Source organism: Streptopelia decaocto (assembly GCF_964273445.1).
Source record: "Streptopelia decaocto genome assembly, chromosome: 7".
Lineage (NCBI taxonomy): Eukaryota > Metazoa > Chordata > Aves > Columbiformes > Columbidae > Streptopelia > Streptopelia decaocto.
The window spans coordinates 15,305,025-15,593,382 of NC_138661.1; the positions used below are offsets into that span (position 1 = coordinate 15,305,025).

The window sequence follows — 288,358 nt, forward strand, 5'->3', positions numbered from 1 at the left end:
TATTTTTGCCTTACAATCAGTTTAACAGAAAAATAGTGTCAAGCAAACCTCTGAAAATTATTATCTGTGAAAAAATTGTATAACCAAGGGCATTTTTTCTGGACAGTAAATAGTGATCTAAAAATATTGAATGAAAAGGAATAGAGAGATTCCACTAAACTACTTTTTTCCAGTTCTGTTGCAAATATCAACTTTAAATAACTCCTGGCTACTGGCCATCCCTTTTTTCACTGAATTAATTTTTTGCAAATCCTTCCACATAATTTCAGAAATTTATCTTTACCTCAAAACTATTTTCAAATTTAAAAAAGTGTAGAAGCCCCCCTCCATTATTCAATTTTTTCACCCTAATACTTATTATACTATCATTTTTTTTATCCACTATCCCCCCTGTTGACACAAGTTCATGGTTTATTGTGCTTTTATATCACTAATTTTGTAAAGAAAAATGGGTAATCATAGTTTATCTTTGCCTGCAGACACTTGGCTATGCTAGAGCATGAAGTAGTTCTGTTAGAGATACAGCAATGCTTTCTATAGTTTTGTAATAAAGGAAAAAAGCATACAATTCCCAGAAAGTATTATACATCTCTCAGTGTAAGACGAAAGACACATTTTATAAATGAGTGTGTGTGTGCATAGATATATCCAAAAATATAGATACACATTGCATTGGCCTGGACAGCTGAATGCATTTGCTCATTCATTAAGGTTATGCTTATATACAATGAAATGACAGGCTTTGTAGTGAAAATATTTTAAGGAAGAAAGCGAGTGTTCAGATAAAATTTTTCTATGACAGTATTATTTGCCATAATGTCCCTAGCTTTCAATAGACTACATGTTTAATTATTTGGGGCATAACTCCAGCTGTCAAGAAGAGAGGTGTATCTTCCTCCTAAAGGAGGAAAGGAAGGGCACCGTAAATTGCTGAGGGGACAAACTCGCCCAGACCTCTTGGTCAGACATTGGGCAATGTGGCTTTGAGAAAACAGGACATGCTTAAAGCTAAGCATGTGCTTAAGTATTTTTACATTATCAGATCCTGGAAGTTGCATAGCTTATCAGACTGAAGGAAAAAAGGTATGGGTATGGGTATGGTTATGGGTATGGGTCACCATTGTCACGTAGGACAGAAACAGCATCCTCATGTGCTCAGGCAGGAATTTGTTCAGGAGGTGATGCAGGGCTACTCCTTAGCACAGCCAAAAAACCTGACCTGCAACACTCAGGGACATGCTAGGACCTTGCTAGGGGTCTCCTCCACAAAACCAGTCCGTGGGGGTAGCAAACCCTAGGATATCACCTCCACTGGTTTTATTACTTACTATTGAGTCCTGTGTGTATTTCCCAATGACAAGTGAAGAGGTACACAGGAATATTTCTAGGTACAAAATATATTCATTTTCATACTTATAAATATAGATGTGGTTATATTTTATATATGTGTATACAGAAACTAAAATGGAAAATGTCTAGACCAAATTAATTCGGTTGCATTTGCGAATTTGAAATATCAGCAAAATATCATTCCCAGCAATTATTTTTAGCTACAGGTAAATGATAGAGGACTAGCTGCTTCAGCAGCTTGTATCTGTTTATTAATTACAAGAATGCAAAAATTTGACAAAAACAACTGAGATTTCTTTCATGGCATTGTGAATCACAGGACAATCTCCTGCAGAATTGGCCATTAATTCTCCCCTTGGACATAGTCCACAAGAAACCTGACAAAAATCAGCTTCAATGGATGCATCTGCAGTAGTCTGGTCTGGTCGGTTGTGTCAGGAAGACACAAAATAACAAGCCGATGGGGAATCTTTGTCTTGCTTAATGGTTAGAAAAATTAGGAACTGTCCTAGTCTGCAAGACCTTGCAAGAAAAACAGCATGAGCAAATAGAGATGTTGATTTTGCTGGAAGGCACGCACTATCCAAAGTTCAAAGTAGGCTCATGTGGAGATAATCAGTCACTATACTAATAACAACACCAAAGACATGGGATTTACAGGGCTGTAGCTTCAGCCAGAGAAGTTATAACCAGTGGTTTCCCTAAAGTTACATCTTAGCCTCATGACCTGGCAGCTCTCACCCCCAAGTCCCAACAAGCTCAGCCCAAGGCAAGTAGCCATTTTCACCAGTATTTTTATGTCTTCTTGAAGAAAGGATGGGCTTCAGTTGTAATACTGTGCTGCTGGGCTGCACAGATGGGCATTGAGTTCCCTTGTTAACATTTAGCTCAAGACAAAGAAGAGTCTCCACAGCATATGAGAGGATTTCAAGTCAGCTGGGGATATCAGTGTGTCGATATGTGGGAGAGTAAACACTAACTAAAGGGTCACCCACACATGGTGGAAGCAAGGGCCATCTTGGCAGTTTCCCAGGCAAGGTGACAACAAAATCTCATGCTATCATCCAAGTTCTAAATTAAGAGCAAGACACACACAGCCCTTATGGTGACTTCAGCATGCATGTTACTAGGTCCATGGTAGTGAGATTTTTGTGTTTAGGGTTTTAACCTTGGTTTAACCGTTACTGAATACCCAAATTAGAAGTCCTGCATTGGTAGGAAGACCTCCACCCTTGCATAGGAGCTGAAGTAGGTGTCTGTACCAGGTAACTCCTAGAGCTCAGACAAAAGAATTATCTTTTCTGGGAAAGTGGCTGAAATAAAACATGAGTGGTTTTTCTCTCGTTAGATATGTGGGACTTGTTGCCACAATAGGAAGCTGTGCCACAAAGCTCTAGAGCACAGTGACAAAGGCATTTGGACAACCACATGTGTTGCTAAAAACTGCTTTTAAATTCCTTTTATAATTAATTACACTCCGTTCATTCCTCTGTAGAAAAGGCAGAAAGTGAAAGCAAAGCACACAGACAGCATCTGAAGGAAATTTTCTGCTGCAGGATGGCAAGTCATGGTGTCAAGCATGATACATCATGCAATCATGATGTCACCTCTCTTTAGCATCTAATGGAAATGCCACACACCCTGCTTCCTTCATGCAGGGTCTGGCCAAAGAGTTGTTTAGATACATATCAAACTAATTGTTTGATCTAGGACCAATTTCAGCCTCTATTGTTAACTTCTTGGAACCAGCAAAGACTCCACATCACAGACTCTCGCTCCCTGGGCATTACTGCAGTGACTGTCAGTAACAGACACACAGGGGCACTACTGTCACATTTATCCAGGCCATCTCCTATGAATACATTTCTTCCACTTCTTTTCCCATTCATGCCTATTCATGCCCATTCCTTGACATTCACACCTTCTGCATCAGAAATAAAATAATCTTCCGTGGCCGATATATCCTGTCTGCCGTCTCCTGATGCCCAGCTCCCACAGCAGTGCATCTGTATTTACGACAAAGTAAATGTTAGCAATCCTAAAAATGTGACAAAATCATTGAGGAAACAAGAAGCCTGCATTGTTTTGAGCCCCTTGCTTGCTTTTGTTGCTAAATGTTGTCAGCTGTATGACACCTAAAGCAAAAGCTCCTTAGGGCAGTCAGGTTGTCTTTGGTCTCTCTAGGAAGTGCTGGGCACATGTGAAGGGGTCTGTACTGGAGGTAAAGCAGTGGGAATAACACTATCAAACAAACACAATATTAAAATTTTTAGCAGTAATATTTTTTCCTAGAAGAGGAAAATTATTTGTCTATGTATGTATGTACTGAAAGTCCAAAGTCCACACTAAGTGGAAGCATCTGTGTACTAAGGCATCAGATCTTGAAACCAACAGAAGTGATTGGCATTTTAGCCACAAAAAGCACAGACAAACCAGCAGTACATTTGCACTGGCAGCAGTAACACTGTAGATGTGCCTATACCAGTTGTGACCCTTGCTCACTTGGCGACCAGAAGCTCCACATTGATGGCACCAGCACTTATTAGCTCTCAGTCACACAGTGCTAATCGAGCTAGGACTTCTGCAAGGTGCAGAATTCTTAACGTGGATACAGGAGCATGTCTGGAGATACCAGCACCATGTGCCATTGGACAGCATTGACATGACACAAAGGATTTATGAAGGTTATGGAGGAAAAAAGTGACAAAATCAAGATGGGAGATTTCCTAAATTCTCATCCTGTGTTTAATTCCTCTGTCACTCCAGGGAGTTCAAGAATTCAACCAGACAGGTTAATGTACAGTGATGTGAATGCAGATTTGCTCCATTGAAGACACTTTTGATTTACAAAAGAGGAGCTAACACTGGGAAGATCACATCTCACAGTCACTGTGTTATATGGTTTAAAGGGAAAGAGTTTTTGGAGAGGCACTTTTGCCTTCTAGGGAATCCACAGTGCAGCAGCAGGGAGGAGAGGATGGAAAGAACAGGAGGAAAGACTGAAGTTGAAGAAGGGTAAATTGTGCTCTATTAAAATGGCATTACCAAAACTATCATGAAGGAGTATCTACATCCCATGTAACACAGGTCAGACTGCCTAATTCTTATAGTTGATCAGGAGTACTTAATGAGATCTTCTAATGAAGGAGTCTGTTATGTGACTTAAAAGATCCAGTTATGTACAATCTTACGGCTAAATATATAGAGATAGGTGTGTACATGTATCTGTATGTGTGTTGGGAGAAAAACAAAAGACATTTTAAATAATCTGTTTCAAGCAATGGATCTATACTAGACACTAGGAAAAATAAGGGGAAGAGAGGAAAAGAATGGGAAAAAGAACTTGTCTCTCCTGCAACTCCCAATCCTTAATTACAATACACAGATAAATAAGGAGACAGACAGACAGGTAGGCAGAAGGGCACAGATAAAAGGGCATGTATGTTCAAAGGGAACATAATTACCTGCTATTCCCTTGCTCTGTGGAAAAAAGTTCAGAGTTTCAATACTGACAGAAGCTAAAAATTGATCCACAGAAAAGTGTTCACTTCACTAGAGGCTGCAAAAGAGCCTCAGCAACTGACACAGAGGAAAGTTGTTCTGAATTCCTTCAGGCGGGTTGGAAGGCAGATCTGACTTGAATAACGCAAGAGGCCTTTGAGGCATACAGATGCCCTCCTTTCTGAAAAGTTTTTCTTGGAAAGCAAACTTATTCCTCTCAGCTCAGGCTTGGCAGAGGGGATTGCAGTCTTGCAGTCCGGGCTTGCCGTGCAATTTTCTTCCAGTATCAGCGGACACAGCTCAACAAAAGTTAATAGCCTCTTTCCTGCTTACAGTTTTTTATATCAAACACAAGTGATAATCCAATCTGTCCCTTCCTTCTTTCAGTTCTTCTTAATCTCTTTTTCCTGCTCATCCTAGCTAAATTTTTCTTCTCTCCTCTGCCTTTGGACAAACCCAGCCTGGGAAAACGCAATTTTTATTCTTTTCCAAGCCCTGTCCCCTTATAACACAAAGGATTCAAGCACATCTGGAGGTGAACAGATTACAGAGTTTCATCTCTACAGTACAACATGTGGTATTAATTCTCCCCACCCGCATCCTCCCAAATCTCTCTATGGGGCAGGGAATAGCTCTTTCTCTGTGTTTCAACAACACCCAGCAATCCTGGCTAAGCCTTTGGGCACACGCATAGTTAGCAGTAACACTAAGATGATTTTGAAAATTCCATTGGCTGGACTGGAGGATCTGTGTCTGGACCTGCCTGTGCTCCTGCTGCTCCTTTTCTGCTCCAGCTCAGCACCATGCTGCTCCTACTAGTTCTCTATGAACAGGGAAGGCTTCTATAAAGCAGTATTATAGGTTCTTCTCTGTCATCATCTTCAGCCATGTCCATATTTTCTTTAGAGCAATAATTAAAACAACATATTCACCAGCTGGGTTATTTTTTTTCCCCTAGATTTAATCTGTTCAGGCTCTGATTTACATATTAAAAGCACTAATTAGCCCCTCAGAGTGTCTGAGCACGGATAGTGCAATAACTGGTCATGTAGTCACTAGAGACCACTCCCTAGTGCTTTTGGTAAGATCTCATGTATACAGCCTCAGTCTCTGGATGGCAGGAATGGCCATGTGTAGAGGGTTGTCTGCTTTGTTGCATAGCATTTAGGGACTGTAGTGCTGGGTTGCTTCATTCTTGCATTTCTTCTGCTCTTTGAAGTGTCGTGTTTGATCTGCCTGCTTGTCTGTCAGGTTTTCTCCCTCCCCCATTCCCCATTGCGTCACCTGAGAAAACCTGCGAGAGGACAGACAGTCTTTGGCCAATGCTGGTGCAGAAAAATCCAGTCCAACCAAAGGCACCACGGCCTTTTCTCTCAGGTTTGATGCAGCATTCAAATAAACAAGGACTGTGGACTCAAAAAAAAAAAAAAAAAAAAAGAATAACCCTCAGCCATTCTTCTGGCTAAGGATATTTGAAGGAATCATTTAATTTTCTTTGCATGTTTAGAAGTCACCTACAAAATGGTTTATTGGTCTGGAAGCAATGTTACGTAGCCCCAGGTGAGAGGCCTAAGTCTAAATCCTGGTTGAGCTTGTTTCCAAAGCTGCCAGGAGCTGTGAAGCCTCCAGGATGGGAAGAAAGGTTCTCTAAACCAAACTAACAGGGTTTTGATACTCAGCTTCTTCCTGAAAATGTGTAAAAGCAAGACAAGCACCCCTTCCCCAGAAATCAGTGTGAACACTGGTTTTGCAAGATGCAGAAGGTTCTGTAGGTCTGGAAAAGGTACAGGGCTTGTTTCCTCACATGGAATACTGCCACATGAACATGGCACTTTTTGCTGGGGCAACAGGAGCTGGTACCACCACATGGCCTTGAGCTACATTGTCTCATGGCACCAGACCCCCTTGGAGGGATATTTCCAATATATTTCATCAGTATGTTCCTTTGGGAAACACAGCAGAGCAACTGGGCTTCAGGCTTCCCCCCTCTTTTGAAGAAGCTATGCCATGGGGCAAAAGAGATTGCCAGGTTTTTTGAGCCAAGGCTAGGGAAGAAGTAAGAACAAACCATCTAATCCGTCCTCACCTCAAGACGAGAAACAGTTCTCTCCATTGCTCCAGTCATTTGTCTTAGATAATCTTGCATGAATATCCTAACTCCATCACTTGCCAAGCAAATGGTTTTCAGAGTGTGAACTCCTCTTGAACATCACTTTGAGCAAGACCTGACACTAGGAAAAGGATTACTGAACAATATTTTCCTTGCTCTGTTTGCTATTTCACCAAGGAAAACCAACTTTAATGTTGTGCTTAGCCCCTAAAAGAGTTAAGTCCATGACTTGGACTCTTGGGCGCTAGAGTAATGCAAGTACTCAGCACAGCAATATCACAAGCCAGGGAAAGGTGGCATCTGGGTAGATAAAATCAAGCCTGCGTAGAAGAGAGTATTTCTTGAAGCTGTTGTCCTGAGTGAAACTTAACATTGTGATTCAAATAATGATTTTTGGTGCAATTATATCTCTTTGCCTACAGCAGCCCTAAAGCCTATGGGGAGTTGCAGTACCATAGAGGAAAGTGGCAGATGGTGTCTACGTAAGCACTAGAGGGTTTGGCCAAAAAACAAGGGGAAATTGTCTTGGCTGTGCCACCATCTTTGCTAGTTATTTTTTTCATAATAACACTATACTTTTCCAAGAGTCCCATTTCAGAATATGTTTTTTTAAAAAACTTGGATTTCAGTCTTACCAGGAGCCAAAGTTGCAAGACAGCCCAAAAGACTGTAAAACTGTAAGTTCTAAAACTGACTTCTCTTCAAGTTAAAGAGAGGAAATCATATAGTGCCATGTATGTCTGGTGACACAACTGTGTATACCACCATCTGCTTCAAACAGAGGCAGATACTTCCGACATATTTAAAAACTTCATGCGAAGAAAATAAGTCAACATAATCCATCTGATTTAAACTGTAGGCTCCCTGAAGCTATCAGAACAGACTCTTTGTCTACTGAGGGAGCTGTTTGACTAATGCCAGCTCTTGTGAGATGCCTCTCCAACCTTTAAACAGGTTAGGAATGCTCAGAAGACATGCTATTCTGATTAGTAGCTTTGAAATTACAACTGATGCTTGACTATACAAACACTATCCTGCACGGTGTGTGTCTCAGTGATTTCAGTAAGGAAGTCCCAGTCACAGCTGGCCACATCCCACAAAGAGAAAGAGAATGACCATATTTAGGAACATCTCCTTCAAGACAGGGCAGATCTTGTCATGAATTGATGAGAGCTAGTGAATGTTTTCTGAGAAAATCCTCCAGTTTTGCTGTCAAATCTTTGTAGACCACTATCTCAGAGACCTCCAGAGGAGAGAACACTTTCAGTCCTCAAATTTCCTTTTAAAGACTGTGTCTCAAGACTGGTTTGTCAGTTTCTGTGATAATCCAGGCAGCTAATTTTCCCCAAACTTCCCAATAACTGAAGCCACACGTTTTGCTTTGGTACAGGTTCTATTGAATTAAGATTTGACAGGAAACATAGTTGTAACCAGTATTTACTGCTAACTAGAGAACAGCAAAAACTTAGTGTTTAGGATGTGTATTCAGTTTGGGATGATCTGCTAGAGAAGTAGGTTGGAGGGCTCCGTATATCCAATGTTACTAGCTGGTGCAAAAAGTCCAGGAAATAAAACATATTTGTGCTTCCATGATGCACCTGCCTAAGAAGCATATGGTCTCATGCTTTCTCCTTTCCTTCTTCCTCTTGTGCCTTTATCAGCTTCAGCTCTCAAATGAGGTAAGTCCTTCATTCCTAGCCCCTCAAATATCTTCTCTACTTCTTTCCCGCTCTTTAAACATTTCTGCTGTCACTTTACCAATGTCTTCTGTTCTTCCGTCTGATTTCTCAGGTAGAATATATCTGGGCTTCCTCTCATCCCTGTATTTGAAGTCTCTGCAATCTCAGTGCAATTTTCAGTGTCCTGACACCTCAGTGAGACTCAGAGTTTTATGCCCAGCCTTTTTTTGAGTTCATCATAAAAGCTGAATTTCAGGAGAAGACCAACATGTCAACAGAAAAGCATATCCTATTTCTCACTACCAAAGTGTCAAAGCAAGCTCTTCTTGCATGCTGGGGTGGGAAGTCATCATGCTCAGGGCACTGTTGTCTGTAAGCACATTAGGAGTTTGTAACTTAGGCAGGGGTAGCGGACAAGGGCTTGTTAAAAGCTTCGGTGATGCCCAGTACAGAAGTAGCAATCTTGAAGTTTCATTTTGTAGCCATCCCTTCAGTCTCCCTAAAATCACAAAGCAAAACTCAGTTGCCACCAGCAAAGCCACACAAATTTTTGCCTTGAAGCCATACAATAACTCAAATTCTCAGCCAGCTCATGAACTGCATCAGTCGGACTCACTGCAAAGTATTTACGTTAGACACCACTGCCTTGGCGGAGCTGGCCTGACTATGAAGTTTGTGGTCAAATAAGACCAGCTGAGCAGGCTGTGATGCGAGCTGTGCTGGGAATATTTCCCCAACAAATCAGCTCTATGGTCTCACATCCTGTTCTGGATTTCTAAAAATATTTCTCCCTGAAATTTTGTCTTTGCTGTATGGATGCAAGTCCATGTACATTTGCAGCTGGGGTAACTAGGACCTTAACTCCCATCACCTGATTGCATTCTTATCCTGAAGAATGCAAGGCTTTCCTTTAATTGCTTACTGGACACAACATATGTGTAACTAGCTTAAAATAAAACTCAGGCTTAACCACTACCGCTGCTAATTTCTGGTTAAGATAAAGCAGTTTGCTGATGACCAGGGTATCCTTTTCTCTGTGCTGTGCAGGCTCATTTCAAGGTCTACACTCTGGATTGTGCTCATCAGTGAGCTAGCAGAGTAGCTCTTACCAAGCAGGACGAAGTCCACAGTGCCACATTTTGGTAGCAGAAAGATGTTGCTGAAAATAATTGGGGCTGGCAGCACTCAATTGGTTTCCAAAACCAGTTCATTAGTTCCAAGGCTCACTGAGTGTTTGGTTGCTCTGTAAACCAGCCACATGCCTAGATATTGTGCCCAATTAATCTGAAATGAGTTTGATTTAACAATGTATATTTGCAAAAAGCTGCTTCTGTTAAAAAAAAAAAAAATCATTTGTTTTAACCCAATTACACCTTTTTCCCTTTCTCTCATCAGCTGTGTGGCTGCCAGTGCCCACAGGTATTCTTCAGGGATGTGACAGGAGACAACAGTACAACTGGCTTCTTGACAAGGGAGAGGTGGCCTGCCAACTGCTACCCATTGACTGGAGTGTGTGCTTGGCTCTGGGAGGCAAATGCTGCTGCAATATGCTCTCCCTGGAGAAATCCATCCTCAGAAATCATGACTAGTGCTGAAATGTTCCCAGATCTCACTGCACTTTTAAAGCAAGGAATCTGAACATCAGGGGAACCAGTTAAAAAATATGCATTTAAGTTGCTGGAAATAATAGTACTGTGCTTCCTCTCAACACCATTTATGCAGTTTTTGGAGTTGTTTTTCTCTGCACTGAACCCAGATCACCAGTAACTACACAGACAAGGCAGATTCAGGCTCCAGATGACTGCTGTCTTCTCTCCGGGTTTAAGACATGCTGTCCTTGGAGAAATGAAGATCCTCTATTCAAACAAGTTTGCAGACATGCAGCAATGCAACATTTTTACTGTTGCTTTGCTGGACCATTCCTTCCTCTAAGTTTGTAGTCACCTAAAAACCAGTTTTGTTAACATTGCACATTAACACAGAGTCACAAAATGCAAAAGACAAATTGTGTCCACCTTAAAAAACAGAATTTATACTGTCAGAGGTGTCTGATTTGGTCTAGTGACCACAGTCACTAGACTGTGGGTAACACAGTTACCCTGATGTAATTCCAGGTTCACTCCACTGAAAGCAGATAAATTAAGTTAGTTACTAGCTTTAATCATTTCTCTAGGATTAGCATCTGGTTACAATGATTCCTAAAACTTCCCACATTGGAAGAGCTAGAATTTACCTACATGAATGGGGCTGGAGAACACCTGAACACAAACACTGAGAAGCACTCTTGCATCTCAAGTATATTGTGTTTCAGCAGCAGGGATGCTTGGGTTTTGCTGATGGCCTCTGTGACCTTGAGAACAAAGCAGAAGAAACTAGATTTAGTTTCTCACTCAAGAGGACCCTAACTTCAGTCTCTATTTTTCCCCAGCTTACTTCACCTTGCACTGTTAGAGAAAATGGTGAGAAAATGCAAAAAAATTGTATTAGTGATAAAGCCTAAAAGAATTAAATGACTCAATGCATTATGCCTCATGGGACAACAGCAACTTTTAATCAGTATGTGAAATATTTCTTCCCACTAGCTAACCAGTTTGGGAAGAAGGAAGCTCCAACTTCTGAGCAGTGTTATCAGCCCCTCCCATTCAACACTGGAAGAGTTTTGCTAGATTGTCTACTTCCAAATTGTACATCTGCTGAACAGCTCCCCGCTTTCCACCCAGGAGACAAAGTCTGGAGTGGGGAGTTTGCTTCCATCTTTTGGCTTACACCACAGCCAAAAGAGACAGCACAGAACACACTCCACCTCCGGGCACCAGAAGTCCCCATCTCTGTGCAACATGGGACTGGAGCAGGAAGGGGCTGGCTTTTGCATGATTTCCAGACCAAATTTTCCTTGTGAGGGAGGGGTGCAACAGCACTGGCACAGAGTTATCCTCTTGGAGCAGTTTACCCTTTCGCAAAGCCCTCCCCAAGTTGTGCATGATCCAGACCTCCAGGACAGCTCGCATTTCTGACCAGATTGTGCACAAGGTTCCAGCAGCCGCCTGGAAAGTCACTCCAGCAATTATGTGTTGGGAGACTTTTTTTTTTTTAAATACGAAGGATATGGCCCACTGTGCGGGGTATTGCAGCCACCCTCCCTGTCAGGCCGTTTCACAGTAGTATTGTGGCGCCATGGAGAGGAGCTAATTGGATTTGTTGTCACCTCCCGAAGCTGCCAGGAGCTCACGTCTGCTCTGGTTACAGATGAAGACATCACGGTGACAGGCTTAGAGATGGCTCAGCTGGCATCCTAGGGCCACTAATAGAGCCATGTTGATTTAATGTCCGAGTGGAGAGGTGCAGACAAGCTGTTCAAGTTTTCTATTCCAAACAAAGCAGAGATCTGTTATCAGTTGTCTGCGGATCAGTAAATAAACTTCCATGTGGCTCTCACAGCACCTAACCACCGCTACAGAAGAATGACAAAGTATTTTAACATTGAGATGGTACTTTTAAATGAGAGCACTGTCTCTATGGTTTATATTGCCCTCAGGGAAATCAGTTAATTCCTTCATACATAAATTTTACTTAACTATGTAATTATGGATGAATCCTATTAGTCTTTAAATTGCTCACTAGTTAAAAGGTGTGTGTGTGTTTTCCACATCTCTTTTTTTGTGGAATGTACAGATCATCTCCACTTATGAAGATTAAAAGCCTGTTTGGGGATTTTTGTTCATTTGTTTGTTTGTTCTTTCTGCTTTTCTTTTAAGTGAAAGCACATGATTTATTCTAAGACCAGAGCATGATTTTTTTTTCCTCTTCTGTATTGTACTATCTACTCAGAGCATAAAACTGGGCTTAGACAGCATTTTCTGTATCCTCAGCCACTCGACATCTCTGTCAGCACTCACCCTGGCCCCTGGCTGCCTTCACGTGGTGTCGCCCTCCTCTCCCTCGTGCTCCATGGTAAGTCATCACGCATGTCAGCATGATGAGTGTATGAAAGACAGCTCAGACAGGACAGTGTCCTTTGATACTCATTTTCACAGCTCTGAGCCAAAGCTGAAATACAGCTCTGGACACATTTTTGAGGTCCAGGCACTCAATGCCACATCAGACTTTCTTTCAGCAGCACTCAGGTCACACTTACACACTTCAGGCTTAGGTTCCTGAGAGCAACAGGAGTCCTTCTCTTCCCATGGCCACGTTTGCAGCCAAAGTTTAGAAGAAGCTCAGCGCCTCCCAACTTAGTGCCATAATTAGACCTTTCCCTTGATGACTCAAGGCAAATGCAACACTTTGAATAATCTGACCATGCCTAAATCTACAGGCATTTATGAAAGAGGCCATGGCTGTCAATATCTCTGGTACTTCCACCAATCCTGTTATTTAGAAAGCCCCAAATTCAGTCACACCCTTAACTTCTGAAAGGCAAGAGCACAGTCAGGAGAGCAAGGTGCTTCCACAGTGCCACCAAGGAAACTCACTGAGGCCCTGCCAGCTGCAATCACCTTCATCTCCAGCCAAGGGAAGCAGCGACTCACCATTTTGTCTGATGCGTTTGGCTCAGAGCACAATTCAGGCTGGCAGGGACCTTGAAAGGCTCTAGCCCAAGCTCTTGCTCAAAGCAAGGTCAGCCTTGAGCCCAGACTAGATCACCAGCTGGGTCTTGACAACTTCCAAAGTAGTGCTGTGACTGTCTATCTCCAGCACTGAGGCGAGACCAGTGGGAGAGCAGCCTAACCCCTGAAGAGCCCAGGTTGGAAAGTCACAGAGCCATGGCCTGGGTTGCACCAGTTGCAGAAATGAGCTTCCCCTCCATCCGCCCAGGTTAGGGGTTGCTTCTTTTTCTTTTCTGTCCTGCCTTGTATGCTTGGTGGCCTGGCAGCCACATGGAGAAAGGGCAAAGGCAGGAAAGATGGCATCTATGGACAGTGTTTCAGACAGCAAAATGGCCTTCCTGCAGTCTGTCACTTATTGCCACAAATATCCAAGGTCACATGGGGCCTGGACAGGCTGAGCAATATTCAGGAGACTGGACACATGGCAACAGTTTCCTCTCTGCTTTGTCAGTACTCAGTGTAAGCCAGAAGGAAAGCTGAAGACCCCACCACACAACTGATTGACAGCAAATTCATGAACAGAAACAAATCAAGCGAGAAACAAGAGCCCCTCCATTACAACTTGATTACAACATTTCTCATCCATAGTCTGAGGGATTTTGTAAATTACACTGTTGTTATCCCTGTTCTCCAGGCAGAGCAGAAATGTGCTGTGACCTTCTCTGAGTCTTTCATCAGCCCAGTGGCAAAGTCAGGAGCCAGGTATTGGAGTTCTGGCCCTGTGCCCAAACCACTGAAATCCATATCTTCCTCCTCAAACACAGTTATTTCCTGGCTATCCTCATTTGAAGAGTGGGCAAGGCCTCTGTACTCCACACACCACTCCAAAAAGCCTCAAACAAACAAAGCCAGAAAAATCAGACATTCTCCTTTCTCCTTTCTCCTTTCTCCTTTCTCCTCTCCCTCTGAGGGCTTTGTTGGGCCTCTGCTGTGTCTGCACTGAACTTAATGGAAGGCACAACTGACAGTCTTTCCTTGCTCATCGTTTTCAACAGGAGTCATGCCCAGCCACATGTGGCCATGCAGAGGGACATCAAGGTGTTTCTCAGCTAGCAAGGTTCCGTATCAACCTTGACCAGTCTCATTGCCCAGCAGTACTGCAGGGATGTAGCACCTGAGCTGCTCCACACCACCAAGGAGAACATCCTGGTCCCTGCCCAAGCAGCATCTGCCCTCAGACTGGGGGCTCCACTCCTGCAGGAAAGGGTGGGAGGTAGAAGTGCCCACATACCCTCAACAATGATGAAAATGCAGCTGTTTAACTCGGTGCTGCTCAGGCGACACTCCACAGACCCCAGGTGCATTGTAAAGCCAGTGGGTGATGGAGGGACTGAAGCAGCTCTGAGAAACAAACCATGGGGAGCTAAATGGTCACCAGAGGAAGGCAAGCACCTCCTGTCAGTGAGGATCTGTCTCTTTGTGGAAACAGCTGAGCAATTACTTCTCTGATAGACATGTCGAGGTAAAGGAGGAAGAAGCTCATTGGAAGGCCATTCTGAAAATTTACAGCTGACCTTAAAACACAGTTGTCCCATGGATGTTGTCCTCTGAGGTGTGCATGGAACCTCCACATAATACAGTGAAAACAAAGAAAAGCCTTTAAAAAAAAAAACTGTGAGTCCAAGCCAGAATTCATTTTCAGAATGGTCCAAGGGCATGAGCAACAGTAGATTTTGGTGGCTTCCAAAACTGAGCTGGGTGATGAGGATAGGATGAACTTAGACCAAATCCTCCTTACCCAGTGGTGCAACTGCTGTCTGAAAGCCTGTGGAAAGTCATCCCCTCCTACAAGCTGACTTCTGATACCTCCAAACTGCCTTTTTCAAGTGGGATTATAGGCATATTTTTCTTTCCAGGTAATAGATTTTTATCTATGACATATCTAAATTTTTCTGACACAGCAGGAACTGTGCTTGGAGGAACGGTCAAAGAAGGGACACCACTTCTCAGCCCTTTTTTTCTATAGGGAAACCTTCTATCTGATTACCATTGTCAGTAGTATCCACTGACACTTACAGTCTGGAGAACTTGGACAGGTTTTCCCTCTCTTCTCCCTAGGCTCCAGTTCTAGTTCCTTTTGATAATCTTCCCCAAAGCTGTTAGGACAAACGATTCCAGCTTCATCTACATTCCCTCATATTAAATGAGCTAATTTGTGTGTTGCAGAGTCACTGAATAGATTAAACAAAGCCACCCAGCTGGAGATACTGTGCAGTACTTCAGATTTTTCAGGCTAACCATTTCTTCTGAACAATAATTCAAAGGGATTTGGACTGAGATCTGGATTAACTCAATTAAGATAATTCTGGCTCCCAAGGGTTGGCTGGGATGTCTCTTTTTCTCTTCAGGTGTAAGAAAAAAATGTTAGAAAGAAAATGTAAGAAAATTATTACTTTAGATACAGTACACAGAGGGAAGGGCAACAGACAGGGCAGGCAAAATGACTATTTTAGCTTCTACCTTCTGGTCTCTACACCAGCTTTAGAGTTAGCTGAGAGAACAGTTAGCATCATAAACCTTGGGTGAGAGCGCAATACACTCCACAATGCTCAGTAAATACCAGACTTCAAATTCCCACATCTCTAATGGCTAGGAGCAGTGTGTGTGAAGTGGGGAGGGGGGCAAAGCAATATCTGGAGTAGTAGATCTCCTATTACACCTGTGTGGTAGACACAACCACCTTTTCCAGGACTGCAGTATGCATCCCAGTTCCATACATCTGTTTACTGTAGCTTTTTACCGGGGCTGACCCCATACTTCCAGTGTCACCTTACTAATTCACATGGCTACATCCAACCAGTCTCTGTCTTGGCCAAATGATCAACACAGATCGTCACTACAGAGCACACTTTGCTCTGTTTTCACATGTGTCCACAGAATCCCACAAATCTTAACAGGGAGGAGTTCATATCGAGATAGTGGCTGTTTGTGTGTGTGTCAACACAGACTGCCCTGGCTGTGTCTGGAATTTGTTTAAAGTTGGGTAATGGGAAGCCAACTTCATCAGTGAGAAGGCAGGACATGAGGAAAAGTATCTGAATGAACAAAATTATCTGGTATCATTCCTTGTGCTACATGATAGCGCTTCTGGATAAAGCTAGCTGAACTCAGCTCATTTTCAGCTTCCCACCTTTCATCCCATTGATAAATCAGTGAAACAAAAGACCATGTGGCCTTCTTTCTCACCTAGGCTGAGTATTTCATGCTTTTCTAGAGGAATTTATTTGTTTTAAAGTAATTTGGCTTGGTTTTGTTTCCACTGATGGCTGCTTCCAGAGCTCTGCTGCATAATGCTGCACTCCTGGCTCTTCGTATCACCTGGGGCTTTATTACTCAGGGCTCCCCCTCCTAGATTTCTCTTTCCTACTACCACAGAGGGCAGGTATCCTTCACCAAGACTAGGACAAGTCTAAAAAGAGACCACTTCTTTTCTACACAGGTAGTTCAAACAAGTGGGTTGAGATTTAATCACAGCAATAGCCAAGTATATTTTGTGTATCTACCCCCACAAGTTTACTCAAGAACCAGAAGCACCAAAGGAGCGGATTCTCTTTAGAAAATATGACTTCACTTTCACCTCCCCCAAATGCTTTTTTCTCAGATTTGGCAATTAATCCAGTGTTCACTTGGATAAAGTCCCAGTTGATCCAGTAGCCACTGGCTCATCACTACCTAGCTGCCTCTCCAGACAAGTCATACCTATCTGCAAACAGACAAATGTAGTAACCAAAAGCTTGGTATAGCAGTCAGCATTCATAGTGTGCAAGAAGCAGGCTAGGACAGCCGATCAAAGTACATCACTAAGAATAAGTTATCATCTCCTAAAGTCTTGAGTTACAACAACTTGTAGTATGAGAATCATGGGAAAGGAATCCAAGCAGGGCCTAAAAGTGGTGACAGAATGCAGCATTGTGTTACTTGCCCCATTACATTGTCCAAGTGTAGGTCAGATGACATAAAAATTCCACTTTTAGACAAGGATTTCAAACCACGTTCAGTAAGCTGATGTTTAATTTTAAATACCTACAATTCACTCATCACTGCAATTCATGCCATTGAAGATCTGCAACGTTCAAATAAGGCAAATGGACATGATGCAGCAACATACCACAGAAGACAAGGAATACTTCATGCAGTTAAGAAAACAGGAGAAAGTTTTTGATATGTTGAACACAATTACCTAAATTGGTGGGTAATAGGAGGACACAGCAAATGCCCCCATTCTTGCAAATAATACTGGAAGATGTCAGTGCAAGACACTGGCTGTGCCTCACACAGAAGCCAGTCACAGAGTCCTTTCTGTGTTGGAGGAGAATTAGCAGCTTCTGGGTGGGAAGAATGCCCTTGTTAAGTGCCAAAACCAACATGACATCCTCCTTCTGCCTGGCTATGGGGAGCTGGCCAGGTCACATCCTGAGGCAGTGTCACAGCACCAGCCAATTCTACCTCGGATTTCCTGTGCTACAGACTCTATACCCTGACATTCTTGATTATAATCATAATATCAGGGAGGAAATATGCATACATTCTTCATATTTGGAGGCATTAATTCTAAAATGAGTGCTCAAATAGCTTATGGACAAAATTAAAATGTTCAGAGCCAGCAACCCAGAAGCTGTAAAAGAAACACCTATGCTAAACTTGCTGTTATTTATTTTTAGAGACCACTTATGAGCGAAGTTCATTCATGACATTTCATAGTCAGGACCTCTGTGCCAGCATTCACACTCTCGCCTCCCAGCCAGAAGGTCCTGGATTCACCTTCCATCAGACGTCAGCTCACACCCAGCACTGAGACCGCAATGAAATATTAGAGAAGTGCTGTGCTCACCTTCACAGGGACAACCTGAGGGCTCACTAAACCTCCTCCAACCAACAGAAATATTGACTTCTTCTCTGCAGAAAAGGACACCTAACTTCAAGTCCTGCTGCTCTCAGGGCACCTTGATAACTTTGGGTAGGGGAACACAGCAAGGATCTCTGTGGCTAGGAGAGATCCAGGTATAGTATTCACAGCTCTAGCTAAGTTAATTTTTTTTTCCTTTCTCAGTGTGAACTTAGTGCAAAAAGACAAAGCTGGGAAAGGGCGAGGATAAGCCTGGCTTTCCCTCCTTGCTGACCAGCTGCAAACATGGGGACCAATGAAGCTTGAACCCCAGCTCCTAGTGAGACTGAGCAGCACCTGGGGCTTTTTCTCTCTCAAGCTTCATGGTCACCAGAAAAGACCTGCCCTGGGCACTGGTGTTTCCTACCCAGCCTGTGCACTGCTGGGAGTAGCAGGACAGGTACTCCCAGGCCTTTGTCTGCACCGAGGACACAGACACACCTGCACAGACCTCAGTGCACCTCCTTCCCCCTCCACTTTGGTGAAGCTTGCAGAAACTTGAAGGATATCACAATTAAACTTTATTTTCCAGTCAGAAAGGTGAATTTCAGCTCCTTGCCTCACAGCTTCTTCCCCTTCACCAGACTATGTTGTACCTCCAGAATGGGTAACTAACATCCCCCCAAAAAAAGCAAAGTTAAGTTGATAAGGAGGCCCTAAAGAACTGCTCAAATCAGTCGTGGCCAGTCTGAGAGGCTGTTCTTGATGTGCAGGCTTTAGGTTGAAACCTTTCTACCTGACATGTGCTCTAAGTCTCTGCTTAAATGTGACTATGACAGTGATTTTCAGTAACGTCAGGGCCCTGAGCCTTCTGGTAGTGGTTTTGCAGAAAGTGCTCTCTTATACTTTTAAAAAATATATGTTTGTGCATATATCTAATATGTCCACTTTGTGCCACTGTGAAACAGAGAAACCTTAGAAACACAGTTCTAATGACACGGTTATGTGAGGCACAAAAAATCAGCCCTTGAATTTGTATGCATCTGTAACCACAGCCATTGAGAAGTAACAACTCAGCTACCCAGTACCATGCTGTTTTTTCATGTCAATAGAGAGTAATCTCATTTACCTCAACTTTTCCTTTACTATCTCTCTCAACCCTGCTTAGTATTCACAACTGACCATGAATCATGCTATTCGGATGCACGCATTTCCCCTCTGTAATTCTGCAGCATCTAGAGCAATCACTAGAAACCTTTAAGTTGTCATGCAAACAAAAAAGTTGTCCATTGCAAAAGGCTTTCTCATGCCTTTACTCTTCAGTGGGTTTCCCTTAGTTCAGGAAAGTGAGTTTGCTTTGAATGGTGCATATATTCCTGGCAAAGCTCTGTTTTCTGTGCTTTGCTGAACTCCTGAACACAGATGTCCCATTTGTGTTTCATTAGTACATCAGCCTCTCTGAGGCTTTCGACCTCTGCACTAGGCAATAATTACCTGGCGCAGACCCATTCCCTCGCCAGCTGGCCTGGGAGCTGCTCTGCTCAGACCAGGGCTCTCTCTGCTGTCAGCCCTTTCCAGTCAACTGGACAGCTCAATCAGCAGAAAATATCAAATATGGTCATTGTTTAAGCTCAGCCAGCATTATTTCTGCTTGGTCTGACAATGCGTCTCCAAAGAAAGATTATGCTTCCTGAGGTCTAGGCATGAGACAGAAGAGTTAAGACATCTGACAGGGTTTGTTGCATTTAGAAGCTGTTTTGCAAGCAGTTAGGGCTGATCATGTCCTTCCCTTACTGCAAGCAGTGTTGTAGATACCTCCCTCTCTCAGGCCCAATGACTATTTAATTATTTGTACAAACTGAAAAGCTCGGAGGAGAGTAAGAGAAGGCAGCCAAGACTATAGTCCTGGGCTGAGGGCACTTACCTGGGATGTAAATAGGCAGTTTGCCTCTGATTGTTCCAAATTTGTGTCCACTCCCACATGTGCATTCATAGAGTGGTGGGAATGATTTAACTTTTACAGATTTTAAGGGAGATTCAGATTTGCTTCAATGAAGAAATTAAAATCTTGGAGTTGCACCTGAGAAATCCTTGTCTGCTGTGCCAGAAACCACAGACTGCAGCACAGCGAAACCCTGTACCCAAACCAGAGCATCTCTGGCCTCCCTGCCATGTTTACAGAATGGCAGCCCCTGCTTTTAGTATTCTGCTATCTGTACCAAGGGAACTTGTAGAAGTTAAGGTTGAGGATCGTTTTTATGGAATGGTCACCATGTTTCTCAAACAGGATGGTGCAGACTAAATTGAGACAGAAACATTAAAAGATGGACTAGGTGACACAGAGTCCCAGGCAAATCTATATTTTAAAGGTATCTTTTCAGTACATTTTAGACAACATGGCACTGAGCAGCATCCAAAGACAGAATATGAACCATGGATGAAAGAGAAAAAGATTAAAAAAGCAGTGGTGCTGACTGACCACCTAACTCAACAAGTACAGCCATGCACATCTTCAGTTTGGTTAAAGAAAATAGCAAGGCATGGTACTTCCTAGATTCCATGATAGCAGCAGTGTGAGAAGATTTCCAGGATGAGCTAAAGAGTTCTGGGAAATCCCTATTTCTCGTTTCACTCAACAGATCCACTACAATCAACAGGAGCAAACGAAGATCTCATGGACTCAAAGATAACTCAGACAACTGCTAAAAGAAGGCAAGAAAACAGCTCATGATGATCATAGAATCATAGAATAGTTTGTGTTGGAAGGGATCTAAGTTCATCTAGCCTAACCCCCTGCAATGAGCAGGGACAGCTTCAACTAGATCAGGTTGCTCAGAGCCCCGTCCAGTCTGGTCTTGAATGTTTGTGGGGATGGGGCAGCTACCACCTTTCTGGACAACCTGTGCCAGTGTTTCACCACCCCCACTGTAAAAAATTTCTTCCTCATGTCTGGCCTGAATCTTCTCTCTTTTAGTTTAAAATCATTACCCCTTGTCTTGTAACAGGCTCTCCTAAAAAGTCTGTCCCCATCATGATGATCCAACCGAAGAGAGGTATTGTAGACCAGTTGGCTATGTCCTACAGACCTTCTGCTGAAGATACTGTTTTTATAAAGTAATGCAATAGACTTTAAAGGAGATTTTACTTCAGATAAAGGAAGAGGAACTATCACCTTGCTCAGAGTCCTCTGCCAACTCTGATTTTTAATATTATAAAAAGATGGGAGCATTCTGAAACAAAAGGTGAATCCCTTATTTACGGGAACATACGGTCGTTATGTGTCTATTCTAAAAAACAAAAAGGTAGAAATAAGCTGGGGGCACAAGAGGGTAGAGTGAATGATGGATAATGTGATCTAGTGGGCCTAATTGAAAAATGGTAGGGTGAGACTTATAATTGAAATACTGATATTGATGAGTTCAATCTATACAGAATAAAAACAACAATAATATTTAGCAATGATGCAGCACTTTTCATCTTAGGAGCTCATTAACTAATTAATCTTCACAACACTCCTGAGAGGCAGGTAAGTATTATTATTAGCCCATAAGAAAAATAAATCCAGGATAGAAGCAGAGGAAGGTGGAATTAAGAGCCAGAAGTGACTTTGTTATAGGGAAGAGGGTGGAAAATAACTCCCTTGTTCAGTCACAGCAAGAGGCAATTCCATTACCAGAGAAAGATGACCTGGCACAGGAAATATTCATATAGGACATCCATCCTTTCTTCCACACCAGAGTAAAAGTCACAAAATATGAGACAGGAATTCAACCAGTGGAGTAAAATTTACAAAAGGAAAATAAAGTGCATCAAAAGGCAGCAAAATGTAAGCCAAGAATGGCAAAGAGCAGAAAGATGCCGAAACTTTGAAATGCAATGCCAAAGCAGTGCTTTTTCATACTAATGAACTGAACTGTTGGACTGGTTTTAATAGGAAAAATACTAATAAAGACTGTGTTTGTAGGTGGTGAAGAATTAGCAAAGGCCTTGTTGATAAAGCTAGTGATAAAACAGAGGAACTTGGCTTTGCTGAATGATAGGCTGGCAGCAGGCTCAGATCACAGAAATCCTACATATTAAAATGAGGTAATTCTTGACATTTAATTCTCTTATTCTCTCCTCTTATGTGTGAGAGAAAACAGAAATATTGAGAGGAAAAAATAGTAAGCAGACATAACAGTAATGTTCTGAAGAAGGCAAGAGTTCTTGCGAGCAGGACTGGAGGGAAGAGCCAAGGATCAAACTATTTGAGAGTTGTCTTGACATTCTGGACCTTGTATTTTAGAAGTCAGACCATGCAGAGATTCAGATGGAAATAACAAAACTGTGCAATGCACAGAAATTTTGACTGAGGTCTGTCTAATTTTGACAGTTAAAAAAAAGAAATCACAAAGTTTTTTGGCCCATTTGAAGAGGTTGCTCATAATACTCTCTGTACTCCCCTGTCTGTAAACTGGAGGTAGTTCCAGGTTTAACATGTAATTTAACTTATGTGAAATACCTTTCATGTAATTGCAATGTTACTGTGTGCCTGAAAATTACCAGTAACATTTTTTTTTTAAATGCAGAGATTCTCAAATCCACAAATGAGTATTTGCTCAGGCTACGATCTCTATTAAGTATAATAAACCAGAGGGATGAAAGATTGACAGATGACCACAAGGATAAGAGGAAATTAAAGATATAATAACTGCTGTCTACAGAGTTTGGCAGTGTTTAGTCTGTAAATCAAAATAAACTATGTTATTCCTGAAGTTTTTCTACCAAAGCAGGGTTGGCCATGCTTACTACCCTTTTTCCTGCACACAGGGCTGGCCTAAGAATTTGAGAGAAAGCAGAACTTTCCCTGGGACAAAAGGGTTATGTGGGAGCAAAGGCACATCCAACCTTTCAGCAGCCTGCTGGGAAAGGGAAGCCCAGCAATTTTTTCCTTAGAGTTTACTTATTGGACTCCTTTAGCTTTTCCTGATTTTTGGAAGGAAAAAGTGAGATACTCTTTCATTTTTAAGTGGCAGGTGAGGAACTTTCTTCCCCGCACCCCTGTACATGAGAAGAACCACAACTAGGGCCCACAATTAGTGTCTGGCATGAAACCTGGAGCTTTTTGCACCTTAAAGACATGCCACCAAGATGCACACAGTGTTTTCTCCAATCCACATATTTTCATGGCTGTATCAGAGATGCCACAAACTTTGACACATGCCTTATGCAGTGATACCACAACTTCACACTGAGTCTGGCCACCCAGGGTGAGAAGCAGCACTCCTGCCCTAGAAATTGCGCTGGTTTAAAGTTTCATGAAGTGATCACCACTGGCTGCTGCCCCTGGGGTGGGTCATAGTTCTGCCTTTGTTTTCTTTGAAAAACAATACAAAACAAACAAAAAATACTTTAAAAGAACTTATCTATTGTTCCTTGTAAGAGGTGAACTCGGGAAATGACTTGATCATGAGGAGCCCTTCGTACCCTCAGTGCTGGGCTGATCCAGGAGTGTGCAGTACCATGGCACCCACAGAGCATCTGCAATGTGTTACAGAAATAGAAAGTAGCACATACAGAATATGTAATTTCCACAAAGCACATTTTTATAGGAGGGAAAAAAAGGCAAAACACACCATCCTATTTCCATTAGGTATGGCCTTCAGCAGGGCAAGGTTTGTTCATTCCTGCACCGAAGACAGGAAAGAAATCTTTCTGCCTTGTTCCAGAATTTACATGCTTCTTATTCATTATGAGAAAGACTTACGATTTGATAAGCTGTTTCCCCTCTGCAAAAGAAATCACTCTTTCTCCTAAAGGAGGAGGAGTGGGGGGAGGCATTTTCTGCGCTTTTTATTGAGCGAGCCACATGTAGGAAGATCTGAATAATCTTTGGGGAAAAAAATAATGGCACATGAATTTCAGAGCATGTGCTTTTGTGTTATTCAATATGACTGATAGGGAAGGATAAGGTTGAAGTTCAAGGCAAGTATGAAAGTGTAATTTCTCTCTGCACAGTCACAAATAAAATGAGTCTCAGCTCTACAGGATTAAATTAATTAGAGATGGATCTTGTGCTTGATGCTAGTTTGATAGAACTAGAGTTTGTAGTGGTTGTATCATGAACATAAGTGGATATCTCTAGCGGCTAGCTAGTATTTTCTTTATACTCAGGAGTGTTTACTATGGCACACAAATGCTAACTGGTTTTATCACACAGTCATTATCATATGTTCTTCCCTTTCTCTCTACTCTTCAGGTGTTGCTGCTACAAAATTATTTCATATCAATTAGGAATTCCATTTCCTTCAAGGGGCTACTGAAGGAACAGCCACCTGTAATGCATGCTGTTTAACTTCAGATCCTTTTATCTTCACAACGGATTTTTTAGACTCTATGTCCAAAATTGCAAGCATTACCTAGGTATTTTTTCATATTTAATAAATAAATACATACATATGCACTGTACCTGGTTGTGTCTCTGGAAAACGTAGTTCTTATGACACACAATATATGTTACAAGAAAAATCTTCTTAAGGTGACTTTAAAGATAAAAAGAAAAGTTGAAAATATATCAGATTTTTCATCCAGCATAGAAGTCAAGCAACAGCAAACAAGTACTACGAAGTTTCTGTGTTGCTATTGAAAGCAAAGGCATTTCATTAAGCACACTCTAAAGATGACAGCTTCTTATCCAAGGGACAGCAATAAGAAATTCAGCTAAAACAAACAACTTCCAACCTTTTTTTAAGGGGAGAGCTCTAGTTTCTGTGTAATTTTATGGAAGAAAAAATTTATCTTTTCCTCACGTACATGAAATAATCTCTTTAGGAACAAGAGTTCCAGCTCTACCTTCACACTAGTTCCTAAGTAACATTAAGGGGATCTGGCATTTGGAAGGTTAATTTTCTTATCAAAACTATACAAAATCCTAATTTTGCAGAGTAGCAATTTGGAAAAAAAAAAATCAGCAATGGGAAAATGTTGGTTATGCAGCACTAGACATTCAGTACTCAGGGGATCAATTATAAAAACACTCATTCAGCTATTTCTATTCAAATGAACACCTGAAGAGGAGGTCTCAATGGTTTTAAAAGTGTGTGGGTATTACTGGATAAATGTTAGTCCAATAAAAGAGATCATCATCTGCTATTTGTGTGCATTTAAGTTGACACTAAAAAGATCTTTGTGGAATATTGCTGCTTCTTTTTCTTTTTGTGTGTGTGCATCTTTTATCTCATATTCCCTTAACACTTTGTGAACTGAAGAAAATAGACCAAATGAGCTGTTCTTTAAGATTAAAGGGGCAGCATTTAGTTGAACACACCTGAATGTGGAAGGAGTCTATTTTCCCCACACTTATGAATATGTAATGATGTGCTTGGAGGCACAGTCACGAACCCCTAATAAGAATTCACGAGTCTGTGTTTGAAAACAGACATTTGCATTTGCCCTCCGGTCACAGTACACGGGTCATTCTTATTCAAAAATTTATTTGCTTTATTTTCCTATTCCCCCTCCCTTTCCTTCCCACCTTAAAATATTTTCTCATTTCTAGGTTTTGGTTTGAGAAAAATTAAAAAGGGAGGTCTAAATCCCTCCAGAACGTTCAGGATTCAATTAGAGTGAACTTATTCAGGGATATATACAGTTATTTGTTCAAGTGAAAAACTCCATTGTCTCATTTGAGGATAGAGTATTTTTTAATCTCACAAACACATTTGCTTTACCAAATACATTTGGCAGGAATTGGGAGGAAACAAAAAAACCCTACATAGGTGTGTAAAACAGCATTTTAAGAAGTGAAAGTTGGGAACGAAGCAATAGCAATAAAGTGATCTAGATTAGGGATATACTCCATAAAATCGCATAAATACTTTGAAAAGGCTACCACCAAGAAAAGAAAAAAGCAAAGCAAAACAAACAGAACAATGACAAAGCATCATAAACATTAATTTAGCGAGCTAATCAGTGTCATGTACCAGATTACCAGCTTTGAAGGCATGGTATCCAGGTGGGGAAGAACAGGCTGTGGAGATTAGCACCTAATGGAAGTACTGCATTTCTCTTAAAATTTCTTGTATAAAAAGCTGTTGGGGATCTACTCCAAAACACACTCAGAATCGTATTTTTTGTTCACTTTCTAAACAGTATGTTGTCATTTCAAATTAGGCACACGGGTAGCTTTTACTCAGATTTTTTAAATCCTTTTTTTTCAGTTCGTTCTTGTTCCCTCTTTTTTCTTCAAAAAGATGAAAAGAAAAAAAAAGAGAAAACAAAAAAGTGAAAGAGAGAGAAAACCAACTTGCAGCACTTTACTCATTATCTGAATAAGGACCATGAAAGAATCAGGCCTCTTTGCCTGAAAAAAAAAGCTAGAGAGTATTTAAAACAAGCAGACAAAAAAACCCCCACAAGTAAGACCAAGTAAATTCATTTGCAAAGAATGGAATTACTGAGCTATTGCAAATCACTGTAAACAATTTCAGATGCTCACTATCAAATCCCCATGTTAACGCTTACACATTCTACAGCTGTATTAAAGATTCCATCATCACTTTGCTAAGGGTCAGTGAAAGTTAAATACCCATCCCAAAGCATGGGAAGATTTCAAAACATTCAGACTAAAAGTGGTAAGTCTAATTTGTAGAGATGTTTGAGCTTATTGTAAAGATGCTGCTACAGTTCTTGGTGGGGCATATACATGCCCAGATATTCACACAAAGTACAGGTACACCCTCGGTACATATACAAGCACATGTGCACACATGGACTCACACATAGAGCTTGAATTGATTGCTATTTACTAGACGTTTTCTAGATTTTACATTACTATCACAAGTTTGACTTCGGTAAGAAAACAAGTCTATTGTGACAGCAATAGTCAAAGAGGAAACTATTATTTTAGATCTCACAGTGACACCTGCAGTTGAGCCCCATGCACGAACACGCAAACATCTCATTTAGAAAAATATATCCATATTTTTGAATCATACATATCTCCTGCTGAATTATCCTCGTGTACCTCAAATTTGCCTCTCCCTTTGGCAGCACAATCAGCTGCCACACCAGCATGAATCAGCTTTTCCTCTTATAAAGCAAAAAGCCTGCCATAAAGTATATAAATAGCCCAGAAAAGCTTCCTTGGGCTGCTTGCTGGGAGCAGAGCTGCCCATGCACACACAGACACACAGATCTCTCCTCCGCAAGCAGGCATTGCAGAAGGACCACCTGCATGTCTGAAAGGCTCATCTCCATGTTTCAAAGATTTAATCACTTTTTGTTAATTGCAATATAAAGTATTGCATTCACTATGAATAAGGACTAGATAACCCAGGATTTTGATGACTCTCTTAATTTTCACTGCTCCCTCCTTGGTTTTGGTCACCAGCTGGTGAGTGTCAGTGATGTGGTCACTCTGTTCCCCTCCCTCTCCCAAATGGTCTGGGAATTGCACTGTTTCCCCATTATTTAAAGCACTTAGTTTTTTTGATTCTTTTGTGTTTGTTTTTTTTTTTTCAAAGAAAAACCGTGCTGTGTTTTGATTTCCACTCCGAAAGCTACTCTGAGAGTCCTGACTCTCCAGTTAAAACAAATAATATATGAAAGTCTATATTTAATTTTTCCTTTTCATTATTCTCACAACTTACTGTTTATTCAGTTTCCTCCCATATACTAGGAAACTATCTCCTCCTTCTCTCTTAAAAGCAGGACATGCAACTAAAAGGTAAATCTTTCTTTTGCTGTATGATGAATTTTTTAATCACCACTTCCTTTGACCCACTTCCACTGCAACAGTTTTTAACCAAGACTGGTATTTGTATTTCGACAAGCACAGCACGAATCTGGATTAAATTTACAGCTCTTAGAGCTACTTCATTCATCACATAAGCGTCTAGAACCTTGCATATAAACGTGTTCACATGAACAAAAAGATTTCTTTATAACTTTTGTCAATATTCTGCTGATTGTTAGTTCAGTAGCAGATGTGCTATGCTTAATGGTGCATATAGAAGAAGCATTCCCCAATCCCTAAATGAACTTCTTATCTCTAAATATATACAGGGTAAGCTATCTAAACTCAATTTAGCAACTATGCTATTAAATCTACCAGAACCAAACAGTGAAAGGATATTGGTAAATCCAGGCACCTGTTAGCACAAACAAAAGAATCCTAATAAAACAAAACATTGCTAACCATAGATCAAAATAAATCAGTTATAGTTCTACATACATAAATTTCTATTATCAGTGCATCTCGAACCCCCATGTCTTGATTTCACAAGTGCATACAGGCAGTTTTAAACTCCTCTGGTTTTGTTAGCGCCACACTCTGTCAGTCACAATTCGCTGCAGAGAAATGAGTTGTCATCAGATCAGACTTTTAAACTGCATATGAATGCAGATGGATCCATTGTGGGATTTAAGAGAAGTGCACAAAAAAAAAAGAAGGTAGTGTCATCTGCTGGCTGGATTACAGAACCTGGAAGCACAGCTTGTGGTGCAGAGGTTCCTGTTTCATCACTAGTTCCCTCTGCAGCCCCATACATAGCTTAATACAGCATCTGAATATCTTCACTTATTACATGAGAGCATCTTCACCTTCCTCCACAGCCAAGCTCTCGGCTCTGGCCCATCAGCTGCTCAGCAACGATCCCTTGTGTCCCTGGACTGTGCAGAGAAGGCAAGGGATGCTCAGGGACTAACCTATTTTACCCCTCAGCTCTCCCTTGTGCAGGTGCCCACAGAGGCTCAGCAGCAGGACATTGCCTTCCCCTTCACCCCGGGACTGGAGCAGCCCTCAGGTGAATCCTTAGAGCCACCTGCAATTACTGCAGTCCTGAAAATGTGTGTCCCACAGGGGCTGGGCAACGGAGACCCAAATTTGCTATACAAATGACCTCTTCCTGAGGAATATATGGGTTAAATCTACAGAGAAATTCCCCAAAGCTAATAGGCAAAGGAAAAAAATTCCCTTTCCTATATTTCTGCTTTCACCTCTTTTTATTTTCATTGCAGTATGGTATGACAGGACCACAGCAATAAGAAGCCGGTTTCATTTTCCTTTGGAAACAGTATGGAAAAGCTTGTAACATCTCACAACCACACATCACCTATTACTGCTGGAAAATAAGCATTGCCACCAGTGCAGCCATCAAATGCATCTCGCATTTAATTGCCTGACCAAAAAAACTGGACACACTATTTTTATTTCCACAGAAGTGTTTCTTAAAATAGTTGACTATCTGTGAGGACAATTAAAGCAATTAAGTATATAAAGGGATCAAGAAGGGCCAAGTTACACCCAGGCCCACAGAACAGATGACTCCTAATGTTACCTTCCTGGAGGGTGTTACCTGCCATGGTCAGTAACTCCACCATAGTCCAGAGCATTTTCTACTTCCCCTGTGCTCCCTTGTCCCTCTTATTTCTCCTCCCCTCAGCATGAAGACAGTCAGCCAGTACTAGTTGTTTACTGTGGACCCTAAAAATCCATCTTTTTCAACCTTTAGGATCAAAAAGTCACATTAAAGAACTTTTAGTTTTGCAGAATTTGTTCTAAAGTATAACAAAATCCCCAGCACAAGTATCAACAGCCTTCTCAGAAATAGCCGTGTGTGGAAGGAGAGCTCGACTCAAAGAGGAGGGCTCCAGGTTGGGACCAGAGACAAGGGTGGAAAGTTGTCACAAAGGTGCATTTTCAAGATGCATTTTGTGGCATCTGCATATGTTTTCTTCAGCTTGTGCTTCTGTTATTGTCTCACTACCTTGGGAGAAGCATCACACATTTAAAAAATAATTTTAAAAAAAAGGAAAAAATGAAGGAAAAATATAATTTTAAAAGAAAAGGCTATGCATATGCAAAGTTGATTCAAATGCTTTCAGATTACACCATAGAAAAGCTGTGGCCTAGTTTTTGAAATACATATTTCACTTTATTTTGCACACAGCTGGGTTTATATTGGCACTCACACTAATATGCAAAATGCGGTATCTTGTATTCATGAATGACTCTTTATAAAATGCCAGGAGGGCACCTGCTTTCTTTTCTTTAAGTCTATCCGATGACAAAGAAGAAGCCTGTATCAATGGCCAACTTCCAGCTCTGACCACAGCCTGGAGGGATTTACGCCAGCTGTACACAGGTTTGGAAGTAAACAACATGCCCTGGTCAAAGGGAGTTTCTTACACTCCACGGAAAGAGACTGCTAATGAGATGCAGCGCGCTGATGGAGGGAGTGTCAACACTATCTGCCTGTGGAGCTGCTGCAACCAAGTGTACATGTGCTCAGATACACAGCGCACATCCTCGTCTTATCCAGTATATAAGTCCTGTGTGTTATATACGTCATCCAGTCCTCACAGCATTGCTGTAGACACATTAGCCAAAATTCTTCCATTCCTGGTAGTTCTCAGGGTTTGGGCTCAGTGGCTGCCAGGGTTCTAGGCAAACTAATTAAAGGTACCCTGGCCAGTTGTAGGTGGTGGGATGATGATGATGATTGTTGTTGTTGTTGTTGTAATTGTTATTATTGTGTTTTTATATTTTAAAAAAATGCATTGTATCTCAGTGATTTGGAAGGCAGGCTTATTGAAACGAACCCTCATCTTCAGAAGCTGCTTTGTCTGCCATCCAAATCTGGCAGGACCTGTGGGTGTTGAACTTCAGATCATGAAGCAAAACTCATCTCTCAGGATTTTCCCCAGAAAATCAGAACAACATTCATGAGACAGCTTGACAGAAAAAAGATTTTTCTTTAATGTATAGTTCATTAAGCATGTACCTAAGAAAAAAATGTTTCTAAATGAGATACAGACAACAAACATTAGATGTATTTCCTAAATATTTGTGCAGACACTGGGGAATTCAAATAGGAATTTTTAAACGTAGATTGATATATATTCATTATGTGGTCACATTAAAAAAATCAGAAATTCACCCCTAGCCCATGAACTGGAGTTGGTCGAAAATGTATTACAATCTTCCTACATTAAATTTATTCAACTTTTCTACACTTTGCAAGATTATTCCGTGTGTTCTGATTTGGATTAATTCTTTTTCCTGACTAAGCAAGGGCACCGCAATCATCTCATTGTGCACTTCTGAGGTAAGCAAGGTACCATAAGGTCAAATCAGCCTGAGTTTGATGAGGATGTAATTGAGCTGATAGCTTTCTGTCATTACTGCCCTGCATTCCATGTACCATTGACTGCCAGACTAGAAACCTACATATTTTGCCAAATGTAAAAGAAACTGAAAAGTGTTTCCATTGCCTAACTCCAGACTTAAGCTATGTCCTTATTTCTGCATCAGGAATAGGCAGAACCAAAAAGCAAGAGAATCATCGGCTAGAAAACCAAACAGTTGATAAATTGAGCTGTGTTCAGCCATTTACTCTTGTCTCCCAACTCCCTGCACCAGCCTGCAAAATGCTTGCCACTTCCATCAAGTATCAGAACAATTTCAGGTGTTCACTCCTGCACCAGTACACTGCATATAAAGTTTAAGTCTTCCTGCAGAAGTTAATTTGTAACTTTTTGAAGGTCTCCCTGAAAGATACAGGTTGCACTCTAAGATGTGAGTTTAGCGACACAGCATCTGCCGCATTCTGCTCAGAAACACAGCAGGACGGGAGGAGATCATTAACTAGTTCTTATTCTAATAAAGATACTTGATGCAGAAAGCAAAAATTTATAAGTAATGAAGTTATCATGGAACTCACTAGCAGCATTAACTATTTTACTACTACCAAGCAGAGTCAACACCAATGAGCTTGACACTGTCAGATCCGAAAAGGACTCCAAAACGTTTTATGCCCTAAAAGAACCAGGAGAAATTAAAATCATCCTTCTTTTCTTATTGTAAGGCCTATGTCCTCTGTGGACACCTACACACTCTTCGCATATTGCAAACAGCAAGCCAGGTTTCTCCATTTTTCAGCCCAGCAGCAAAAGTAGGTACATGCCTTCTGTATCCAGGTGACAAAGTAGATGCAATAACCTTCTGATGAGAAACAAATTCCTATCAGAAATACTAAGCTTAAGGTCCTCTGAGATCTATCTCCATTTTCTGTTATTTCCTCATCCCTGCTCCATATTCCCACTGATCCCATTCCTGATCTGGGATGTTTTTAAAGTGTTGTACAGCCTCTTCTTGGATGCAAATGAGATATGACAACAACTTAAGAAGCGTTAAGTAAAAATAGGAAATATTAACTAGAACTACAGTTTTGAGTTGTGACTTTATTGTTATTTTAATTAATTCTTTCACTGGGCTGGTTACGTGAAGCAGATGATTATTTTTGTGAAGACTAGTAACAATTCAGAGTTGTAGAAAAGCTCTGGTCATTGTCAGCATACAAACTGCAATTATTTGCTGTGTCCATCTTTCCCAGTGCAACAGGCTGTTGTCATTTGCAGTTATCTGTGCAAATCTGATTTAAATGTAGTGACTGGAAAGGATCAGACATGGATAGTTTCCTACCTCTTCGCCCCACTTCTTAATTACTAGGCGACCTTGGGCAAGAGAACTACTCTGTATTTTCATTCACCCATCTAAACCACACCTGTTGTATTTATTTAGCTCACAGGGGCATCAAGAGGCTTAATTAATGTTTGCAAAAAGCTTTGAGATCATGAGATGAAAGGTGCTTATGTAAGTCCAAAGTATTATAAAGTAAATGAGAAAAAAATGGATAGGTGCCAAGAGAATCGATTGGACAAACGGCTTCTCCTATCAGTATTGTCCATATTTCAGTTTCCAGTTTATCAGTGGAAATATGCACGGCTGTTTAAATAAAGTCTCATGCGTGTTCCACTGTGTACAGAACCAGTCACCACAGTTTGTAGATCTGAAAACAGTTAGAAAGCTGTAAAAGAAACCCTTGGGAAGATGTTTATTACACTTTGATTCCAACACAAAAGAAGTCCTTCCTCCAGAGTGGTTCTATACTCTATAGAATTCCCGGTGGCAGTCAGCAGCACATACAGAGATTGATTTAACATTTTTATATACTGTAATTTTTTGAGCAATGGACACTGAGAAGCATCTTGCCTTGACTGTTTTATGAGGAAGAGCTTGAATTTAATATCTGCAAGCACATAACCAGTGGCTGAATAAATAAGAAACTCCCCTTTCCCCAAGGATCCTAATGCTATAGCATCTGGGTCACCACTATTAACCTTTTCACTAAAGAATTAGAAATAACTCCAAGATCCCACATCAACTCTATGCCTTGGCTGACTGGATCCCTGTCAGAAGACATTGTTCTCATTATTTTCCTGACAAGAAGTAGTCTTGCCTTACAATTGCTCACAGAAGCAATCCAAGATAATGCAGCACAGCTTCACTTCTCAGGTCCTGTGGTACTTCAGGCAGGACCAGGCCAGCTGAAGATGGATTTGCTCAATACCACGGCGTGTCACCCTGCCCACCCCAAAGCCCAGCATACGTACCTTTGTATTCCCGGTTTTTAGTTGCAACCCATCTGCCACAGACAGAAGGTTTAAGGGTGCTTCTGTGGGAAGGGAAAGCACTGAACATGTTCATCCTGTCCAAGAAAAATACAGCTAAAGCAGAAGATACGAGGCCAAGCCTCAGATACTTTGAGGGGCCTTTGACAGAGACAGGCTTGGATAATATGAGGTAAAACGTGTGGACAGCAATCACAGCATTATTGGCAAGTGTTTAGCATAACAGACGTTGACGGAATTCCTAATTACGTTTTGTTTTTGCTGCCTCAGTTCAGTTCTCCAGGTAGAAGAACATAGGAGGGGTTTTAAAACAACGGGACTAGTTAGAATAGTGCTAGAAGTAAACTAGAAAAAATTGGAAGGTGAGAAGATCTGAGGGAAAATGAGATCGCCATGGGGCACGTCCTGTTCACTAGCACAGGACACATGGTTTCGGATGAAGTCAGCCAGCCCAGCAGCAGCTGTCAACAGAACAGCTGCAGGGATCCATGTTACTTCCAGTTTTCATTCCGCAGTGTTGGACAGGCTGACTGTCAAAAAGTGGTAAACTCGAATGTCCACTATTTGCTTAGACTAACTTGGATACATCCTGGTAGTGCTTCCGTGCAGTGCTATGCGCGCTGGACTAGCAACGTGCTGACTTCTGCAGCTTTGTAAAAGTAACATGCTTTTCTTTCATCTAGAGCTGTCAAATGTACTAAATTAAAAAGGACATTTAAAAAAAATTAATTGAAATCAATAGGAAAACAGAAGTGGTACATTATTTTTGCATTCACTGAGTGAATTGCACTTCAAAATTAAGTTCTCCTTAAAAGCAATTGAAATCCTTTACACTTACCCTTGTGAAGAACCCAAATGCAAACCATGAACACTCATACCGGAATGCCTTCCCCAATTTTCAGACAAGCTTCCATATGCAAGCAACGGGAGCTTGGACAACTAGAAAAATTCATAAATTGTAAACAAGTAGAAGACAGTCTGCCAACAACACCCTCGCCACCTTTATGGTTTTGTTTCCAGGGTGAAACAGATCACAGATCTACATCATTAGTTTGTACCATCAGAAGCTGAAAAGTGGTGTGGCCAAAATTTCTTTTCAGATATGTTATACTTAACATGAATTATACCAACGTATCTGTGAGCTACAAAGCTTGCAGACAACGCATAAGCAAACGGAACGACAAAATCAGCATTAAATGGCTGATAAACAGAACAGCAAGTAGGTAAACAGTTTTTAGGATTTAAATGTGTCTCTATTTTTCCTGGGGAAAAAGCACCACATGCAGGTCTGTGTGTTTATACAGATTAAAAAAAAAAAAAAGGCAAAATAGGATGCACTATGTCTCTAAACAAATAAAAACAGTTTTAAGAGTTTTAAGTTGCCCAATTTTGTTGTTTTCCTCTACTGGAAGATTGTTCAAATAGCACGTACAGGAACCTTTCCTCTTTCATATGATGCCCTTAGAACTTATTTACAGCAGGATATAAAGATGATGTATTTGATACACAACAGAGATTGGAAAACTAGTGCGAGTTTCAAGTGGTGTGTGATTCATGCCTACACTAAAATCCCATGGAATAATTTTAAAGTATCTTCTACATGAAAATTCCAAGACATTTTCAAATGTTAACAGCCAGGATGTGTGAAATGTCTGATAATCACTAATCTCATTTCACATACAGGAAGGTTGAAGCAAAGAGTCAATAGCCCTGCCAAGGTCACGAATACACGTCAGAATTAGAATTCAGGTTTGGCTTTGCTGTGCACCAGTCTTCATAACAAACTGCTTCATATCATCCTGATGAGTTATAGCTGGGGTTTGCTGGTTTGTTTACACATTATATATTATTTCTCCTCATTTAGCCACATTAAAACATCTTTCAAATAATATGACTATGACGTCTTTAATTTTGATGAAACTAAACCACTGGCACTATTTTATAACAGGAAACATCCTATAGCACCAAAATAGGCTGTTAGAGCTGCAGGTGGCACTGATGACGTGCGACGTTGGCGGAATGCACAGGAATGGACAATTCACTCCCACAGTTGTTTGAAATGTTTTGTCTGCTTCAGTCTGACACACTACAGTGGGTGCTGAAAATAAAGATGAGTGATTTCAGGTAATCTAAAAAATTAACATACTAGAACACTGAATAGCACTAAATGGTAAATATATCTTGATTTTAAACAAAACTAGAAGTTTACTTTCATAATGAATATTCAGATTACCTTTGAAAAACTAATGGACCAGAAAGGAAAACTGGCTCTTTGTGGTGACTGCAACAGCTCAAAGTGTGACTTTCATGCATTTTTAAACATACAACCTATAGTAAATCAAACATAAGAGTATTATTTAAGCTTAAAAAAAAAAGTGCTAATGGTACTAGATCAAACTTGCTATTTTGACTTGCAAAGACAGAACATCTGGTGTGCTCCTGGCTAGACAGGCTCTATTCAGAGCAAACTACTATGAACTAATTCCTACACCTTCAGAACAAACATTAATGCAAGATGGAGTTTGCTTATATCCCTACCAAAAAACAAAAAAAAAACCATCTTAGGTTACTATAATCACAATCAGTTAACGGACAGACTTGAGATTCTCAAGAATTTAACCCACATTTTCAGAAAACAAACTTTGAATTTTTTTTTAAGTGGCCTCAGTCAAGATGCAAAATGTAAAAATGAAGAATAAATTTCTTGTGCTTCTATCAGCTACTGAAAAAACGTTGCTACACCAAACCAGCATTTTTTTATTCACAGCAACTACTACAAAACAAGATTTCATTCCTATCTAGGTTGAAGTCTCATAGAACAGAAGGCCTTTTCTTTAGCCCTTTTATTGTTTTAAGAATGAGAAAGTACACATATATAAAGAATGAATTTATTAATTCATTGGTAAACTGCTACATATTTCAATCCAGTTAAAATAAATTAGGAAACAAAGTCCAGTGGGAAATAACCCTGGGAAAAAGTCTATACTAGTACTTGTACAATTTGTCCACAGAAAATGATGAACCACCACTTAAAATGTGATCAGACCAAAAGGATTGATCTTCCTCCTGTAAATACATTCAAAAGAAAAACATTGGAATGTGGGCTATTGAAACTGCTTTTTAAGTCATTGTTCCTCATTACGGTTGTGAGGATCTTTTTATCTCACTACCTATAAGGACTAGGAACTACCAGGAAAGAAAATACTTCTAAATAAAACACTGCATTTAGTGGTCAGAGGGATTATTAGTGTATAGAAAATCCACACACTGTTCTGGATGAAAATAAGAAACAGTAGGAATAATCACTAATAATTTTAGTATTCTGTGTGAGCAGATGGCCTAAACTATCAAATGTTTTATCAGCCTTGCTGTTTCTTACATTGTGATGGATAAAAAAAATATACATGATAAACAGTGGCTGAGACAATGAATGCTTCCATCCATCATTCTGGGCTTCTCTTATTCCAACCATGTGACTGAGCTGAATCAAGTTTATGACATCTTGGCAGGGAGATTCCTACAGAAGCTAATTCCTAGATTGAATACATGAATAATGCATTTATCCCTCATAAAAGGAAAAATTGTTAATTTTAAGAACAAGAGATCTCTATTTCACTTCATTGAACCAGACCACATTGAATTATTTAAAAAGTCCTAGCAAATCATTCACAACAATTTCAGAACTTCCCTAACACTAGCCTTTATATTGCTGCCGAAACTGCGTTTGTCCTCAGGAGGCCATATAAAGTTGTTAAAAAATTATGCAACGATCCTAAATAAAGGAAATCTCACTTTAAGAACACAAGCTAAAAATCTAGTAGAAATCCTCTGTATAAGCTGCAGACTCCTCTCCCCGCGCGCTGAAGAGGCTTGGCACAGCATCCAGGCATGGCCAGCGCGCTGCTGGGGGCACCGTTCTTGGCTGTGAAGGCAGAGCGTGCCCTCTGTCACTCATGGCGAGCAGTCCTGTCCAACTGTCTCTTCTCGACAACTTTATCATCAATCTCTTTATTAACAGCTCCGGCGCAGACTGGGAAGGCGCAGGAGGGCAGCGCGCGTGGCAGGCTGCGGGGGGAGCGGCAGCCGCGCCGGGCAGGGCTCCGGAAAGCTGAAGCAGAAGCTGCAGCACAAAACTCTTCCGTGCTGCTGTAATAACTACCATGGTTTGTAATATTTACTTAGAATTAAACTCTTAGTTTGGGAGAGGCCAGGGCAGGGTGGGGGGGAAGGTTATTCCTCAGCTGTTAAGGGTTTCCCCACACACACACTCCAGTTTTATTTTAATGCCATTTGAAATGCCCGATCAGTGAAGGGTGTGTGATCCAACATTCCATTCAAGTCTATCTGCTTTAGGTTAGCATATTATCATAACTGAAGTAATAATAAATATTTAATAACAATAAATAATTTTAGATGACCTGAAAAGTTTTAATTGATATGCAGATTTTAAGCATGTAGAACACTGAAGTAACCTTATTGAGGAGAATTACTTCTAAAGATACAAACATAAAATGAATTAATGAAGTAGTTGTGCCAGCTTGCAAATAGAAACAAAGACATTTGCACTTGTAAGCTGTGCCCTATCTGTGTGGGCCACAGTTATTATGGGGCAGTTTAAATGCATTGGCTATTTTCTTTAGTTAAATAAATAAATGCAGCTTTCCTTACCCAACAAGTTGGGAGTTTTTAATCACCCTGCATCAATAGTGATTTTCCTTTTTATCCTTTCCTATTATTTGCCTGGATTCTGGTTCTTAAAGACAGTAATTTACTGCAAAAAGCAAGCCTGATAATATCTGCATATACCATTAAACAGTTTTTTTCCAACCATTAGTATGCTGTTAAATTTGACTTTTCTAAACTCAGTATCTTTAGAGTTTATGAAGTAAAAACCTAAAAGCATGTGCAACATTGTCAGTTTATTGTAAACATCCCAATAGAATACAGAGGTCATAAAAATACCAAGGTTATTAAAAAACCAGGCATGCTGAGTAAGAACTGTGATCTGCTTAATTCACTAAGAGCAGGAAAAAGAAAAAAATGTTACTTAAAGATGGCATTCCAGAATTTAGTCAGAACAATACAAATATGCCTAAACTTTATTAAAAATATCATTGGAGTTTAAGTATCTGAAAAGCAGATGGGACATCCAGCAGTGGATCATTGTATTATCTCTTTCATAATAAAACATGCCCTCTGAAGTTTCATATCAAAGTTCACATTCTTTTGGTGATGATAGCGGCAGATGTTTGATGTTTGTAGATATTTCAAATTATTAGTTCGAACTTTGTAGGCGTATCAAATTGCATCTGCCTCTATCAATAAATCCAAGGCACTTTGTATCTATTGAACAGATTCTTAATTCCACTAAGACTATTAAAATAAAAATGATTACCGAAGTTTTTCCAATGCAAACATTGAATCTTTAAAAAAAAAAAATTGAACCTCCCAAGTAGTCAGCTAAAGTATGTGGGTACAGACATTTGTGAGTGTACTATCAAGACTTGCACATTGACGAAATTTTTGAAGTATTGTTCAGCCACAACAATGCCAAAGAGAGATTAAGCCTAGCAGAGCTACATGACTAGTGTGTTTATAAAGTTACATAAAGAACGCCAGGATCACTTCAACGTGCAAAATGCTGCACAAATGCACACGAGAAACAACAACAACAAAAAAAGAATTACATGAAAGAAAACATACTCTACTTCCTCAGTAACTACCACAGTAGTTTTTCTTGCAATTAAGTACAGATTCTGGCTCAGTGAGCATGTTCTTGCTATACTGAATTATTTTTGGTTACTCTAGAAGCCGAAGAACTGTTTTACCTTTTATTGTTTATTAAAATTGGTTTTCTCATTAAGGTACGTTACTATCAATTGACACTCATTACTAATCAGTTATTATATACTTGTAGCGACAATGTCAAAGATTTTTTCGATTAAAAAAATGCACTAAGAAATAGCATGCACACATAATACCTACAGCAAGGAAGCACAACGTCAGCTAGAACTCATCAACTCAAATGTCTGATTCAAATCAGTATGTCTAAAGCCATCTGTTAGAATCATGGCTTATTAATGTTAATTATTTTGGCTACAACAGTAATTTTCAGCTTTTTGTTTGCAGATCCTAATGAGTCCATGAACTTACTTCTGGAGGTTCGTGGTGGCTAAATTAGAGAAACAAGTCTATTGAAGCCTATAGCCAGCAGAACGAGAAACACTGAACAGAAATTTGTGTATCTACTAGTAGATTTTTATTGGTCATAGAAAAGAAAAGAGGAATTAAAGTCATAAATAACATCAGCTGTGATGAAAGGGAGAGGGCATGGGCAGGATATAAAGATGATGAATCCATTCTAAACAAGACAAGCAATTGCGTGCTGTGAAAAATATATACAACACAAAGTTTTATTGTTTTAGGCAGGATAATTATAATATGAAGACCATAATCATCAGTGGTTTTAGCAGTTAAAGAAATTCAGTCAAAAGGAGGCTACTTAAAGTTACTCACATCAAGCATTTGGAGGACTGGGCTCATGCTGATACAGAGATCAATTAAGTGATGCACAGCTAGTTGTAATTTTTTACTTTTATTTCAAACCAAGCTTAAACTGTTTGACAAAAAGAGAAACAGTGCCATCTGCTGACATAAGAAATAGTCACTTGCAAGAAAGGCAAGTGTTAGATGCCAAAACTGTTACAGCTAATGTAAATGGAGTCCAAACTTCTAAAGAAAATAGTATACCCCAAAATTGTTTATGCACAGATTTCTTATATTTTTTTGTCAGCTTTTAAGAATTTAAGCTTTTGAGATGGACCCCTAGTCAGGAGACAAGGAACAGATGCTCTTAAAAATTGGGGTTTTTTTGGCAATAACCTCCGCCCCCCCCCAAGCGACTGCACAATGCACCTTTCCCTCTAACAGCCTAGAACTCAACATTCTGCCAATTGTTCCTTCCCCTTCCTGTACCTAATACCAGGCTTATTTAGAGAACATTTATGTATCATTTCCTTTAGGACATACTGTATTTTGTCTTAGCAGAAAATTCAAGAGCTAAATATGATTGAGTAAAACAAACATTGTGAATTCAGAAAAATCAGACTACTATGGGATTGTGCTGTTTTTTATTGTGTTTTCAATGGAGAAATACATCATCTGTTTACAAAATAGCTCTTGAAAAATACAAGGAGTACAGATACTATAAAACAAAGCAAACTCCAGTCATGAGACACTACGTACATCATGCGAAAGCAACAGTCTGATCTCCAGGTTATGAAAACTAGAATTAAAAAGTCACTATACAGAAAGGTTCCAAGTTTCCAGCTTGGCAAAACTTGGGTGCAGTTACATGAAACGTTTAATAAAATGAAAAAGATTTTCTGATGTGTAAACAAAATGACAAGACTAAATTTGTGCCTGGCAATTTCAATCTAAACTCCATAGCTACACAAAATACACAGACACCTTGTACACTTCAACTGTTAATATAACCTTCTTTGGGGGGCAGACAACAGCAGGCTGCACAGGGCAAGGAAAAGAGAAATATTGTATACTAGACATCTTAGACAAATGGCAAAAAAAAACCCTTCAGTTACTGCACAGCCTAAGTAAAAGAGAAGCTACACTCTGACTTTGGAGAATTAATTTAGAAGGATAAGGGCAAGAGTGTAAGTAATTTAATTTTAACATGAAAGATGCACATGTAATAGGATGGAGCACAACGGGAGAAGGGAGTTCATAAAACATGCTAATCAAAGTATGGGAAGTATGATTTGACATCCCACGTATTTCAGACTTAGGTAATAGTAACATGAAGTTTGTTATCTACATCTGGTATTACTGTTGGCATCCCTCACGTTCCTCAAATACTGCTGTTCTTTGCCATGAGAGATTCAGTTCTTTCAAAAGAAAAAGTTGTTACTTATCTTTTTTGATAGAACTACAAGAACAAAACATAGGAGTAAGAGAGCTTACTAGATGTCAAGTGCTTACTAGAAATATGATTTTTAAAAATTCAATGTTGTTCAGTATGTAAAACTATTTCCCACAAGCCATCTAAAAATAAAAAAGATTAAAATTCTTAGGGAAAAATATTTTTGCCTATTTAAAATTTGAAGCTTTTTACTGCATACAGGACTTTTCTGGAGTGTACAAAAATGATCTTATATTTAGTGATTCAAAGGCCATCAAGACAGGTGTTGTATTTCACAGGCACGCAATATTTACTAAAACACTTTAGTCATGGGACAAAATTTTGAACTTGTGCCTACAGGCCACGAGCTATTATGATTAGGTAAGGGACAGGGAGGAACCCAAAGGAGGATCTGGCTTGTTTTTCTTTTGTATAAGTAGCTATTGTCCTATAAGGTGCATACAAGCTGCAAAAAAAAAAAAAAAAAACAAAAAAAAACCCAAAACCAACAAAACCCCAACATTAAACACAACAGCTTTCCCCACGAAATAAAGGGATCAGAAAGGGAATAAGGAGTTCGGTTAGCTCAAAGAAAAGTTTATTTGCTGTTTGATTGCTGATCTGTATGCACCTTAAAACAATCCTATAAATAAAAGCAGACCACATCTTAATCATGTCCCACCAACACTGAAACTTCCCAATTACTTCCTCAACGCAAGTCTTATAACCTCAAGATTTGATGTTTCATTTTAAAGGCTTACTGCTGCTTGATGGCAGTTGAACTAGATATACTGTACACTTGGTTTTCTATGTATAGTATATCGTAGAACGTCATCCGGTTTGCAGATTACTCCTATTGAAGAAATTCTTCAATAAAATCAAAGTGTATCAGCTGAAGATCTAAAATTAGTCATACTTCAATTAAAAAAAAAGTACATAAAAGTGCATTTAAGGGATTCTTATGCCAGTTTTATCTCAATTTTGAAACAATGAATCAAACAAATCAGAATGTCAAATATGGCTACAAATAGTGTTCATGTTTTTAAAGGCAGTAATCCTTCAAAATATTTAATGCAACTGTTGCTAACACATTAATTGTACTCCTGGCTTCACATACTAACCTGGACGTCCAACCAAGTGGTGATTTTAGCCCAGAAAGGGAAGTGCACAAAATATACCTAAATCCATTTGCGGTCATGTTCTAGTCTTGCACCCTTCGTTCTCCTTTTTTCTACCATTAGAAGACAACAGGTTGAATTGGCAGATACTGTTTATTGGACCCCTGAGGTTGTTTTTACCGGTTCAATCTCAATTTTATTGAATTCTTGATAACGGGAATAGGATTTGCAGGGAGAGCAGGGATATCTGAAAGGTCTGTACTGGGTGTTTTCTGAAAAGAAAAGAAGAAATTTGGTTGTATTTTAACTTGGTACATATCAAAATAAAAATATTGTAGTAATTGGCACTAACTTTAAAAACAAGATCTTTAGAGGAGTTTTTAGGAATATAACAACATGAGGAAAATTACAAACCATAAATATAGAAGCAGATATTTCCTTTGCCTATACAGTCTCTTTCATAGTGTGCATTTCCTTTTTTGACAACTGCAAGAAATTAGGAAGTGCTGCAGATAAAGCTAAGCCTACTAATAACCTGCATTATAATAAAACATAATATCCACATAATAACAGTGCTTGATTGGTGACATCTACTATCTGACCTACATCTTCAGTATCTAAAAATTCCTTTGAACAATTCAGTCGTAAGCCTCATCCCTCAAACTTGAATAAAGAAAAACTGTCCCCAATCCAAAGTATGAGTCTTCATATATTCACATTTCAGACTGTTTAAAAGCTCTTTACAGCCAAATTTCCAACATTTCATACTGGTTTAGATTTACATGGAAAAGATATGATGAACTCTATAACAGTCCTATACGACTGGGTTAAGAATTGCACCTTGAATATTATCTGAACATTTTCTCCCTTAAAAGACTTAACCCCATCCAGCAAACTTATATTTAAAGCCAAATAAAGGAAAACAAAGAAAAAGAAGCATTCTCAAGATTCAGTGTGATTGATCAATTCCTCACATGCTTAATAAGCCTCTATTGTTGGTGGTGGTTGTTTTTTTAAGTGTGTGGTTGCTGGGGATTTTTTATTTTTTATTATTTTGAATTATTTCTCCTTCACTTCGGCAGATTGACAACCCAAATAATGTAGTTATTATGCACTGCTTCTCATAATTTATCATAAAATGTTTTCTGTTATAAACACTCTAATATAAGGTACATTTCATACATGGTAAAAACTGAATTAAAATGACTGCTCTTAAGTGTTTTTTTATTAAGAAGAAATTAATCGAGTTAACACTGATACAGTAGCAAAGCACAATGCAACAAGGACTGGGGCAAAACAGCTTTGAGCTTCCAACTCCCCCTGCCCCCTGTAGCCCACTCTGGTCAGTGCTGACCTGCAGTTTAACATGTTTCTACTTTCTGCAATGTGAGCAGTGTTTTAAACAAAGCCAAGGGAATACTGAAAAATGACAGAAGAGGTCCACCATACTTGTAAAGTTTCTAGATTACCTCTGCTAGAGCAACAACTACTCCACTTGTGAAAGCTACAAAGCTTTATACAATCATACCTCAAAAACAGGCAAAATAAACTTGGTGTACTAAATGATCTAAAAATTTCCCTGAAGCTGTTACGTGTTGCTCATGCAACATCTAGAATTTTTGCCAAACAATTTTGGTACCTTTATTCAGTACTGCCCATGTAGTTCAAACAGTCCAATAGCAAATATCATTAATATTATTACAATATATCTCAATTTTTAATCAATGTATTTACTACACATCATGAGTAAAGTGCAGAGAATGCTTTGCAATAATGAAACTTTAATCAGTAGAGCACTATGAGAAGCTTAAAAATGCTAGTAAAGACAAAGACATGTTCTCTAAAAGCTGTTACAATATTAGGAACAAAAATTCAAGAAAATGCCACAGAATTCTCAACTTAGTGCCTATTTTTCCAATGTTCCTTACACTTAGAATACCTGCAGTGAAGCAATACAGCTGGCTAATGAATTATAATGTTACAACTTCTCTCTCTCTTATACCAAGTATCAGAATCTGAAGTTACATTTCAGACATTCTCAACCTCTACCAAGATATCTTTGAGTAGCAGCTATTTAAGCATTTGTTTCCTTGTTAGAAAGGATTATTCTGGGATGTGCAAAGCACAAAGGAATAAACTGAGCCCCTTACTTTGAAGGCACAATTCAGAAGAGCGAATCCAGCTTCGGTCAGTTTGTATGGCAAGCCATACATGTTTAGCTACAATGCACATTCAATAAGATCAATGACCATCTAAAACACAAAAATTATGACAGTAACAACAAACAGCTTTCCATACAACGGATTTGTATTAAAAATTATACATTTGTTTTTAAAATCTGGACTCATTTCAATGTTTTCACTACAGATTAGCACAGACACACAGAGTGAGGTGTTGTTTTTGAAAACAGTACCTGAGGAGCTTGCAGAGAAGCTGTCTGAAGAGTTTCTGTTTGAGAATTAACATTCACTTCTGTCTCAAGTTGCTCCTAAAAAAAAAAGCATCACCACAGTTACACCACTTCCAATTATAAAACCTATTTATACCAAACCCCAGTAACCAGAACGCCTTAAGTTGTGCATAGACAGCAAAAGAAAAAAGGCAAGTATCGATAGGTGCTGCATTAATACCCATGCTTTTATAATACGGAAATCACCACGCTAGAAGATGTTTTACTGATTAGGAATCTGACATCAACGCAAGCCACATCATTTCTCAGTTGCCACTTGTTTAACCACTTAATGCCTTTTAAACAGAATCCTATAGGAAAACATTAAGTGTCATTCAATTCATTAAAGACAGAAGTGTAGTAGTATCAGGGAAGACCATGTGAAAAGATACTGAATTTGTTACAAATTCAACTGCTTTTCCAATCCTTTCACCATTCTGCCAAAACAGTTTTCCTGCTACTTTAATGGGTTGAATCAGCTTTCTGGATGAAGAGATGAATGTCAGAACCAGTTTTTCAGGTAAAACAGTTGGACTGCATGGCTAAATCAGGACAGTGGCACACTCTCATTTTAATGTAAACAAGCTGTTAGTTAAAATTGTACCATACTCTAACCAAAAAAGCATACATTTCAATGGAGAAAAACCTATGTTTATGTTAATTAAAGAATTTCATTTCACTATTTCCTTCTATGCATATTAAGGACATGAGATTTAAATGAGACTGACAAGAAAAGCTAACAGGATTACCTATGTCATTTATGATGATCTGATTCGAGAGGATCTATTTTCAATGTTAGAATTAAATGCTTACGTGCATTTCTGCCTTCACCTGTCTAGAGTTCAAAGAGATTTCAAGGTGACTACATAACAAGATACCATTCCTCACTTCAGGGTGTGGAAACTATAAACCAGAGAACTTAAACACTTTATAGGTACTTAAATTTCTTGGCATATTTTCCAGAGTATTCCAAAGACAAGAGAACGTGCCCCATAAAGCTGTATACACCGAAATGGAGAGCTGCTATCCTGAGGCTAAAGGGTGACCGTCACCAACCAATACGCAAAAAAATTGTCTGCTGAATTACAAGATACTGAAGGAGCATGCTTGAATCTCTGGAAGTCCTCAAAGTGTATGCTGTCACTTCATACAATAGTTTTACTATCCGTAAACGCCTATTTACTACCATTTGAAACTTATTTTTAATTCTAAAAAGTGAACAAGGTAGAACCTGACTCTAGGATTCTCAGCCCAGCTTGCAAAAATCCCAATGGAATACATAGAACAACTGTTCTTTAAGTAACACACGACAAGTGTGGGTTGCAGGCAAAAGCAAAGCATACAGACATACACATGACCCAACAAATTTAAATATAAATATCATTCATTTTTTCACTATGCATATTAATGTGTGAATGACCAGTAAAGATATCACTGTTCTATGTGACCATGCACTCAGGCTCAGGTTAGTCTGGCAGCAGGTAATATACTGCAATTTATTCAGATCGACATAGACATTGAAAAATAACATATCATTTTGATACATTTACTGGAGAGTCTATACTACATCTACTATATAGTCCGTATATCTGCTATAAGTATCCACCACATATATAGTACTATATATCTACTATATCGTCTACTATATCTATATCCTCTTAGTCATTCCTAGAGGGAAACACAGGCATTTCACAAGAAAGAGTCCCGATTAATATATACAAAGTTGTATGGTCTAGGCATAGATACCTTAATTTCCATTTTTTCATGCTCATTCAAATCTATACAGCTGGTATCTTCACTTATTTCATCCTGCTGAAATGCAAACAAAACCAGAAACTATTAAGAGAAAAAGATTAAAAAAACAAACTTCAAAAAATAAGCAAGAAAATAAGGTCATAAAAAACACTTTAAAGCAGAATCTGTTGTAAGACTTAGCATTATACTCTAACAAAAATTGCTTTTAAGAAAAGAAAATTTAGAATCTAAACATTTGTGCTTAACACAGTACAGATGAGTATCAGCATAATAAAAAAAAAAATCACTAACACAAGCAAGTCAAACACATAAAGCAGCAAGGCAATCAGAGTAGGAAATATACACCCCATTCAACAAAATATTTGAAACCTGAAATATGAGAATCAGCACACTCTGTCTGAAATCAGTATTCCAAGTTTTGGACATTCCTATGGTATGAAGTCAAAATCTCAAATACCTCTTCAATTTTCATTTTCTTGGGAGACTCTTCTTTATGTGGAGAAGATGTCCTTTTCACTGCTGTGACAGGGCTAGGCATTTTTGTTGCAACATTTCCTGAAGTTCTTGGTGATGGATTTAATAGATATGCTGAGGAAACAATTCTAGAGATGGTAGGCTTTGGTGGTGGAGAAATGGCTGGTTGTGTGGCAGTTTGAGGAATGCTTTCATTTGAAGTACCTAGGGATAAATAATTTAAAAAGCGTCAACAAGATGATTTTCAACACAACCATTTCAGTTCAATCACTGGTATTTTTGCTCTCTATGAAAAACCACTGTTATCAAGTAGGCATCAAGGAAGTGGTACAGTTAGTGCTAGAGTCCGTGGTACAAGCATCCCATTTGAAATAGCAGATGGGCATCCACGGCACAGTTCCCTTTCAAGCTCATTCTGAGAGCAAATTCCTGCAGCAGACAGTCATGTCAGTGACACTATGCTTTGTCTAATCAACCTGCTTAACAGCAGGGTATACTAGCCCAGATCTTTGTGCTTAAATAGTTATATTATTCTTGATATCCAAAGTCCTGTTTCTGTACTCTGATATACATATGCAGTGCCAAAGACTGCCTTAAATCAAATCCAAGAGTGATTTAATACTCCCTTTGTCATTCAAACATGTTTGTTGTTTCTCACTCAAAAATGAAGTTTGATGACAGATATGAAGCTATCACAGAACATCAGCCAAAGATCTGACATTCCATATATCCTTTGAAAAATGCTCCATATGACAAAGCTCCACCTCATCAATTGCCTACTTCAAAGCAATAAGCACACATAGGGAGATGCCCCACGAATATCCTAAGGAAAATTTTATTTTAATAATATTAAGGACATTTTAATTATATGAAGGAATTTTTATATTAAGGAAATTATATTAAAGAAAATTTTCATTAACTGTCAGGTGAGTGCTTTTGATTAACTAAAATACAAGAATGAAGAATTCCTGATATGCTTCCACATCCAAGAAACAGTCTTGCCATTTAAGCTCCATTTAGTGCTCATGGACAAACTTACGCACATCGATGCGCCTGTGACTTATGACAAAATAAAAAAAAAAAAAGAAATCAGAACAGCAGGACTCTGCTGTCCCACATGCCTGAGTGAATTAAGAGAGATCTCACATTCAAAGGCTAACCACTCAGTCCTCTCTCCTATCTGTTTCTCACTTGCTGCTTATATGCAGCTGAAGTTCCATCAAAAAAGAAGAGCACCTGAGCCTAAGTGAACATTTTTACCAGATGCCTTTGTTCTTAAAAATTGACTTCTTAAATGTATTAAGTAAAGAATACTTTTTCTTGGAGAAACAATGGAGGATGAAATGGGACATATTTGAAAAGACATCAGTAAGCAGCACATATTCTGCTTATATCCGAGACTTTTTTATTCTCATAATCAATTTCATGAAGCACAAGGAGAAGTAGCATGGAAGCACAGATCACAGACAGTACAGAACCACCTCTTGGGTTTCACTACAAAATGGATTAAAAAAAAATATATATAAAAATCGCTCTTCCAGCTTTAGATAGTTTTGCCTCCTTTGATCAACTGAACTACAGACCTGCATCAGATCATCAGAAAAGGATTGCTGTTGTGAATGGCAAATATAAATCCCTAAGAACAAAAGAATAAACAAACATTGTGGCACAAAATATTCCACCATGATTTCCTCAGTCCTAAAATTATTTAAATTTGTACATCAAGGAGAGCATGTGTTAAGTAAAGACTTAAGTAAACTTGTTTTACAAACATCACAATAATGAACAGAAACAATATACTATGCCATTTTTCTTACCCCCTGAGCTTTCACTGGAATTTATTTGTGGCACAGTGACTTCAGAAGCCTGTATGTTGGTCACAGATGCTGCAGTTACAGCTGGCGCAGGACTGCTTCTGCTAAAAAGAGAAAAATGATAAAATGCTGAATCTTAGTAAAGCTATGGTGCTCCGTGATCTGCCTTTCTTCACATCATATTATAGACACCAGGATTTTACCTACATTACAGAACGGAACTTGTAATACTATGTCACAGTAGAAAGACAGAAATGAGCATTGGCAATCTACTATCAAACTTGAGCAATGGCAGCTGTTTCAAATATTTAATCTGGATCTCTTCAAAGACAGTTTTTCAGACTAGTAAAACGATGCATTAAACAAAGTCAAAAGTTAAGGCAATGTCTACCCAAATAAGGTGCAAGAGAAAACATAGCATCTATTTTCCTGAAGGATGGAACAAAATCAGCATAGCAGGACAAGAATAGAAAGTTTGTTTTTCATCTACACACAACCATTATGACTTATGATTTCAGTCTTGAATTCCCAAGGAAAGGCCCTAGGATTTCACATGAAAAAAACCTGTTTTTTCATTTTCAAGAAATAGGGAAGTAACACGTGCCTAAAAACAACACAAGACCATTTCCACTTCAAGTGTGATATTCTTAGATATCACAAACTTGTTTTAATAGCATGGCCAGTGGCATCAACTATTGGAAATCACCAAAGACGACTTAATTAAATGAGCATTTGAAAAAAGGAATAAGTTCACTGAAGTTTTCTATCCTACACAGCTTCCTATAATACACATCTAGTGCCACACAACTGTAGGAGAATGATGTTAACTTCTCTGTGTATCAAATAGACAAACACAAGACTCTTGAAAGAAGAGACTGTAGAATCCTGTTTGCTTGGGCAAACTGAAGTTTACATAGGAAAAAGAATACAGCAAGTTAGGATCAAGATAAACATTAATATGTTTACTTTGAAAGTACAACAGAATATATGATATCTATTCAAATGAAGCTTAGGAACATCTGTAATAGCAGTAGCACTACTGGTTTCTTAGACAGAAAGCCTAAACTTCTCTACTGTCTCAGATTTCAATCCAAAACTCATGTAACTTCCTGACTCTCAGACATCAACTTCCTGCTCAATACCTCTCACAACCTTATATCACCTTGTTCTTCCAGGCATCTTTACCTAACCTTTTAACTCCTCATCTAAAGCCCAATGCCAGGTTCCCAATCCCCCAGATTTAGCCCTGCTCTAGTGCTCAAACTGGAAATACAAATGTCTGCAAGCACCATTTTGGAACATTCACACCTTGATAACTGTGGTGTTTGACACATGCAGCATTTGCTATGCTTTTAGTATTAGTAGTTCAGGAACAGAAAGCAGCAACAAGACAAAGTCTTCATTACCCCTGAGAACTTCCAGAACTGTTCAATGGACTCGTCTTCATAGCACTAGTAGGCGAAGGCACAGACGTGCTGTTATCACTGTCCATAGACAAATCTAGACTGCTGTCATTCAGAGCTGCCAACCTGATCCCTTCTGTCGAATGCTGCAATCCACAAAAGAAAACATATTAGTCTTAATAAGGGCTTAAAAAACATTGCAGAACTCAATGTAATATTTCAGTTATGCAAAGTGTTAGCTGTTACATCTGTGAGTAAAAGAGAAACAAGAGGTGATTTAAAAGTAATGAGCTTCTACCATAAACTAAGCATGTATGCATGCCATGTATGCATGCCTTAAATGTAGGTAAATTAAGTACATTTTTAGAAATCAAAAGCGGGAGCATTTGAAAAACACAAAATGTAAATGGAAAATTTTCAAATTCTTTTGCATGCCAATAATCCACTACCCTGTCATTACTAGCATTTACGTTTTCACGTTCACAATTCAGGTACAGATCTGTCTAAACCAGTGGTGTTCAAAAACAACATAAACTGGTTTTATATTTAGTGACTGTATTTTCAGCTTTATTTCATTTTTTAAAATGTTTTGTGGGTTTATAGACACTGGTTTAATTAGCTTCAAAGTAACACAAATGTACACCAAACCCACAATTAATACAAAGACCTTAGAGAACGATTTGAATTTAAGACAGTGACTGGAGAAGAAAAACCCTCCTATGACACAGTACTACTATAAAGAGATACATCACTTAATATTTACATTGCCCTCTCAAATGTATTATAAACAGATTTATACTTCATTTCAATACAATATTTCCTATTTCTTAAAAAAGCAGTTAATATAAAACAGCTATAGTAATAACGCATATTATTCAGATACACCTAAAACACAGTATGTAACAGTGCTTTAGGTATTCACAAAAACAGGCAAACCTGTACTGCTCTGAGAATAAGCTAACACTAAGAAGCAGAAATTCTGAAATACAGGCTAAATTGTTAAATTCAGTAGTCAACCCTCCTCTTTCTGCCTTCATTGAAAGTAAATAACATTTAACACAACAGCCTAATTAAAAATTGTGCTACCATTTTCACGTATGATCCCACAGGTAAACTAGATATTGAGGGAGAAAATAGCCTTGGGTAAGCAATGGGCAATTTTCTAATGTCAAAACTGTCATTTAAATCCCTTCATTAGAAGAGTATACAACACTTCTCTTCAGACTATTCTCAAAGTATTCAGCCTCAGTTGCAGCAACACACACATATTCGATACAAAAGGCAGCAACAAGTTCAACATTCTACATTGCTTCTATTTGATGACTCGCAATTTTACATTTAGGAGACTTATATGAAAATCTAAGTAATAATTTAAGAAGAAAAAGCTGGAGACAGTGAGTGTTGCTTGACTGTTCTATATGTTCTACATATGTTTCCTTTAGGTGACCTGCATGCTGAAATAGCAACAGAGCTTTAAAACATTATTATTACACTGTTTTAACTACGTTTAATTTAGGAAGGCCAAGAAAATATGATATTTCAGCCAGACCTGAAGATACTAGCTACGTTTTTGATGTTCTGGGAAATCTAGTATTATATTTAGTGCATCTAGTAACACTGCTACAGTCAAAGTACATCACATTGCTTATACAGGTAAAATGAAGCTTTCAAAATGTGATTTTAGTTCTTTGATTAGTAAACCTAGAAAGCTGAAGAATTATTTCTTAATAGCATCTTTATTTTTTCAAGTATTTGTCAAGTTTACCTTTTTCTTTTTCTGAAGCACGTGACTAGGTAGCAGTTGGTGAAGTTGCTTACGTTTCACATGCCTTGCAGCAATCTTCATATCCATCTCAAACATCTTGCTATTTATTGCTTGCCTATAAACTACACAATTAAAATAACATTAAGACATATCGACGCATTTTGCAAAGTCCACTTAACTTGCCCAGGCAGAAGCAATTAGTGTCTCTGAACATTTATTACTCTCAAGGACAAGCACAGAATCTTCCTTGTTCTGGAGGAAAAAAGTGAACAGCCTACTATGCCAGCACTTTGTATAGTACAAACACCAAAACTTGTTTTGGAAATTTGTGACCTATTTTCCAAGAAAAATATTTTGCAAGCATGCAGTTCTCTAAACTATATTGTTAACAAGTTTCACACAGTAACAGCTCTGAATTTAATTCTTCATCTCAAAGGGACTAAATACGGAAATAAGTTTTTCTTCATAAGAATTAAAATATTTACGTGAAACTATTTTCTTCAAATTTGATGCAGCTTTTATTTCTGCAGCTCCTATAACAAACAGATTTCTAATTCACGAATTGAATGCTTGTGTGCCAGCTAATATATTTCATATTATTCTGGCAACTCAGGTACAAAAGTGATTTATGTTTTGCTTGTTTGTCCTCCTGCTGTGTTTTGGGTAATTTTTGGTTGGTTTACTTTAGTTTTGGGGGTGTTTCTTGTTGTTGTTATTGGTTGGTTGTGGGGTTTTTTTTTGTTTGTGGGTGTTTTTTTCCCCCCTTTTGTTTTTAATTATGTCTACTATAATGAGCTATTTCTCTTCACCTGAGATTTCTGGCAAATCGACATGGTGCTATTAAAGGAACTACACTATAACACAACATTTTGTGCTCAAGTATAGCCAGGTAAAAATTAAAAATGTGTTGTTCTTTCATGCTTTCTATATAATGTTGAACAAAGCTGTGGCAGACATACGAATGAAAAAATTGTCCTGTAGAACTTAGACACAAAAACTTAAGAGGCATCTCCCTTACTCACTATCTATTCTACAAATGTTAAGGAATCTCACTGAATAGGGTCTGAACGTGTAAATTAAAGAGCTGTTATGAGACAGACACACAAAAATCTCAATGAATACTGCCTATTAAAGAGCCTGCTACACTAATTCTTGGTATCAAACGAGGTCATAAAACCCGTACACAAGGATTATACAAGTTACTGTTAAGCTAGGGATACATTCAGGGATGCCAGACATTGTAAAGCATTCCATATTCCTGACATTAGGTCTTACTGAAGTTTCAACACAAGGAAAAATCTAGCTCACTCTTTCTCCCCCTGCTCCCACTAAAAAGCAAGCTATTCTTTAATTTCATTCTTGAAAATGCTTCAGCAGTTCTGATAAAATCTTAGCATCTCTTCCAAAAGACAGTTTTGGGGATGAATTAAAAACAATTAATTTCACATTAATTTGAGAGAACAAAGAAACTGACAGCACACAGTTTGCTAGTTGGTTACCTTTGGAAGTGTATTTACAAATTGAACATAAAACTATGCCTAACAGTCTACAATGATTCTGATAAAATGCTACTTCATATATTTAGACTAATTTCAGATTTGCATGTAGTGCAAACGAATCACATTTACATCATAAGTGCAAGTTTTAGTATTTTTATACCAAAAATCTGACAAGTACAGTATTGAAATATCTGTTTATAAACAATAAAAGACCTGAGAAACTAATTCATTGATTTCTTTGCTCCTTCAAAACAGAGGCAAGCTATTATGCCTTTTCTAAACTCCCTAAAATTACAATGATGAGTCTATAGTTTTACCCTTCAACACTTAAAATCAAATGGAATATTCCACCTCTCCTAAGAAAATAAAAATCCCTTTGACTGGAAAAGGAAGATATATATATACATACACACACACATACATATATATATATACACACACACACACAGACCTCCCACTGCAGCTATATATGATAATGAACTTTCAAATTTTGGCATGATTTACTTACACACATACATACTTATATTCACGTATACACTACATGGGGCAGGGTGGCTGGAGGGGGATTCGGGTGTACAATTTCCTTGCTTCCAGTCTTACCGAGTTTTATAAACCCAGAGAGCAGGGTTGCATTCGGTAGCACTTGAATCTACTCTTTTAACACTGTAAATGTGTAACACTTGAGCCTTAACTCTCACTTTGTTGTTGTTGGGGTTTTTTTTGTTTGTGTTTTTGTTTGTTCATTTTTTGTTTGTTTATTTTTAAAAAAGCAAGTTTATTAGAAAAGTCTGTCAAAGGTATTATTCTTTTCTTAGTTTCTTCGTTTTCTGGAGAGTCACACTCCACTGTCATCAATTGTTTGCTAACAAATTTCCCATGCATGTTCTAAATTATTTTCATATAGCAAAAAAGAAACATAGTTTACTTGCACTGACTGTTGGACATGACAGTACGTTACTAGCATGAAATGCCATGGAATAAAAGGCATCTTGTTCTAGAGTCTACTAGATACTGAGCTTTAATCCACTGACAAATTCTGTTTCACCAAGTAATAAAAATATTTAAACTATACATATTGTCAAAATGGGGTTAGGCTAGGCAGTTTGCATACGATAAGCCATTTATCTGTTTATTAAATATCACAATATAATGTAACATTTTTAGTGAGATCAGAAATTTGTGTGCATCATTTTAGTCAGTTTTAATTTAAAAAAATAAAAATAATTACACTGAAGTGTCTAGAAGCATTAAAACTCATTAAAATGGTAATTCATTAAATAACACCCTAATCCTTTCCTGAACTCCTTTTACCTTATGTCTAGATACAATTCTACTACTGAAACAGACTACTTTTTGAACAAAGACAGTAACTTTAACAAGTTTATTAATACCAGAACATCTAGAAAGTAAAACTCACCTGTGTCTGTAAAAGACTGAATGTCGTAGGTAAGATCAACGCTTAAATTTTCAGAATTTTCTGTTTTCTTAAACACCAACCCAATCACCCACATTGTACGGTATTCTTCCCTGGAAAATTTTATATAAAATACTCATATAATACTGACAGAAGAATTGAATAATTTAGTAAGGTATCTGCTGCAATAGACAACAGTTGTATGTTTTAGCTCCACTAGCTATAGCAAGGCAAAAAACAAGGCTGACTTAAAGATATTTCCATTTCATTTGCAGTAAAAAAAATAAAAGTCATGAAACACTGACACGTCTATTTCCAGCAAACTCAATGAACTAAGATCATCAGTAGACTACGTCATTCAACTGTGCTTCTGTATAGACTCTCCCATTTTTAGGAGTTACAACTAGCCATCGCCACTGTAAAGGAAATAGATTTGCAAGGATATGAGGTTTTCAGCACCTGACACTGAAATTACAGAATCTATTCTCTGACTAAACTACTTCCATTTTGCCAACTAAACTTGTCTTCAACTCTCAAATTTCTCAGCTGTAACTGACCACAAAGTACAGTTTTCAGGTAATAAGAGCCTCCCTTTGACAGCTCACCACCACACAGTATAATGGAAGACAAATTATTATATTCTATCACAGAATATAGTGTAACACTTCTACAGCAGCTCAAGACATTATTCCATGTTTTAATTCAAACGTCTTTTCCCTGTACGACTACTTCAGAACAACACTGTTTTCCAATCAATCAATGAACAGATTTAGGCAGGCAGGTGAAAGAACATTGCTTACATAGGGAAAATGACCTTTCCTAAAAGCACTGCCCACATCAGATCCTCTGAAATAAGAGCTAAGCGAAACCTGTGATCATGCAGGCACTTGTAGCTGTATTTACCCACTGAAATGATCCCGAAGAGTTACTGCCTGCTTTTGTCCAATTTCACTTGAAACATGCAGGTAATTTATGTACGTAACTTAAAAAAAAAAAAAAAAAAAAGTAGCACCATACTGTCACTCGAAGCAGTTGCTATCTGGAAAAAGCTGTGTGGAAGGTAAACATGCTTTTCACATACCTCCAGTAAACACAAGTTTGTCCCCTGTGCTTACAATTAACACAAAAATATTATTCCTTACAAGTTAATCACAACACTATCTAGAAATAAAATAAAGTCTTAGGGAGTTTTTGGCCCACATACCTACAATCAATCCTTAGAGTGAGAAAGAAAGGAGTGGTGGGGGGCGGGGGGAAGCAGATGAAAAAATATAATCCTAAAACTATAATCCTAAACAATTTGAAGTACTTGGTATTCTCTCCTTTTCCACATCCTGAGGAATTCTAACATCAGCTGTTACCAAGTTTAAATGATACGAATCTCAACCGCTGTATCTAGTAACGTTAAATGTAGTCATTCGAGATTTCAGGTCTAATGTGCCCCACGTTCTACCCAATTCTCTGTGTTGTCTCATAATGAAAACGGTCTTACCAATCAATGTCAGTTGCTCAAACAGCAGCTACCTAGCAGTAGCTAACATGAATCATTGGCAAGAAATTATGCAAAGCTATTAGCAAAAATATATCCTTTCCTTAAAGTTATTTTCTGGCTTAGCAACATTCTTACACAGAATGAAGAATATCTAATTTTACAAATAGTATGTGGGAAGAGCTTAAAACTGTTTGCCTTTAGATGCTGTCATCAAAAATTAATCCATTTAAGATTATAGAAAAATGTTATTTTATTTATTAATGAATTGGTGTTCTAGCTAAGTTAGTTCCTCAGCATTACATGCAAAAATGGATTTGCTTACTTGTCAGGATTCTCCTTGGGTGCTGGGAATGACTGCGGATTCACATGAGCCAGTGTAATGAATTCATTCTTCTCCAGGTTTCCAACTAGAATACGGATTTTTGATTCCACCAAGCCCACCCTGCATAGATGTCACTTATTAGCAAGTTCTCATTCATAGGAAATAAAAGAAGTATCTAACTTAGTATAAGGAGGATTTATCCTGATGTATGAACATCTGAGACTACAAATGAACTACTGTACTATACGTGACAGAGTAATTCTAATCAATGAATTAAGTGAATGTGTTTCAAAAACTAATACAAGGGTAAGTTCAGAAAGCCCTGAAGCTCTCAATATGGCCTCATTTTACAAATGGGATTAAACAGCAAGACATTACACATCAGTAAAAGGCAGTCAGCAAGACACTTCTATATATTTCTCCAATATTCTTTTGGCATCAGATCATTAATTTTAAAGATTAAGAAATTCCCAATACCTGACAATATCATAACTTTTCTAAGAAAAGAGAGCAGAAACAAGAGGTATTTTTGTTTTCACAAATAGTATGTACAGAGATTGAAAACATACCTCCTCATACTACTTATTTAAAAAGTGTAACAGGCTTAAGAAAATAAGCTTTGTAAAGTGATCCTGACAGTGCTGTAAGGAAGCAAAATTCAAGCGACAGCCTTCACTCCCTCGTTATTTATTTTTACTGTTTTTCAGAAGCACACCATCTTCATTTATTTCATTTTGAAACACTGAAGCTCCACTTTGTTGCATTTAAAAGTACACTAGATATTCCCTTGCATCCAAGGTTGACAGGTTTTTTTGCTGTTCAGTGTTTTTTGTTTTTCTTTTAAATAGCAAGCATTATACTCACCATTCTAGCCGCTGTTTTTCTGTCGGTGCGCTTGCTAGAAGTACAATATAATGCCTTTGGAGATAAAGACAATATGCTATTCTATTTATAATTCTAACACTAGACATTCAAACCTTAATATTAACACTTAGCAGTATGTTCTACATTGCAAATTATTGATTATAAGCTTAAGTATATATCCTACAATAAACTTAAGCATTGTTAAGTAGACAAAGAGGCTATATCCCCCAAGCATGTGACTAACGGACTTCTCAAAACATTTCAGATTTTAGGGACATTTGCAACATTTTAATATCAATAACCTTAATAAAAAGCTAGGAACATAGCACTAGTTGAGAAACAGTACAGAAATTTCAGTACTTAATGAGATCAGGGATATAGCTGATTACTAAAGATTCCTTGCAAGTAAAAACAGTTGTACACAACCATCCACAGGTATGTCAGTAGCCTTCATTGCAACGTTATTTTTGAACAGGTACAAGAGTGGTTAGCATACATTCATTTATTCCAAGTCAAAAATAACACTATCAAGTGTGGTTTAAAAAAAATATATATCTGCATTTTAGAATTGTCTGAAGACACTTATCTGAAATTCCACAAGGAATGTTTCCTCTCATGATAACACTTAAGCTCTCAATTATATTCTGGGATAATCAGTGCATACCCACTGTAAGTAAATTCCAAACAGTATACAAAGCAAGAATGGTATTTTAAACAAAGAAGCCCAAGGACAGTGGAAGAGGCAATTACTTTTAACTTAAGTTCATAATGAGGGAGATGAGGGAAGCTTACATTTTTACAGTCAGATTTTTCAGAAGTTTCCTGGGCATTACTCTATACTGATATGGTATAGTCAGGTATCTTCAGAGAAGGATTTAAAGAACAGTGGTAACACGAGGGATTGGACCCTAGTACAATATAATATACCTCATAGAAAGGAATGCATGGTCAATGATGGGAAAAACCGTGGTGCAAAGAGAGTTCTCTGATGCTGTAGGCCTTCAAATCATATCAGTAAATCAGAATCAACAGATCAAATCAGTAACTATATGTTTCTGCACTTATTTTTAGGTGGCAACAGAAAAAACTTGCTAAACGCTACTTCAAATTCAGTCAGAGAATGTCAATGAAATAAAAGGACTGGAAAAGAGAGGTCTGGAGAAACTTCTTCCCCCTCCTGAACAGAGCATTTTATCTACTGATTTTTTGCAATTTGCGATATTAGCTGCTTCATAGAAAAACGTTAAGAAATTTTTCCTGTTATCTTATTTAAATCTTCATTTTAGTTATAGGTAACTACAACTCAATCATTTATATTCCTAAAATTTCTGAATTATTGCTTAGGAAAAAGAAAGGAAAAAAAATAGAAGCGTAAATAGACTTTTTTTCCAGAAAGTTAAATATCTCTGGCAACATACATCCTGTCAGCTCAAGTGGAATTTAGCAATGATGCAGGAATCTTAAAAAAAGAGAATAAGGGTCCGTTGTTCTAATTCTGTATGAGAAGTAACTCATTTCTAATTTCAATTTCTTCTAAGGAGCACTAGACATGCAGCTATCACCCATAAGACTCCTACATCATACATACCACACACACTTGCAAAATGTTTCATATAGTAGGAAGGACAACTTAAGTTTTTTGCTGGTTTTAACCATGCATGTATGAACTGAAAGACACAAATTTCAAATCTGCAAGTATTCAAATAAACTAATTTGCTAGTTACATTAAAAGCAGCTCTTTGACACAAACTTCAGAAGACCTATTAAAAAAAAAAAAAGTTAATTTGGCTATTGCTAAGCCTCAACTCACTGATGAGCACCTAGGGGAAAAAAAACCACTAAGACTAATTTCTGAAAACACAATTCACTGTTTTTACTCAGGTAGTGCTAGCTGAAAAAGAAAGAAAAGGAAAAGATGCAATTTCTAGCCCCACAATGACGTCCCCGCAGCTGTTAAACAGTACTGAATCAATCACTGGAAATGTGCTACTGCCATTTTCAGTAAAGCATAAATAGTAAACAGCAAAAGCTGTTCAAAATTAAGACTCTACTCTGTTATAAGGTCTCAAGGTCTCACTACTAAAATTTTACCACTACAAGATTTGTTATCAGTACTTCATTTTTAATTTTATAACAAAGAACACATCAAATTCAGAAGTATTCATGACTTCAGGATTAAAAAAAACCCAACCAATTCTGAAGTTGGGCTTCTACCACTCAGTGGCGATTTTCAGATGCAGGGTATTATTTTGAAGTGTATGTTTTGGGGTTGGTTTGCTGCTTTTTTTGGTTTTTTGGTTGTTGGTTTGTTGCTTTTTTGAGAATTGTCCTGTTTCTCTCTCACTGTCTCCCTATCAGTCTTGTTTTTATAAAAATAAGTTAATGTAGATATTATGGAATTATGCCATTAAGACCTGTACCTACAAAAAAAAAAATCCAGAGTATTAGAGTCATACTACTTCCTGAAAAAGTGAGAACACACACCTGAACGTGTTCATTTTAATTTTTCTTTACTAAGCTGTTGAAGATTTATACTTCAAATTATCCAGTGCTTTAGATAAAGTCCTATCAAGGTAAGTGTTCAACACACCTTTCTGAAAGCTATGTTTATATCCTATTCATTTAGCAGGATGCATGTCTTTGTAAGAGAGAAACAATATGCTAGAGCTCATTAAATGAGTGTTACTTCTCTCTTGGTTTTAAGCTCTAATAATTTCATTCTCATGTAACACTTCATACTGTTATACCCATTTGAAATTATCATCATTTCACTGTAAAACACCATATCCAGCAAATCTATGTTCTTTGTTGTTATCACCATTTGAAAAATTTACACCTACATGAAGGGCACATAACACATGTTGCAACTCCCTAACTCCAAGTAATTGCTGACATTTCAAAACTAAGAAAAAATAAAAGCAGATTTCCCCATTTTTGCAATTTCTAATATGCTCCTGTCATGCAGGTATGCAGTAGCCTCCAGATTTCCTTAGTCACACATCATTGAAGTTTATTTTAAACATGGCTCATGAGTCAAAAGTCTTTAGAATCAACATAGATGTTTAGCAACTAATTGCCACTAAGAGATACAGTTTACTAAAGCTATGCTTTCAGAGAATCAACATTTATTAAAAGTAGATCTCAGAGCAAGGATCAGATGTCATCTTATCTGGCAGAGCACTACACACTGCTTTGAATTTCAGCAGGAGCAAGCCAAGAGCCATCTACAATTGAAACAGGAGGGGAGCATGAAGAGAAGAAAAACAAAATCTGCAACATTTAACTTTCAGATTGAGATCTGACCAATAGAGCCACGTTTACTGCATGGTGGTGACCGCATATAATGATTTCATTTTGTAAAGGTTACTAATCAAAGCTTCAAATTAACCTACTAAGGTAAAATTGATAAAATCTAGGGTAATTTAAATTTAAGTAGGCTCTATAGCACCATTCCACAGTTTAAAAAACAATAAAGCAAAGACTTTTTATGGAAAAAATGTAAAAACTGGATATTTAATGTTGGCTACAGAAGCCTTTATTGCTAAAACTGACAAAATGGTTAATGCTGGTACACCAAAAAAAAGCATTAAAAAGGGAGATTTCAAATGGCATTTAATATTTCCTATTTTTTCCTAGTTTTGAAAGAAACAAAGGACATGTACTAGGGAACTTATTAGCGACCTCTTGAGCCAAAACTGATTTATCTGCAGCCCACTTTTAACTTCAAAATATAACATAACTTTACAGTGTTCTTTAAAGTGTTTTCAAGCTTAATCTCCAAGGTACAACATAAAAGCTTTTATCATGCAAAAAAGTATAAAAACAAAACACAGACACATCATGAAGGTCATCAGTCTCTTTTAATGGGGGAACTGTATATTTCAAGCTTGTTTAGATTAGTACATAACCAACCAACCACCCAACACAGAAACAAGTGTAAAATATATTTGGTCTTGATTCAAGAAAAATGGGTCTCAAATTTCAACTGAGGGCAAAGAAGATGTAGTCCGTATTTTAATAATCCATATTTATTATAAAAATACAACTTTCAGCAAGTCCATATACATTTAACAAGCTTCTGCCCCACAAGCATATCACTAGAAATCCTTAAAGTGTGAAGTGTGAACTTCAGTATTTCCCTTGGAGACATTACGAAATTCGAGAAGCTAAGTGTGAAAGATTATTATTAACGAAAAGCCAAAAGCCTTAAGCTTTAATGAAAAAAAAATCTAGTAGTAACTGGTACATCTGGCAGTTAGTCAACACAATTGCAAAAATATCTTTTATTATTAGAGTGAACTGTTGACTATATTGACATAAGAAAACACACAGTTTCACATATGTATTCATCTTAAATATTGACCTTCAGAATTGGTTTTTTAATAACTTGTTTCCTGTGAGGCAAGACCCATTTTCAGAATGCTTACTGACACCAGTAAAGAACATTTCTGTTAGTCAAACCAGCTGATGTGTCTTCAATTTTATTGGTAGAATACCAATTGTATAGTTAACTGGTGACATTCTAAGTATCTGGTCAGGGACTAAGAGGTTTCTGAAATACACACTGAAGACAAAAAAAAGAAGCATCTGAGGAAATTATTCATTTTTTAAGAGAAAGGACAACAGTGCATTCACTCCCGCTCTGCACAGAAAAATCCTAACAAAACACTTTGGAATTCTAATGTATGTATATTTAAGATCCTATGCTACAGTGCATCATCAGATAATTTAACTGATAAAACTTAAAATAATCTGCCATGCCATAAAATACATACTTGTACTTCTGAAAGAAGTTTGGAGCTTCAAAAAGTTTGGACCACTCTGCCTTACTCAGCAAAATTTCATCTGTGATAGCAAGACCTAAATTACAAAAAAACATTTAAACTTTTTTTTTAATTACAGTTAAATACTCAGAATAAAACCAGCTTATTAACTTAGCAAAGGTTACTACAAATTGTTTTCCCCCTTCAAATTCAAAGGAATCTATTAACAAGCTTTATATTCCAGTCATACCTTAAGTAGTCATTAGTTATACAAATCATATTATTAAAAAGAACCTCAGTAAGTTTAGATATGTATGTTAATTGGGCAGACTGATGATTTAATTAATTTTTGCTTTGCAGTATAACAGCTCAATTTAATTTTTTGTATATGCCACAGTAACTACTCAGTCCAAAGAAGTTCTTTTTCCTTATAGTACTTCAATCATCTCTTGTGCAAGGCATTGTACGAGGCAAAAAACAGTGATACAATAAGCTACTGCTCTGCCTGAGAGAGCTGCTGCTAGTTGCTCTCTGCATCAGGTCTGCTCCTTGCCTTAACAACGTTTTAATGTCTACTATAAACCAAGTACATTACTAGGACAAATCTAGAGGACTCATCTCTGAGCAAGTATATTGTCTTACGTTAGGCCTAGAAATGGCCATCAAGTGGGATTACTATAAGAATCTTCCATGTGGCAGGACACAAGCTAAGGCTACTAAAATAAACAAACAAAAAAAAAAGATACTGCACTGTTAGTCCTCATTTTCAGAGCACAAGGCATTCTGATTAATTACCTTCAGTTTCTAAGAGTAAAGGGCAGATCTGCAGAAGTCCATTGAATTTGGAACATTAAGCCACACCAAGTTCTACCTCACTCAGAAGAGTCACGTCAAGAAGCAATTTAACCTCCTCCCACCACCACCCTCAGAAAGCACACCCACAATGGATCTATTTTAAATCTCTTTGAATACGTTTATATATAGAGCATAAGATAATACTTACCTTGTTTAAATTCCTCAACCATGACCATCCGTGTGGAAACGGACACATTGTAGGTAGAGTTCTGCTGTGGGTATGCTGGTGTAATTATAGGCATAAGATGGTACCTATCACTGGGGTTTACCTATATATAACAACAGCCAATCAGTTTTCTTCAAGCATACACATGAGTTATCAAATTTGGATTTTTCCCTTCACTACAACTGAGAATTTCTAAGAGATCTTAGTTCGCAGACCAAGGAAATTTACCAATGCTTCTGAGAAAGTTTAGAAAACGAGAATAACATTTTCACAAAGGATATTATTCTCAATCAGTGACGGAGGGCTGTAATCTGTCAGCACAGCAAGATCAAGTTGCAGGCATTTTTAAGTGCAGAAATTCCAACTGAACAGAACAACTCCTCTCTTTAAAGGAAATTAGCTTGTGATCATGTCAAAACAAGGATACCTTATCACATGAGCACCTTCAGAAGAATGACTGTCTTTAAACCTTGTAAAAAATTTTATTTTTGTAACACTACTGAAAATAAAAAGCCAGCTTAAGATGAGAGGCTGAGGCTCTAGGTAATCTGATAGAAGCATCACCTTTGTTAGTGTATCTTTTATTAAGCAGCACACAAGGAAACAAACAAATAAACAAAAGGGACAAAACACACACACATACAAAATACATTTAAAATAGCATTAGAGTAGAAATCTCCTAGAGGGTAAATTAAAGATAAAACCCTGTTTTTAACTTACCCCACTTTATTTAGCTACTACAGCATAGTTCCTATCACACACACTGACCTCCAAAGCCCCTAGCCCAGGAATACCAGTAAGACTCAAGAACATTTTTTCAACTGTCTCACATTACTTAAACATGGACTTTTGTCAACGAGAAAAACAAATCTGAAGTACAAAAGGGCATACAACTCAACATCTGGCGCTTACACTATTCCCCAAAAGATTAGTTGAACACTAACTTTTCCAAAATTGACAAAACAGCACTGAACACATTCACGCTGTACCCTACTGAAATCTCAGAATGTGAGTGTGCATCTGCTGCAAGCTGTTTTATTGACTGCCTTAAGGACATTCATGTCCAATGACCTTAATATAAAAGTACTACAAAGATAGATATTAAATATTATAAATAACACACAAGATCTTCTTTGGTCCGAGATGAAAAGACACATTACTACAGCTATATGGAACCAAATCTATCCAGTTGTGACTGCTGTACTGAAGTGAATTCAATATACTTGCAAAATCAACAGGATTTAAGTCAGCAGCAAATGGTTTTAAGATAAGCAGATTTTTAAAATGCATAGCTTTAAGGTATGTATCCAATTATACTGAATAGTTATTAAGATCACATATTACAAAAGTGGGAAGTAAAAAGTACATTGTTCAGCAAGCGTGCTTCAAGTGGTCAGTTTACAAAACTAAACCAAGTTTGTTCCACACTCAACTAGAGGTCATTTATAAAGAAGACATGATACCACAATATTAATAAACTCAAAACGAAGTTCATCTAGGATTCTTTAAGCAACTGAATTTATTGTACAGTGCGACTTAAAGGGGAAAAAATAATACACTAACCCTTGGATCCCATACAGGCAAATTAAGATTGCATTCTTCTGGCTGTTTCAATAGCACTGGATTTGGCCATTCCCTGTTCAAAAAGATTGTAGCACTGAATAAGACTATTGGATACAACCATGTATGTTCAACAAACAATACTTTTGAATGCGATCCTTCTTAACCCTGCTCTCAAGGTATAGCATCATTTCCTCAAGAACAAGCTGGTCTAACTGGGGTTGCTTAAACAAAGCTGTACCAATGAACAACAACATAGCTGTAATTAGCTTTCCCAGGAATTAGAACAATGAATTTTGTGTATTCTTGGACCTTTGTAAACACTGTCTTAGGTACCTAAGGTAAGCTCCTCTAAATTAGTCTTGAAATATAACTAATCAAACAAATTCCTGTATGAAGATTGACATTGGGTCCATCTTCAAGTTAGCTGTTTCATGGACAAACAATAGAAGAAACAGCCAGCGTGACTGCAGCATTATAGTATCATTACAAAGCATATGTATTAAAAAAAACTTTAAATCAAGACAAGAAGCCATGCTAAAAAAAAAGTAACATTTCTGTTCTTCAAGTCATCTCTACTCCCACAAATAAACTTATCTTCCTATAAAGAGTAGAAGTCTGTTAATCTGTTGGTATTTCTACATAACTGCTCCTATGCTATGCACATGTAAAATGGACAGCAGTATAAGGACAAGATATTATCAAAAACCTGGTACCTCAAAGAGGTTACAAAGCCTATGGATTCAAGACAGTGAAAACGGAAATTATCTTCACATTAAGAAGAAAAGACACTATACTTGAAGTAAAGCAAAAACTTGGTACAATGCTTCTTAAAGTATGTCAATGTCTCACAACAAATATAGGTATCCAGACATGCTCCTTCAAGAAAAAGAGTACTCATTTGTTATCTCTAAAGTACACTTTGTCCCATTCATCCTAAATTTCCTTGGAGTGTTCCCATTGCTCCCATCAGTTATTTGAGCCATCTTTCTGAGGTAACTAGCTCAGGAGTATGAAACTGTATGTAATTCCAAAACACCTGCCTCACCACACTGACAAGATTAAAAACTAGGCTTCCACTACTGGTACTCCTGAACTGCATTTAAGCTATGTGTCTAAAGAGATGGTGACATACCTCCTTTTCCCATTACTCCAGTATCTGAATGTTAAACATCTCATTATGGGGGTATTTACTCTTATTTTGCACTATATAAGTATTTCATATGAAGAGTATTGTTGAGTTACGACAAATACTTAAAATTTTAATTAAAAACCAAGTGTTTTCATTTTGGATACTATACTTCAAGTACAAGACATGTTGGATGACAATGAAAACTTCAAGCTAAGAACTTTCTGTCAGCAAGAACAATGCTTATAACTACCACCTTAGTCTGGTATAACAGCTGAAAATGATACCATAAAAACAGGACTAAAAGGTAGTGTCTACAAAAAAATTTTATTTTAGCGTAATCTAAATTAAAAAAAAAAAAAAAATTAAAAAAAACCAACAAAACAAACAAAAAAAAAACCAAAAACAAAAAAACATACCATTTAGAAAATACCAAGAAAAATTTATGTACAAGAGTTGATGCTATTGCATTTGGATAAAGCTGGCAAGTTCTGGCTACTAGCATAGCCCAGGAAACACCGCCAAGGAAACCTAGTATATTGGAATAGATGTTGTGGCCTGCGGATTGAAAAGGAAAGAGACAAAAGGAGTTAGAGTTAATGAAAACTTCAGAGTTAATGAAAACTTCAGAGATTTTGGAATAAAACGGCTTACGTTTTGCCCACAGTTTGATAGCTCTCAGTGTTAACCTGAAGTTGTCAATGTTTGGTACTAGATGCAGAATTTCATCGGTTACGCGGCAACCTGCCAAAAGAAAGAATCCGTTACACTTTGCTGCCTCCGAAGTTTTTTGCTGGTTTACCCTCCCCCTCACCTTCAAAGCTACCAAACTTTTTAGATCAGCATGCTAACAACTCATTTGGTATTTTGATTGCTTTTGTTTTGAATTATAGAGCTTAAAATATTTCAGTTTGGTTTTTTTCCTTTTTTTTTTTTTACTGTTTTACAGCAACACTCAGGAAGAAAATTCAGACGCATAGTTTTGGACTGCTACTTGATTTTCTGTTATTAATGAACTGTAACAGCTGTTTAAGAAAAACAAATTTTAAGTTCTGCTGTTATGGGATTACATGGAGTATATCATAAAACATGCGGACAAATTTTAAAAGCATGAGTCTTCACAGACCTACAGAAAACATTGAAGTCAGAGGTCAAAATTTTGTTTGAATTCATGAGAACAGACCAAAAAAAATAGTTTTTGGACATATGAGTTGTATCATTACTTTGATGGGATAGTTTCAAGCTTAAAAATAACATTACAGATTAAAAAAAGACTTAATATTGTTATCAAAAACAGGTAGTTGCTCATAGTTGCTAAATAGTTACAGAGAGCTGGTTGCAAGAAAATAGTATCTAAGACTAGGAGTTCCTTTCAAAGCAAATTGGAGGCAAATATGAATTCTAGAGACTACACAAACGTGAATTTCACAAAACAGTACAAACTGCTGTGGCAATCTCAAATTATCAGGTTTTCAGATCATAACAGAAGTCAGTTGTATATCACACACTCCTCTTCCCTGCCAAGTTACAGCCCCAAGTGCTCCATACATAAAGAATTTTTTTTAACTACAGTATTATAGAAAAGTTAAGGGTTACACAAGCTAGTAAGCTACTAAACACATGACCTCAAACTGACAGTATTCTGAAATCCCCAATTTATCCCTGAAGCGATTGTGTGTATATTTATGCATACTATAACACATAAATTAAAAAACATGCATACATTTATAGAAATAGACAGTGCTCCACACAAGTCTTGCAAGTCCCATTAATTTCTACACAGCACCATTTACTACCCAAACTAAAAATTTTATAAAAATCCAGCCAATAAGAAACAACACTTTGCTCCAAAAAGATATATACAACTGGTTACAACTTTATTTCCAGATACGTAAGACAAGTCCACAACTAAACTACTGTATTAAACAATCCAGAATACTTACTAAAGATCAGACAAGAAGTTCATATGCAAAACTGCATATACATACCATTAAGACTTCGTATGCATCTAATGTCTAAATTTTTGAGTAGGCTATCATCTCGTAGATCTAAGTCCTCAGGAATAGTTTGCAGTGCTAATCTTGCAAACAAAATATCAATCTTGAAGAAAAAAAAAAAAAAAAAAAAGGAAATTAGAAAACTTTTTTCTTCCTCTGTAGAATTAATTCTATAACGCAACTTTCATCAAGTTTACAGCAGTCTTCCTAGCACAAATAATCTTCTCAAACAATACAAACACCTTTCACATACATTAAAAGAAACACTTTCAGATGCTTCATCTATCTCATGGCTCCTTTTCCAAGACAATAAAGTACATATTAAGATAAATACAGAACCAGTACACAAAAATCTACATCAACTGTCAATATAAGTAAAAATCATCTGGGGATAAGCACCACTTCCAGGTCCAGAATATAAAATTCTACTACATCATAGCAAGTCATGAAAACACAACCTAGTTTTAATGAAAATATTCTCAAAATTATCAATGAATTATAGAAAAAGAGGCCTTTTCCACCTAGTACGGTAAAGCACACACGACGTGCAACTAGTTCCCTCTGTATAGGATAAGTATCTATAAAATAAAAATCTCATCTGATTACAGAAAACAGGTAATTGTGAAAATGCAGTAAGCTGAGCAAGTGTATAAATCCTAGCAAACAAATTGGACATAATTTCAATTACGTCTGCAATTATTTGACATCAGTTTTTCTAGGTCAAGAAAATCTAAGACTACTCAGCACTGAACTAGAGTTTTAAATTGTTCCGTACACGGCAAGGACCTACACAGAGAAGTCAGTTTGCCATTCTAGTCTTAGATTAGGTATCAGTCAGTCAGTATAATGAGAACAGTAATTGCATATTAGCACCTCCTCTGCAAGGCAACAAGCCCCCTTCACCAGACGAGGCTTTTAATCATCGTGAACCGATACCACTTCGCCTACAACACAGTGAAACAGCTAGTGCTACTGCACCAAGAACAAAACCATTTGATATATGTTAAAATTATTTTGGATAAAATGCAGCTGAAAAGATCTTAAAATGAATAACTTTTCATAGGCACTTAAAGCTTTGCATGCATCTGTTTTAAACTATGAAGCACTTCTCCAAAGTAATTTCTAAAGTATTCCATGCACTTTAAAATCAAAAGTTTTTGATAGTTGGTCTTAACATTCAGTACTAGAAGCAGAAGTTCCTACTTAAGTCAAAAGTATTACTTTGCAATGTAAAAGGAGTTCAAAATTAAATTGAGCTTGAAGTTCTATTCTGACCTCTGGAAGGTCTAGCACCTCTAAAGATCTAAAGTTCATTAACAATAAAAGTATTTTTCAAATCAAGAAATTAATAGCCTGTCCTATGTCATTTTTTTTGGCAGGGGGGCACATGGGGATAGGACAAGGAAACAGTTTTCTACAGTAAGAACACAAAAAAAAAAAAAAGAGAAGATTCTTCTTTATTTCAAGCAAGAACATAAGATGCATATATATAAACTGGTACTGGCAAAAACTTCTGAAGTTTAATTGACAGGATCACTGCAAAGCTACCATCCTTTTAAAATCCTTTTCCTCACTTCTAAGGTTTTCTTTACAGTGAGAAGAACTTCTAACATCTTTTGCCTGGATTAGGAAAAGGAAAACTACATTAAAATCTTCTGATACAGACACACAAGGCACAAATGCAACCATCAGAAATTGTGGCCTAACAACACTAGTATATATACAAAAGAGTACTTGTGACAAGTTGGTGTTCAAGACTGGAGAAGTCTCACGTACTGTCAGGAAAATGGATTAGGTCTCAGTTATAAACCCAAGCCATCAGAGCCCACCATAAATTACTGCATTCAAGAAAGATACTGCTACTCTTATAGGAGACAATGCTTTCACTTCCCTATTTAGGTTTGTATTTTGAATTTCATTGTTTTAAAAAGAGAGACACAATACTGGCTTGAAATCATTTACATGACTGAAAAATACATACAAATAACAGAAGATTAACATGGGAATTCTTTCCTCACTGAAGTACCATTCTTGTACCCACCAGTTACTGGTTGACATAATCGAGGTACAAATCTGCCAAACTGTGCATATGAACAGTTCATATGCTTTTGTCTTGTGACCAAGAAAAGATGACAGGTTGACTATAAATTAGTCCAAAAAAGATTAACAGAGTATCTTTTGAAAACAATGTTTCTGTTTTCTCAGCAACTTCTCCTAAAATAATAAAAATCAAGTTAAGCAAGTTCACCACTTCAAGACAGCCGATTCATCAGGTTACAGTCAGACTGGACAGAAACTGGCAGCCCCAAGCCATTGTTTCGGTCATGTGTTTACTGAAGTACAGAGAAATCAAGACACAGGGGATAACTCATTTGCCTTCAGCAGTACATTTCTGAGAAGTGATCAAAGATCACACAACTTCCTGTAGTATAGGGTATTGAAGTAAATCTGAAGGTAAGGTTTGGACAGTTAATCATCAGAAGCCAAAAATTATTGAAGCCACATTATTTATGAATTTCTATTAAATGTTAAGTTCTAATAATGCCAATACCAGTATTCTACAGGTCAGTAAACTAATCAGTGTAAGTGGGTAACAGTGCCTAGAGAAGAATGGGGACATATTCTACAAGCAGCATTAAGTACATCAAGAAAGCCTTGTTTCAGTCTTAAAGCCCCACTTTAAAGTACACAACTGAAGACTGTTGTCAAACACTTGCCTATGAACTTAGAAGAGTCACTTTAGTAGCATTCATATTAATACTACATGAGTTATTTAGACCTTGAAAACTTTGTCTTAAGCATGCTCTACCAAAACAAAATAAGGTTTTTACCTCTATTCCATCAAAGCAAAGTTTAATAACTGGGACAAAAGCTTCTTCAACAGCCTGGGGAAAAAAAAAATAGTTATATTTTACTTTCAGTATAGAGAAGGACACTTACGAGCAATAGCTACCAGGTCTAAACAATCACAATGAAATGCTATTTATACAGACACTTTTCTGTTTTCAGGGCAATTTTTGTAAGCAATATCCTTCTCCATCACTGAGGATTTATGCAGTAAGCACTGTAAGCATGTGCTACGTGCTAATTATAATCCAAACTCATATCAATCAGCTCTGATTACCTCAAGGTCCAACCCCCTCACTACACGTGGGACACAATCAAAGCATCTTTTACTCCTCACAGCAGCTCTTAAGTATTCTAAGGCCAACCTATAGGGATTCTTACTCTAAGAGGCCTCTTACCTCTACATATCTGCAGTCAGTTTTTTTATGAGAAATGACAAGGAGACAACTGTGCAACTCTTCAGTCTGATTCCACCTGAATCAATTGCAAGTTACCAGTCCCCAGAGCTCAAGCACCTTTTCTAAATGTAGTCATTAGTAAGATACTTTGACAATCAGTAAAAACCATGATGAAATCATGAAGCTTGGTACCTACTCTGCAATCAGCTAGGAATGCCACCTTCCTGAACTGAGCATCTGAACTAAAAGCAGATGTGCAGAGCACTGCTTTCATAAAAACAAACAACACTGTGTACTTCCAAATAAGAAATGTTGGATAATGCCAGAAGCTAAACAGTTCTGAGAGTGTTCCAGATATTAACAAGAGGGGAAGACAACACTACTCTGCACTTAACCTTAGTTAGGGTTACCTTAACATTACTGGTTGGCAGAATGGATCCTAAGCAAAATACAAAGTTCACAAGTCTCTCGGACTCACTTGCTAGGGCAATCGTTAAGAAAGCTAGGTTCCCTAAAGATGGAGACTTACAAACTGTCTTAGACTGAGCTGGAATGATTTTAAAACGTTAATGAACCCTGACCCAAAGGCCACTGCATCACTGCAGAGCTACACTGAATGGCATACATTGATCTACCTTGCTGCTAAATCAACTACATTAGATGGAGTACATAGCAAAGTTAATTGGAAATTTGAAAATCATCAACCTCTTAAAACATGTTGATTTAAAAATTACTAAAAGCAGTGAGATACTAAAGCACTCAAAACAGTTTGTTTAATGCATTAATACTACCACCATATGTCTGTACTACCCTGGTAGTTACCAACTACAGGGTGCACAGAGTGAATGAATAGTGCAGAGACAGATCCATTTATGTGAGCAGGACTAAAACAAACAAAGCTTAATACTTGCCAGCAACTACCTTCACCAAAAGAACAAAACCAAAACAAAACAAGATCGCAGCAACACCAAAAAGATTAAAGCTCCCACCAGTTGGCCTAGGAAGGCTTGTCATTCAGGTATAATAAAAACAAAATACTGTATACCATTGTGTCTTCCACTCCTACACAGAAAATCTGCATCTTTACCCACAGGGATCTAATAATAAGACACACTAAAAATGTAACCTCCATTTTCAAATGCACAGTTGAAGGCCAATATAGAAGTTTTGGTTAATATCAACCATTGTAATTGTTTATATAAGCATAAAATTATAGAACAGTAGCATGATACACTTTAAAACCTTCATTAAAAACACACAGCTTATAAAGGATCAGGACCGAACACTTATATTTGCATCTGCCTGTTGCTAGAGAGCAAGCAGCAATTTTGGAATACTAACACACATGCTAGATCATTCTGACATCCAGATTTTTAAATGAGTCTCTAGGAAGTGGAAACGAGAAAATTTGGAAGAATCTCTATTTATTTCAACTATGGTGATAGGCTTTGCTGCAAGCTAACTAAAAATCCACTGCAAGCCTTAATAGTAAAATTTACTTACTTAATTAATATATCATCTCTCACCATTAACTTTTCAGCATTATCATTTCAGCTAGCAGTATCAGGTAGTTCACATACCCTCAGATCTTTTACTTCTTCTTGTTGTTTCAGTTTTTCATAAAATGATGTGAAAAAATCACTTCTTTCAACATGTCTTGGTGCAACACACAGGGCATCAATATCAGCACCTGGAATTGTTTATTAAAACAAATAAGTTACACTTCATGCACATGAAATGCCAGCAATACCCAGAATTTTTTTTTAAACCAAATTGGAATAATTAGTTTTTCTTCTTGTAGAATGGCTTTTCTTTGGTAATAGTAAGTCAAACCAAATGAAGAAAAAAAAATTTAAGTGTTAATGGCCATTAAGCATACTGAATACATACATACATTCTTCTTTCAACTGTGAAACGCTTGTAGTAATTTTCAAAGAACAAACTATGAAAACCCAAGTATACTACTTTCGCTATTTTAAAATCATTTCCAACTTTTTTGGTCCATTCCACAACCCATGACATGAAGATAATATAGGAACATACTGATTTAGAATGAAGGAGATGACTGACAGAAAATGGCAAAAATCTAACACCACCTCAAAAGACATGCAGTTTTTGTTACTTAAATGTGACATTTACAGACACATCGTTAGCTCAAACACACAAGTTTCTATAATAAAAGTAAATATTACCTTTTGTATGAACCCCTAATCTATAGGATCCAAAAGTAAAAATTTTTCCTCCAACATTTTCTATTACAGACTGTGGAAGATTCTAAATGGAAAAAAAAAATAGTTACTTTTCCTTAACAAGCTACAACGACATACACAATTTACTTTACAACAAAAGGAAAAATACTGCACAGAATGTACATTGCTTAAGGTATAGTTACTACTGGAATAATAACCTTAGTATTTACAGAAAAGACAGAAGTATGTTTGCCACTTGCGAACTACGTGTAACATTTCTACTCTATTACATATTACTGCCATGGACTTAGTACTTCTTTCAGCAGTTCGACACTACAGGTACAACATCTTTAAAATATTATGGACATCAAACACATTTTGCCTAATACTCTGGCATTTTAGACTGCCTTAGAAATTGATAGACTCCAATTTAGAGCAATAGAAAAACACTATTTAGAGTATCAGTGTTTAATACACTGCTTTCAAAGACATCCATACTACATTCTTTAAAGCCTGGTATTGGGAAAGATACTTGTGTTAAAATTGTTCAGGTATCTTAAAAAGCTCTTGAATCCACAGTACTGTGGGCAAAGAATGTTACCCTTCCATAACAGGATTCAATGTTAGTCTGAAGCCCTACGTTAATGGTCACACAACAAAAGATATCAATAAATAAAAAAATAATTATTTCTCAAAGTATATTGGATTAACTTAAGCAGTTTCCAATCTTACACCGGTAAAGACACACTCACTATTTTGATTTAAAGGATCAACGAGGGTCTTCTCTATGTAATCTTGTTCATGTATAAAATCCCATTTCATAAGAGAAATGTACAGAATAAATACAATCCTAAGTATACTCCAAGCAAAATAACTTAAAAAAATTATGTTTTTACACCTTAAAAAAAGCCACTTCCATTTTCACATTTTTGCAAGTCTATGATCAGTCAAAAAAAAAAAAAAAAAAAAAAGCATGTGTATAGGGGTGGAGAGGGACTATAACCTGACAAAAAACCTACTATCACTATCAGAGTCTACAAAAGTAACATTACAGGACTGACATTAAAGAAGACCACAGATCATGAAGCTGAAAAAAGTCTATTTTTAGAGCTAGCACTGGTTCACAAAGCCAAACAATCTAAGAATATAATTATTATACGTATGTATTTTAATGAAAAGTCAGTCTATTTACATTTCTACCTAGGAAGAAGGAGGAACAATTGAAAATTCCTATTACCACTACCATGACTTTTTCCAGTATTTATCAGTTTCTTTCTTTAAAAAGGTTCTACTTTCAAGTGGTGATGCTGCTTGGAAACAAAAGCAGCTACTCAAAGGTGATATTTGCTTTTACAACTTAATCAAATCTGATCCTCAAATCTAAAACTCATCCTGTTTGAACTGGGAACTTATGTTGTAATTGTTTTCCTACAGCAGTCTTAGTATAAGCAGGTCCATTTAAAATACAACCATACCTTGCTTTCACTGATTTCTCGTATCCATTCCTTTACAAGGTTATTTAATTTTCCCAAAATTAGAATCCTATTGATAAAACAGCAGAATCACAGGTCATTAACTTAAAAAAAATGCTACTAGTTTGGTCTAAGACTCTGATCACCATTAAACAGTAAGTCATCTACAGTAACACTGCACGTCTAATTACAGATTTTATATATATATATATATATATACACACACTGAAATAAACTAATTCCTACAACATTCCTGCTATTTTTACTCTTTCAAAGACACTCAAGGGATTTAAGATCAGAAAAAAAGCAAGCATGCAAGGCCTACACACATGTGAATTATATGAATTCTACTCACTTTCAAAATAAAACCTCAATTCATAACACAAATGCACCTAAAAGCACAGTGAGAAGCAGTACTGAGAACAAAAAACTCTAGAAAACTCAGTAAGGAAAAAAGCATAGGGGCCACTACAACAAAACAGCTATGAAGGGGAAAAAAATGCACAGCCTCCATAATTTAAAGGTTATTTAAATTCCTTTCTGTGTTCTGAGGTATTCCACTTAAGATGCATGGGATCAGGTAGGGAGGGAGAAATCAAGCTTAGTATTCCACTTGGCTTTTAAGAAAGCATCTGAAAGAACATAAACATGCTTGGGGTTCAGCAGTCAACCTCAAGATTAGAGAAAACCACTGCTACAGTGAGCGTTAACTCACCTGCGTTGCAGTTCTTCTTCCTCTTCAAATACACCGTAAGGTTTTAGGGTTTCGATTAATTTCTGGGTAAGCATGCAGTCAGACTCCTTGGGGGCAGCTAAACTGATAGGTGAGGTAATGCCATAATGCTTCTGTAGTTGCTGTGTTTGTGATCCCTGGGTTGTAACGGGACTAATAAAGGCAATTAGATAAAGTTACTGACAGAAACAGAACAACAACAAAAAGTTTTTATTATTATTTTTTTCCATCAGAGTAGAAGACAAGAGGCATATACTAAGGAAACAAAAAGTTATGTCTACTGTTAGCATTTATATCCCAGATCAATCTGTGTTAAATCTGCGTTGTTAAGGGCAACAGCAGAATAACCTTTCTTCATCTCTAAATATTGATCGCAGGATTACAAGTTGATTTTACATCAGCTGACTTCACACACTCAAAACATTAATCTAATTAAGGAGGCTTTAGTATATTTTGAGCCTAACAGCATCATACAGTTAGTTTTAAGCCAACTTCTCTTCTGGCCAGCATAAGAGGATGGTTAGACGAACAATGTCAGTTCATTCCACTTTGCAATATTACATATAGCCTTGCTTCATTACGGGGTTGAGGGGAGAACAGAGGTTTGTGTTAGACTTTGCCTAGTACATGCACCAATGACGCAAGCACTACTCCCTCCACATCCCTCATGTTTCCATAACATGACATTTTACTTCATATAATTATTTCTCTAAATAGCAAAGTACACCTCAAGAAAACCCAACCCACCATAATGGGTTAAATCTGCAAGGACCTAGTTCAGTAGTAAACAGTTCAATTACAAGCCTCACAGCATCCTCACCTTGCACTTTTCTAAGCTACACAAACAGACACGAAGCCAACCTTCAAGCACAAGGACAATACTCTCAAATTGACTGCTCATATTTCAACATTGCAAGGACACAAGAGCACACAAAAGAACTTCAAAAGAAACACAGAAGTTATCATAGTGTGAAAACTAATAACAGCTTTCCTAGATGAAAAACAGCCAGGCATTTTTTCAAAATGGGCATAGATTTGTTCATGACGTTCACATTTAAACAGAGTTTTATTTTCAGAACAGTATGAGCTTTAAAGTTAGTAATTCTAAGTGTTTCAAAATTGAACTTCTTCCTGTGTAACATACAAGTGTTTGGATTCAGTGATTACTACACACTATACACATATAGGTAAAACTTTTCTGAACTGATATTAACAACAACAGGTAGTCATTAAAAAAAAAATCTTAAACATATTCATTATTGTAGAATAAATTATGTTCTTTAACATTTAAGATAGCCAAATTTTAAGTCTAAGAACACTTAGTCTTGCTCATTATATACCTTACATTTTCAAAAACACACTACTTAAGCCTGTATTTTAAAAAGCTCTAAAGATTACTTGCACCATTAAATACTAGTTTTATATTGATATATTGACAACTTTTCTCTAAATTATGACTATTACTCGCCCATCTTTGATTTCTGAAATTGACAAATCATTTTTTTTAAACATACTGTAATGCCTCTTTTCTGAAAGCAATTTGTTACTTAAAATAATCAGCCTTTCAGTGACCAGTAAAAAGCATTATCATCTCTCACTAAAATACACATTTCAGAAGATATGGCTATTATATCAACAGTTATTCAAAAAGCCGTAACAACAGTTAAAGCAAGTATTAACTGAAAATTAAGGCAATGCATGTGTAAAAGTGTTAAATCCTCATTATTTAAGTTACACTCTTACTACAAAAGACTACTCCCTTTCAAAGGCATAAAGTAACATTTTAATTCCAAATGTATAACTAGTATTTAAAATTCAGATAATGCATTAATACTTTTTTTCCCTGAAATCAATTATTCATTTGACTAGGGCAAAAGCTTTATCATTAGTTTGGTCTCCTTCAACTTTCACAAAGATACAGTCTAAAGAAAAAAATCCTCCATGTCAAAAATTCAAGCTGACTGCTTATGTGGAAGTCCATTGGCAAGCATAACATTCCCCTGTACATTGCACTACTAGCAGTCCTTCATGTTTACATGTTACACCATTTCTATCATTAAAAAACCCAGAAATTATTTTTCAGGCTAAGTACATATTATGTGCGGAAAACTACAGAACAACTCCACTTTAACTTCTGTAACCTGTTGTCATCATCTCCTCAGGATTTCATTCCTCATTTCCATGAGGACATATCATACAAAAGAACTTTATATTGACAGGAATCAACAAAACCTAATATAATTGTCTACAAGTTAAACCCATTTTATAAATTATTCTAAGTAGAATAATTTGTTTGAAATCAAGAATTCAGTTGCAAAGCAAGTTTCTCACATCACAAGTTCTAGCACATTTGTCCCTTTGCTTGTTAGCAAAAGGAAAAAAAAAATAAAGCAGGAAAAAAACCTTGTACATTAACAACAAACCCCAAGTAATCATGTCTGGGGGCATTATTTGACATTGCTTCCTTCAGGTAAGAGGTTTTAATCACCTAATGAAGAATTTGGTAGCAGCTGAACAAATCACATAGATCTTAGGATAAATGTAAATACAAGAACAACAACAAAAAAAACACCTACTCAAATGAATTACATAAAAAAAAAACAGTAATTCAAATTAAGGACAAAGTCAGTCATTAAAACAATTTCTCTTTTTCAAAAGAAAAAATTTCAGGAATGTCAACACAAATAGTAGCTTCAGCCACTTAGTTGCTATGAAAAAAAGCAGTCAGAAAAGAGGTCTGAATACATAAACATCCTTTGGATATTTTTACTTACACCACAAAGCAGGTAGTTAAAATAGAACTACAATTTCTCCCCTTTTGCCAACTGTTAATTTGAAAAAGTAAATTTGCTTTTCAATTTAAGATTTTGCAGTTTATTTTTACAGGTTTTTAAAGCAGTAATCTAAAGCAAACAATATTTTAGTGTGACAATTTCTTGATGATCTGACTGTAATTTTCACCCATTCATAACTAGACACTGTGCCCAATTCAACAGCTATCAGACTTCATTGAAAGGGCTGACAAACCACAGGCTGGCAGAGGCTGTCACTAGATTTCAAAGAGACACAACATCTCTCAGACCCAGACTCTGTGAAGCAGACTCCTGAAGTCAGTAACGCTGACAGAGCCCTCCATCTTCCATGTGTTTGTAAGGGTCATGCTTCACCAATTTGATAACTAATAACTTAAAAATAATCCTTCACCTCGCCCCCAAAATTGTGATGCATAAAAACCAACCAAACATCAGATCACTTCCCTGATCTGGTTTACAGCACAATCCTGGCAGTGCAATGTGCAGGTTTGTCTTCGCAGAACACGGTGTTAACATGATTTAAACCAGTATTATCTCCAACCTCTACAGGACCATCAGTGCATGGTCACAAGGCATGAAATAAGCTTTAATTGGTCACTAAAATGACAGCTTTAAACAACCTATTAAAATCAATCAGCTGATATACATCTTTAGTAATTATTACACAAAAACAGTTACAGACTTTACAGTTCCTGCTTTTATGTTAATGTATTTTATAAGAATGAATTAAGGATATTGACAACAGCACAGGACCTTCCTACACAAATGTTTGACCTGTTTGAAGGTTGAGAAGTTAATAAGAACACTTTCACTGGGATGGTACAAAACAATCCTCAGCACAGTTGCCTTCTAGATTTTACAACTCCAGAAGATACAATAAAGCTTACATTTGAACACGTTAGTATTGAAGAGAATATAGGTTACATCCAGCTAAAAACAGTTAAATTGAAGCTGTTTATACCTGCTGAAGATGTAAGGCTGAAGGCTGTACTAAAGTTTCTCTAGCACACCAAAACATAGCAGGAAAGTGCCTTCGTAAAATGACAGAGAAAACAGTATTTGGCAAGAAAGTTAAACTCATTTGAGGATGCAACATAATAACTAGTGTTAAGTAACTGCTACTTTGTTTAAATGACAGCAAGTCATGAGCATTACTATAAAAACAAACAAGTAAATGTATATCCTCTCTACACTCCCTACATCCCACAAAGCCAAGAAACTTCAAATAAAGCATTTGCTAGCTGCTTTTTAAATGAAAAGTGAATTATCTCTGAGAAATAAACTTAAAAGTGCTCATTTTTCCAACTTCAATATCGTATTTACATGTTACATTTTAGCCAGAAAATGCTAACAATTAACACTCCTAGGCTTATCTTTACTTTTTTCTCAAACCATGAAGATCACCACTGTACTCCAGTATCTTCCCTCTTGACAAGCCATATGGACATTCTAGTTCCTACCTGTGATACATCATGATTTATTGCTCTTCAAATCCCTTAATTTAAACCAGGATATCGATTCCAAGAGATAGAACAGGTAAGCAGCAATGCTAACCTTCTACCAGAAAGGACTAGGGAAGTTAAGGCCTTGGGACATGTCATATCTGCTAGCCACTGAAGGTAAGCATTAATAAAAATCAAAGAGTATTAAACAGCAACAGAAAGTTCTATCCCAGCTACTGAATCTCGAGTACCACTGAGGCACATTTGGCAGTCCTCGTCGAGGTCTGACACTCAACTCAAAGCATGTTCAGGACTTTTTTTTTTTTTTAAAAAAAAAAGCTTTTATTAACACCACAATAGAAATTAAGGTACAGTTTGGGGCTCTTCTGTTTATTTCTAATCAACCACATATCCACATGAAGATCTTGCTCTCGCTCTGCTATGAATATGAACTACCTGTCAATAGAACAAACATAAAGTTGCAGGAAAATTATGTAGAGTTAAATTTAACATGCTATTGTTGTTGCTCTGATTAGACCTGAATTTTTGAAGAGCATATACTGACAGTTTAAACCATCTGCAAATTGGGCAGCAGCAACCACAGCTTGATTCTGAAGTGTTATGATCCAATACTTCATATTCAATTATTAATTAATCTCGTCTCCCAGAGAGACGCACATATACTTTTTCTCAATATAAAAACACAAATGCACACAAAGTTCTAGTCTGTACTAAGCTGACAGCAGCACAACTGCACATGGTCTTCAGAACCCAAAGTTTTAGGCAGTATCTTTTTAATTCAGTAGTTATTTATAACAATATAAGAAGAACAACCCCCCCCACTATGGCCACTGTTAAAACTATACAGAGCTGTAGACCTTAAAACTCTTTCAAATGTAAGTGACTTAGGCATCGCATTGTTCCAAGGTAGAGTGGTGGAAAGACTGCGAGATATGGGGAAAAAACTTTCTAATGCATCTTTTAAAGATCAGGTTACAAAGTGAACATATATTCACCTAAACTGAAAATAGACTTAGAGCAAATACAGGTGTATCTACACAACACTGCCCCATACCTATGAGTTAGATACAAATTCAAAGTACTGTACTATTTTCTTTTACAACACTGGAACCTTCCTCCACCCTCAGAAGAAACAAGAATCCTGTCACAAACTTTTTTTTCAAGCATACTTCGTATTTAACTCTATTCCTACATTCAATTGAAAATCCCTGTTGTTCTAAGCACTTTTTCCTCTTCACTCCCTGTATTCTACCTCAGTTCTACTGGTGATATTTTAGCATGTTATTTGAATTAAGTTTTTATGTTTCTTATCACAAACAAAATACAGTTGCAATCAGCACCACATTATCTAAATGTCATGCTCCTGAAATTTGGGATGCTTCACAGAAATAAAAAACAAATAGATGAAATCTTAAAAACAGATGCCATAATATTTAACACATTATAACAGTTCAAATCCTGTTTAAAAGTCATCTCTGATTCTGAAATAGATCTTAACCACCCAAGATCTAACCCATCTAAATGCATGCCAAGTGCATGCAAAAATCCCTTCCAGCTTTTGGCCATCAAGCCTTGCTTATGCTAGAAATATATAACCTCTTTCATATATCACTAAACCTCAGCAGAGGACTAAGTTTGTCCAGACAGACATGCACATTAAGGCCACCACCAGTGAAGGAAGGCAAACTGTGGGCTGTCAAGTCTCTTAAAATAGTGCCAACAACCCACAGAAGATTGACTTCAAAACTTTAACTTCAGTCAGGACCTTTGGCTCATTCAGTGTTACCTCCATATACCAAGGCAAAATACACAACTTAAGGAATCTCAATGACTATCCTCTCTTCTCTATTTGCCTCTACAAATTACCTCATTAAAACTCAGTCTGTCTTATTTACTGATGCAAGATACCCAAGTCAGATTCCTGAAGCAACACTGGTCATCACACCATCTCATCTATCAGTTGGAGCTAAATTCACAAAGCTCAAGCTCCACTGTGCCACATTTCAGAGGAGGCATTTTGAGGAGTTTTGTTTGCATGTTTTAAATTCTCCTCCAGCAAGTACCGACTTTGACAATTTCAGATTAAAGTTTCTGGCTTAATGCTAACACCATCATTCTATGCAAAATTTGAGAAATCTAGGCAGGAAAATTCACTGAAGTCTGTGCAAATCTGTTACCAGGCAACACACATCTTAAATTATTAAGACAATCCAGCTGCCCTCCCTGGACAGAAGTTTAAATATCTAGCAGAAAGTTGCTGGATCATTTAGACAATTAATTAAGTTTTCAACTGTCAGTATATAATGTTCAAGATACCCCAAACAGATTTGAACATGGGTACTGGAGCAATAACAGGCCTATGGAAGAAGAGACTCACCTATGGCAAAAGAAAGAACATTCATACACATTCTGCTAATTTTTGACTCAATCCCGAGTTCTCTCTGGCTCTTCCACTTATACAGAATGGTAAAGGCAGCATGTCCAGACTCACATCCATCCACAACATTCTTACTAACAACAGTTTCAGAAAGCTTCTCAAGTTTAAACAAACTCTGCAGGTAGCACTTGAACCAAAAATTAGTTTTACTGCTATTACAGAGACAACAAACTCCAGAGGTAGCAATTTAAGAAATTCAGTATCGTTGAATCAAAAGGCATCACGAAGTATCAAACCAAGAACTAGGAATACAATGAAGCATTTAACTGAAAGAGATTCATTTGTCTCAGCAGTGAAATCTGCGCAGCACAAAGTATCTGGGTTTCCAAGTTGTGTGCAGTACCCCCATGTTAACAGGTATAAACTTGGTCTTTTTGGAGTGACAGAAAACTGAAAGCTATGGCAAAACCACATGACTTGCCATCCAGTTCCTCTGTAGTACAGCTAACAAATTAATCCTCAGTATAGACTTCTATATTAATTTCTTCTTGATTAATAAAGCTATCACTTTTAATTAAGGCACCTGTTCTTCTAAAGTAAGTCCTGTGCTTTGCAAAGTTAGAGATAATGTCACTCTTTCAATTACAATCTATAAAAACCTGAGCTCTCTGTTCAGAAATATGCTATTTGTCCACTCCTAATTGGTACAAGCCATATTAAATATAGTGTTGTACTACTTCTGGCATACAAGTTAACAGTCACTAATTAAGTCAAGAAAACAATGACTTTGCATATATTTAAAGCAAAGTTCAGTGAAAAAAAAATATATAAGAAGTCTTACATCAGAAGTGAGAATAAGCTTGACTGTCCACAATTAAGACTAGAAAAAAAAAAAACTAATGACATTCCAAACTCTATTACCAATACCAACAATAGTTGAAATTTATAGCACCTAACAGCACTTTTAAGTGTTCATATATATCACTCAATGCACTTTTCCACTTCTGGTTTAAAAAAAAAAAGTCTTTTACGATTATTTTAACAGATACAGAAGTTCAGCAAAGAAGCTGTAAGTGCAATAGTATCAGCAGCTTAACAAGAAACAGATTCACAGTGCTATATCTCTCTATTTGGAGGGTCAGAAAGGCCCAGGTTACATAAAAAGATCAGATAATATATTCACATAAACATAAGCTCCTGCTTCACTGAGTCAGTAGCCTTTCTGTGTAAAACCTAGCCCTAACTGAAACATATGGACAGATTAGTGAGCTTCATTTCTTCTTAGCATCTTACATTTCAGATGATAAACAAGAAGATTCTGTACCTAACAGTTCACTAAAATGTATTTTTATAATAGGGGAAATATTCACCTTTGTTTCTAATCACCTTCTTTGAACAGCTGAAAGTTAGAGAGTTTTCCCTTATGCAGCTGCTATCTCTTCACACAAGAGATTAATAAGAATCATAACAAGAAGTCACATATTACTAGGATAAATTTAGTATTTTTTAAACACTAAAAGGCTTTTGAAATGCCAGCTATCAGCATCACCAGAACCAGAGCTTGCTCTCTTACTACTGATGTGCCTTGCACGTAAGTAATTTGCTTGGTTTTATAGTTTTGTACCATACTGCTAAGAGAAATACATACACATGGAGGGCAGTATCAGAAATGCGGAACCCTGAACGAATGCTTTTCAAGTAGAGAATGACGACAAATCTCTGGTTGTATGGGAGATCAGCACTGACTAGGGCTGTCAATTGTAGACAGCACCCTAAAAAAATGAAGTTTAAAAGATTTCTTCAAAAGTCAGGACAAAAAAAAAGTGCTGTATTTTGTTTGTCATCTTAAAAGTTCGGCAGTAACATACAGTTCTACTCTCACTCAGAAAGTTTATCCTCTAAAAGCATGAAAGCATCAACTGGAAAGAACTATACAGAAAAGGAACTTCCTAAGCTCTTTTTTTTTTTCCTCTAAACTTAAGTCAGATGCATCACTTCATAAACTCAAGAATTAACATTACTACTACTGCAACTTACAAGTATTAAAATGTTCACTTTGATTTTTGTATTATTCAGCCAAGACTTCAATCATTTTAAACATACAAAATGAAAGAGCAAACGCAGAATCTGAGAAAGCTTTGTTTTTCCTAACTAAAATAAACCTCCTTTACCAGTGAAGTAGCCAAGTAATGTTTATACTGAAAACTGCAATATGTTAGTGCAAATGTAACTATGTAATGTTATTCAATAGTTCCTAGTTAAACTATCATAAACACCCACATTAAGAAAAATGATTGAGTCACTCCAAAGTTGTCAAAGTTGAAGGTCGCTATTATTACAATTCATAGAAGTAGCCGAAACATTTAAAATGTTATTAAGCATTTGGAATTTATGTAGTCACAAGGAAATAAACTAAAAATGGAAGCAGGCAAAATAAACACCCTCCCATTTTCCTGAGGCCAAAAAGCCTGGCCAACTTCAAAGATGGTTTTTGGTAATTTTTCTTTGCCATGTGCAAAAGTTATCTATAAAGACATTGCAGCCTCATTATACAAACATTAGAAACTACCTGGCACAACCATTTTATTTTCTGCATTCACCTGTTTTTCCTGCCATAAACTCTTTCGCTTAAGTTCATCTTGTGTTATCTACCCCACAGCTAACTTAGTATACAGCACAACATGCAAGCACGGTTATTCTTCACATAAAGTTTACATAATTAAAGAGTGAATAATCCCAAAATAACAGTGAAACAATAGTGAATAATTCAAAATTCTTTACATTTCTTCAATTAAAAAAAAAAAAAAAAAAAAGAAGAAGGAAAAAACCTCACACCCGCACCTAGCATATAAACATACCTTATTCTTAAAAGCCACTTGACGACCTACCCATCACAGGTTCCCTCAACTTACACAGGACAATAAAATACTGACATTATGGACTACAGAACTGAGGAGCAGGAAGTTTTGTTGTCTCAACCCGGAGTCGTCCAAAATAAAAATAAAAAATAATAAAAAAAAAAGAGACACAAACACAGCGGGGCTGGAATAAAATAAATCGACAAGAAACTGCGATGAAACTACGTCCCACCTCGTTACCCATGACTACGCGCAGCGTAACCGCACACCAGCTCCAAGCCCCACCGGAGCGGCGCGGAAGCCCCCGGCTCCCGAATGGCGGGGTGGGCGACCCGCAGGGCGCCGCTGTCGGCCAGGGGGCGCTGCCCGCGTGGCCCGGCCCGAGCCCAGCAGCGCTCGGCGTGTCGGAGCCACCGGGAGCGGGCGAGTTTCGCAAGGGCAGCGGCTGCGCTCAGGCCGCCCGCTGGAGCCTGCGCCTCTCCCGCCACCGGAAGGAGGAAACACCGTCTGCGCGGCCGCGGGGAGAGAAGCTGTGTCGGGACCCTTGACGGAAAAAGCGCTTCATGTCCCGCGGCCTGGGCACGAAAAGGACAAACGTGCGGCGCTCCGCCACCTCACGTGGCCGGGCTCGGTGCGGGTCAAAGGGGCCGCCACTGCCATCCGCCCCGCGGCCGCTACGAGATCACGAAAAAGACGACGACAACAACATAAAAGCCACATCAGTGTCTCCTTCGGCACTCCCAGCGATGTGAGGGGAGCACAAGGAAGAAACAAACAGGTCCTGGCGGGCTGGGCGAAGAGCAGCGGATCCACAGCCCCTCGCACTGCGGCACCGGAAGAGCCCGGGACCGGAGCAGGGACAGGGGGGAGGGCGAGAACCGGCAGAAAGGGCCACGGTGGGCAGAGAGCACCGGGCGCTACGAGTAAAGAGCGGCACGACACAGGCCTTTAAGGCACTCCGTGAGCTTTCCAACTTACAACGGCATCGTCTCTCCGGCCCCTCCTCCTCCTCCTCCGCCGCCGCCGCCGCCGCCACCACCACCACCACGTCGTCCCCTTCTCCCTCCTCTTCTTCGTCCTCCCCCACCACTGCCGCCTCCGGACCGGTCACTCGTCCCGCCAAGAAGCGGGAATCGTGACCATGGTAGGGGCCGGGGTCAGGCCTCAGAGGGAGGAGAAAGCCGTTCGCTAGGCCCCGTCGCCACCGCTTCACTTTCCTCTTCCCCTCCGGCCTTCTAACATGGCGCCCAGACGCTACCAAAGCAACCTTCTAGAACGGGGGGAGCCTGACGCAGCGGCGCGGCCACCCCCGCACGCGGCGCACGCTAGCTCGCCCGCGCATGCTCAGCTGGCCACGAGGCCGAAGGGCATCCTGGGGGCTGTAGTTCCAGCGGGAGAGAGCCGGAGTTTGAAAACAAAGCGCTAACGGCTGCGAGGCGGCGCGTGCGTGCGGCGGGGCGGGTTCGTGCCGGGCCAGGCGGAGGCGGCCGGGGCGGGTAGGTGGGACACCGCGCTGCGCGACTGCCGGTGTGCCTGGGCACCGGGGGTTCCGAGCGGGGGGAAGCGTGGATTTTCATTGCTAGGGAAACTCAGGCGGCGGGACCGCACCGCTTTATCGCAACGGGCCGCCCGAAGGAGCTTGATGTGGGGCCGCACCGCGCAGCTCCCGCCGCCAGGACAGCGCCCGCCGGGCTGCCTGCGGGAGCCGCCGCGGAGACGAGCGGCCGAGGCTTCCACGGGCCGAGCGCAGCCCGGCCGGTCCGCGTCCGAAACCTCAGGGGTTTCTCTTCAAAGCCGTCTCTGTGCCTTTTGAAACCTGTATCGGGATTGTTTGTTTTTTATGCTCCACACAAAACAAATAAATCCTTTTCCAATAATTGTTTTTGAAAGCTCTGCCTGTGATAGACTGCATAAATTTCAGAAAATTTAAAAAAACCCCACCACTCTTTATTGATCAACTCAAAACTTTATTCTTAGAAAAGTAAATATCAAACCAACTCTATACACACAAAAAAGTGCCCTGTTTTGTCTGTTTTTTTCTTAGTGTCCTATTTTCACCTTTGCTCTAAAAAACAGGATTCTCAAACTAAAAATTTCTATAAAATCACAGATTATTTCATTTCAGCTGCCTTAGATGACAAATAATAACTTGGACTGGCAGTATACAGGAAATTTATATCCCAAGGAAATCGGGTTTTTTAGAGTAGGATATGATGGTTTTGACCTCTGTTCCTGTCTATCAAAACTGACTTGGCTGTGTGACTGTGAAAACAGACTAAATAAGACTGTTTCTCTGTAAAAAATATTAAAATATCTGAATAAGAACATTGGACATTAATATATCTAGAATTCTAACACTAAAAATAATACACAAAATAAGCATAAAAATTTTTTGTGTCACCGTTCTTTCAGTTCTTCCTTTTTTCCCCTTTCTCCCAAACAGACTTTGCTTTCTGTTTTGACAAAATCCTGTATTTGTTTTACACCAAATACACAATCAGTTTCAGCTCATTCAGCATAGATGTTGACAGTTTCTGTGAGAAGTATATGAAGTCAATAAAAAAGGGAATGACAGCCACGTGCTGTATCAAATATTGAATGATGAAGAGAATCAAATGAGAACTACACCCATTCGTTTGATACCAAATAGAAACAGATGTTTTGTGACAAGTCTGTGCAGGGAAACTGTTTATCCAGTCAGACTTGAGCACAGCTCAAGAAGACTACGGTGTGTAACTTTTTGCCTCTTGGTAGCTGTGAGGGGAAATAAGTGAGCTTGCTGCTTCTATTTATTTCCATTTTCAGTGAAAATTAGTTTGGTTTTGGTTTGTTTTTTTGGTGTTTGTTTGTTTGTTTGTTTTTCTATCTTGGGGGGGAGTGTTTTGGTTTTGATTTTGTTTCATTTTTTTGTTGTTGTTGGTTGGTTCGGGTTTGTGTGTGTATGTGTTTTTGTTTTTAAGAAAAGCTTTATCTCAGGCTAGCTGCCTACATCCGCTGTGGATCAGGACAAAAATATATTGGTTAGATAGCATGTATAACTGAAAAAAAACCCAGGAAGAAAATTTTGGAGACACAACAGGTTCTTGCGGTTCACAGCTTCAAATAGACACATGAAATACAGATCTGCAAATGCATTAATATGTGCAGTAAATGGTACTTTTGAAGAAATTTCAAGAAAACAATACAACTTGGTTATAAAGTATGAGATAAAAATGGAGATTACATAATAAGCCTAAACAAAACTAATTTCAGAAACTAAGTATTTTTACTTAAAGTGCGTTAGGAATGTTGTCTCTTTCTATCTCACAATTTTGACAGCTGTTATGATTTAATGTTTATCTCATTCAATACCAGAACTGTTCTTGAAGAGATATTCTGCCTGTAAACGGAACAGTTTCAAAGTTACATTTATTTTCAAGTCTCCAACTTTAAAACATACAAAGTAACAAAAATACAGTGGCACACAACATTGCTTTAAACAAAATCCCAGAAAGTATTAAATGGCTCTAAAATGTAATTTCTGGCAGATACGTCAGAGAAACCTCTTCCCCACAAATAACATGCAAAATACCATCCACCTCCTTCTCCCTCTTGCTAGCAGTCACCCCAGCTCTATCACGGGTGAGAGAAGGAAGCAAGCTAATTATGACACTATTTGTCACTCAATGGAAAATTCGAGGGAGTACCCTGGGGCCTGATTTCTGGACCCAGAAAAGCAGATAATACAGATATTTTAAAGTTATGCAGTTATTAGGAAAGATCTCATGCTACTACAGCTATGGGTAGATGCCACCCCTCAGTAAGTAGAAAGGTTAAAACAATAAAACATTCTTTGGTGCCTGAAGTGGCACACAAAACTGATGCTTTTGTTTTAAGCTTTTGCTTCATTAATAAAATGTTTCATTTCATGAAAACAGTGATAGCTTCTTAGGATGTGCAGGAAGATCAGCAATACAGTAATAGCTTTACAGCATCTGAATTCTTGTCTGAATCCAATGCTGACCCTGCCTTCAGACAAAAGTTGAACTAGAAAACATCTTGAGGTCCTTGGTATTATTCTATTAATGTCTTACAGGATTTACTCATTAATTTATCTGTGGATTGTGAAGGAAATTACCAAAGAGCTTTCATTCATCCTTACAGTAGCAAGCTCTGTTGTGTCTAGAGAGGTGTAAGCAGGATGAAGAGTGATGTTCCCCCTTCTGCAGGTCACTGTGTTACAGCAGAATTGGTAGAATACAAAAGATATCCACAGTGCACACACCAAAAAGAAACAGATTTTGCTAGTGATTCTTGTCCAATTACTGTTCAGAAAGCCCTTACTCGATACACAATATCAACTGATCCTACGAGTAGTTGCTGAGTTTTTAGTTTTCACAATAATTATTGCTCACCAGAATTGCATATACTAACAATTAATTAATTTTTATCATGAAAGGGGGAAAAATGAGTTTAAGTCCTTCTGTTAACAGAGATTCTTTGGGTCTACATGAAAATTCAAACATATTTAAGAAAAAAACATGTAATCACCTTACCAGAAAATCGACTGGATCATCTGGCCTGATCTTACAGCATTCAATTATCCCTTGCATAAGTGTTGGCATAACATTCTTCATCAAATAGTTTCGTAGTGGAATTGACTGGGCTTCCAATAACTCTTGTTCCTGTCTTTTCACTTCCTCCAGATGCTTATTCTACAAATAATGAACAAAATCATAAACAATAAATTTGATAACATCTACCAAATAGCACTCGAATAAATAATAATGGTGACCTAGAGAAAAAACAATGTTAGAAGCTCTGGACAGAACTTCAAAACTCACAAGTTGGCAGGAAAAATGAAGAACCACTTATCAAATTTAGAGCACATGGTGCACTCAGGACAAAGAATTGAACATGGTGAAAACGGAAATAATCTCCTTAGTAAAATTATTTTATTTTTCTCTCTATAACACCTAGAAGGAGGTTTATTCTGAAATCTTACAGTGGTCCTGTTTCCATAAGATATTTGGCAAAATGGCTGGAATGCACTGTATCACTTCAAAAAGTAAGTACTATTCCAAATGAAGATGGTTTGTTGAGGATTCTTTCAACTGGAGGAGAAGGAGAATGTTATTACTCAGTAGAGAGCCAGAGCCATGAGTCTAAATAACTGTAAATTGTGGAGGGTTTTTTGTTTTGAGTTTGTGGGCTCATTTTTGTTTTGTTTTTTTTTTCCTGTTTTGTCTTATTACATTTATGTCAGTTTTCAAGGGGGCTGAGAGTTAAATAGACTAAAACCACATTGGTTTACACCAGCTAAATTTATTCTTGAATTCAACTTAAATACAAAGATTACACTCAAAAAGTGTGGGGGGTGGAAATAAAAGCAACGTGAGTTTTTCTTTCTTCAATTTCATAGCACTTAATAGAATGCATACTTGCAGTAGTTTCAGCTAGAAGATTACTCAAAAACATTTTTATTGTCCTCTCTCATTTTATTCATCAGCAGCCTGAGTCATATATAGATAACAGCAAGCAGATGATACTCTGAAGACTGCTTTTCTATACTCAAGACATAACACAAAAGCAATGTTCAGATAAAACCAATATACCAATATCTGAAAAAAAGATATTTATCTTATTCACTCAATCCAAGAGTGTTATTGAATAAATCCTGCAAGTGATCTTTGGTCAGTTTACTCAGAAACAGCAGCTGTTCTACAGTCTCAAGGGCAAATGAATAATTGCTTAGATTTCCTGAGTATCTGCCCATTTAAAAGGATAAACTTAAGTTCACATTTTATTTAAACACCTGCTTTAGCTTTGAATAATGCAGTTTGCCTTCTTGAAAGTTAGATGACTTTGCATTGAATATAGCTAAAAATGTGTTAACTATCCTTAGTAATCTTTTAGACAAGTTTACAGAGAGTACAACATGCTATTTAATGTTGAATGAAGCTGGAATAAAAGCATAGAGGTAACAAGGACACCTTATTTACAAGCCAGTATCAGAGCAGTGTAAATGCTTTTCTAAAAGTGAGAAATTTCAGGGTATTCTTACCCCATAGATGTGTAAATGTAAGACAAAGATTTCTCTGTGGAATGTTGTTTTAAAACAGCTCTTAAAAGAAGACAATAGAAGAACTGCCTTCTCTTGAAACAACTTGACTTTGGGTGTAAATTATGTAAAATGTCCTTAGGTGTGGCTAAATAAATAAGGTAGAAGCATCATGTGCAAATTCTGTGAGGTCAGGGAGCCTAAATACCAAGTACTTAATAAAGTATTAGCAAACAAAAAGCATCCTTCAGGACAATTCTCACTGAACTGAGTACTCAGCTCTCAGGGGTGTTTCTCTTGCAGGCTCAGAATCCTTTCTTCAGTGCAGACTGAAATATTGATCAGTGTTGAGTTAAAAATCTTATTTGAAAGGCATAATAAAGACCTGGTCAGCTGCTCAGAAGTAAAGTCAGCAAAGTTCAAGAGTCCTAGAAGACTGGTTATGGAAAATCACCATTGATTACAGTAGATATTTATAAATGGTAAAATATAAGAGCTATTGTACTTGTTACAAATTAAAGACGTATCCTGTCAGCAGTTACCAACCTAAGGATGTGTAGGCAATACGCATCCTGTCAGCACTGACTAACATAAGGGTATGCAAGCAGTGGGCCAGTATCAGGTCAGTCTGCTCTTTAAACAAAGATAAGAGTGATTTAAGGAACTCCATATCAGGAGCTGTTGTCCTTGCAGTTTGAATATCCTGGAACATGCATAATTAGTGAAGTTGGTTTAACATATATCTCGAGACTGAAGTTGGTTTAACATATATCTCAAGAATGTCATATAGCGTGTCCCTGGGATGAACTTTGCTTATTATAAGATTTTATAATACTAAAAATCACACACACATGTCAAAAGACCCTGCCCACATGAAGACCCTAACCCATGAGCATGCCTAGTACAAGAAAATGATTGTGTAACTATGTGTAAATTACTCACCAACCATGGAAAGGGGGTGGAAATGTGGGGAGGTACTAATCAAAATCAAAAGCATGAATGATCTAAGTACTGTGAAGAAGGCATGCTAGTTTTGTGGGTTTACTACCTAGCACCCGACATTGTGCAATCTCATGATAAAACTATATTTCAACTCTGTGTGTATGATTGGCAGATTGCACACTGGGTAAAGAAGCATGAATTTGGAACAACACTATGGTGCAGCAACAAGAAGAGTATCATAAAAATATTCTGAAGACATGCTGCAAGCAACAGGCAAAAAAAAATGCCATGTCTGTAACGAGACTGTATTTTTTAGAATGGGCCTCAAAATGCACTGTGGACCAAAAAAATTATGCCACACTTTCCTAATGTATTTGCATAGCAGGTTGCTGCGAGCCATCTAAAACACATAAATAATAATAATTAAAAAAAAAATGCATTAACCTACCCACTCTTCCCAATTTGCCATCCTTTCAGCCCTTTCCTTAGCTTCTCTATGTTCTCGTTCAGCTTTTTCTTTAGCTTCTCTGACAAGGCTTTCCTCAGCTGCTTTGCGTTCCAGAATCTCCTTTTCTTCATCTGTCAAACCATAATTCCGAGGTTCCCCAATTTCCTTGATGATCTCTTTTAAAATAAATCTGTTCTCAGGATCTTCAAATTTGGCTACATCTTTTAAACAAAATAAGAGAGAACTTTTCAAGATTTTTTTTTCAATTATCAGTGGACATTAGTAAATAACTGCATGACCTAAAAATATATGGTGTTCACATTGTTTGAATTTTCAAGTATAAGATGTCGTTTTCAGTTGCTTAGGTCATTTTTCTGTTACACAGAATGACGTTTTCTACATCTGTTTTTTTTACTAGTTTCAGCTAAAATAGCTTTTCTCATTAAGATGATGTAAGGGAGAAATGTATTAAAATATTTTTTATAAGTATTCTGTTTCTCAGTTGCAGCTTGCCTAAGTTTTGGAACTTGAAAATGAGGCCATTCAACTATCAGAGATGTCCCAGTCACCAATCTTATGCCAACTTATCCAGATGCATAAAACCATCAGATTTTGACCCTGTGTCCCCTGCAGGTTGCACAATAAGTTGTTAGGATTTGGCAACAAACTCAAAAGTTTTCACTCAAACAGATTTACAAATACACAAACCTATCTCTAGTTAAACTCTTACTATCTTATATCTACAAAACAAACCTGTAGCTTCATGTAGGAACACAGAGACTGAGCAAGACCTCTGTTTCATTTCATTTCATTTCATTCCTTCTCCCTTTTAACTGCTGGAGACTACTTGTGTAGTAAACTTTCACCAAAAAAAAAAAAAAAAAAGAAAAAAAAAGAAAAAAAAAAAAAGAGAGAGAGAGAAAAAGCAGAAAAATGCAGACTGTCTCCAGGGCTTTCTGGGCTCTGTATGCATTCAGTGTGAGAATGCATCTGGCAGAAAGGGTTTAGCCATGTTCATGGAAAAAAGGAAAAGTGGACGTATCAAGTATGCAGAGAATAAGAGAATACAGAGATAAAGGGCTGGTAAGGGACTGGAGATGTAAAGGCACAGAAATGAGCAAGGAGAGCAAGCAAAGGAAGGGGAAAAACCAGAACAACTAGAACACAGAATTTAGATGGGTATCCAGTAGTTCCTAGTCTACAGACCTCTGCTTTATTAAGTTATTTGGTAAGTTATTGGCAACACATGCTTCCCATTTCTTTCTAATCACTATTCAGACAGCAGATAGGTGTCTAATACTAACATCATTATTCCAAGAGTTTAAGTGGTTTTGATTTGGACCTGAAGTCCAAAATGTGCTAATTAATTAAGGAGAAAGCTAACATAATTCTACATAATAAAATTTACTTTAGAGCTGCTTCTTTCAAAAAGCAGGAATTAAATTCCTTAAGTATTCCAAATTAAAAGAATAATACATTTTCTATGTCAAGCAGCCAATTGTTTCTGCAATTTTAGCTGCACCTGGACATACAAATTGCAGGGCAAGCCACTTTTCTGGTCACTTAAAGTATTGCTACAAACTCTCTCAGCAGTGAAACTGATGTGTCGAGGACTGCACTTTTTTTGTTAGATGGCCAAGCAAGGTTACAATGCAAGTATTACAGCAATCATGAATAACTGCATTTATCCTTTTAAATAAAAAATGATGTTATCACTGATACTAATTGAGAGGAAAGATCACCAGCAAAGGACTTCATAATTAACATCTTCAAAGGAAATGGCTGTTATAACGTTAACACGCCTTTTTGTAGATGATCTAACATGCTTGTGTCGCCACCCCCAAATTGCAGATGAGAAAGAGACACAAGATAACTGACTTGCAGACTTCATGCAATGAGTCACAGTAACAAAGTAGAGTTTCCAGAATCTTGAAGCCCACTCCTTTGTACTAATCATACTTCAGACTCAGAAAAAAATAATAATCATAAAAGCAATTAATAAAGCCATATGTTATTATTTTCTTAAATTAAGGTGGAAGAAAGATTTTATCAATTTGAGTCAATATTTAACAAGTCAAGCACAATTTTTTAACTATTTCCCACTAAATTCCTTCAGAATACATCTGAGAAAGCAGTTAGCTCTCTGCTTAAACCTGATGCTACTTAATTCTATGGATCTGATAAACAAACTGGAATATCAAATAGAATGAAAGGGTATTTGCAGTGCTGAAGGTTCCTCACTTAAGTTATCTTACAACAGAAAGCAAAGCTGTATGTTTGCATATTTTGGTGGATAAAAGTCAGAGTGATGTGAATACAGGTGAAGAGGCAGTTCCTGAAATAAACATGTCATACAGATGATGCTCATTTGAAGATAAGAATCAACACTTTTAAATGAATGTGAAAATCATCTGGAAGTCACTGAATATTACAGTTGTGATACCTCAACAATTAAAACCAGTAGATCAGTGAGTTTCCGTATTTGGAATGGCCTAGAGGTTATGAACAATATTTGTGCACAATTCTTAGCAGAAAACCCTGCAATATTCTATCATTGAGTATACACTTCATAGTCCTTACCAAAATAAAACATGATCTTGGACAGTGTTACTACTTGCATATCCAGAAGTGTATAAAACAAGAATGTGACCAATCGGTAGCATCAGATCTTAATATTTAACATTTCTCTCATTTACTTTCTGTAGCAGAATTACCTCAATTCTAAAATTATTACTAACACACTATTTTTTTCCACTGCTACATTTCCTAGCAACACATGTATGGTATTATTCTCAATATAATCTCCATGACTGACATTAAATATAAAAAATTAGGAAATCAGTTATTATTGAGGCTGTTCAACAATTAACTCCTCATTACTCATCTCAAATGGACATTCCAAATAACAGCAGTTCCATTTTAGTTGCAGGCTTTTCCCCTTGTTCTTTCTTTTCTCCTCTCCTCTCCCTCACCCAGCCCCCAAACCAAACCAACCAACCAAACAAAACCCACCAAACAAAACCCTACGATTTTTCTTAAGAATGCTGTTACCCTGATCTCACTCTTCTTGAATAATCAGATTATAGTAATCTTCTCAAGATTTCCCAGTGATCACAATGATCTAGATAATGTATAGGGAAGACAACTTTTCTTACATACAGGTATAGTGCAAAACAGATTCAGTCCTAACCTTCCAGCTTGAAATTCTAATAATTTTCTTTCATGTTTCATCATTTACAGATTACTCAGTATATTGTCATGGAACGTGAGGACGCATCTAAAGAAAAAAAAAATATAAGCAACTATAATATTTCAAGTCCATGAAAATATACTGTTAAACCAATCTGGAAGAATGCCAGTGCAGAGGTCTGTAACCTAAGTTAGAAAATTATTCTGATAATTTAGCCTACAAAAATGAGCAATCAACCCCCTATTTTTAAAAACAGGTTAACTGTATGTGAACAATTCAGAATCCTTATGAGTATACAGATATTTTTGCAGGTGTATAATTAATTGCTTGTTGTATATGTATTCTGCAACATTAATTAAAACTTTATGTATATATACACTTACTATGATCTTTGCAAGCATTAAATTTGTAACAACAGAAAATTTACATTCATATTTGATCTATTAATTTTATTATTTCATACCTATGAACTGAGGATGTATTTCAAGTTCATCAAAATAGTTGAGAACAGTGTTATCATCTGTGTTTGACTCTCTGAAGAGATTCAGAGATTGCAGGAACCGGTCCTGGGTATAGTGAGTTCCAGCAACAATTTTCTCTGGCAGATTTATTATTCTGTTTATAAGAAATTCATCAGATGCAGTCAAAGAAATAACAAATTCTGTGAAAAAGAACACATTATCAACACCCATATATTATTTGTGTTAGTAATACATTTTAAACCATAAATGAACATCAATAGAAGTGAATTGTATATATACCTTCATAGAGAATTTAATTATCAAATGCTTATATTCAACTTTTCCAGTTAGAGATATTTAATAATATTAAGACACGTCTGTAAAGAAGCTACATACTCCAATTTCACCAAATTCTTTCTTAGCACTATCAACAAGACTATTCTTGCAATAAATAGCACAAAAATCTTAAGAACAGCAAGGCAGTGTAGTCCAAATTTTCTGAGAAAGCTTTCATACAACCAATATATGTAATAGGTATAGGAGGAAAAAAAAAAATCTTATGAATGCTGCAGCCAAAGCAGCAGGTAATACTGGAAAATTCAAAAACTCATATCAAGTCATCAAAAGTCTTCACCCTGTATTGTGATTTTTAATCTCACAAATAAAGGTGTATCTGCTGAATTAAAGTAACATTAAAAAATATAATAGTACATGAAAGATGCTATGTCACCACATCCCATAAAATTCAGTGTCAATGTTATTTTGGTACTATTGGTAGACAAAAGCCCCAGAAATATAGGATCCATAAAAAACCCTGATTTCTATTCTTCAGTTCAGTGTTCTCATATTCATAGTTTCGTTATGCTAAATCTTGCAGTATTTTATTAACTCAACAATCAATCTGTGTTTATTAAATAAAACTTAATAGAATTTATCATAATATATTACAATATTTGTATTGAACATTACAATATTTCTACTGAAACATGTTAGTTTAACACAGCCAGGAAGTATCTTTTCTGCCAGCAGTGAGAAATTTGCAGAATCAAGCACAGACACACCCTCTCCCCACTGACTCCCCTGCCCTGCTTTCAAAAAAGCTAAACAAAAACAAAACCAAAAACAACCCCCAAAAAACGTCTCCAAGAAACAAAAATCTGTTCTGGACCTTTTTATTTTTTAAAACAAGTTTTCTCCAAGGTTGAGAAGGCAGCTTCTTAAAACAGATCCCATGCCCGAAGTCCCTGTTACAGGAGAGAAAATGGTACTTTCTCCAGCCCATCATAATAATTCACTCACATTTCCTCCTTTGAATTTTTCAAAAAATTCTGGATTTTCTTCACTTCCACTGAAGCCAGTTAATCATCATTTACTGAAACACTAAGTATTTGAGATATTCAACCTTTATACTATCTATACACATCTTGTAATGCAAAATAGTTCAATGTAATAAAAACTTCCAAAGAAATCAGGAATGGCAAAAACATCAGTATGAACCCATTTCTGCATAGATGAAAACCACTCTATTTTAATTCTCCGTTTAACTGATGCGTTAAAATGAGTTTAGTAACATCTTTCAAGATATCCCACTAAAGATAAACTTCAATTTTTTTAATATGCCAAGTTCACAAGCTAATATTTATTCCATTAATAGCTGTTGCAATCACAACAAAAGCAGTCACTGCTATTGTTATCAGCCAAGAGCTGATGGCATTTCACAAAGAGGAAAAAAGAATAGAACATCCACAAACCGAGCCAAAACCTTCCTTTTTCATTGTTCACTTTTCAATAAGAGGGCAGCAGCACTACACAGATTAGATATTTATTTTACATTGAATTAAATATTAACAGATGGAGTGATATTTCATTCTTCTTGGTGGTAGTAGTATTTGATAACTTCTCTGTTTATTTAAAAATAAATGTATCGAACTTACCAGGTATGATTAATTTATCAAATTTAGGCATTTTGCCTCTAATTTCTTCTTCTTCATCTTCATTTTCCGCTAAGACAATAGTAAGAAATGATTGATATTCATTTGAGGAAACAATATTATTATATTTGCTAAAAAACAAACACAGGTTTGTCTGTATTGAAATTATACTAATTATTGGAAATTAGTCCAACCAAGACACTAGTTTAGAGAATTCAGGAAGTAATTCATGCTGCCAGCCACCACAGAATTCTACCTTGGGATAGTAATAGTTGTTTGCCTATACAGCAGAAGTATGCACATGTATACACAATTTTAAAATGTGTCCATATTGCTGTTGTGACCCTGGCCTCCCCTCCTGTCAAGTGCATTTTTCTGCCAAAATCAGAGACAGGGCTGAGAAGAATAAGTAGAAATGTTTTACAGTATTATGGTTAAAATGGTTTCTGTAACTGAGTGTCTGCTGATCTGAATAGTCAGTAAAGCTGCCTGGAGAACACGAGCTGAGCATGACAAATTACAGTCCATCACGTTAATCTGAACAAGACTGATTTTTTTTACATTTAAACCTCACAATGTCATTTACATATGGAGATGATTCTTGGTCTTAATACATGAACAGTGCTTGCCCGCAATTTGAAATGTCACAGAGCTCCCCTGAAGTCATATCTACAGCAGCTAATCTAATATACCCACTCTAACCTGGCTCACAAAACATGTCTTAGTGCACTAGCGGGATCTCCTCATTAAGCAGCCCTTAAACATTCTGAAGAAATCCTGCCTTAGAGCTTCCTTGAGTGCAGTAGATCAACAGAGAACCACAAAGTGTCCTCCAGACTTCTGCATTTCCTTATTGCTTTGCCAGCAAAGGTAGTCAGAAATCTATCTTGTGTTTAAATTAAATAAGGTGCATTACAATCCATCTTACATTTTAAGCATCATTTGAAAACAACTTTGTTTTCATGTCCTGCATGGCAGTCATTACAGTGCTGATGCACTTCAACGAATGTAGCACTGAGAACAGTAACGATAATGATGATATTAGCAGCAATAAAAACAAAAGCAGTGGTACTTACAATTAAAAAGATCTTTTGCCTGGTCATAGGTCTCTGGGAACCCATCTAAAACATAACCCTGGTTCCTACAAGGCATAGATTTGAGCTTATCCTTCACAAATTTAATAACATACTGATCCTCTAGTTGACCTAAGACATAAAGAAGGTTTACAATTACCTCATTTGTGGAAAAGAGATATCTGAAATTATTTTACTAACATTTTAATTCATTTATCAGAGAAACTTCAATTTAGATCCTAAAAAAAAAAGTATTTTGAGTTACTATTTGTGTATTACATGTTGTCAGTGATCTATAGAACATACACGTGTAGCTGTAAAATAAAATTACATTTTTATTTAGAAGGATATAAATATTAGAATTTTAAAGATACTAAACACGAAATTAAGTTTGGTTTAGAATAATGCAATCAGATTTTAACAGAAGCAGCAAAGAAATGTCTATAGAAATAGATGAGACAAAGCAGTCTTTTTCTGTTTACAAATACCAGTAAGACTTTAAGACAGTCTTGCAAAACAAATGTGAGATCGGTGTTACAAGTTTCATTTTCAGATTAATAGATTGAATTATGAAGTCATTAATTAACTTGGCCTACATTGTTGAGCAAATGTGTGCAAGTAAAAAGCTTGGTTTGACCTGATTTTTTGTCCTTTTGCAATTATTTACTCCAGTTTCTGACTTTATTTTGCTTTGGCTTTTAAAAGCCTTAAATATATATAAACCATTGTAATAATAAAAGTCTGTTACTTTTTTAAAAGCATTATTATTTTAAACAACCAGACAAGGCATGTAGAAGAGATGCTGCCATAGATCTTATCACTGAAACTTCTGGGTGTGTTACAAGTTCATTGCTTTGCAGATACACAGGATCAAATCAGGCAAACCTTTAGTGGTAGGATGCATTTTTAAGGGGGATCACATTATACCACATGGAAAATGTTAAGTACTAAATAAAAAAAAATTACTTTATTAATCTATCATCTGTATAATATATATATTACTTTATTAATATATAAATGATAATTAGTGCTTTTAAGTAATGGCAATTTTTATGGACTTTTTTCAATCTGAAGACTTTAAAATTCTTTACAGGCTTCAGTAAGCACCCTTTACTTTTTAGAGGTGGCCAAAATTACATATAAGATACTTAAAACCCCACAATCTCATATTATGGTGCATTAATTCCTTTTTTTTACTATAATACTTTTTGTCTTTACAATTTGGTAAAGATATACTTTAGTAACATTTTACTTTTTATTATATAAATTATGCTCACTGTTCTGAGAAGAAAACATGATGTTAACTAAAAAATTCTGGCCAAGAATCTAATGCTTCTGGATATACCATTGTTACATATATATATCAACTTGTAGGATAAAAAGAATTACATAGAATTTATAAAGAAGTAGAAAGAAAGAACTTCTACAATTGAAAAAAGCACCACAGTATTTAAAACATGTATTGCATTTAATATACAAGGTATATAATGTAAAACACTGTATTTGAATTTTAAATAAGCTACATACAAATGGATATGGCATGATTCTTGCTTTTAGTAGGATGTAGAAGTTTTAAAGCACAAATTTGCTTCCTGATTTTCAAGCTGCATAGAGTTGCACTAGTTACCTGAATCCCATCTTAGTACTTTGTATTTCCTACCTGCATTCTGCTCCATGCTTTCTTTCACTTCAGCTAATAACTCCTGTGCTGCGTCTACATTTTCACCCTCCTCCTCCTCATCTTCTCCCTCTTCTCCCACACTGTCAGAGTCCAGTTCTTTAGAAGCCACAGTTTTCTCCTGAAGTCAAAATCAGAAATAGGCTCAGAAGCTCCACAGCCAAATTTATTTTATACACAGACATAAAATTTTTTAAAAATTAAAAATTCATTTAACGAATGTTCCTGGACAGTGACATACTGAGCAACCTTCAGTCTCTAAAAAGAGTCCAGTGCATCCCCCAGAGGTGATCAGTATGTTAAAAGATACTTCGATTCTAAAATAAAGGAAGTATAACTAATTTTTTAATGATGTCATACATTTTAAAACCACAAAAATTAATAGCAATATTAGAAAACAGCAACATACCAGATTTGCTATTGACTCAGAGATCACATCACTTATCTTAATGCAATGCAGCTTGTAGTGTTTGCAGAGCTCTTCAGCAATGGTAGATTTCCCAGCTCCAGGAGGACCATGAATGCAAACTTTGAGAGGCTGAAAAAAAAAAGATACAACATCATTCAAACAATACAGATGTTTTCATGTAAAGTCTTTTTACTATAACTAGTAGGAAATAGCAATTATTATAATTAAAAATGAAAACATATTTTAGTTTTATTCACACGAAGTATTTATTTTCTTGCTGAATATCCGCTATATCATCCATAGACTCTGAGTAGCACAGTTACTTAATTTAAATGTACAACTTCATCACTGGAGAAAAAGCATGCTCCTATTTAGTAGGTTCACAGACCAACTTACAGTAGCACTGTTACTTATTGAATGATCAAAAGAGATGAAACACAACCCTGTAGATAGGATGCAGTGAATTTTGAAATGAGGTGGCAGCAGTTTGGTATGGGCTCCAAAGGAGCCAAAGGCCCAAGCTGTAGCTGGGCCAAGAACTCCTCTAGTTTCAATCTGTTCTCTGAAAACCCACAAAGGAGCAGAGCAACACAGTGAGCGTTGATCCATATGAGTCTGGAACACTGACCGTGTGATTTATGCATGAATAGTGTGTGGGTTTTCCAAGACTCATTTATTAAGGAACAAAGAAATTGTGGGTACAAGGAATCTCGTGCCAACCTTTCTGTCGCATGTGATTTGACTATGAGCCAACCACTTTTTTCCATACATATGACAGCCTGGGTGAGCCTTCTCTGAGAGCTCCCTGCTCAGCAGCATGGCTGCATGGCTGGGATCTCCCCTTGAGCTGGGACACCTCTCAAGGTTATTCCTCAAGGCAGAGACACCTTTTACCAACAGTAGATCTTTGATAAGTGATCGATAGCATGCTGAATTAATACTAATGAAACGTTACTAATCAATGAAGGTACTCAATATTAATTATTATAAACTTTGTATAGATAATTCCATTAGACATAAACTGTAGTCCAGTTTGGACTTAGTCTACTACTTAGACTAAGTATGGATCTGGACGCACCTGGGCTCCATAAGGAGTTTAGAAAGCCAGGGGGTCCACTCTGAACCTCAGGACTCAACGTGAGGTTCTTCCTTACCCTTTGTGTCTGTGGTCTCTGTAAGAATCATTCTAACTCAATTCTAACTCAATTTCCTGTTGTATGTTCCTTCCATGCAGTAATCAATAAGGTGAACCTTGCCATCAAACTTACTGAACCTTGGTAAAACACTGTTAAACTTGGTTAAATTCCACCCAATTTATTAAATACTGTCAAATTATTATTTTACCTCAATAAAACATGTTGCTGCTTCTCCCTCTTGAGTAAGGTACATTCCACTTACCTGCGACATAGCTATTCTGCCATACACATGCAAAAGCTCTGTTTCACAACTGAGTTAGAGTTGCTTTCATCACAATGATTATTTTGACCTCAAATATTTCAGATCCATCACAAACTGAAGATATTATGGATTTATAATTTCAGCCTACCTAGCCCATAGATGAGCAAGTGTAATTAAGATTCCAGTATAGATTTATTAAATATGTTGTGCAACAAACTCAAAATCATACGTCAGTAAATTCCTATCCTAATTCAGTAAATCTGAGAGTGCAAACTCTGCAAATTCAATAGGATAGTAATAGGGTCAGAATTCTGGCTAACCTTCCCTCTTCTTGTTGCTTAGTATGTCTATATTTTGTACTGAGTTTTTTGAATTATACACATATGTACTTTGATGTAGTAGTTTAACTCAAACAGATCCAGTAATCCTTCAGAGGGACACAGGGACTTTTAATGAACAACCTCAAACAACAGTTGTTTTTCTGCACATTTCAATAACTACTTCCCTATACATTTGAACAAAGAAGTTCTAAGTATTGAGCTAACATAGGAAACAGCAAAGTTGCTCAATAAACTACTCAATGGAGCAGGGTAAAAAGAAAGCCACTTTGCAATTGAACATCCTGGCTCACTAAATATAATTACAGACACAAAATAGTTGCCTAACTACTGACTATTATTAAAAACTTTAAATAAAAGATACACTTATTGTGTTCTTGAAGCAAAATATATCAGGAATGCCATATATTGCATACAGAAACTAGTTTCAGAACACAAGATTCTCCATCATGAAGCTACTGTGCATTTGCAGAGTTTCAGTTTTAGGCATAAAAGAAATAAACCTAAATGATTGTTGTTTTAATTAATATTCCCTCTTTTTAACCTCCTCAATGTAATTTTTAGTTTTTATGTTCATTTGTTTTGCATCTGTATCAGCTTTCCATGTATTTTTACTTAAGGAAATTAAAGCTTGCACTTATATAACAATTTATATTGGAAAAAAAATAGAGGAGCACTTTAAAATAGCATATACCAAAGCATTACCAGTATTCCTCGACTTTTCTTGTATTCTTTCACAATTTTTTCGATGTTCTCCACAAGTCCTGCCTGAGCAACCCACTTAATGTTGAAAGTCTCTTTAAGAAACATAGATTCCATGCGCAGGTCCACGAACAACATATCCAAATGCATTTGCTGAGGGAGCAAAGCTATATTTATTTTACAGACTTAAACTATGCATATTAAAAGAACACTGTTAGCTTAAACTAGAGTCTAGAATGGAGGGGTGAGAATAGAAAGAATCAAAGCATAGGGAAAGAAAGTTTGTGCACAAAGCTAAACAGACATTTAAAGCTTTTAAAATACAAACATTTTCAATGTATATTGCTACTTGAGTAGAACTACTCATGAACTACTAGAACATGAACCATTAAACTATGATTCTCTACAATATAAAGGTTTCATATTATTGCAGGGAATAAATAACCTCCTTCATAAATTTATCAAGTACCATCTTAAAACAGCCAGGGTTGTAATTTGTTTATTTCTCCTATGAATAGTTTATTTGAGACAAATAGATTAGTACAACGTAATTTATGTATACTATGTTCATCAGCATTAGTAGCATCTCTTTTTTTTTGTTATTTTTATCATTTTGTGTAGGTTTTGTCAGAGTGTTCCAATCTGCTCAGTGCAGCAGTGACATCAGTGCTTCACTCTTTTTCTAAATCAGGCTCTAACTCCTCAAAATAGCCTGCTCTATGATGGTTAAATTTTGTTTTATTTTCTAAATTTAAACTCCCTGTATATAGTTTTCAGGCATGCTTTATGGTTAAATTTTTGGGGTGATATAAAAACATAAATTATATATTTAATGATATTGTACTTTTAAGTTTACATACTTTCCATAACTAATAAAAGGATGAAAAAAAGTACTGACTGTTAACTCCTTGATCAGGAATGCATTTGCTTTTGGAATCTTCTCAATTTTTCCTGGTCCAACATTTTTACTGATACACTATCAAGAAAAAAAACCAACACACTTAACAAATCAGATTCTTAAAAAAAAAAACCAGTATTTCTGCAGATAAAATATGTGCTTTACATTTTATATTACAATATACCTGAAAAATCAGTGAAATAGATCAAAGAACAGTATACTAACTGTAACATTATTATTAAACACTTTTGTTCTTCAAGTATTTAATTCTGTTAATAGTCAGGAAGGGTTCTCAGATCAATGCCACCAATAACTCTCCGTTTTACTATTCTAATTTCATCATTAGACAGAAGTTGTTAGTTACTCCTACAGTGCTTTAAAATAGATTTAAAATCCCACTAGATTCCATAAAATCATAGAGACGGATATAGAGCATCAGATCAAATCTACATGTATCCCAGCATTCTGTCTCCAATTATGTCAGTTTGTGGACACCTCAACTGAAAGTAAGAATGGGAAAAGCATCAATGATACTGCTTCCTGATACTCTTCTAACCTTCAACTATTTTCAGCTCAGAGACTTTCTAATCTAGGAAGAGCTGCTGTAAGCAACTCTGAAGGTATTTCTCTCCCCTGTACATTTCCAGCCTTCCCCGGGGCTGGCCCAGCTCCTGCAGAGACCCTCTGCGACACGGTCCCCACTGCCAACTTCCCGTCTCCATTAAAATTGTCCACTTACTCCTGCCTTCTATTTCCCATTTCTAAACAATCATATACCCATGAACAGATCCAACCATTTTGTTAGGGCACCTAGCTGCTTCTGAACAGCTTTTGGCGAAGTACTTCTTTGAAAGCCTTTGGGAAATTCAAGTAGACTACATCAGCTTGTTCACCCTTATCCATGTTTGCTGGTCACATTAAAGAACTTCAGAACATTTCCAAAGTATTTGAAAATACTGTTTCGGAAAGTATTTCTTTGAAATTATTGTACAAAAGTCACATTGACTCTTCCTAAATAGATCATATGTATCTGGATGCCCTTTAATGTATTTAATTTATTATAATTTCTAATAATGTTCCTGGTTACTAGCCAATAGCATCAGGCATATTGGTCTGTAATTCCCAAAACATGTCAGGAAACACTCTTTTTACATCAGCACCACATTTTTCATCCTCCAGCCTTCAAGTGCCAGGACAGTGCTAAACAGCGGGTTGTATGCATGAATTAGCAATTCAGAGTTATTTCATCCTTGAGCTATTTCAGACCTCTTCAACGAATACCATAAGACTCTGGTGGTTTCTCAGTGTTCATTTTGTCAGTTCATTCTATAATATTTTTTTAGAGTTACTTTAGTTTTATACAGATCCTCTAACAAGTCATCCATGAAGAGATCCTGAAGCATTAAGATGCTTCCAAATTCTTAGCCATGTAAAGCGTCTCTACTATGGCCTTCTCTTCTCTAAGTCCTCCTTTTATACCATAATCATCAATTTGCCTTATGGATTGTCTGGCAGGCTTTTTGTTCTTCAAGTGTTTGAAGAAAGGATATTCATTTTGAGACTTTCCTGATAGTTGATCTTCAAGTGTTTTTTGACTTATCGTGTCAAATTTCATGAGCTTTTCTATTCTATTTTCTTCATATGGACATAACTGTAACTTTTTGAGGTAAACATCTTGTTTACCTCAGCCTACAGTTTAACAATTCTAATTTTCATGTTCTCTTTCCCAAACATTTCTTAGTAAGCAGCATGCAATGGTCTTCGATGGCTAATAATGTAAATTTCAATATTCTCTACCATTCTCCTCTAAGGATGTAATATTTTTAATGTCTTTTGTGTTCTTTTTTATATAATGATCTTTCCTATGGTTGACCACAGCTGCAAAAGTTTTATCCTTTGCTTCTTCCCTAGGAATATTAACTACTTGCATTATGGTCACTTATATAGAATGGCACTTTGACCACTGACTTTTCAGTGAGACCTTGTGTATTTACCTGAATCAAAATAAAGGTTGCGTCTTCTTGTGAGCTCCCTAAGACACTGTTCTGTGAAACGCTCTTAGACATCAACAAAAAAAATTGAGCTGTTATGTTTGGTCCTTATGTAATGTTTGCTCAACCTACATGAATAAGTCTCCTATTGCATTGCATTATTTGACTCTTACTATTAGTGTATAGTTCAACAGTGTCATTCGGGCTGTTTCTAGACTTAATTTCAAAATGCTTGGAAAAACAAGATATCTTCCTACAAAATGAAGGCAAAAACATCTAAAAGACTTTGAGTATCTAATTACAGTACTCTGAATCCCATGACAATTCACCAGAATTTTGTAGGTAAAATTTCTACTTAAGTTAATAATACTACTGCAGAAGTTAGCTTTGCAAAATCAGGTCCATGTAATATATTTTGTTCAAATAACAGAAGTCTTAGAAAATTATTTTGAAATCCTCCATGTCATTTACTACACGAGATAATTCAAGAAGACCTAGGAACTTCTACTTCAGCAAAACATATAGTTTTAAAAACCTTAAAGATATCTGAAAAAAGAAAATCATCAAGTCTCTTACCTTTACTAATTGTTGAAGAGTGTGCATAGATTCATCTACTGCAAGTATATAGTGAGACCTTGGCCTGTGGTCTGCTATATTTTGCAACACTCTGAAACACAGCAAGTACAGTCCAGGCCAGCAGTTAGAGAAGCATACCGGGCTTTCATTGTTCAACGCATTTCAGAAACAGTACAAAGAGTTTGTAAGATCTTGCAGAACTTTTCAGAGCATGATATTTTCATATGCTTTTTCCTTAATAAAGAAGCACATCTAGATTTTTATTTGGAAAGAAGTTCGAAGGATAAAAAGCAATATCTGTAGAAGATATTAAATTAGCCTGCTGTAGAGTCCACAATCCATTTCCAGTTCGTGCCAGCTAACTGGTACCACACTGTAGAACAAGTATTGCTATCATTTCTTAAAAGCATAGCACCAGCGCAACAGCCAGCTAAGGTTTCCAGAAGGCATATCTAGTATTAAAGAAATGGAAGTCTCTGTCTGACTCAGTAAGAAGGGCCAAAGAGTGTTTGTAAAACCACCCACCCCAATTTAAAAGCTGCAGTACTCTCCAGTAGATTTGGACTTCTTATCTAGCTGGGTATCCATTATCGTCCAGGGGAAATTTTTTTTTACTTACGCTGCTAAATCAAGAACATGAATAGTTGGAATAAAATTGTTTCCATCCCCAAAAACAGGTATTGCAGGAGTCTCACTAAGCCAACCTATCTGAAAATACAAATGGAGAATGAAGTGAGGAGAAGAAAGTTACTTTTACCTAGAGCTAAAAAAGGAGCATTTTTTTTACCAGGGAAATCTGTATATTCAGTACCTAGTGTTCAATTTCTTGAATGATTAATAGAACTGCAGTAAAGAAAACAATTATAGAGAAAAACAGACTGGTAGACTACAAGAAACAATTAACTGCTGTTTTGGGGCTTTCTTAATAGTATTCTTTGATCTTGACAAATGTTATTTTTTATCCCAAATAAAATAAATGGTTGGGGGAAAATGTAATGTTGAGAAGAAATTTTTCGTGATTCCATTGGTATGACAGATATGTACTCACTGTAACATACATATGTAGATGCTGTTCAAAAACTATGGAAAGAACTAAAACACATACAGAGCCGAAAAAGTGAAAAACTGTAGCTAAAACATTTCAGAGTAATAAAATAATCAGTTTTGTTCATGAAAGCACTAACCTTATGATAGCAAAGCTACTAAAAATGCATTCAATTCCAGTGTGTTTTGCCAATAGGAATTAAATGAATCTTCAAAAACAGCTGGATGCTTACCTTAAAAAAGTAGTGCAAGACTCCTTCCTCAGCTCCATATTGATGTCCTGAGGCAACAATATAAGTCAAATATTTACGTTTGTTCTGTGAAGTAAAATCAACAAGAAAGTTTTTATAAAAATACCATACTGCAAATGGATACTGGCTAACCCTGAAACTTGAGTACTTGTGTATTAAACATACAAAGTGTATAAATGATATCACTTAAAATTTGTAGATACATCAATTGTTGCATATCCTGTAGTTTCATAAGTCATATTGCTAATATTTCCCATTAAAAAAAAAACAAACCAAAAACATTGCTCAATCAGAATTGACCTGTCTAAATTTGAACTGAAATTCTAAAAAGTTTTTAAGAATTAAAGACTTGGAAGTAAGTTATGTAAATTAATGGAGTGGACAGGATAACTCACGTTTCAAATTTCTATTTCCAAGACAAATACCTCTGAAATTAATTGAAGCTATTTTTAATTGCATTATATTTGCATTTGAATGCCTAAAGAAGAGCGAAATCCTGTATCAGTGATTTTACAATTGCTTTACTTTTATCTTGATATATAATTAAAAAAAAACCAAAACCAAATGTGAACTATCTTAAGTGTTTTCCTACCCACACAACATGATCAACCAACATATTTTTTGTTGATTGCTATTGCATGAAGTCATAAATTTGCCCGTCCTGGCTGCCTGTTAATGTAAAGTGTTACTGCTTAGATCAATGTTGAGGATGGCTTATACAGAGAGAAAAAAAGGTTTTTTTAAATCAACTTAAGGAGAAAAACTTTCAGGAAAATATTTTAAATTAGGACCAGTCACTTTGAAATTTTTAAAGTGAAACAAAATTGTTAAATAATTCTCATATTGTAAAGATCCCAGACCCCAGACATTATATACCTACATAACACTACGTAAAAGAACATGCACTTACCAGCAGAGGAAAAAAATGCTCAGATTTGGGATCTCCTTTTTTAATTTTTTTGTAAAATAATGCATCTTTTGTTATCATCTTTACAATATTTCAAAAACATAAAACTAAGAACACTTAGCCAATCTTTGATTATATAAGCATCATATAAAGGGATAAGTTATAACATCAGTGTATTGCATCTGTGTATATGTGTTCATCTATCTACTTACAAAATAAAACTGTCATAAAAACCATCTAAACTCAGTTCAATGCTATAGCTTATTAGTAATCACAACAAACTCAAAATTAGAAGACATTAGAGACAGTATAGTAGTTCCCACACTTGGTTTGATTGAGTAGTACCATGACAGAAACTGTTTGTACTCTAGGAGCAGTAGCTCCCAGGATTGTTCTGGACAGACTGCAAACGTGCCCCAGGAGAAGACATGCTGTAATTTCTGTCTCCAGCAGGAAAAACCGGCCTCTTGTGAAAGCACAGAAGGTGCTACTTCTCATCTCCCTTGAGTAGAATGTGACACATGGGATTTTCTTCCATTTACCCTGCAGCAGCTTCCGCAGTAGCCACTTGTGGAGACAAACTAGTTTGGCACAGAGTGCAATACTTACCTAAATACAAACCTCTGAAACAGGTTCAAGTCCTCTAAAAATATCTATTTAGTGCCACAAGTCACACATATGAGAAGGTACTACTTGAGATGACTTGGATATACTTCGTTTAAAAAAGTAAAACAATTATTAAGCAAACCCTTAGCTACACACAGCATGTTTAGTCATGGGTGAAGACCTTTAGGTACCCCAGGTTCCAGTATAAGTTGGGGAATGATCTGCTAGAAAGCAGTGTAGGGGAAAGGGACCTGGGGGTCCTGGTGGACAGCAGGATGACCATGAGCCAGCACTGTGCTTTTGTGGCCAGGAAGGCCAATGGCATCCTGGGGTGTATTAGAAAGGGGATTGTTAGTAGGTCGAGAGAGGTTCTCCTCCCCCTCTGCCCTGGTGAGACCACATCTGGAATATTGTGTCCAGTTCTGGGCCCCTCAGCTCAAGAAGGACAGGGAACTGCTGGAGAGAGTCCAGTGCAGGGCAACAAAGATGATGAAGGGAGTGGAGCATCTCCCTTATGAGGAAAGGCTGAGGGAGCTGGATCTCTTTAGCTTGGAGAAGAGGAGACTGAGGGGTGATCTCATTAATGTTTATAATATGTAAAGGGTGAGTGTCACGAGCACGGAGCCAGGCTCTTCTTGCTGACAGCCAATGATAAGACAAGGGGCAATGGGTGCAAACTGGAACATAGGAGGTTTCATTTAAGTTTGAGAAGAAACTTCTTCTCAGTGAGGGTGAGAGAATACTGGAACAGGCTGTCCAGGAGGGTTGTGGAGTCTCCTTCTCTGGAGACATTCAAAACCCGCCTGGACGCCTTCCTGTGCAACCTCATCTAGGTGTTTCTGCTCCAGTGGGGGGATTGGACTAGATTATATTTCAAGGTCCCTTCCAATCCCTAAAATTCTGTGACTGACCTTTGTAATATTCATTAAAGCCACTAGATGTCACATTCTAGCTATTATAATCAGTTCTAGGCTTTCGTTTTTTTACGTCTTTTGTTTTTATTCTAATAGAATGCTTGAAGTGGAAAGAGGTCTAAATTAATGGATTCAGGAACTGGGATGCCACTGAGAACAGAGCTGCGAGATGAAGAGCTCCTCTGTCTGTGTAGGCAGATGTTTCTCCTAGGATTCTGAATTTGGCAGAACACCAGAGACAACAACTTCTCTCTGAGAAAAGCTACAAAGCCCAAATGCCCTGCTACAAAGGTAAAGGTAAAAAATTGCTAGGGGTAAAAAGGAAAGCCCTCTAGCTCACAACCCTGCTGAATTTTAAGCAAAATATAGGTGGGAGATACATTAACTCAGAGGGATTAACTCTTACTTTAAGCAACAACAGCCATTAAATTGCACTCTGAACAGATATGATGGCTAAGAAACTGTTCTGTTCTTAGGTGCAAGATTTTTGTTACATGACTGACATGGCTGCTGAATCCTAGTATCTCCTGATGAGCTTTTTGCAGGCAAGTGGTAACCCTGTAATTTCTTTAACAGGCGACACATTCCCCAGATACCAACAAATTTAAAAATGAGTAAGAACTGTAATCCAGCCATGACAGGAAGCTAATGTTAATCTGCTGGGAAGAACAGATGCTTTGGAGCCTTCCCATTCCAAAGCGTGACAGAAACTAAACAGGGGCAACGACACCCATTGAAGCTGCCCCTGGAGTTCTGGAGGAAAAAGGCTCCTTTTGAAGTGCCTATAAGAGGTATATACTGAAAACATTCAAGTTGCTTTATTGTGTCCTGATACATATTGCTCTACTGTCTTCTCAACAGACATTCAGCCTGGCAAACATTTAGAAGCTAATTATATTGACGCCTTTGTTGTGCAGTGACTCAGTGCTTTGGACTAGTCAGAAAAATTGAGTCAATAGTTCATCTGGGTGTTAGTAGTGGCAGAAGTTCCTGTGAGGTTTGGTGGACACTGTGTACAATCTTGGTGTTTCTTACATCACAAGTACGAAAGTTATTCCATAGTCTTATAGAATAATTCCAGGTTAGCACAGTAAAACCAAGAAAATTTACCACTGATTGTTCAAGCTGTAAACCAAAATGTACTGGCATTCTGTACTATTAAGCCCACTTTATAATAGAATATAATATCTAGTGCTATTTTCTTCAGCAGGGGGTAAGGTGACAAGCGTATACTCAAATCAGAATAAAGGATATTTTCCTCTCTGTAATAAGCCTGATAAATTTCTGCAATGGACACTACATTGTTTTTATTATGGGAGACTGTTAACGCACAGAGGAAGACCAAATGACACCTTCATCATGCAGGGTATTTCATTGTTTTGCAGTTCTCTTTCCTAACCTCCACCGTACTCCATCTCTAACAACAACAGCGTCAACTTTCCTGAGTTGCGAAGCACAAAAAGAGCCACTGTTGGTATTTCTTTATCAATAGCTCTTAAATACAGAGAGAGATATTATCTATTCCCTAGTAAGATCAATAGTCTAATCAGGTCAAAACAAAGCTGAAAGCAGTGATTTTAAAATACATATAAACTGATAATATATATTCTAGTTAGGCTGGGTCAGCTCTATGGCCATGATTTTAAAGTGAATTATAGGGTGGAATGAAAGTTAACAAGCCCTCTGCTCCAAGAGTGCAGACTATCCAGGAACATGCTAGGTTTGGCCAGAACGTCATCTAAGTATTTAAATGAGACATAATATTAACATAGCTTGCTAATATTTAAAGATGCTGCTTTTCTTTAAAGCCACACTAATATCCCTTTCCTCTACATTCTTTCATCAAGTCTTTCCTCACACAGGCCCTAGCTTTAATTCTCTCTCACACAACCAATGAAACAACACCTTTTTTAAATAAGCATAATTTACTATCTAAGGAAAAAAGACAGAATTTGGGATTGGTATTATGTAGACACTTATGTTTCAAAAGGCATTATTGTCTCCTCTATACTTGATATTTTTAATAATGTTATTCATAATTATCAAGAGAATAACATACTCTTAAAATGTATTCAAATTGTTGGTAATTTCCATTACTAAGATAATACTCTAAGTAAGAAGACCAAACAACATATTTTTATAACAAAGTTCTTTACGTACAGTTTTCCCAAGTTTGAGAATGAGTTTTTCAGCATTTATGTGATCTAAAAAGTTAGGATGAGCTTTCCTTTTGCGAAAATCTTCATCAGTAAAAGGAATCTCAGGATCTTCCTACCAAGGAAAAAAATGTGACTGTTACACATGTTTTAAAACAGAACAATCCTAGTTGGTTAAAATAAGTTCTTAAAAAATATTTTTAAAATCTGTTTAACTTTGTTTTCATTTGAAATCCTTAAAACTTCTGATACTTGAGGTTCAACATTTTGAAAATGTCAATAGTTCCATTTCAATTTTCACAGCAAAAGACTTTAACGACTTTTTGCATTTAAAACCCATGAATTTTTATTATATATATATATATAGCATTTCACAAGCTCGAAAAACTCTGAAAACGGCTACAGATGACATTAATGTGCACAATTGCTGTAAGACTAAATTTGAGAACTGCAGTAGCGTAGTACAAAGCATCCCACATGGTTCCTGAAAATTCTAAATATGTATAAAGATGTATCTATTTATCAGTCTATACACTGATTTAAATATGTATTTCATTAAATATAAAGATGGGAATTTTTTATGATTGAAGGACAGTGCATATTGTGGTTAGCACAGGTCTGCCCTCTTGTCCAAGCAGTACTTAATGTCTGCCTGTATTGTTGTAGTCCAGTGCCTAAACTTCTCTGGCCAGTGGAACAAATTTAACAATTTTAGCAGTAAGTAGTGGTTCAGAGTGAAAAGACTATGAGAAAAAACACACTTGTTGAAATTAACTTCATTAGCTACTGTTGAAGTACACACTGAAATACCATGTTTAATTGAATTTAATGAATATTTTCCAGTAAATGGAAATATGCAGTCAAAAAAAAAGGTTTTCATATTACTTACAGGGTCAGGGGGCTTGCTTTGTGCCCAGGTCATTATTGTTGAAATGAGGATAAATAACTTTGGTGTTGTAAAATGCTCTATTTCCCTGTGTAAGGCTGTTAAATGAAAGCATATTATTTAATGTATTGTAAACTGTATTACTCAACTGTATTTTTGCTTTTTATATAAAAGTACTGTATAGACATTTATACTATAATGTTCAATGTGACATGTATTTTTAAACAAGTACTCTTTAATTGGGTTGATATAAAATAAAAGCAATAAATCACAAAAGAAAATAAATAGATAAATAATAGTAATAAAGAATCAAATAATTTGGAATCGACATAATCTCCACAGAGCTACATATCATAGGGGAAACAAAAGACACCCTCTATACTAAGAAGTGATTCATCTTCATTGACTGTATATAGTGAAATAAAATAAAGTGTGGTTTTTTTAATGACTGAAACAGAAAATCTACAAAAATCAAGTAAATCTTCCTTATTTTAATTTAGAGCAAAATAATTAAATGTGAGTTATGTTTTGTTGAGTTCTCTAAAACTTATGATGTTATCCAAGTATTTATACTAGAAACAGGAAAGCATAATTTAGTTTACCTATCACATAAAGAATAATATTACACTATCACCATAAAAAGATTCCAGATGCCCATTAAAATTTGGATGTAACAATCAGGAGAAAGTTTCAGAAAAACTATTAGCAGTATTTTTATTGGACTTTTAAGTAAAAATACATTTAAAATAACTATATAAAATATTGAAACATTATTTGGATATCACAGGAGGAAACTTTCTACCCATCTCCCAATGCAAATAGATAAGATGATGGTTAATATTTACTTAGGGAAATAACACAGATATGTAATTTAAGGTGTTGGACCATCCCATAACAGCTTCTCTGGTTTATGAATGCTAGAGTGCATTCTATAGTCCCTTGCTAATTAATTGAACAACTCGTGCAGCATTTCTTCATCAAGGAACTGAGTTTTATATTACAGTAAACTATAAATTCAGATAATTTCATTACACATTTATGGTAAATTTTTATAGCTGCATGGTAACCAATTTTCTCTTCAGTTTGTATTTGTACTAACCAGAAGCAGCCCATGTTGCTTCCTCAATTTGATTTGTATCCTCAGTTATATTATATAAAACAATGTCACATTCAAGCAAGTGACTTAAGAGCTCCTCTTGAGAAGACACCTAGGGGAAAAAAATAAGTGAGAACCCGACATTTAAAAAAATAGAAAACCAAAATTACTTTTATTTTCTATTTTAACTCACTGATAGACTGCAGTTTTCTAACACTAGGATGTTAGAATAATTCATAAGACTCATATTAGACTTTTTGTCAGATACAAGGAAAGTGTCAAAATGTAAATTAAATGCTGAAACTTCTAATTTAAAGCACATGTTAACATAGTTCAAAAATAAGTATAATTTTTAGCAGTATTTTAGGATTAATATTTTCAGTGCAGTTGTGAGTATCAAAAAATACCTATGACTTTTAGAGGTATTTTAAACAAGGATAACCTGGCAGAATGGAGAAGACAAAAAAAAAAAAAAAAGTCGATTTCCTTGAAAATAACATCCTGTTATTTTTGTTAAATGCAGATTGTGTGCTTCACTTGAACAAGCCCAACAAAAACTTTGGGCAAGGGTAGTGATTAAGATTTAATACTGCCAGCCATAATCTGATTGAATAGCTCAGCTGTATAGACATTTAAATAAAAATTTTCAAATGTTTGAAGAGATCTGGATCATCGATTTCAGACACTTAAAGGCGATTTTAGTTTCAGAAAACTAAATCAAGCAACAAGGAATCACTTTCTTCAAAGCAAGCCTCCTCTAATTAACTAACCTTTGGACGTGTCTTTATTTAAAGATGTAGGTATTCATAACAATTAGTCATTAGTTAAAGCTGTGATTTCGGTGAAAAGTTAAGAAGGGGGACACTAAATTTGATTCCAGCACCACTACCCTTAAAATAGTGATAAAAGACACAGAGGAGGCAAGAAAGATAGTTGAGGTGTGTGGTTTTTGAAAGAAAAAGCAAGCAGATCTGGGGATCATCAGTATAGATATGACCTGTCCATAACTATCTTTAAGAAAAAAAAAAAAAATCTATATTGAGTCTGAATTCTTTCCTTTTTCTATGTGCTGTTTCAGGCCTAGCAGGGAGCAGACAGCAGAGTGTGGGAAGCAGAAGGAGTAAAATAAATGTCTACAGCTTCCAACAGCAACAGAAGACCATTTTGTTAATGCAGGTCATTTTACATGACTTGCAATATTTCTAATGCTGTCTAATGGCAACCTGAAATAAGACACTTACTGCATATGTTTCCTCTGCAAAATATGGTTTAGTACTCTCTGGCTCAGAAAGAGTCCCCACTATTTGATAGACTCCCTCCTTTGGCCTACTAGAAACTTCAACAGCTGACTTATTTCCATCTTCCACCTCCTCTTCTTCTGTGCTTTCAAGTGATGCCCCAACAACACATCTGGATAAATACTGCAATATACAAGACATATATTTGTATGCAAATATGTATTGAATCCTAAACAGTTTCTCACGATCTTGGGAAGACACCAACACTGTCTGGCTAGCCCTGATCCTCCTGTAGGTAATGTAGCTCAGAACAAAACTTTCCATCGAACTGGAAAATGTTATGGACTCCTCTATCTCAGCTGTAATGTTTTGTCTTGACTTGTGTCCTTCAGCTTGGAGCCGAAGGTGCTGGTGAGTCCCCAGATGCCTGTCCCCTGCAGCCTGGGTCCTCAGGTCGGTGTTACCTCATTTGAACCCACAGTGATCCGCTGCTGCCTGAGGTCTCCCGACCTGCTCTATCCACACCTCCCGCTCCTAACTCTAAATTTTGATCCATCTCAACCCTTTCATGTCCCCAGCCACCTCCCCCCCCCAGCAGTTATTTTAGGAGACCGCATCTCTCCGGCCGAGCTCTCCGGAGCAGCGCTACTGGCCGCGGGCCGAGCTGGGGCGGGCGGGAGGGCGGCAGCGCCTCAGGCAGCGACCGCTGAGGAAGCGGCCGCGAGCAGCTGCGGGCCGGCCCCCGCCGTCACCTCGCCAATGTGGCGGCCGCAGTAGGAATCGAGGTGGTTGAGGAAGACCCGCCGGCTCTTCGCCGGCGCCGCCGCCTTCGCCACGGCGTCCGCCATGGCCACAACCACCGCCGGGGACGCGGCCCGTTGCTACCCGACGGCGCGGGCAGCGGCGGTTGCGCAGTGCGGGCGGCGGGCGGGGCTGGGAGCTGCGGCCCGCCCGGCGGGCAGGGCGGCCGAGGGCTCCTCCGCTGGTGCGGAGCATCATCAGCGCAAACAGGGACTTGGTGTCTGCGGGTACCCGTGCGTTGCACCCGATTCACTCTATCGTAGGCCAAACGGGGAGGCAGCAGTCAATAAGTCAGGGACTTTATTCCTCGCTTCTAGACACCAAACAGGAAAAATATGTGTACTACTGCTGAGATGAAAACAGCTTTAATCAGATTATTGGACATCCTTTCAGATAGCAGGCAGGCTTTGAGGCTTTTCAGGTAACAGCTACATTAGGCCAAGCAGCACTTATTCGGGGGGTTGGATAAAGACAACAGTCTAAGGCGACCTATAGAACTTCTCCATTGTCAGCTTTAGAGAAGCTCCCTCCATACTGGCAGCAATGCCCAAGTACGGGGACTGGGAAGCACTTTCTTCATATTCATAAACCCACAGTGGAATGACATGGCTTTCCCATTTTTGAGTTAACACTGTGGCACATTACAAGAAATAACAGAAGTTTCTTCTGTTAACACCTACAAAACACCTATTTTTAAAGTATTTCTCAGCTTAGGTTTATAATAGGCATGAAAAATGACAAGGGAAAAAAATCTCAGCAATGTAACATTTACTTTGACAATTTTCCACTTCCATTTCCAACACTTCTTTTCCAAATACCTATTTATAATCACCTACCTTGTTTTTCCCATGACAAAGTTTCAGCAGATAAAAGTTTGCAGCCAAAGGTTTTCAAATACTTGTTAACTGCTTGATATTTAAGACTTTTTTTATGGGCACGACGACTTCGGTTGTTCATTCCCCTCTTTCCAGTAGCTCCCCCTCCTCCAAGAAAACTGCAACACACTGGTGCATTTATTTAATGCTTTAGTCATTGAAATCGAACAAGTAAATTAGTTGCACAGGAAAATATTCAAATATAAATTGGGTAAAGTACATTCTCCTCACAGAGGACTAACCATGTGCCACAGACCTGTGTGCCAAAGAGAGCCTATATGAAAAATTTTTAGAGCATAAAAGCATAATGTATGGCAGAGGATTTGTATCAGAAGTTTCAACCTAAAAAGATAATAAACACAAAATTAAACTCTGGAAAACAGTTGTCTTGTCAGTCATAGCTGTACATTACTACTCCAAAGCTACTACAAAAGCTCTACTAGGCTTCTTCAATTGATATGACTAATCCCTAGCAGGTAGAAATCAATGCAGTTTTACTGAAGTCACTGGAATCTATGACTTCATGAAAACCAATATATTCCTAACTATGACTCCAAAAAGGCTACTGCATGTAGTTGTCACAAAGGCATGGCAGAATAATGGCAGGATTATCTAAACAAAGATGCGCAAATACTGAATAATACAAGAATACAAAAAGTATTAACATCACAGAATGTTAGTTCAACAGTACTGGTATTTCTAACCAACTGTAATTTTTAAAAAGTCTACCATTCAGTACATACTTGAAAAGTTGCAGCAGAACAATAGATTTATAAAGAGAATTGTACCAGTTTTTTAGTAGAAAATACAAGTTATATCTTCCAGTTTGTATTAGCCTTAGCAAATTTCATACAGCCTTTGGTTTCAAACCAATACAATGCAATTAACATTACAGTGCTTCATATTCATTAGGAGAGGACGCTGTACAATTGAGGGAAAAAGTGTGAAAAATAGTAGTACCAAAGTACTGTATTATAGAAAGTAAAGACTGAAACAAAAATACTCTTGGGTATATCCTGTACATCGTGTAAACACATTCAGAATAGTAAACAGGCTAAAATGTCTTCCAAGCCCCTCAGTTACAGCATAGCATACATACAGTATATATATCATCATCTTTAGGATACTGTAGCCCATTACATTGCAATTCTGTGCTTAACTCATTTGTGATTCAGACAATACATTCATATATTAGCACTACATTTCATTTATTATTTGGAGTTTGCTGGTTGCCATAGACAAGTACAGATGAAATAATACTGAGCCTTGCTTTTAACTCAGATACTGTCAGTATATAAGCAACGCTCAACTGTTCAAGAACCACCTTTCTTGTTATCAAAGCTGAGAATTTTCAGATTTATGTGTAGTAAATCAAGCTGAAATTCTGTTCTTCCCAAAACAGCATTTGTCCCAATTATTTTTCATTAATTGGGTAGAGCAAGTGGTTAGTTTCTATTTTAAAAAGCAGATATGAAAATTATTGGTAAACAGACACAAAATAATTACTACTTGTATATATAACATTCTGTCTTTCTATATTTTTTTAAGTTTTGGATAATAAAAGTTTGAACAGAGACCAATTTTTTTGAATGTTGTAAGAAGAAACTTACTTGCTCACCTACAACAAAAAAGAAAACAAAAAAGATTATTCATGTTACAATTTATCAGTGGCCTTTAACAGCATTGTGATATACACAAATCCACTGTAGCAAAATGTTATAGAGTAGTACTAACATGAATTAGATATTAATGCAAGACATTAAGATATTGTGATTACATTTGTAAGAAAGATCCAATGCCTCATACTAAGAATTCCTTCCAGCATTGAAACTTCCTCACTTCTGGGTAAATCACGACTGACTATCTTTCTTCAAAGCTTCTAATCTTTGTAGTAGTGCATTTCCAAACACCTCTCGATATGCAGGGCTGAGAGAGTCCAATAAGGAGTAGACAGTTTCATGGTATGGAGTTTGCAATCTGTCATCAGTCTGATCAAAATCATAAGCTACGACCTGCAACAAAGAAATAATTGGTTAAATTTCTATGGTTTGGATCACCTTGCACTGTGTTTAACTTTGCCAGTCAGGGTAGTACAGTAATGTGAGAACAAAAAATACTGGATTTCTCCCATGGGGCTTAATGGTAATACGGTATTTAGACAGTTTCAAATACCTTTTGTTCGAAACTAAGAGTATTAGTAAAATCTATCATTATGACCTTTGAAAACAAGTCAGACATCTACATGTTTGCAGAAAACTTGCAAATGGTGCAAAAAAAGGAACTGTATATACACTGTACTACTGACTTATCTGGGTACATGAGAAACCCGAAGACTGGAATGCCTACAACAAGTTGCTGCTCCACTCTTCATCATTTTGTGCCTCAAATAAATGCCTGTTTTTTTAATCAACTTTGCTTCTTGCTTTTATGGAAATAACTAGTTAATGTTCCACCTTCTTGGAGAAAACATGTAGAACAGGCTTTCATTAAAGTACAATATGAATATGTATGCTGTTTTGATGTCACTGAAGTGTTTTTCTAAGCACTTTTTGAACACAATCACTGTTCAAAACAAAGAGGCTTACAAAATTACAAAACAAATTCATTTACCCTGAGTCCTGCTTCGGTGAGCTCCAGGCAATATCTGTTCCTTTCCCTGGTTTCCACGTTGATATATGCCACATCCTCTGCACAGGGAAGGGTTTTTGAGACAAACATGTTGCTTACAGCGAACAGAACATCATTCACAACAGCCTCAGCTTCTAGTCTCATATCTTTCACATCTGTTCCTTCAAAGTCTCTATAATCAGAATCCTCTTCAAACCCCGTATTATTGGGCAACTCCATAGGATTGCAATCAGTCTCCATTCTGCATATGGAAACATTTATTTTAGATTTATCATACCACTACACTCAAAATATTTTAACACCATAAAACAAGAGATATTTCTGAAGCAGACATATTTAACATTGTCCCCCCAAAAACTAAGAGACCTAGTGGCTTCCGTAACTCATGAAATGACAGTTCAGAGAACTCAAAACCAAGATGTTGAGAACAACTGCTTAAGAAGGTTACATTCACAGATAGAAGCAGAATCAGTGTCACTAAGTTGCTGCTTCTTATGCAAGTAACTCGCATTCTGTTGTATCAGACTCTGTTATGATTCAGCAGTAATTAATTCTGCACTTTGCTGACCTGGAATGCAGTAGGAAGACAAGTCATGCCTGGAAAAACTGAAATCAACAGCTGTAGAAAATAAAAACCTATTGTTGGTGAATTTAGGAAAGACTTAGAAAAGTCAGTGAACTAAACGGGTTATCCAAGAGCATAAAGCAATATTAAGAGCAGCTTTTTGTGTACAGTCACTGAAGAACAATTCTCTTGCTCAGCTTTTACAGGCAACTGTCAACACAATTCAGAGATGTACATTGCTGGTCTTTGTCAGCAACCATTACCCACAAGGGGCAGGTTCTGTGGGGGTCACCCCAGAGGCCCCAGCATTTGCCTCTGGGGTACCTGTGTCTCCGTGAGGCCTCTGGTGGCTGACACCCACCGGGACACCTGCCCCAGGCCAGCAGGGAGAGACCCTGGGACGCTGCCCCGAGTGCGCCGGTAGCTGCCAGGAGGGGCCGGCAATGACCGATCTGCAACACGCAAGACATTCACTCCATGGGATTCATCCCTTTCGAGCAAAACCCACCCGGGACCTACAAGCTCCGAAGAAGCTGTGGGCAATAAGGGAGCTGGCTACCGGGCTGCGACACCTCCCGTTCACCGCGAACCACCCCCATTTACTGAGAGCAGAACACTCACGGCTCACACCGGCACCGCAGCCCTGAGCAGCGCGGGCTGGAGCCCGGACCACCCGCACCGGCAGTGCCGCGCCCCGGGAGCCCACCTACCGGCCCCGGCGGGGGCGGCCGCCGCCCCGCCGCCCGACCTCGACCGGCTCCAGACACAACGGCGCCTGCCGCCCCGTTCTGCCGCTTCCCCCGGGGCCGCTCACTAGCGAGGCGGCGGCCCCCGCCACCAGCCGCCGCCCGTCAGCGGACGCCCCTCCGCCACGACACCGCCCCCTCACGCACCTCCCGCGGCCGCTTCCGCCCCCGCCTCCTCCGTTTAGCGACGCCACTTCCGCGCGGACGTCACGGTACCGGTGACGGCGTTCGGCAGGGGGGGTACGCGGGGAGGAAGGAGACAAACACCCCGGATCGGCCCGCCGCCCTCGCCGGCGGCGGAGAGCTGACGCGGGGGCATTCACCGGCTGGCCCGCCCGCCCCTTCGCCCGCTCCGCGCGCCGTGCCGAAGCGCACCCGCGGCGGCCCCGTCCGCGCTCACGGCCCGCCGAGAAGATGGCGGCGACGCTGTCCGAGTGAGGATGGAGCTACCTGTCAGCGCCTCTTCGCCCTAACGGCAGGCAGCGCCGCCCCGCTGGCGCTGTGAGGGGTGGCGGGAAGACCCTGCGCTAGCCCGCGCTGCGGGGCGAGGCTGGGCCCGGCGGCTCCCGCTCAGCTCCCCGTCTTCGCCCGCCGGAGCGGCCAGCCCCGGCCCGCCGCCCGGCCCCGGCCCGCCGCCCGGCCCCCGGCGCGCAGCCACCATGCCGTGGCCCTTCTCGGAGTCCATCAAGAAGAGGGCCTGCAGGTACCTGCTGCAAAGGTACCTGGGCCACTTCCTGCAGGAAAAGCTCAGCCTGGAACAGCTCAGCCTGGATCTCTACCAGGGCACCGGCTCCTTGACGCAGGTCCCTCTGGATAAATGGGTAAGAGATGCCGGCACTTCACCCCCTCGGCTCCTGAGGGACCAGCTGATTCCCTGCCCCCGGCTGCCACCCACTTTGTGTTCAGTACCTAGCACCTGTAAAGAAGTTACAGCCATAATTAGTGTTTCATCCATTTCATTCTCTGATATGCGTGCACTAAAAAAAAATAAATCATCTGGGCATTTATTAAGGATATGTTTTTCTAGCCACACTTTGGTTTCGTTATTTGTAATTACAAGAAAGGAAACAAAAAGAAGGCAGTAGCTGCTGACATTTCAGGGAAAAGGCGCTATTGTAGCCCAAACTACTACAAATTGATGCTGTGGTTAGAGGAACATGTTTGCTGACTACTGCTGGAGATGAGCTTAGTCCATGTAGATCTCTAAATATTGTCCCTTAGTCTTGCAATGGTGAAAGTCCTTATTGGCTAATGGGAAGCTGTTTTTAGCTGGAGTTTGCTTAGCAGGTGGGCTGTCATGCCTTGAACCGACTGAAGCTTTTTTCAGTGTACGTACTTCAGCCTACTGTGGTAATCCAAAGGTCTGTGTCATGTTCGTAATATTAAGTAGAGTTTCCTGGGTTAATTAGCAATGTTACTGAATTCTACCTGCCAGTCAAGTGACTGTCATGAGGAGCCTTAAGTGCTGCTGTGCGTCAGCTTTTCACTTCTAGGGTAGCAGAGATGATGAACTAGGTACACAGGCTTATTGCATTATGTTCTGCTGGGTATATTTTAAAGTATTTTTGAAGATGTGATGTTTTCAAATAATGCTTTTACAGTTGTTTGTGTGAAAATATGTTTGAAAGTGGCAGGAGACAGGTGTTTGCAGAAATGCTCGATATTGCCACTGTTTTAGTGTGGGGCTTTTTGTTGTTCACTTACTTGTTTTCTTTCCTGCCTGTGTCTGCAGCTTGTTTTTGGTGGCAGGCAGTGAGACTGTCTCGCTTTAATTGAATTATTATGCCCTCTAGTGGGTATCACAGCAGTCTCCGCTAGTCAGTATTTATAATGTAAATACTTGGAAACAACAGCAGTTATGGACCAGTACTAAATGAACAGTTAATTACATATACACAGTGATTAAATGTATATACAATAACGCTTAGGTTATCTTCTGCATTTGTAGATCAGCATTTTTCTTTTTGACTTGTAAACAATGACATGTTTGAGGTTCTCTGCACGTGACTTTCTCATGTATGACAGATTGCAAAAACAGATGTCGCGGAAGTACTACAGCTTTTTTTTCCCTCCCCCTTCAGTCATTCTAAGCTTATTCTCTATGAATCACCAGGATGGCTGTAGTTTTCCATATTATCTTATGCTTTTTTTTGGATATGTCTGCTCATCTTAACACTGTAGATATTTTAGCCAATATTGTACATGTTTATAGTTTATAGAGATACATAGGAATACCTGGAACTATTAGTGTAACCCCTTTGCCTCTTGGGACCTGGACTGTTTAGGAAAATCAAAATGTAACTCATGATGCTTGTGGTTGAATTTTAATGTACGTCAAATAGTACCTTTGCTACTAGAATTACTCTGATTCCAGCTGGAGACTTTCGGTCAAAAATGTGGAAACAAGTCCTGATGTGATGACTGTGCTTCTGTTTTAAAATTTTGCTTGAAATGTTCTAGTTGCTATTTTAGAGGAACAAGAGGCTTTTTAATGAAGTAATTTAGCTATAAGAATATGTGATTTTTAAAATTTTAGATAGTAAATTTCTATTTTGAAGTAATGAGGAAGGTACAAAAATACACTAATTTTTATTGACATGTATGTTGGTAGGAAAAAGACATCCAAGATCAGATTTATTCACAACAGCCTTCAGTAACTAGCTTGCTTCCTGATACAGCAAATTATTTTGTAATGGTTCAAGTAATTTAAATTAATCTGTGTTATTTTCAAATATATTTTTCATGCCAAATAATTATTTTTGTGTTACCTTACACTATTACTACATCTATAATTATATTTAATTCAAAATAAAGTTTTAAAGTCACTGAATCTTAGTTGATTATTTGATTCTTAAATAATTTCTCAATAGAACTGTTGTAAGTTCTGTTTCTTTAGAGTTGGTGTCTCTTTCCGCTGCTTGAGTGGACTTTGGAACAGAAACTAGAAAAGTTCGACATGCAAGCAAACAAAATTCTAAAAGCAAAGCTATTAGGAGCATAAGCAGAGCAACAAGTTAACATGATGGGAAAATTACAGCTAGAGACATAAGAATGAAAACCATCACTTTCTGGAGACTTTTTTGTTTGTGCTTTAATTATGCTACAGAATTAGAACAATGTAATTATAATTGAAAATGGGAAGCAACTTCTAAATCCTTATTTTTTAGAAACTTTTGATGTTGAGTTTATTCATTTTCTGAGGTAAAATGAAGTGTCTCTATTCACAGGAAGATCAAAACCACAGTCTTTGCCATATGAACATTATACCTTAATATTACAACCACAGTATTTAGTGAGGTCTTGTATATAATAAAAAGTTATACTCACTGAAGTTGGTGTGTGATTTAGATTGTTGTTTTATTAGAGCAGCCTAGATATAGTTCTTGTTCAATAATTTCGGTTTTAATTAATTGTCTGAATCAGGGTACAAACAGGGTTTTATAGTTCTTTTCACATAAATATGAAGAATATATTTCCTTTGAAAATGGGGTTTTTGGGCTCTGTATGGATGTAATGAAAGCTATGTAGTGCAACAAGTGAGTCTTTTCTGAGGATTGTGGAAAATAAAAAATCCTAAGTTACTTCTTCACAGCTAGTGTTCCATTTTTCTCATCAATTTCACTTACTCTGCATGATATTGAAGGCAATTTGACTGTAGTTTTGTTTCTAATGTCACTATAAAGGACTGGATTAATGAAATAGTTTCTGTAGAATATGATCTGGCTGAGCGTTGATATTTATATTTTTAAATTAGTGTTAAATGTTGAACACATTAAAATGTGATTTAGAAGTGGCAAGTATGGTGTCTAGCATGAGATAATTATTTGGTTCTGTTGTTTTGGTGTCACATGGAAAGGTAAAATGAACTTTACACTGAAATTACAGACTAGCGAAATACTCTTGCCACAGAAATCAGGTACTTTTTTGTGGTTCTACTGGCAGCATGTTTTCAGCTTTCTTCAAGTATTGCCAGAAAATGCATAGATGAACTTGTGTAAGTACTGTAGTATTTATAAGATAGCAGAATTTTTTGGTATAGTGTAAAAACACAGGTTATATAGCTACCACAGAGAAATCTGTATTATGCTGAAAGTGAAGTAATTAATGTCAAACGAAGTATGATGGAATCAAAGTTCTTGAAAATGGCCAGTTTACTGTCTTTCTGAGTATAATTCCCTTTCTGGTAGCCTCTTCTCTTTTACTTTTTATGCTCAAAATTATGATGGTGATTTATTTATTTGTTCTTTTTCCTTTCCTAGTGTCTTAATGAGATCCTGGAGTCCGCAGATGCACCTCTGGAAGTCACAGATGGATTTATCCAGTCAATTTCTTTATCTGTTCCATGGGGGTCATTGCTACAGGATAACTGTGCGTTAGAAGTGAAAGGATTAGAGATGGTCTTCAGGCCAAGACCAAGGCTTGGTAGGCTTGTTTTTTTTAAATTTTCATAAAGGAGACTCTTTACAGAGGCAAAAGGCTACACTTGCTTTAGTCAGTTCTTAACCTTATTTAAAGTGTCGTTTGACTTACATACAGTATTTCTCAGTTGTTTGTTGATCTGTGAAATTAAAATGTTTATAATGTTCCTACTGCCATATCTCTTCTTCTAAACTGTTTGCTGAGGTTTTGGGTGTCGTTTGCCAAGTGCTGTTGGACAGCATTAGGAGCCGTGGACCTTTGCTGTTAAGTCAAGACTGTGGGGCAGGTTTCAGTGAGGTTCTGGCTTGCTTTGGCAACTTTAGGGTAGAAGGTGTATCGTGCACATCTGGAGAACAGTTAATATGTTTCAATTGCTATCACAGTCTGAAGTAATGATTTTAACTACTCTAAATACTTAACACTTTTGATTATAATGCTCAGAGGATTGTCTGAGCTCTTCTAGCTTTTTGGTATCCATATGGATCTAGCTGATCTAGTTTAGAATGTCCTGGTGATTAATTTTCACTTAACTATCAAATCTCCATGAAGTCTGTTAAGATGGGTTATTATAGTGTGTGATGTGTTGTTATAGTGGGTATGGGATATTTAGTGCGGTTTTAGTGTTTGGAAAACATTGAATGAATGTCTTGAAGATTTTAGGTTTTTTCCTTTTATAGTGTAGAGAACAGAGAAGAAAATATTTCCTTAAGTGCACCATAAAGAAGAGAAAAAATGCATAAACTCTATTTTCCATGTTACCTTAAGCAACTTTGTTATATGTACTCTGCATTTGGTTGTTATTTGTTTAACCGGAGCTAAATTTTGAGCTATCTTACTTTCTGATGCAAGATTATTGCTTTGAAAGAATGATAGAATTAGAGGAAAGCTTTAGTTATTCACTTGCGTCAATTTAGTGCCTTATAATGCAGTAGAAAAAAATAATGATGTTGGTTTTGTCACACTTTTATAAGCACATAGATGTTTACAGACCTGAATACTGAACTGGAATGTTTGCCTGTTCAACATGTTTGTATTTGTGCTAGGTTTACTTTTGTTTGTCTGTACTAGAGTGTTATATTTGAAGTTGATTAACTTTTCTAATCTAGTTTTATAGTATTTGCTCACAGTGGGCTTGGTATTAGCTGATAAGAGTGCACTGGCACTTAAGTTAATCTGGCTGCTAAAACAATTGTTCAGCTTAATACATGCTGTGATCTCCAATTTTATTACATTCTACTTATTAAAACGTGTTCTAATGTGCTAAGATAACATCTTAAACCTTGCTTAGTCTTTCTCCATCTAGGATATGTGCCAAGTGGAATAGGAAACCTCAAAGTAATTATCAAAAAAGAGTTATTTCATTGATCTAGTTTTGTGGATTATGCTTGCAAAGTCATACCAATATAAAAAAATTTGTTGAGAAATTATTAACTTAAACCTGGAAATTGGTTACACTAAGTCCTGCTTTCATCTTGTTTGTGTTGGGTTTTCAAGTACCAGAATCTTAGCAACACAATCTAAATAGACCAAAGTAATGTTGAAGTAGTAAAGTGCATAAAGAGAGATTGCAACTAAATTTGGTTTTAAGTGTGACTTCGTCCTGAGCTGTTGAAACTCTTTTTCTGGATGTGCCAAGTGTATTGTTTTGTTTTGTATTCTTTGTTTCAAAATGTTGACAGTCAAATTTATTAAAACTTCTCTTGTTCCTCAGCATCTGGATCTGAGCCTATGTATTGGTCAAGTTTTATGACCAGTAGCATGCAGCTTGCAAAGGAGTGTCTTAGCCAAAAATTGACAGATGAACAAGGAGAAGGGTCCCAGCCTTTTGAAGGACTTGAGAAATTTGCAGAAACTATTGAAACAGGTAGGAATTATTGTGGTCTGAATCAAGATCTGAGATTATATGAGTTTATGTTGTTTCTGCTTTACAAAATGGCAGTAACTTGTAACACAAATTGTGTAACTTGTCTCACCATTTTTCACTTGTTACCATTACCTGTAAGATTTAAATAGGAAGGCAGGACAATTGATCCTGTTTTCAAAAGGGGAAAAAAGCCTGTATAATTTCTTCAGTGGAGACAGTGAACCCTTCTTCATGGCCAAGTTGTTTTTTATTCACACTAGAAGAGATCCAGCTAAGTCTGTGCTTGAATGACTGGTGAGATGCTTTAGTTTTGGAGGTGCAAGTCTCACAAGCTTAGATGGTTGTCAGTGGTGATGCTGTTGATGGAGAAGCAGAGAATGTTTTTCCACAAATTTTTACACAAAGCTGACCTACTATGACATATATATTTCAATAATCAAATCATGTTGTTAGAATTATTTTAGAAACTCTGTTTTGTGGTGGTGGCTTTTTTTTTTTTTAAGTGAAAGTAATTAAGATCTTATGACTGTTGTGAGTGGAGAGCTTAGCGTTGAAATGTCTGAGCTAAGGAAAACATTTAAAATCAGATCTGGAAACAGAGGTATCCAGCCAAAGCAGTGTGGTGCTCCAGCCGTGTTTAGGAGTTCAGACGTAGTGCACGGTGAAACAAGTACTTTGTTTGAAGATCATCCGCACTAAGCCACAGAACAACTGAGTTGTCACTTGCTTAAATATCTATGCATGAAAGGTCCATTGCATGGTATGGTTGTACACAGTAGACATTTAATAGTTTACATTGAAGTCTTGTTACACTATTTAGCTCAGCTGACAATGTATTTCCATGAAATATATATTGTGAACTTAAACAAAATGAAAGATTACTTTAAAATGCTTATAAAAATCATTGTTGAATAACTTAAGTGCTTTCATGTTATATTTTTGTTTTCTCATTTAAGTTTTAAGAAGAGTGAAAGTTACCTTTTTAGATACTGTTTTGCGAATAGAACATGTACCGGAAAACTCTAAAAGTGGAACTGCACTTGAAATCCGAATTGAAAGGTAAAGGGTTTTTTTTTAATTCTGTTTTGGTTTGGTTTTTAGGCAGTTTTTGCCATTTCCTGTACAATATATTTTAGCCATATACACATATCCTTAGTATGCAGTTAGACACTAGCTTTTGATTATCCCTGTTAAGACCACCTCTTTTATAATGCTAGCGAACATTTTTTCTACTCCTGCTTAATGTGTTTAAGTTAAAGTTATTTACCTATCAAATCAGAAGAGTTCTAGATTTTCTGAAGGTTTGGTAATGCCCGCTTCCAGAATTGATGAATACCATTTCTCAGATGTTCAGCAATCAATGGATATTATTGGCAGATCAGGCCATCTCTTACTCAAAAGCAATTTAATGTCTTAAAAATTCCTCTTGTATATTGAAAACACTGCAAATATTTTTAGAAATAAAGATACGGTCCTGAAGAAAATTTAACTGGGAGATTTATGTCCTCTGTGAGCTTTCAGAAGAACCCACATGTATTCTGTAATTAGTTTGAACTTGAATACTGTACCTATTCTTAAAGTACTTTCAACCAATGGGATGGTGTAATCGTATTTTCTTGCAAAGTATGGAAATCATTACCAAATAAAACAGATTCTTACTGATAAATGCTAATGAAATGTATTTGATTTTAAACAAACATTTATAAGCTTCAGATTATGTTCAGTTTGGGAGAAATGTCAGCGAAACTAATTATTTTTCTTATGAAAGTATGTTCCCAGAGCAAACCTCTTTTTTTCTGCACTTTCAAAGCAAGGTTGAAACAAATTGTAAAGTACCATGTTGTTCTGGTGTTTAATACATTTTCTTCATGGAAAGGTAGATGTATTTTTCCACTGTAAAGTCTGTTATGTGGAGACTTGCATCTTTAAAAGTTTTCTGTTTATGCTGTTTCTCAGTATTATAACGCAAGAAGTTTAATTTCACAGAAATTTTACATGTTTGGAGCTTGGTCTCTCAATTTTCAACTTTCATTTTGACACAGAATGTTATTTTCAAGTAGTGTTTTTACACTATAAAATTATTAGATGGCTGATTTAAAAAAATACTTTAAAGCAAGGATTGTGTATGTCCTTACAAAAACATATGTATAGAAGTGTTGGGAGACTCCTTCATTTTGTGGTCAGATCAGATGTAAGTACTAGAATGGTGTACACAATGGTGTAATCACACTGGAAGCATGTTGGAATTGTCTTCTGATGCCCTGTAGAAAATTTAAGATTTCCACCCATTCCCAGAGAGGGGTGGTTTCTCCTTTCAGGACAATAAATGGCATTGTAAATAGTCTGAAGAGGGAGAGCATGTGCAAACTTAAAGGCTAAATGGCACAATAAAGGTAACAATTTGCATGCACCTACCATCTTTATTTCTTTGCTTTTGTCTCCCAGAACTATGTACTGTGATGAAACTGCAGATGAGTGCTCTGGAATTAATGTGCATCAGCCCACAGCTTTTGCTCACAAGTTACTGCAACTCTCAGGTGTCTCTTTCTTCTGGGATGAGTTTCCTGCATCAGCAAAGTCCTCCCCAGTGTGTTCAGCTACACAGCTGGTAAAATTAAATAGATTGTATAGGAATGTAAATTGATGAAGGATAAATTATATTGTTACACTCTTATATTAGGTTCATCCTGAAGGATATAGAAGTTGAATTTTTGCTTGAATCTGTGCTTGACAAATTTCGTAATCGCTTCCTGTTGATTCTGAGGCAATGGAAGGAAATGGAGACTTTAGGACTTAAAAAATATAGTATGTATTGTAATGGAATCTGGTTGCAAATGCAATGTGTAGAAGTCCTCTGCAATTCATTATTCTGTGGAAACGTGCTCCATGTTTTTGCTAAGGCCTGATGTTTCACATAGCCTTGTTTCTTTCACAGTTATCAATACATGTTTTTAATGTCATTATGCAATTTACATTTGTGTAAAGTGATCATTTGTATGATAAGCTTATTTGAAATGCTTGGGTGTTTAGTTTTTCTTTTTTTCATAAGAAATGGGATACATTCTTACTCTTTTCTCTGTAACTTTTAAGGCAACTGAACCAAAGCTTTCACCTAGCTGGAATCCAAAAATCACTTATGAGCCACATCCGCAATTAACAAGAAACTTGCCAGAAATTACTCCTTCTGACCCTGTACAGATCAGTAAGCTGATAGGTAGAATGGAGTTGAGCCTAACATTAAAGCAAAATGAAGTGCTTCCTGGAGCTAAGGTTAGTCATGCTTTCCTGGTCTTTAAATTGATAGTTATGTAGGAATTTTTTTTTTCTACTGCATAAAAGGAATGGTGAGATTCTCAACAGGGCAGAATCCCCTTTTGTTGTGGGGTCTCTACATTCAAAACCAGTACTTATGTCTAATAAGAAAAATCCCTTACGTGTTCCTGAAATGTTTTTTTCTTTCTTTGTTTTAGTTGGATGTAGATGGACAAATAGACTCTGTACATCTATTTCTGTCGCCAAGGCAGGTGCATCTTCTATTAGACATGGTAGCAGCTATTGCTGGACCAGGCAAGTGAACATTCTGTAAATGTTACATATGAATTATGGTGGATGAAAAATAAACTTTGCAAGATAAATGGGTTTCCTCAATGAAAAAAAAAATATTTGTGGTGGTAGATTATAATTAATTTTTATCTGATCTTAGCAAAATATTTTGTAGCTGCTCTGAGTAGGGCTATGATCAATTTGTTGGATTCAATTGCAAATTCTATATGCTGCTAATGAAAATCTAGGTAATAAATAAGGCTTGAGAAGTGACTATATATTTGGACAAGAGACGGGGAAATAGGAGGTGGAGGAAATCAGGAGGCCGGAACAATTTTGTTTCTTGTAGCTTCTGTTTCATGAGAGGGGCTTAGCAATCTGGTTCCTTCTCTATCCTATGCTTTAGTGACAGGCACAGAAAATATAGAACAGACAATAACTGAGTTCATTTGTTCATATTTGGGAAGTAATTAACAGCAGTGTTTAGACTACTGCAGTAGCAGGATGAGGGTGTTTTGGTTTGTTACCCCCCTGCGTCTACCTAATGTAACAACACTTACTATTAGGATAGATAGTTAATCTTCTTTTTGAAAACATGTGTCAAGTTCTTGGTAGCTACTTAATATTCTTCTAATGAAACTGGTATATTTGTTGCACTGGACTTGTTCATTGTTTTTGGAGAACTGGAAAAGCATTATATATAGTTTCTCATATGTATCATCTTCAAACCTGAAATTTTAATAATTCCTTAATAGTAAAACCTTTAAGAAATTTTGTCCTTCGTCCCTAAAGCTGACTGGGAAGAGAAATATATGCCGATTTTTATGTGACCATAATTTGCATCTATGACCTTAAAATATTTTCTTCGGACTTGAAATTAATGAATGCTAGAGAGAGACTAATTTGTTTTGGACAAGGAAAATCTCCAAAACAACAAAATGCTTGTATATATGCATCTGATATACAACAGATGTGTGTGTGCGTGTGTGTATATGTGTGTGTGTGTGTGTGTATGTATATATATATATATATATACACACAGATGCATACAAACACAACAACAACAGTTGGTTAATTTTCTGATTAATTTTTGAATTTTTTGGGGGATACTGGTAAGGAAATTACAGTATGCTTTTTGTCTTCCTTTTTGAATTCAGAGAGCCTAAGCAGGATAGAATTGTCAAATAAAGATAGGAAGAACCGGCCAATGAAACAGGAAGATGAGTATCGAATTCAGATGGAGCTGAAACGTTATTTAAGAAAAGAGTCTTTATCTGCAGGAGCATCATCTGAACAAAGCTTCTATGAGACAGAGAGTGCCAGAACGCCTTCTAGTCGTGGCAAGTATAAAAGATGATGCAGCATAGCAAATAACCTGTTGTAAAGAATATATAAATTGACTGGTTTTTTTAATCTTATGAATTTAAGTATCAAAAGAACTTTGACATAGAATAATTGTTTGCTATTAATTATACTGTTGAATAAAAAAATCAACACCTAGTTTAGGTATCAGGCTAGACTTGATTCAGTATTTAATTACAACTGTTCAGTAATGTGTGTGTTATTGTGCAACACAGCAAATACATGTGCAGCATAGCATCTTTTTAAATGCATAGTTGAGGAAATTAAATACAGAATCATAAGTGCATTGCCCTGTTATTTTTATTTGTATAATTTTTTTTCTGATTATTTTTAATGTGAAAATATAAACTTTAGTTTGTCAAAAGGAGAGTGTACGAATTTCTATAAATTATACCAACTTGAATATGAAATTAGAACATTTAACTGTTTTAGTAGTTATTAGTTTATTGCCTTTTTTTAATTATCTCTGGCCATAGATGCTACTAGTCTCAGTATCAAGAGGACTTGGAACTTGTGTAAATAATATAAATAATGTATTTAGCTAGTTATTCTGTGGAGCAGTTGGATTTCTGAACTTAGAAATACTTTTCTGGTAAAAGTAAACTCTTTTTTTCATTAGAAAATAACTCTTTTCTATCTATGGTTCTTATTAGAAGAAGAAGTTTTCTTCTCAATGGCTGAAATGGACATGTCTCACAGTCTTTCTTCCCTTCCACCTCTCGGAGACCCTCCAACTATGGATCTGGACTTGTCTTTAACCAGTACCTACACAACTACACCAGCAGGATCTCCACTGAGCACTACAGTGGTATAGTATTAACTACATATAAAATCTTTTTGAAATTAACACTTTTATCTGAAACCGTTGCATAAATATTCTTTACAATATCAAGAATGATTGCAAAATTCCGGAACAATTAAAATGTATTATAGTATTCCTTTTCTGCTGTGGAAATTGTATTGGAAAGCTTCTCATCTGTTTGGCTACCAAGACAGGGAATGGAATGTATTTGTTTCAAATGCCTTGAAGCCTATGTAGGACACTTCATGATTTATTTTTTTTAATTAATTGCATGTTTATCATCTGTGTTTTCTTTTAATAAGGACTACACAGGCAATGACAATGAAAAAGTAAAGCGTATCTACATTGTTTAGTTGAGCACCAATGTGCCATGAAATGGCATGCTGTTGCTTGCTTATGCGTGTATTTTCTTTTTGTTGTTTTACCTTATAATTTATGTTTGATCTAATGTCTATCATCTATTTGTCATATTAAGATCATATATATTTTTGTTTTAGCTTCAACCAACTTGGGGTGATTTTCTTGATCGTAACAAACAAGAGCTACAACCTCCAAGAGGTTCTTCGCTTACAGCCAACATGGTTCACCAGACTTCCTTAAGAAGGACATGTAAGTGAAAATGTTGTTTTGCCTTCTGATCCCTAGATAATTCTGGAAATTAATTGTTATTCAACAACTTGGTAAAAAGAAATGAAACTCAAAAGTAAGATGATTTTATACATGTGTTATTGCTGAAAAATTATATAAATTTAATTTTGTATTTCAGCTATTCCATCCAGATCTGTTTCTGTGGATGAATCCAGACCTGAGCTTCTTTTTAGACTGGCAGTTGGAACTTTCTCAGTGTCTGTACTTCATATTGACCCTTTACCCCCACCTGAAAGTTCACTGAACCTTAACCCATTGACACCAATGGCTCGGGATTTCTTTGCCCGAATAGAAAAGATTGAGCCAGTTAAGTTTTCAACAGAAGATTTTCTGTCCTTCCGAGAAGTATTTGCAGAAGCTTGTTCTCATGATCACCTTAGGTATAACTTTGCTTATTAATAAATATAATTAACAAAAATAGATTTTAAGTAAATTTGAATAAAGTAAGTTTATCTCTATGGGAGTTGTCGCTTAATATTTCAATTGCATTAAACTTATTTTTAAATTTCAAAATAACCTTGAATTTTTACATCTGTTGTCCAAGACTGTTTATTTTTTTAATAAAAAAGAATAGAAGTGTGTAAACATGAAAATCAACCTAGCTCTTTTCAACAATAGATAAATTGAACTAGGTATAGTTTCTACCGCAGAGACTTAAGAGATATAAGAATCATTAAGTAAATTATTTCTTGGGAAATAGCTGTATTTTATAGGACCATTTATTCCAATACGGGAATTCCTGCTTGAAGGAGCTTAGGTTTTTACTTAGTGCAAAATACTGTATCAGTAGGGATAAAAAGTGTGGGTGAAACTATAAAGTTAGTCAACAGTCTTTTTTTTTTTCCCACAAGTTTTTATTGTCCCAGCACCATGTATGAAGTAAAATATTTAAGAATGCATATATATTTTCTGACCTTATCCATGTAATTTAGACTTCCTGAGGCATTTGACTTTTTCATTGTCTGTATAAGGATGTTGGATTCCCAGCTTTATGTGAATTGCACTTCAGGCTAGATGTCTACAGTGTTCTTTGCAAATTTCTCTACACTGATCGTTGCTGAACATGTAACACAAGTGAGCTCCATTGTCTTTTTGCTACAGCTAAAATCTGTTAGAATTTTTTCTTATTTTTGAAGAAGTTATGGTGGTTTTAATTTTTTTTTTTAAAGGATTGTAGTGGTCCTTTTTACATGTTTAAATCTTGACTTTTCATAATTTTTATTGGTTTATGCTAATTTTCATAATTCATCTTTTTCATAATTCAGATTTATAGGTACTGGCATCAAAGTATCTTATGAACAGAGACAAAGGACTGCCTCTCGAAGTTTTAGTACCGATTTATCCATTGGGAATATGGAGTTCCTGGAATGCCTTTTTTCTACTGACTCTCATTCCATTCAGCCTCACTATACAGAGGTATGTTAAAAATCACAGAATCACAGAATGTTAGGGATTGAAAGGGACCTCAAAAGATCATCTAGTCCAATCCCCCTGCTGGAGCAGGAACACTTAGATGAGGTTACACAGGAATGCATCCAGGTGGGTTTTGAATGTCTCCAGAGTAGGAGACTCCACAACCCTCCTGGGCAGCCTGTTCAGTGTTCTGTTACCCTTACTGAGAAGAAGTTTCTTCTCAAATTTAAGTGGAACCTCTTGTGTTCCAGTTTGTATCCATTACCCCTTGTCCTACTGTTGGCTGTCATCGAGAAGAGCCTGGCTCCCTCCTCGTGACACTCACCCTATATATATTTATAAACAATAATGAGGTCACCCCTCAGTCTCCTCCTCTTCAAGCTAAAGAGAACCAGCTCCCTCAGCCTTTTCTCATAAGGGAGATGCTCCACTCCCTTCATCATCTTTGTTGCCCTGCGCTGGACTCTCTCCAGCAGTTCCGTGTCCTTCTTGAACTGAGGGACACAATATTCCAGGTGCGGTCTCACCAGGGCAGAGTAGAGGGGGAGGAGAACTTCTCTCGACCTACTAACCACAGCCCTTTTAATACACCCCAGGATGCCATTGGCCTTCCTGGCCACAAGGGCACAGTGCTGGCTCATGGTCATCCTGCTGTCCACCAGGACCCCCAGGTCCCTTTCCCCTACACTGCTCTCTAAATACAGAGGGTTCCATAGAAATGTTGATTGTATAACTGAGAATCCTAGATTTTAAAATAGTTTTAATTTTGCATTATTTTTTTTGTAATATGGTTTTAAGATGCAACTCATATTTTAATTACAAGCTCAAATCATGACCCAGACAGCTGTCATACCTGACAGGAGTAGCATCAAGTAGCCAAACTTGACTAGTTATCTTTTAAATATGTTTAACACAGTTTTGGAATTAGAGTGTTTTCCAAAGCCTAACCAATGGAGTTGAGCAATGCAAAGGTTTCATTTGGTGATAATTATTTTTCTAGCTCTTTTAATAGTCAGAGACATTCAACAAAGGGGCTAAATAAGTGGACTGAGTAAGCGGGTGGGTGGGGACTCTGTTCATGGCCTTGAATCTATTAAATATTTTTAACTCTATTTTATTCTAAAGCTGCTGACATTTCGTTCTGAAGAAGGAAGTGATTCTCATGCTATGCCTTGCCTTCAGCTTCATTATAAGCATTCAGATAATAGAGGACCTCAGGTAAGGTGGGAGATTAAAACCACCAAGTTTCTGTATAATAACCTTTGTCGAATTTTGTTCATTTTAACAGAAAGGTATCTTTCTTGTAAAACCGAGTCCTTAACTCTCAGTTATTTTCATTTGTTTCACTGTATTGTTTTTAAGGATTTTAGTGCTTTTTGTCTTTCTTTTCAGGGGAGTCAAGGGAGACTCAGTGCTGTTCCACAGAAAGCAGAGTTACAAATAAAGTTAAGTCCAGTGCTTTGTGAGCTGGATATTAGTATTGTAGACAGACTAAATTCCTTACTTCAACCCCAGAAACTAACTACAGTGGAGATGATGGCATCTCACATGTATGCTTCTTACAACAAGCACATAAATCTGGTAAGTTAAAAGTGAAATTTATTAATAAACTTGCTGGGTTTTTTTTGCTGGAGGAAGGCAGGATGGCACTATGACCAAGATTGCTAATTCGGATTGATTTCTGGTGGTTGAGGTTATTTGTGCATGATTGTGTGCGGTTTATCTATTTATTTTTTTATTTATCTTCTGATACAGAGCAATATCCATCTGATGTGGATACTCATTTCAAATTCAGTGATTGCATGCTTGATAACAGACATAAAGACAATGGTAGCTGCCTCAAAACTGGCATAAGTTCTCAGCTTCTTGAAAGCAGCAGAAGTGGGCAAAAAAAACCAGGAATTCTGACTAATTTCTAATCCCTAATCTTGTCCCATCATGCTCTCCAGCAGCTGATATAAAGTGTTGCTGACAATTACGCTTTTATATTGAAATCAGTAGGTGCCACAATCAGTCCAGTAGCCTCTGCTGTGCCTCACTTGCTTTTGGGGTACATAATAGGCAGTATAGGGAACATATGCTTTGTGTTCTAGTGTTCAAGGACCAACAGAAGAAGTTGGTGATTGTTTATCTTATTTCAGGTTGTTAGTAGGTTTTGAGTGTTAGTGTATGTAGCACAAAAACGTTAAACTTGAAGGCTTTTTTTGAAATACAAGAGGAAGGATTTGTACAATTAATTGGTTTTCTACTCAGCAACAAACATCTTCATGTAATTTTGTTGCTGCATTCATAGATTACAGCAAAATTAGTCTTCAAAACTTATTTAAGAGAATCCTCATTTAAAAAAAATGCAAGATATCAATAATTTCTGTCAATATGGTTATGACAGTTTGATTCTTTTCTGTGGTGGTCAGCAATAAGCTGCACTCAGGGAGATTTTGAATGACCCGTCACTGACAGTAGCGGAAGCCATGACTTACTGAAAGGAGCAAATATGCATGATAGTAGTTCCCAGATTCTCAACAATAGTATTTAAAAAAAAATCCTTGAGACATGATATTTTCTAACTGCAGTTGAGTATTGTTTGGTACTCTCACTCTCTAATTTAAAAGAAAAAAAAAATAAGATAGCAACCTTTCAAAAATGGCCAAGTTGTGCAAATATTTGACTTCTAAGTAGAGTCTTAATAGCACTAATGATAGAGGAATATTCTAAGGATAATAATAATTGGTCCTAATATGTTTGTTTTGTGTGATACATGAAAAATGAATCTTTTTTCGTTTTTACACTTTCATTGTCAAAAGCTTTCCCCATAGTCATTTTTAGTGCCATCTTCTCTAATTTAGATTTTTTTTTTTTTCCGTTTGCTTTGTTTTTTAGCATAAAGCTTTTACTGAAGTTTTCCTTGATGATTCACATACTCCTGCAAACTGTAGAGTTTCAGTTCAGGTCACTGCCCCAGCATTAAATCTCTCTGTTCGCTTCCCAATACCTGACCTACGATCAGATCAGGAAAGAGGACCATGGTTTAAGAAATCACTTCAGAAGGAGATTCTTCATCTTGAATTTACAGATGTGGAATTTAAAACTGAGTTTATAGGAGGCTCAACTCCAGAACAAGTTAAATTAGAGCTTACCTTTAAAGAGCTAACTGGTAAGAATGTTAACATTATATTTAAATATTTTCTATTTTCCTAAATATTACGTAGCTGAGACAATCATTCTCATATGGATTAATACAGGGATTGTCTTTGCAGCTGAATTTTTGAGCAGATATCTGTGTTGCCGGTTAGTGTTCTGTACTAAATATCAGCATAAGTCAAAATAATACTGCTAGGAGGAGAAGCTGATGTATGTAGGTGTAGTGCTTGTGTTCTTGTTTTTGACATCTGACCTAGTATTTCTGTTATTTTTCTGTTGTATTGTTATACCAGTTTGTTTCAGTGTAGTTTATCTCTGGGATCTCTATCATGGTGTTAGGGTAAGTTTTGTAGATTTTAGGGTGATACTACAGCTATGCAAATTGAGAATCTCAAGTCTATTCTACAAGTGGATGATGTCCTAAATAACTGTCATTGAGAAAACCTTCTCTGCTGATTTATCATTCTGTGTACTTTTCAAGGTTGTGACATAATGTAGTGATGCTATAAATGTAAATGCAGATATCTATGCATCAAAAGCATTTGGTTTTCTAACTGCTGCTAGCTAGAAGATAATTTGAAATAATATTTGTTTCTAAAAATTGGTATTTAATTTGTGGAGGAAAAGATGACAGAATTTGTATAAGTGCCGTAGTAATGGCATTGACAAGTCTCCAACCTGAGGAGTAGGCAACCTGAAGGTAGCAGTTGTCATTCCTGTGCTAATTAAAAAAAAAAAAAATCCTTTTCAGGTTCATTTGAAGAAGATAATGCAGAAGCACCAATAAAATTTTTTCAAGTGTCTGGTGGCATAGATGGAGATATAACATCATCATCAGACAATTTTGACTGGCCTCGGTAAGTGCAGGTTCTTTGGACTTTCATGAAGCACTGTTATTTTTCTGATTAATTAAAAAAACACACACACACAGACACACACACACACAAAAAAACACAACAACAACAACAACAAAAAAAACACCAAAAAAAACCCCAAAACTTCTCCGTTGATCATAATGCAAGATGATTTTAATGATTTTAATGTATAGTGGTTTTTGTTTAGACTTGAATAAATTTCAGTGAAAGTTAAGTGAATGATTAGAGACTTTTTTGGTCACTTTACCTTTTTTCCTACTTTTATATTCAAGATTGAATACCAAAAAAAACCCAAACCACAACAAAAAAACAAATAAAAAACCCCAACCAACCAACAAAACCCACAATTACATTTTGCCTCAACAAATTAATATAAGCTGGTATTAAACCATAACAACAATAAGGAGAGTTATACTGTAGCTGAATTATTTCAGTTTTTATCACATGCAAGACACTACAATACTTCAGAGTTACTGAACAGGAGGACATAACAGCTGTAGGATGTAATAAGATGTTTAAAATGGCAGTTTTAGATTTGCAGCAGAATTTGCCACATACATTTTTTTGCCACAAAATTTATTGGCTTTCTCACAGCATCTTCGTGTGGAGAGATTTGAAGGATGGTGGTCTTTTATAATGGTACAAATAATATTTCCTATAACAGTGTGTACGTGTAATACACTATGTCATGTAGCAGAGCATTTTTTTGTAGCTGTTGATGGTCTGATGATACAAGCGTTATTTTGGGAAAGCACTAGGTTTTTCTTAGGTCGCCTAATGGTCACCTGAGAGAGTTGAAAAAAGCCGACTCTAATGTTACTTTTTGCCTGATGGTTCTTTTTCCACGTGCCTTTGTGCCTATAAGTTTGTTGTTTTTCTTAATGGTATTGCTTTGTCTGATTAAAAAATCTCTGGTCTTTGAGCTGTTTAATCTATGTGTATTTCATGGCTATCTAGAGCTACAGGAATTGTGACTCTGCATTAATACAAACATTCTAAGCATCTCTAATGCCTTATTCTGCATAATTCTCTAATGTCAGGATTGTGTTGAAAATAAACCCTCTGGCTGTGCACTCTATTCTGGAAAGGATAGCAGCTGAGGAGGAAGAAGGTGATAATAACTTTCAAGAGGAAGAAGAAGGAGGGTCTCATTCTTTGAAGGATGTCTGTGATATTAGAAGACCAGAGCCTTCTCCTTTTTCTTCTCGTAGGGTCATGTTTGAAAATGAAGAGGTACTAAAAAATTTTGTTGTTACTTTGTGCTTATGATAAACAAATTGCATATATGTTCACTACTTTACATGCATCTTCTGGCTTGCAGTTTTTTTTTTTTTACTTGAAAGGGTTTTTTTTTCTTTGTTTGTTTTTTCTTTCAGATGGTGATGCCAGGAGATATAATTGAAATGACTGCGTTTCAGGATAAAACAATTAGCAATTCTCATTATGTACTGGAACTCATGTTACCAAACATTCACTTAACATTACCAAACAAAAGCTTTTATGAAAAACTTTACAATAGGCAAGTATGATAATTGCTTTGCTTGGTTATCATGACCTGTGCTTTTAGTTCTGTATCTGCTGTTGATAAAAGCAATTCAATGAGCAGTTATAGCAAGGATTAATTTGTATAGTTTTCTAAGAATATCAAATGCTCTATAAATGTTCTTTTAAGTTAACATCAGAGACGCCACTGTTAGCTGCTATGGCACTGATCAGATATATCTAACTGCTAAAAAATGTTTGACAGATTTTGTGAACAATGTGTAAAGTTTAGTAGTCTCTTGCTTCTAGTGAATGCTTTGTTCGGATCTCTGTCTGCAATGTTTCATTTTGCTTTAATCTTTCTGAATTCTCCTTTATAAATACATCACTCTTGCATTCAGTTTTTTTTTTCCTTTTTATTCAGCGATTCACCTTCTAAAATTAGGAGTCCACAAGTCTTACAAAGGCTTATGAAAACGTAGAGAAAGTGAACCCAACTTGCAGATAGGTGTTCAGCATTTATTTGCATTAATTTTCTGTCTGAAAAATAAATAAATGCAACTAGATTAAATCAAATAAAACACAGGTCTTATGCTATGTGTTAGCTACTTAAAGAGAGATGTTGATCTATTATAGCCTCTGATACGCGTTACGTTACTTCCAAAGCATTTTACGCTTCCAAAGTGACAAAGCTGAACCTTACATTGAATATTCTGTTGACGTACTTCTGTACTGAGTGTCACATATATCCTTACCCTGAGAAACACAGACTCACTTGAAATCAGAAGAACTGATGTTTCCTGCAATTTTGCTTGGAAGTCGATGTGATCAAAATAGGGTTTTGTCACTCTCCTCTCCAACCTACTGAGCTGCTACACACCTACTAATAGAGGCTTTTGCACCTCTGTCAAATGTTAGTCTTTGATATGTGCATACCATAATTACAGAAGAAAGTTACTTTTATTATTTATTGCTTTTACTCATGAACACGTTATTCTTTCTTGTGCTCTTGAACTTTTTTCTCTTCCTTGTTTATGAAATCTGAAATCTTACTTGAAATCTGAAATATTATTTGACTGATCTTATATTAAGTGGAAATATATTCGTATATTTTGTATACTGATAATGTATTTCTTCCTAGGATCAGCAATGATTTATTGTTGTGGGAACCCACAGCTCCATCTCCTGTAGAAACATTTGAAAACCTTTCTTATGGTGTTGGACTATCTGTGGCCAGCCAGCTCATCAACACTTTCAGTAAAGACAGCTTTAGTCAGTTTAAATCTGCAGTTCAATATGGTAATACTCCTAATCATCTAGAACTATATTGATTTAAGAGCATAATTGGCTGAAGTGATTAAGCTGATTGATAGTGGAAAGAATTTGCAATATTTTTGAAAGGATTTACTTAAATGAAGAAGAAAAAATGTAGATTACTGTTTAGTTAAGTAAAACAAACATGAAACTGAATTGCATTACTGGTGGAAAAGCAATGAGTTATTGGTATAATATGTGTACTAGCTAGAGAGTTAGTTGTTTTTAATTTCATCTATTAGATGACGAGAGTGGATCTGAGGAAGAAACACTACAGTATTATTCTGCTGTTGATCCAAACTATCGTTCACGCAGAAGGAAAAAGCTTGATTCTCAGAACAAGAATTTGCAAAGTGCTCTGTCTGTTCTGCTAAATGTGACACATGGATTAGTGTCAGTATTCACAGATGTAAAGGTAAGACACTGGGGCTGGAAAAAGTTGTTCTGTTGCTTTGACCCTTCATCCCCTTCATCCTGTATGTACTGTTTTTGGAAGGAACAAGTGTTTACAACAGTAATTCTGTAATCTTCATGCTATTGTACTATAGTGAGATAATAATGCAACACAATATTTTAGCAATTCTGTTTATTTGCTTTACATGATAATAACTAAATACAAGCAGGAAAATATGTATTGGTAGCAAGTGTTATGCTAGTTTAGATTTTCTAACTGCAGCATATTCAGCAAACAATAATTTTATCATTGCTGTTCTTCCTTCAGCAGGATGATGGAAATACACTGGAAGGAAAATATGGCGAATTCTGGTTTGAGTTCAACAGTGGTTCTCTTTTCAGCGTGACTAAATATGAAGGCTTCGAGGACAGACACTATGTTTGTCTCCATTCTAGCAGCTTCAATTTATATCATCAAGGTAGGGGTGGGATTGAGGTGGCTTTGGGAGAAAATTTGAAAAGAGGTAAACTTAAAATATTTTAGGAGAAATGCTGGTGTTTTTTTTTTTTTTTTGTTTGGTTATTTTTTGTTTGTTTTTTTTTTTTTTTCTTCTTTTTTTTTTTTTTTTCCTTTCCTCTGGTAGTGTATCATTTGGCACAATAGATTTAGTTCATGGCTAATGCTCCTAAATGATACAGTTACATAACTTCATGATAACTCTCCTTGGGAACTACTGGTCTTTTAAAGATATTGTGGTCCTCTGGCAAATGAGCTGTACAGTCTGTTCTTTATTATGGAAGTACACACTTCCTACATGTTACTGGTTATCTAATTTTAAAACGTACAAGTTACCAATGGCTTCTGTGTCTTTCCTGGGTAGCTAATTCTAGTCAGCAGATGAAGAATTTTATGTTGACTGTGTAATTTGTATGGTTGGTAACCCCCATGTAGTAAAACCTTTTTAAGATTTTGCCCTCAAATGTCTCTGAATGAGTGGTAGTCAACATAATGGATTTTCAGTGCGAGGCTTAATTACTGTGTGTTTAGAGGTTAACCTGGCATCATCTCATAAAACGGAGAGAAATATTCCTGTCTCTCCATGTGTAATCCATAGGAGATTTCTGTCCTTTATTTCAACTTTGTCATTTTGTTGGGCAAATAAAAAAAACAACCCTGTAGTCACACTGAAGATTTTTGGCTACAGCTGTGGTTTTAAATATTAAATCACCTGTAACCTCTCCTTCACAATTTTTGATTGTCAGTGTGCATGACTAACTTTGGTAAATAAAATAATTTTAAAGGCATTAAGCAGAAAAAGATTTTCTTTAACTCTTCATCAGTAACAGCTTTGAAGCATGAGGTAACTCATTCTAAAATCTCTTTGCAGGTATGGTAGATGGTGCCGTCCCTTCCTCTGAAGTACGACTGCCTAGCACAATACGTCCCCATTGGTTAGAACCTACTATTTGTTTTTCTGAAGAAGATGGTCTTAGTAGGACTACTTCAGATAGTGTAGGAGTGGATTGTCCAAGTATGCTGACGGTTGCAGTCAAAATCCAATCAGATAAAATAGAAAGCAATACAAAGGTTTGTGTTTTCAAATTTGTGCTTTTATAAATTGAGTTATCTCGGTTTATATGGAAGCATCTAGATGTGAGGTTACAAGGATTACAAATGAAGAAACCATATAATTCTGAGACATTCATCCTCAAACTATAATTTTCTGTTACAATCTTGTTTGGATTGTAGAATTTAAGTATCAGCATAATTCTTACATTGCTTCACTATGCTGATCACACTGTTTCTTTACTGAATCCATTTCTTGTCTAGTTGATGTTTTTCTTGGTTTTCTTTGATTGAGTTTTAATCTGGTGCCAAACCAGGCAAGAACAAATACAAAGAGTTAGAAGCTTTCTACTCAGCTTACTAGCATTGTCATCTCATAGGCAGCCTTTTCTTACCTGTTTGGAGTAGCACTGGTAAATGAGTGGTACCGTTGCTTTGCCAGTAACATTCATTAGCATGACTGAAAGATGACCTCTTAGCCGGTATTGTCATGACAAACAGTTCGGTAGAGTTATCTAGAGAAGGAGGAATCTGCAGACCTGCACAATGTCACAGAGACTCAATCGACTCAGGTTTGAACAGCATGAGAAAGAACTAAGTTGGGTTGGTGCTCTGGTGAATCCCAGAATGAATCCCAGGGTTTCTGTAATTAGGAAGCAAGGCTTTTTGAATGCTTTATCCTGGTCCAGTCCTGTTTTCCTTTCTAGACACTAATACATTCTGGGAGCAGAAGGATGACTGTGTTTCATAATTGGATGTCAAGTAGTTACATGTATTTTGTGTAAACTAACTTGTGCAACTTTTTTTGTGCAGGAGTTTCTAGTTGCTGTTGGACTAAGAGGAGCCACCCTTCAGCACAGAGTTCTGCCTTCAGGTTTAAGCTGGCATGAACAGGTCAGGTCAGGCTGCTGCAGTTTCTCAACTACATTTTCAGTTTCATTGCTTTAACAACTGCTTCAAGTATCAAACTAAACCTCAATGGCAAATCTGTGTGTTAGGCTGTGTCATATCTTACTCTGCTCTTGGAAGTCTTATTCTTTACATTCTTGTCTCTCTTTCAGGCTATTGACAGACTGTAGTCTTGCTCTTAAGTTCTTATTTGCTACAGTTCCTCTCATCGTCCTAAATCTCGGCCCACAACATGTCAGGGAGGTGCTGGGGTTTTTTGAGGTCTTTTGTTTGTTTGTTTTTTAAAAAAGAAGTTCAGATGGAAAATCTCAGTTGACCGATGCTATACAAGTACTTAGATATCCGTGAGCTAAAAACCACACCCTCAGACAAACAGACCCTACTTGCAGCGCTGAAAGTGTTTTTCCTTTCTGCTCACTCCATTCCTCAAGTCCCCTTTCTCCCTTGTCTATTTCCTAGTTCACATCATTTTAATAGCTGTAATGGAGAATAAGACTTTTGGGAAGGGAAGTAGTAAGCAACAGTTTACACAAACAACTGCAATGCAAACTTCTGAATTAGTAGGGTTGTACTGATCCGTGTGGATGCAGAGATACAGCATAGCAGAGCGGGCTAGGGACCCTTGATGTGGAAGCTGTGTGTAAATATCTGCGGACTGGTCCTCTCCAGACCTTTGAGGCTGCAGTTTGGATGTTGTATTTTTTGCTCTGTTTACATTCTGTGCTTTTCTATATTGAAATGCTGGGTAATCATCTTTAAATAGCTAAGATTGTTCACTCTCTTTTCTTTCTGCTAACCAAACATTTTATTGTCATATCTCTTACTGATTTTTATATTTTCTAATGCATAGTTATTTACTATTTGAACAGATATTGAAATACTAATATGTTTTTGATTTTTAGATTTTATATTTTTTGAATATTTCTGATGAGCCTGTTTTGGGATATAATCCTCCAGCTACAATTACAACATTTCATGTACATCTGTGGAGTTGTGCTCTTGATTACAGGTAAATAAAATGCAAGTGTATGTCACTTGGTGGTACTGCATCTAAATATTTATTCTTTAGGAACGTTTGAGTTTTTAAAGAATATTTATTTAGGCTTATTTGGAAGAAAAATACTTAACAGAAGTTAAACTGCAAGCAGTTGCAAGTAGGGTAAGCATTTGCCTAGGCCTGAGAAGATTTAGTTAGGTAACCTGTTAGACTTTGATTGCACTTCTAAATAGGTACAGAGAATTAATTTTTTTTTTTTTTCTGTTTCTTGTTAGGCCTTTGTTTTTGCCAGTCAGATCTCTACTTACTGTTGAAACTTTCAGCATTTCCAGCAGTGTTGCAGTAGATAAATCCTCTTCTACTCTCAGGTATAATTTACGTGATTGTGAAACATGGAAGCTCCTGTAAAACTTGTAACACCTGTTTTTTTTAACCTTGGAAGCATTTGCATTGTGTAAATCATCACACTGGTTTGCATCTTTTGAAATATACTTTGCTCATGTGTAATCCTTCTGTTTTATTAGGTTAAATACTTTTTTTGCTTTAAAGTTGGATTGCTTTCTTTAACAACTAGTGATTCTGCAATTTTTAAAATGGTTGGAAGATGTTATGAAATGAAATTGTGCCTATTTTGTTAATTAGTAGCACCTTAAGATTTCATAATGATTTGTTATTTGGAGACAGTATATTAACTAAGGAAATATTTAATCGTTACTGAACATCTGTAAATTTTTAATATTTTTTCTTGCAACTTCAGTTGAATATTCATTTTTTTATGCCTGTTCTGATGTGAAGCATCGGCCAAAGTTACTTCTTTCTATCGAAAAAAACTTATAAATGACCTTTGAAATAAATGTGTCTGTTACTTTATTAAGTAGACAAAAAAAAAAGGGAAATAAGTGTTAATTCTATATGCCAAAAGCATTACTTTTCATTCTAGGAGGGATCAAATGTATCAGCTGAAATGCAAATAAAATACAATTAGCAACGGCAAAAATATCTTGCAGTGGTTAATAAAATATGCTAGATATATTTGTGTTTTAAAATATTTTTCCTGAACTACTTTCGTTTGTCTAGTGAATTGCACAGCATTTCTCTAGCGTGCTTATTTCATCTTTCTTTTTTCTGTCTCTTAGGATAATTTTAGATGAAGCTGCTTTGCATCTGTCTGACAAGTGCAACACTGTTACGGTGAACCTCCATAGAGGTAAGGATGTTTTGATATGACTAATGAATTGCAGAACCTAAAGGAACAGAACTACAGGCATATTCAGCATATATAAAAGTTATTGAAAAAAGAGATATGAGGAGATAAGGAACAGGAAGTTGAATGTGAATGAACAAAGTGGTGTTGATGACAATCTGAGTGTTCTAGTTTGGATTTGTGGATACAGAGGTATGTCAGAGAAGAGCAATGTGCAAGTCCTTCATGTTCTTGTTACAGTTTCATAGTGTGTATTTGAAAAAAAGCATTTAAAAAAAAAAATGGAGCTACCACAGAAAGAAGTCTTCATAGAAAAGAGATCTCATTTTATAACATACATATTTTAAATAGTTGAACTTGAAAGGTGGTGTATGGCACAGAGTTCTAGGTTTTGAAAAGAATTACACCAACTGGTTTACTCCCATTTGTATAGTAACAACCTTTAAGGACTGGGGAACATTGACATTAACATTTAACAAATGAATTAGGGAAATAGTGAAACCCCGTGCCCACAAATGTATGTATTTAATTTAGGTATGAGATCCATAGTGAAGGACAGACTAAAGAGATGCCTCTTTTGTTTGAACAAGAAAGCGGGGAAGTAAGTTATTTGTGGTACTGAAATATTAGTACAATGTGAAAATGTCTACTCTCTGACTTCAACTAAAAAAACCTGCTAGGATGCTTAGTCACCCAATTTCTGTGGGCCTCTACTTCTCTAACTCACACAGATGGGATGAAGATAAATATCTTAGGAGATTACACTGCACACAGATGGTGGCAGTAGGAGTGCTGGATTGGATTGAAAATACTTGAGTTCTTGATCTGAGTAGCTGAAATTTGAACTCTGAGAGTAATCCTCATAAAAGGTGGAAATGCAGAAATTTAAATGGTTTTGACAGAAAAGACCCCTTTTCATGCTTATGCTATTTTTAATTGTTAAATAACCAAAAATGCATAGTAAGAATGATGTTTGTTATTAAGTCTTAACTTTTTTTTTTTTTTTTAATTACTCATTGTCTTTTAGATTATGTTCGTGTTATGGATATGGGACTGCTGGAACTAACCATTACAACGGTAAAATCTGATTCTGATGGGGAAAGAGTAAGTATTTAATCACAAATAAAATCAAATAAAATAAAATGTAAAATCTCCATGACAGATTGTGTTTTGAAAATTACTTTATCATACTTAGAATCAATGGAAGTTTTTCTGTTTACATGTACTGGTTTTGAGCCCTTTTTGACTAGTTAGGTAAATTAATTTAAAAGCAATTTTATTTAATTTATGGAACCTTGGGTTGATTTGAAGTGTATTCTCATCTTTTTATTGTCTAGACTAAACCACATTTTGAGCTGCACTGTTCCAGTGATGTAATCCATATTCGTACCTGCTCTGATTCATGTGCTGCACTGATGAATCTCATACAATATATTGCAAGTTATGGTGACTTACATCCACCTGCTAAGACAGAGATTAAACGTGGAGTTAGCAAGCCAAAAATGAAGGTATAAAATGGCAAAATGATATGAACTTAACTTTATGCTTCCTGGTAATACGTTTTAGTTTTGATATCCCCATTCTATTTCCAAAGAACATGAGATTTTCTGCAAAGAAATTAACTGATGGCATCTAACTTAAAATATATTTGAAAATAAAGTAGTGCCTTTTTTTCTGCCTGGGTAACTACTTAATATTTTAAAATATTTTGTGCTGTTTACCTGTTGTACGTTATTCTTATCTAAAGAAGGAAATTCCAGGACGTACATGAGCTGTCCAAGTACTCTGAGGATCTGAATACCTTGAACCATAGTGTTCTAACCTACTTTATGAATCATCTATCTCAGAGTTTCAGCTTACTTGATTATTTGTAGAGTTAAGGTGTTACTTCTTACAGTTTAAGAGCTGTGTATCAAGCTGTTCTAGCGAAATCTTATTCAGCACAATATTGTGGTTTTCTTTGAGATGTAACTATGTATAGTTCCTCTCCTACAGGTAGAAACTTTCAGCCAACCATCTTCCCACGGACCAGGCCTTGCTGAATCAGAGCAACAGATTTTACGGGATTTGATGAGCGATGCAATGGAGGAAATTGAGACTCAGACTGCTTCTGCCATGAAGCCGGAGTCTAATGGTAAGAGTCCTCTGAAGCCATAGGGACACACAAAGTACAACCTTTCTGGAAGGAAAGTGGGATTGACAGTTTTGTGTGTGTAGAGATGCTGCAATAAGAATGGGAGCGTACCTTTGTCTGAAGCCTTCATACTATGAAACGGCTTCGTGCTTTTAATAACACTAATACATAAGTAATTTAAGAATCTAGTCAAATACACGTTAGTCAGGTACTGAAAACAGAAAGGAAGGGATCTGACTTTGTGAGACTCTTTCAGGACCCCAGATTCTTTAGGAGTCTAAGTTAGTATGGGTGAAAGTTTATATGGGATACTGCAGTGTGGGGGAATCAAAGACCTCTTTTCTGTGAATGAAGGCAGCCCAGGAGGATGATAAACTTCTGAGTCACAGAAATAACTTTTAACTATGAGGAAATCTTTCACTTAGCAGGTAAAACAAGATAATAGATTTTTTTTTTAATCACAGGATTACAGCTTCTGCATCATGCCTAGAGTTAAATCCAGGTTTAAATTGTCTGAGGGTTTTGTACTGCACTGCAAATAAAGAATTTAACTATTTCTGTGATGTCTGGTTACCTAATTGATGGTGGAAGGTGAGCAGTCAGTGTGGTACTAAAAGTTATGGATGTTGTGGTCCTTCTACCAGAATGAGAGACTTGGACACAAAAAATGTGGTTTTGTGTGTGTTTTTTTTTTTTTTTTAATCTGTGGGTTTTTTACAAATAGTTTTTCTATCTTTTGTCAGTTATGTCTACTAGTAACTAGTTATGATTATATTGCAATCACTTCAATTGTACAGTAGCTTAATTTTTTAAAATGGTATTTTATTTACAGTAGGAATTAATTCAAGATACAATAAGCAAATTCCATTTATGTAATTGAAATAACATTTTAGTTAACTGTTAATGTTATTCATATTTTCATATCTTATAAAGATGTTTTCCATTGAAACGTGTCTTTTCCAACTTCCTTCAACTCTCAGGAGTTTTGGATGACAGATCTCAAACTCAGGAGCCATCTTGCTCAGATCTCTTCCTGTTTCCAGACGAAAGTGGAAATGTCTCACAAGATCCAAGTCCCACTTATGCTTCATTCACTCATCACCTGATAAATGAGGCCATGGGAGATGTTCCCACAGAAAGTGATGATTTCTGCATTCTTTTCGCACCCAAAGTTGCAGTTGCTGTAAGAAGCTTTGAGAGTTGCTAAAACAATCCGTATATAAACTGAATTAGAGAAAAGTCTATGTAGGACCTGAACAAATTAGACTTCATAGTTTTATGTGATTCCTTTGTGGTATTTTTATCAATGGGCAGAGTAGCAGAAAAATAATCTTTCTGTTTGAAAGGACTTCAGGCGTTGGTCTTTTTAGAAATGAACGCAGGTATTTTCAATTACATATGATTTTTCTGTATCCCAGCAGTATGTAATTATTCTCTGATCTGAATTGAATTATACGGGCAGTTTTCCTACATTTTAGCGATGTTTTTTATCATTACCACTTTGACTTACAATAATGGCATAGTTAGAAAAAAAGCGTTAGAAGCAAAATATAGTAATTATCAAAATAGCAGCATTGCACATCTTTTAATATTTTATTAATTTCTCTTATAGTTTAAGCTTTTAGTGCTTTTATGGGCCAAAGATCTTTGCCAAACCTCAGAGAAAAACTTGGCGCTTTACACCACTGTCTGTCCACCGCATTAAGAAATTTGGGAAGCTATACTTAAACTCTTTGAAAACAGCTTGTATTCATATTTTTCATACTATCTCTGGTTGTATTCTTCCTAATAGACATAAATAGTTCTGGGTCCCTGATTAGAAGCTGTATTTGCCCAGTTATCTTTGAGCTTGTTTGTCCTAAAAGTGCTAATGTGGCAGCCTGGACTTTTCCATGGTTTTTTGTTTGTTTTCACTCTTGTTTTGTTTTGTTTTGTTTACAGTTTTGTATGAGGAATTTTTTTGTTTTAACTAATACTCAGCTTCCAGTTTACTTTCATGTGCTTTTGTGTTGAAATTACTTAATAAGTGTCATTTCTAAACCAAACCTGTGTTGTATAAGCTTTAGAAGACAGTACAGAATATTTTCATAGGAAAAAATTAGACATCTCAATAAAGAAAGCAGATTTCACATTCTCAATGCTATGTACTTTTCTTTTTAATCAGGAAAAAGAGGAAGAGCCAGTAATAAAAATAATGGTTGATGATCCAATTGTCATAAAAGAAAATCACTTCAGCCAACCTATTAAAAAAACAGACACAAGCAAAGCTCCTCTTCATTTTCCTGTTCCCCTGGTACGCTATGTTGTAAAGGAAATCTCTCTTATTTGGCATCTTTATGGTGGAAGGGATTTTGGGACTGCACCACCAACATCTCCAGCTAAAAGTTTCATGTAAGTGTTGGATGTAATTCTGTAGATTCAAACATTTAAAAATACTTAATTTTCATTTGATTTGGGGTTAATCTCACTATTCAGTTAATCTCATTATTCAGTCTTCAGTCTCTCTCTCTTGCTTCTTTGCTCCTTCTCACAGGGAATCAATCACAGAATGGTTTGGGTTGGAAGGGACCTTAAAGATCACCTTACTTAGTTCAGCTCCACTCACCAGAGTGTATTTTTCCTGTGTTGTAACCCGGACAGCCTGTGTTTGGTTTTGGTGGTTTTATTGGGATGGATGGATGGGTTTGCTTTGAAGGGTTATATTAGAAGTTAAATTTTCTGAAAGAGGACTTGAGGAGCATACAAAACTACTGCTATGGTAGCTCGAGTCTGGTTTTCAAGATGTCATGTAAGCTAAAGAGTGATTATTATCATAGTCAAAATTAAGGAAATGTTCTATGAATGTTCATTTGCTGTGAAGCATACACATAGCATTCTGCTTAAATATGCATTACTTGAACAATAAAAATAAAGTATTTGGTTAACAGTATCACAACTTCCAGTATTCTTTTGGTATTTTCTGTTACTTTTCTCTTGTTACCATTAAAATATTAATAAGTTATGTCCAGTGAAACAGATATACTATTGGTGTTAGATTAGCAGTGAGATAGCTTTAAGTTTAATCTGAGAAAGTGTATTTTTGTTTTTTATTTCTCCAGAAGTCCTCATAGTTCTCCTTCTCATACACCAACGAGGCATGGACGGAGTGCAGCACCTGGGGGAAGAGGAAGAAACCCAGATTTCCTAATGGAAATACAGTTAAGCAAGGTGAACAACAGAAAACAGCTTCAGCCATGACTGTCTGTGTGTCAATAACTTTACATGGTATATGTTTGATAACAGCTTTCCATTAGAACTCAGTAGGATTTCTTCCATTAGTATCTATAGCTAAGCAATCACTTTGACGGTGATGAATTTGGAATTTGTTTAACAAAATATGTGCTTGCTCTTCTAGCACAGTATTGTTTACTTGCTGAATAAACATGTTTCTAAAGATGCAGGATACTATACTATTCTTAAAGTTTTTGTTTATTATAACTGCATTCTATAACTGCTGCTGTGTTTTTCTGTCTTCATTTCTACTCTGAATTGGTACATCTATTATGAAATTAAATCTTCTAGCAAAATAACCAGGATGTAGATCAGTTGAGACACTCAGTGTATTAGTTGATAATAATTGGATATTAAATAATATCCAATTTATGTCACGATATCATTCCTGTATTTTCACTAACATGTTTAGCACCCTTTAGGCATAAAAAAATGTTACTGTTGTTTTTAAGCCTGTGCTTAGCTCTAACATGGAAACTAGATGCTTGATTCTGGCACTGTGAAGAGTATTGGCAAGGAGTTAACTGAATTTCTTGTTAAATGGGTCAATAACAAAAGCTTTTTAAAATAAGGTTTTCTTGAACATTTGCATGAACATGAAAGGTGCTATGTAAAACTAAATTACTTTTATTGTCTATGTACATTTCTAGAGCTTAAAATTCATCCCATTAGCACTTCAAACTTGCCGGAAGTGTCTAATACTTATTTTAGCCTTTTTTAGAAAAACCACAGCATTGCAATGAAAGAGGTGAAAAAAGGAAGTGTATCACATTCCAAGTGGAAAACTTTGTATGTAGAAGTATAGCAATCTCTCTTAATTTGTTGTTATTTAATGAGTTGCAGTTAGTACTGACGCATATGTTTTTTTTTCCCCTACTTGTACCCCTAACTTAGCACAAGGCTTAGTAATTATAAGGTTAAAAAAAACCCAAAAACATTAAGGAGAAAATAAGACTTTCAAAAAAGTGAAGTTTATGAGCAATGTTTATGATGAATATCTATTTTTCCTCTCAACACTTAAAATGTTCATTATGACAAGTATCTTGAGAACAGGGCACTTAAATACCGTGTTTCTTAACGTCTCGGTGTGTGGCCAGGAGAGGCCACTGTTGTGCTGGCGATGTGAGCTTTGCTTTGTTACATTGCAGGCAAGGATGCAGGGGGAGTTACTGAAACAGGGAGTGATTCGTGTGTAACCACAGGTCTTCGATTCAAAGGGCAAACTACATCAAGAGATGAGGAAAAGGAGATAATTCAGAATTCTTTAGAATTTAGGAAAGGTAATGGATTAGAATTTATATAGTCTAAAGTAAGTAAAAAAAAAAAAATTCAAGAACCACAAGATTGCGTGGTACAGGCTTGAACACGATATAAGAAAGATGTCAGGACTGAGAGGGAAAAGCAGAGTTGATTTTAAAATGAAAAGCAAAATTTGCTCTTTGTCTTTACTCTGACTCTTTGGCTCAAATTTGCATCCTAAAATATTAACAAGTACACAACTAGGAACTGGAAGATTTCTACTGCTAGATGTGCAAAAATCTGAATAGTTTTCAGAAATACTAATATTATTCCTGTAAATTAAAAATAGAGGACAGCTTTTAAAGTTCTTATGTGTGGTATTTAGTGTTGGTTGTTGTTTTTTTTTTCTTTTTTTTTCTGTAATATTCTCTTGTTAAAGGTTGTTTTCCTCTGAAGCTGATTATGCTGTTTTTCTTTCCTTTTTGAAAGGTGAAATTCCAGCATGAGGTATACCCTCCAGGTGGTGCAGAAGGTGAATCCAGCCTGTTGGAGCAGCCAGTGTCACGGCAGGTTTTTGTTGTTCAAGACCTGGAGATTCGAGATCGCTTAGCGACGTCACAGATGAATAAATTTCTCTATCTCTACTGCAGTAAGGAGATGCCCAGAAAAGCGCATTCAAACATGGTACAGTTATAGAATTCGTTAATTAATTATATTGTTCAGACTCTCATTGTGGAGACTGTATACATTTCCTAAACTTGCAGAAGAAGGAACATGAGGTCCTGGAACATTGAAGTAATAAGACTTGTTGATAGTTATTGGCATGACTCCTTGTGGATATTAAAACTGATTAAAGAGTCTGTTTGTGTATTAGTAGGTCAGGTATTAATGTTTTCAAGATTCTGTTAGTTTAAAAAAAGTGGATGTGCAGGACTGCTTTGGTAGTTTTCAGTATTTGGTTTTGAACAAATATCTGCTTGTGTAAGTGTGATGAGAGTTTTCACTACACGTGCAGAGTTGTAGTTTTATTATATACTGTAGTCTTGCTGGTTCTATAAAGGTTTTATTAATTTGTTGGTTTGGGGTTTTCTTATTTTCATTTTATTTTTTATAACATCCATAGTAAGATATTTATTGAACACTAGCTTATTAATTGTTAAGTGGATCAGAATAGTACAGAGATTTTGCAGTAAATGTTTTTCCTAGCTAGTGTCCTGAGATTTAATAATTGTGAATGTTACTACTTTCATTTATCTTGTTGCTTTTTCTCAGTTAACGGTTAAAGCATTACATGTCCGTCCAGAGTCTGGCCGATCCCCACAGGAGTGTTGTTTACGTGTTTCACTAATGCCACTTCGCCTCAATATCGACCAGGTTGGTTGTGCCAATGCAAAAAACAAACAAACAAGATACTGTGTGAGGTTTTTTTGTGTTGTTTGTTTGTTTTTTGTTGTTGTTTTGTTCTGTGTTTGTTTGTTTGTTTCATATACCAGGTAGTTGTAACCATGATAAATGCTTCATGGGATTGTTTTATTGGTTAGGTATCTCTTTTTTTCATGATCAGCCACACTTATCTTTGGATCTCTGCCACTCCATTTATATCACTGTTAGAACTTGCCTTCTACTCCAGCTATGACAGAGACTAGGTTTTTTTTAAATGTAAAAACTAAAAACATTATCTGTAGACCTGGCTGTTTACTCAATAACACCAGTTTACCTCCTGAGAATTGTGATGCTCTCTAATGTTTTGAAGTCATGGCTTCTAAAAAGCACATAATTATTATTGGATGATCTTGTTTTGTTTGTTCAGAAAGTGGCTTTGGTGTGTTTAATTGAAAAAAGTTAATCATTGATCCAGAAGCTGTTCACAAGATTTTAGTCAAGGACACTTGACCCTTGAGGACTGCTTCTGTACTCTGAAGGCTTTGATCTTGCTGTCGACTACAGTGACATGAAGAACAGAAACTGGAAAAGTTGTTTTACTTTCTGTAACAAGCCTTTGTGCAAAGTATTTTTCATATACTCAAGAAACAGTTGGGCCCATTTTTTTTACACCTGTAAGGAAACTACGTATTTTTGTGCATTCAGATTTAAAGTGCAGTTATTGCTCTTTGTTGAGATACGTCTTGCTTAATTTGTTGTCAGCAGAGAGATGTGCGTTTTTTCAAGAGCATAATTAGGAATTCCGTACCTACTTTGTTTCTCTCAGCACACATTAGAGACCAGATTTTCATTTTACTGATAGAAAAATTGAACTCTGTATAGTTTCTAATTTCATATATGAAAATAGCATGGGAATACTGCCATCTGGTGAGAAAATATATTTCCTCTTGATTACTTTTCTAAGTCTTTTATCTTTTGTACTATAAGCAAAAATCACCATTAAAACTTCTACAAAATTAGCCACAGCTTTCTTGGAAGCATAGGCCTGCATGCAGTAATTTTAGAAATTCTTGTTATTACTACTTAAGCTGCCTACTTATCAGTTAGAAATGAAAAAAAGAAAAGATAGTCCAGATGTCATTAGATTTAGGATGAAGAAGATACCAGTATGGTGCATCTCACTGATAAGTCATTAACTGCATGGCTATTAATGACGTTTAAGGAAGCAGTGGCGAGATCTGATCTGGAATAGTTTGTTCGATATTGGCAGTATTAGAGATGAATATAAACTATACTTGAATACCTTTTTACTGGAAATCAGAGGAAGTTTATAGTCATTAAAACACTTAGGTTCTGAAACAGTCTGAAAAGTGAAAGTCGATGATGAAAACAGCTCTGCAGTTTTAAGATGGAGCTAGAGAGATTATGAAATCATATTATATGAAGCAGGAGGCAATGACCAAGAGGGTCTTTCTGATTTCTGTCCTAGATTTCTATGTGGCTTCTCCACTTGTTAAGCAATCAAAAAGAAGAAATGTGTTTTTATTTGTATCTGTACAGAAACAAAGAGCTAGAATAGTAGATAACATTTTTTTAGAGAACTGTGGCTTTTTTGTTTGGTTGTTTGTTTTAACCTGATTGGATTTTATTTTTGCCATTAGGATGCCTTGTTTTTCCTGAAGGATTTTTTCACTAGCCTCTCTACAGAAGTAGAACTCTTAGTTACTCCAGATCCTGAAGGTACACTTTTAAAAAATCTACTTGAAAGTGCTACTTCTTTCTCCTTTAATGTGTGTACATGTCTATAAATTCACATGTGAATCTCGTGTGTAAAAGATCTTGAGTTAGTGACCAAACCCCAGCATTGGTAACTAATACGCTAGAATACAGAAACTTTGGGTGTTTTAGTTTTGTGTTTTATAAATACCAATAAAGGTCTTCAGCTCCTGGGATCTCCATTATATAAAAGGTTTCACCAAAATTAGACCATATTTAATAAGAACTGAAAAAAAAAAGAGGACTGCGTATAAGATATTGAGAGTTATTATTAGATAAAACAAATACATTCTTTAATACTTCTTGCATAAAAGAGTATGTTTGTCTAATAGCTTGAAGCTTAGGTAAAGGATCAGAGTTCAAGATTATAACTATGCAGTGCTAATGTATGTATACAGTTAAAGTAGTTACTTCTAATCAACTACACCATCTGATGCAAAAAACAGTATATATTGAAAAGCATATTTCCTCTGTTAACTATAGTAGTGAGTCAGTTAGCAGCTGTACTTATTTCTGTTAAGACGTCATACTGAAATGCATGGGTAATGAAGTACTCTGCAATACTGTGGTAAAGCTGGATGGATTATTTGTACTAATGCATAAACCTCAACTTAAGCTTCTTGTAATAATTTCTGTTGATAACTAAGATACTGTCTTACTAAAAGAATCTAAATATTGCCCTGCTAGTAATTCCTATTAATAAGCATTAGAACCTGTTAAGGGCACAGTAATTGTATGAAGACAATTTTTTTATAATCACTGTGAAAAACATGAGTCAGTTTACTGTGTGTAACTTCTTATTTTAGTGAAAAAGTCTCCTGGTGCTGAAATTACACGTAGTATGCCCAGACACGTCAACAGCCTTAAGGACCCAAGTCCAGTCATTTCTTTCTCATCACAAAAGCAAGCAAATGAAAATGGTAGCATTGATTCTATGGATGTGGTTAATGAAGATGATAATAATTTCTCACAAGAAGTGATGTCATACAGTGATCAGCCAGTATTTTTCAGGTAAACTTTGGTTGTAAAATTCCCAGTGACTCAGAGCTGTTCTGCTGAATGTTTTAAGAAAGTGTGATGATAAACTGTTCAGATTTTATGACAAGGTGCATTTCTTTCTTTGTTTATTGACTGATTGTGAAGATAAAATATATTTGTTTCTATCACTGGAGGGTAATGATTTTTTTTATTAGCTCTTGCTCACTGCTGTACATAAGCAAATAAAATTAATTAAAGCTCTGCCATGTACAGAAGCAGTAATGAGATGTTTTACAAATAAATAAAAAGAGCAGTCTTTGTACTCTATACAATGTAAATGAGATCTAATTAACCAGAGATGAGAGAATATAAAGGAAAAGGATATCATGGGAGAGGTACGAGATTAACGTATCAAGAAAAGCTGTAATGTAGTCCTGACTGGGAAGAGTTGATAAAAATTTCAGCTTGTTATGCAGCTTGTGTATTCAGTGCCTTTAACAACAGATGTGTACTTTGATAAGCAGTGCAGAGCCAAATTACGAGAGAATGACTGTGGTTCTATTTCATCACATACATCACCAACAGCATTTTTTAAGAAGTTCCAGCTGCACAAAACCATCATTAGACATACTTTTTTTTTTTTTAAACTGAAATTCATGCTGGGAAAACTGAGGGAGGATGTTCGCCTGCAGGACTAGTGGCACTTTTGCAGGACTATTAAATTTTTTATAGATGCTAACCTTGACTAGGTGTTAAAAACCAAGAAAAGCTGAATTTGCCATTGTATTTTGTACGCTTAGTCTAAAGTACTAACATGATAACTAGAGGATTTCTGGCTTGCAGAAAATGGTTTAGCATCCTATTCCAGGAGGTTGGGAAATCATGGTTTTCTTTTTGGAAGGACAATTTTATTTCCTTTTCATGTTTCTCACTGTAAAATTTCCTTTTTATATCCCAGAGAATTTCGGTTTACATCAGAAGTTCCAATACGGCTTGATTACCACGGCAAGCACGTGTCAATGGATCAGGTTTGTGTATAATGCTGGTGCTGTAGAACAAAAAAATTGATGTTGCTTGTTTGTTTGTATTTTTTTTTTCCCACTCATGAGTTGGGATATATTTTTATGCTCCCTACTCATTATTGTTGCCATTTTGAGAAGTGTAGAAATTTTTCTTTTTTTTTCGTTTCTATAAAGCTTAACCTTTTTTCACTCTTAATCTTAAATCTAGGGTGTGCATCTTCCAGGTATCATTAACTCAGAATGAGACTTGGAAGTCCAATTTATCAGTTTAGTGACTGGCTGGAAATGTTTCTACACAGCTGTGGTGCCCCTCAAAGGATGATACCACTACCTGATGCCAGCATTGTGTATTTTATTTTCTTCCTCATTAATTCCAGATTAAAGTATTTTTTTCCCCCTTTTCCTCTCTTGTTTCCTTCCCTTGCAGTATAGTAATGGGAGAATCTAGTATAGATTAAAAAAACGCTCATAGTTCTTTTTAAAATATGTGTTGGTTATCATACTGAGTTCACAGAGCAGACCTCAAAAATCCTTCTTTGCACAACCAGATTTGTACTCTGTCATGGCCAATCAGTAGGAAAATATGGACAACTAAAATCAGCAACTTCTTGAGTTTGCACTGCTGCCAAAGAAATCAAAATATGAAACAGCAGCTTTAGAAGGCCTGGAACACACTAATGCCAGAGTTATGTTCACATCATTTGTTATATTTTAATATTTCTGAAGACACCCTATTGTGTCCAGATGTTTAATTTCTTAGAGTAGCCAATAAAGCCAGATTTCATCTTTTGTGAGATTTCATGTGGGATAATTCATAGCACCATAACAGGTGTCATTTGAGAGACTGGGGAAGAATCAGTTTAAACAGAAATACCTGCAATAAGAGTTGAGATGATGAAATTATTTCTCACTTACAGATTGTACAGGATGAATAAACTCATGTGATAACAAAATGTTTCACTTACAGGGAACGCTAGCTGGGATTCTCATTGGGCTTGCTCAGTTAAACTGCTCAGAGTTAAAGCTGAAGAGACTTTGTTACAGACATGGGTAAGTTAATAGAACTCTAGATTAGCATTGGTATTGCAAACTGAATAAGTTTATGGTGAATAACTGAATGTAGCAAGTAAAAAGCAAATTCTCTGATAAGATGCACTTCTGAAATCCAAGACACTTTTTGACTTTACAAATATTTCTTGATTCTAGTTTTTGTCAAATATTTAGTGTTCAAGAAGAACATCTGTTTTCAGGACAGTGTTTAATATATGTCTTTGTGCTAAACTCTTATTTGTGTGTTTACTTTCTATTGAACTGGATGTGATTATGCATCTTGAATTCTAGTTTTTTAAGCACGTACACATGAAATGCTTGGGTTAGCCAACAGCAATAAAAGATAACACTTGAAACCAGGTTTCTTTTTGTTAAAATGACATATTTGTTTACTTCATTGAATAATGCATGTCTTATTAGGAACTGTACGTTTTAAAATAAATATTAATAACTTTATTTACTTCAGATTATTAGGTGTGGATAAATTGTTCTCCTATGCCATCAGTGAATGGCTTAATGATATAAAGAAAAACCAGCTACCAGGAATTTTGGGAGGAGTGGGGCCTATGCATTCACTGGTGCAGTTAGGTAAGTTAATTCTTTTTTCTATTCGGACACACATGGTAGTTGTTTTAAACAAATGAACAAAACAACAACAAACCCACAAACAACGTTGACACTTGTTTTCACTTCCTCTCAAGGAATTTTGCTTAACCAAGAGAACTTTCTAACCATGGCGTTCTGTTTTCATTTTCAGTCCAAGGTCTGAAAGACCTGGTGTGGTTGCCAATAGAGCAGTACCGGAAGGACGGCCGTATTGTGAGAGGTTTCCAGAGAGGAGCAGCTTCTTTTGGTACTTCCACTGCAATGGCTGCCCTGGAGCTCACAAACAGAATGGTTCAGACTATACAGGTATAGTGTATTACTTCTGGAATTAGACATAAAATGAAAAGTGTTTCTGGTAAGTACTCTATATTAAGCTGATATCTTAATGCTATATATGTGAGGTTGGGAGCACGTCTAGGAAAAAAAGGCAGCTGTGTAAATAAGAAAGCAGAGACTGGGCAAAGCTTGCACCTGTCTGTGAAGTGGCATAAAAATTGTGTTAAAACATAGCTGAACACCCAAACTATTACATGTTTCTGAATGTCTTTAATGTAGTACAATGTACAGTTTAATACTGAAATACTCAGCTGCACTAAAAAATGAGACCTAGTTTCTTAACTTTTTAAAAATGTCAGCTTATCTTTGCTTATTTAAAACAAATAAAAAACCTAACCTAAATAAAAAAAACTAAATAAAAATAATAAAAAAAAAAACCCAACAAACAAACAAACGCCACCAAACACAAAAACCCAAAATAAACCACAAAACCAAGCAACAAAAAAAATCCTCAAAACCAATACTAATAGTGTTGATGTACATGAAGTCTCTAAAGCTTTCTTGATTTAACTGTAAAGTAATCTTGGATTAAAGTGCTAATAAATTTCTGTTCCATAATGTAAAATATATAATGAAAATACACTTTTACCATCGAATATTGCAAAAATTGTAGAGTTGCCTGTGCTCAAACGTATATAGTAAAAAACCAGTGCTATTATTCACGAGTGGAATTATGTGTATGCTTGTGTGTTTGTAAGAAAAATGTTCAATTGATCAAATGTTCAGTTTCTATCTTGAGCATTTTGTGCAGATTAGAGGATGCCTTTGAAGGAATGGCAGTTGGGGGAAAAACCCCTATCAATGCCTACAGCATTCGCTATTTAAATACGGAATTTGGTGTATTGTTACAGATGCATCTATTCCAGAAGCTCTTGTACAAATCCTTCATCTGATGTAAATTATTATTTGAGGAATTAAAATTCTTTTAGTACAATTATGTCACCCTGTTAGTAGTTTTTGGATGCTATAAGACTTCTTATATATTTTGCATTTGGTCCTGATCTTCAGGCAGCTGCAGAAACTGCATATGACATGGTATCACCAGGACCTACTTTTATTGAAGCAAAAAAGATCAAACGATTCCCTCGCCATCGTTTAGCTCATCAACCAGTAGACCTACGGGAAGGTGTAGCCAAAGCATACAGTGTAGTAAAAGAGGTGAGTGCAGAAGTAATTGTCCTTAACCAAACTTAAGAACTGTTTCCTGAGACTGCAAGTAAAATATCAGTTGTTAGTTTAAGCTGGCCAAATGAAGAACAGGATTAAAATTTTGAACAAGACTGTCTTTTTCCGTAATCTTAATCCAACAGAAACCTTGCACGGAAAAATCAGAAAAACAGAAATAAACTAATATGTTACACAGGTAAGTGTGAATAGGACTTCAGTGTTCTACAGTTGTGAGGGTTTACAGTTTTTCTGGAACACATAAACCTGATTTCCTGCCCCACATTATCCATCCTTCCATTCCTGCCCCTCTCCCTCACCCCCACCAGTTACTGTTAATTCTGAGATTGTTAAATTTTAAACATAATGCTGGATTTATAACAAGTGAAAGCTTTCTTTACCATGACAATGTACGAACAATTAGAATGATGACCTGTTTTTATTGTACTTTTTGCATTGTCCTTTCAGTTATTTGCACCTGATATCGTGTCTAGGAAGTTAGGTCTCAGCTGCGGAGTTTTCAGTGAATTTTGTAATTTTTGAATAGTTCACAGTACCCCACAGTTTCATGCATAAGAAGTGACACCAGAAGTTATGTGAAATATTTTCATCTCTAAGTTCATAACAGTCTTATTTTAAGCCTCATTAGAAGACCTAAATCATATTTGTATCAGTATAGTTGTGCTACAATTATAATACAAATCACAAGGAGGATGAATGCTGAGCTGTTTAAGTTTCTTTTAACATTAGGAGAGGCTGCTTTTTCTCTTTTAGTGTAACTAATTTCTCTTAATTTCTTGAAGGGGATTACGGACACGGCCCAAACAATCTATGAGACTGCTGCTCGTGAGCATGAAAACAGAGGAGTAACTGGAGCAGTAGGAGGAGTCCTCCGCCAAATTCCACCAACTGTGGTGAAACCTTTCATTGTTGCAACAGAGGCAACCTCAAATGTTCTAGGTGGAATGAGAAACCAGATCAGGCCAGATGTGCGTCAAGAAGAGTCTCAGAAGTGGCGCCTTGGGGAGGATTGAGATTATAAATCTAGCTCAGCAGGGAGGTAGCAAGGCTGGAGATGCAGAAGATTGTCCTGTTGGCAGCTTTAGATGGAGCTCACTTTGTTTTGTAATGCTCATCTCAGGAACAAATGAGGTTTTCAACTACTATTAGCAAAACATCCAACCAAAAATATTTATGAAGTGAAAAGCAAATTGGTACTTGCTTATGCTGTGTGTTACCAATACCTTTGGTAGATAGTGCCAAACATAGCGAAGCATGCGCTGCCAACCCAGAGACATGCTTGCTCTGTTCCGTTTACCATATTTTTCGTGGTAGATTTAACATCTGAAGCAGCAGCCTGTCTGGTGAAACTAAGTATACTTTAAAAATGTTTTCTGAGCATAGTCAGAGAACTGTCCTTAATAGAGGGCTCTGCAGGTGCTCTTCACTGACTAAAGGAGAAAAGCTTTCATTTTGGACATGAGACGTGAAGGCTGTGTAGTATGGAAGCAGATAATATCATTTAGTGGTCATAAGCATCGCTTTTAGCGTGGCACTTACAGCAAGGACAAGCTTGATAACCATTCAGAATTTAGATTCAGTGTTGATACACCTATGAACAGGCTTTGTTCCTAAATATTAAATACCTACTTTTGTGGGTCTTTGAAGAATCTGAATGTTGCAGAAATGTTCTGTTGTGTTGCACTTTAAAGGATATGGCCTGTATATTGTGCTTTTTTTATAGTGTGAATAAAATTTAATGTGCATTATCCTTTATGTGGTTTAGAAGCTTACAAAAATTATTGAAAAGAGCATCATTTGATGATGATCCTACAGAAAAGTGTCTTAAATTTGTTTAAACTACTCATTATGTGTAAAAACACTTTTGTCTTCTGCTACACCAATTACAAGGCTAAAAATAACTATTCTTTGGGAAAACAGCAGTTAAGTATTATTGGGGCCAACAGTTCTTTGTAAGAATGAGAAATCCTAAGTAAAGTAAAAACAAATTATTTCATAATTTCATAGTTAAAATTCTATACAGACTTTATTTGAATAATCTGCTTTTATTTAAAGTTCATATTGTTGCAAAGTTGCTGCTCTTGAGAGATGTTTTTAATTTAAATTGTGTGTCATCAGTTATTTGACAATGAGTATTTGGGGTCATTTAATTTGAACTGGGGATGGATGAGAAGATTTAAAGAAAAATTAAGATAACAAAACTTCAAAAATTGAAGTCGGTACTGACACTATTTGCAGTTTAATAGGTGACCACAGTGTCCACAAAGCTTCATTAAGCAACTGACATTGCACCATTTCTGGACAGTTAAAAGGCTTGGAACTACCTGTGCAGGAATAAACTTTTCATTGTATTAGCACAAACTTGAAAATAAAAAGTAAAGACTATTCAGAATAGAGAACTATTCATTCTGAATTTCAACGACTTAACACTTTGGATGATTAGTGAGAATTGAAATTTATCATAGTCCTGTGCTTGTCATAAGTGGAAATCCTGCAAATATGTTATGTGGAAAATCTCCACTGAAGGAGGGACATCAGCTGCTTTTGATCAGATTTCAGTCTCTAGGGGTGATGAGGAGGTTGTTTCCCTCTCTTTTATTTAATACTTGTCATTAGCCAAAACTTTGCTGGTGGGCCTTACAGGTCAAATAGGAGTTTATGAAGGAAAATAGTTACTGCTTGTTCATTTTGATATCACACTAGCTGTGCTGGGACACCAGAGAATCTGGCTGGAGGGTAAATGATCTGAATATGTCCCCAGTGCTGGGAAGACTTCTGCAGCCTGCTTTATTGTTTTTCATAAAACAAAACTCCAGTTACAATGGAATTCTTGCAATGGTTGACAGGTGATACGATAAAGTTTTGTTTTTATTCACTGGAATCATCTAAGTTGTGATTAGCCTTGGTTATTTCAGTTAAATGACTTCTTGTAAGCAGGAGATGCTTTTGAGAGGACAAATACCCACAGATTTAATGACATGAGATACTTTCTGTTGTAAAAATACTTGCTGCAGTTCATGCTTCTGTCCAGTCATTAGAGAGTTCTGCCTTAGTGAAAGCTCAAAGACTGAGCATTTTGTACAGGAGTGAGTTCCATGGCTGCAGTTTGGCACCTACTGAATGCCTTCTCAAGAAGTGGTGATGAGTCAATGAAAGTAAGTAGCAATGCATCATTTTCATTTGCAGTTACCATGCTGTGTAATTTTGGCTGGTCCTGTTCATCCAGTTAATTGGAGTATACCTTGAATACATATACATATTCTCTTCCTTTTTAACATTGCTGAAAACGAGCAGTGGCATTTCAGTGTTCATTTAATTTTCAATTCTGACATGATCTGATTGTACTGCAATGCAATTAGAATATATTTTTATATGAGGGCATGCTGCGAAGGTAAAAAACTTTTTAGAGTGTCTCTCATTGTGAACAATATGGATCGTACAATTTTATTAAACTTCACTTTTCACTCTGTAATCCCTTGAATTTACTGCTTGCACTTTATTGAGCCTTTTCAGTGAAATTGATTTAATTTTTTTTCCCCAGCATTTTATTTTTACAAGTATTTTCTTAATTTTTGGGTGTATATTCTGTATTGTTTTTCAGTTGCAACTTGATCTTGTAGTGTTTGAAAGGTTTAAAAACCCCAAACCACGGAACTTGCCAAACTAGGCTTTACATTAAGACCTTGTTTTCAAAAGTGTCTTGTATAGAGTGGCTTGTTTTAAATCGAAAATTATATATTGTGTATGAGAAGAGATTCTTCAAATGCTCTGCTCAATACTGTAAGAATTTTCAGGTACTTAAAAAAGTACACAAAAATGAGATATATGGACACATTTCCTGGAAATGGAAGTCTATGTATACATTGCTGTGTTCTCTGTTAGCATGAGGAGATCTGCAAAGATAGTTGTATTTGAATTTTCCCCTGAAATCGGTTGGCTGTAGGTACTAGCACTTCTCATATTTGTAGTGGGTGTAAACTGGCACAGTCCATGTTTAATGTTGTAAGTCTCTATAACGTTGAACTGATTGACACTACTGCTACTGCTTAGTGCGATGCTGTCCTGATAGACAGAACTGTCATCCTTGATGGTTTTTTAAGCATCCTGGCACTTCGAATAATGCAATGATGCACACGAAAGAAGACAGCTGTCTTTTGAAAACAAAACAAAACACAAATCAAAGCCAAAACTGTGCTTCATAAGCATCTTAGTGATGACTGAGAGCAACAAATCATCACATCCATGCAAAGGCAGCTGCCATTTTCCTTCCAGTTTCAGTTGATGGTTCCTGAACACTGCAGCTTTGTAGCAGTGTGGTGCATCCTGTGCGTAACTTGCCTGATGAGAAGCATTAGGTCAGCCATCAGTGAGTTCGTATGTGCTTAAGGGATGCACCTGGTTTTATTTTCTCATTAGGTGGCTGATGGTGAACACCTATTGCTTGCGTTCATTTACAGTTGCTTGAGTTGCCAAGAAAGGTTTCTTAATAAACCAAAAAGCTGTTAAATGGTTATGAACCAGACATTCTTACTGAACGTGATCCATGTATCTGCAAATGTGGTACTGATTTTCCTATAAATGTTGAAATGTATGCATTTTGTAAAACAGTGAAATCTAAGAATTTATTTAGAGTAGTCAAATACTTCTAAATCTTTTAAACATCCCATGTCTCACAGCTATATAAGCATTGTCAGAAAAAGTGTGGGTGTTTGTGTCAGTTTGGATCCCTTGTGTGCGTAGTTCTTCTCAGTCTCCAGGCCTCATGATTTAAGCTTCTGACAACTGTTTTAAGTTGCTCTACATGCTGAATCTTGTTTACAATTAAAAAGTTAGATACTACAAATGAAGTACATAAATAAAAATCATACATTTGTACAGGATTTCTTAATAATTAGGTAGCTCAGACAGAAACACAGCAATTTGTGTATATGTTTGTGTATATTTTTTACATTTCTGCAATTATAGTAGTTTTGTGATATTGTTTATATATAGTTTGCTAGTGTAAAGAATATAATCTCATGAAATAGAAACCACTGTTGAAGGGAATTGACTATTTCAACTTGAGTTATTTTGCTTAAAGTTCTTGTCCCCTCACTATGTCTTTGAGAATTATTTTTGACCATAACTTATATGGCACCAAAAGTGTATATTTTAGCTTATTAAGATGCTGAAAGGCCTGAGTGCAAATAGGTTGTCCTGTTAACTATGTTTAATGGAAAAAAAAAAACAAAACACAAATTTGTAACAATACATAAATAAATATCTTAATTTGTTCCTTGAGTTGGTTTTCTCTACCTATGAATAGAAGTAATGTAGGCAAGTCTCCCAAAATACCAGAAGCTAACTGTTAAAGCTTTTTACCTACCTGTCTATATTACTGTACCTCAAAAATAATTTTTAAAAAAGTTTTATATTGGGGGAAAAAAAAGCTTTAGACATGCATGGAGGTCAAAAGCTAGGAAATAACCTTGCTGATACAGTTTAACCCGCCTCTGTTGTGCATCAACAACATGCTCTTTAACTGTATGATCACGTACTCTATGTCCTACAGGCCTGTTGCCACATGTAATTACTGAGTGCGTGTTTCTTACCTCCACGTTCAGCAGAGATATTAAAGCTTTATTAGCTTCCAGACTCTCTGGAGAGTGCAAAACAAACAATTCCTTTCAGGATGCTTGCATGATGCCCACTGCACAGCCATTTAGTTACACGCATCTGAAAAGAGATTTTAGAATGCTAAGTACTGGGTAGTATTAAATACAGTACCAGATCCCTGAATAATGAGATACATGGCAGGTGTAAATAATTTTCTACTGTGTTTTCTGATGTTCTTAGAGAGAAAAAAGAAGTCACTGTACAGTGCCTGTGTAACTACTCTGTCAAACAGTAACTCTTCATTGAAGAAAGAAGCTGACTCCCACCTGTGCAGCTCCTCCTCCTCCCCTATTTTTTAAGCAAGACCTCATGTGAATTAACTTCCAATTGCAGTAGTTTTATTTAAAAGCCCTTATTTTTTTCTTAAGGCATTTCTGTATAAGCAGAATGAGAGTTAGTGAGGGGGTGCTTTCTTTGCAAGTAAGGTGGGCAAGTTTCTTCTCAGCTTTTCTAAACATTCCTCATAAAAGTGACCAAGGATGTTTGAATAGATGCTATGCTGAGGGGAAAACAGACCATAGGGGATAAATAGGGTATAAAACCAGGACAAACAGCTTTGAATTGGTCATTGATTGTCCCAGGAAAGTATGAAAACTTAGAGGAATTTATTTCACTTGTTCCAAATGCTTTTATTTTGCAGATCAAAAGTGATGAAGTTGTGAACTCCTCTGATTTGTAGTCTGTGCTTCCTTGCATTTTTGAGGGTCATTTGTCACTTAAGAAGGTGCTATTCATAAGTGTTTGTGTTCTGTGAATTTAAGTGGGCTGTAATTCACATGTGGCTGTAATACCAGCTTTCCTATTGCTCCGATAAGCCCCAGGGATTCCAGCACAAGCTGGAATCACAACCCAAGTGTCAAAGAAGTTCTGTTTCTCTTTGCAATACTAAGACTGCCAAGGATACTCCTGATGTCTCCAGGTTAGTCCCCAGAGCAGGGGGGGCTGAGACTGCACAGCTTATGACTCTCCAGCTAACTGGGAATTTGCAGGCAGCCACGAGTATGACCTACCAACCAGAGCAACATTAGCTGGTGTCCTTGAACTGCCATCTGCTGTTAGCGTAGATTATAGAAGACTTCATAAAGCTGCCATTTTGTGACAGATAAAAGGAGGTTTCCAAGCAGTTTTGTTCTGAAGCGGAGGAATTATATGAGGGCAGAATTTACTGAAGAGGAACAATGAAGTGTTTATGACCCCACAGGCAAGGAAACAGCTCAAGCTCCTTAGATGTTTGTAATGAGAATGGGTGAGATAGTTACATGTAGTGTAATTCTGTTATCAGGCTCTTATTTGTGTATCTAATTATTTGCTCTGTTGTTGATTTAATTCTGTACTAGGAGCATGAGTGTTAAATCTATCTCTTGCAAGGCCAAGAGTGGAAGGAAGTCTCCAAAGAGGACAGATGTGTAGCTGTATAAGCAGGAGGAAAGTTACTTTAGTTTTGGGGATATGGACTACATGTGCCTCAGCACACAACTCAGTAAAATGGGGCTTGGTCTGTTGTAACTCACGGACACAAAGGTAAATTGAATGCTACAGCTCTCAATTAGAAAGCTTTAACTTTCACCTTAAACACTTGGCAGTTGTTTGGTACTGAAGATTTGCTGATTGCTCTGACAACTCCATGAATCTCACAGCACTTCTTTCATCTCTTCTGCCTGTTCAGTTTGAAAATGCTTCCTACTGTGTGTGCAGCACAGTCTGAGGGAGGCTTATCGATATTTGTAAGTGAAATGAGTTGTGAGCGTGAGGGCGTTTGACAGGACTGCGCTGTTTGCTGTGACACTGGAAGTTCTCAGCCAAATGGAAAAGGTGCAGGCATGGTGTGCAGAACCATAAAAAAAGAAACACCACAGGGTGTGCCATCAGAGTGTTTATGGGACCATGGCATGAGTGTTGCTAGGTGCATGGTTTGCTGTGACCAGTGTTGTACAGATCTAGATCCACTGCAGCTAGTGGAAAGCTGGGTACCAGGTGGATCTGGCAGTGATAGATAAAAATTAGATAGATGTGGATATAGGTGTGTGTGACAGATGTGTGCACTAACACCTGGTACTGTGGATGGAAAGCTCACGGAAAAGCAAAGTATGACATGAGAGGATGGAAATGGTAGTGCTTAACTGTTCTTTATCCAGGTAGAAGTGTTTAGGAAATACAGTTCCTGGTATCATTTATCTCTAGTAATGTTTAACAGATCTGACAAGTTTCCTGGAATTACTCAATAAAATAAAATGCTTCACCATCATTATGGCCTGTTCCTATGCATTCAGTGCCAGAAGTGTCTTTTAGAGCATTAAAGGTATTTATTTTAAGCATGAGGCTTTCAGTGATGCACTTTAGATCAGTCTTCTCTTGGCCTTTCAGAGCTGTTTAGTACCTTGTTGTAATGGCGTTTGCTCTTTTTGTTCTTTTCCATGTCATTTCTGCCTGAGAGTGCTTACTTAAAACAGTCAGCAGGCCAAACTCAGCAGATGTAAATGAGGGAAGAGCAATTATACCAGTTCCATTGGGGGAAAACCCTCTTGCTTGATCGACAAATTTCATTCACACCAGCTAAAAGTGTTGTCCCAGAGCATGGCTGCTTTTTACTGTTCTTCTTTCCCAAGAGCTGTAAGCTAACACCATGTAGCCTCTTTTTCCTTTTCCCTTCCAAAGGTGAAGCCCCTCCATGTAAATTTGTTAATACAATGGAGTTGGACAATGCATTCAAAAGAAAAGTGACCTCCAAGTTTGAGAAGAACTGTTGACATGGGATTGTAAACTGGGCCCTGTCTCTTCGCAATATCCCACGGACACTGCAGAAATGACAGGAGGCAATTACAAAGGAGCGCGTCCCACTACATTAACCATTGATGTCTCTACATGATTGCCCTAAGCCTCTCATATTATTTAATTCAAAGATCCACACTGACGTTAAGAGAGAAGGTTTTCAAATGCAATTTTCATCACAACCATATTTCCTTGTTGTCCTCGGCCTGAATTTTTACTGATGCTGCTTCCTATTAAGCATGAAGCCCCAAGAATAGCTTTTAACAGATTTTTTTTTTTTTTTTTGGTGAAGATGCAGAAAAGGCCAGTAAAGATGATGAATAAAGGTGAGCAGTGTTTTTATTTTTGCCACCCCAAGCTTTGCCAGCAAGTGCTCTTGTGTCCAAATTACTTCATCAATACTGCCACCGCAGGAGCAATCCTTTGAACTTAAACTTGCCATGCAAAAAGAGAAAGTGGATTTTTCAGATTAACTTTGAAGACTTGAAAACTTTGTTGTTTTTGTTGTTGTTTTTTCTTACTACACATTTTAGGAGCAGATATCCAAACGGGTCCACTGGAGCTGTCTTTGTCTTGCTGTGTAATAGTTCTGATACTTGTTGCTTTTGAAAAACTCATCTCTGCAGTGAAGTTAATATGGGGAAAGGACAGTAAAGTGAGTTCAACTGCCTGAGAGACTGCAGAGCTGAGTAGGAAAGCTGTGTGTGTAAGCATCTAGCCCTCCTGAGGAAGGGCAGAGATGTTTGTTTCCAAAACACAGACAGTATCTTTTTCTGTTGGTAGGAAAATGGGGCCTTTCTCAGCATCCCCTGTGTTTCAGGGAACTGGCCCTGATGGCTTCTCACCTGGGCCAGGGCCATTAGGTGCAGGGGCTGAGGAGCACATGGCTTTCTTCCTATCTGTAACACACTGGTGTCATCCCCTTTCATTTTCTGAGATGTTGTTTCAGCCCATTTGTGATATAAGTCAGGGAAGGTCTAAACTGTCAGAGAAAGCTGAGCTCAACAGGAGCTTGGTATGTCTTGTTTCTGCTCTAAAATTCCAACTGAAGAAACATTTTCTTCTGGTCTTGTCCTATTCTTGTTTAAATGAAATATCTGTTCTCCTGGGTTTTGTATGACTACTGCGTTACTTAGGAAAATAAACACCCTGGCTTAGCCCACTGATGCCTGCTGTGATGCTGGGACTCTGCTGCAGCAGGGGTAGCTGTGGTCAGCCCCTTGGCCCCATGTGTTTTACTGCTCGTACCTTCTCCTGCCCCTCAGCTGCTGAAAACAGCTCAAGGAGTGTACAGCAAAACTGAAAAAATGACACTGTTTCCTATTTTTAAGAAGGGTAGAGTGAGAGTTTGAGGAGAACTGAAAGAGAAGACTTCTTCAAATTCTTTATTGTATGAAAACTGAAGGACCTGCTTTGAGTAAGGGGAAGAACTGGGAGCGTTTTGACAGAGCTATGTTAGTCTCCAGGGGAACTTCCACATGACTGAGTCTGTTTGCTTGGCTGAAAACTGTTTCCGTCTTCAGATCACTTTTCTGTTTAAGATCAAGTCCACTGTATTAGGTTCCAAGCAGCAAGAATTTACATTGCTCAGACATTTCCAAATCCCGAATTTCTCTACAAAGTGTTTCCAGAAATATCAGTTGTCACTATAATGCAAAAATGTTTGACATTTATTTTCAGAATAACTCTTGCTTACATAAAAACAGGCAACTAATATTGTCTTCTGTAAATCAAACTTCATCCCGCATACCAATTGTGGGATAGAAACTGTGTAGGGGACAGCACATCAAGCTCTACTGGCCCAGGACACAGAAGGTGCTGATTAATCACCATCGAGATCTATGATTTTTGTTAAAGGCAGTTTTAGGTGTTATCATATGTACTTCTAGCTGGACAAATTTACATTCTTATACGGATTGTAATTGTGACTATGATAGCAATATTCCAGGAAATTAAGTAATATGTGGAAGAGCAATAGACATTGCACTTCCTTTTAAAGGAAGTGTTTATAAAGGTTAGCAACAATTTCTCCAAATCTTCCCATTTTCAGAGGGGAAGTTTCTAGTTGTTCATAAGGAATGTCTGGGCTTAAGTCTCCAGAAGAAACCAATCATACTGGCAGGAAATACTACAAAGAAAGTGGCTGCTACAGAAGAAAATTAATGTATTAGTATCAGCTATAGTCATTCACAGAGACCAGGGAAAGTCACAGCAAATTAAATAGTACTGTTTTTCAAGCCATCCACAATTGAAGTTATGCATCTTAATATAACCAAGGCCGCATTAATCACCAACAACACATTAGTTTCTCTTTCAACGGAGAACATGATTTAAGGTTTATTTAAAAAATACATATAACTCTTCATGGACTCTCAAAGAATAGTAATAATTGGTTTGTCATGCAATAGAAAAAAATATTTGTAGGCATTGTCTAGAATGCAGAGACTCTGAAAACTGCATTAAGAATATTTGAAAATTGAAAAATCATGTTACAGTCAAATAACATGGCACTACACTGTCAAGATTCAAGTTAACTTTAGGAGACATTATTCTGTCCATTAATGGAACACATCAACATGATGCATTTTAGCTGCATGACTCCCACTCACACAGTGTGATGCTGCTAAAAACCTTATGTGCTATTTGCACAGTTCTGGACATGATTTCCCATAGTAAATTCAGTTCCCTGCAGAGGAGACACAGTCAGGGAAGAAGATGGTAGAAATGGGATGAGGAAAAATTTCTCCTGCTTACCAGCTTTCAGTTAAGCTGAAGAACCTTGCTGTCCAAGTTCAGTCCTGCACTGAAATGCCTGCCCTAAAAAGACAACATTACAGCAAGTTTATGCTTTGCCTGGATGTTTTTTGGTTCTTAATTTGGAAAATGTTATAGTTCAGTTTTACCCAGCAACTAAATAAAGGGTGGGGGGGTTGTTTGTTTGTTTGTTTTTACAAGGATTATGTTTGGATGCTGTTCTGCTAGAATCAAGTGTTGTTCTTCATGTCTACAACCTGCAGAAACCTGCTAATAATCTGTCCTGGTTTTGTTAAAAAAACAAGTTTCTCTTTCAGTGAATTTGTCTGTCAGCTAAAGCTTTCATATTAGCTGCACTGTCCTGGAAAACCAGATACATGTTTTGGTAAACATAGCAATGGAATGCGAAGTTATTGATAAGCATGGATGCACCTCTCGTGAGAGGGGCAACGAGAAACAGGTGACCAAGAAACTGACCAACTGTGTATAACATCCCATTCACGTGAATACTAGATATAAAAGTGGGAGATCACTAGGATCTCGTCCCTTTTTTGCCTTTTTTCCCTTTTGCTTATGGCCGACATTAGGAGAGGACCTTGCTGGTCGTCCCTGCAAACTGAGGCCTAGTGACAGACTGAATCCAGCTCTGGTTGGCTGCAGAGTCCAGTCCAGGACTTTGGGTGCCGGCTCTGCAGTTGCTGAGACTTTCAAGATTGGTTTTGTATATTTTGTATTATTTTCTCTATCCTTATTAGTAGCATTAGTAAAACATTGTTAATTTTTCCAACTCTCTTCTCTCTGTCCTTCTTTCCCTCCCGATCGCCTGTCCTGAGTGGGAAGGGGGAAGAGGAAGGGGTAAAAGGGGGAAGCGGGGGGAGAGGAGGTTAACAATACATCTGCCAGGGTTTTATTGTCACCCCGCAATCTAAACCCTCGACATAATCTTAATGAAATATTGAAATACTTGGAATTAATGACAAAATGGTTATCTCTAGAAAAAAAAAAAATTCTGATAAACAGCCAGGAGCCATGGTTTTACCCGGGATAAAGAGCTCCTTGTGTCTATGTATTTCCTATGAAATTGTACTACCTTTTTCTAGTATGCATTTATATTTTGGTCACAGAGTGGCTTAACCTGTCTTTCACCCCTCTTTCCAGCAGCTACTCCACCCGTGTCCTGCTCTGCCTCCTAAGCTGTGCCAGGATGCCTGGTTTGTGCATACATAGGGAATTAGAACAGGAACTGGATGGTTAATGGTTTAGTGGTTTTTAATCTGGATCACTTCCTGATTTGGTTCATCACACATCTAGTGACTCAGCTGAAGGAAAAAGAACAAATGAGTGGAGGAGATGTTGGGCCGGGGCAGGAAAAAACAGGAGAGTCCCTGAAAGAAATACATGAGAAACTGTGGCCTCAGCAAAGATCAGTTTACCTCTTAATTCACTCTTAGGGAGAAATTAAAGAGAATTCACCTACCTGTAAGCAGTCTGTTTATGAGCACTTGTAACTGTTGTCATCTGTTATACTGAGATTTGATTTCTTGCTGCTTTTGGAAATACAGATGGATATTTGCTTATCGAATTCACTCTCAAAGGTGTCTTCTCTGCTAACCAAAACGCAGGTAAGAAACCTCTTAACTTTGCTTCCTTTTCATCTCTTTTTAATTAATGGAAGAGGTCTGATTATCTCAGTCTCTATTTGTGGGGTTTCCTAAGTCTAAGCTGATATGCATCAAGTGCTAACTTACTGTGTGTTAGCAGTATGTGAATTGGCCTTGACAAAAATGTTGCAAGATCTCTCCTTTTTTTTTTCTCCCTGCATTAATTTAGTAGAAGAAACCTTGACAGTCAGCACGTTGAAACAATGCTTTCTCTTCTGCCTGCATCTCCATATGTGCTGGGATAAATAATACTGTACTGTCTTGGTGAGATGGTACCAGTGCAGTTTTTATGCTGTTTGTGATGCTTACATCAGTCTAAACAACAGATTCTTCCGGTAGTTCAAAGTATAGTGTGGGAGCTGACAAAGACTCAGTAACATTAAAATATGTACAGAGGTGGCCTTAACTTGCTTTACCTATACCACATGTAATTTAGAGAGTGCATTTTATGTGCTGCTATTATTTCTAGATGGTTAAAAAAATCAAGTGTCCCCAAGGTTTGACTGTGACTAATCTTGCAGGACCATTAGATTCAGCAGATCAATTACAAAGTTAGTAATACACATGCTTAAGTGTTTTTTTTTTTTTTTATAGTAAGGGAGAATGTTCTTAAATGTTTGCTTGAAAAGGGATATGCGGATAGCTACAATTCACACAAATGTGTGACATGTGACACATTGTAGGTCATGAACAGTTTAAAGCAAAGGTATAATTCATCTTATCAGATACCTGATTTTAAGAAAAGACACTCTTGGATCTTAACTGTTGTTCAACCTAACAGATTGATTGTTTGATTGTATGTGTAAATTCATTAAGATTTTCACTGGCAGCAAGTAAAGTAATAGAGAAAAACTTTGCTGCTGTGACTGTAGTTGGACTTAAACAATGAACCTAAATTCTCCTAGAAAAGCAGTAATTCTGTTCTACCAGGAGAGGCTGCTCAGCAGCTGTTTCTTAGCCATACAGCCAGGCCAAAAAAGAAAACCTACCTGGGGTGCAGCTCTGCCTATGTCAGATGTTTGTATGTACCCCCCTAATTTCAGACAGCTTGATGGAAAGGTTCCTTCCCTTTATGTGTCTGTGTGTGTGCACAACCTCACACAGTCTTTTATGAGGTCCTGAAACATCAGTCACATGAGTCTTTCACTCAATAGTGGCAATGGGCCTGAGGAGCTTGAAGGATTTATTTCTTGATATTTCTGTGCCTCAGCTTCCCTTAAGCTAAATAATAATAAAACTCAGTAATAAAATAATATTTTGCTGTATTATTTTTAGAAATAAAGTAATAATATGGCAGGAATAAAAAAACATTTCATACCATGATGGCTCTTCTTACTACACCAGTTAGTAACTTACAGTTTTGGCATGGGTAAGAGAATCTGAGAATTCAAAGCATTGCATTTTGGAGAAATCTTTTGCAGTGTTTTCCCTGCGCAGTTCCACAGCAGAGCCTCAAGAACCAGAGCTTGCCTTACTCTTTTAACAATGATGACAAAGCTGCCTTGGACAACCATAGCAGTGGGCTTTGAACCTCTGTCAGACTTCTTGGTTTTCTTTGGTGTGCTCACAGCCTCTGCTCTGACATTTTTGGTCAAGCTCCAAAGCAATGTGAGCCTCTGCAGTGGCTTGCCCCACCAAAGCCTGGACCACACAAGCCCAACTCAGCATCCTACCTGCTGGCACCGAGCAGGCACTTGCAAAGCTGTGGAGTGCGACTGCAGACAGCTCCTTAGCAAGGCAAGCACATTTCCTCAGCCACTGAGAAGCAGATTCCCTAGCACAGGGGTGGAGTTAAGCATCATCTTTATCCAGGAACTTCTTTGGTAAAGGGTTTCTAGCTGTGCTCTTCAAGGTAGAATAATTTTGCTGTTCTTGCACAATTGTCTTCGATAGTGTCTTCCGGATACTCGTTGGATTGTGGTTCCAGGCAGCCAGCCGTGATTCTCTTTGATGTGTCTGGTCAACTGGAGCAGGCCACATAGCTTTTGGTGGGCTAACAAAGACTAGGAAAGCTGGTCCTTTGGGATCTGGTCTCTACTCAAGGACTCAGCAAACAGAAGAGAAAGATGGTAAGGTTTGTGGGAGATGTAGAGATGAGAGGATTGATGTCAGCTGTGACTTTCGGCACCTGATGAACAAAGCTCATGTAACTCAGTGACCTTTGTCTTCACTTGTGGCTCAGAGCAGGGCTGTAGCTCTGCAGTTCATCCCATCTCACCTGCTGCAGCTGCACCCAACACAAATCACTCCTCAGTCACACTTGTCTCTGCTGTGTCCTTGATTGTCTGTTATGTCTGTGGATCCATGCTGGGGTCGTAGATCCCACCAAGGGGGGTCCTTCATCAATGGCAGCTACATGAGCCCACAGAGAGTGTCTATGCCAGGCTCTGGAGTGCAGGAGAGGAGGCGTCCTCTGTGTGTGGGCTGGTCTGGAGGGTGGTGACAGACGCTTTTGAGGATGACCATCTTGCCAAGGTCACAGACCAGACTTGTGACTGAGCAGGGAATTGGATTCTGCTTGTCTGAGTCAGAGGTGCTAAAACATCAGAAAAAATAGTTGTAACAACCCTAAATTCTGAGTATGTGCAAGTTTAGTGATTACTGTTCATCCGCATACAGCAGGAAGGAGTTTGAATGCCCAAGGTTTTAAACTTCTGAACGTGCTCTGGAGAGGATATGATTTTGATTTACACTGACAAAGCATATAAGGTAGAGGAGTCCTGGGTGTCCACATGCCATAAGTTATAAATGAGACAGTTCTGTTCATTCACTGTCTTTAATGAATGCAAACTAGAAAAACACACTAGTGAAAAAAATGCTATTTTTGCCACCAGGGATCTGGGCCTGGCTGGTTTCAAAACTCCTGAGCATAAAATGTGCATCACTCTCTGACTTAATAGAAAACTGATGTAGCTTTCATCCTTTCATATTCTCTTTTTAAGCTACAGCTCCTGTAGGATTTTTTTTTTTTTCCTGGCTCATGGACCTTTTTATTCCAGGCTGAATTGCTCTTTGACTGTAAGACTTTTGTTTATTGCTCACCATGATTTCTCCCACTTGAGTCAAGACTGAGCACAAAATACAGAAGCCTAAGATTCCATTTTTTACTCTCGAGTAAGGGGTGATCTTGTTGCTCTCTACAGCTTCCTGAGTAGGGGATGTGGAGAGGGAGGTAATAAGCTCTTCTCCCTGATACCCGGTGATAGGACACATGGGGATGGTTCATAGCTGCTTCAGGGAAGGTTCATACTGGACATTAGGAAGCTTTTCTTTACCAGAAGGGTGGTGAAACACTGGAACAGGTTTCCTAGAGAGGTAGTTGAAGCCCCAAGCCAGTCAATATTTAAGAAGCATTTGGAAAATGCCATTAATAACATGTTTTAACTTGGTCAGCCCTGAAGTGATCAAGCAGTTGCACTAGAGGATCATTATAGGGCCCTTCCAATTGAAATAGTTCTATTCCATTCCATTCCATTTTATTCACGTTTTGCACAGAAAATCACTGTTTTTGTTTATGAGCTCATACTTTGTGAGGGTGTTAGAGATGAACATCTTCACCAGCTAAAGAGACCTCTTTTATTTCACTTCAGCTGCAGAGATGAGGTGAAGGCCATGTTTACACACAGCTTTCTTTCCCAATCCCAATCCCAAATGGTGCCTGTAAAAGCTTCCAACTTGCTTAAAAAAGTAAGTCTAGTGGCCAGCTTCTGGCAATCCAAGAATACTGAGTCAGAATTCAGATCAAGGCTTGAAATCCATACAAAGCCAGATGGATGTGAAAATTAGCCAGGATGTTGGTCCAGAAGCATCTCCTATTTCTATTTGGAAGACTTGTCAGCAACATACAGAGGAAATGGAAGGGCACGTCAGTCATTAGTGTTGTACTGTCACTGTTGTCATGGTGTTTAATTCCAGAGATCCTATTCCATGGTTTATGTATTTATTCATGTAAACACTGGCAATTCTGAAGGCATGAGTGGATTTTCCTCATCAGAAACACTTTGGAATAATTCTGGGGCAATTTTAGACAGGAATTTTAGAATCACAGAATGGTTGGGGTTAGAAGGAACCTCTGGAAATCATCTAGTCCAACCCCCAACACAGTCGTCTTTGCCATGAGACTGTTCTTACACAGGAGATATATCAGGTAAGGGCTTGGGGATGAGCAGGTCAGTGAGTTCTGCATGGTGTTGGAAACAGCCAGCATCTAGCTCTGCATTGCCAAGCATTGCTTCCTTGATTGCTTCTTTTTGAGTAGAAAGTGCACGGGAAAGACAATAAATGCGTTTTTTCAAACTGCACTGGAAGATTTGAGAGTAACCAGGCAACAAGGGTAATATGTATTAAAAATGTAATATACAAAAGGACAAAGCAGAAAGAATTTAACTGATACCCAAGAGATGTGATTGATTTTCTGCACCTCACAGAAGTGTAAATCCAGACTAACCTCATTGCAGATAAAGGATTGATGGTGTTGGAGACTGCCTCCATAGCGTTATTGTCCTCCATGCATACCTTGCCTTTTCTCTAGTTAGAGATGAGTCTTTAGGAGACCGTCCCTTGGAGAAGGCAGTTAATGGAGAACTGTGCTTTGTCAGAAATGGTTTTGTGATATTGCACTGCTGCTTGGGGAATCTGTTTCTGCCAAAAGAACTTAAAAAATGGGATGGATGACATTCAGCCTCAGGGTCTTCCTATAACTAAGCAAAAATTCCTGTAAGGGTGCAAACCACATTCCGGTTAAGTGACTCTAGCAAAGCTGTTTGCCATCACCTGAGGATCCGGTCCCATTTTCTTAAATGGCCTATGTATTATTTACTGCTGAGAGGAAAAAGGCAAACAAGAATACAGCAACCATATTGGCTAGAGAACAGACTAACAATGGGGATAATTTGGCATTTAAGTTCATGACATCAATGTATATGCACTACTGACATTGATATTGCATTGCTATCTAATTGTACAAGTCCTTAAATATCTGTTGTTAAAAATCCCATGGACATCTGTAACTCTGTTAATGAACTGGCAGAATCACACAATCCTTGGCAGAGCCAAACTTCTGGGTAGATATCTTGATTTGCTGGGAACCACAGGCCAGGATTGCGCCACCTAAACCATCCAGTGCAGCATGTGTTCAGATCACACAGATCTCACCAGAAGAAGCCAGAGAAAGAAGGGTGGAAGAGCCCAAGGAAAAGGCTCTTGTACCTGCTAGCTCTTGGGTTAGATGTAGCACATGTTCACATCTCCTCCTTCACCTGAGATAGAGTGGAAACATAAACACAGTTCTACAGGATCCAGGAGATTGCCCTAACAAAAAATTGTACTGTAGTTCAGCAGTGTGCCTTCCTCAGACGTAAAGCTGTTATTTCTTGTATGATAACTAAAATCTCTAAGGACTATTGACTCCTCACACCACTGTTGCAATCTGTCCATTTAATTAATTTTTCACTTTTTTTTTTCTCTATTTGTGACCCAATGCCTCTACAAGGACTGTTTAATTCTTAGGTTGAGGAAAGTGATCCTTCCTTTCTTCTCAGCACTGGCAAGGCCACATCTGGAGTGCTGCAGCCAGTTCTGGACTCCCAAGTACACGAACGTACGGACTTAATGCAGTGAGCCCAGTGCAAGTTTGCTAAAATGATTAAGGGACTGGAGCATTTCTTCCATGAAGAAGGGCTGAGACAACTGAGCCTATTCAGCCTGGAGAAAAACAGGCTCAGCAGGGATCATATCAATATGTATAAACACTTAACAGGAGATAATGAAGACGTGAGCGCCAGACTCTTCTCAGTGGTGCCCTGTGACAGGACAAGAAGCAATCCATACAGATTAAAATACATGAAATTCCACCTGAATGCAAGAAAACATTTTTTTACTGTGAGGGTGGTCAAGCACTGACACAGGTTGCCCAGACAGGTTGTGGAGTCTCTGTCTCTGGGCATACTAAACACCTGACTGGACATGGTCCTGGCTAAATTTCTATAGCTGACTCTGAGCTGGGGATTGGACTAGGTGATCTCAGGAGGTCCCCAATATAAATTATTCTGTGATTCTGTAATGTGAACTTTAGCCCTAGGTGCACACTGCCTGGAAGAAAACTATCCATGGTCACAGATTATTTATAAAGCAGCGTGCTGAGAGCTCAGAAAACTACTAACATTGCATTTGGCAGCATGTGTTCTTCATCTTTTATCTGTGAACAGGGAGAAAATACTTTGAAATATTTAAACTAAACAATTTGAAGTGTTTACCTCATACAAAGCATGCATTTAGCAGAAGTCATGCAAAACAGTTTAGGTTACCACAAAATTTTGTGTAAGTACCCTTAGAAGCTTCTTCAGCTGTTGACAGACCTTCTTACCTCTCTCTTGGCAACAGCATTTCTGAACGTGCTTCTGCAGGAAGGACATTAATCCTTTCCTGTTAACATGTGAGTTGGCATAGAACCTTAGTAGTTCCCAGTCCCCAGGCTCTTCTCTCACGTATGCTCATTGTTGAGGTTTTGATTGCGGGGTAACAATAAAACCCTGGCAGATGTATTGTTAACCTCCTCTTCCCCCTCCTCCTCCTTTGGACCTTCCCTCTCCCCACTTCCCACTAAAGACAGGTGATCGGGAGGGAAAAAAAGACAGAGAGAAGAGAGTTGGAAAGACTAAAAATGTTTTACTAATGCTACTAATAAGAATAGAGAAAACAACACAAAATACACAAAACCAATCTTGAAAGTCTCAGCAACTGGAGAACCGGCACCTGAAGTCCTGGACTGGACTCTGCAGTCAACCGGAGCTGGATTCAGTCTGTCACTAGGCCTCAGTTCGCAGGGACGACCAGCAAGGTCCTCTCCTAATGTCGGCCATAAGGAAAAGGGACGAGATCCTCGTGATCTCCCACTTTTATATGAAGTATTCACATGAATGGGATGTTATACTCAGTTGGTCAGCTTCTTGGTCACCTGTTTCTCATTGCCCCTCTCACAAGATGTGCCTCAATTCGTTATCAATAACCTCGCATTCCATTTCTATGTTTAACAAAACATGTGTCTGGTTTTCCAGGAAAGTGCAGCTAATATGAAAGCTTCAGCTGACAGGCAAATTCACTAAAAGAAAAACTTGTTTTCAACAAAACCAGGACACTTATGCACTCAGTCTTTCTATTTCCTTATGTCCCATCTCTTGAGGCCTCAGACACACATCTCAAATAAAAGACAGGCTTTCCACTGTGATTTGTTTGTGGTACACCTATGTTGTCCCTGAAGCAGCTCAAATGTTGCGGGTGAATGATATGTTTTCCTCCTTTTCTAAGGAGTTGACATTGTTGTTGCTTCACCCTTGGGAAGGCAATAATATCCTCACTTACTTGGAATTTGTTCAAGTTGTCTTGCACCAGCTGGCTGAATTTCAGCACAATATGGAACAACACCTTGTTGGCAGAGAAATATCACATTGACTGCTGCAATGGTGGGAAGAAATAGGCATATTGAGGATATCTTAACATCCACCAATCTTGGGTAATAGTTTACTGGACAGTATGTGATACGTAAAAGCACTATCGTGCCTTTGAAAGGACTAGGGTTGGTGAGTAGCACACCTGGCTTTGAATCACAAACTTTGAATTTTAATTTCTGTGTTTTAACAGAGGTCCATTTGTGGGCCTAAGTAATGATCACAAAAGTTTCTCAGGAAGTAGAGGGAGAGTTAAAGGGAGCAATACAGATGTTTTTGAGAGGACAGAGCTGGAGTCCAGGTGTTTACTGCCTGTCTACTAGATCAAGTCCTCCAGAACAACTTAGGTAAACAAAATAGCTTGTAACCGGAAAGGGATTACAATGGCCGAGAAAAGAAGTAAGCGTTTTCATCTACTCTTAAAGAAAAATACGAATGCTGTACTTACCCAAAATTTTTATACCCCTTCTCAACAACTGACTCTGTACCTTAAGTCTCACCTTTCAGAAAAGTTTCTCTGTCTTACTCTCCAATCTTCCTTCAAAGCAAATGAGAGATGAGTGAGCAAGCAGCTCAGTTAACCTCTCAGACAAGGCACATCTAACAAAGCAGGTCATGTTGGGAGCTATCTGATGCTTCAGTGTTTTTCTCTAATACAGGTCATGGGGGAGAGCGAAGAAGTTTAATGGTTAGAATGGGTCAGGGATTTTCAGCTGATCTGACCATTACTGAATCCTATTTCTGGTCCCTCCTTTTTGCTGTTAAAGTGCAATTTCCCTCCATTTTTCTTTCAGGTGCATTAACTCTAATAGTACATTCCATATATATATAATCTGTTGATGGTTTTCCTGCTGAGATAGGCAGTTCTGATCATGGTTTCATTAGTGCATACGTTGCTGGGGACCTGGCTTGCCCTATGGCATTATCGTGTGTCATACTAGGAGCCTCTAATCTGAGCTGGCAGAGTCTCTGCGGTGACAGCCTGCATGTATTGTGATTTATATGAAGGTGTAAAAAGAATTAGGATTGGACAAGGGGGCTATGTCAGCATTGCTGCACCCTTTAATTCAGTGAATACATTCTACAAGGTGTAATGCCAGTGTTCACGAGGACTGGGCAGGAGGGAGAGGTGTGATACAGCTCCCACAGCCTTCCCACTAAGAGCATGCACACAGTGGTGGTGCACACAGAATGTCTCTAGCTTGTCAGTTCATGTAGGTCAAAAATTGACATGAATCAATGCTCCTTGCACAGAGTTCTGTAGCAGTGGTCCAGGCTCCATCACAAGAGAATTACTGTAAGATTTTTTGAAATTCTGTTATACGTATTTGTCACACAGGCACCACAAAATTACTCCAAGCAAATAATAAGCTTAAACCAACTTTAATTTGGAACTGAAACTGAAACCAAATGACAGACCAAAACCAAACAATAGAAACCAATGCAAGCAGTGGGGGAGAAAGGACGTGCAATCCAAAATCAATAACCGCTCTGACAATATTAAATAAACTGCAGGTTGGATATACCAGTTGGGGATATTATTACTGTACGACCACACAAGAATAATGATCCACGGTGTGCATGCACTCAGTCACAAAAAGAAAACTCTTTCATTCAAGGGCATTTTGAAGAAATAATCACTTCCCTGGGGTGGGCAAGGGCTCACTCAGGGATATATCCAGCAGAAAATAATCACTCACCAAGGAGAAGATGAGGGCACTCAGTCCCAGAAAGTCTCCTTAGATGGTGTCCCTGATCTAAGGGGAGAGCTCTGATCACAGTCCCACTGCTGTGAGAAGACCACTCCAAGGGGTCTTCAGTAGACTCCTTGTTTTAGTGGGCTCCTGGCTGGATCTGGCTGTGGCCACTATACGCATAGTCCAGAAGCTTCTCTGGGTTTGGGCACCTCCTTGGCCAAGGACCCTATCTATTGACCGATGGTCCTGCCTCTCCTGCTCCTTCGCCTGGGAGGAGGTGAGGAGTCACCTTGCCCTGGGTGTGGGGGGACCTGAGGACAGGCACAGTGGGGCACAAAAGGTGTTAAAGAGCCATCAGCTGCCCTATTGAAAACTCCAGATCTCACTGGGGCAATGTGCAACTGCCACAATATTATAAATTGCAGTTGTGTAAGTTACAACTGCAATTTAAAAATATGTAGAGAAATTAGCCATTCATTGCTTTACCAATAATTTTCACTAGTAGATTTTTTTTTTTTCCCTGCCCAGAGAAGGCCATTTAACAGGTTGGTCTGAATTCTGGAAGTAATTATCATGAAAATATTGTGTCCAAATGTGTATGAAGCACTGTAAACATCATTAGTCTTTCTGAGGCACACTTGGCAAACAACACTGGAAGCTACACATAGCAGCAAGCAGAATATGAGACATAGTCTTTCCTTGAGAATGAAGAGACTTGCATTTCGACAAAGCCCCAAATCAATGTCAACATTTTAATAGCTCAGAATAGCAGCTGCTGGCAGAACTACATTGAGGGTGCTTTGGGATACAATGCAGTGCTATGTGTGTAGTTTGCCACTATTTTACTAGTCTGTTGGGAAGGTCTCATCCAGCTTGGTAAGTGCTGCTGCAGAAACAGACTTAAACTCTGAATTCATTTCCATGTCTGTGGACCCAGTGGGGATAGAGAAGTTCCTTCAGTGAGGTCAAGCAGAAGAAACCTGGCCAGGTTCCAGCAGAAGTCCAGCTGAACCACAGAGGCAGAACAGCTTCAGGGGTTGCTACTAATCCAGCAAAGCCTGGTCTTCAGCAAAGCAAAGGAGCCTCCTTTTCTTTCCCATATTCCTTCCCCCACCCCTCAGCATTTCAGGCAGCAAAAATTTGTTCACAATCCAGTTTGAAAGAAATGACCTGATTACTGCTGTGGGAGGGTGCTCCTGTCAAAGAGTCTGTGAGGTTCTTCTTAGAGGGGCTGAAAGTTTCCTGGGTGATGGAGGATAAATGGAAATAGACACCTTGGATAGCTGGCCACTGTGAAAATCAGCAGCTGAAACTGCCACAGCGAGCTTAAAGGGTTAATCTTTCTTTAGTATACCGCAATAGATACTATCTGCTGCATAATTTCAAATAATGAGCATTTAAAACATATAACGCAAGATCATTCTGTAGATTTCTGGTGAGGAAAAAAGTGGCTGTATTTTTCAAATAAAATGCCTGACTAGAAACAGTTCACCAACTCTAATCAAACCGATCAATCTTGCTATATCTCAGTATCAGACAGTAATTGCAGTCAGTTATTTAGAAGTTACTGTGGACAAATTTGCTGGAAGAGAAATTTAGTGTATTTACTGTAAGACGTGTGGAAGGAGGAAGAGTTAATGCCCTAGAATATTGCAGAGTAATTTGACATTTTTCAGACCTCATGAATTAGAAAATATTTGTCTTCCAGAGCGCTGCAGTTTCTCCCCATTTTCCTTGAGAAGAAGGAATGGGTTATTAAACCCTAAAAGGTATTGTAGTCTTAGTTCTGTATGTATACATACATATAGAAACTATTTGTAGCAAAATGATTCAAATAAAACTGAGAAGTCAGATGGCAGAAAGCAAGCAAATGCAATAACCTCCTCTGTCTGCCCTACCTTCATTTGCCTCCCTTAATGGGTTTGTGATGTGAGTATAATTTCTGATTATATGACTGTACATAATTGTGGCCACACAGTCTTTTCCGTGCTGTCCCTCTCAGTGCCTAGACCGACAAGAGAGGGCAGCTCCTTTAGTTTTCTGACTCTTGCTGTTTAGCCTCTTTGACAAAGGAGACATATTGACCCAATGTCAGATGGAGCAGCCCATACTGACAGGAGTGACGCGCCCACCACCAGCAGCCCCTGGTCTCGCAGCCGAGTGATGACTCATTTAACCTTCCCTTCCATGACACATGTCGGTTCCCAAACATTGAACTGTTTTACCATCCTTCACTTTTGTTGCCATTAGCAAATACGACCTTTCTAAGTACTTTACTTATAAGATACACAACTTCTAGATGACAGCATGGTAGCAGCATATGATAGAGAATTTCATTAATATGTTCTCTGTCTTTACTGTTCCTTCATTTTTGGATATAGCTGGTTGTTTAATTTCCTTGCTGTGCCAGAGAAGATTCTCTCATGCCATAACTTTTTCTACCACGTAAGGAAGTATAGAAGCAAACTTGGATAAGCTGAATACTAAAAAGTATCTCTCAGAAATAACCTTCACATTAATAATACTTATAATTGTATAAATAAGAGAACATCTAGGAAAAGGAAAACAACTATTTGACTCTTGACAGTGTGCATTATTAAGGTATAGCACATAACTCAGTAATAACTTACAGCAAGAAGATGGTAAAGAAATGATGATTCCGTGAAACCATTTGTTTATATAATTGTCACACCAGATGAGTACGAAACTGTCTCCACTTAGAGTGACTAAGACATTCTCATATTTCTATTGCTCTTTTTCTAAGAGGAACTGTGGGGTTTTTTTTCTGACAGCTTCTGATAATATACACTCACATTTCTCAAAATAGATATTTTTCCTGTAACATAGTATTATGGAATGAGCTTATTGCTAATGCTCAGTAAGTGTTATTAATCTTACTCTAAGTTGGACCAATAGGATCAGAGCTGTTCATTCTCCTCAAAGCATAGGCGGATGTTCAAGGAACCCAGTGCATCTCAGTTCAGAAAACCAATTGCACATGCTGTCTTGTTTGCTCCTGAAAGATGTACAGAAAATGTCACTTCATACAGCAATAACCTTGGGCAAAGGTATTTCCCAAATAGCTTGTGGGACAAAATAAGATACTTCGGACATCTAGGAAGATGCTGCTTGTATGTCCTGAAAGGAACATGGCTTGACTACTCCATCACATTTTTCTTGTAGTTGGCCACTGTCTCTTGGATCTCCGCCACTGGACATGTCCCTTGCTGCAGAGTCACAGGGGTTCTGCTCCAAGCCAGCACATGCTTCACTAATACTAGCCTGAGTAGTTAGAATTTGAAAAAAGACCAGACAAAGAATCCAATGCATGAAGGGATTTCTGCTTCACATCAGTATCCCCGAAAGTCTGGGACAGTATCCCAAAATAACTCTTCCAGATCCTGAATAAACAGGATGGGTTGTGTAGAATGCCTGGAAGTGAAGCAGAGCAGGGCAGGAAGAACAATGCAGATCTAGCATCACACATCTAATTTTATTCTACTGAAACTGTGCCCTTGGTTTATATGCTTTCTTTGTGGACTCTCCTTTTAAAGCAATCAATCAATGGTACTTTTGTGTAGTTTCTCAGAGACATCATGCTATTTAGAGGGCTGCTTATTATTTGGTTAACATGCAGCATAGTTGAAAGATATTTGATTTTTGCCATAGTGTGAAAAATGAGATGATTAATTCTAACAGAGCTAGTTTTGTGTCCTGCTATTCTCAGCAAACTGTGATTTTCACAGCAAAACATTTGAATCAGTATTTCAGTACTGGGCCCATTCTGTTTAATCTCTTTATCAATGATCCGGATGAGGGGATTGAGTGCACCCTTAGTAAGTTTTCAGACAGCACCAAATTGGGTGAGATTATTGATCTGCTGGAGGGTAGGATGGCCATACAGAGGGATCTGGACCGACTGGATTGTTGGGCTGAGGCCAGTTGTATGAGGGTTAACAAAGCCAGGTGCCGGCTCCTGCACTTGGGTCACAACAACCCTGGGCAGCGCTACAGGCTCAGGGAAGAGTGGCTGGAAAGCTGCCTGGCAGAGAGGGATCTGGGGGTGTTGATTGACAGCTGGCTGAATATGAGCCAGCAGTGTGCCCAGGTGGCCAAAAAATCCAACAGTATCCTGGTATGTATCAGGAATAGTGTGGCCAGCAGGACTAGAGAAGTGATTGTGCCACTGTACTCAGACTGGTGAGGCCCTACCTTGAATCCTGTGTTCAGTTTTGGGCCTCTCATCATAAGAAAGACATTGAGGTACTGGAGAGAGTGTAGAGAAGGGTGACGAAGCTGGTGAGGGTTCTGGAGCACAAGTATGATGAGGAGCGGCTGAGGGAGCTGGGGCTGTTTAGCTTGGAGAAAAGGCGGCTGAGGGGAGACCTTATCACTGTCTGCAACTGCCTGAAAGGAGATGGTAGCATGGAGGGTGTTGGTCTCATCTCCCAAGTAGCAAGTGATAGGACAAGAGGAAATGGCGTCAAGTTGTGCCAGGGGAGGTTTAGATTGGATATTAGGAAAAAAATCCTTCACAGAAAGGGTCGTCAGGCATTAGAACAGGCTACCCAGGGAAGTGGTTGAGTCACCATCCCTGGAGATGTACAAAAGGCATGTAGATGAGGCTCTTAGGGACATGGTTTAGTGCTAGAGTTAGGTTATAGTTGGACTCGATGATCCTGAGGGTCTCTTCCAACTGAAATTATTCTATGATTCTAATCCTTATTTTATTTGGCTAATATTTTACTAGTAAATACAAACCTATAAATATTCTGCTTTCAGTACAGGGGAAAGAAAACAACAGGGATGCAGCCATCTCTGAGGATGCAACAACCAGCAAGACATGTATTGTGGGGAAGATCTGGGCAAGAGCTGCACACTTAAAATAAATGCTATATGTCTGTAGACAATAAGTAGTGTTTTGGCTTTTATAGTCAAAATGAAGTACCTGATAAACTTTATTATACTATCTGAATATCATACGTCTATTTTATTTTTAGGTGTCACAATACATCTGTGAAATCTGTTGATGATGACCTGCAACATATTGATGTCAATGACCCTGTTACATGTAGGGCTGATCACAGCAGCCTCAAAACAAAAGTACCTCTCTGGACACACTATTTAGTCTAGCAGTCAACTCTGGGGTGACTGTTGGTACCTTTAGGGCAAAGATGCACATAGAGCCTATGGCAGCCTACGAAGCCACAATTAGATCCCTGTCCATTAAGCTGCCCCATCTACCCCCACAGTGAGGGCCTGGCTCCCTTGACTGCCTGATGCTGTTTCTTGCAGGCTCCTTGGAGTCCTTTGGATACTGCTGAGCCTCAGGGCAAATGGAGTTTCTAAGCAGCCTGAATGCAGCAGCCCTTCAGCAGGGAAGGTGAATTATTAACACCTGGAAGGTGCTGGTTCCTAAGAGGCCTCTGGAAACCAGAGAAACCAGATGTCCAGTTGAATAAGGCTGTTTTAGAAATAATTATGGAAATGAAGGATTTCTCCAAGATTAAAAAAAAAAAGGCTGTAGCAGAGGTAAGAACTGAAACTGTCTTTCAAACACACTTGTGCCTTAGTTATTGGAATACTTTCACTGCAATCTTACTGCTGAAAGCAGGCGTTCAAGGGCAGCTGAGTGGTGCTAATAAAGCTGCTGCAGAAAGCCAAAGGGCTGTGCAAGTATAGCTGGGATCAGAGCTGGTGCTCTGTGGTTTTGGGGAGTTGAAATACTGGTTGTAAAGCTGGTACTTAGACCACTGTCCTCTTCCATTGGGCTACTAAAGTACCTGTATTGGGTAGGCCTAAGAAAATATATTGAATCTTGGTGTGAAGAAGGCCATGTGTGAAAGAAAGTGTGTGTCTTTAATGCATCACTGAGCACCTGAATGTCACTCTCTATCTGCAGTGACAATTTAACAAAGTACTACCTTGAAGATTAGGACATGCAAAGGTTCAGTAGCATGCACGCCTAAAAGTTCTTTCATAAGAGAAATAAATCCTTTCTGGAACTTGCTTCTGGTAGGTATTTTCCCATCAGCTTAACTTTACTTCTCTCTCATCTTTATTATCAAGTCATGAAGAGTACCTCAGGGCTGGCTGTAGGGATTTTGATACCATTGACAAATGACACTCTACATATGCTCCCATATCCCTGCAATTCAGTTTGTTACATTGATCTTCTGCCATCATTATTTCCCTCTTCTGTTAATAGGTCAATGAGAATGTTTTCTGTGGTAGCCTGATTGATAGTGATGGGTTGTTATTAACAGCTCTGAAGTAGTTGCCAAACCAAGCAGAGTATTCCTTTTCTTCCATACCCTGGAAAGAGGAAAGTTTACCCTGATGTATATTTGATGATGGTACACAAAGCAGTTTTCTTACAGTTGCAGAACTCTGTATTTAGCAGACCCAGTGGTGCTTTGCAGCCCTTCACATCTAAATGTCTGAGGCAAGATAGAAAGAGACAAAACTATGCTAAACTTTGTAACATCTTTTCTTAAATAATTTTGGCTATTCTATTAGATTAATATTTATCTGCAATAGTGCCTAAAACATAAGGATATTTGTAGGGCGTTAATTCCCATCAGACGTATTGTCACCCATTGTCTGACTACCACTTGCCACGTCAGAGAAATTTTTTGTTCTTGCTGTGTGTGATTTGCATTATGAATTACTGGCATCCATGCCAGGAAACTGGCATGCAACCAGCAGATAAGAGTTAAGCAATGTTGGCAAGAAGCTCAGTGCTGCTTGTAATTTCTTAAAAGACTGACCAAAGTTTTGCAGAATAGGCAGCCTGATCTTTAAATTTTCTTGTTTTTATCCTTTTTGAAAACGACTTAGCTGCTTTTCCATTTATGAAATTTAGTATCAAGTCTTGACTTTCTTTGCAATTTACCTATCTCTTTCAAAACTGAGTTTAATGAGTGTCTCACTTTATCATTAGAGGCTGGTCACGGGTTCTGTCTCCTCAGGATTTGTCCTGCAAAAGGGCAAATCCCCACCATCCCCAATAACTTCTACAGTGTACACCAGCAGTTTTGTCATGTGAAAGTGAATTTTGTCAGAAGGTTTATGGGTAAGGTAAAAAGCACAGCACAAAAAAAAAAAAAGAGGCAGGCACTTATTGCTTATTATGCTAGCTTTACAGTGATGTAATTATTTTGACTTTGAAAAAATATAGTATAAATAGTATAGTATAGTATATATAGTATGTAATAGTATATATAGTATAATAGTATATAATATAGTATAAAAATAGTATGATGATAGGCATTCGAAGTCAGTATCTCTGTTCAAGACTAGCCCTTTGGCTGGTACACATAGGTGTAAGTCCACTAATTTAAATTTACCTGTGATGTACATGGCCTGAGGTTTTGACCTCTAACCTGTTATTCATAGAACAGTTCTGTCACTCAGATAAGGAGTGCTTGAGGCTGCAATTGAATATTTCTACTTATTCTCCTCCCAGTGCTGAATGATGAGTATTTCTTACTCTGTAGCCATCTAACATGTACATTTGTCCACACATCAAAAAGATACTGGCACAATTTGAAAAGATTTTTCAGAATTTGGACCTTGCAGTTTATCTGTTGAGTTAGTCTTGTGTGATGGATGTGAGACTTATTCCATCTCTTCCTGTGGGAAACGATGGTAGCTGGTTCCATTCCTAATATGTGGCTGGGGATTTGCTGTACAGGTGTTGAAATAGACAAATAGCAATGCATGAAACCAAATGTGAACTTTTCTGCATGTGAATTACTTCCCAAAGGAAAACATCTCTCCCAGCTGTAGCTGTAGATTAGAGTGGTGATGGAGACTATGCCTCAGTTCCTGAAAGAAAATATCACCAGCAGGCAGTGAAGATTTTGCTAGAATAAGCATATTGTGCAATAGATTAACATGACAGAAGAAGGTTTCCTTGAGCAAGAGCTTTCTAAGGTGTTTTACTGTAGAATGTGCTGCAGTCAGCCACAAACATGCTTTTGAATTAGGAAGTTTTTAATTCACTGATCCTTTTTACTGTATCATAATTTAAGAGCCCCCATGATCACCACTTCATGGCACAAGAGAGCTACTGTATTTGTGGCAACAGCATGGCCAAAGTAGGCTGTGTGGACATTTCTCTTGCCAGAAAATGAGTAGCAAAGTGCTAAAGCAGGCTTTTCCCCTCTTACCATTCCCATGAGGTAGCATGATGCATTGCTGCTCATGAATCGATCCTGAGAGGCAGCTGGATCCATTCAAGCCATGCTTAATAACAGGTGAAACTCAAGAATGGGTCAAATCCTGGTTCTTTATGAGCACGCAAAGAGTGAACTCATCCAGCAAGACTTTTCTTGCAACATCAACAAAAAAAGGAAATAAAAGTCTTTACTCCTCCTTCGGAGCAGAGCTTTGCAAACATTTGCTCAGTGTGATGGGTATTTGTAGTGCAGAGTGTTCTGAAGAGTATTAATATAGGACATGACACCTATGACTAAAGGAGTCCATGGCCATTCTCTGCCATGGAGAAACATACTCATTGCAAGGGGTCTCTGTTGCCTGGGGCTGAGGAAAGAGGCAGCAGGTTCCTCATCTAGCCCAGTAGGTTAGGAAAGATATTCAGGATTTTAGTCTCAGTAATGTGTGAAATAACAGGCTTGGCAACAAATAGCAACTGCTGAAAGCTTGAATTAAAAACTGGCTAAATCAGCAGAGTAACTAGGATAAGCTGGCATGCTCTTCAGATGGGCTTGTTTTGCCTTCAAGCTTCAAATTCTCTCAGGAAAAAAAAAAGTTGCTCTTGCATGGTCCAACCCGGGGGATCTGTGTTTCCAACTACTCTCTATGTACCTCAAGATGACCACTTAGGATTATTTTGAATCCCCAGTTCTGCCCTCCTCCTGCTCTCTTGATGGACCCAAAGCTCTGCCTTACTCTCTATGATGAAGTTGTTTTTACTCGTCCCTTCCAGTGACCAACGGTGATGTCTACTGTTTGTCAGGCATCCTACTGTGCTACAAGGAAAGAGGGATATTCCTTACTACATTTGTTGTGATGACAATATTCTTCCTAACTGTTCTTATTTTAGAATATCTTCTAATCTTTTCAGTTATGATTTTACATTATTATTAGACTCATTTGTTTCTATATAATCTCACTGCAGCAAATTTTTCAGTTTAATTATATGGTGTTTCAAAAATTTCTTTCTGTAACATTCAAGGCAGGATGTGTATTATCACTACCGTTGTTTTTATTTAATATGCAGGATGGATGACTTAGTTTCTTGAGGGTCCTGTTTGGTTTGTGTAAGTTTGTTTCTCTCCCACATAAGGCAGAGTGACACAAAGCTAAATCAGAAGTGGTTAAGTTGCAATGCTGGAAATTCAAAGCTTAGTCATGTAAGACCATATTATAACTCATGCACTGAAGGAGGCCACACTTAGATTTCAGAGACAGTCTCAGGTCAAACATTTCCTGGCCCTTGAATGCTTGATTTGGTAAACTCAATTTTTGTTAACTGTTTTTAATTTTGACAGGACTCTCTTTCTTTCTTTCTTTCTTTCTTTCTTTCTTTCTTTCTTTCTTTCTTTCTTTCTTTCTTTCTTTCTTTCTTTCTTTCTTTCTTTCTTTCTTTCTTTCTTTCTTTCTTTCTTTCTTTCTTTCTTTCTTTCTTTCTTTCTTTCTTTCTTTCTTTCTTTCTTTCTTTCTTTCTTTCTTTCTTTCTTTCTTTCTTTCTTTCTTTCTTTCTTTCTTTCTTTCTTTCTTTCTTTCTTTCTTTCTTTCTTTCTTTCTTTCTTTCTTTCTTTCTTTCTTCCTTCCTTCCTTCCTTCCTTCCTTCCTTCCTTCCTTCCTTCCTTCCTTCCTTCCTTCCTTCCTTCCTTCCTTCCTTCCTTCCTTCCTTCCTTCCTTCCTTTTTCTCTTCCTTTCTTTTTCTCTTCCTTCCTTCCTTTCTTCCTTCCTTCCTTCCTTCCTTTCTTCCTTCCTTTCTTCCTTCCTTTTCCTTCCTTCCTTCCTTCCTTTTCCTTCCTTCCTTCCTTCCTTCCTTCCTTCCTTCCTTCCTTCCTTCCTTCCTTCCTTCCTTCCTTCCTTCCTTCCTTCCTTCCTTCCTTCCTTCCTTCCTTCCTTCCTTCCTTCCTTCCTTCCTTCCTTCCTTCCTTCCTTCCTTCCTTCCTTCCTTCCTTCCTTCCTTCCTTCCTTCCTTCCTTCCTTCCTTCCTTCCTTCCTTCCTTCCTTCCTTCCTTCCTTCCTTCCTTCCTTCCTTCCTTCCTTCCTTCCTTCCTTCCTTCCTTCCTTCCTTCCTTCCTTCCTTCCTTCCTTCCTTCCTTCCTTCCTTCCTTCCTTCCTTTTCTTTCATAATAAAATATCCCAACTCTTGTCCTGAGGCATCTGCTTCTTCTCCCATTTTTTCTGACCTCCTTGCCCAGCAGGTCCCTGCTCTTTCCCAGTTCTTTGTCAGAGCCATTTCTCCTTCAGACACATGCTGGTTCCTGCTGTGTCTCCTGGCACAGCCAGTCAGTCCCTTTCTCTTCTCCCTCAACACTTTCCTTTGGTCAATGTGACCTCCTTGCTCCTCCATGCACTCCTGTGTTGGGAAATCACTGACAGAGACACTGGTCATTGCTTTCTTGTCTCTTCGAGTCTCCAGTCAGGTATTTATCTGTTCACCATTCATGTCCAGCCACAGCCCCATTTCCCCAGTCTGATTCAGGTCCTGTGGTCTGGCAGAGCTTTTGTCACTTGTTCCTTTCCTGCTGCTGGGAGTGCACCAACAAGCTCGCCAGGCCCACGAGCAACCGGCTACCTTGACATCCACTGCCTGTGGCCCATGGCCACCCAGGGGCGGGGAAGTGGGTCCTCTTGCTCTGTGACCAGGTCTGTTATGAAACCCTGTCACAGGCAACTGTGGAGGGTTTAAGCATCCCTGTGACAGTGGGACCTGGCTGCTGAAAGCTCCAGCATGTCATGTACTGTGTGCAGACTGCTTTCTTCCATCTGAGAGTCAACATTTGTACTTGATTTGGTACAATTTTCACAGGGATGAAAAACAGCTCTCTGGCCAGGAAGCTGACTCCTGTCAGGCTACAAGCTCATGGGGCTACAGATTTCTGAGAATGCTTCTGTCTTTATTTTTGATGATCAATGTCTTTTGTTCTAGCTTCAGTTTTAGAAATGGAAGAGCTGGTTTTGGCTTGGGTTTTGTTGTTGATTTTTTTTGTTTTGGTTTCTTTTTTTGTTTGGTTTGTGTATTTTGTTGTTGTTGTTGTAGTTAAAGGCAAATTTGATATGAAAACTGTCTACAGTTAAAGTTTGTAAAATCGAAAGTGCAAACAAGGAAACTTTATATATTGACCACAAGAGTCAGTGGAGGAATGTACATCATCAAAAATACTCTTCTGTGCTGGGGCAGAACTGACTATGCTCATATCATCTCCAGTAATGCCTGTCTAAAGTCATCTCGCAGGCTTCCAGTGCTGCAGTGCTGGATTGTCCCCAGGGCAGCCTAGCAACAGCTTTTCCTGGAGAAGGTGTTTATTAATGCTTATCCTGAGCCTTGCTTGCTGCAATTTAAGTTCATAATCTGCTGTCATATACACACTTTAAATCTATGGATTCTTTTCTGCTGAACTGCTGTTAGTCTCACTCTGCACCCTGTATCTGTGCAGTGGATTATTTCTGTTTGAATATAGAATTTTGCATTTACTGTAGACTAAATTGCATTTACTCTTCAGATTTCTCAGTATTAATACAGCTCACACAATCAATAATGAGAGAAGCTAATTGATTTTTACTTCATGCATAAGAAATACTTTTATTTAAGTATATTTGGCTTGAAGAGTAAATCCTTTGATTTGCAAGACCTTGTTATATGGTTTGAAACAGTATTTAGACTTTTCCTTTCAGTTGTGCACATGTAAAATAGAATGAGTACTTTCATAAAAGCCCTTGTCACTTGCCTATTGAAGTAAACAGGAGGCTTTCCATTGATTTCAGATTTCAAACTGATTTGCAGTCTATTAGCTCATACCCTAAGTATGCCACTGTGCTCAATAAATGTTTTTCCCTTTATTTGCATACATCGTATAACATGGAGAAGTGTTAGTCACACAAGACAAGATATTTTTCCCTTTTAAGTCTCCATGTGGGAAAATGGCACTTCTATTTACACACTTTTTTCATATTTTTAAAAAAAATTTCAGAAAATATCTCTGCTTGGAAGTTTTTTGAATTAAGGAGTCAGCTGGGGACATACTAAATAAATGCAGTCTGCAACAGTTTACAACAGACTGGAATTAAATTATTGACCTCAGATGACTCGGAAGACTTCACATGGTGTTGTGACTGTTAATGTCTAACCCTAAAATTTATTTTTAAAAAGCCTGTCACAGAAGGAGTGACACTAATGAAGCTGTGATTGATACTTCCTCCCTGATCCCTTAATCCACCCTAAATTCCTAAACCATGATTTCAGGAAGACAGACTTTTAATTCTTCAAAAGGTTTCCACTGGTCAGATTCAAAAAGTTTGGGGGAGTCATTAAAAATGAACACTAATATTGCTGCAACAAAGTTGGATGGGCAGATTACTCTACTAAGAGATTGATTTTGTAATCAAAATGGTGACACTAAAAAGAAATGTGGAAAATGCAGCACTATTACACTGAGTACAAGACTGAACAGGCTTTATAGTAACTATTATACAAATGATGTGCTTGTGCGCCCCTTTCTGCACTCTGTATCTTTCTCATTGAACAGGCTGCACTATATCTCCTGTCTTCTTCTTTTATACTAACATACCTTTATAGTTATGGAAACAGATATCTCAGTTGTCTTAAGTCTATTATGTAATTGTGGCTGTGATGGAAAAGAAGTTTATTTTTTCTTATCTACTGTCAGGTGTATTATTATGATGTCATTATTATTATTACTACCACCACCACCACCACCACTACTATTAATGCTACCAGTATTTATATTCTTGTAACAGCAAGGATTTTTAATCACAGAACCATATATATGCTTTTCCCCAAAAGGACAGGGAAAGCAACAAATTACAAAATAAATATAATATGGAACAAGACTGTGGTGTAAAAAGGATGTTGATAATTTTATTAATTTTGCTTCATAAAAATATAAATATGTATCTATGGTTTTGCCTCAGATGAAGTATATTCCAAAATAATACAAAATCAATGACCATTGCTTATATTGTAATATATAAAAAAGAATCTTTACATACTTGATGAGTAATTATATAACATTTTATTAAATCAAAAAAGTCAGATTTTAAGGATGATATCAGGTTGCTTCAATTTTTCTACAGTTTATGTACACTTTCTTTGTCGTTTGCTGTCTTGTGCAACTTTAAGCACTGCAGATATTTGACATGCACAAAAAATTATTCAGTTTTTCCATATGCCACTATGAAAGTGCAAACCATTTAAAATATTGTTAAAAATAACTGGAGTTATTCTATTCATATGCAGCTATCAACTGTAGATTAAGCTCATATTTGCTCTGTAGTACATACTATAGTTTTATGTATAGTGGTATTAGTGGCATAGTAGTTGTCATCACAAATACAATGTGGTAAAATGTTCAGTCAGCTAATGGCTTTCTGTAAAGAAGTCGAACTTGTGATATCTTGTCAAACAGTTTTTCTTTCAAGTCACAGACAACTGATAAAACAGGTTAGATAATTTAGTACAAAATTCTGGTATCACGTTATGCATTTGAATGGATAACACAGAAGAAGAAAGCCAATTTAAGACAAATATGCAGTCAAGAGATTTTCTTCAATAAATAATTATCTTAGTCTGTAAATGCCAGATCAGTGCAATTAATGTTTGATGCTATTTGAAATAAGCTGTAGTATGAAAATGAAGATGGAACCAAGAAATATTAAGTTAAACTACTCCTGACTGGAAACACATTGAAATACGAAGACTTTTCTTTGAAAGATACTGAGCTCAAAGGAAACCCGCAGGGAATAAACTGTGAAAAAACTTCTAAAGCCTTTTGCCTGAAGTATTTCCCAACAAAAACATAAATCACAGGGTTAAGGCAACTGTTGGTGGTAGCCAGAGTATGACCAAACTGCTCACCAAAGTTGAGGAGTTTCTCCCAGAAGCAGCCTGTGATCACTTCTGTCCGGTATAATATATCAAGGAATACAAAAAAATGGTAGGGAGTCCAGCACAAAAGAAATATCAATACCACTGTGAAGATCATTCTGGTAGCCTTTGTACCTCTGTGCCCCTTGCAACTCCTTGTTCTGAGTGCTCTTCCTTCTCCCGCTTGTTTTCGTAGGTAGCGAATGGTAGAGAAGTTAAGGAAGATGATTGCTGTAGATGGCAATGCAAACCCCACTATGTTGAATACCAGGCTTTCCGCTGTTACCCACGATGGGGTGGGGTATTCTAGAGCGCATGCTGAAATATTCCAGTCGGGAAAGTGTTTCACAGTCCGAAACATAAAGGTTGGGATACTGAGAAGGATACCGAAGAACCAGGTGAGCAAGCAGATCCCTTTGGCCATAGTTTTGCTCCGTATCCCTCTGTGGTTCAAGGTATGAACAAAAGTAAAATAGCGTTCCACGCTGACTGCCACTAGCAAGTAGATGCTGGTGTACATGTTCAGGAGGATGGATGCGCTGGTGGTACGACAAAGGAAATTGCCAAACGGCCAGTTAAATTCTTTCCTGATGTTCTCTGCCCAGAAAGGGAGACACGTGAGGAAGATAAGGTCAGCCACAGCTAGGTTCATAAGGTAGATTTCAGGTATGTTCAGAGGGCTCTTATGCAGTGAGTAGGTTAAGAGAACAAACACATTTCCAAGCATTCCAATAACACAGATGGTGTCGATATACTTGGGTATTACATAGTACACGATTTCCCACCAGTCATCCAAGTCCAGGCAAATAGTGGAGTTGTTGTTTTCACTCTGGTTTGAGGAAGGAATCTTCAGTAGGGGAGTTTCAGTCATTTTTTTTCTTTTGTTAAAAATTCTGAAGTGAACAGGAGACCTCTTTGAAATGAGAGAAATGGACTGCAAAACAGAGCATAAAATTCTAAACGTTGTCTCCTATCAGTGGTGTAACAAACATTTATCTGCTGGAAATTCTTTGTTAGTGCTCACTGATTATTATAGGCTAGATCAATCCATGCTTCTTATGTGCGATGATGAGAAATGTTCCCAGTATTGGCTAGGATGGAACTTCCTCTACATCCTATGAAATTTCCTCTCTTTGCTGCCATTGTTTAAAGTGGCACAGAGGAAGGAAAGTGCCAATTTAGTGTATGCTTCCTTCAGACTGATGACAGAAACAGATATAGCTGAATTCCAGCTCCCTGAAAGTAGTGGGAATCATGCTGGTGACACAAAACTAGCTTTGCACCCTTCCCTGCCCTTTCTCTTACTCTTATTTTCCATACTATGTATAACTTCAGCAGGATGATGCCCATTTCCCCAAAACTAGGAATGCTACTCACTCTTGGTGTGCATCACTTGGTTGCTTAACTTTGCATTCTTCTGTTCCCCCTCAAATCCTCCCATCCTGAACTTTGGGTTCAAAATTACCCTTAGATTAGACAGCTCACTTCCCTCAAATGTCAGCAGGTCTAAGAATAAAACATTGACTCCTCAAAAATCATATGCTCAAAGTCTTTCCTGAAGAGAAAGGCTCTGAAGCTCCAAATTCACAGCACTCTTCTCCAGTTCAAAAAGTTCATCTGAGTTCAGCGGGAGAGAGACAGCCACAACCTTCAAAGCGTCTGGGCTTTTGTAGCATTGGCAACACTGTTATTTCTCTCTGGTAACTTTGTGCAAAATTATGCAGGAATGAGAGCACAAGTAAAATGTTATCCTCCCTTGAAAATTCACCGGGTTGTCAGAGCTGCCTCCTGCAGTGACTTTATTCTCCTGATGTTGTTGTGCTCAGCCATAGTGCCTGGCTCTTGTTTTTTACAGGCATTCAGAATCATTATGGTAGGCAAGACATTACTGAGCCTGTGGTGACATTAAACATTTCAGTATTTCATATCCAAGTGGAGCATGCCAATCATGCATTTAAAAAGATTCATTATTTTGCAGCTAGCCATCCTGAATGTTAACTTTCTGCTACAGCTATTTAACCCTGCTCTTTCAGTTTCTGCATTTTTACACTGAGGAGATAGCTAAGGATGGGGTTTCTGAAGAGAGTATTTAGGACCATAATTTACCTCATTTACATATATATGTACAGCCTTAATCATGTCTGTGTCTGAGCAGCTTGCAACACTTATCTCTGCGATGCCTCCAGCAACTAGTTAAGTCCTAATATTCCACGTCATGCAATTTGGTACTTAATGCACAGAACGTTTTTAATCATTGCAGAATTAAAAGAGCAGCGAAGTTTTATCTGAGTTCATAAACTCACTCAAGCTGACAGTATTGTCAGGGAACTTGATTACAACTCAAGTCAACACAGCTCTCTGGCTTTGATCATCTTCCCTCACAACAGTTTGAATGTTATCTAGTTCACTGCCAGTCTCATGCAAACTCAAGACAACCTGAGGGGACCTAAAACTGCAGAGAAGATGTACAGAGCAAACAAATTCGCATCAAAGAGGCTGTTTGTGAGACAGCAGGAGTCTAAGCTTTTTATAGCAGGAGACTGGATAAGGTGTGAGAGTAATGGAAGAAAATCTGTAGTGTTCTATGTCAAAAATTATGTAGAAAAGAAAAAGTAAACATTTCCTTTTGTAAATAGAATTATTATTTTCACTAAACCTAGAGAAAAACAAGTGCTTATATTCCTTGCTTGCCCGTTTTCTGATGATTTCTTGCTATCCGCTCATGCCCGTCACTTCACACACTTTGCGTGTGATATGTATGTTGGAGCTGTGACTTCATTCATGACTGCCTAACTTAAAAACTTAATGAACATTTACTTTCCATTGCAAATTGATTTTAGTCACATCTAGATCTGATTTCTTGTTCATCTAGCAATTGTATATGAAGTTTCTGTAGAGTTTGTCATTAGGAAAATGTCTTCAGAGTCTACTAGCCAATGTCCAAGCACTACCGCAAGCCACAAGCCTTTTATAAACTTAGAGGTCCAGATGTCTTCTTGGCAGAAAATGCAATTTATTTCATTTGCTTAATTTGATTTCTTATTCCAACGCAATTTTCTTCTGTAAGTATTTTAAGTATTTTGTGCTAATGGATAATTAACCACACGAATAATTTTCAATTTATGTACTTAATAAATTGCACTCATCTTTTATAGAAATAATGACATATTTTTCCAGGTTGAACTCTTTTCTGATTAATTTCTATGCACAGTGAACCTATTACCATTATTACTATTAATATATAACCAGTTAGGATTGGGGGTTTCTGGAAACACTTAATAAATATAAGCTGAGCTTTGGGAACAATATTAAAACTAAAGATTACTTTGAAAGACAAAATTCTACAATTAGTCAAGCAAGTTCAGCTATAAAGAAATTTCATAAAATTAATAATGTTTTTACACAACTAGAGAGAACTAATCCTGACCTTCAGAGTTAGTTTCATGGTGAAAAAGAAAGGTAAACTCCAGTAGACTGCACAGATCAGAACTGAGAGCATTTTTTTTTTTTTTTTTTATAAAAAGTATGTGAAATAATTATAATAAAGGTAAGACATTAAAACAAGATAGACGTACCTACTTCCCGTCCTTCCTGGCAATCTGGACGAAGTTTCAAATTCAGAAACAGTAGGTAAGTAGCAGTACAGAGGTTACTGAGAGAATTCAAAGATGCATCCTGAGGACAACTGGATGACTGAGTGTGGTCTGAGTGTTTTGTTGGCCATGTAAGATGTGTGTGATGTTACATTTTGGAGGAAAGCCCTGGGATTTTTTTTTCTTCAGTTCTCCAATGGTGGTTGTAGTAATTTTCTAGGCATGTGAAATACTTTGTTCTTGTGAAATCTTTCAAGTCATATGGCGTGACTTTGGTCCTCCTGTGACCACTAAATAAAGGTCTCAAGTACAGGTCCTTGGCAACTAGCAGTTCTTTTGTGTGATTAACTGTGTCTGGAACAATAATTTGATCAACAGCTCTGAACTGTCATCTCAGTGCCAACTTTGAACCAGGATTTTCTAGGTTTTTGTTGTGGTGGGAGACCTTCCCTCTCTCAGTGCGGGGAGGACCATGCCAAAGAGCTGGGGTTAAAGCAGAAGAGGTGTATGGGAGGGGTTGCTGAAACTTGGACCCGCTAAACCCCAGGTCAGCCTTTCCTCCGCTTTTGAAAATTGCTGTCTTTTGTACCCCACTGTAGGTGTTTTGGGCATGAGCCTCTGTGAACATGACTTCCCCGTAGTGTGTGATGACTGCTGTATTTTTCCAGGCTTGCACCCATAAATAATATTTTATGTGATTACCTGCTGGGACCTTGTAGCTTGAGACTGGTTGTTTACCAATTATTTTTATACTTTTCATTCTTACTTCCCTCTAAACAGAAAAATTAAAAACAAAACAACAAAAACATATTTGAAGCATCTCAGATTTTAATTACAAATCCTCTTAAGTATATCTGTGTAAAAAATAGTTGTTTTTTTCTTTTTTTTTTTTTCTGAATTATTTTTAAAAAGCAGTGAGAAATTATGACGACACTGCAATGTTATTTACTTACAAGAAAACATTCTTCATATTGGCCACTTGCCCAACACGTGCACCATCTCTTTGAATTCTTATTTGAATGTGTGTGTTCTTGTTTGATAAGTGAATTAGAATGAAAAGCCATGTGAGGCTGCACAGTGATATCTTATTATGAATTTCCCTTTCATCATGATAAATACTTGTATTCCAACTTCTTATTAATTAAAAAGATACTAAGTTCGAGTAATGCGAACACTGGTAAAATTGACAAATTCAAAAAATTGTTCTGGTCAACACCATCACATTGGAGAAAGCTCTAAAGACCCCAACATTTAATTCAAATATTTAAAATGTATAAATACTTACTTTATTTAAACAGCATCCTGTTTAAATATTTACTTATTTTATTAAATAAATGAAACAATATAAAATACATCTCAATTGAAGCTATACACTTCACTTCTGTCAAAATTATTTTTGTTTTAATATCTGGATTAAAACACTTATTTCAGTGAAGACCTGAAACACAACATATTTTGAATTACATGTTACCTAAAAAATCCTAATAACCTACAGAAGACCAATGTCTAAACAACACATCCCACACTGACTCATTAAGGTAAGTGCAATAGAACAGGAGAAATTAGTCACAGGCTGTCCAAAACTTCCTCTTTGCTTACGCTATTGAATTTCTGTGTTGAAGCTATTTTTTCCATAAAGAAGAACATTTGAGCAATAACAAGAAACCTGGAATTTGTCTTTGCTTTGACATGAATCTCTAGGAGCTGCCAACATTCACATTTACTCACAGACTCTGTGTAGAAAACTGCAACTGTGTCTAAAATGTATACAATAACATAGTCTTTTAAAATTCATCACTTCAAAATGAGATCAAAATATTGGTTTGCAAATCTAACTCCTCTTTGTAAGTCTAGTTTCTTATTTTCTGTTGTTTTTCATTGCCATTTAGAACTTTTTTCAGTAGTGGGGAGAGAACTGAAATTGGGAGTCTATACATTTGTTTGTAATAGTAAAATGAATAGGCACTGCCATCTCTCCAGCTCTTAAACAACTTAGAGCAAGTCCACATAAGAAGCTGTAACTTTATATAAAAAGGGAATTTAATTTATTATTTCTTTGTGACTTGATTCTTTGTTTCAACCTGTAGAAAGCATATAATGATTTGGTAACATTTTACAGTTTACACAGATATAATGGAGCAGAAATTAGAGGAACATGAAGGATTTTGTTTAAAAACATCTATATGAGTCAACAGTTTTTGCTGTGTATACATAATTAAAACCTATCTGTCTATTTGTGCCTTCAACTTTGGATACTCACTGAACATCAGTTTATGTCTTAAGCTTATATGATCTTCAGCCGCTGTCTATGTTGACTTTTCTGCAAAAAGAACATATTCTCTAGAGCTATATAGGATTTTACAAGTGCTGACTGGGCCTCTCTTATCAGAAAGATTAAACAAATACGTTGATGAAGGCAGAGGCAGGACTGTTTGCTCAATTATTACAAACAGTATGTGGTAGATAAAAGGCAGAAGCCCAAAGAGTCTCCAGAGTTCTGGCTCTTGGTCCAACAGCTCAGCCATCAAAAATCTTCTTTTTAACATAGCTGGAGTCTTTACTGATCTGAACAAATTATCTTTGTGAAACAATATGATTTAACAGTTTGATTTTATTTATTGAAATGGTTGCAAATCAACACAGTTACCTGCCATAACTGTTTGTTTATTCTGGAACAGGAGAAAATATTTTTGATGTGACCTTGTGATGTAAAATTATTTGTTCAGCTTGTTTGGGTACCTTTACATATTCTATAGGCAGTGGTTGCTAAGGAGAGCTTAAAATCTGGTGCAGCAATTTATTAATAAATGAGCCTGGTAGCATCACAGTGCAGTAGTAATCAAGCACTACTGACTACAGTTTAGAGAGCCTGAAACAACAAAATATCTGAGGAGTAAATATAGGGTGAAAACCCACAATGTGCTGATTGAAGAATGGAGTGAAAGGATGATTCAATGCCTAAAGTACTGCTTGGGGATTTGGGAGACCTGAACCACGATCCTGACTTCTCCACAGAACTCCTGCCTATAAAAAAGAACAACCTTGTCCTGTCCACAGCAAGCAACAGCTGTTTGTGCTGACAGCATTTAAGATCGTTAATTGTCCATTTCAAGTGAAGCCAATAATCCACCTGAAAAACTAAACAGTGAAAAGATGGGAATTATTCCTGCCTATACATACTGCAGGCAAGAAATATCAGCTGGCTGTTGATATCCTTGCTGCTCCTCTGGCAATGGTCCCCAGCCACCTCCGTCAGACTGAACGCGGAGTCAGCTGTTTGTGTGGCCAAATGCTCAACACAAGATGTGACAGCCTCAGGTAAAGGGGAAGACAGGAGTGGCTGTAGGAGGGGAACAGGATAAAGAGGAATAAAAAGGTGATATGATTACAGTTTGACATCTCCAGCTCTGAGGTCATTGGGACAAAGTCTACCCTTATTTTACCAAGAACCCTTCTCATAATTTGCTTTGTTTCTGTGAGACCAGGAGGGAGCAACGCATCTGAGTGTGACTGTAAACTGCTGGTAGGTAAGATGTACATTGCACTTCATTTCTTCAGGTTTTTTGTTACCTGCATAAACAGTACGTGCAAATACTGTACAATGTGTGACCAGGCTAGGAAGTGGGCGAGAGTGTAAATTATCCAGTCTGTGAGCTGACATTGTGCATTCTGCGTTCAGCAGAGGCTGGTGCAGGGGTTTGTGTGCTTTTGGAGTCTTCTCTGAAAGGCTGGTCAGCACCTCTCGGAAATGGGCTCTGAAAAGAAATCTGACAAAAGCTTTAAAAGTAGCTAAAATTCTGTGGTTTCAGCTCACTTTCTTTTGGTTTAAGGGGAAGTGAAAGTACCTGCAACAGTTGCACTTCTGACAAGTCATTCCTGAGTAACAGGATGCAGGGTAGGGAAAAAAATGCCAGCAAATCTCATTTCTTAAAGTACTTTATTTTCTGTTGTACATGCTTAGTGCATAGCAAAATAATGTGTCTATATATTTACATGATTTAAATTAATATCATATTACTATAATAACATATTTATATTTTACTTCTCAGTACCAAATACTCAAAAATCTCTTCCATTTCTTCAATAATCTCTGTATAGATTTCCTTCTATTTAATGGTTTTGTGAACAGCATGCTTCTGAACAAGACTGTATTGATAACACTGTAGATAACAGGAAGCCTTTCAGTGTTTCATCATAGGTATCTTGGACTATTTTAAGAATGAACAATAGAAGTATTTATGACATAGGATTATACTGGATTTTTAAAGAAAATCTATGGAAGTTGTCTATAAATCATCTATGGTGACCTAAATCCCATAGTTGTATAGCACATCCACACACTTCTAGAGCATTTGTGGGTTTAATACAAATTTCCCATCCTACATAGAACTTTGTTGCTCTATTCAAGCTCTGATGAATGAAGAACATGCAGTCACAGTCTGAGTTTACTTATGTCGACAAACTCCATTTCCCTTGGTGATTTTAAGGCTGTAACCTTAAGTGCTTTGAAAAGAACAAAGGCTCTATTAGTTTCAGAAGATTTTAGATCATCTCCAACTCAGTTTTTGATCAATATTCCTAGCAGTAAAAGTGCACACTGACAATTCAGTACACCATGAGTTTGTCTTCTGCATAAACTCAATTTATATCACAAACCCAGTCCAGTTGGGGAAAAGCTATCTTGTACGAAAATCACTCAGATTAACTCTGTGAATAAAATGTAGGTATTATTAGAGCCTGAAAAGGTTATTTTTGAATACTCTGAACTTTCAAGACTCCTATTAGTTTCAGTTAGATTTCTAAGGCAGGTAGGTGATAGTCTCCTTCACATTCTCAGTTTCTTCTACTTGTGAGATTATATGAGTTATGCTGAGCTTTTATGTTTCAATTAAATAATATTACAAATATTAATTACCTTTTGTGAATATTAAAAACTAAGTCTTTGAGCTGAAGTGTAGATACGAGTCCAAATAACATCCACTCACTCAAATGGTGTAAGTGAATACTTTTACCCTGATGGAGAAGGGGTAAAGAATCTCCTGCTATGAAGAACACTCAGCTAACTTCGAGCAGCTGGCTGCAGTCTTCCTTCTGCTACTGCTTTGCCTTTTTTGAGGTACTTTTCATGCATCCAAGCTGATGTAACTAGCAGGGTCAGAGCAGTTGCAAAAAGGCACAGTTTGTTAATCACATAATCAAAATAGTTTTGGATGACTAAACAGAGAAAGTAAAACACCAGAAGATGGCCACACCTTAAAATCCATTTGAATAATAGTCCTACAGAATTCATTTGCCAGAACTCAAATACAAGTGTTTCCTACCAAAAATCTAGTTTAACAAACTGTATGGGTACCATGAGCAGTTGCACAGTCCTGACAACAGCTTCTATACTGAGGCTCTGTTCAGAGATACATGTATGTACACCTTAGAAATGCAAACATTTCAAATGATACATGCATCAAACATTATTCAGCCATGAAAATGTAAGTATGTGTTGGAGAATGGCCAAGAGAGAAAGGGCATGAGACCCTCTCTACGGAGAGGATCTCTTCTAGTTAACATGAGTAGGCCTCAGTTAGCATGAGCTGAGCAAGGGTGGGTGAGAAGGTATTGCCTGGGAAAGGCCTGCATAAACAAGTCTCACAGTCTCAGGAGGCAGCTCCTGAGAAAGGCCTGGACAAACAAGTACCAGGAGGCAGCTCCGAGATAACGAGGGAACTCACATACCAGGGGGGGCCACAGAAGGGGATGGACTCATTATGTATGTTGGGATGGGCTCATTATGTATGCTATCAAATCGGTATCTGACAAGTAGGCATAGTTAATAGAACTGTTATAAAAGCTTGCGCTTGTGTCAATAAAGATGAAGCATGTTTATCATCTGCATCAGATGGCTGCATTTCTTCCTCCGTCGCCGTAGGCCCGAACCCATGCCGGGGTCTTGACCCCCGACAAGTATGTTACAAAGTAGGATTCATTCATGAAAATGTCTAATAACATTAGAAGCAGGTCTCTGTATGGAGTTTCCATGAAGATAAAACAGTTGTTTTCCCACAAAGTATGAACACTACCACATGTTTATTCTGTGGAACAGCAGCAGATGTATATTAGCAGAGACTGATGTGTTAGAAGGCTTTTTTCCTGTAATAAACAATTAGTGCTATCGTGGTAACGGGAAAACAGACTTTTTCCTTGAATATTCACTTGAAATTGAAGTTCTTAAAGTGTCCAGAGAGTTTTCCATCTGCACTGACTGCGATTTTCTGCACCTCTTTGGGAACAAGCCCTTGTAGAATTCCACAGCCTTCTTCTGGAAGTGCTTCCCAACAATTACATACAGGACTGGGTTCAGGCAGCTGTTGCTAAAGGCACAGTAAGTAGCTATCTCGGTTACTACATCATTGATTTCTTCCAGGCATTTGAAAGCGGGTGTGAGGTAACAGATTGTGTCAATGAATGTGCTTATCTGGAATGGAAGCCAACAAACGATGAACAGTAAGAGCACAGCAAGGACCAGCACGGTGGCTTTCCTCTCTGTCTGGACTAGCTTCAGTTTTTGTAGTTCACTGGTTCGTAAGGCTTTGACGATTTGCACAGTGCAATAAGTAATTACACAGAGTGGGATCACAAAGCCCACAATATTTAGCAAGCAGTTGCTTGCAGGCTCCCAGTAGCTGACTGGGTAAACAAGAGCACAGGCTGTGATGTTGTATTCTTCGTAATACTTTAAATTCCGGAACACCATTGTGGGTGAACATATGAGCAATGCGCATGTCCAGACTACAAAGCTATTCCATTTGGCACAAACAGTTCGTCGCATCCGTCCAAGAGACATGGTTTTCACCAAGGCCAGATAGCGGTCAATGCTCACTAATGTCAGGAAATAAATACTAGAATAAAAGTTCACGTTACTCATTATGTTGACAGCTTTGCAGAGGAACAGGCCAAAAGGCCAATTAAAACTATTAGAAATATTAATGGCCCAGAAAGGTAAAACACAGACTAACATCAGGTCAGCAAGGGCCATGTTTGCCAGGTAAATCTCAGCCACTGTGCAGCGACTCTTGTGGAAACACAGGACGGTGAGTACAAAAAAATTTTCTATTGCTCCCAGAATAAATATAAACCAAAGGAATCCAGGCTGAAAATCTTCTAGCCATTTCCATATATTTGGATTGACACATACATATGGACTCAGCTGATGCACTCCTGAATTATTGTGGAAATTTGCCGGACTGGCAGTGAGGTTTTGGGTGGCCATGAAGTTGTAAAGTTGTGTAACATTCTCAGTTGTGTTGGAAACCATTTCTGTGCAGAGAAAAAGAAAAAGGTGACATGAGATTGTTATATCTAGCTCATTGATACAAAAGACACAATAAGAAAAACTGCCCTGCTTTTCCTACTGTCCTAAAAAGCAAGACTTTGAACAGTCTTACAATTCTCTGAGTTGCTTTCTCATAGACATCTTGCAAGCTTGCAGAAGGTTTCATGGACTGAAGTGCTATGGACTGCATGGACCAATTTTAAGTGAGCGAAGCAAAGTGGATAAAGCAACAGCAGACATTGTGACAAACAGGTTAACTGAAGAGAACCTTTACTATCCTTTATTCACTAGAACCTGATGGCAGCAAGTATTTTTTTAATTCTGCGTGGAGACTGATGCTTACTTTATTTTCTTATCTTTGCGTAACAATAGTTATAATCTCCGACAGGACAGATGTACCTTATGAGTCTTGTGTTGCTTGTTGTTAACCTGCTAGTACTGTGGCATGTACAGAAATTCAGTGCTGTTTCCTCCACACACAACACCATATTTTTTCCCACATGTTATGACTGTCACAGCAGACATTTAGTTTGCAGTTCTTGTTTGCACTGAGAAAGCTACAGGAGCAAGGATCAGTGCTTGCAAGCAGTGAGGCTTTCTCATCTTCTAGTGGGAATCACTTCTGTGTGTCTGTGTTAAAATTTCTTCTGCAAGCAAGTCACAGAAGACATAAACGGCTGAAGCTTTGTAAGGGACCTTGGTTTTAATAGGTCACAGTGGGTGGGTTGGCAGTTTGGCAAAGATGGTGGCCATCATGTAAACCAGGACCTGCCTGCAGTCAGTCTGCAGTGAGCCAGTTTGGGTGCAAGAACGTGGTCTAAAAACCGGGTCCTGTACTGTAAATATTCTATGAGTCAGAACAGCTTGGGGCCTTACAGGGAGGTATTTAGAGGCATAAATGTCAGATATACAGATAAATGTTACTAAGACCAATCAGAATTTGAGTGTCCAGCATTGACTCGGTACTGTGAAAATGTTAACTGTGATTTTTATTGTTCTGATCTGAGATAATGAATGCCGAGATATTATTCAAATACAACACTGGTGTCTCAGATCTATATATAGTTGTCTAGATCGGGTGACAGGAATACTGTTGATCTTTTTCTAGGTTTTTAAAATACCACTGTTTATATTATGGTTTGATTGGAAGCTTTTCAGACGTATTTTTAATTAAGACATTTGTCTGATTCAGCTGGTAACTTGGCAACAAAAAGGGACATAGCTCCTGAAAGGATGGGGTTCTCATTCATAGTCTGGTTACTGGATTTATTGGTTGATAAGTATCAGTGCTTGATATTCATATAAGCATTTGGCTCTTGGATGCAGAATTACTGAAAAATGGTGGTCATATTTGGTGTACTTAGTTTTAATTAAGCACTGTAGTGCTTGAGAACCAAAAGCAAATATGAAGACCACATTTTACTAAGTACAGTAAAGGCTCTAACAAAGAACACTCTGTCTATACTATAAAATTTATAACAAGGGTGTCAGGCAGGACAGGTCAAATGGATAAAATAGGCAAGTGGGACTGAGAACCTTGAAAGACAAGACACCTTAAAACCAAAACATCAGCAATGCACATTTCAAATCCTTGACAATTTTTGCATAAACTGTTATCCAAGTTCATCCTCCCAAAACCTCAACTTTTCAAGCCTGTATCTAGATGCAGGAACATCTCTCCATCCTCTATCCTGCCTCTTCATTAGCCTTGGCATTGTTACAACCACCTCAGTTTTGAGATAACTGTATGATTTTGATTTCTGAATGTTTTCAACCAGTATCTGGAAAATAGGTTGGTGAGTCTCTGTCTACAGCATTACATTTTGTAGACACCCATCCACTGATCTATGCATTTGGTGATACTGGTTATCTGTAGCTTTTAGGTCTTGTAGATATGAATCTATTAATTCTACACTGAAAGCAAATGCCAACTGCAGTGCATCATATGCAACATTGCCAACATTCTGATATATGTCCTATTTTCATCTTCCAGGTGTAAGCACTGTAAGTGCTTTGGTTAGAAACCTTATTTTTGTTCAAGCACTTCCAGGCTTAGCAGAGCACCTGCATCAATAGTGTATTTTTCTGTCACATTATTTGTGCATCTTTCAGCACAATGGAATATAGGGCAACACCAAAAGCCTCACTGAAACACAGATATGCTTGATTTATTGCTTCTGCTTTATCCATCAGGGCAGATTAGATTAGTCTGACACAATTTCATTTTTGAAAAGTTTATATTGGCAGTTCCTTATCACTTGGTTATTCTTTATTACCTTCCATACGTGGATATACTGATTATTAAATGTTTTGCTGTCATGTTTTTCAAGTATTTAAATGAGAATGACAGGTCTGTAGATCCCTGCTGTCTGTGCCTTTGTGCATTGTGTTTTCCCCTCTCTGGGCTTCTGAATTATCCCCATTCTCCTTGGTTCCACAGACATAAAAACTGATAGTAAAGATTTCTTCTCTCATGCCAGGGTGGGTTATATATGATCCTACCTCTTTACATAACTCTATATACTCTTTAACGTGTTATCTTCCAATTCACAGAAATCCAATTGTTTGAATCAATCATCTCAAATACTAGATCACAATCTTCATTTCTGAGAGGACTAACATAGAGTTTCCATTGAACTTTTCATCATTCTCTGAGTTATTGGTTTCCTTTTAATAATAGGACTTATCTTCCCTCCATTATCATTTTACTTTTGATATATTTATAGAAACATTTTATGTTACCTCCTATGTCCACTGTTAACTGCAACTCATTTTTGCCCTGATGTTTTTTGATATCTTAGATGTTCTGAGTTCTTAAATAATACCTCACATAGCCATACTTTTGTCTAATTAACCTCCTGATAGAAAAGCATGACATCAAGGTGCTGGTATTCATAAACACTTAAGTATCTCAAAGTGCAACTTTTGCGGCTGTGAGAGATGCCACTAACAAACTGCAAACAGCAGTTTCAAGTCTCCCTTCCTGTGTATGCTGGCACTTTATGCTGTAAAAACATATAGGAAGTGAAATACTAATGGATGAGTAACAAAAGGTCATCTGAGAACAGAGAAGTTCTGTTGGGCGATACAATTAGCAGAAACTGTTTCTTCTGCCAGTAGTGGGCTGTGAACCAGCAGAAAAAAAATGGAAGTGCATTATCTTATGCTTTGAGATTGGATGTATGCATATGTTTAATAAGATGTTCATTAGAAATTCGGAGAGTTGTCATAAACACTATGTTGGTGATTTCTAGGTCTTTCCATCACTATATGACTAATAGAAAAACAATAAACAGGAATTAATTTACAGCAAATAACAGCTCAAAAGCTGCCTACTGATTTATGATATTTTTCCTATAATTAATTTCTTTTAGATTTTTGTTTTTAGAAGGGAAAGCACTAAAATACTTTAAAATACATTAATTATATCACATCACTGTGGTCTAAGAAGGAGCGCAGTGGCTAGTTAGGAAGTGAGCAAGTCCATGACATGGGGCTTCTGGTGACTTGCCTCCTTGGTCCTTACTCAAGCCCCTCCACAAAGGATTGGTAGAAATGTGGGAGTGAACAAGATAAAATGTGCTAATGATCAATTTGCAAATGCTATTACGTTGATGTCCTTGGTATTATTCTCTATAGCACAGGAAACTCATTTAAAGTGTGTGCTTACTGAATAACTTATGATGGTCGCAGCCACAATTTAGAAAAGGGAGTGATTTTCCATTTCTTATCACAGTTCAGTAAAAATAAATGTGACCCCTTCACACACCCTCTACAAACACTTTCTGTGCAGTGCAAGACTGGCCTGATGTCTCCACTGGGATGCTCAAAAAGATTTTATCTGACAGTTTTGATTGAAACACTACCCAGCTGAAGCAACCTATCATTACTGATTATAAGGGACTCCTGTGGGGGCTGAATTTGTATCTGTTAGAGTTCACCTCCTACTGTTAGTTACCTCCTCCTTGATAGTCACTAAAAACATTGTCAGTCTTTGTCTCATGTTGTTTCAGAAACTTTTTCCTAATAGCATTGGGCACAAATGGCAAGGTTTAGATAGCCAGGGCTGCAGGTTGTCCTGTGTGAGAGGCAGTCATGACCTGCCCAGTGCTGGTGGCAGCCAGACCTGTATCTCTTGTAGACAGTGCCATGGCCAAGGGAGGAGGCCTTTGGGGTCACCTGGTGCAGGGATATGTTGAGCAATGGCTGGATCCTGATGATGCTGCAAATGAAGAATCCTTGCAGAGGGACTGGGAACAAGAGGTTAATCAACACCAATTGCTGAGCTGTTGGATTGTCTTTACAAACAAATGGAGAGGGAACCCAAAAAAAGGTGGTGGTCATCAGTGCCATGGCCTGAAAACTCTGAGGGTTGGGCACAGTCACTAACACATCTTGGTATTGCCTGGCAACCAGATGGGATCTCCTGCTGGTCAAGAACTGACCTGTGTGTACAGTACTTAGTATATACTGAGATTGTCCTAATATTAGCCTTGTTAATTTAGTCCTCAGAGACAAGAGGTGAAGCTTATAACAGATAAATGTTCAGGCTGTTATGATATTGACCTCTATAATGTGATTTGCAGGAGCAAATGGAATATTGAAAGTGTAGGTACACAGACATGATTTTAAACTGTATAGTCTAATCTGGAAGGACAAGGGGTAGAGCAGGCCGACGGCCTCACTAGTCTTCTACTCCAAATGAGGGATTTCTGTGATATAAGATCATTTATGATGTAGGTTGCCTAGAAAGCAGATTGGTTTTCCATTTATTTCAGAGATTTCTTACAAGGACTTGTAAAAAACAGGTATGACACCCAGTCTGTAGCATCCTTAACAGTATTTTATAATTACGTGGTTTGTTTAAATGCCACTAGTGGCCAATAGTGTTTTCAGATCCTTACAGCAGTCTTACCATACATACATATGGCTTCATATACAGGTGGATGTCAACAGCACAGAGGAGTGGAAAGGCTGGGAGGACAAACATGGTTTTGAGTGAGTGGCTGCAAACTGAGAGGGCATTCGCTCCTTTCTGATGTGGTGCTTTTTTAGAAGACAGGTCAGGTACAGAAGGAAATAGAAAAACACTCAAGGCCTGTCACAGCCTCTCCTCTAAATCTCTGTTCCTGTGCAAAGGCAAGCCTGCTTTGATGCTGTGTATTTTTGTGTCAGTGAACATCTCTGAGCACAGCTTGGGCAGTCAAGTGTCCCCCAGTGGTGCCTGTAAGTCTGGCAGCTTAGCTTCTTCATGTCAGCTTAAAAGCTACAATAAATGCAACAGAGGAGCTGCCAGAGCTGTAGGAAGAAAAAAGATATCTGCTTGACAGATCCGCTGTGGCTGAAATGAAAAATAGCAAGAGTTTAAAAGCTACCACATGTAAGGGTGGTCCTCTGCAGTGGGGTGCATGGAAGGAAGCCTGTGTCCTGCTGGCTCTGTGTAAGTAACAGCTTCTGCTTTCCCAGGAGCTCGGAATGTAAAGCTATTTGACTCAAGATGTTAAGAGGCTGCAGAACTTCCCCTAAACTGCCCCATTGTGACATGTATTTGATGACCAAGAAGAGGTAAGTTTAATTTTAACAGCTTCAGAGGATTTGGTTCCAGGATGAAATCTATTTGTGGGGAAAGGGAGTTTTTTTACTTAATAAGATGTTATAACAAAACAACATCAATGTATATTTTCTCTTCTAGCTCCAAATCTAAAAGTCTAGTAGGCTTGAAGCACATATGATGGGATAGCATGAGAGCCATTGGTCAGCAATAACCCAAAGGTGTTCTGGAAGATTAGGTCACCTTCTGTGGTAGACTCTTACTTTTGGAATTTAATGTCAAGAAAAACACAGGCAAGACACCCTCCTTATAAATCCTGTATCTTCTCCAGGAGGCTTGTTTTTGAAGCTTCTATTTCAGCCCACTCTTCTTTCAATCTGCAAAAATGCATCTTTGTCATCTATCCCCAGGCTCAGTGCACTGAGTCTCTTGTTTCCATCCAGTCCAAGTGCAGTGGGACCGCTTGTCCGCCTCTCTTCGGCCTTAGAAGGGATTTGATTGGTATATTTATGTAACTGAATATCAAAAGGTGGCCATTGTGGCATCTCTGAAACATGCTCTGAAAGTTACTCAGAATGTCCTTTCAATTCTGTTTTACTGAAGAGGCATTATTTTGGAGAAATAGAGGAAGTGTCTGAAATTTTCCTAAAATGCTCTGCTTTTATTGACCCCATTGCTTTAATTTTTAATTTCTGGTGTTTGCATAATGAACCTCTAATGGGCTTTAGCACATCTGAGGTTGTAGACAGTGGATGTTTTTTGAGGCAATGTTAGCTTGAACATTTCCTGTTCTTCATTCACCCTTCACTGTTCCTTTGCACGCTGTGGTTACCCTCACAGTTACACTCTTCAGACTCATGAGGCTTCATGTTGAACCAGACTGAGGAACTTGACAGACACAAAAATAACATTGCAAAAGAAAAAGTCATTTTTAAAGCAAATCAGGCCCCTAATTTGTCAGAAAATTAAGATTAACAAAGAAAAGATACAGAGGACCTGCATCTCAAAAGTGGAATTTTTAGAGACCTTTTGACATCTAAACTTGAAGTACACCATGGAAGGACAGCCATTGCTCTGCAGATGTCATTAAGGGCATTTATTTCAATTATGTTAGGAAAAATGGAAAAAAAAATCTGTTAAAGTAACGACAGCAATGAATCAAAGGTGAGAAGAGGCTATTAACTTCCCGCTCATGTGGGAGATGAAGCCTCTAAATTCCAGTACTGCCTATTCCAATTAACTAACGAAAGGCATGGAAAGAGCACAAGCCCAATCAAGTGCAATGAAGCACTTTGTATAACATTATTTTTTCCAAGTGGAGCTCTTGAGCATGCTCTCTAGTGTTCTACTTTCCCTAAAAAATCCCAGACTTTTAATCTCCAGATAACCTGGGATATTATTTTTCAATGCTGTTTATATATCCCATTAAATAACTATGGTGATTCTGACAAAAGGTGTTACCTATGTGTGAAATAGTTATAACTGAGACAGAGAAGAACAGAACAGCTGAACTGCTGTGAGAGCTGGTAGGAGGAAGAAAATATTAACTGGATCAGAGAGAAGAAGTGAACACAAGATAATATTTTATCAATATTTTAGAAACTTTTCTACTAACAAAGCACTCTGAAAAGATGGAAATGCTTGCTTTTGCTGTTGTTCTGAAAGAGGAGTTTTAGTACAATTATTCTATTTTATCTGAAAAAAAAAAGAAATAATGATTTTTAACATTGAAGGATGTTCCAGTATCAAACTAAAAGGATCTTCAAGTTTCTCCAGTCATTAAATAATTCAGTTTCAACCTTGCCAACCTCAGAAGTTTTAAAGGCCCAGCCAGACCCAGAGTAGCATGGTCCGATTTCACAGCTGACCTATCTTGAGCAAGAGGCTGGACTAGAGACCTTCTGACATCCCTTCCAATCTGGTTTATCCTAAATTCCTTGATTTGTACTTCTTGTGCTAATAACTGAAACTTCCAGTTGGATTAAGGCCAACAAACAAAAACTGAATTTCAGCAGAAAGTATCCTAGGTCACTGAATTTCCTTAGGAAGCCAAGGAAGTTCTGTTGAAAGCACGGTGGGAACTGGCTCGTCCACATCATACAAGGAACTGGAGAAAAGTTGTTTTGTATTATCTTGAGTTTCCAGCAGGAAGCAGAAGGCAGCCCGAGTGCCAGGAGAGCAGAGTCTACACAGCCAGGAGCTGGGAGACCAACACCAGTGATGAAATCATGCCGAGTTGGTCTTCTGCCTCTAGGCTGCTGTATGACATGCTTGGCTGTTGGAGCCACGTTTCAACTGTTTCATTTATCCTTCTAGTATTCATGTTGCCTCACCTATCTCTTTAGGTGACTAGAAAAGAAAGAAAAGCCCAGAGAGGGAGTGACACCTGGAAGACTTAAGCAGAGACGTTAAGTCAGCAAAGCAGGAGGGAGACACAGGAAACTAAAATAGAAATCTACATTAATTGGCAACCTGGTCTGGCATAGCAATGGGGATTTTTGCCTCTCTTTTGAAGACACATCCTTGTAGACTGTATTCAGTGTGTATAGAGGAGATTAGAAAAAAAAAATCTGTGATTTTGAGGGAGAGCAGCATCCACATGTTTGGGAGGCAATATGGGTAACTGAATACAAGTGTTTTGGAAAGTGCAGAGTGCCTGGGATATCTGCATGGGGATGGTATATGATACAGAACCTCTGAGAGATATGGTCTTCTGGAGACAAGCAAGATGTCCTGGAGATTCTGAAGCACCTGTGAGCACTTCCGGGGCTCCTTTGACCTTTAGTGTTAGCACTAAGATTAGAGAGTGGGAACATAACTCCACTGTGAAACTAGCAAATCTTTGGGCTTAATAGAGCATTATAGGGACTCTAAAATAGAGCATTACAGGTGTAAAATGAAATTCAGAATTCCAGCAAGGGAAGATAAGGAAAAGAGTCTCCTGGGAAACAGTCTATTAAAACAGTTCAGGTTTTAAGAGCTCAAAAAAAGCAATTTCTGATTTCTTCCAGAAGAATTGGTTAAAATATAAGTAGCTGATTTTTAAGTATTTGAAAATAGAACAAAGGAGTCTTGGGTTCATATTTGAAATGAACAAGAATCTGATGTAGTGCTCAATGTATTGGACCTTGTCTTAGTGCTGTTTTTAAAGAAAATTCCTGCTTCTTGTCTTCTGGGAGAATAGGAATGCTGTATAACATTCTGTGCTACCTTGAGAACAGCTAAAGCAGATGAGCTAGATGCAAAGGCTTTTTTTTTACTGTTTTGTGTTTCTTCTGACAAAAGGTATTATTTATGAGTAAAATAACAGGGAGAAAAACAAACAAAACAAAGAACCAACCTGCCTCCATATACTAATTTTTGCCGACTTTCTGATCTCTTCAAAATCTGCATCTTCATAATACCTTCCTCAGTCCTGAGAACTCTGTATTCCTCAAAGCTGATTTAAAGCCTATCCATATTTTAGCTTTTCATACCTATCTCAAAGGTAACATAAACTAGAAGTGTTCAGCAAGAAATTACTTTTTAAATTAACCACTTTTCTTGTAGAAATATTTCCTCTTCCTTCTCTGGAAGTGGAGGAGAGAAAATACACATTTAGTCAGAAATGTAATTCCTTAGAGCCCTGATCATTTATCATTCCTATCGTAGAATTTATAAATGCCATATATTATTGTATTGTTCATTAGCAGTAATTTTACTAAGACTAATTTACAAATGTGAATCAATTCAGTCTCTCAGAAATCTTTTTTTTTTTTTTTTTTCTGTGGGAATTTATCAGAAGAGCTGTTAAGAGCCCACATGACTTACTCCCAGTCAGTGGTGAGCACAAGGGCGAGATGTAGAACTGGGGTGCATTTCACAGTATCACAGTATGTTTGAGATTGGAAGGGACCTCAGAAGATCATCCAGTCCAATCCCCCTGCCAGAGCAGGAACGCCTAGATGAGGTCACACAGGAATCTGTCCAGGTGGGTTTTGAATGTCTCCAGGGCAGGAGACTCAACAACCCACCCTGGGCAACCTGTTCCAGTGATCTGTCACCCTCACTGAGAAGAAGTTTCTTCTCAAATTTAAGTGGAACCTCTTGTATTCCAGCTTGATCCCATTACCCCTTGTCCTATCATTGTTTGCCACTGAGAAGAGCCTGGCTCCATCCTCGTGGCACTCACGTTTTATATATTTATAGACATTAATAAGGTCCCCCCTTAGCCTCCTTTTCTCCAAACTAAAGAGACCCAGCTCCCTCAGCCTTTCCTCATAAGGGAGATGCTCCACTCCCTTAATCATTTTTGTTGCCCTACGCTGGACTCTCTCCAGCAGTTCCATGTCCTTCTGGAACTGAGGGGCCCAGAACTGGACACAATACTCCAGATGGGGTCTCACCAGGGTGGAGTAGAGGGGAAGGAGAACTTCTCTCGACCACCTCCCTTCTAATACACCCCAGGATGCCATTGGCCTTCCTGGCCACAAGGGCACAGTGCTGGCTCATGGTCATCCTGTTGTCTACCAGGACCCCCAGGTCCCTTTCTCCTACACTGCTTTCTAATAGGTCATTCCTCAGCCTATACTGGAAGCCAGGATTGTTCCTGCCCAGATGCAGGACTCTACACTTTTCCTTGTTAAATTTCATCAGGTTATTCCCCACCCAACTCTCCAGACTGTCCAGATCCCGCTGGATGGCAGCACAGCCTTCTGGTGTGTCAGCCACTCCTCCCAGCTTAGTGTCATCAGCAAACTTGCTGATAGTACACTCAATTCCGTCGTCTAAATCGTTAATGAATATATTGAATAATATTGGCCCCAGTACTGACCCCTGAGGCACTCCACTAGATACTGACCTCAACTAGACTCCACACCATTGACTACCACTCTCTGGCTTCTCTCCTTAAGCCAGTTTGCAACCCACCTCACTACTTTATTATCCAGACCACACCTCTTCAACTTAGCTGTGAGGATGCTGTGGGAGACTGTGTCAAATGCTTTGCTGAAGTCAAGGTAGACCACATCCACCACTCTGCCATCATCCATCCACCTTGTTACATTCTCATAAAAGGCTATGAGGTTAGTCAAGCATGACTTACCCTTAGTAAAGCCATACTGACTGCCCCTAATAACCCTCTTATCCTTGATATGCCTTGAGATGGCACCAAGGACAAGCCGTTCCATTACTTTCCCAGAGACAGAGGTGAGGCTGACCGGTCTATAATTACCCGGGTCCTCCTTCTTGCCCTTTTGGAAGACTGGAGTGACATTTGCTTTCCTCCAATCCTCGGGCACCTCTCCCATTTCCCAAGACTTGGCAAAGATGATGGAGAGCGGTCCAGCAATGACTTCAGCCAGCTCCCTCAGCACATGCGGGTGCATCTCATCTGGACCCATGGATTTATGGATGTCCAGACTACTTAATTGCTCCCTAACCCAGTCCTCATCGACTAAAGCAAACTCCTCCATTGACCTGGCTTCATCCGGGGTCTCAGGGGTACAGGTCTCCCCAGGACAGCCTCCAGCAGAGCAGACAAAGAAGGCATTCAGTAATTCTGCCTTCTCTGTATCTTCTGTCGCCAGGGCACCCACTCCATTCATCAGTGGGCCTACATTGCCTCTGGTATTAGTTTTATCTGCTATGTATTTGAAAAAGCTCTTTTTGCTGTCCTTGACCCCTTTCGCAGGGTTAATTCTAAGGAGGCCTTGGCTATCCTAGCTGCCTTCCTACATCCTCTAACAGCAGCCTTATATTCCTCCCACTTACTGGGCACCTCTTAAAACAAAGTGCCATAAAGTTTTAGTTGCAGTTTCATTGTGTGTGTTAGCTCACTTAGCTGTTCCTTGGAGCTGTATAACTCCTCTTGTATGAAAACCTTTCACAGATACTGGATTTCAGAAAACATCCCAGGAAAGCACTGCCATTGGTGACATGCCAGATGAGAACATTCCTCTTGTAGAGAAAGGCTGCATCAAAGCTTCATGAAATTGAAAAGGGAAGGGTATAAGCTAATAAATTATAGAAAATGGTAAATCCCTTGAATACCATTCTAGCCCTTTTTTTGAGGCATTGATGCAGTTTGGACAAAGGAATGAAATATGAGGGTAAATCTGTCAGCTCTTTTTTTCACAATAAACCTTCTGCTAATATTTGAAAGAGTTTGTCAATAAAAGTAAATGAGGTCTGCAAGTGTGGGGCCATCAAGAACTGAAAATCTGGTACATATACAACCTGTACATAGTGACGTGCTCACAGCTACAATTCCCTAAGTTAAATTTAGACCTGAATAACTTTTTTAACATTTTGTTTTCATGGAGATTTCTATTATGTTAATGCTATGCAGCTTTTCCCTTCACTTTTGTACATGGTGGATTAGTAAACATAGTAGAACTTCCTGTACTTATTCAGCAACTTTTTCCATTGTAGTTCATGAGCAGGAAAGGAAGATGAATTCAAAAACTATCAAACTATTCTGAAAACAGCGATGACCACTGTCTTTCTTCCCCTTCCAAAACACACTTCAATTTCTGCTGTTCAAACACCTTTGAGAAAGTTTAATTTGTTCTGATTTACTGAGTTATTTTTTTCTCCATCCCCAGCTTTCTCAACATGGTATGTCTATGAAAGAATGAAGTATATGATGCTCTTAAATCTGGTTGTTAATCAAGCATAAACCAATTTGTTCCTCTCTTTGTAGCCATTTGGTATACCAGAGATTTATGTCCAAGTCTCCATTCTGTTTAACTTGGAACAAAATCTGGAACTCAGGCGATCCACATGCCTTTATACTAAGAATCCACAAGCTTATTGAATAATGTTGATAGAGACTATCTCTCTTTATGAAACTATTTCAAATGTGTATAAATACTTAAGTAGTTGTTGAAGCAGGCACATTAATCTGATTCTTCCATCTTTGAAGAATATCATTAATAGAGAGGTTCATAATGTCAATTTCACAAGTCCTTCTCTCCTTTGTGAATATTGAATTACTTGCTGTCATTCTCAAGTCTCTTTAATCTTTTTTTCATTCTCCAGGAGCTTAATCTTCATGGACCCCCTACTCCTGTCCTCTTAGACTTTATGCATCTCTTCTCCAGAACCTGGTGTCAGGAGTCCTGAGTAGCTTTGTGTCTCCCTGAAGCAAGATGATAAATTTCTGGTTCTCTTACAGCAAGGCACATTAATTTTACACAATGCACTCAGGTCACAGATGAATCCATACTTTTTTCTGTGTATATTGTAGTGTGTTTGCTCAAAATGTTTTGACAGCTGAGAAGGAAAATACTCAATCAGGAGAAAACTGACTGCAAACTCACTCTGTAAAGCTGCAGCATGTTTTGTTGTGTTCTTTTTGGCATTCCCATATGAGAACAGGTAAAATTAACAGTGAATGCTCCTTGTCCAAAGTTCAGCCAACAACTAGCATTCAGGTTAGGGTCAGGTCAGAGAGAAATCTAGGAGCTGCAGTAGGAGTGGGACTGCAGAAGTGAAGAACAGTCACCCAAATGACTTCTTCCTTGAGAAAGGTTTCATGAGAACCATGGCTGGTTGTCATGGTCCAAGACTCAGCCCATGCCCAGATTCAGGTCTGGTCTAGGAGACTCACGGACTATGTCTGCCCTTTCAGAGACAGGGTGAGCCCTATCATGCCTATATATGTGTTTATCACACATCTGACACTGTGTCTTATCAGTGCTCTCTGTTTTCCCATGTGTATGACCAGCCTAGTTTTGCACACTGATATCCTGGGCTTTGTTAACAGCATTTGCTTTCAGAAGTCTCTGAACATATCATTGAGCTTAGGGTCCATCTGCTGCTATGTCTGACTTCTGTTATTTTGGGTTTTGTTTACTTGATCTTCATATTTGGCCCAAACTGAGGTTTTGATTTAATTCTTGGTAAGTAGAGGGGTAAAGGGTCAAAATTTGCAAGTGACATCAAGCTCTGCCCTTCTTTTTCTCAAGTTCTTTGGAGCCTTTGAGGGCAAGCACTAGCTTATAGCAATAACATAAGCAGGAATGCTGCTGCTTCACTAAGCAGGCATTTTAAATAATCATTCCCAAATGCACTAGTTTAAGATTCCCACTCAGCCCAGTTTTCAGGCTAAATATCTCCCTTTCTCAAAGGCACAGACAGATGGGATGCTGAGGAAAATGCAGAGATGAAGATGTAGGTCAGGGGCCCTTGCAAATTTGAAAGTCACACAGGTGGATGGGAAGGGAAAGGTGCCTGATGGAGGCAGTGCTGTCTGGGGCCCTGATTCTTGCTAAGTAAAAAATAAGTAAATAAGGACAATACACTTGGTTTGTAGTATGGGTGAAATAAACCCAAAGCTTGGTCTTATTTGCTTAGGCTCACAAGACTCACTAGCTGAAAGGCCTCCTGCCAACAAGGGCAATGATCAGATAAAGTTTTGCTCACATTTTTCATTTTTGCAGAGTTTGCACTCAACATTGGATCTGTTGCTGAGAAGATGATTGTCTATTAAGCTAACTTATTCCTGTTCCTAGGTGGGTCACTGCCTAACTTGATAGTATCTCCCCTGTTGCACCGTTTTGCAAATAGTGATGGATTGGAGCAAACCTAACCACCCATTTGTACAGGGAGAGAAGCAGCAAAAGTGCTGCTTGGAGTGGGACTACACTGCTTTGGCACCAGGAGCCACACAGGGTTCCCTGTCAGGTGGCAGTAACTGCTGGGAAAGCCTGAGCCTTGTCCCAGAGTTGAAATCTTGCATATCCCTTAACCCTCCTGCACTCATGGTGTTTGTCTACAAAGCTGAGTGATCACAGCTCACACAGCTTAACTGAGGTATGAGGACAAATGAGAGACTATAAACTTCCTGGGTTTTATGACATAAATGTAAATTCATCAGTTTGGAACAGAGTCAAATGAGGTTGTTTCCCCTCCCCTGAGCACTGCAGGCACCACAGGAATTCTCTGTTGTAGAAAGGGATTGCTCTACCCCATTGCCACCACAAAATTCGAAGATCTTAACACACAAATGTTGTGAGACCAATTTAATATCCATTGCAGGAGTCTGATGTCATGTGAAATGACAGGTGTGATCATATCAAACCGTTCAACATGCCTATCAAGTGACATACCATATCTTGAGTCCAGTGAATAGCTAAGGTAACCTGTATCCAGTGATAAAGAAATAAAATGCTAGTGATTTTATCAAGAGTGCTTTTGTGCAGCTAGATTATAATTCTTTGTTAAAGTCAGAATTTCCTGCTTTAGAAAACAACCTTTCCTGAAACCCAGATAGATCAAAACTACTGCAAGTACCTTCCTGAAAACAGCTAAGCTGGAAAATAATAGCTGAATTTTCAACTGGTTGATAACAGTTTTTGGGAGGTGAACTGGAGCAACTGTTCCTAGGGTAGGTTTTCAGAACTCATCTTTGGATTCAACTAATATAAGTAGTTACAGGGCTAATCTCAGTAAGAAAGATAGGAGATCGCTGATAAAGTGTGCAAGGGACATAAATTTCTTGATATCTTCATTACAGAGAACAATGGGAATATCCTACAGAAAGCACTGGACAGTATTAATAGAGCAACAGAGGTGGAATAATAAGACAAAAAAATTATAAGTCCTGAAGCACTTTTGTTCCCCAAGAAGATGTAGTAACTGGTGCTCATTTATTTGCGTTGTTGTAGAGGCACAGAAGAAGCTCCTCAACAGGGCACAGACCTCCGCTTACAGCTCTCTCACTGGTATGCATCTGCATGTCCTCTAAGGCTTTGCTGTTTGCTGCATTGCTCCTATGAGACCTCTTCATCTCAGTTTAGCCACTCTTTTCTCCTAGCAACTGAAATATTGCTCTTTTCCCTGGGTAGCAGCTTGAAGTTCTCATGACTTGACAAAATATGAAAGTCTAATGGCCAAATATTATTTGCCAACATTGCTCGCTTTGTGCATTAAATACTTAATGGAGAGATTTGCCTTGCAGATGAACTGGCTCTGTGTCCTGAAAGCACTTTTCTTCTAGCACCTTGAGAACATCGTAACAGCCATTTGGAAAAAAGGCGGAGATTTGCTGTCTGCAGTGCCGACAGTCACTATGATGTTTAAATGTGTCAAGGGTATTTACAATAATGCAGCATTTCCTGCACATTTTCACCACTGGCTTTCACAAGTATGGCCTTTGAGAAAAGCTAGACTGTCTCCCATAGCAAAGATTGGAAGCTCATGGTATGTGTGGCTGACTGGTTGCTGTCCCAAGGTCTAATAGCTGTGTCTTTGACAGCTGCTGCTTTCCTCACTTCTTATCATACAGGTGACTGATTATTTTACTGTGCAGTTGATTAAGTCTCTGTTTCATTTTGCAAAAACATAAAAGATGTTCTAAACTGTCACATTGTGTCTGCAAAACACATTTGTAACTACAAATCATCCCCACTAGCAGCTGGAAATGTTGCAGTCACTAGTACTTTTTCTGTTGCTGAGCCACATGCTGATGGCACTGTGCAAGCACATGAGTCCTTAGTGCAGGGGGCACCAGAGGCCAAATCTGTCCTTTCTATAAATTAGTAAAAATGCCTTGTATTCTCTTAATGTCTTCCACTAAAGGGATATACGGATGGCTTCACTGAGTAATGGTGCAGTTTCAAACAGCACGTTAGGTTCTGACTACAGAATAGGCTGTAAAGTATGATTAACTATATAATGTTCATGTGAAATTACAGCTTTAATTTCAAGAAGGTAGAACTCAGAGGAGATGATATTTATCCAGGTTGTTCCAAGTTAACACCTCTGCTTCATGAGCTTCTTAAGATAGTCTCAGTTTAATTTAGAAACTCTGACAACAGCTGTAGACATATCCCAAAATCTATATTAAACTATAAACTCAGATTTCAACCTCCTGAAAAGCTTTTCTTATGGACCATTCCAGTGAATGATCCCCAACATCACTGATTCACAGAATCACAGAATCAACTGGGTTGGAAAAGACCTCAGAGATCATCAAGTCCAACCCTTGGTCCAACTCTAGTCCATTTACTAGATCATGGCACTAAGTGCCATGTCCAATCTCAGTTTAAAAGTCTCCAGGGACAATGAGTCCACCACCTCCCTGGGCAGCCCATTCCAATGCCTGACCACTCTCTCTGTAAAGAATTTCTTTCTAATATCCAGCCTAAATTTCCTCTGGCAGAGTTTAAGCCCACGCCTCCTTGTCCTATTGCTAACTGCCTGTAATGGAAGGCAATACAGGCATGATGTGATTCTCATTGTCTGAATGGCAGGTTGTCTTTACTAAGAGAATAGGTGGTTTGTTTTGTTACAATTTCATACTATCTTATAAGAACTCCTAAAAGCAGAGTGCAGCAGTGCAAGCAGTGGTGAGTTCCCTTCTTGAGAAGTCTAGTCTGGAACGCGCTTCACTTCTTAAATGATAAACTTCAGAAAACCATTTTACTTGCCCTTCCTAGGTCATACGTATCCTGCTACACTGGTGCTTGAGCAGCTGGGACAGTCATTTCATATTATGTTCATGTATCTGCTCCTGACTTAGCCAGTGCATGAAGCATTTGCAATTGGAAAGAACTCGGTTTTCAGATGTCCTCGTTAAAGATCACTATAGTCTGTATATCACAGAGGAAATTCAACACCAGGTGTAAATGTTGGCAATGGTGTGTGTATGTGAGTAACTATAGTGAAATTTAGACTGTCTTGTAATTACCTCGATAGTCACAGCAGATAAAAATTGTATATACATCCAAATATAGTCTGGTTTTCTGCTGAAAACACAGGGGAACTCAAATGATAACAATTCTTAAGTGATAATAGACCATATTTCTACTGGAAGAACTAAGTATTCAAATACATGCTAATAGGGATTTGGTGATTAACTGAACTATACAAACATGTATGTGGCTTTCAACCTTGAGAGGTCTGGAAGGTTCAGAACACTTCTCTAGCTGAGAAGTGGTGTGATGTACAGAGCCAATTTACAACAGTAATTGTTTGGATTACAATTTTATTTTTGCCTTTTCTTGCTTTGCCAGTGTTTTGAAATTAAACTGAGTATTAATTTATTGTCATCCTTTTGTTAGCAACAGGAGATGTCAGAGCCTTGCTGGAATCTAGTGCAGACAATTTGTTTCTCACTCTGTATGCATGGGTTTTAAGCACTGGTATTCACCAAGAAAATATGTCTATCATCTGTTCTTTCCAGAATGTCAGAGCTGACAAAAAAAAACCCACCATGGTAGAAATTTAGTTAGAGAGACAGATTTCCTTAGTATATGCCTCAGCTCCTTCAAATTAGTGTACCCAGAGCTAATAAAACCCCAAGATCCTTCAGATTGAGCAGTCACATGGTATTGGGTTGTCACAGGGTGGCTCTGCATCCTGACATAAGATCAGAGACCTTTTCCTGTCTACAAAGTGGTAACAGTAAACAGAACACACTTTCTGGTACCTCACACTCATATATCACTCCAGATATGTAGGAGATATTTTACAAAATATTGGAGGAGGAGAGTTTTCTTTCCTTATTAAAATGACTATTGAAAGAGGAAGTTTCTGGAGAAATTGATTTTAAAAGAAAGATTTTTCACAAAACATGGGGAATTTAATGGAAAATATTTTAAAGATGTGATTTCTGATCTTGAACAAAGCAGAAGACATACTGACTGCTAACAGCTTAGTAGGAGACCCAGAATCACTCTTGCTCTTTCTGGACAATGGAACAGTTTATTACCTTTACAAAGTGTAGCAGCCTCCAAAAAAGAGAGAATGAAAGAGCCCAACTCACTTCAGCTTATCCCCCAGGAACTTGCTTAAGATGGAGATGCCTCGTTCAGGATTCCTAATCTGTGTTACCCATTCCCAGGCAGATTTGTCCTGTGTTTGTGCATGTGTTCTGTTTTGGTTTCTTGTTTTTCTTAAAAATGTCAAGATTCTTAAATTCTAGATAGGAATTTCACTTCATCCTTCTGCCCTTCTCAATTTTTCTGTGGAACATGAATTTTGTCTTCTGACTGGCTTTGCTAATTTTGAAAAACATTCTGATTTAGGCCGATCATGTCACCTTTGAACTTGTGTACCACTACTTCTGCAACCGCTGTAGAACATAAAGCACTGTGTAGAATTGCACATGACAGTTTTCTGCAGTGGGCAGCAAAGGCTCGTGGCAGGATGTCAGGGAGGAACAAGTGAAGAAGAAATGAGCGGATGCGAGTTCTGGAAGAGAACACAACACTGCTAAGGAAAACAAACAGAGCAGAAATGCTGCTGGGAAGAATGGAAACATGGAAGGAAGGACAGAAGGGGAAAATAGGGGTTTAATTTCCCAAGAGGGAAAATGGTTCCAAATCAAATAATGAATAAGGATTCCTGCCTGATTCAGGTAAATACAAAAGTTTGGAGAGTTTTATCTGGGATTTTCATTTAAAATGTTATAAAGCCTAGGTGGTTCACACAGTTTGGATCCTTATTTTACTTACCTTCAGAATAGTCCAAAATTCAAAATGTTTTGATCCTTGTATTTAAAGTCAAATTTTTATTTGATTTTTTTTTTTTCCTAAGTTATTTGGCCAGAGTCCATTTATCCTAAATCAAACCTTATAAATATGTTCCATTTAACTGCTTTTTAAAAACAGAGACAAGTGTGCAGTGGAAATTACTTATGCAGTAAACCTGTCTATAGTGATACATGATACAAAGTATAGCAGAATTAAATTCTAGATGTGTCATACAGTACAGTTATGAGCTGTAAACATGATTCAAATGCCAATTTGTAGACTATGTCTGTTGTGGAAGAAAACCAATTATTGTCTTCTTAGATTCCCAAAAAAGACTAAACATTCTACAGCATTGCAGGAAACACCTACACAAAACTGACTCCACTTTCTTTCTTCTGCTTCCTTCTACTTCTGGGAAATGTCCCTTTGGCTGAGCCAACTGGCTGGAATTTCTTGGCTATAAGGTGCTTCCTTTAATGAAAAAAAAAGTTTCTCAGGGTAATGATGTAAGCAGAAGGTGAGAGCATATAGCTGCCTTATTTAACACGCCTGTGCATGTTGTTTTTTTAAAAAATATGAATGTTATAAATCAAAACTTCTGTGAACAATATCCCAGCCATTCATGAATTACATTCATGTCTGATTCATTATGACTAGTTTAACCAGGTTGGAATAGTATCACTGTGAAAATGAACTTACAACCCAGAGAGGGGGGAGGGAGGAAAGAGTGGAGCCATTGAGAAATATCTTAATTTTTAAACTAGTGCTCTTGTTTTTGTAAACAACTAGTTCATCTTCTTCATTATTTGACTTTGCTACTTGCTACACAGAATGAAGGCTTGTGAGAAGATAACTGGTTTTGCTAGTTTCATTGCCCATTAGAGATATCCCGAGATTCTCATGACTTGGAAATGTTGTCATTAACTAGAAGAAAAAAAAATATACTTGCCCAACCAAAGAAGAAGAAACAAACACATGCAACAGTCTTGATCCTAATAGATGGACACATTAGAAAAGTCTGATGAAAATATTTGCTAATCCTTTTGTACCAAGTGAAAAACTGGGAACAAGGAAGAAAGTGGTTGACAGTTCTTGTAAGATTGTCCCTAGTAATGGGTAGGACAAGGCTGTATGGGTAACATGATCATACAGAGAAACATGTATTTTGCTTCTGTGACAAGATGCCAATAAATCTCTATTTGTATTTGTCTATATAGGTGTATGTATTTGTGTCTGTCTATGTGTGCATAGAGAGGAGAAAGAATTTCCCCAAGGCAAACATTTTCTGGTCACTTTTAGTGCCACAAACCATCTGCCTGATATTTTGCTGCTTTCCCTGGGAGAGAGTGGTTGATTCATGTTTACAGTGCTCGGCACTGGAAGGACCGAGCGCAGCAAACCTGTCTGGGTGATGCCAAGGAAAACAGTCACCTGTGAGTTGGTCTTGCGTGCATAAAGTGGGATCCTGTATAAGGAGCATGTGGGAGGGCTCTCCAAGGTACAAGCAGTGTCTGGAGAGTTTGATTTAGATGACTCAGTCTAAAGAAATAAGAAATCCATATTTGAGCTCAGATATAACAGACTGAGATGAGATCGTTGTAATAAATTGATGACACTAGACTGGCTGCAAGATTCATTGACTGAAGTTCAGCATTGAGCTCAATCTGTACAGTTGATACAAGGGCTAAAATTTGACTTGGAGCATATTTTGTGTCCCACAACAAAGGTTGTGATAATTATAGGAACACCCATTGCATAGATTTCTTTCTTGTCTCCTGATTTCACAGCTAGGAAAACAAGCCTTCTCCAGAACTTGCTCTCTGGTAAAAGAAGCAAGAAAAAGGATGTGCTTATCCTATAATGTTTGGTAAGCAGGTTACTGGTGAGAAAAATCACTCCTGTCTGTGAACAGAACTGTAAGACTTCATCTACTATAAACTGTTTTTACTCTGCTGATGTGGCTGGCACTGTGAGCATTCAGTCCAACTGAGGATCAAGGCTGTGTGGTTAATTGTGTCACTTTTTATGTCCCTTCATCCGGCTGTTTGCTTGGTGTGCTGTTTGCTCCAGTCTAGCAGGTAGGAGGACCCAGAGCACAGCTCTGCAGGTATTGCCGTACTGTCTGTGTTATACTGATGACTGGAGTCTTCGGTGATAATCCATGTGCAAAAGCTGTGCAAGCACAGAGACAGGCTTTGCCTCAGGGAGTTTCTAGTCTAAGCAGAAGCCAAGTATAATAAGAGAGAGTGTAGAACATAGCCACTTATGGGGGAAGACTGCTGGAGAAGGAGACAAGAGATTCATGCAGACCTGGGTTAAAAACTAGTGACATATACTGCAATATTCCTGTGTTCCCACTTACTTGTTTAAGGATCAGGTCCCACCTTTGAATTATGAAAGCTTTACAGTTGCTTTTTGTAAAAATTCTCAGGGGACCTGAAACACTTCCAGTTTACTGGCCTGTCCACTATCTGCAGGCATTTTACCCTTCACATCAGAAAAGTGGCTTGGGTTATTGCTTTGCTCCATTTGTGGAGGGAGAGGGATCACATCACCCTTCTGGAGGGGAACCTGCTGCACTTCTTTTGTACCCCACAACACTTCAGAGCAGCATCCTTTCAGTCTGTCAGACAGCTGATAGGAAATCATATAGCCATGGCAAAGGGGCAGAGCACCTCCAGAGACACAGGTGTGCAGGTCCCGAAGAGCATGTCCACAGCTTGCTTCCTCCTGCCAAAGCAGGAATGCTGCAGGAAGAAAACCAGCTATGGCCAGTTCTGCCTCTGGGCATGTATGGATAATTCCTGTTAATGTCAAAAAGACCTGGACTTCTAGCCATATTTCACTCCTTTTTTTTTGTGCAGTTTACCTGTAATCTCAGATAACATGAGCAGAAGAAACAGATTGCTGCATTTTGACAGCTCCATTCCCAGCAAATTAACCATAGTCTGAGGTCTGGCTTTGTTTACAGCACTATCACCACCCTGGCATACCTCAGTGCACAAAGCTCAGCACTACTGTATCTCTAAACCTGAATGATCAGATTTGTTTGCAGGGATCACAAAAACCAGCCCAACCTTGCTGAATCGAGTTGAGGAGTTAGTATGTAGGGGAAGTAAACACAGCCCAGCAGCAAAAGTAAGTTGAAACCACCACTTCAGGGAACATCAAGAGTCCTGAAGCATTTTGTTGAAGTTTGATGTAGCAACCTTGCCACAATGTCTGAATGCTTTGGATTTACTTGTCATCGGGTTGAAGATAGCGTGCTTTCAGCATGCAGATTTGCTCCTTGTGATTTTCTGGTCTGTATCCCATTTGTGCCTGTTCTCCGATATTTAACTCCTTAGTGGGGTGTTGGACCATGACCAGGGTCGCTCAGCCGCAGTGCATTAGTGTTTCTTCTAGGTAAATGATCTGTCACCACTGTGGTGATCACTAGCAGATGCAACTTTGTCTGTGTGAAGACAGCAGCCTGCGGAGTCCAAAGTTAGTGTTGCTGTAGTGCTCTTGTCCTCTGTGCTTTCCCATTGCAGTTGAACCTACCTACCTCAGGGCTGTGACATTACAGGGATGCTCTCTCCTCCCTCCATCCCTGGTCATACGTTCCTGCCAAGAGGGGCACCCAGTTGAGGGGAGAAGCTGGTTCAGCCATCATAACTATTAGGTTTGTGAGTCAGGACTCAAAGACTGTCCTGTAGGTGCAGTTCTTTAGTAGATGCCCCTTTGCCCAGGGTTATTCTGGTTATACAGGGCTGGCTAAGGAAAGCTTTTGTCTCCACTTCAAAGCACCATGTTTGTGTACAGCTGTGTATCAGCCAGGCAGAGGCATAACTTTTCAGCTCAATGTGTGGAAAAGTTGAAGTATGTTAAATGCAAGAAGGAAGAAAGATGAACCTTTAGGTAAGGTAAGGGAAACTCAGATGTACAGAGCACTGAAAATTCTAAAAAACCATGACTGACAACAGAAGAAGGCTGGCTTATGTGTAACTTTTAAAGAAAAGTGGAGGTTTTAGCTAAATGGCATTTAGCCTCATTTTTTTTTTTTTTAACTTTATATTGATTAGCATTGCTAATGAGTTCAGGTGTACTTTTGCTGTTGACTTGGTTATTGGGACGGAATTTGTTTTGAAAGCAAAACTCTAATCTCTAATGAGTTTTACTGGACTTGAAATCTGATTTTTTTTCCTATCATTACTTTGAAAATGGTGGGATTTTGGTTTCTAAGAGCTTATTACCTCTTCTTCCCATGAAAAACAAACTATCAAACTCTGACTGTTCTTCAGCCGGGAGTTTGAGAGTCCTCGTAATGAATGTGCTAAAATTCTCCCAAATTTCTCTTGTTTTCTGAGAAAAGTCTTCAAATGTTACATAGCTATGAGATATTTTTAAAGCTCTGTTCCTGTGCAATGGTGAGATCCTTATTTCAGAAAGCTCTAACTCAGTAGGAAAGGCAGGGTTTTTTTGGATTGTCAGTACAAAATGTTCAGGTAACTCTGAGTAACTCAGTTAATCTTGTTCTAGCATGCATGAGGCCCAGTGGAAAACCTCACAAAGATTTTCTGGAGGTGTCTATGCTCTGGCTGTTCCGAAGTCTTTATTAACTTGGGTACATTCATCCCATCTCTTTGTGTTTTTACTTTTCACACTGAAAACAAGAGAAATATATTTGGAAGCCTATGCATGATCCTAAAGTGCAAAGATGCTTCTCATCACTTTTTTCTTAATGATTACAAATTCTTAGAGAACAGCAGGCAAGATAAAAGTCATATGACTAATATTACTCAATATCCTGATTCTTAGATCCTAGAGAGTCTGCTGTAAAAATACTTGGGTTTTTTTTGTTTCTTTTTCCTAGCCGTCTTCTAGCTTCTTTAAGAAAATATGTACAGATGTTCTAGATAAAAACATGTTCTTATCTTAGGAGATGACATCTTTAAGATTACACACACTGTATTAAAACAAGAATTCGAATGACAAACTATTTGAACTCTTTTATTTTTATAGCTATTTTGTTATTCTTACACTAAGACAGCTGGTTAGGATGCTGAGTAAGGGAAAATGAATAGCTAAAGAATAGCAAAGACCTTTGTCTTTTTGTTATATGTTCCTAATTACAATCCTAGAGTTAAGCTTTTATTTGTTTTTATCAGTATCTTATAAATCATGCTCCTACTGCATTTTTTTATTTGGATACAGATGTTAGAAAGAAGCTGATAATGTTGCTTAAAGGTGATCCAAAACTTTTCTTCTTTGTAACATAAAAAAAAGCTTTAAAGACTTAGTGCAGATGAGACAGGTTATCAGTGTAATGTATACTCACATACACACTTTTGGCCTTACAAATTTTACAGTGAACATAATAAGCAGAGAGAAAACCTTCAGTAGTACAGAAAAGAATTGCATCTGGTTTCTCTGCACTGTTTTGTAGTTAATTTCTCAATTGAAAACAAAGTTAACTGCTCACTTGTGTGTGTGTGTGTGTGTGTGTGTGTGTGTGAGGTGAAAAGGTGTACCCATGGTGTGGTTAGAGATACAAAATGTCTTGTGGACAGAAGAAATCCTTACCGTCCAGTAGCCCATACACTGGATAGTATCTGTGGCAGGTGAAAAGCCCTATGTGGTGTACTTGGAAATAAAACATTTTTCTGTAAATGCTACAGCTCTGCAAAACCTGACAAGTTACAAAACCACATTAGCAATAACTAGTTTTCTCCTCTGTGTTCCTGGAACACTTATAACATAAATTCTTTTGTCACTGAACCAGAAACATATTAAGAATTCAATAAATGGTTTTCAGGAAGCAACAAACCATACCGAATTTAAATTATTATAACTTTTCATATTAAAGAGAAGAACACATACCTTGACTGCAAATTCACCACTGAGCAGGTACAAATGAGCGAAGTGCAACACGTCTCTGGGAACAGCCAAGCTCCTTCTGTTGCATGAACAAGTCTAACTTCTGGTTTTCTGCCCCTCCCTGAACAGAACAGACTCATCCCTCTGTTGATGACATCATATTCCTGGATTTTCTCCCATACTATATTTGAAAAGCAACATTTATCTACTGTATCCAGTATGAGACACTGAGATTTGAATACAGGTTGTAAGCAACAAAAATCCAGCTAAAATGTTGATATGCCACAGTCTGTGTATAAAACAATCACGTGTTTGCACAACAGCTTCCAGAATTGTGCGTGAACACGCCCACACATACACACACAAACCTGATCCAGACTTTGGGGGAGGGGGAGTGCATTTTTTTTTTACTGGTGTTAGACATAATAAAGATTTAAACTAGTCAGCTTTTTGGAGGACTTGGATCTTTAAAACGGAAAAGATCAAATATCTCATTTACAATCTTACTTACTTATCTTTCATGGGTAGAAATTCACTGTTTATGATTCTGGAAGGCTCCTGCTACTCAGTCTACTGAGGAGTAAAACAGAATCCAAATACTGCTCAAAGATTTAAATTGGAGCAAAGTTTGTTTAGGCTTATGGATGAGATCTCTATATGACACAGAATGGTACCCTAAGAGCAGAGCAGAGCCTTTTTCCTAATACATCGGCTTTCATTCTGCATTTAAGATAATTCACAGAGAACTGATTTTACACTGTTCCTAAGAGGCATAAATGTTTTTAGTCTAATATTTACACAATTAAACTGAAATCTGAAATGCCAGCCATAGCTGCAGAGTTCCACACAAAGGATACATCTTCAATTAAATAAGAAGTTGGCAGTGAAAAGAACAGGCCATTCAGTTTCCCACAAAATACTAATTCTGATAGTAAAAGATCCAAGAAAACACTTAGAGCTATTTTTATTGTATGTGGTCTATATTGAGATCAATCGTATCTACCAGTGAAAGTACTTGGCCCCTGCTCTCTGTTAATTCCTGATTTATAGTTCTAGGACAATACTCTCACTTGCACTTTTCCCAACAGGAATCACTGCTTGTTTTCCAGTCATTTTCCTTTTCTTTCTCTGAGTCTGTCATAATAACTACTCAGTGCATTTTCTTTCTTTCTTTTCTTTTTTTTTTTTTTTTTTTTTTTTTTAATTGCCTTAGTCTGTTCCTGATTTTCCTGAACAAGTTCTAGTTTGCTTGCGTCACCTCAGGACTCAAATCTCAAAGATCTTCATCCTGCAATTTTTTTAAAGTGCTCTGTACCTAAATAAACCTTTTAGGACTATATCTAGATTTTGGGTTTTGGTTGGACAAGGATTTAGTATGACTATTAAGATATCCATGCAAATACAGTACAGCAAAATTCTGCTTTGATTTTAAGACATATTTTATGTGCTCATAGGAGGGACTTTGCTGGTTTATTTGTAGATGAGCAGGCGAGGAGTGCTCCATAGCCTTTTCAGGAGGCTGAGGCAGTTGTTGCCAACATCTTGCCTGCTATGGAGGCTTGCTGAAAGGAGAACCAAATGCACGCAGACATCTCAAAAGCTTTAGAGAAGCAAAGCACTGCGAAGGAGGAACCCTTAGTAGTTCATGGATGGGGGGGGAGGTAACAAGCATGTGAGCCAGGCTTGATGTGCATATCAGTTACCTGGCCATTTTTAATTATTTAGTCAATATTCTCTTCAAATTTAAGTACCAAGGAGATAAAATTTGGAATTTCAATATCTTCGCATAAAGCTGGAATAGTTTCAACTCAAGTGAGTGAGAGAAATTTGCCCTTTCCTTCCCCCATCATTTTCTGGTTTTGGAGAAAAGAACTGTCTGGACAGCTGCAAGATGCCACAGCTGAGAGTCATAACCTGTAATTGTGAAAGCTTCAATCACTTTGAACTGGGGTACATGGGAGCTTTCCTGCTCCGTTAACATTTCTCTAGGAAAATGAGGGAGAATGCATCTGAATATTGGACTCAATTCAAGACAAAGAACAGTGAGTACAGATTACATATAATGGGAGATTTAGTTGCCTTGGTAGTTGTTCAGGACTGTTCCCTGCACTTTCTGGGAAAGAAAAATCTTACCTGTGATTTTTACTGATTTTTACTGATTCTTACTGATTAATTGCTGACCTTTTCCAAGTATGTTTTACTCTTTCACACCCTATTAACAAAGCTACGGCTGCTTTTGCATTCCCAGGTTTGGAATGGAGGCAGTAGTCCTTGTTTTTTTTGATGTAGACCTACAACTTTGAGTGTGTTTGAGCAGGAGTCCCTATGCAAAGAGGTGACTTGTGCTACTGAGCACACAAGTGAGAGAAGATATGCTCTGATGAAGAGCAGCTCTTAAGGTCTGTCTGTGTGTGTGCACATGCTGGTCATGCTCCTAGAAAAAGATTTTCTTGCAGCTAAGTCTGCGTATCTACTTACGCTACAAAGTCAGTGTGTTCTCAAGACTCGCTGATAAAAATCAGCAAATGAAGAGGTTTGGGTACTTTCTCTATGTAGGATGCTGGTTAATCATCTTTTCCTTGCCCTGGACGGAGTCTGATTCTACTAAATAAATTGTTGGACAGTTTTATATCAACTGTGAGGTTTTTGTATCATCATTAAGTCTTAGCTGCTTGGCATGTCTTCCTGCTTAGACAACCCTCCATTTTGGGCAGTTACATTTTTCTGGCATGAGAATAGTTTTTTTGCTTTTTATGTGTTTCTGGCCATTCAAAAGAAAATGCACTGCATTTATTTTAAAACTTTATTTCTCTAATTCATGAAGACATGATCTTTCCTTCCTATAATTAAAGAATTTTAATACTTTATTTTTCATATTGTAAGGGAGGTTGAATTAATCAGCATTTAGAAGGCATATGAGCTACTGAAGCATTGTTCAATGAGTTTAGCCCTGAAAGCTTTCTAGGGAGATAAAGTTTGACAACAGATGCACAGAATATCAACAGAGAAGAAAAGACAACAGTGATGGAAATATTTGCAGCTACTTACTGGAGGAAATATCCTTTGTTTGAAAGCTGAGTCCTATATACATGTAATTGTACAGGTACAGAGTCAGAATCAGACATCTTTGGTTCTGTGAAGGAGCAGAATTTACCTTTGGAAGTAGTGGTGTGAATCTCAAACTATCCTTTTGCAAGCATATACAGAAAACCATGGAAAGCAATCAAAGAATAGTTTGGGTTGGAAGGGACCTTCAAAGTTCATGTAGTCCAACCCCCCTGCAATAAGCAAGGACATCTACAAGCATATCAGGTTTCTCAGAGCCCCATCCGGCCTGGCCTTGAAAATCTCCAGGGACGGGGCATCTACCACCTCTCTGGGAAACCTGTTCCATAGTTTTACCACCCCTACTGTAAAAAATTTCTTCCTTATGTCTAGCTTGAATCTCACCTATTTTAGTTTAAAACCATTGTCCCATGTCCTGTCTTAACAGGCCCTGCTAAAAAGTCTGTTCTCATCTTTCTTATAGGCACCGTTTAAGTACTTTTTTTAGCAGTAAAACTATCTTCAGCTGAATAGCCAGAAATTGAATCTGCACTGGAGGAGACCAAGGAAATGATACCAGAATGAACGCAGCAGGCATGTGACCCTGCTTTTCCTTACCTTTGACAGCTCTCCTCTTTCTGTAGCAGTCAATGACACTGGGATGAAAATCTCCATCTGTAAGATGTGGAAGCTGTGACCTTTATCTGTGTGTCCAGAAGTACTGGAGTGGGTGTTGCCATGACTGCAACTCTTGGTCCTACTTCTCTAGCGTTAATCACAATTTGGTCACTCCTCCAAGGAAGTGGTTATTACCTTCAGAAGGAGCTGACAGTCTAATGTCACATAGATTTGTCCCCATGGTAATGCCTGGAATATCTCTGCTACTGAGAGGTAGCTCTAGTTTTATTGTTGCATTTACAAACAGCATTAAGATTCCACATCTTTCCTGCTTCCCAAACAGATCTATCTGGCCAAGATTCTTGCAAAGGTGCCACTGTGTGCTAGCGCATGAGATTATTTCTGACATACAGTACTGCAGGATGTTATGGCTTAGATTGTGCTTTTCTGCTGTTTTGCATCAAATATTTTTCTGCCCTTTACTTTGTAGACAATAGGTCGGATTGATTGTAACCACTTAGCACCAGGAAAGAAATATTTAAAAAATCGCAACACAACAAAAAAACCCTCCCAAACTAAAATACTGAGTAGTGTACCTCAGAGTTACTGAAATTTTCCTGTAAACAATGTTACAGATGTGCCTCAAATTAAGCCACTCCATTCAGGAAGGAAATTTGCTACTTCTCTTCATTAAAATCAGATTATTTTTCATTCTTGTTGGAAGTGCTAAGATTTATGAGTCCCTCTGTTTCCTGAGAGAACTTTGCAAAGGATGCACACTACTGTCTGTATCCAACCCTGCAAGTGTACAAGTTAAGGCACATGTTGTACAAACTAAGCAAATATTCATTTTCTAACATCCTTTGGATTGAACACCCCCAAATTAACTGTTGCAATTCAACACTACTTCACTTTCAACTAGAGATTAAGAAGACTTTTAATCTCCAGGTGCCTCCTCAGTTGCACTGAGCTTTGTTGAAAACTTACAGTGCCCAATGTTCTCTTCCTGAGCTCCTCAGGTGAAATTTTGCCATTCTGTTTTGTTTTGTTTTTTTTTTTTATTTTTAGCTCCTTTGTGCTAGTCCATTAAGTTCTGCTAATAGAGACAATGCAAACAAAGGAAATATGATCTGTTTGGTGTATAGAGTGCAACAAGAGCCAGTTAAGATAGCTGATGAGAATTGTATCTTTGAGAATGGCTGTGATAAGAGCACTGGTTACTTGTACCCCAAATAAGACGATAGCTGTGAGATCTGCCCTTTGCTCGGAGAAGGGGTAACAGTGAAGCAACATGGCATAGGAGAGAGTATCACAGAATTTGGCAGTTTGGTAGGGGAAGGGTGAAAAGAGTTGTATCCCACAATTCTTTGTAGCCTTTCTTCCCTGCAGGTGGTGATGTGTTGATGAGAAAGTCTATTTCTCAGACACTTAAAGGGCAGTGTGGAGCAAGTCCTGCACAAACTCACAAAACCCGTCTTCTCTGTGGAAATTTGCCAAAACAAAGGCTGCTGTAATTCCACCTGGGACACTGTGGTGATTGGACTGTTTATATGTTTATATATATATATATATATTTTTAATTTTAAAAAGCTAATGGATTTTCTGTCAAAAGTGGCCATATACCTTAGGGAACAAGATATTCTGTTTATTTCTGGGTCTTGCATCTTTTATATGAAAACTCTATGAACTTCTCAGCTTTGGTGAACTACAGCCCCGGTAAAATAATGCAGATCCCTAAGGCAGTTTTTAAAGATGTTTAGGTCCATATGTGCTGAACTTAAAGGAAACTAAGTTTTAGGTATAAATATTCTAATACAAGCTTATATGCACTTTGAAGGTCATTGATGTGTTTGTAGTATACACCGTAAAATACCTGGAAACATATTTTCATAGAACATGTGCCTTTGTTCTGATGTTTTTGTTTTGCTCTTGTCTGTATGTATGTACTGTTGAATTATTCTAGAATATTTTGCCAGATTTCTGGTAGCAGATTTTCCACCAACACAAATAGTTGCAACTTTATGGAATTAAAGAACACTGTGACAGCTACAAAAAGCAATAGTTAACATTTGCTGGGAGGCAGAGGAAACAGTGCTTTGCAGCAAAGTGTTTCTCCTTTCCTGAGGCCTAAAAGTCACGCTGAAAGCTGACAGGTGGACAATGTAATGCTATTTGAATCCTGATCAATGCAAGCTACTGAACTTCTTTGCAGTACCATGCACAGATGCATCAGATAATGAAAAGACACAGCTCCTCTTACCATCTCTTTCTTATGAGCTGCATTGAAATGACACAGTCAAATGGTGAAGTGTTAGGACATGCTACAGTTCCAGACAAGCTGACTATGCACAGGAGCTGTCAGTGCATTAGCCTCTGAATGCATGTCTTTGGACTTTTGTGTTTAAATTTTTATTCTAGTTTTACTTTAAAAATCATGGTACCTCTTATTGTGAAAAGGATAACTCATGACGCTGTCAAATTTCTTTTGTAAAATGAGAGACTGTTTTCTTTTCTATATGGAGAGAAATTACAGAACCAAATGTGTTATTCAGATTCTCCCGCTATGCTTTTTCTCACAGATGATGTGCCCTGTTTGTGTTGGGTTTATCCACACACCTACCAAATGCTAATACAAACCATGAATTGTAGGAGAAGTTATGGGTTTGACTTTTATAAGACTTTCAATGCAGTTTGCTTAGTAGAGTATTTTAAAATGGATCCAAAGGTACTTTCCTGTAAGTATCTTACTGATTTCTGCTAAAATTGAGTGTGCAGAATGGAAGATTCCACTGGGAACTTTCTTAAGCCAGAAAAGTGAACGGGAAGTTTGCTTTTGGCAACAGAGTGGTGACAGGTGGCTCAAGGAATTGAACCACAAACTGGCTTGAATGCTGCATGCAGGAAACATGAGAATGAATGATTTATCGATTTTTGTTTGTTTGTTTGTTTGTTTGTTTGTTTTGTTTCATTTTGTTTTGATCACTGTGTTTGTAATGCAATGAAAATTAAACAGATGTGGTCACCATCATTTAGCAAAATCCAAATTATCTCACCTTAAATATATGGAAGGCAAAGATTTGATGTTCATATTCATGCCTGGTGATTCAAGGCCAGGCTGGACAAGGCCCTGAACAACCTATCTAGCTGGAGATGTCCCTGCTTATTGCAGGAAGGTTGGAGTAGGTGACCTCTCAAAGACCCTTCCAACCCAAACTATTCTATGATTCTATGATCTGGATTTCCATCTCTGATGAAATGATAACTGACTGGGTGGACAAGGGAGAGTAGTGGCTGTTGTTTATCTTGACTTTAGTAGAGCATTTGATACAATCTCCTAGTTTTTATAACTGAACTGTGGAGACATACGTAGACTAGATGAGTGGGCTACAGAGTGCATGACATACTGGGTGGGCCATTGGGCTCAGAAGGTAGTGGGCAGTAGTTCAACATCTAGCTGGAAACAAATTTCAAGTGGTGTTCTACCTCTAATGTCTTCATCAGCAACCTGAATGATCGAAAATAGGGCCTCACAAGCCTGAGGATGAAACCAAGCTGGGGATGACAGGAGGGACACTAGTAGCTAAAGGGCAGGGATGCCATTGAGAGACACCTCAAAAGTCTGGAGGAGCTGGCTGCTGGGAAACTTGTTAAATACAGCAAACGTAAGTGCCAAGCCCCACAACTGTGGTGGAACAGCCCTGTGCCTCAGTATGGGCTGTAGATGGGCTAAGCAGGTAATAGCCCTGCAGGAAAAGGTCTGGATGGTTCTAGTGAGTAACAGGTTGAACATGAGTCAGCAGTGTGTCCTTTCAACAGTTAAGTCTTACAGCATACTGGTGAGTTAGTAAGAGTATAACCAGCAGGTTAATTTAGTTGTTCTCCTCTCTTCTGCATTTTTGAGGCTGCATCGAGAGTCATGTCTCCATTTCCACCTACTGCTCTCTGCTGTCAAGAGAGATTTACAAGCTGGAGGGAGTCCAAAGAAGGACCACTGAGGTGATCAAGGAGCTGAAACCTGTGACATTCTAGAGGAAACTGAGGGAAGCAGGTTTCTTAGTCCTGCAGAAAAGAAGGTTGAGTGGGGAAAACTTGTAATCTTAAAAAGCGTAGTGCATGGTTATTAGAAAATATGAAGCCAGACTCTTCTTGGGTGTGAATGGTAAAAGATAAGCAGAAAATGATAAGAAATGCATCCAGGAAAGTTCCTATCTGTCATTGAGAAAATAAATTCTCATTCAACAATGCAATGTCACCCAGAGAGGTTGTGAAGTTTGCATCCTTGAAGATATTAAAAACTTAGCTAGACAGGGCTCTGAGCAATTTGATCTAACACTGAAATTATCCTGCCTTGAGCAGAGGGTTGGGCTAGCTGACCTTCAGAATATTTTTAACAAAATTCTGTCATTCTGTGAAATTCTGGCAGTTCCAGAAATGGGAATTCTATGAGAATCTGGAGTGATTTCCACATGACTGCTTCTTTTTCAGACTTGGTGTGCATGTGCATGCCTTCTAAGCACTGGAAGTTCCTACACCTTTGTCTGCTGTACTGGAGAAACCTTCAATGAAGTTTTATTCTCCATGTAGGTAGCTGTATTCTGTGATACGTTTATTTCTGGTTCTTTCCTTTGAGAAGTTACAAAGACAGGGCTATGAAGCAGGTTTCCCAATATTTTAACAAGTCATGGCCTTTTCTAAGCCTTCTCTGTTACATTATTGTTTTCCTCAGCTGGTGTCAGAACTGGACAAAATACATCCCTGAAACAGAACCGGACCTCTTTCTTACCAGTACCAAAGAGTCGTAACATTTCCTTTCTTCTTAGCCATCCATTAATTATACATTCAAGGACTGCATTAAATAGTTGGATCATCACATTGTGAAAGGAGTGCTTAGCTGAATTCATCTGTCAAAGGTCTGTCAAAGGCCTCTTCTACAGTCCCTCCCAAATCTTTTTTATCATTATGGCTATTCAGGAGAGGAGCTGTTATGTGGGGAGAACTTCGCATTTCTGTGTTTTACATATGGCCAACGTAAGCTTATATTTTCTTTTTGCCTGGATTATAACAAAAAAAACCACCAAACAAACAAACAAACAAACAACAAAAAAAAAACAAAAAAACCCCAACCAAAAGTAGAATCTGAATATTTCCTAATGATTTCCATAGTAGCCTTCTTTGACCCAGTAAAATAACTTTTACTGAAACCAGTGGGAATCCTGGGTCTGCTGATACTCTGGGATACTGACAGTTTTTTTTTCTCCTGTGGGTGAATTGTGTGTAGATGTGCTATTTAACTAACAGTGGGGAAACACAAACAACCTTTTATATTTCACCAAGGAAGTATTGCCTGAGTCATATGTTTCTCCATGAATCTAAATCAGGATAATCCTGTCATCATCATCTATTTCCACTGAATTCTGTAAGACTAGTGTCAGCTGAGTGCATTCCACACAGAAATACCATTTTATGAGGTGAAACTGTTCTGTTTCTCAGCTTGCTTGCCTTTTTTTTTTTTTTAATTATTATTATTATTTTTAATTTCTAAGGTTGAAGTCTAAGATTAAAGGTTAGATTTATTCCTGGTTGAGAGGTGACATTCTTTGCTAGGGATGGGCTCAGGAAGTAAAGACCCTCTGGAAGACAGAGAGATCCCCTTTGCCTATGAATTGGTGTGCGTTTTGCTTAATAGGACCACCTTTTTAATAATCTACTTAACAGAACCTTCAATGAGGATTTATCAAGATCAAACTGTCTTCAGCCAACTTCATTCTCCTCTATAATAAAGCACCACAACTTGCAGATAGAAATAGCAATGTAGTTCTATATTTTGACTATAGGGCATCAGGTGAGGTCATATTAGCTCATAAACAAACTGGACAAACAGGTTCTGGCTGAATAAAACTCCTACAATGCACATTGAAGTGTTATCAACAGGACACATTGGAAGTGGTATGGTAAGCTGAATGGGGTTCTCCAGTGTTCTGCTCTACACTCAGTTCTGATCGGTGCTTTGTAATAACATTGCTGTTGGAAGGGACCATATGTGGATGCACACATGCAAAAAAGGCTGGGGGGAAGAGCAGAACAGAGAAGGACCCCTCAGTATGTTGGAAGAAAGACACCTTATTAAAACTGAATTTCATCCCACCTTTTCCCTTCAGCAAGCACAAGAATAAGGAGCTACAGCTGGTCAGCCAATTATTACCATCTAGCAAGCAGCTCCATGTGAAAAAATAGAAGGCAGGGAGCACAATAGTTTGTAAAAGAAACACAAGACAACCACATTGTATGAAAACATATGAATGTCCCAGGGTATATTGAGGAAAACATAACTAGCAAGACATGTTGCAAAATGTTTTCATCGTTCAGGCTGTGGTGAAGCTTGAAGCAGCATAGTGTCAAGTTTTGGGTGTTTCATTTCAAGAAAAATGTGGATCAGATCAATAACCAGCAAGAGGAAAGCAGCAAGAACAATCAGACATCAGAAAAAAAAAATAAGGCCTATTCAGGAAAACTGAAGGAATTTGAGTTGTTCAGTTTTAGGAAGAGAAACCTGAACTCTCAGGGAAATAATGGGAGGTTCTCCCAATTTTAGGCTATCTATAAATTATGGATGTGAATTGTGACAAGGAACTTTCAGGCTGAACATCAGAAAAATCCCTTTTAACATAGTACTGACATAGTTTTCATGGGAAGCTTTTGTCATTTCAGGTGTGGCTATGTCTGATCGGTTGTGAGAAAAGTGGATTGTCTAGATCAGGGGTGTCAAACTCCTACAGTTATACAGTCCCAAAATTACATTTGGCCCTTTGAAGGCAACTGTCAGGTTGATGTGGCCCCCCATGAAAATGAGTTTGAAACCCCTGGACTAGATGATCTCTGGAGGTCTCCTCCAGTCCTGTGGACAAGGCACTTCTAAGACATTTGGTTTGTTTTCAGCCTTATAACAAGGAAAAGTATATAGGCTATTTGACTGGAAATCAGAATCATCCTCTGAACACTTTGAGCTGATCCTAGAGTGCTATACCTCCATTAGCAGTGGTAATAAAGTCTGTTTCATTGTTTGAGATGCCAGGAGGAACGTGTGGAGAATTCACTAGCTGAATTTCAATCTTTGCTTAAAGCAAAAAAATCTAATGATATCAGTATTTCTATTTATAATATACAGACTAAAAGGCATTGTAAGTGAATTCTTTAGCATTCCCTTTCAAGTAGAAAGTAAGTTTATTCTGAGATACTGCATTTCCCACTTTAGCTGCTGTCTGTTCTAACAGAGTTGGAGCTATGACTGAGAGATGTGGTCTGACAATTGCTAGGGCTGCAATACACTCTTTTTCAAGCATCTTTCAGTTTTGTTAAAGTATAAGCATCTCCTCTAACTATACAAATTTTGTCATCTTCCACAATGACTTTTCTGTAAGGAAAAAAAAAAATAAAAAATATATATATATATACATACAGCCTGTTGTATTAGCTGTTGAGGGAAATGCAAACATTTAGGTAAAAGTGTACATGGGGGGGCACCTGAAAGCCTTTGTGCAAGCTATGAAAAGGACCTGAATATGAGTGGTAGATGTTAACCAGACTGTCAGCATTTTAGTAGGGGTAAGGGAATCCTTCGGAAGTAATGTTCTTAAAGTGTTGTTGTTCTTTCCTGGAACACTGATGTCACTTGTCTGGTTGTGTGCTTCTCACCTCTTTAAGAAATAATGTATCTTTTTTACTAAAATTAGAGATCTGATGTTTTTTCCTGCAATCATTCATATTCTCTGAGGATGTAGGAATCCTTGCAGAGGAATAGACTACCAAACCAAGTAAAAATCAGCTTTGGGAGGTGGACTTGGTGATGGATGAGCAGTGCTGCAGGCCTGATCCTGTGCTGTTAAAGGAAACTAGTTTTGTCACAGGGAATAGTGAGGTTCTCTTAGGCTGCAGCCACCACTATGGTATCTGTGATCTTTATTTCTTCCTCCATAATGGTCATTGTCATACACCTATTTTTTAATACAGGATTTCATGACGTGCTGCTGATAATTTCTGTAGCTTCTGCCATGCAAGACAGGTGAAAGAGTAGGGGAAACTCCTCTGAAAATAAAATGCACAGTTGTTTGCTTCCTGAATGAAAATATCTGCCTAAACACCATTATGATCCTCCCTTTGCATTCACTCGATCTGTAGGATACTCAGGTTACTTAGGCAAAAACGACAAATCTTAAAAATCTGCTCTGAGATCATGTCTCTTTCTGCTAGGCATGAAAGAGCTGCATCATTCATGACCTCTCAGTGAGATTGAGCTGAGGATGCACAGTAGAGGTTACCTGTACCTCAGCAGGTTCTCAAGTGCATGGACCTCTGTCAGACATGGAGGAAATGGCCTTGCTTCTCCTTTGTTTCCTGTGACCACAACAGGCTTAGTGAAGAAAAAGGGATAATACCCTACAGAAGGAGGTCTTTCTGTGGCTAAAGCACTGCACTGATGATCTGGGCCCTTGTCTGAATCTACTGTGGGTTCTATGACATGTTCATTAAATCCTTTACTCTTTGGTATTTTGCCTTGTTTTTCTCCCTGTTGTAACATTCTGAATGTTGCTGGAGTCTACAAAAAGATTGTGGATTTAACACTGGTAAAAAATTGTGAATTAGTTTAGAGATGCCCCCTAAAGATGTGAAGAGTTGTGACAGAGAACCTGCAGGCTTGGCCTTGCTGACAAAATGAACAGCTTTTGGCAATGGTGAAGAAAAATCTACAGAATATGCAGTAAGCCAGTTGCCTGCCCAGTTATCTTTGGGAGAATGATGAATAAGGGACAGAAAGCTAGTTTTACAATTATGCCTTGGCTGTAGGCTACAGCCAACTGGTCTGAAACACGTTTCAGATAGACATCTGCTAAGATCGAGATGTTCAAAAGGTGGCTACATTTCAAATGAAGATATTTGTAGCAATAACTTCAGTTCTGGCACAGTTAACTTTCCCTCCTACTTTTGGATGTTGATCAGTGGGAGGCAAATAAGGCCTGAAAGATAATGTCTGTTTAATGACAAAATGCAGGTCAATATACGGGTGATTCAGAAGGATGTTTCCTTCCTCTCCCCTACCCCAGAAATGTGATCTGTGAAAGAAAGCACTAATATAACAAATTTTTAACTGAACACATACAGGGACAAGCAGACGTGTATACCTCCATTCAGCACACAATGCTCATGCTGCCTGCTCTGTCTGTACTGTACTCCCGAGACTAAAGAGTGAGCCTTTCTCACTGTTGCACAGATGTTTTTTGAATCTTCAGGGAAAAAGATATTTGAAGATGGATGTGGTGGTTCAGCAGCACAATACTGTAATAGCTGATGCATGTGTGTATGTGAAATCATTTCATCATATGCATTGAAAAGCTGTTTGAAAAGAAGCGTGTCTGGAGAAACAGCAGCTCAGCTGAAATTCGTCTGAACTCAATGAACAGAAATAGAGAAGCTGGCCATTGAACAAGCTTCTTGTGTGACTGAGGTACATTTACTAGATAAATGTTAAAAGTTTCTGCCAGTGGAAATTCAGTCTCCCTGGGGGATTCACTTCAGTGACTCTGTGTGTGTATTTTTACAAGATGATGGTGCCTTATTTCTTAGCAAGAGAAAGGTGAAATTGGATGAATTTACTCAGTTAATCTTCTTGGCTTCTTGGCTTCTCACCCCTCGATAGTTTGTACTAGGTTGTTTCATCTTCTAGGTCTTTGCAATATGCAGATTCTCCTTTTGGTAAAGCCATGGTGAATTTGGAAGTGATAGGCAGCCAGTTGTTAGAAGTACGAGTAGTTGTGTTACTTGGATCTGGGCTGCTGAACTCTCCTACAGAAACTGCAGAGTATGTGTGGAATACCTGAAACCTACCAAATCCTTCCTGAAAAGAAGAAAAATAAGATTTCTTGGCTTCTGTTGGTGACAGTATCTTAAACTGGTTCACCCTTCTAAGGCTGAATGATTTTTAATCAACACAATCTAGTGCTGAAGGCAGAAATACATCAATAAAGCAATCCCAATCTAAGCTGAAGGTCAAACCTCTTCTACTTAGATGTTTTCCTCTAATAAAACAAAGATTTGAAAAAAATAGTGCAAAATAAGATATTAGGGTAAAAGAAGATCCAGCTTTCTTTTTATTTTATTTTTTTTTCCTTGTAGCTGAGCATGCTAATCTGTCCTCCTCACTTCATTGACAAGTGCTTGAGTAGAGGCCATTAGGTAAAATAAGGACAGAGAAATAACAGTGACAGGTAAAGTGAATGGTGTTTGGAGATGGATTAAATTATCCTGTGTATAATAACTTCCTTTAATTGTTATTCTTTTTGATGGCTTATTAAGGAATATATGAGACCTAAAGTGCTCTGTTCTATATAACATTAATTTTAGCCATGTGTTAAGGGAGGTAATGAAATTTTGGGTCCTTTAGATTAGTGTTTCATGCCTAAGGCCCCAAGTGTCATGGGAACAAAAAGCACAATATGTCTGCCCTGAGGCTGAGGTTTGATATACTGCCACTTACAGCACTATCAGCTTGTCCAAACCTCTTCTCACTCATTCCTGTCCCTACAACCCACGTTGCTGCTTTCAGTTATTTAGGCACAACTGTTTGCAACAAGTCTGGCTGATTTTTTTTTTTTTTGAGAACTGGTCTGGTTTAAGAGCCCCACAAAACATACACAGATATGTTATTTTAAGTCTCTCTCTCTGCATCACAACATGAACCATCCAAACAGTATTTGCCATCCCCTTGTTCACCTCAACACTACAGGGCAGGGCAACAGTAACGGCAAAGGAGGTCAGACTTTGAGTTAGTGGTGCCACGATGCTCTCAGCAAAGACTGCAAGACTTGAGCTTTGCTTTGCAGCTGTTGTTGCACCAGCTGGGTGGAAAACAAATGTTTTCTTTGTGAAGAAACTGGTGTAATTTTAAGCTGAACCAACCCGAGTAGCAAATATTTGAGTATAGCCCTGCAGGCAGTTTCTGAGTGACTCTGACAGCCTTCAGAAGGGAAGGACTTTCCTGGGACTGTTGAACCATGAAGACCCTGCCCTTTTCTCCAGTCAGCAAGGACTATTTATCTAATTACAAATGTCTCGGAGGGACAGAAGAGACAAATGATTACGGGCGTGTAGATCAGGCCTGTAACAGTTATACAAATGCTTCCTAGAAGACCTTGAAACAAACTAGCTGGCCTACTGGTAGCACACACCAAACCTTCTACTATTGACTCTCCTGGCAGAAGGATCAGGATTTAGCCTAATGCTTTTCTGATCATTGAGCCAACAGTGTTAAACAATGATACAGTGACCACCTGTAAATGCTACTTTGGAACAAACACAGATTGTATTTATTCATCTCATGAAAGTACCCACTCTCAAACTACAAGAACTACTTTTTAACACAACAATATTAGTCTGAAAAATTGATAGTCTAAATCTGTGTTGCTATTGTGTATGAATTGCTGTTAAAATAACTAATTCATGATTTAAAGGAGTTTGTACTTTTTAATGTCCTAAAAAAAGTCTGTGTTTATGTAAGCAGATATGTATGCACATGCACACATACGTGTGGATGTATTTATAGGCAGAAATATCTCTGTAGTCTTCTGTGTAGGTTACAGATGGGATTGGGTATTTCTGGTCTTACAACCAGAAATGTATACACGCCCTGATTCTATTCGTCTTAACACTGTGTTGCTATGACCATTAGTCTGATCCTACTTCTGTCCTCTCCAATTTGGATTTGATGCACAAGATCTAGAAAATTATCTTAAACATATTTAAGAACCAAATCAGATTTAAAATTCTGAGTTTGCAGGCAAAGTAATGTTTTTGCTCTCAATTTAGAGACCTCCTTTTGTCTGATGGCAAGTCTAGAGTATAGCTGCAAAGACCTAAGCTGAATCCGCACTTGCTAAACCAACTCTCAGCCCCACAGAGATACTTAAACTGATTAAACAAGTGCTACCTCCAAACTGTCAAGTCCTGCAAAAATGGCAACTGCATCTGCGCTACCAAATTTTCTGCCTGTGTCTTCATTAAATTGTGTGGTTGCATTAGGTCAGGGATAACAACTGGCAAGCGTTGGCCTCAAATTCTTATGAGAATAGTGACATCCATTGTCTTCCGTGTAATTTTCTTGAGAAGGGGGTTTGAGGTGAGTGAAGATGAACTTCTGAGTGAGATGGACTGAAAGGGATTTCTTTTATTTTCATTTGTGTTGTTCATGTTTGTACAGATGACACAACCTTCTCTTGAAATCGAAAGAGAGCAACAGTGTGACTCGTGTATGTATATAAAGGTTTACAGCCTTCTCCAAACTTTAGCCCAGTACTAATGTTCTGGTGTAATGGGAATAAGAGGCTTGCAGGCAATAGGAGCTGGTATCCTTGCTCTACAGAGCACTAGTTCGTCACCAAAAGTTGGAGTCCAAGTCCTGAATGTGAGGGAGTGGCGTTCTAACCAGCATTTGCATGACCAGAGGACCACAACCATGTTTTTCTCTCACAGACAATGACTTGCAGTTAAAGCTTCCCCTTGCCCCTTGGCAGAGGCAGTTATTCAAACTTACCTTAAAGTGAGTTTGCAAGTTTCAAATTGAAAGCAAGTGTTGATTAGAATGTTATCACTACTTATTCATTTGTTTTTGTGGGGTTTTGTGTTTGTTTGTGTTTTTGTTTTTGTTTGTTTTTGTTTTTTTGTTTTTAATTAATGACATCTGCCTCTGCTGGGAATATATTTTTGTTTTGTGTATAGACAATTAGATAACTGTCCTTTCTGGATTCTGTTTGAAAATCATACAGTGGGCAAAGAGAACAAATTCAACAGACAGACATAGTGTGGGCTGGAACATAAACCAGTGATGTATTCTTAATTAAAATATAATCCCAAATTATAACTGGAATAGTGCCCATGTTAATTGCTACTCACTAGTGTAACAACAGTAAGGATGCTTGTGTTCTGCGCTCTTCAAACAGGGTGGGCACTTGGCTTTCATCATTTGGCCTTTTCCATCTGACCTCCATGCAAGCCGTTACAAATTGTAATAAGCCAAAGCAATAAATTCTGTTCCACAGCTGTTGTTTCTCAGGCTAAAACTCTGAGGCACTCAGTTGTACCAAAACATTTATCTCAGAAGTTATTACTTGTGGATAGAGTAAGATAAACACAAGGTAGATTTTATAAGGGGTCATAATTACCTCCTTTATGACTGAAACTATGTTTGCGTGCTTAATGTGAAGTTGCAGATGGAAGTGCATATTTGGTCATGCACCTGGATATCATTAAAAATATTAATGTATAAATTCCTGTCCTCAGAGACATATTGGCAATGTATAGTAATGCAATGTACTAGCTCACAGGCAGGCACTTAAAGTTTGTCTTGGATACATAACGCACAGAGTAGCAGTTGCTATGGAAAAAAACATGATTTTAAGACACTGTTTCACTTACACTAATGATATTTATCAGAAATGAGACCTGTGGTAATATTCCTATTTCACACTGGTATCATTTAAGGACAGTAGACTTCAAGGGACTTTATTATGAAGTATGTGCATTTTTTTATGATCCATGTCCAGAAGGATTTATAACGCACATAAACCAGGTAGGCAAATGTTTGTAGAAAAATCTTACTGTTCACATTTTGTAGGTAAGGGAAACAAAACTCCAATTAAGAAATATTCCCAAGACTATAAATGATGACTGTAATGTGACTTAGAGTTGAATGAGGATATCTGATGTATCAGTTAGATAACAAGTTGTGTGGATTTAAAGAACCTAAGTTGTTTCTTCATTTTCCTTTTCATGAAATACATATTGCTTGTGCACTTAGTACAAACACATGTATAAAAAAGCAGATTTGAACACAAAGAACAGCAAATAACAAAACAGTTTACTGTAAAGTGAACTAGAGGTTTTTTGGTGTGTGTGTTTTAGGTGGGTTTTTTGTTGTTGTTTGTTTGTGGGTGTTTTGTTTTGTTTTTGTGTGTTTTGCTTTTTTTTTTTAATTTATTCTGCAAATATCAAGAATGGAAACAAGTAGAGCAGTTATCCAAGATGGTGTATGGAAGGAATCATGCTGGGAAGAGAGGGAGGACTGTGAAACAGTAATAAATGTTGTGGTGTTGACAACTCCTTCCCCTAGTTTCATGATTACGAGTATTCTCCTGAAAGCCCTACATCCTGGAAATAAGAGGAAAATACATTCACACCTTAAATTTCATAAAGAAAAAAAACAAAAAAACCACAACACATTTCTAGCTCCCATGGCAACATTTTACATCTAGGCCATATTTTATGACTTGAACTTCAAAAGTAAAAAACCGGGAGACAAACAGAAAAGATGTAGCTATTTATTTTAAGCCAGGTGTGATGCTTGTCTAGTAGCACCACTTTTGTGTGAGGATATGCAATCCCAGCCACACAGCTTCTGTGCTGTAGAGAGCTGGATAGATCATCAGCATGACCATTTTATGGTGGGCTTGGTTTAAACTCTGCCTCCATTTTGGATGTCTTCCCTATTTTCACTGCCTTCAGCAGCAGTCAGAACATGCTACCATAAGTTCTAAGAACATGCTGATAAGTTCTAAGTAAAATGATTAATTCATCGATATTATAGATACACTGCTGTAGCTCTTTTAAATAATACTTGGTAAAGTAAGTACCAGAGCTGCTTTGAGGACCAAGAAGCCAATGCAAAAAGAGCTCAGCATGCCAAGGAACTATAAAGTTATCTTTATTTTCATGCAAAGCAGCAGAGAAAGCTTTGAAGGGAAAAACAAAGAACCTGGAATGATATAAGATGTCAACCTACTTCATGGTAATTTGCTCAGGATGACTCATTTGGAGCCCTTAGGGGGAGGGGGAAAGTGGAATCCTCTATTCAGTTTATGATGCATAAACAGTCCGAATGATTTTTTTTCTTTTTTTGTCTCATGCCGGAGGTCATATTGGTGAACCACACGTGTTTCCTTATTTAGTTTTCTTTTCTTCATTAGTTCGCTGTCTGTTCTTAAAGCTGCCTGGAGCCTAAGATGTTTGCAGTTGAGAAAACAATCCGTGCAAATTTTATAAAAAACACTTCACAATCCCTGTCCCTCCTCCCCCACCAAAGGATATAAAAAAGGGAAAATAATGACAACAAAGCCAGTTAAAATTGTTAAGAGTCAGGCTGAGATTTCTTCAGTTTGTTTGTTGTTTCATAGGCATTGCAACTGTAGTGATGAGATAGCTGAGAGACAGCATGCAAACCAGATTCCTAATGCCATCTTAATATTCCTTAGGTGCATCTGGGAGAAGTAAACCCAGGGAATGAGCAAATAGCTTTCCAAGAGGTCAAAATTACTTCCATCAGTCTGAAGATGTTTAATAGTGTAGCCCATTATTTCCCATTTCCTGTTTCAATAAAAATCTCTAAGACAACGTTTATTAGCAAAAGTGGGGAGAAGAATCTCCTTTTTTTTATTTTCTACTGTTAGTGCCGTAGTTTCGGGCATTGTAGAAATGTTGTGGTGAGGGTTTTTTTTTTGTTTGTATTGTTTTTCAAGCAAGGATCTTTCCCCACAGGATTAATCCATTGTACTTGAGCAAGGGAATTGGATGAAATTCTGAACTCTTGGAGGCCAAAAGGAAAGACCCCTATTCTCTTCCAGGGTTACAAGATTTTACCCAAAAATTCTGAGCTGGTTCATGCTGGGCAGGAGCTGGGAGACATGGGAGCTGAATGCATTGTCTCCCTTCTGAAACTGGAGCTGAAAAGTGACATACTCTACTTCCATTTCAGTTCTGATCAGATAATTTAGATGTCTCACTTCCCTTCTAAACACAGTTTCAAAGAATTTTGCTGGTTTCCAAGCCAAACCATCTCTGTTTATGCACTGGAAAAGTGGGATCTCGGCTCCTGGGAACTTGTGGAAGGTAATGAATGAAATGGAAGTACAGAATTGCTCACTAGTAGATGTGGTGCTAGAACTGCAATAATTGCTTTTGCTTGTCTTGCACTCTGTTTCTGTGCTACTGACTTGCCTTTTGAGACTACACGGGAATGAGGGCAGTGAAAGGAGATGTGGGTCAAAGATATAAGCCTTAGATTATGGGTTGTCCATGCCTGTCACAATGACTAGAAATAAAATGGGAATGAAAAGGGAAGCTGATGATAGGTTGTTATAGTTAATTTGTCTCGCATGTACTAGAATATCTACTATGCATCTCCTTCATATCAGTTTTTATTTGATTTCTCCCCCCTCTATCTGCCAATATGTTGGGTCAAAGAGGAATGATGGCTCTTTGCACCATTTGTTACTGTGAGTGAACTATTGTCCTTGGGTCTGTGAATAAAGTTTGAGGAGTCCTTGAAAAGAAATGTGTGCTCTGGAAGGACTTGCTAGTCTGGAAGAAAAGCTAAATGTGGGTAGTTTAGCTATACAGCAGCTAAATATCTCAGCAGCCTGAGAGGAAAGAGCAATTTAAGATGATCTAAACCAACTGTGAAATAATGGAATCATGCAGGCATTCTGGATATACACTGTAGAAATTCCAAACCCAAGATTTATCATGTTGGTAAGCAGTTTTCCCATGATGAAAATTCATATCCTTGGTTGTAATGAGCAAATACTGAATATGGAACTGTTCTGAAGTGAAGGAAGCAAACAATACTGTGGTGTGCTCAGGGAAATAGACAACACAAAGGTTGATCACAACATGAACAAAATTTACACACTGAATCCAAATCTCCTGCTCATTGTCAGACATTGTCTTTCACAGGAAATATCTGAGAACATGAGAAGGTTGTCATTGGTTGACCTGAAACACCCATCAAGCATTTGGAGAAAGCAGCCAGAACTGACTGTCTTTCTCCCAGCAAAGCCCGACTGAAATTTTAAAATGGGAAGTGGTAACCCCTGTCTAAGGGGGTGGCCATTGCAGAGTCCCACCTGGTAGGCTGGTTCTGTGTGTTTTCACATCCTCCCAGCCTAGAGGCTCCTGACAAAATACAGCCGAGGCACTTTTACTCTCAAAATGATACTACCAGAAAGATACAAGGGACTTTTTAAGAAGGACTTGCTTCTACATTTATACATCCCTAAAACTACATTCGGCCCTTTGAAGGTGACAGCAAGGCTGATGCGGCCTCCGGTGAAAATGAGTTTGACACCCCTGTTCTAAAATATTGCCCTAGGAAACAAGCAGATTTTCAAAGTGTAGTTCTCCCTCTCAGAAATTAAAAGCCATATCTGTCCCTTCTTGTGTTTCCCAAACATCAGTATTTGGATGCAGTTGTAGTCCTTCCTCTGAAAGAAGTTTTCCTAAATACAAGATTCGTGAAACCCAGAAGAGAGAACATGACCATCTATTCTAGTTAGTGTCTACAGCACTCACTTTGGTAAAGGCAGAGTGTCTCCAGACTCACTGCCATTGTTTGTAACTTGATCATAGCCTCAAATATAGAAAATTTTCAGGTGCTGGAAGCAAGAAATCTTTGCCCAGGTACAGTAAAAAAAAAAGAATAGCGCAAGTTTATTTTTTTCTTAACAAACATAGGTGCTTTCTCTTAGCTCTGGCTCCTGGCAGGCAAGGGATGGATGGTACCTGCCTGGCACTTCAGCTGCACTCTCAGCATCAGTGGGTGTAGAGTGACTATTTTGAAATTCACAAGTTAGCTGTAAAAATTAAGATCCAGATTAGCGTGAGTTCACAGCAGAAGTCACTGGGAAAACCTAAGTGTAATACTCTGGCTTACAAACCTCTGCTCACATCAAGCACAGATATATGTGTTTGCTGAAAAAGCACAGCTGTGTGAATATCTTTCACACCTCAAATGTCTGTCTACCTCAGAGCTCTTATGGTGCCACTAGATATATAGTTTAAATGCATCTTTTTCTTCCTTTGAACATCAGATGGAAAGATGATAACCCTGAGCTGACTGAGGCAATAAACGTACATATCCAAATAAATTGCTTTATCTTGCAGTCATAATATTTATTCTTTCTGTAGTTTTACACAGCTGTTATATTCCCGGAGTGGGGAGGGGGTGGGGGGGATGGAGAAGATATTTAAGGAGTTAGTATTAACATCTTTCTTATTTTCCAGATGAAAATTTAAGCGAGAAATTCAGAAATGAAGAAGAACACAAATAGGAATGCAATGAAGAACGTGTTAAATCTTCTTTCTTCAACAGAGATTTCAGACTTCCCAATAAATCTTAGACATTAAAGAATTCTATGGCTATAAGCAGTGGACACAAAGTTAATTAACTCGATGTGCCTACCCAAAGCCAGAAACTAATAACAAACCCCTCAGTTGATACGATGTTGGATCTGGAAGATGTCTGAGACTTGCTGGCAAGTACTTTAGGATCATATTTATCTAAATTAAAGAGCTGACAAAATTCTCCTGCTGTAGGACCATTTCCCTGCTCATCAAGAGCGGAGTCCCTAATATGGTCAGGGGATTTCACGCAGCTAATTTTCTGCAGTTGGCCTGACTTCTCCTCTGCTCCCCTCTTCCATCTACGTAGAGCAGACTAAGCAGCAAGCCTTCTGTTTTGTGCTCCTGGAGGCCAGCTGGGCTGCCTTTCATATGTGCTCTAGCCCATGGGACTTGTGCTGACCATTCACAGCTGAGCTAGAGTTCCCCTTGTAGACCATAACTGAAGTACGTTCAGATGGGATTTCTGTTTTTTCAGTGGACCAAGGGACTGATTTATTTCCATTCAAGTTGACAGTGTCTCTTTGGTAAAAATGGAAATCTGGTTTTGTGTCAATTGAGGACAGTGGCTTTGTGCATGGTTTATGATTTTTGTCAAGACTAGAGTGACTGCAGTTAAAAATAAGGGTCAATATTAACCTTTTAAGATCTTGTAACTATGGCTATTAAACACGTTAATACTTAATTTCATTGCTGCATTAAGATACCAAAATCACAGTCTTTAACAGGGCTCCTGGATGGACCCTTAGCAGTCACAAATGAAAATGTCAATAGGTTATTTTAACCAGAAAGGCTGTAAGTGTGGCTCTTCACTGTATTGTGTTGATTCTTGTGCTCAGTTCCTTCTGAAGAGAGAGGTCATTGAGCAGCTTCTGTGCCCAGGGAGAACCATCTGAAGAGTGAGCGTAAACTCCTGCCTCTCTTCTTTTGCCTGCTTTCATCCTTGTGAGATAACTAGTTGTTAAATAAGCGAAGCTTCAAATGTCCTCTCACATTACAAGCACTGCTGTTGAAAATGCTGTGATGGGCAAACTTGACAAGATGAGACTTTAGTATTACTTAAGGATAAGCAAGTAAGATGATTATGGTTGAACTAGTCAAATTTGAAAGGGCAATGAATAGTGTTAAGCCTAGAGGGTAAAAGAGAGATGCTACTAATGGAAGTCAGTGGAGTTAAATTCTTACCACACTGAGCACTGATACAGGACTGAAAATGGATGTTAACAGAGAGCACAAAGCAACTGTGAAATATAATTGTAGTTAATCAGACCAAAGTGAGTTTAATTAAACTAGCTTAATACTCAATTGAGTATTCACTTGAACATAAGGTCTAGTGTTGAAAACTAGTGACTAAAACGTCACATATTATCTTGGACTTTTCTTGTCATCGTTTTATTAAGGGGAAGAGGGAAAGTTGGATGCCTCTGTGAAAACAGAAGGTACAATCCTTAAGTTGACAATCGTTGAGAACAACTGGGTGAATAGATCCTTACAGACTAAAGGCAGTTTGTAAGGGGATAATGTTCTTGTGTCTGATCAAGGGTTGGAGGGGCGGATGTTTTAAATTATAGAGCAAGATTTGTAGGAATTAGTATCTTTTACTGCCCTGATTCTAATATCTGTCTTTGGACTTGTAGTGATTTGAAAGTCACAGGCATGGTAAATGCTTCTGTTGTATTTTCTTCACTGGTATAGTGAGATACAAAAGAAGAATTTAATCACACCTGTGAAGTGTTAGAATTAGGTGTTTGCTTCAAAGCCAGTGTGGTTGTTGAAAGCTCAGGAAAGCTTTCTTAGCTCTGCATCTAATGACTTGATGGAATCATAACAACTTTAAGGCCTCCCAAGGATTGACTTGTAGTGATAGTCCCTTGTGGGTTGCTAGAATAAGTGGTTCTGAATGCTGGAGTGAGTGCTGCTGTGTTAGGATAACTGAGGTTCCTACTGATTTTCCTAATCGCAAGTGGAAGTGAGGACTGTCTAAAAATATATGTATGTATGTATGTATAAAAAAAAGCTAATTATCTTTCTTCAGTGTTTTCAAACAGGATGTGTTAAAACAGCTAAATTCAGTGGAGTTGCGTTCATAGTCAGTTTAATGGCATGGAGGGTCAAGAAGGACACTTCATTACAAATATGTAGCATGAACTGAAAGAGAGATGAACAGGGAAAGTCCCAAGCATGGATCTGTTTTGTACTCATTAAGTATCTCATCAGTTGCCTCTAGGTGCTTGAACTTCACCCAAATTGCCACTATTCCCAAGCTACAGCTTCCATTAGGGTTCTCTGGGAAATACACTGTTTTATCCAGTGCTCACAGACGTGAGCTTCTTAAAATAAATAAATGAGGGAAGCTATGTTCACTATCCATAGCATGAAACTCTTTTCATGGTCAAGCCATCATCTGACAGGGTCAACTGGCAAATGAGTAAAAGAAATGGATCTTGGAATCTTTGCCAGCACTACTTAACACTTTTTTTTTTTTTTTTCTGTCAGGGGAAATCATCATGATCATCCACAGGAAAACTGTTACTACTCACAGTATATAATACCTATTACCTTTTACTATGCAAAGTTTAAGGGGAAATAATATTAGGAAAAATTTCTGTCCACAGAAAGGTGGGGATTTGGAAGAAATGGCTGTTGCTTTGAGGTAGATTTCTGGTCAAAGAAAGAAACAAGTTGCGTGGCACTTGTGTCAGGATTCCAGTGGGGCTCTAACTCTTAAGAATTCAGCTATTGAGACCAACAGACATGTTACTTTGCTCAAATTCAGGAACATCGAAATGACAAGAACAACTGGTAGATTGTGTGAAAAATGATGATGACCTTGATCAGAAGATTATCTGAGATGAGGTTAAAATGGATAAAATTCTGAGGGCAGTTAGAGTTAAAACAAAAACTGCAGCAAGTGTCAGAGATGCTTGGTACAAATGGTGAAGGAGCACATGGGAGGAAATGATGTGCTCTCTTAGGGTCAGCAAGGAGTTTCCTTTGGGAAATTATGAGTTGCAGTGATGGTGTTGGTTCTAAGTAATCGACAGGGTCAATTTGCAAATAGTTCTGTAGAAGGCAAAACTAGATGTCTTGAACTGAGTGAAGCAAATATTTGTTGCCAAGTGTCAGATTAGACAACAGTTTAAATTATGTTGACCTCCACCCTTTATTTCTTCAGATACCACACCTTCAGGACCAAGCAGATTTGACATTACAGAAAGCTCTGAGGAGATTTTGTCCTTCTTAAATCTTAAAGGACTGTATGGCTAGTATGTGTATCACTACTTTGTGGGAAAACAACCTCAGGACTGCCAAAAAACAGGTCGCAAGCAGGGTGCCTGGGTGATTGATCCAATATGAGCTAGGGACTAATACAACTCCTACCTTACAGAGCTCAAGAACCTGAGATGAATGCAGTATTGTACAGGAAGAGGTAGGGCCTGCAGGCTAAAGTGACTGTAAATACCACTTTTGTTCCATGTACTTGAGATGGGGAGTGGCACTAGACTATACCCCACTTAACTGTTTTGGGAGGTTATAAGTACAAGGAAGGCAGGAAGATAAGAGGACTGTCTTTCTTAAAACTGGTTTTAGGAGGCAGGCTTTGAGAGGAAAGACTGTGAAACTGGCAATTATGTGTATGTGATGGGGAGTGAGTGGGTTTTTCCATGTTTGATTTGTTTTATTTTCTTTTTTGGTGTGGATTTGTGTGTGGTTGTGATGTGTTTGTTTTTGGTGTTGTGGTCAGTTTTTTTTGTTTTTCCTTCTTACCAGATCACTTGTTTGAAGCATGAGGTGAAGCCAGTTCATAAGAGACATACCAAATGAATCCAAAATTTCCTTCTACCCAGGATTGCTCAAGCATGCTTGTTACTTAATATTTGTAATCATAGTGTAAGAGTCTGGTGCATGTGGGAGTTCTGACAAAGACATATGATTTCTGGACTTACGCTTTTATTACAGTGAGTAATTTAAAAACTACTCTTGTGTTTCTCTTTCTTTTCTGGACTTGTGTTTAAAGTTCCAGTAAATAACAGTTGAAATCACATGGACACATACTAGAAAAACACATTTGTTTACTTACAGAACTAGATTGTGTGTGTGTGTATATTAAGATTTGCTACAGGGCTATTTATCTGCTTTCTCTTGTGAAGAGGGGGAGGAAAGAGAAATGCATCATGGAAACTGATTTCTTGGTTAAAAAAGCAAAAGTCTGCTGTTAATTTTCTGTTTAGACACAAAACTAGAACATTTCTTTCCAGAAACATGGAATTGGCTTCATTTATTGATGCTGAATTTATTAAGAGGGAGGGGAAATGAGTTAAGACTGTATTTTACCTGAAATAAAGGAACTTGTGTGGCTTTGCATACTTTGTAAATATTGATAAACTGATGCATTTGAAAGACTTGATTCTTTTATTCTTCCCTTTTGCAACACTTGCATTCCCTCAGCCTGTAGGCTCTTTGAAGGAATGTTCATTAGTCAATGAAACGTGTTCACATGACCCTGTGTTGTCATGATAGACTGTTGTTTCGCCCTTTAGCAGCTAAACACAGTGTGACTGTAACATACAGTAGTACAAAACTGGTGGTTGGATTTGCAGACAGGTCAGATAAATATTGTTTTCTTACACTTTAGTGTTGCTGTTTAGCTATTCTCTGACACATTGTGCAAAAGGCAGCATTTTTTTTCTTAAAATGTAAGGTAAGACCTGTTTGTGTTTAGGTTTTTTTTTTTTTTTTTTTTTTACAGCACAGTATGCTCACCACTTCAGCCACTAAAGAATATGTACCTTGAGCTGTTCACTGAAGTGTGGACTTGCTCCTGTATTAACAACCAAAACATTTTCACACACTGTCACAGCAGCTGCTCCCATTCCAACGTAGGACTTGCTCTCTTTCTGTGTGCCACGTGGGGTCAGAGAGCACAACACAACACTGCATCTGGAGAGAAGAGAAATTGCTGACACTGCTGGTGGTCCACCTGCACTTACTGGATTCTCCCAAGCTTGCATGAGCTCAGGTTCCAAGGAGCACTGTCTCAATCTCCCTTCTTCATGCTGTTCATACAACTTTTAGTAGGCAAAAGAAACTGCAATGAGGAGATAGCACTTCAAAAAATGCACAGACTCTGACGTTACTGTTGGAATTATCAGCATGTGGCACTTCCATCTCTTAAAAAAAATAAATCTGTCCTTTATATCTTTTTCTACACAAATTTCTTTTTCTTAGGAGAAAAGGCACCATCTACTGCACTGTTTGATTCAGATTAGTAGTACTAGTAAATTCAGTCATTTGACATTCGTAACAGAAGGCAGAGACTAAGTAAGATGAAGCTCTATAGCCGCTAGTACATAGGGAGCTGAACTAGAGCTACTGGTCTATTTAGTAAACAATTCAGGAAGATGCTGCTGAAGTGATGGTCCATCAATGACTGTAAATCAAGACCATGTTGTGGAAATTTATTTGTGATGGCAGTCACAAATACAGTCAGCAGGGCTACTTGTGAGTGGATGGTGGTCTTCATGTGAAAGAGGCTTTCACAGTGAGACCACTTTGCTATGTAATTCAAACTACATTAAGTGCAATTTTCACTTAAATAATACACTAGAGGTGAATGATACTGGGGAAGTAATCTACAGAAATCTGAAGAAACTACGCTGAATCACTGATGTCTAAGCAAATGTCTTGCGTGGGCAGACACAGGAAATAGGCTCTTAAAATACCCCTTTTTCTTTCTTTAGATTCTTTTACAGGCAACTCTGGATTTAAGCTGATGCAACCTGAGAGAACACAGTTTGGCCCTGATTTTCATATATGAAATAAAAATCCATATGACATACTGCTCAAAGCAGGCTGTGTACCAGGCTGACCACTAGATAGCGGGTCTCTTAGCTGCTTCCTCAAGCTATAATCTTCCGTTACAAGGATTGTGTTTAAAAATGGTATTTGACCTGACCAATTTATGTGACAACAATGAGGCAAATCATTAAAATGGCTTTAAAAAAACCTAACTTTTGGCACTACTGTGGTGGTACATGATACTTAGTAAAATACTCTTATACTATGGCATATATATAAAGCCCTGTTCTGGAAATTAAGCAGTGAATATATGGCTCCTTAAGTTCATCTCCCATTTTTCAAACCAAAGAATTTAGTAGAGTAAATAACTGGATGATAAGTAATTGAGGAGGAATGATCTACAGTGGAAGAGTCTGTAAATTAAAGTTTCATTAGGGCTGCAATCAATCCTCCTGATAAAATGCTGTCTGTAGAGCAGTGGAAGCAAAAATGTGACAACTGCATGTGCTAGATGATAACCAGAACTCAAGGCTACTTCACTTGCTTAAAGTTGAAGGTTGGATAATTGCCATCACTACGCTTGGCTCCATCTTTGAGACAACTGTAAAAGCAATAGTGTTCAATGCTGTGAAGAACACAACACCATAGGAGCACAGAAGATAACCTTACTTTAACTAGGTAGGATGACCTGACATCCAAACAAACAACATGTATGTATCTTCTTTTTGAGGTTTTGTTTTGGACTGAGAATTACTTTTAAAGACTAAAAGGACTATATTTTCTGATGATTTGGTATAAACTGTGAATAAAGTGCGTATATCCATATCCCAGGATTAATATTGGCAAGTTCTGGAGTTCTCACAGGTCAGGCATAAAAAGCAGGATTTGGTTTGCCAAGGGTTACTGTGCACCACCTTTCTACAGCTGCTTATTGACCTTCATGCCCTGATTCCTCCTACCTTGTGGCAGGAATACAAAGTAGTAGGCTGGTTGTTATTTGATTTAATTTATAATCTTAATTCTTTCTTGCTATCTGATAACTGCCACTTGTGTAGGCTCCAATATGCCATAAACTCTGAAGGACTGGAAAAAAAGAAAGGATAGGAGAACAACCTATAAGTCCTTTGATATTAGGGCTTGCTTTGTAGTATATGACCAATGTTATCAGCAAAACAAACTCTGTTATGAAAAAGAATGTGGAACGTTCTCTCTGAAGCATTAATTCCAAGCAGCATATGAGAATGGTCACTCTGAATGCATTGGGAATACTTGACATGTCTAGGCATAACTGGGAGCTGGACATTATTGTTGTTGACTGTAACAGGTATATGGGTTACGCACATTACTCAAAATATGAAATATTGCCACAGGCCCTTTATAATTTTCCTGTTCATCTGGTACCTTTACAGACATACTTTCACATGGTGGAAAAATGCAGGACCTGATTAAAATAATAGTTATTATTTTTAGTTCCTGGCAGGCTTTAAGTCATCTCTAATTTAGGTGATCCTAATAGCTGACAGCACTATTACACTGGCTGATCACCCGTCAGGGGGCTAGTGGCTCACGTGGGCAGATGTAAAAGGTAGGTAGGAGACCAAATTCATTCTGTCTGTGTATAAGGATCCACTGATGTGTTCATATGTTTGGAAAGCTGACTTGCAACTCACAGTCTATCGTATATGTTTGCATCAAAGCTACCAGGAATTCCTTTTATCAGGTATGAAGTTCTACTGCAAAACTTTGCTTTTGTTGTTGAGCACAAGGCTTTGAGGAATGTGAAGCTTTAGGTCATTGAGGTCACCTGGAAAAGATTTCAGATTACCTGCCTTAAGCTCTAAAACGTAAAACCTGCTACAGACTGAAATAGCAAATGTATTTTGCTTCCATTAACTTTCCTCCAGAAACATGTATATAATGAACTCTTTTGAAGTGTACTCAAAATCTAAACAAATGTTTGCTTACTTCTATTAAAGAAGCAACTTGTTTGCTGAAAGCAAAATGGAAATTCATTTGCCATATAAATAAGAGAAAACATCAGAAGCTTTTCACTTTGCCAACATGAAAGAGAAGACATTGTCCAATGCATTTGCACATAGGCCTTCGCCAAGGGGGAAATACAGCAAAAAGACAAACTGGTTTGAAAATGTTCTAGAGAACAGAAAACAAGAGATTGGAATTAATGGATCTTCTTTGGTGTTGTACAGTTAACTACTTGCCTTTTTTATACAAACCACTGTAATGGAAATACTAGTGTATTAGCAGAGAACATTGGATTTGAGACGTATCACAGCTGTAACAGCAAAACGATCCCTAAGGTATAACGCAAATGTTCCTGGGCTGGTAGAAGATGCATCAGCTCTGACCTTTGGTTATAAGAAGTAGTGAATGTTTCTAGGATACAGACTTTTTTTTCTTGACTTCTTACATAGAACAGCAGATGAGGCAACTGTGCCCTTGATGGGGTGGTGGAATATACAGGGTGTTTCAAAAAGATTGGCCTGGTTTCAAAGCAGAATATTTCACGATGGCAACATGTTATGATGACTGAGGCTTGGAGGTGTTTGTGTACTGGGAGAGTCATCTAGAGGTAATCGTGTTAAACTCTATGCCCCAGCATTTCCAGTGGTAAGAGTATCATTCATTGGCAGTTTGTGGTTGCAGAGATATAGTGACTTCATATTGTGTCCATCTTCTTGAAACACCCTGTAGTCTTTCAAGTGCAGGGAGAAAGTGAATAAGGTGTTCTTGTCCCTTCACGTTTGAGCCCTGCACAGGGAATGCAGTGCTTATGGAAAAGTTTGACCTCTTTGGAAATTCTGTTTAAGAATGGTCCACTGTGCAGCAATGGACATAGCTTCAGAAAAGTCTGGATCTTGCAAATAAAAATTCCTTGGGCAAATAGATTCATGCTGAAAATTTATTCATAGAAAGCCTTTGGCTAAGGACTTGTCTTCCCCCTTGGAGACCATAACAAAATGAGAAGAAAACAATTATGCCAAGTCCCTGTGTTTTGGGACAATTATGCAATTACGCTTAGCCTGTCTCCTGGATTGGTATTTGAGGTGTTAATCTCAGTCAATTTCTCTGCTCACTGTGAAAACTTGAAATAAAAACTTTCATTAGCCCCAGTTATAAACACGTTCCTACATTCAACACAGAAAGAAGGTTGAGCAAGGGTTCATTTGTCTGTGGGCTCTGAATTGTACAAGGGTGCAACCTATTTAGAGTAAAGTAACTCATGGGCTATGCTAATTTTTAGCAGCCTCTTAATCACTGCTTTTAAAAGATCTATGTTATTTTAGTGAGTTAACAGTGGGTTAACAGGCAGCTCTGCCTCACAGTTATGTATGTTCTTAGAAGCTTCTCACTTCCATTTGGACAACCATGAGACCTAGAATCTTGCTCTTTATCGACCAAGGTAAATAAATACCCTGACTAAAACTAATGTTGTTTCAGCACAAGTGATAAAGTTGTGTACTAATTTCTGAGATATTATAGTACTGTCTAAGGAAGGTAAATAAATAAATAGCAGCTGAAGGAAGGTAAATAAATAAATAGCAGCTGAATATACTTAATTTTAATAATTTAAAACTGTCAGTGACCTTTTTTAAAGTGCCGCTTAGTAAAAGCTGAGAAGTTAATAGCAGTAGTAAAAATAAACCTCATCTCTTGGGAAGCATCTGGAGAGTCACATATTCTTTGTTCATGAGCCTCATCTTCCTCACTTTTCTCACACAAGCATTTACATCAAAGTCAAGAGGTTACTTGTACACCTAAATCAGTGACATTGTAATTTTTAAATGAGTGCACACATCTCCTTTTCTTCTGCTGTGCAAGTCTGATGTTGCTTGATGCCATCACTGGATCTCTGTTCCCTTTACTATATGCCAATAATAAAATATAGGTAAGTTATCCAATTTTTCTAGAGGTTATACGATGACTATATGTTGCTAGGTGGAAATAAGCCTTCCTCTGACAGCTTGGTTTCTATTTTTCTTTACTTGTCTCCTTTTATTTACATCCTTGCCTTGGACTGAGCAAGTTGATCCAAAAATCCTGTAAGAGAAAGAGAAGTTACCTGCACAAGAAAAAAGGAATTTTTGTCTCTAGTACCAGCCCAATCTAGGATGTTAGACAGGCAAAGGCTGAAACATTCAAAGCATGGATCAAGAAGAAAAAGGGCTCAGATCCCTTTGAAAATAAAGTGCCCAAATAGAATCAGGCTTCAATTCACATAATAAACATTACCTCTAACCTCAGTAATGTAATAAACGTTACTGATCATCAGGATGTGCTAATTTCTTCTCATATTAGCTTTCATATGTGGGGACCATATCTGTCTAGCTGTTGTGTCTGTTTTAAGAAAATGATTATATGATGAGTGTACTAGTGACAGCAGGAGAATGAGCAAAAAGTATTGGGAGGTATCTAGGTTCCTGTATTCGCTTTGCTTTTCTACTTCTTCCTTCAACATGTTTATTTATGGAACAATCAAGTCTGCATGGCACTCAAGAGTGCCACGGAAGGGCTGGAGGTACTTTACAGTTCTGAAGGAAAATTTAATTTCTTCAGACACACGATCCCTCTTGAGAGACCTGAAAGTATACTGAATGGATTTAAAGTCTTATTCTCCTCTGCTTTATGACTTGTGTTGTTGTTGTTGCCAATTTTCTCCAACTAGAATGTAATTATTAATAGTAATCTCTACCCTGTTAACAGGAAGGCGATCTTTAGTCCACAGTCTAAGTGGAAATATATCTGCATTTCTGCATTACTGTCATCTGCTTTCATTAACTTCAGGGTCAGTGAGCTTATTTTTTTCTAATTTATGATATTTTATTTTTAGCATCCATCTCTTCCTGTCTTTGAGGCCCAGATCAGGCAGGAGTCCTATTTATACACCTTTTATTGTATGATTTTTTTTTTTTTTTTTTATTAGTAAGCCTTTCCCGTAAAACATCAGGGCTCAAGTGAATGTACCAAACAATTGGGAGGAACCAGGAAGAGAGGATGTGACAAATCAGGATCGGGGTGTATGCAGCACAGTTACTAGGTGAAGAGACTTGCAAAGCTGCATCTGGAGTGTTGTGTCTGGTTTTGGGCCCCACAGTACAAGGAAGATAGTGCCAAACTTGTGAGAGTTCAATGGAAGGCAAATAAGTTGGTTAGGGGCCTGGAGCACATGATGATGGTGACAAAATGCAAAACTAAGCTGGACAAGGCCCTGAGCAATGTGATAGAGTTAGATGATCATGGAATCATTTTGATTGGAAGAGACCCTTAAAATCATCGAGTCCAACCATAACCTAACTCTAGCACTAAACCATGTCCCTAAGAGCCTCACCTATACACCTTTTAAACATCTCCAGGGATGGTGACTTCACCACTTCTCTGGGCAGCCTGTCCCAGTGCTTCACAACGCTTTCTATGAAGAAATGTTTCTTAATATCCTAATGTCTCTAGAGGTGACTTTGAACCTGATTTATTCTATAATTCTATGAATTATGCAATCCAGATAAACAGGATAACTTCTAGCAGACCCTGTTTGTATTCCAAAATGTTTACAGTAACTGGTGAGGTCTAAGAAATAGGTTTAAGGTTTAATGATTTTAAGGAAACTGGGCTAGATTAAGACCTCCTCAAAGGTGAAAACTGGGGGCTTTGGCTTGATGCAGTGTAGAGATAGAAGACAAAAGTACTTAGGGAAGAATAGCTGTGCTTAGAGCACACTTTTGGGGTGCTTCGGAGGGATTCAGCAGATGGAGATGAGTGTCTTGATCTGTAGAACTTTGGGAATTACAGTCAAAGTAAGTCACTGAAATCCTGGAATTGCTGGATATTGTATTATTTCCCCTGATGCCCAAATATAAACATTATCCTATCAGCTGGCTACTGATTCTGTTAACTGCGTAAAATATATATGTAAATATATAAATTACCTATACATATATCACTAGCATTGCTGGTCATGTTGCTAATGATTTAACGTGATACAGTGTGTGGCAGATGCACATTACCTGATGAGATCTGGAGCTTATATTCAGGCAGCTGATGGCTCTTTGGTGTCTTTTGTGCCCCACTGTGCCTGTCCCCAGGTAGACACCTAGGGTGGTGCCAAGGTGCTGACAGTCACATCCTCCACCACCCTGGGGCAGGGTGACTTCACCTCTTAGTGTCTGAGGGGGCAGGAGGGTTGGGACCCTCTGTCAGTTGACAGGGTCCTCAACAAAGGAGGTGCCCAGAGTAGCTGAACCATGCCATAATGACCACAGCCAGATCTGACCAGGCTGTTAAACGGGGTCCCCACCAAAGACCCTCTATGAGTGGTCTTCTCGGAGCAGCGGGTCTGTGAACTGGATCCCTCCCCTTAGACCGGGATGGTCTCTAAGGAGACTTCCCAGGATTGAGTGCGCCTCACCTCCTCGTTTGGTGAGTGCTCATTTTTCTTTGTTGAATATATCCTTGAATGAGCCCTTACCTAACCCAGGCAAGTGATTATTTCTCTTCTGGGTACCCTTGGGTGAAAGAAACCTCTGGTTTTGTTTCTTGAGAGTAAATGTTTGCATGCTGTGGATCCTTATTATTCTTATGTGGTCGTAACCCGATAATCTCAACTGATATCCAAATCTATGTTTTATGCTATCAGAGTGCTAAATAATTTGTAGAAACCCTGTTTCTAGTTGGTTTATTTGCTATACTTTTTGTGCTAGAACAAAATCTGTTTTGGAACTTGTTGTCCACCTGAATTGACTTTTGGGCACAGTGTGGAATGTGCCATTTCTACTTGTGTCTTTTACTTTGTTCCTGTTTTTTTTTGTTTGCATTTATGTACACTAGGCCATGAAGAAATTCTTGTGATGAACTATAAGACTACACTAAATGATCAGCAGGGTTCTTTTATTGGCAAGGTAACCAAAGAAGAAAGTAATGTCTAGTAGTGATGATAATACTGCTGACAATAATTACTAACTTCCACCATAAATCTGGGAATGCTAACTATCCCATCAGTCTCTTTCAGCAAATTATTGAAGTGGCCTGAAGTCTGGATTCTTACTTCTGATTCACAGCAAGTCATATCTGGTGAGATGAAGCAACCACTAGACCAGAGTGTTCCATCACATTCTGGAAATGTTTTAGTTAATATCCAAATTCTAGTGTCCAGTTCTGATGTAAACAAAGATCTTCATTACTTTTCTTAAGGAAAGTCTGATATATGTCTTGCTAACCCTCTTGTCAGGGTTTTCTGGTCAAATAATGGATCTTGGCTTGTTATATATGCTAGACATTTTGTTCTATCATTTTTGTCCTTGTTTTGGCAAAAGAATTGGGATATTTCTAAACATTGGAAATCCCTTCATGTCTCAATTTTATTACATAGTCTAAAAATTAATGAGTAAGGCTGCTCTCAAGGCAGCAGCAGTGTGTGTTTTGCCAACATGTGAGCTCAGAGGGATTTTTTGTTGTTGTTTGTTTGATTCTTTTTCACCAGATGTTATTTATTCCAAAACCCCTGTAGCTTTCTCTGGAAGGCATCAAAACTCATTAAAAAAACAAACACCTCCCACCCCCCTTTCAAAATAAACAACCCACCAAACAAACAAAAAAATGGCCAAACAAAACCAAAAACAACAACAAAAATAAACAACAACAACAAAAACAAAACCCCAAACAGAAACAAACAAGCAAACAAAACAAACAAAACCCAACCACACACAAAGACAACCAACCCAAACCCACAAAAACAAACCAACCAAAAAACCCCATAGACCAGGATCTGTGTTCTTCACACTGGTGACCTGTGCAACCTCTGGACAGGAGCTACTTTTGCTTCTTGTGACCATGCAAGGTTTGGATGAGCAAGTGCTCTGCTCCATGCCAGGCTCCCAGCTGCTAACCAGGTCAGAAGTGGACAGCATCAGATCATCTAACCTAAGGTGTCTCCTTCTGAGAGAAGAATGAGTGTTTCTTCAGTATAAACCAGACCTGTCTTTCACTGATGACAACAACTTTCTGTCTTTGGTACTCATCCACCTCACTGTGATACTGGATCTTGAAATAAGACAAATTTACACATCAGGTTCTGATGTGTATGGAACTGGATACCAGTCAGGCCAGAAAGTCCTGAACAGAGTGAACTGTGAGTTACAAGGCAATCCAGTTACCACTGAAGGTGTGTTGGGTAGCTCTGGGTGTGCTCTGCAGGCACCTGGAGAATACAGGGCAACTGACTTGGAGGGCTCAAGTTTCCAAGATATGAGTACTAGGCAATATGGTGTGGTTGTTGCAAAACAAATCAGAATCTCTGTGGACTGTAATATCCCTTTTATAATTTCTACTTTTCTCCCTGCATGGAAAAATGAGAAATGGTTTGTAAATTTGCTGAGGGGCTGGGGAGTCTGTACATGCTGGTGGCTACATGGTAAGATCCTAGATGTGGGCATTGAAAACACTTGACTGCCTGATGCGTGAGAATGAGAAGGGGCTGAGGACTGCTGCTCAGTGTTTAATTCAATGAATTTTCAGCCTGTTGGCTATTCCCTGTCTGCATCTGTCATTACTGATGAGAGGCCTCTTTCCTGTAGAGAGCTTGTCTGGCTTTGCTTGTTTTTTACTACTTCCACTGTCCTTGTAGTAAAATGTGACTGGTTTCTGTACCGCAAGGGAAAAATTACTGCAGCAAGTGGGGAATAAGCAGCAGTCATGGCTGAATGCTTTGTATTGACTTAATGCAAATATGCAAACAAAAAAACATCTCAGTAACAAGGAAGGAAAAAAAGCTTCATAGCAACAAAGAGCAGAATCTAGAAACTGTGAGACAAGGTGAGGTTTTTTGTTTTTTTTTAATTGTCTTGGTGTGCTTTGAGAGGGTGTTCTTGAAATATGCATTAAAGGAATTAATACAGTGCTGAAATAAAAACAAATGCTAAGTTATATTTTAATTTGTATGCAGTCTCTTACTTTCCGCTCCAGGGAGCTATGTAAACACATTTAATTTAACCCTCCTCACTTATGTGTGAGGTGGTTAAGTATTGCCTCCATCTCGCACACAAAGAAATTATGATGCAGGGGCAGATTTGAAGAAAGAAGCTTTTTCAAACCTTCTGGGTCCTATTTCTCTGCAAACTCCAGCCCCCCTGGATGTTAACAGCCCAGCTGGCTGCTGCTCAAAGGCTGGACAGGGAGTGCTGCTTCCATGAATTGCAGGGAAGCCAGAAAGGTGGTAACTGAGGCAAGTTGAAAGAGATCTAACTGTAACTTTACTGCTGTTTTTGCCCCACTTGCCCTCCCCCCGCTACATTTTATTGTTTTGTTTTGTTTCCTCAAAGCAAACATTTTCAGTACTGAAAGTGAATTCCCTCTCTTTTTACTCTGTTGTTTTTGCAGCAAGACTAGAAATCGTGCCCCAGTGCTGCACTTTTCAATTGTTAGGCTTTTTATCTAGTAATACCATTCTCCAGCTCCACAGCCAACACTGGTGTTTATAGCAGGCGTTGCTGATCAGGTCTTGCCATGGGATGCCTGGGCATAATTCTCCCCACGTTAGTATCGGTCTCAGAGCAGCAGACTCCAGAACCGTCTCAGCAGTGTATGCAGAACTAATTTTCGCTATGCCAAAAACTATGGTAATGGCAGGAGAAGATGGTAGTTGATAATTTTACAGGAGGAGCTGGGTCTCCTGGCAGTATCCTTATACTCTGGGAGCTTTCAGTTGCTAAAAGCAATATTGAGCCTTTCAAAAAAACAGCTGGAGGCACATGCACCTCAGAGGCATTCCTGCTACACTGCCTTAGGCAACTGCCTATTTTGTTTCTGGAGCTGGTCTTGCTCTGATCAGTGGTGAATAAGAAGAGATGCTGTAGACCAGTTTCTCCTTCAGTAGTGTGTGCTCTGAGGGTCTTTCTTCTAAGAGACAGAAATAAGGCCAGAAATTTCATTTGGAGTCCAGTTGTATATCTTTGAGTACAGACAATGGCTGTGTGTGTGTCCCTCTGGGGGATGGACAAACCTTCCGTTTGCTTTGAAATGTGTCATTTTCCTTCTGTATGTCGGGATTGAGTTTTTTCATAGCAGAAGAGGCTCTAAAAAGGAGGTGAGAACTGACCTAGTGGTACAGCAGGCTTATGTGGCAATAAAGATGATATGACTCTCTTCCTGTGAGAGACTTCACAAACATCAGCAACACTAGAGAAAAATGTAAAGCAACTGGTAAACTCAATTTCCACAATATGTCAGATTCCGCAGTCCTTTCCGTACTGGCCTGAGCACCTCCATTGCATTGAATAACATCTGGTCAGGAGCAAATCGATCTATCTTTAAAAGGGTGTTGTTTGATTATTATTGCCAAAGACTGTGTGTCTTGGCATACCAAAGTTATAAGAGAGAAAGGAGCAGACCACATTACAATTGATTTGGCTTCAGCTCAGTGTACACCCTAAAGAATATAAACCACTTTTTTCTCTGCTTTTGCATGTTTCTAATGCATAGAACTGATGAGACTCTTCCAGCTTACTGTTGCAAGACCATTGCCAAAGACTGACAATCCACTTGTCTGGTTTCCTACTTTTTTCATTCCTTTGTTTTTCTTTGTTTCAAAAAGTAGTTTTGCATTAAGAGGCACTTGGCAACTACACTGGCACACAAGTCTCATACCTGATTGCCCATTTGTCATTGTACATCACAGCACTGTGATCTCCCAGAGGTCAATGGAGCCCATCAGACCTCTAAGGCTACAGTCTAGTAAAATCGAATGTGTTGCATGCCGTCTCTGTACTCTAATTTCATAATTTTCCAATGTTTCTCCATCTTTGGAAAAAATTGGAATGGATTTGAAAAAATTATCTGCAGCTTTGCCATACAGTAACTTGTAGAAAGATGGTAAAGACTTTAAATGGGAGTAAGAAATAGGAGGTATGTGGATGGAGCAGTTGCTGACTTATTTTCCTCAAAACATTTTGTTACACAAAAAATTTTGCAATATTTTCTTGGAAAATCTCACTGCAGTGATGGTCTTGCATAACAGTTTGTTAGATATTTCTAGAAAAAGAGAAGGGGCCATGTGGGAAGCTACATGGAGGATTCACCTAGTTAGTGATTTGTTGCAAGAGATTTGTCCACAGTGTTCCATCTTGCTTGGAAAATTATTCATTGCACTAAAGATGGTTGAAGCTAATCACCTGATAAGGAAAGCGAGAGACATGACGTTCAATGGGGAAGGACCGTGATGGCATATGCCAATAAAACTGTTCCATGCTGATGAAACTTAAAGGTTAAGCACAAGTTATTATTTTAATAACAGATGACCACAGCAAATCATCACTGAAAGTGCATCTAGAATGCTCTGGAAAAAAAGCTTAACACTATCTAGTATATCTTCCATATTTGCAAGTACGTTTTAAAAGCAGTATGTAAAACAATTATCTCTGTCTTAATGGGGAAATAAATTCAGGAAATGAAATTGAAATTCTGAATTTTGTTATGAAGCTGTCCTCTGCTTTTCCTCAAGAGGCTGAAATCAGTAATAATTATTTTTATGATGCAGATATCAGAGTCCCCATCGCCACAGGTTAAAATTTCAGTACTGGGGCTATTTGCTATTAGGAGGGGACTGATGACCTTGATAAAACTTTCAAGTTTTCATGCATACGTTTGCATTTCCAGCACAGCTGCATAGACATATCAACCTGAAGATTTTTAATAGTGTATCATAAGAGTCACAAAATACATTAAGATTTTTTTTAACTAGGAAGCGTAAGGGCCAAACTTAATCCATGCTTACAGGAAAACTCCCATTAATGTCTGTAACACTCTTATAGAAGTGTTCCGAGCTCTGAACACTCAACCCATGTAGGATTGAGGTTAAAAAAATATATATATAACTAGTCCACTGTGGCAAGACAGTATGGCAGAGACAAAGAAACCTTGTCAAGGGAAAGTAACATGTTGGTTTGAAATCTACCATCACAACTAAAGTTGGATACTGTGTGCTTATCTAACCACAATGAACAGTACCTGGCATTAGGCACAGATGCTACAGGTCTATCTATGATATTGCTCACACTAATCTCGTACTTTATCGTGTTACACCTGGCCCAGTGTGGTGTTCCCTTCCCTGGGGATGGCATGGATAAAGTAAACATAATGTTTCTGGTGTTCTCAGCTGCCAGTGAGGAACAGGTATAGGAGAGTGGTGTCCTTCAGGATAAGTACCTGGGTCTGAGGAGAGTGCTGAGGGCAGAAGGACCTTGATAATAAACTCTGTCATACTCAGAACTTGCAGTGAAATTTTTCAGGATGAGTCTCCTTTTTCTATCCACACTTCTGGTAAATGGATGTGTGAAGGCACAGGGTGTTAATGGAGGTGAAGGAAGAGACAACTCCTCTCAGTCTTTGAAACCCCTAGAGTCCTTTTCACCCAGCAAAGCATCCTTGTTTTTAGTACTCTTATATGAAGTAGTGTGATTGTAACAGCACATCAATCCCAATATACATATGGTACAGCCAGTAGCATTAGTTAGGAAAAAAAGAGTCCCAAGATTCAAAATTTTATTCTGTTCATCTACTAGAATCTTATTTTGTCTTTTACTTCCCTTCCACACACCATCCAAAAAGCCAAGAGAAAATAATGCTATGCATGTCATTTCTAAAGGAAAAACAAACCCAGCCTGTTTTCTGTGTACTTTGCAATGCCTGAAGCCCATAAAACATTGCAAGTGTTAAGCAGCTGCATCGACCCTCAGTCACGGCAGCAAAGAAACCTCTATTAATGCAGTAGGATTTTTGTTCTACTCTCTTGCCAAATAAGCATCAACTGTAACAACTTGAGGGGGTTTGACTGAATGTCAGCTGAGCAAAGGAAAGATGACATCTTGGGAACTACAGTCTTCAAGAGCTGGTGAGGTGATACTTCTGGAGGGACAAGGCTAAAAGGCAATGAAGCAGAAGGCTGATGTGAAGATGAAGCTGAGCTTGGCAGGATTGTTTGTCAGCATTTAACCACATAGCATAGTGGGGGAGGAAAGGGAAGTAAAAAAAGTATAATAGTCTCAGTCAAAACCAGAACTACTAACCAGCTTTTTGTGTCTTCTGTTACGTTGCTTGATGTTCAATGCAAAAATCAAGGGTAAAAACTTGTGCATAAAACTTTCTAATACAAAAAGTCTGCTTCCTTTCCCTTTTCTGCCAGCTTTGATTTTCTTGTCTGTGCTGCACTATTCTAATCTGTTCACATCCCATGTCCTCTAGTTCTATGCTTCCTTCCTCATCCTCTCTTCTGTGATACCTCTGCTGTTTTAACTCCATCCCTCCTAGCTCCCTCTCTTAGAATCATAGAATGATTTATGTTGTAGAAGACCTTTAAGTTCCTGAAGTCCACCTGTTAATCTAGCACTGCCAAGTCCACCTCTAAACCATGTCCCTAAGCACCACATCTATGAGCCTTTTAAACACCTTCAGAGATGGCGACTCAAACACTATCCTGGGCAGCCTGTTCCAATGCCTGACAACCCTTTCTGTGAAGAAGTTTTTAATAATATCTAATCTAAACTTCTCTTCATGCAACTTGAAGCCATTTCCTCTTATCCTATCACTTGTTTCTTGGGAGAAGAGACTCACACCTTGCTACAAACTCCTTTCAGGTAGTTGTAGACAGCGATAAGGTGTCTACAGCCTCCTTTTCTCCAGGCTAAACAGCCCCAGCTCCCTCAGCTGCTCCTCATCACACTTGTGCTCCAGACCCCTCACCAGCTTTGTCACCCTCCTCTGCATTCTCTCCAGCAGCTCAATGTCTTTCTCCTAGTGAGAGGCCCAAAACTGAACACAGTATTCAAGGTGGGGCCTCACCAGTTCTGAGTACAGTGGCACAATCACTTCTCTAGTCCTGCTGGCCACACTATTCTTGATTCAAGCCAGGATGTTGTTGGCCTTTTTGGCCACCTGGGCACACTGCTGGCTCATGTTGAGCAGCTGTTGATCAACACCCCGAGATCCCTCTCTGCCAGGCAGCTTTCCAGCCACTCTTCCCTGAGCCTGTAGCGCTGCCCAGGGTTGTTGTGACCCAAGTGCAGGACCTGACACTTGGCCTTGTTGAACCTCATACAACTGGCCTCAGCCCAACAATCCAGTTGGTCCAGATCCCTCTGTATGGCCATCCTACCCTCCAGCAGATTAACACTCCCACCCAATTTGGTATCATCTGGAAACTAGATAACTTTTCCACAATAAGGCTTAGAGCATTTCACTCCAGCTCTTGTGGTCCCCACAAAATTTTTAGAGGCGAACCAAAATTAAGAGAAATAAAACCAAAGCAGAATCTGATCTTTGAGGAATTTCTTGCTTCAAAAAAAGATTAAAAAATATAAAAGGAGAAATTTTCCAAAGTGCTAAAGCTTCCTGTTTAAAAATATTGTTTAGAGTAAAAATTCTTGTGAATTTTTAAAATTTCAAACAAATCTTTTTGAAATAGTTATCTAAAATTAGATTGCCTCAAGGTAGTGGTATTTCCAGTTTTTGTTTATTTGTTTATTTGAACAGTCCTATCATTTAAGGTGGGCTTTAGTAATCTGAGTATGTGACAACCCTAGCAAACAAATTGGAACTTGCTGTCTACATGTTCTGTCTCATCTGGATCAGTCACTTCAACGTCAAAGCATTCATGCTTACTTGTGTGCAATTTGTAATCTCAGAAATAGTTTCACTAGTTACATCTAAGAAGTCAAGGCTGTAAACAGTTAAACCTTGTGTGTCATTAGCTCTGTTCACTACTTCCAGGGGAAAAGCTCTTTTTTTCCCTTTTTCTCCAAATGAATCTTGTCTTCACCTTGACTTTGGCTAGGTTTTTTTGCTTGCTTCAGTTTTTTAGTGTTGTCAAAGAATTTTGCTTAGAAACTGTTCCAGAGCTGCTGGTGATAAAAAGGTATCTCAATCCATAAATATTAATGGGTATGAAATGGATATATATATATATATATATATTTAACACTTAGTGTCAGGTTTTTCTATAGCATAAACAGGTGATGAAGACAAGATGAAGTGTAAATAAGAACAGTTTCATCCAGACTGGTCCAGCCCTAGTGACTTATGCTAACTGCATAACTGACTGTGGCTCTCTTCTTCCAACACTTTCTATGGAAATAAACCCCATAGAATAACTATCCACTGACTCATTTCCTCAGGTTCAGTATTAATGTGCAAACATGCAATCTTTATGACAGAGATTTTTCAGGCAACAATCATGTGAACAAGACAAATATTTATGAAATGATTTATGGTCAGATTTAGTGCTAAAGAGTGTTTTGTGCCTTGCACTGGGGAGTTCTTCTGCAGGGCATGGTTACTCATATCAACAGAGTTAAAACAGAAACATTCTTTACCCATTACATGCATTTTCAGTGCTCGTAGCTTCACTGGCTTTTAAAATAATTAATTGCGTATGTTGCCTCATTGTGTTTACCATAAATTCAGCACTGTAATAACACAATTTCCATATTCCAAGAACTGGGTTTATGATACTTGGTTGAATGTGTGCTAATGTAGGCCAAATCTTAGCACCAGCCATGGAGAACTGGTCACACTATTTTGTTTCAATACACCCTCAGATTTTGGTGATATTATTTCAGTCTTGTGCCTTCCTCTGTAAGCATTAATTTTGGGGACTATATTCATATAGATATAATATAGCTATAGGGAAAAGCTAGATTCTCTGGAAGGTTGGCATGTTTTAGAAGGAATATGCAAGACTTGCAAAAGGCTTTCAGTTTTCTGACATTTGACTCTGGTAATGTACATTAACTGTATTTGTTAACAAATTGTGTGTACAGTTTTTCTGGTTGTTCTGTATATTCCTTATGCATCTTCCATATGATAAAACATTAGATCATCTAACAAACTGATCTTACACTTCACAAAAAATCTCTATGAATGCAATAGCGTTATGTCACACTTTGCTGTTCAGCAATAGTGGTGTAGTTGGTAGCATTTATAGCATGACAGGAGTGCTCATCAGTCAACAGGCAGATGTAAGTTCTCATTGCCCTCCAAGGGTTACCCTCTCTGCAGCCTGTGCTCAGCACTGATCACTTGAACAGTTCCACTGAAATGCTAGGACAGGTTTACAGCTGCAGTTGAATTTGCATTTACCTGTCAGCAAGGTCATGATCTAAAAGCAGAGTGATTTCATACAGTTCAAGTGTGTGAGCACACCCAGATACCAAGGTGAGAAGGAAGAAGGTAGGCATGCAAAAGTGAGAAGCAGAAATGAAAATTATCCCGGAAGATTATATTTCCCAATACAGAGATTAATGTTTTATAAGCTGATTTGATCATTTGGCTTGTTATATAGTGTTAACATTTTAATGTTGTAGATTATCAATTAACAACTTTGTAATGGATATATTTTATTATACCCCTTGTATTTAGTCTATCTGTGACTGATACTCTTTCCGTTGCTTTTGTATTAAAAATAATTTAACCTTCTGTGATTGCTTTTGCTTGTGTCATCTCAGTGAGGGCTGAGCAATAGTGTGCCATGCCTGAGCTTTCCTCTTTGTGATGCTGGGTCAACCTCCCATGTAGAACTAGCCAAGGCAATGATTCTCTGTCATTTGGGTATTGACCAGTATGCATCTAATCCTCAAAACAGGAAAATATCCTTGTGAATAGACATTAAATGATCTTAAATGTAAAAAATTAAAGCAAAGCTTTTATTTTTTTTTTTTCCTAGAGAACTATTTCTACTCCCTCAAATGGTGCTTTTGTGTAGCCATAGGTTGAATGTATTTGTAATCATCAGTGCTAATGTTTAAGTCTTATCTAGCCCTGGTCCATGTCAGTGTCATGGCTGCACTCAACAGCACTTTAAATCATACATTCAACCTCAGATCTGGAAGTTCAGCAAAGTTCAAATGACTTTGGATTCAGATTTTAACCACTGCTTTGAGTTCATGAACTTTTGTCTATTACTTACTCATTTCTTTCTTTGAAGGAAAATCTGATTAAGGGCAAACTGTACATGCTTTGCAGCTAAAGGGAAATCTGTGTTACATCTACAACTGGATGCCTAATTTAAAAAAGACTGGTTGGTACGTTTGTGCTAGCAATTGATTGTACTGTGAAATTGCTTCATAGAAGCAAAAGAGCATGTTAGACTGATTGTTTTTCATGATACCATTTTGTCAGAATAAATAAAATTCTTGTAACAAAAGCACTTTTACCACTATAGCTGTATCTGCACTTTTGCCTTTACTGATTGTGGAAATCACCTTTCCCCAGCACTGTTCCTGTCTTAGTAAGAATGATCAGAATATAAATGTCTTTCCTTCCACTAAACCTTCCCCAAAATTAGGATTTCTGATGTGAGTCTGGTGTTTTTAAAAAATATTATTTTGCTTTATTTTGCCTAGCATCTCTTTGTGGGTTTTCTTTGTTTGTTTGATTGATTTTTGTTGTTGTTGTTGGTTTGGTTTTGTTGGGTTTTTTTTGTTTGTTTGCTTTTTCTCCCAGTAAACTGAGGTGTACATTTATTCTATGCCAAGTGGACAAGGAGTGCCTCTAATAGGCTCTGTCATACAAATATTTCCTATTTCCCTCTGAAGATGCAGAAATCTTGAGTGAAATGATGAAGGCTCATCTTCTCCTAACTAACTGCAGGCCTCTTAATGTGGCGTGTAAGTTCAGAACATTTCCTCACTGTTGCTGTTAGCTGAGAGATATTATGCGTCAATCTTATTTATCTCCCACCCCAATAAAATGAGAAATCCAGGGCAACTGTGGTCCCAAATTTAGTGCATGAAGGGTTGTCCTTCCTGGGAGAGAAGATGAAGTAGCTAAAGTTCTGAAAATTCTGTGGTTTCTTTCCATTCCCCTTTGCAAAAGTTGTCTTCTCTTATTCACCTAGTTTGTTTCACTGATCCATGCTCCCACCCTTTGCATTTCCATCCAAGCCAAAGACTTTTCCCCAGGGCTGTAAGAATGAAATAAAAAATTACTTGCAGTTTGATCTTGTTGTACTTCAGATATGGCTAGTCACAGGGCAGATTTTATATTCTGAAATTAAAAACTGCTCACTCTTCCCTCACGCTGTTGAAAACTGGAGATAGACAAGGCTGGTGAGGGGTCTGGAGAACAAGTCTTACGAGGGCCGGCTGAGGGACCTGGGACAGTTTAGCCAGGAGAAAAGGAAGCTGAAGGGAGATTTTATCGCTGTCTACAACTACTTGAAAGGAGGTTGTAGCATGGAGGGTGTTTGTCTCTTTTCCCAAGGAACAAGTGATAGGATGGGAGGAAATGGCCTCAAGTGGCACCAGGGGAAGTTCAGATGGGATATCAGGAAAAAATTCTTCACAGAAAGGGTTGTGAAGCACTGGAACAGGCTGCCCAGGGAAGTGGCGGGGTCACCATTCTTGGAGGTGTTTAAAGAGCACATAGATGAGGCCCTTAGGGACATGGTTTAGTGCTAGATTTGGGTTATGGTTGGACTTGATGATCTTAAGGGTCTCTTCCAACCAAAACGTTTCTATAATTCTAACACCCAGAAGTAGTATGTGCACCTGACTGTGTTGTTGATGCCTCTTGAGAAGCAAGTGCTGCTGCTACATGCACATGGAGCTGGTGTAGCTTGTGACTAGCAAGGAGCAGCTGGAGCAAGTGGTGCACTGATGTCACGGGGGAGTGATTTTAGGGTTCTGCTTACTGCAGAACAATGTTCAGCTTTCTTAAAGAGAAACATGACTTAAAAGAGTTCAATGGCAGGTTAACTCTATTATTTACTGCATGGGGGAAATATGCCAAGCCGAATGCTGCTTACCTTTTCTCCAGGTGCCTGTATCTGTCTTCCCTTCCTGATAACTGTTCACTCCGGAGCCTGTGTCCTGGGGCTCCAGAGGCAAACTTTCAGGCAAGGCCAGTATCTCTCGCGGTGCAAACTGTCAGGATTCTTCTTTCCCTGACAACCATTTGCTCCCAAGTCTGTATTTTAGAACTCCAGTAGCAAGCTATCAGGAGACAAAGTTCTCAGAAAATAAAAAATTTAAAGGAGTAGAATAGCAGAAGGGCTAGCTCAAGCTGGGTACCTGCACAGACGTCTGCCCAAGCATAGAAAACTGCAAACTTTTATATCTTTACAAACCATTCACACCGAGATCCAGTCCAACAGCAAAATTTCACCACCAGGTCCTTTGCTCCCCATGGGACCTTTTTTCTCTGACTCCACGTGGGCCTTTGTTTTGTTCAGTTGTAGACATTGGTTTTGGTCCATATCCTTGCAGGTGCCGTTTTGTCTGGATAAATCCTTTCTTCCCAGTGAAGTGCAAAATAGGCCCCACTTTGCAGAAGTCTGTAATGTCTCCGCATTAGCCTTGGATCATTGTTTTCCCCGGTCAGTTTTATCCTTCCCAGCAAAATGCAAGCTAGACTTTATCTTGCAAGTGATCAGTATAGTCTGCAGTTGCCCTTGGTAAATATGAGGACTTTACAGCTTAAAATTCTAGCAAATCTAGTCTATCAAGTAACATGTATCAAAGAGTATATTAAAAGTAATACAACTTTATATCTCTAAATAATACATTACATTTGGTGTGCATCTACTTAAGCTAAATGATCAACTTTGAATGGGAACTGGGCTCATCCACTGACCTCTGAGTAGTAAAACCATTGCCATACAGCTCTTAAATAACAGGCAGAGCTCAAAGTGGGCTCATTCAGGCTGTCGTATTTATAGAATGAAGTGGTTGACTTGTAGTCAAATTGCACACAGGAGGAAAAGTATGCATGAGACTCCCACTGCCCAAGAGTTACCATTGTTCAGTTGCCATCCTGCTTCCCTGTGGATCTCCTGGAAGGAGCTCTTGGCCTGGCTGTGGCTCAGGCCTTTACCTCCTCTGGAGCCAGGACCAAACTGCTGCTGGTTTGGTTGAGGGTGGGGCGGTCCAAGTGCATCCACCACAACTGAGGAGCATGAGAAGTGGTGTGCAGCTTCAAAAGTCCCATCTAGACCTTTATTCTGTCCACAACAGTGGCTGATGGTGTTAACTTAGAGGAAAAAAATAAGAACAGTAATTGTGTGGATAATTCTTCCCAACTTCAGCAGTTTTAGGATTTCCTAAAAGGAGCTCTGTGTCAATATAATCTTACTAAATAGCTTCAAATAAATCTGTCCCCATGAAGGTATCTAGTATACACACTGAGGGAGAATAATTATACCCAAGCCATGTAAATGTTTCTGACTTTAATTTCTTTTCAATATGTGTTTAGAGGGTTTTAGGCTTGTTTTTATTTACAATTCCAGCAATCAGTGTTCACAGCAGAAATATATTTTCCTTTTGCTAAATATTTTATTTTCTATTTGGACAAATCGAAAACTTGAAGTAAAACTAGTATTTGTTGTCAAACAATGTGCATTTTTTGTGCTGAACATTTTGACATTGAAGTGTCTGCCTGGGCTGGAAAACACCCTGGAATCACACATCAGGAGCTTAGTTTGAGATTCCTGGTCAGGTTGTTCGCCCTGTACTGCACTGTGGTGCATTTTGGAAAGTGAAAGACTATTTCTGCAAAGCATGTAGTCATACTGCGAAGAAAAGCCTGTAATAGAGAAAGGAGAACAGTAAGGAGAAGAACCACAGCCCACGTAGGGTTACTAGGGACATTCAGAGGGGACAGAGCTGTGATGGAAAACATTCCTGAGTAATCAGAAGCCTCAGCATGTTTTAAATTATAAAAGGCTCTTATAAAAGTGAGTAGCAGGAAAGAAGCTGCTGGAGGAGTGTGTATCTAAACATCCGTGCTTAAATTTTCCATTTCAAAGGAGAACAAGAAGTAATGTGCTCTGTGTATCTGGATCCAAGGGTTCGGGTTTTTTTTTTTCCTCCCCTCTTATTTGCAGGACAGTTAACACATAATTGGTGCTAGAGGAATAAAGGACTTGTGAAGAAGTCATGTATTGTTGACTCCAGAGCTGATGCTAACCAAAACATGTCCCACTGGGCCACTGAATCCCCATCTGAAGCTTCTTCTTTTGCCTTCATGCTATAGAACAAAGAGTGTAACTCTGTGTAATCAGAGATGACCCTGTTCCAATGTGGGCAGGCATGCTGCCACTGGATGTTGGTGGTCTAGTAGAGCCTAGCCCAGGAAATGGTGTGGTTTCTGTTTGGTGTCTCCAATGGACATTGAGTGGGAAAGCACATACCTCCATGCAACATATGATCTTGCAGGTTCTTGTAACAACAAAGATCAGATTTAATAAATTCTGCACTGTTGTTGATTATGGATACGATAGATAAGTTTACAAAGGCTGTGTTGGAATTAGTAGTGGCTTATGCTTGAAGTCATCCCTGTAATGTGCAGCACAGGTGTACCTGGATATTCTGGAAGTACCATGGCAGCCTCTCCTAGAGAGACTATTGGGATTAATTACTCTGTAGTACTGTTTGTGACAGTCCTTGAGTATGTATAAACTGCACTACGATTAGTCTTTGACATATAAAATTACTTAGGAAACTGGTCATTCTAATTAACTGTGGACAGAGCACTTCACCTAGGAATTTCTCTTAGGAAATTAGGAGACTAACCAGCCTGCTCTCCTGCTTTCTCTTGCTTAGAAGACTACTACTATTTCCTTGTAGCCTCTAGCCAAGAAAAGTAGTTCACAGGACAGCTTTGCTATAGCAGTAAGTAGAGGCAAGTGTGCCTTGCAGCAGCCACTGCGATGGGGGACCAGGCTTTTAGCTTAATATAGTGATTCTCACTCTGATTTCTGTTTACAAAGCTCAAAATAAAACTCAGAAGTATTGTAATTTGTTTGTTTGCAGCAACTCCTGGCACACGCATTTGGCTACTTGAAGGTATTCATGCAGTCTTCCTATTAGAAAAAGCCCTTGCATGATTCTGCCAAGAGCTTAAGACAAGTGGTCAGGTTTTCACAACACCTCAACTTGCTGGATGTGACAGCCTTTAAAATACTTAGATAAAAATATTTCTACTGGAATTTCTGAAAGCTTTGAACACCTGGTCTAAACTGCCCAGAGGTTGATCTGAGCTACCTTCATTTTCCTACATGTTGTTAAACACCATGGCTGCATTTTGTTGCTGTGCTGGCCTTGCTGAATTCACAGAGAAATGGTTCTGACTCCTCTTGGTAGCCACTGCCATTTTATAACTCTTTAGAAAGTATTGGTATACAGGTATTAATAAATTCTTTTTCCTTCCCCCTCTCCCCGGAATTCAAACCAACTGACGTAAATCACCACAACTCCCTGTTTCTGGGGGTGCCTAGTGGTACCAGTAAACAGGACAGAGTATATTAATTAACCTGGAAAGCAGCAGGAGAAGAAATCCAGAGGGACTAGCCAGTCTTCTCTACAGCTGACTGAATATAAACAACATTTGGAGATGAGACAAATGCAATCCCGTTATTTATGGTCAGATTAAAAGCATGGGATAAATTCCAACTCCTGCTGCAAATAGCTTGGCAGGAAGGGTGTTTCATTGCACAGTGAATCAAGGAATGCATGTTTGTGAGAAAGGTATGTGCTTCCCCTTGCCTTGTCCAGGAACTGAGGACCCTTGAGATATTTACAGCAACTATAAGGAAGTGTACACAACCTGTTTTCCCCAAAGTGGTCTTGTATTTTAATGAGTTTAAATATTTTATTAACTCATATTTTCAAGTATTCAGAACATTACTTATCACTGAAGTGAACACTCAAGGTTTCTTTTAGCACAATGCAGTCCAGAGCTCTCTGCACTTACTGGAAATATTGGTACGCGATTACAAGTCACACCATTCAGGGACCAGATGAAATGGCTGACCCCATCTCCCCAAATTCTGACATGGCCTGAGCACACTTCCTCTGGAAAAAGAGGTATTGTAGCAGGTGTGACAGCAGGAGAGGAGTGTTTGTCACCCTCTCTGACAGGTGTAGGGATGAGACCTCAAGCAGGTGGGTGATGTGCTGGTCAGTGTGATGGGGCAGACACAGGAGTGTGAACATCTGCTAGTGATGCTATTGCAGTAGCAGTTTGGACATGGCAGCAAAACACCAGGGAGAGGATGGCCTCCACCTCACCTTCATAGCGTGGTGAGTTTTATATCATCCTTTGCATGTGAGAGAAAGGCAGCGCTAGCCTAATTTCTTCGTCTCCTTTAGTATTTAGAGTAAGTTACGTTTAGCTGTGAATAGCACTGTCAAGTGGTATGCTTTTTCATAAATTATTTTAAGTATAATTTTTAATAGAGAAACTAACTAGCTAGTAATTTATTTTTCATGTTCATTATGTACTTATGCCATTGAGAGTCAGAGGTGTCTGAAACTTGTGCAAAGCAGCACAACGGATATTGTCAGTGGCCATCTTCATGAGGATTTTGGTTCACATACCATAAGGGCTGACCCCCCTTTTTTTTCTCAGTATAGTTCGCTTTGTCTGCTCATGGTTGTCTGATATGGTGGTGGCCATGTGGCTGAGCAGTCCTGCCCCACTTACACCTTCTTTGATCCAGGTTGTTTCTCCATCTCTTCTCCTGTTGATAAAATAATGTGACTGAGCATGTGGCAGTGGCATAAGGTCATATTGCTGTGCCTTTTTTCATCCCTGTCTTATATGGGAAGAGAAGGATGACACTGAGAATCGTTGGATTTCCTTAGTTGAGAATTTCCCTGCTAGAGGAGACTTTTTGGATAATGTGCAGTGAAGTATCCAGCTCGTTAGCTTCTTCCTTGTCCACGTTTAGCATGGAGGATAAGACCAGGTTATGCTATGACATTTGGCTGCTTATGAGCTATTTATAGCCTGCAGGATTCATCCCGAGATGTGAGACAGTACTTGGCCAATTTAATCAACTGGTACTCTGGCCAAATCCCTTCTTTTGACAAGCAATTTATTAAGGAGATAAATGATTTTTCAACAAAGCTAAATGGATTATTAGCATCAGAACTTGCATTGAAGAAGTACCAGCATGTGTTTGAATTTTGTAACAAGATTTTTAGCTCTGGAAACAGAGTATTAGGGATCAGTATGTGTCCAAACTCTATTCCTAAGAATAAGAAAATGTATTTGCATCTCAGCTTTCATAGACGAACATGTTTCTCTACATGGGAGGCCTAGAAACTTCTCCAAATTAGGCAGGGAGCTAACTAATCATTTGGGCAGTTCCATCCATATAATTAGGCATGCTCAAAATTGCTTGGGCTGGAGACTTTCCCAGAACAGTCATCTCATCTATGCTAACAAAATGTTCCCTTAATTTGGACAGATCCTTGCTTGACTTGGTCAAAGGTCAACTACACAAGTAAGGGGAACTTAAGCAAAGAAAATTTGATGAAAAAAACCAAATGGCAGCCTTTAAATGAAATTATAGATTTCATTAAGTGTTATCAGTGCATTTAAAATAAAACTGGCAGGTATCCCATGTTCTTTGAGAGCTGTGATCTGTGTCATCACCATAGAGTGGTCTCTTGGAGCTACTTATCATATCACTATGTTGACTTCTTGTGTGATGATATTTGAAGAAGTGTTTATCAGGTCTCCTCTAGTTTAGAGTGGGCTGAAAAACTTGATCATGTCTCCCTCCCAGACAGAGGTACCACTTGGGAAGTACTGTATAAACAAGGGGATTCAATATCTGCTTCAGAGATCAGAAGTAAACAGGAGATCCAGCGGAGGCCAAGGTCTCCCAGCACCCAGACTGTTGCCTCTCTGGCAGACCAAACTTCCTCTCCATCTGCTTTCAACACGGACTGCTGAACAACAACTGTCACCATCAAACCCTTCCTTCTTGTGGCTAGGCTTTTAAATACTGCACTGCCATTGTATAATTCTCCAATGTTTCCTCCGTGCTATTGAATTCTATTTTCCATTACAAAGTCGGGACTAGATTGAGTGTTTACTTTCAAAAATTCAGCCCCAGAAGAAACAATTATGGTTTTCCTCTTTTGGCCATCCAACTTGCTGATAATTTGTTGTGCTGTAGACACAATGTATTTTTAGTTCAGTCTAAGCTGTAGCATGTGGCTTTGTTGCCTAACACTGTTTTGCCTGTTTCACAATCATTTACCAGGATGTTTCCACTTACTTATGTTCCTTTAATTCAGCATCTATTTGAAGAAGCTCACTGCTCATTCCACTTTGGTCTCACTTGGGAATATAAAGAAAGTCTTGAGTTTCTCACCAAGGGTGGAAATTGCAGTCTTCCTCTGAGTCTGAAATTATTTTTTTTTTATGTCCAACATATTTAATGCCTTACTACTTGAAATTCTTAAGGTAATATTTACAAAAATTAAAAGAGAAAGACCAAACAAACCAATAAACAGTAGGTTGCAAAAGATACTGTCTTCCCTTTTCAGAATATTAGAATAGAATATTTCAATTGGAAGGGACCTACAAGCGATCATGTAGTTCGACTGCCTGACCAATTCAGGGCTGACCAAGTGAAAGTATGGTAAGGGCATTGTTCAAATGCCTCAAATACTGACAAGCTTGGGGCATCAACCACCTCTCTAGGAAACCTGTTCCAGTGTTTGACCACCCTCTTGGTAAATAAATGCTTCCTAATATCTGGTCTGAACTGCTCCTGGTGCAGCTTTGAGCCATTCCCACACATCCTATCATGGGGTACCAGTGAGAAGAGCTCAGCACCTCTCTCTCCACAGCCCCTCCTCAGGAAGCTGCAGAGAGCAATGAGGTCATCCCTCAGC

At 38.1% G+C, this 288,358-nt stretch overlaps 6 protein-coding genes across 17 annotated transcripts; 1 reads left to right on the forward strand and 5 right to left on the reverse strand.

Annotated features, from left to right (window-relative positions):
- Positions 1-40,638: 40,638 nt before the first annotated feature.
- Positions 40,639-86,879, reverse strand: PAPOLA (poly(A) polymerase alpha). 7 transcript variants are annotated; one of them, XM_082057631.1, is made up of 23 exons: positions 86,411-86,879; positions 75,904-76,074; positions 75,192-75,258; positions 73,720-73,801; positions 73,108-73,217; positions 71,114-71,167; positions 68,274-68,385; positions 66,940-67,029; positions 66,705-66,843; positions 65,160-65,232; positions 63,579-63,699; positions 62,588-62,672; positions 57,813-57,866; positions 56,949-57,068; positions 55,138-55,247; positions 52,222-52,343; positions 50,460-50,602; positions 49,057-49,154; positions 47,223-47,443; positions 46,757-46,822; positions 44,975-45,049; positions 44,712-44,780; positions 40,639-42,833 (listed from the first exon to the last, which is right to left on the reverse strand). In XM_082057631.1, the coding sequence occupies exons 1-23, from the start codon at positions 86,416-86,418 to the stop codon at positions 42,738-42,740; spliced, it is 2,286 nt and encodes a 761-aa protein (XP_081913757.1). In that variant the 5' UTR covers positions 86,419-86,879; the 3' UTR covers positions 40,639-42,737. The 7 variants fall into 7 exon arrangements, with proteins under 7 accessions (XP_081913757.1, XP_081913758.1, XP_081913756.1 ...); XM_082057632.1 differs by having other exon boundaries at positions 46,757-46,819; positions 49,057-49,157; XM_082057630.1 differs by having other exon boundaries at positions 49,057-49,157; positions 86,411-86,874.
- A 1,641-nt stretch (positions 86,880-88,520) lies between these two features.
- Positions 88,521-117,477, reverse strand: AK7 (adenylate kinase 7). Its single transcript, XM_082057813.1, has 18 exons — positions 117,358-117,477; positions 116,609-116,788; positions 115,371-115,479; positions 114,275-114,369; positions 113,390-113,500; positions 108,785-108,868; positions 108,127-108,215; positions 107,508-107,598; positions 104,941-105,018; positions 104,046-104,195; positions 101,605-101,733; positions 101,178-101,316; positions 99,521-99,649; positions 98,448-98,516; positions 96,516-96,713; positions 92,863-93,083; positions 89,968-90,126; positions 88,521-88,811 (listed from the first exon to the last, which is right to left on the reverse strand). The coding sequence occupies exons 1-18, from the start codon at positions 117,451-117,453 to the stop codon at positions 88,773-88,775; spliced, it is 2,166 nt and encodes a 721-aa protein (XP_081913939.1). The 5' UTR covers positions 117,454-117,477; the 3' UTR covers positions 88,521-88,772.
- Positions 117,478-118,413: 936 nt separating this feature from the next.
- Positions 118,414-122,390, reverse strand: GSKIP (GSK3B interacting protein). Of its 4 annotated transcripts, XM_082057840.1 has the most exons (4): positions 122,185-122,227; positions 121,478-121,528; positions 120,892-121,150; positions 118,414-120,293 (listed from the first exon to the last, which is right to left on the reverse strand). In XM_082057840.1, exons 3-4 carry the CDS (start codon positions 121,147-121,149, stop codon positions 120,132-120,134), a joined length of 420 nt encoding a protein of 139 aa, XP_081913966.1. In that variant the 5' UTR covers position 121,150; positions 121,478-121,528; positions 122,185-122,227; the 3' UTR covers positions 118,414-120,131. The 4 variants fall into 4 exon arrangements, with proteins under 4 accessions (XP_081913966.1, XP_081913967.1, XP_081913968.1 ...); XM_082057841.1 differs by lacking the exons at positions 121,478-121,528; positions 122,185-122,227 and adding an exon at positions 122,368-122,390; XM_082057842.1 differs by lacking the exon at positions 121,478-121,528 and having other exon boundaries at positions 122,185-122,357.
- A 40-nt stretch (positions 122,391-122,430) lies between these two features.
- ATG2B (autophagy related 2B) lies at positions 122,431-164,885 on the forward strand. Of its 3 annotated transcripts, none has more exons than XM_082057643.1 (42): positions 122,431-123,041; positions 126,480-126,642; positions 128,351-128,503; positions 129,460-129,562; positions 130,949-131,111; positions 131,594-131,773; positions 131,974-132,074; positions 133,208-133,386; positions 134,062-134,216; positions 134,708-134,819; positions 134,977-135,238; positions 136,124-136,274; positions 137,397-137,489; positions 137,664-137,852; positions 139,152-139,425; positions 140,164-140,269; positions 141,328-141,520; positions 141,664-141,806; positions 142,911-143,068; positions 143,326-143,498; positions 143,805-143,955; positions 144,865-145,064; positions 145,857-145,937; positions 146,855-146,961; positions 147,225-147,317; positions 148,086-148,156; positions 149,181-149,257; positions 149,491-149,661; positions 150,149-150,287; positions 151,268-151,470; positions 152,452-152,678; positions 153,386-153,494; positions 155,286-155,480; positions 156,069-156,170; positions 157,841-157,919; positions 158,762-158,966; positions 159,892-159,961; positions 160,923-161,005; positions 161,472-161,593; positions 161,763-161,917; positions 162,956-163,105; positions 163,915-164,885. In XM_082057643.1, exons 1-42 carry the CDS (start codon positions 122,880-122,882, stop codon positions 164,143-164,145), a joined length of 6,234 nt encoding a protein of 2,077 aa, XP_081913769.1. In that variant the 5' UTR covers positions 122,431-122,879; the 3' UTR covers positions 164,146-164,885. The 3 variants fall into 3 exon arrangements, with proteins under 3 accessions (XP_081913769.1, XP_081913770.1, XP_081913771.1); XM_082057644.1 differs by having other exon boundaries at positions 143,808-143,955; XM_082057645.1 differs by lacking the exons at positions 122,431-123,041; positions 126,480-126,642; positions 128,351-128,503; positions 129,460-129,562; positions 130,949-131,111 and adding an exon at positions 131,150-131,308.
- Positions 164,886-198,171: 33,286 nt separating this feature from the next.
- On the reverse strand, positions 198,172-202,903 carry BDKRB1 (bradykinin receptor B1). Its single transcript, XM_082058557.1, has 2 exons — positions 202,781-202,903; positions 198,172-200,139 (listed from the first exon to the last, which is right to left on the reverse strand). Exon 2 carries the CDS (start codon positions 200,074-200,076, stop codon positions 198,994-198,996), a length of 1,083 nt encoding a protein of 360 aa, XP_081914683.1. The 5' UTR covers positions 200,077-200,139; positions 202,781-202,903; the 3' UTR covers positions 198,172-198,993.
- Positions 202,904-206,744: 3,841 nt separating this feature from the next.
- Positions 206,745-235,104, reverse strand: BDKRB2 (bradykinin receptor B2). The gene is made up of 2 exons (XM_082058119.1): positions 234,996-235,104; positions 206,745-210,106 (listed from the first exon to the last, which is right to left on the reverse strand). Exon 2 carries the CDS (start codon positions 210,102-210,104, stop codon positions 208,959-208,961), a length of 1,146 nt encoding a protein of 381 aa, XP_081914245.1. The 5' UTR covers positions 210,105-210,106; positions 234,996-235,104; the 3' UTR covers positions 206,745-208,958.
- Positions 235,105-288,358: the final 53,254 nt, after the last annotated feature.

Coding starts and splice junctions, on each gene's coding strand:
- AK7 (XM_082057813.1), bottom strand. CDS start 117,453: ATGGCGGACGCCGTGGCGAAGGCGGCGGCGCCGGCGAAGAGCCGGCGG. Junction 108,869..113,389: donor TTCTCAAACTTGGGAAAACT/GTACGTAAAGAA, acceptor TTTACTTCACAG/AACAAACGTAAATATTTGAC. Junction 104,196..104,940: donor TCCTGATCAAGGAGTTAACA/GTCAGTACTTTT, acceptor TTGCTCCCTCAG/CAAATGCATTTGGATATGTT.
- PAPOLA (XM_082057630.1), bottom strand. Junction 65,233..66,704: donor TTCTTGGTATTTTCTAAATG/GTATGTTTTTTT, acceptor CTTTTTGAACAG/GGAATGGCCAAATCCAGTGC. Junction 62,673..63,578: donor GGTTGAGGAATTTAAACAAG/GTAAGTATTATC, acceptor TTTGTAATTTAG/GTCTTGCTATCACAGATGAA.
- GSKIP (XM_082057841.1), bottom strand. CDS start 121,149: ATGGAGACTGATTGCAATCCTATGGAGTTGCCCAATAATACGGGGTTT. Junction 120,294..120,891: donor TCACCGAAGCAGGACTCAGG/GTAAATGAATTT, acceptor TCTTTGTTGCAG/GTCGTAGCTTATGATTTTGA.
- BDKRB1 (XM_082058557.1), bottom strand. CDS start 200,076: ATGACTGAAACTCCCCTACTGAAGATTCCTTCCTCAAACCAGAGTGAA.
- BDKRB2 (XM_082058119.1), bottom strand. CDS start 210,104: ATGGTTTCCAACACAACTGAGAATGTTACACAACTTTACAACTTCATG.
- ATG2B (XM_082057643.1), top strand. CDS start 122,880: ATGCCGTGGCCCTTCTCGGAGTCCATCAAGAAGAGGGCCTGCAGGTAC. Junction 131,112..131,593: donor TGTGTTCAGCTACACAGCTG/GTAAAATTAAAT, acceptor GTAACTTTTAAG/GCAACTGAACCAAAGCTTTC. Junction 135,239..136,123: donor TGTTCTCATGATCACCTTAG/GTATAACTTTGC, acceptor TTCATAATTCAG/ATTTATAGGTACTGGCATCA.